This window comes from Agelaius tricolor, unplaced genomic scaffold (assembly GCF_023055355.1).
Source record: "Agelaius tricolor isolate 1412-34295 unplaced genomic scaffold, bAgeTri1.0.p SCAF_2, whole genome shotgun sequence".
Classification (NCBI taxonomy): Eukaryota; Metazoa; Chordata; class Aves; order Passeriformes; family Icteridae; genus Agelaius; species Agelaius tricolor.
In genome coordinates this window covers 60,208,501-60,496,858 of record NW_027269262.1, presented here as the reverse complement: position 1 = coordinate 60,496,858, position 288,358 = coordinate 60,208,501, and the positions used below count along the sequence as shown (strand labels likewise).

At 40.4% G+C, this 288,358-nt stretch overlaps 3 protein-coding genes across 7 annotated transcripts; 2 read left to right on the top strand and 1 right to left on the bottom strand.

Annotated features, from left to right (window-relative positions):
* Positions 1-53,076: 53,076 nt before the first annotated feature.
* On the top strand, positions 53,077-178,395 carry CYP7B1 (cytochrome P450 family 7 subfamily B member 1). Of its 4 annotated transcripts, none has more exons than XM_071420229.1 (6): positions 53,077-53,318; positions 156,240-156,376; positions 162,677-163,273; positions 163,717-163,923; positions 169,949-170,127; positions 174,122-178,395. In XM_071420229.1, exons 1-6 carry the CDS (start codon positions 53,221-53,223, stop codon positions 174,416-174,418), a joined length of 1,515 nt encoding a protein of 504 aa, XP_071276330.1. In that variant the 5' UTR covers positions 53,077-53,220; the 3' UTR covers positions 174,419-178,395. The 4 variants fall into 4 exon arrangements, with proteins under 4 accessions (XP_071276330.1, XP_071276327.1, XP_071276344.1 ...); XM_071420226.1 differs by having other exon boundaries at positions 156,240-156,391; XM_071420243.1 differs by lacking the exon at positions 53,077-53,318 and having other exon boundaries at positions 156,238-156,376; positions 159,888-163,273.
* Positions 178,396-180,294: 1,899 nt separating this feature from the next.
* LOC139586680 (uncharacterized) lies at positions 180,295-183,367 on the top strand. Of its 2 annotated transcripts, none has more exons than XM_071420267.1 (2): positions 180,295-180,608; positions 182,559-183,344. In XM_071420267.1, the coding sequence occupies exons 1-2, from the start codon at positions 180,338-180,340 to the stop codon at positions 182,744-182,746; spliced, it is 459 nt and encodes a 152-aa protein (XP_071276368.1). In that variant the 5' UTR covers positions 180,295-180,337; the 3' UTR covers positions 182,747-183,344. The 2 variants fall into 2 exon arrangements, 1 of the variants encoding a protein (XP_071276368.1); XR_011677912.1 differs by lacking the exon at positions 180,295-180,608 and adding an exon at positions 182,260-182,335 and having other exon boundaries at positions 182,559-183,367.
* Positions 183,368-185,844: 2,477 nt separating this feature from the next.
* On the bottom strand, positions 185,845-187,842 carry BHLHE22 (basic helix-loop-helix family member e22). The gene is given in 2 exon segments (XM_071420256.1): positions 185,845-186,507; positions 186,509-187,842. Coding segments are annotated over 2 exon segments (900 nt in total). The 5' UTR covers positions 186,896-187,842; the 3' UTR covers positions 185,845-185,994.
* Positions 187,843-288,358: the final 100,516 nt, after the last annotated feature.

The following is a 288,358-nucleotide window of genomic DNA, read 5'->3' as shown; positions in this document are numbered from 1 at the left end:
TTCCCTCTCACTTGAGACTGCTCATTGCTTGGAGCTGCAGCTCAAATCAGCAAGTGGAAGAAAGGCTGGATTGCCTCAAACACACCAAGGACGGGCAGTCCCTGCTCTGCAGTACACCTGGCGGCAGCTGGCTGCTCCACATGACACTGGTAAAAGAAAAATTGTGAATGCTGTATTATTATGTATTTCTACTATTTCTAATTGTCTTCAAAGGGGAGGCATATTTTTGAGATCAAGCACAGCTGCTTCTCCCCCATCTCCCCAGCCTCACCAAATTCCTTCCATAGACTTGGGAGAAGCAAGAATCACATACCTAGTGAAATATCAAGGTAATCAGGTATTGTGAGCTTCTGCCCTTTGGCCAGTATATTTTCTCTGTGAGTAGGTAGATGTGAACACAATTTCCTGGCTAAGTTCAGCAGTGAAATGTTAGAAAGTGCAGGTGAAGTCCTGCTGCTCTTTGTCTCAGAGCTCTAAAGAGCTGAGTTAAAATATTCCCTGGTTAGAGAGGCCTTGCTGCTCTGAAGTGAGGTGCTCTGTTCAGCCTGGCTTCAGGCCCTTTGTGGAGACCATCTGTGTTCCTTTCTGAGGACAATTTGGGCAGAAGCTCCTGATTTCTGTGGGGGTAACACCCCACAAGGAGTCATAGGGCAAAAAAAAGCCGCGCTTCTTCTTTCGGTATGTGCCTTCTCTGGACTAAGTGTGATCAAGAGCCTTAGCATCTCCCCTGGCAAGGGCTCTGAGAGGAGCTGTGTGTTGTAAGACAGACAAAAAGATAAACTATTGCTTAATATTCATAGTATGGCAGGACCCAGGAGCCTAAGTTAGCCTCAGGGCTCCCTTGTGCTAACCTTCATTCAAACACTCTTTGTCCTTTATCCTACTTACCTGTTAAAAGGTCTCCTCTCCTGTTTTTAGCTTTTTTACAACTTTGTTTGATTTTTTTCCCCCTTTCTTTCTCAGGAGCTTGTCACCTCTTTCTTTGTTTTGTTTCTGAAAATCAGTAGAGAAAATAGAAAAAATATTTAATGTAATGTGTTTCCTGGATTTTATATGGTGACTAAGTTACAAAGAACAAAAGAACACCCCCTGCTAGGGAAAATTTCCTTTGAGATATTTTTTTTTTAATAGGAAATGTTTCAATGAGCAGTGATTTTTGTTTCTTTTTAAAGGCATTTTCTGAATAAACAATTTTAGTTGGAAATTTTTGCTTCACTCCCTTATGACATTGAGAGTATTTGTTGTAAAACTTACCCTCTGACCTAATGAATAACCTATTAATCTGTTTTGCAAACTCATCTTCATTCTCATTTTGTAACTTGGCTATGTCCATGGACAGCTGAGGGCTGCTTCATTGCAGGTATAGATTACCCCAAGTCTAAGTAAGGAACTGGAGGAGACAAAACTGCAAGGTGAGAGGGCAAATTATAAATTTGGCTGAGACATCCAAAGAAATGTTATTTCCAGGCTTTCATTCCAAGGTACTGATGTGCAGACTGAGAAAAACTTGAGTGCAGTGAAACCAGCCAGCTCCACCGTGCTCCAATTTGATCATTGCTATAGATTGTCAAGTCTTTAGGAAGAAAACTCCAAGTCCAGCACTGCTGAAGGAACAGCTGACAGTCTGTACTGCCAATGGCCCAGTCATGGCTGAGGAACTGCAGATCCCTGTTTGCATGCAGTGAGACAGAGATGACACTGCACTGCCTCCTTCCATGCCTGGCCCCTCCTGCTCTGGGGGCAGAGTTTGCTGCTGTTTTATGAGTTGAACAAACAGATTGAGCAGCAGCTCTGGATGGCAGGGAGTCACCAGGGACCCACTCTGCAAGAACTGACCCAGTGAGCGCTGGAGGGCTGGGAAAACCCTTGAGATGAATCCACCAAAAGATTGCCTTCCCAGCTGCATCATTCTCCTCCCCCTCAGTCTTGTCCTGTCCCACTACCTGGGACAGGTACTACCCACTACACTACCCACCAGACCCCTGGTGCTTCAGACCAGGCTGGGTCTCTCCTGTGAAGTGAGGCAGAGCCTGCATCCAGGCACAAATGACTAATGACAGCAAAGGGGGTGGGGCAGGATCTGGGTTTCAAAGTTAAGCTCTGAGATAAGGGAAGTTCTGGTCATTTGAGCAAACAAACCTTGGATGAGTAAGGAAAGTTCTGGAGAGAATAAATGGATGAATAAATAAACAGATAAAGAGCCTGTGTGAAGTTTTAAATAAAGTCAGCTGTTCTATAAAAACAGGAAGCCCTTAAAATATGGGAAGAAAGAGGCATTTGTTCTCGGTATGCAGAAAACAAGAGCTTTGACACTTTTATTTCCACTCCTTGTGCACAGGAGTGTAGGAGCAGATCTTTGCTCTGATGAGAGCAGGGTTCAATTTGCAGCCTGAGCAAGTCCCTCTGGATGAAGGGTAGAGGTGTGTGTGTGTTAAGATGAAGGCTGAATCAAGCCTCAGCACTACTGAGATCATTCCATCTACTCTCCTTGCCCCTTGCTTATTATTTTTTTTCTTAATTAACTTTTCTTGAACAGAAATACTTTTAAGCAGCAGGTCTGGCTATAAATAGCTCTGAGTGATCAGTTTGAAGGAGTATGGAAAAAGAGAGGTATCTACATTTATCTGCTTTTGCATTTTACTGGTCTAGTTAAAGTTAAATGCTTTCCAGTTTCTTATTCATATAATAGAAGGCAGTCCTCACATAAAGGAGGACTTTTTAAAATATCTTCTTGATATAGGCTTGATATACACATATAGATATGCCATTTCTGACATGAAATTACATATTTTTCTGTTTGCTTTTTTATTCACAAGAAGAGCAAATAAAACATAAATTTTAAAGTGTACTGCATTAAGAAAGCCCTAAGAATCTCTGCAACAATATTTGCAAGTGTTTCCATGTGAAGAAAAGTTTATGAAATGTGTTTAAATATTTATGGAATGTTAAAAATGAGGCATTAATTGGCAAACAACTTAATTAAAATGCTTTCTCGAGTAATTAGGAGCAAATACCTTCCTCTCTATTTTGCATACCATTTGTCTTATTCTCTGTTTGATAAAGCCTGCCTGTCAGTCAAACTTTGCTGCAGGTAATTTTTTAGCTCTGTGGGGAAAATCTTCAAAAATTACATCTGAATTTAAAATATTTTTATTATCATTTTTGTCTAACAAATTCTCCTTTTTTACTTCATCTCCTATATGTCCCAGTAAAGCATCATCCTGGGAATTTAGGGCCTGAAGATGAAATTCTGCATCAAGGCATTACTGAGTTTCCAAAAATGCTCTCCTGAGAACAAACTGAATCAATCTAGAATCAACAAACAGAGCAGTTAATTAATGAGTACACCATAAGGGAGCTTTTTTAAACAATGTTGACTGCTGCTGCCTCAGGACCAATAGCACGAGAAGTTATTGCTGGTTTCAAAGAAGTGATTCTTAGGGTTCCCCCAAGGCACCTTTTGCTTACATTAGCTATTTACTACAACTTTTCCTCTTATTTGCACCCTTGGGAAAGTATACTTATTTGCTAAATTACTTTTTAAGTGATGCTTCTTCATGCCAGTAGCCTGAGGTATATGAGGGAAGATGCTACAGCATAAATAATAGCAGAAACTGAGCTGCTTTAAAGCAAAGTGCAAAGAAAACCTCTGAGCTGGACACCATCCAAGCAGTGCTTCCAAGCCAAGCTGAGCCTGGAGGGAGGGGGAAAACCCCAGGGGTCAGCTGCACTCACAGCCAGCTGTGTGTCACCAGGGGTCACAAACCCACAGAAGTCCCCACAGGGAGCAGCCCTGCAGAACACTTTGGAGAATCAGGATGGAATAATGGAGAAAATCCCCCAGATTTCCAGACACTACAAACCAGAGAAGCTGAATCAGTCCTGGGAGAGTGATGCAAGTTTGCGCCAGGTGAAATCGTGGCTAGCAGATTGTCTCCAACAACAACCAAAATGAATGGAATATTCCAATTACAACCTTCCATATTAAAACATCCAAACAACAAAATATTAAAAGTGGGACTGCATTTTTTTGAGGTTACACTGCTACATTATGGTGAAGCAATGACAACTTTTCTTGTGCAACTTTTGGAATTTCCCTTTCAGGCCACTCTGTAGGAGGAGAAAAAAATATTTAAAATAGGAGGCTGTGTTTACCAAACACCCTTCAGAACATAAGCCGGGTAGATCATCATGTTCTTGCAAAATTATGTTTTCTTATCACAGCTATGTGATAAGAGTTTAAAATTGTTATTAAGTAGGGTCAAACTCTCACTGGCCTCTGATAAAGTTGTATTTGTGTGTAGCCAATTTCAGGTGTTGGATGAATTGCTGAAATTTCTTTTTAAAGATGCTGGGTGGCAATTATCCTTACTCCAGCCGTGCCTGGAGCTCTTATAAATGTAACAACATCTGTAATTCACACAATTTAAAATGTCCCATGAAAACATTGTGTAAAAATATTAATCTGAGTCTGAATGGAGGCATTATATATTAATAAGTCCAAGAGACTGTACAAGCATTGGTTATAGCAATAATCATTTGGTATTACTGATGGGATCTTGCTGGAAGGTATTTCCAGCCTTTTCACGCTTTTAGTAACATTTACTGACAAATTACCACTGCCATAAATATTTCAGTGGGGATTCACTGATGTAATCTCTGAAAGTTAGGAATAATTGAAGTTCAGATTTATTCCTGCTATAGAGTTTTTGGCCAGATTTTTGTAGGACCAAGGAACGTGTGATCATGAACAGGATGGGGTGAAGTTGGAGAAACCTTTGTGTTTCTGGAGGGCTTGCTTTGCAAAGGATTCAGGCAGATTGGAAAAGAAAGGATCCTGTAAATTGCTGCCTTTGTTCCCAGAGAAAAAACAGTGAAGTCTGTGCCAGGAGGGCAAGTGCAATCTAAACCCAGGAAGTTAAACTCAGCCATTTAATTCTCTTATGTTTATGTCTGGTTTTGTTAATTTCCTGTAAATTTGAAAGGACTTTGTAGCACGGGCACCATGACAGGGTTTGACCCGAGCAACAACCATCTGCTGGAAGGGAAAGACCTCTTGCCACAGAGGCTCAAGCACATGGCACATGAGCCTTGTGCAGCTGGCAGCTGAGCATGGGGATGCTGGGAATGCTGCTTCTTTGGAGCTCCTCCTGGCATTGCCACTATTTATTTATTTATTTATTATTTGGGTTCCACTTTCCCCAAGTGAGCAGCTTCACCCAGGGACCATGAGCAGAGCTGGGGTGTGAGGTGGCCCCAGACTCTAATCTCAGTGGTTCCCAGCAGATTTGGCTGCAGGGAAATGTTGACAAAAGTTGCCATTCCTTGATGCTGTTTTGGAGTTAATTTTGCTTACTTCAGATGGCAGTGACTTTGGTCTTGACATCCAGGAGAAATTTTCAATTGTATTTTTGAGGCTAATAATTTATATCTGATTAAAAATATAAACCATATCCATAGATTGCTTAAATATGAAAGAAAAATGTATTCCAATGGATAATGAGATGGGAAGCTGAAGTACCTCTATTAAAAACAAGCAGGAAAACCACATCAGATTTGTACTGTAACTAGTGAAGGTTCTGATTTCACCAGGCACTCAGAGCACCTCTATGAAGCAATTTGTATATGCTGTTTTATATTTCTCAGTAATAAATGTTGCTCCTTACCCCAAAACTCAAATATAAATGTTTATCACACATAAAGGAGATGACTTTAGATTAGGAGTGTTCATACCAAGCCTTTTCATAAACAACATTTTTTGTACCAAATAGAAACAAAAGCAATTCATATTTGGCACTGATGCATTGAATATTACCTCAGTAAAAAAAACCCCACTATACCTGTTTCTCGATATTTAGTTAAAATTCACCTTATAGATATGTATCAGATAGCAAAAATTGGAGATGTCTGCAAAAGCTGTAGGGCTCCTGGTTATCTTATTTAATATTGTAGTAATATGAGCCACTAAAATCCTGGGACTGCATTTTTTTCTTTTCCTTGCAAAAATTTTTGTTAGTATCAGCTTTTTTTTTGTGTCTTTGTATCTTTTTTGTTTGTGTCCTGTGTACCAGGTAAAGTACAGTACTGCCTGACTATCGTGATGACCAAAAACCAGGACTGAGCTAACAAATGATGATTCTTATTTCTACAGATTAGGTATTGTAACAACAACAAAAATGTCTGTTCATCTCATGATATAATTTCATAGAAGTAAGTCTAGGAAGTGGAACTCTGACAATATGAATCAAGATGGTGTGGTGAAGAAAATGGTCTATAGTGACCTGTACATACACTATACATTTAGTTTCTTCTATGGAGCAGCCAACCACCAGTGCAAGGCACTGGGCTGATCCTTCAGTGGGGATGGGAAGGGGTCAGCTCTGTTCAGTTCAATTATCAAATTACTCAAAATTGCTTGTATGTGGAAAAGACTGTTAGCAACATTCTTTCTGGCATCACCTGCTCTCCTGTCTAGTCTATTTAAAACAGCATTCCCACTCCAACATGTCCAGCCTTCCGTAGTGAATAGGATATACTCATGTTCCCAAATCCTTGCCTCCTCTCCTACTAAAGGAGGTGGGAGCCTGTCACCTCCTTTATAATGACCACAATAAGTTGACTTTTGTTGTGGGTGGGAGTGGGATCTTCAGACAAAGTTTGTTAGACAAGCCCAGCCATTGAGCCATGAGGTGCAGAGTAGACCCCCTTGCTTTCTAAATTCCTTCTGAGAGAGAAGTCTAGGGGCAGCTGGATCTAATCTTGGCCCCAGAGTTTGCTAATGGGTTAAGTAACCATGTTCTACCAGATTACAGATGGCAAATCATATCTATTTCTATACAATGAATTGTTTATTATGGCAAATGATTAGACCAAATGTCTTAATCAGGATTATTTACTGAGCAGTATAAAACCTAGAACTACTAGTAGTGTATAGTATAGTATAGGATAGCATATTGCACTGTATCACAGCAATCATATTAAAGATAGCAAAAAGAAACGAGTTTTAAGTAGAGAATTGTGTAAGTCACCATGCCAATGCTGGTGGGCAGATCTCCTTTTCTTAACCTTGAGGACTATACTTGTGGGGTATCCTCTGCGCAAGGAAGGAATCCCTACACACTCCAAGGGGAAATAAGACATTGTCTGAGTTGCTTGAGCACATTCCAGGGCAGAACTAGATCCTGCTACCTTTGTCCCCAGTGCTACAAGATGTGTTTCTGTGCTTCTGTGTCCAGCTGTGTTATTTGGCTTACGGTAATTTTAAAGCCTTAGAAAAGTATTCACTTATTGTACATCTTGGCTAGCTGATTCAAGTTGCTTTGTCATGGATTTGGTTCTCAAAATGACTCCTCATTTTACAGGGTTATTTACCTCCCTGATGATCTTACTGACAAACTGTCTAACAACTACCAGTAGATCTTGCTTGACCATCCACTCCAGAAATGTCTCTTCTTCTCTGTCCCCACTAACTCTATTTGTCATGCAAGATCCATCTAAGGGTTCTTGAAAGGTTTAGAATAAGACACGGGTATGCAGGGTATGTTATTACCCTGCATACCTACGGGAAGTTTCTGGATGTACTTTAGTATAAATACTTGGTAGGGCCAAATGATAGCTCTCTCTGGATAGCTCTACCTTCAAAACATTTAGAAAAGTGTGGAGCTCTCCATATCTTCATGGTGAAGATCTCAGCCAGAAAAGAGAAAAACCTAGACTTTTGAATCTCCAGGCCAGGGATGCAAAAGTTTTAGGTATGATGCTGGATCCAGTTCCAGATTCTATACAGATTGATAGTGATTCACAACTTTTGGAATGCCTAAGGATTTGGGTCTTGACTGAATGCAAACTTTGGGTACTCTAGAAGTGCTGAAGTAGTATGAACTGATTTAACCAGTTCAAAATCTCCAAAAATTTGTTGAAAAGTTGTCTTTGAACAGCAGGTTTTATGGCAGATCAAGCACTGTCTATGCATACAGCTTGTTAAATCAGGCATCATCTAGTCTCCCTCAGCTGCCACAGACCTTCATAAAAAATATGGACAAAAGGAAATCTGTATTGTGACTAATTTGACAGGTGGTTGTGATTCTACATTTCTCCTGGATCGAGTTTGTATTAAGAGTTTATTTTCTCATGAAGATGGCTGTTGTGGAGGAATGTGCAGTCTCTGACCTGTTCATGGTGAAGAAAATATATTTTAACATTTTTTGATGTCAGTTTGTCTGAATTAGTGCAAGATGATGTCTACTTTAAGCTGTTAGGTGAAATATCATATTTTAATTACCAATGAAAGTGAATATGGGTATTGATACACAGCTCATCTCTAACTATGAAACTCCTGAAAAACCTAAGCTACCAAGCATCAAGATATTTCTGGAACATGTATCATCCTTTCCTACATTGTGGAACGGAGATTTACAATGCTGGATTTTTAGGGGATATTGTGCCAACAGAGTATGGGAATGCTAATTTCCATGTATTCCTCTGCTAAATTCAAAGAGTTTGGGTGATGCTCTTGCTGTGTAAGCATTTCTTTTTTTTTTTCCCTCGTACAACACCAGAATGCTTAAGCATTATAGCTGCAAGAGTTTGAAATGCTGTTTGCAAGTCAAACTGTTTCAAAGTAGCCCTGAGGGGAAGGAAAACAAATATTCCCTTAACCTTCATTCTAATTATATCAGTCATTAAAATACAGGGAACAAAGAACAATGTTTATTAAAATTCCCTTCTGTTGATAGTTCCTCTTTATAGTGTGGTTCATACCAGCAGATGTTTAGAGGAAGTATCTTTGTGGAAGAGAGGAATAGTATGCTTATGAATTGTGATCACTTAACCAAATATTTTAAAATATTCTGATACTCCCTATGATCTTTTATAGTATATGCTGAGGAGTTATTTTAAGAATGCATTTTCATGACAGTTATCTCTGTGGTTGTCCAGCTTTGCACAGTCCATTAAATATAAAATGCTGATGAAATAACAGTGTTTGATACTTGTTGATTAAGATCCAGACATTGTCATTGTATGCTCTGCAGATAAGCAGAAAGAATAGAAATGGCTGTTTTCAACTGAAGACCTAATTTCCCCTTGCTATGAGAACTCTTGATTCTGTAATCATAAATTAATTAGGTTAATTCTGAGATCATTAATACAACTGGCATCTACTTCAAACAACGAAGCCATCTGCTTTTATAGGGGCTTTGGAGAGGTACAGACTTCTGCTCTACATAATTTGCTTTCTTCATAGGACTTTCCTTCTTCCCTTCAGTGCAAGTTTCAGAGTGGGCTTCAGAGCATGTGCCCGTATCCTGAGTTTGTGACCAAAGTGACTATTCCACTGTGTTCAAAATACTCATACTCCGCCTTGGAAAGGTTGGTCTCAGGTTGTCTGGTGATCAATAGAAATGAACAGAAGAACAGGAATACTCTGGTTTTTAGCCAAAATTTGAACCTGAGTGGATATTTTTTTGCAATTAAGTGGCTTTTCATGATGATACTAGAACAGGATGATGATGTCAAATTTTTATTACAGAAATTTGATGTGGAACCATTTATTGGATTAAGCTTTCTGTTTCTGCTTCCTAGATGATAATAGCTTTGTTTTAATTAAGAATTTTAAAAATCCTTAAACTTCATCATTTATTTTCAGGGTAATTTCTGGTTTTTTTCATTTTTGCATTCATAATCAACAGAAATGAAAATTGATTGTCATAAAGCTTTAAAAACTGCTTAAATATTTTTGAGCAGTATGTTTTTTCTGCAAAAATGGAAGCTTAGTATGGTGCTTCTAGTCTGATATGGAGAGTAACAGTCCATTTTTCTTTCTTGATGTTCATGTCACAAGGCCTCCAACTCATTTACAGGATGATTCTGGTACAAGCAAAATGAAGTACTCAGAGCAATCAGCATGGGCCTAAGGGGCTCCAGCTCTCAGAGAGGTAGGTGCTGCATTGCACATCCCTGCTGCACACCACTTGTCTACCTTTATAGGGAAATACATGTTGCTTTTGATGGGCATGATGATGATAGCATATGCTATTGATGCAGTCCTCCTAAGTTGGGGAATTCTAACACGTAAACCAGGTTACTGTGGCTTGTATGAAATTCAGGTCACACCTGACACAAGAAAGACAAAGGAGATGACTTCTGGGAAGCTTCATATCCCAGCAGTAAAAGAGAGAGCAAGAACAAGCTCCTTAAGTTGAGTTACCAAAGCTCCATGGATGCAAGTGTCAGCTGGTATCCTGAACTCTGTCATGTTTCGTGGCTGGGAGGGTGAAGACCATTCGGAGTGAAAAGAGCACAACAAGAGCAGCAAGCATAGGGCTGATGGTATGAAAACAAATGTTCAGGGAGCAGGTGGGAAGCTATGGGGGCCAAGCACCTTAACCCCACTTCAAGCATGTCGAATGCTCCAGCAGCAGAAGGCAGCTGTAACCAGAGCGGATCCTGAGGCAGCTCAGAGCTGCTGCAGTGACATGTAGATCCCTTATCACTGGGGTATAGGCTGTGACTGCCAGAGTATTTCTGTTACAATTGAAAGATCTTCTTTACTCAATAAAAATTTTACATTATTTCCTCAATTGTCCCTATGCTACAGGTAAGGATTGAGCTGCTGAGCTACCTGCTACAGAGGTATATTGAGAGAAATGACGGGAAACTAGTTTCAGTAGCTAACCCTACAGAGTTCTTGAGTAAATTTAACTTACTTCATTTAAGAGAGTACTGTTGATTGCTTCCTCTTTTATTTCTTCATCTGTACCTGTTTTCCTTTGGTAAAAGAAAGACAATAACTGAGTCTGTATTTCTGTTTTAAAGATAAAACAACAGATCAGGTAATACTAGTTGCGTAGTTGTGTAATACAGTTGTATATGCCCAGAGGACTTGCTTCTGAAGATTCTTTCATTGCCTTACTAGAGAGAATTCTCAATCATCCATGAGTAATGCCACCAGGCAAACCTGCTGGTTTGCAGCAGTTCTGCTGGGCTTTGTGTCTTCTGCCTTTACAATCCACCCCTTGTTTTTTTCTAAGGAAAAAGTAAAAGAAAAAGCAGAGGAAAGAATTTGGTTCTGGCAGATTTCTATTTTACTGACCTGCACATTTAGTATATAATACATGGAACCACACAAGTACCTTCTTAGCATAATTCATTAGAAGTGCTCCTAGTTTCCAAAAGTCAAAGTCTGAGTGAGTGGAAAAAGGGAAAAGCCCTACAGAAGCATCCAAATCTAAGGAAAAAGTGTCATGAAGACAGAATGCTGAGTTTATCAACATATCTAACTTGCCTTCAGGTATAGGTTTTCACAGCTTGTTGAATCACAAGGAAAGAATATTTGTTTTTTAAAAAAAAATAAGTCTTAGATTATCCAAGCACTGACACAGACAGCAGTACCCTCAGTTCTAGATGGAGCAGAATAAACATATTTACTCTGCACGTTGCATTACAGGCTTACAGAATGACTTGACCTTTCTGGTTGAGGGGGCTAATTCCTTAAAGGTAGATTTCCACAGATACTTCCTTAAGGATGAAAAAAAACCCCAAAGCAGATATTTAGAAACCCTAAAGAAGTTGTAACTATTTTTTTCCCCTGAAGCTGTCATGCTAATAAGGTTTTCAGTGGGCTGCTATTTTACATTTAAGCTAAATATGTAAGGGTCACAAACCACTGGTTCAGATTTGGTTCTGTGATAGTGTAAATGCATGTAAATGAAGGATATTGCTTTCTATTTACACTTGTACCAGAAAAAACAACAGAGGGGTTTGCTTCTTGCTAGATTTTATGGAAGCAAAGTGCAGGAAGTCATGAATAGTCTGCTTTTATTTCTGAAATGCACTTTCGCTTTCATTTTGCTTTGAGTCTTGCATAAAAAAAACCCACTTCAACTGTTAAAAATCATCATCAACCCCCAAATAGTCCAGTACTGCATGTATTTTGGAAAATGAATATGTCCTAATTAAAAATATAGAGGTAAAAGCACCAGTTGCATTCAGTAATTGCTAGCAGGCAATGTTATTGCATGCAGAAAATTGACTAGTATACCAAATATAAATTATTGATGCACTCATATTGACTTATTCTGACTCTGATGAATAGAAAATGTGACACTATTGTAATGTGCATATTGTATTAATAACATAACTAATCAAAGATAATTTTTAACAAACTATGACATAAGGCCCTAAATTATTGATGGAGAACAATTTAGAGATGGTTTGTGCATTAGTTGAATGTGCTCATTTCACTGACCATTTGGTCTGGTCCCATCTGCCACAAGTTAGCTTCCTCAGCTCTCTAGTACCCATTCAGGTGCATTTGGAGCAGCTGGGATATTAGTTCTCTATGGAGAAATAAGATCTCACCATGACTCGCCAATGCTCCCTGCAGTTCCACGCTCCCCAGCAGCCTCTTCAACAATAGGACAAGGCCCTTCTCAGTTCCAGGTCTAATAATTTAATCCCATAAAACAATGTAACTTAGTCCCTCAGAGAGTCCAACCTTATTAATAAAAAATGCAGGCATACAATTTACATTGTTATGGTGACATTCCTCAATATTGCTTTTTTTTTCATTCTGTCAAAAGCTGCTTAATAAAGAAAAGACTTATTCAAGGAACTAATGTGGCCATTTGAGGTAATTGGCCTAGGGTTATGGCATGAAAATTAGGCAAAAAGTGGAGACAGTGGTGGGAGAGATGTTAGGGGGGTTACTCTATTAAAGGAGATTGTTTCTTTAATTCTTTAGTTTGTGGAATAGTAACAACAACAAGATCAACAACAACAAACAAAACAAGCCAGCCCCAGAATATGGATTTCAAACCAATAAACACTCACTTTTGATCCATTTACAGTCAAACATGGTAGTATTAAAAAAAAACATGTACTATTACCATCATTTAGCAATCCATTGGACAGGGAACAAGGCCAATTCATATTGTGGCTTAAAGCACTAAAACAAGTGGCTCCCCATGACTTTTATTGAAGTTTTGTGGTACAAATCAGCCATTGTGCATCATGCAGTATTTGCAGACTGTCTCCATTTCCACAGATGTTTTCAGTTAGAAGTTGTTCTTTGTTGTTAACCCTGAAATACTGTCTCATGGGGAATGTCAAGGAGAAGCAAATGGTTGGAAGCTTAAAGAAAACATTACCTGATGGCAAGAATCTTTTGAAAGAAAATACTTTTCATACCAACCTTCACCAGGGGTGGTGGGAAATGACACTTGCTAGCACACGGCTTTGTAAACCTTCCAGAGCTCCCTTCCACCCTGCTGATTTTCTGCTGTATAATGGCTTTCAGAATGTCTACATTTTCTGAGACCAGTTTCTAGACTAGGCAAGTTCTCTTTGTGCTAGAAGATTTGCCATGCTCCCATGTGGTCTTCCAGGCTGAGCCAGCTGTCCCACCTAAGCAGCACTCTGCAATGCTTACAATGCTCTCTGCCTTAGCTAATACCCTGAGTGCTAAGTGAGCTTCAGCAATTGCTAGCAGCAATCTCGGCATGAGCCAGAGGATGAAGTCAGCTTCTGAATGAACAAAAAGATATGTCAAAGCACAATTTGAATAATGTTGCCAAAATGTCCTTATTTTTGATTTTCCATCATCAGAGAGTGTACAATTTTATTTATTTTTCCTTTAGGTAGGCTGCAATTTACTGTCCCCACTGAAACAGAATGAGGTAGGTCTGAAAAAGCAGGGGAATTTCAGGAACTATTCATTTAGCAAACTGCTGTTTACCATAATAACAGGGTCCTGGCAGACAGTAATGAAAAATATCTGGATTTTTAATGTGGTTCCTGAAAATCAAGAGAATGTTTCTGTTTCAATCCTCAACTCAATTGCCTTTTCTGTCTCTGAAAAAAAAATAAGAAAGACTTCCCCAGAGCTAGGTTTTTAGTCCTAGTCATAGGTGACATAATTAAAGGCAACTGAGAAATATCACTTCCCTGCTCTGGTGTGATTTCTCTCACATGACTAACATATAACAAAGGATGCTATGATGAAGTTTCCAGCTCTGGTGGAACACACTGAGGATTTCTGTGGCTCTCCAGCTCAGTCATTTGTTGGGGGAATGCTTGGGAACTTCCAAGAACCCAAACTAATCTATTTCCCTTTTCCTGATGAAAACACCACATTTGGTTCCCCATCCATGCCAGATGTGACTAACCCCCAGGACTCAAAAAAGCACTTCTGAAGAACTGTTTTCTCCAAAGTATTTCACACATATAAAAAAGAGCAGATATTTAATTTTTTAATATCTTTTTAAATTACACAAGAAGACTGTGCCCATGAGACAGCAGTTTCCTAAAATTTTAGCTTAATACTGTTCTCACAGGTTGAACACGGCTGTGATACCAGTATGTGATTTTTAGGAAACATAGCACGAAGTACAGAAGGGACAAAAACGTGTTTTCCTACTGCTGCTGGCAAAAGGAGTACTTATTTTGGTATTCTAACTGCTAGAGAGCATATGATCTCCAACTGTTTCTTCCAGAAGAATTAAAAATTGTCAAGTGGCATTCTGCCTTCTTTCTGCATTTCATGGAAACAGCTGGCTAAACTTCTGCGCTCCCTCATCCTTCTGCTGGAGCCTGGTTTTTAGTCACTGGCTTGCTTTTTTGCCCATCTAGTTAAACATTGTTTACACCTTATTAATTTAGGCAGAGTAAGACATTCTGCAAGGTTTTGAAATGAAGCACAAAAATTCTGTAGTAGATTTATCAAAACCCCCTTTAACATAGACTGAGATCTGACACTTCTGGTCAAAGTCAAAGGGTTTTTCCATAGTGAATCCCTGTACAATTTAATCCCTGTAAAATTTCACAAATTCACAACATGAATAGTCTAATTCACTAAAAGAACCTACAAAATAAGTTTGTAGGGTTTTTTTTTTCCCTGATCTATGTATTTTATAATAAAATTGGTTGTTCCCATGTCAGAGAAAATTGTGCCTCTGTCTGTCTGCATGCTGCAGCATGCTGCATGCTGCATCCTCACTGAGGAATGCAGTTAGCTTTGCACTGAGGACAGAAAGCAGAAGTTTAGGTTGTACCATGCAACATCTCAGAGACTGCAGTGTTACAGGCCATAAAACATCATGAAAAAAAATGGTAAAGCATAGGCAATGTCTCACCTATGTAGAGCAAACAATGCAGAGTTAAAGATAATCCAGGGAAGGATTTATTTACCCACAAAGACTGTCCAAATTAAGGCACCAGAACCTAATTAGAAATAATGGCTGAAGGGCTCTGCCCTGCCAGTATGGGGAATATGGGCAGTCAAAAATTCACTGGTTGTCTCAACTGCCCTTCCCACTCACACAGTGGTGGCAAAACCACTTTTGCCCTCAGCATTCCATTGCTTGAGGATGGTACATTAAAAAGGTATGACTAAAAATCTGATGTGGTTTTATATGGAGATTTCTAAGCCTCTCCAACATGTTTTCTGGAGGGACTTGGGTTTCATTGGCTATAGTTATATTATAATGAGCATATGGACACATGCCCAGGCTGTGGCATGGGCACTCCATGAGCTTCAGTGCTTGTGGAGAGAAAGCCTGATTCCACCTCCCCCTGCACAGAGAAGCCATGTCCCTCCTGCCTGTAGCATGAAGTGCCTTTGTGCAGTTGTCCCAGTCACCAGCCTGGGCACACAATGCCTTCCAGTGACAGCACCTTGCTTAATCTGGGAACTGAAGCTGTGCTGGGTCATTGAAAGAGCCAATACCATGGGGGTATTGGCAGAGAGGGGCAACAGGCAGCCCAGGGTGGCTGCAGGGAGGTGGGAAGGGTGCTGTGCCCTTGGTGGTGCTCTGGCCCATGCCCTGCTGAGCCACTGCCCCTGGCTCCAGTGGAAGTGACACCTCACACTAAGGTTGCTTGCTGCCAGCCATTAGCAGGCAACCTGGTGTGCTAATAGCAGGGGAAAATACTGTTTCCTCTTTTTAAATTGATAAACGTAGTGTTTTCTCCTGCTAAGTAGCATACAATTATTCGTCTTCTACTTAAAAAGCTTTTGAAAATATGAAAGTGCTGCCTGTTTTATTTGGTCAACAGAAGTGCAAACTTAAAAGGAAGTCAAGCTTTTGTTTGTGTACTATGCTGTTTGTTCACCTAGAAAGGTGATGCATAGCTATTGTTTGTCTGAAGGATGGTTTCTTTGGCACTGCATCATGAAATATATTGAAACAAGAATATATATACAGTTAGTGCAATCTCAAATGACTGATTTGTTTTAATGAAATCCAACTCCTCACAAGACTGCCCCAGAACTATATAATGATTTGAAGGGCTAATGCTTGCACTGGGATGTTTACATTAGCAAACAAATCTGGGAAATAAATGTCTCCATTTGTCTGCCTTGCAGGGATATTCCTGAGGAGGCAGCTGCACACTGTTTGGTTTCATTGTGTTGTTTTGGTTTTAACCAGCTTGGCTTTCTTTTCAGCCATGCTGAAGGACAGGAAGGCTCCATTTCAGCAGTAAAAATGTTTCCTTTTAGCCAAAAAAATAAACATGTCAACTCCACCAGAGAATTTGTAAGACTACACAGTGCAGCTCTGTTTACAGTAGGATGGACTACAGCAGTTGAGAGTTGGTCTTAACTTCCCTTCTGAGTTCCACCCTGAAAGTACCCTGTAACACCAAGGTGGGTTTTGGTGTGGTAGCCTTGCTGAAGTCACTAAAAACCCAGTTGCCAAGTTAAAGTTTCCCAAAAATTAAACATGAGATCATCACGTGGATATAAATTCTTCAGAGACAGATGAAATTAACTGCTCAAATAAATCCTTCACTATCTAAATATAACTGAGAAAATCAACACTCGAAATAAACAAATAAAAACATTGGGAAATCTTAAGTGGACGATGAGATACATTCAGCAGATAAATAATGTATGCCATTTAAGGACCAAGCTTCAGACTTTAGTGGGGAACAAGAAGAAAAGTATCAGAAATATATCAGGTAGAAATATAAATTCATTTTTAAACTAAGATTATGTATTTGAAATTCAACGAATTTGATGGTTAGCCTTGAGATCCCCCCTTTAGGAATAGCTTACAGACCAGTCATATGCTGCAAATGAAGGAGACAAGAGCTATAGGCAGCTGAGAATGTTGTATCTGACTTCCTTTTGATAGCAGCTAAGGTGACTGAAACAACTTGGTTCCCAGAGAGGAGGCTAATAATAAACCCTACTATCAAGTAGTTGTTTAACCAACTCCATATGAGGGAAAACCCTGGAAATGAGATTCCACAGCTGCAAAGACACATATAACTGCTATTATATACATCTCATCTTTTTGACTCTGTCAAGTGATATACCTTTCTCTCCTTTATCAGTCTTCAGAAATGGGTGAAATAGGTAGAAAAAAAGACAAACAAATTCTTATTTTTCTCTTAGAAATTGGAGACTGTTTCCATTCTTTGCTTCCATTACTTCACATGAAGATGCACCTATGCAAAAACTGTTAAATTTTTTAAAGGATATCTAGGCAAGCAGGTGGTTAATCTAATTTTTATTTCAAATTTTAAGATGTTTTGAAGAGAAAGAGATCCTAAACCCCTTCTAAAACCACTGTCTCAGCTCCCAAGATGGTGACAAGAAAGAGGCTTTTCTATATAGCTAGCTTAGATATAGAATATAACTTTTAGTGGCTTAAGTTAAATGAGATGAATCCCATCCCCTGCCAAGCTGTGCTACCAATTGAAGCTAAATAAACACTCTGTCTAAAACCTCCACTGTGTAGATGAACTGGTGTTTGGAATATATAGGTATCTTTACTATTTCTTCTTCTCACAAATATAATCACTGTACCTGCCAACCTGGGAGATATGTGTATATATATATTTATTTATTTTTATATATATATTTCCCACTTTGTGTCTAACTATCATTACTGCTAGCAGGAGATGTACATGGTTATTGAGAGCAGAATATACCCGAGTTTCAAGTACCTGAATTATTTTTACTTTGCATGGAAATATGATTAGCTGTAATGAGAATTCAGGATTCAATGAAGGTGAGGTGGCTTTATGGTAAGAATTTTGTGCAGTTTTACAATCTGATTAACTTAAATATCTCAACTTATCGCTTTTTCAAGCAGACATAATGGACCTTATTCAATAAGTTTGCTGAATCAGGTGTTACTTTCAAGGAAATATTACCATTTTTCTAAAAATAAAAGATTGCGTTTCCATGTGTTATTATTGGGTTTATTCCTTTTCTTCTTGTGAAAGGAATTTCTGATACAGCCCTGAAATTATTTTATTAATGTTTTTATTTCACTGAAATAAAAAGAGCCTGTAGAACTCGCTCCCCTCTGTTCAAGCTTTCATATATATATATATATATATATATATATATATATATATATATACATACATATATATATATTATATATACATACACATATATATATACATACATATATATATATATATATATAATATATATATATAATGATAGTAGTAATGCAGAGACATTTTAGCTCCCATAAACATGATTTGGCAAAAATAACTTAATTAACAAACCATGGCTTTTTAGAAACCAGGAAAGCCATAATCTTGAGGGCTGAGGCACTGAAGAATGGACCTCCTAAACCTGCTTTGTCGCTAACTCATCCCATTGTTTCAAGCAGCTTGTAACTCCTCTGGCCCAGGGTTTTTATCATTGAAATCCAGGCAGCGATACCTGTATGACAGGACAAGCCTTGAGCTATCTGCTCAAACAGGCTGTGTGAGAAAGCTTATCTGATGTGGATGTTCCAGTGCCCTGTTCGTGCCTCTCCCCATGAGAAGGGTGCAGTCTTTGTTTTGTGTGCAGAAGTGAGATGAGGTCTGTGGAAATGGCCTTGGGACGGCTGCGTACGGGCACACGCTGGGCCCGCTTTGCTCCTCGGGGAGCGCTGCACCAAGCATAGCAAGGCAGAGCTGGCAACACTCCATTTTGTGATTGTAACAATTCAGGGTTTTTCCTAGGTGCAGTTTTATGCTCAAAATGCGACTTAGCAGTCTCAAGTAAAAAAAACCCAAAACATAGTCTTAGGAAGACCACTCAGGGTTTTGTTTTTTGGGGTTTTTTTTTTCATTTTACACATATTGTGCATATGTATACACACACACATTTGTGTGTATTTGAAACTCCTAATAAAGAAATTGTCCTTTCTCATTCCCATGTTAAATTTTAAACTCAATACTTGCCATGTTACCAATGTAGGAAGGTATGAGGAGCCAAGAAAGTGTCTTCCATGTGTGATGACTTGTGGTATGCTGTGTTCAGCTGCATAATTGTCTGTCTGAGTAAACTTAAGCTGCTTAAACAGTAATTTTCCAGTCTAAACCAGCTGAACCTGAACACAGCACTTCCTCTCATCTGCAGAATATTGTTTAGGAAGGTGTAGTGTACTGTCCTTTAGAAATATTTATCCTTCCCTTCCACTGAGTATACAGGGGTCTAAATGATCATTTTATTTTAAAATTAAGGAATAAGTTACAGTAGCATTGACAAAATGAAACCAGTTTTTAGGTTGCTCAAAAATATTTAAAACATAAAAATTATGTGCAAACTGTAAATATACAGAGAAGTTCTAAATAATAATTCATTTTCAGCCCCATAAAAAATAAGGCTGTTAATGTTATGAAACAGCTATGGTTAATTTTGAATGCCTGGTTTTTTGATAGAAAACACAGATATTGCAGGTGATGGCATGAAACACTGAGATTTATGATGGAGGGTGTGTCATGTATGAAACCCACAGTCATTGAACATACTGGTATCCTAGGCAGAAATACTAGGCCAAACAAATGACTAACATGCTAGGAATGACAAAAATCTGTCATCTCACCCTATCAGCATCTCACCACATTTTTTAGTGCTGTTATTTCATATCAAACAGAAAGCCTATGGAATGTAGAAGATAAAAGCAAAAAAAAAAAAAAAATTGAAATAATAAAATTATTCAGAAAACATCAGGACAGGGCAAAATTGTAGTGAAATTTCTACTCATTTTTCAAGCTGTGATAGAGCTATTAAAAAAAAAAAAAAAAAAACACAAACCCAAAACCCACATAACTGAAAAAAATTTGAAACATTGTGACCCTTTCCTTCTTCTGCGTGTACTGTACAAAAGATTGAATTCTGTACTCCACACTCCAGTTTTGTCTGGGCAAGTAGGAAAGATCCCATCTGGACATCACTCACCAAGCAGCACTTTTTACTGATGTGTATAGAACGTTGGTTGTGCCACTTAAGTCTGTCAATTCTTGTACTATGTATCAGAAAGAAAAACTCATCTGGGACTGAAATGATGAAACCACTGAAATGCAACACAGAATGAAGAAGTTTGAAAAAAGCCAAGAAGAAAGTATTGTGGTGAGTGCTTTAACTGCAGCAAGTGCCAAATGGCAACATGACTGAAACAGTTTAGAGATCATTCCGTGACTCTTGGTGCTTGAAGAAGTTTAGGGGTATTTTGGACTGTGATCCAGAAAGTCATGTCTTATTCATATCTAGAGAAGCCACCAGAGCTGTTCTGCCCTCACTTGCAATGCTGCTGTTAGCCCCACCTTTTGATTTCCTTCACCCAATTATGTGTTTTCCTTTGTCTCACTGCCACATATATTGAGAATTTTATTGTTGCAAACAGTTGTCATCAAAAATGATGATTTGTGGAGCATTTGGTGATATTCAGGGTACTCTCGTTGTCCATTTTGGAGTCAGCCATAGCCTGTGAAGCTTCATGCACGTTTGGAGAAAGTCACTTTCCTATTGTCCCTGTGCCATACACACATATAGATGTGTATATGTTTTTGAAAACTAGAGCTTTTAGTGATTGGCTCAGCTAACACCATCCTTAACAAGCTTGTTTTAGTCTATTACTTCAAATTAATTTTTTAAGACTAGAGCATTAGAGAGGATGTCTGCTGGGGCTACAGTTGGAAAGACAAGTCTGAGGACTAGTTTATGAAATAAAAACAGCACATAAGGGAAGAAAATTGCCTAAAGGAAACATACTGCTGTTCAAGGCAGGCAAGAGGTGGGAGGCAACCTTGTTAAAAAAAAAGCAAAAACAAACAAACAAAACCCCAAAATAAAACAAAAAATCTGGGAAAAATGTCCAGATCCTCTTGAATATCCCAAACTGAAACTGAGGTTTTGACAATTTTAACCTATCCTACACATTTTTCTTATGGTTGGCATCTGAGAATTGCTGATAGGAAACTATCAAAATTTGCAAATGTTTAGGGTTTGCATCCTTCCTGCTGACAGAGATACACTGGGGAGGTGAGGCACAGAGGGTGCTGCTGTTGTCTCTTTTGTAGCTGCACCCTTTCACTTCATACATCTGGTATGGGAAATATAATTTTGAGTTCAGCTTGGTGCACCCATTGAACTTTGCCAGTCAAATTCCAATTTCCTGAAACATTCCCTGAAGTGGAGAAGTTCTATTTGTAAAATAGAAAAGACTAAGAAAGCAGATAGACAAGCAGGAGGCTGTTATAAACACTCTGAGACTATATACTGGTTCCTTTTCTTCCTTTTCCTTTTCCTTTTCCTTTTCCTTTTCCTTTTCCTTTTCCTTTTCCTTTTCCTTTTCCTTTTCCTTTTCCTTTTCCTTTCTTATTTTTGAAAGCTCACCTTTTAAGTAATATCTACAAACTAAATTATTATTTAAACCAAAAATTCTTCTGTGGCTCAAAGTTCTGGAGCTTAATGGAAACACTGTTCAATATCATGAGGTTGTTGGGTTTTTTTAACTTTGTTGGGCACATTTCTGGTCATTTGCCAGGATTTGTTGAGATCTGAAATATTCAACTTTCAAATTTACACCTTCATCCTCATGCTAAATTTGTTTTCTGTCTTTAATAAATTTCTCACTAATTTAGCTAATATGCATCATGCATGTCATTCTTACCAGATTAAAACCACTAATTAAGACTGAACAATCATTAATATGCCCCTCCTGGGTAACTCTATTCTGGAGCAAATTACAGGCAGTTTGAACTTATATTGTCAAAAATTAGATATGAAATCAGATGCCATCAAAATGACCAAAACCTGGTAAGATTCCTATTTTACTCTGACAAAGAAACACTCCTAGAAAAACAAAACCTGTGAAGCTACAGCCATCCTGCAGGGTGCAATCCTCTGTGGGAGAATCAGACAATCAGAGGAATCCCATATTGGCTCTGTAGGTTTGTGCATATATTCACACATGTAGAGTTACCTTAAATGTGTACTTCTCTCTCTCCCAAAGGTAAAATGGGAATAAATCAAACAGTTTGCAGTCAATTGAATGATCTTTACATTTAACTCTTTCTCTTAAAAAAATGCTGTGTTTAAAGCAGGACAGCATTATTATTTTCCTAAACATATTTAAGGAAAAAAATGCTGAAAATCGACATTTTATCAAATTTTTAAATTATGATGGACAATGTAATTGCTAGTAAACATCCTCTTTCCAGATACCTCCCAAAAAGATGTACATTTGTGGATACAAAATGTCATTGAAATGCTGAGAACAAAAATACCTCAAACTGCTCTGTTGCTAGCATAGTATGGCTATAGCAAAACACATACTAGTGAGTTGGAATCATATCATCCTGAGCATCTGCACTACTCCTCCTTGGAGAGTGCATACTAATCATCTCTCTTCATGGTCAGTAACCACATAAGGACAACACCAGACGATGCCAGTGGTTTTGGTCCTGTAGCATTTATATGCTTTCCTGCAAAGATAGTCATGCCAGATAATATTCGTCAACCTTGTCTTTGGTCTTCTCTCTTGATTGAGGCAGATGTTTATTTTCCATCTGCACTATATGTCAGTGCAACTGCAGCCTTCATCTGGCAAAGGGTGCCTGTAATATTATGAGGCCATCACATAAGCTGCTGGAAAGATTACTCTTGTGAATAAAATCAGTTTATGGCTAAAAACATTTATTCTTCATTTTGATAAGCCCTTAACAAATGAAAATTTGCTTCCTTACACTTTTGCCAAGCATAGGACCATGTTTATTTCTAGCTATATGGGTCACGAAGGATTCCCAGCTGTTAGAGAGAGTCAGTTGTGCATTGCTGCACTCAACAACATCTGTTTCACAAAAACAGTATCCAGCTTTTAGCGCTCAAATGGAGGTTATACCATATGCCAGCAGACCACTTAGTTTTTACCTTGGGAACCAACTTTACACTAGTCAAGGTAACAGAGGAAGTACTGAGTATTTAAATGCTACCAGGCTTCAGTCACATCTTCATGTGCTCTTGTCATTTCCAACTATATATAGTAAAATTAGTTCCAAGCACATACCGCAAGCTGTTCCTCTGTTTAATTATTAACTGGAAGAAAGTTTGTTTGCTAAACAGTTGAAATGTTTTTTGTGATAGACTCTGATGTTGAAAGTGGTGCCATAAGATGCTTCTGCAAATACAGAACCTTGTTAAAATGTCAAATAATATCAGCTATCAACAAAAGCAGATCAGGCTGAATACCCTTTAACTACTGAGCAGGATGTTAAAAAGCCATACTACCGTGGAACTCTTCAGAGCCTCGCAAACCATTCAAAATGTCTGGCGGTGTTATACTACCAGGATGGTTTCGATTATGATTTATGTTGTGCTACCAACTGTCTGCTTTCCTCTCATTTGGTTTTAATCACTTAATGACTCTCTAGAAATAAAGTTTTAAAAATATGTATTTTTGACAGCAACAGATAAATTAGGTTAAAGGAAATGTTTCTGATGGGTGAATCACTCTCTCAGGAGAATACCTAATAATTTTATGCCCTTAATGGAAGCAGGAGGACGGTTGTTCGTGGTAAAAATTGCATAATATTGTAATGCATTCTGTGATACAGTAAAGCAGATTTGTTTGCCAATGATTCATTTCTATTATAAATGTTTTGTTGCAAAATACATTCCTTAATTCAAAGTAAGGTGTTTACAATAACACATGGATTAAATTTGGTATGTACTCCAGACTACCTACAATATTCCCATTAAAACTGATTCTACCAAATCATGTCACTGAAAATGTGAATTATGCCAGTGAAATAAATGAGTTAGATTCTGTTAACACAGACAATATTTCCTTCTATGCAATTCAGTTGACTGCAGTGGCATTATTCTTTACTGAAATAATGCAAAGAGCCAGTCGTGGTGCTACAGACCAGTTTGCTCCAAGTCCCATCCCTAGTTTGTAAAACTTAAGAATAACTAGAGTCAAGATGCACTAAGAAACTGCTTATATCTATCTCTCTGCCATGATATAAACAAGTAAGTGACAGATTCATATCACCAAATAGGTTTTGTTCTGACAGCTTTCAGGAGAGTAGTAATAAATTCACTTGATCCATTGTATCTCTTCTGTGAACATCACATGTACACAGTGCAAGTTGCATCTGGCTTAGGCTTGTCTCCTTACCTACCTTCTGAGCTTTGCTATGGACATGCCTCAAGCTCCTCTGGTTCATTTCTACCATTCATGCTTTTATTTTGGATGCAAACGATGTGGTATTCACATGCCGATAAGGAGTTTACATTCTGATATGCAGCAAGGTATAGACAGAAAAGCAACCCCCTCCAATAAAAGATGCTCTAAGTTCCATACTACAGACAATGCAAGAACCTGACAAATCCATGCTTTGGGAAATGGGTCAATAAATCTACAAAAGAAAAAACAAAATTCTAGGTATGCCAAGACATAATTTATACTAAGAATTCAGGGGATTTGTTCCCAAAAGGGACACCAACAAGAAAGAATTCCAGGGCAGATCATGACCTTGGAGGCTGCATATTTATGAATAGGATGATGTGACCTCATGGTTTAATTTTCATATCCTTTTGCAAAAAATACATATTGATGCTTTGGAGAAACAGGATTGGAAGAAAAATAAGGTTGCCTAGTTTTTAGATTCAGGCTAAGTACATGATAGATTGAACATTTTCCCAGATAGCTAGGTCCAAAGCAGTTTAGCAAAATTAAAATCAGAGAAGTGACATCCATTTATACTGCATCAGGACTTGGTCTCTAACTTACATCATCTTTGTTGTTTTTTTTTATTTATTTTGCTCACTGTGGTCAGGTATGGAACTGAGCTACACCTGCAAAAACATTTACTTAAATCATGGGTGGAAAACTGAGTTTTCAAACCAGTTCTCTGTTTCCAAACCTTTAAGAAATCATCCAACTAAGAATAATTTACTCAAAGGACAGTATGAAGCACTTCATGCATTATAAAACCCCAACAAATCCTTGAAATCATCAGTTCTATTAATTTATGATGGAAAAAATCCTCTTTCCTTATATTATGAATATTCTTTTTCCTATCTTCATCAACATTTAGTTCTTTGGGACGTTGATGCCCTTCTGCAAGTGCGTTCATGCCTGTGTTTGGCTAATTCTGTACTGCAAATAGTACCAGTTTAGTTTGTTCTTTCCCCAAGGGCTAAAAATTACTGAGACTTTGGGTTTCTCATTTTCATCACCAGTAATTGTCTAAATAGTCACACCCTCCATAAATTACAACAAGGGGTTTATTTTAAAATAAAGTGACCTTTGCAGACATGAATGGCACACTTTCATACTTTAGAGATTTCATCCTAGAATGCACCTTATTTTCCAAAGAAGATGGGAAGTGCTAGTGTTTCCAGTCTTAAGTTTTCAGAAAGGTAGAAGTTGCTGGAAAATTTTCCCTTCTATTCATTATTATTTGGCATCCAGCTCAGTTTTGAAGTGTAGCCTCTTGCTCTTGGGAAGCAAGATGATTCCTGGGGATGAAAATAATGTGGGAACATCTAGGGTGCTGTGAATATTGCTTTTCCAAATGAAACAAAAGCAAAAAATTGTTCACTTCTCAATCTATGACCTTATCACAGATTTCTTTGCAAATATTTCTGACCAATCATGTTGAACTTATAACAGTAACCCTGTACAGAGAATATACGGAGATGCTCCTGCACCATTTGATTAGACAGGAAAGCTGATTCATTCCAACTTTGCTCTTTCCTCCTAGTGAATCATTGCCAGGAACAACTCTTTGTGCATCTTTCCAGACCCTTCATTTCCACAGCACATCTGTAATACAGCCTTGCTCCCCATGAGAAGAGCTTCATGGGTACTTTGAAAGCCCATCTTTGGCCTGGAGTGTCTGCACTGCTGCTGCTGTCAAGCCACAGTGTCTTCACAGCTTGCAGCTATAAAGAGACACTTTTCATTTGTCATCAGTAGACAAATGAAATGTGTAGACAAATGACACAAAATGCCGATGTTGAATCTGTGAGTGTCATCGAATCCTTGGTCCTAGGCTGCCATTTTTCAGAGTCCAGCCTACTTCCCACAGCCGCAGCAGGTCGGCAGGAGGGCAGTGGGTGTGTAACATTTCCAGGACAGAAGGGTAAGACAAATTCTTGCTCAACCTTTTGGTGGTTCCACTGTCCCATTCTATGCTCTTTATACATTTCATCTACAAAATCAATGATGAGTGGCACCATCTGCTTCTGACTCCCCATTAACCTTTGGCCATCTATTCTTTTTACTATGGTTTTGTACTTTTGCTTCATGAACCTATCCCCTCTTCCCCATTTAAAACTCTACATTGGTTTTCTTTAATCTCTCCCTAAGCCTACAAGTTTGGTAAGCAATTCTGAACAAAATATATTAAAAAAAAAAAAAACAAGCTGGTTTTCCAGGTGGGTTTTCCCAAGCTCTCACAGCTCCCATTCAAGTAAAGTTTTTACAGTTACATCTGTGCAAACAGTGAAAACAAATACAATGTAATGGCACGGAGCTGAAGGAAGTTAAGTGCACCTCTCCACCTGCCAAGGCCCAGATGTGGGAAATAACACAGCACAAAGATCCCAAATACTGAGACACAGCAAAATTATTGCTACAGAAGGCCTTGGTACTACATTAGTTTAATTTCTTAAAGCATAATCTTTTCTGCAACCATTGTTTTCCCATTCCTGCTGCAAGCAGTTTTAGCACCAAGCATGAAGTAAGATTTATAAGATCTCTAAAAATGGAAATGAGCAAAATGTTTGTCTGCAAAGAAGAATGTCCATCATTAAGAGAGACCATAAGGAGAGACGTTTGCATCTATTACCAGAGACAGGAAGGACATAACTTACAGCAGGACTTACTGCCTTACAGATTTTGGATGTTTACTAAGAGCAAAAAAAAAAGTCTATTTTCTGAAATTTTACAGATTTTCTAATCTCCATCCAGTCCCCAAATGAGGCCAGTAACAGTCACTCTCAATATTTTTCTCTTCATAAAAGCCTCTTCTTTACTATCACTAAGTGATCCCATGTGGCACATAGAGGCAGTGTAGTTTCTTAAAGATGTTTCTCAAATAGAGAAATCCCCAGTTAGTTCTAGACACTTGTATCTACCAGACAGGCACAAACTGATAATAACTAGAGAAAGAGAAAGCCTGAAAAGCTTCTGGGATGCATCTCCTCATACTGGGTCAGGCCACAGTTAATTCTACCCAGTATGTGTTCTTTAATAATGTATGACAATGCTAGAGCATGCATATCTCAACATTACCCTTAAACACACTCCCATTTTGGGCAGTCTTACGTACCTTATGGGCTGGACATGCCAGCCACATCTTTCCACTTAAACAACCCTATTTTTATACCCATGTACAGAGTCTATGACACCCTTGAAATGAGCTCTACAACTTAATTACCATGTGACCAAATAATGTCATTTTGTTTTGCTGCCTGGTGATGCACTTTTTTTGATAATGGAGAGAGGCAACTACTAGTTGTTCCCAGTTCTTCATCTCCATGATGTTTGTGACTTTACAGACTTGTCCTCAAACTGTCTTTTTCCAGACTGAGTGGAGTTGACTCTGTTTAATCTCTGTTCATGAAGGAATCCTTTCTCTGTTCTTCTGATCACCCTTTTTACACTCTTCTCTTGCTGTTTCTTCATATCCTTTCTGAAATGGAAGGAACCAGCAGCATGCAGAACTCATGGGACACACAGGGATTCACAATTGCATAATGATCTTTCTGGTTTGTTTTCAATTCCTTTCCCAATATTTTCTAACAATCTATATGGGATTTTTCTACCACCTCTGACTAATAAGCTTAAATCTTCATACCCACAATGAGTGAGGATTGCTTTGCTGAGCAGTAATAGCTAAATGAAAGCATCTCACTGTGTATGCATAGTTGATGATTTTCCCCCTGTGCATTATTTGATGCTTATGGATATTGAATTTATTCTGATATTGAAATTATTCTTAGTCATTCAGTACCATGAGATGCTTTCATAACTCCTTGTAGACATTTACTACCACGAATGATTTTGAATCATCTGTAACTTCGTCACCCCTCTTTCCAGATTATTTATAATTCCAAAAGAAAAAGCTTCTTCTCCAGCCTCTAGAAGAGACTCCCTGCAGGACTGTCATGGCATTCTCTCCTCATTGGGATTCTTGATACTTCTTTCTACAACTTGTTCCTTGTACAAAAAAGTTCCAGTACAAGATTCTGTGTGTCCTCTTCTAGAACAGCCATCAACACAGGGAATTCACCCAGATTTTTTCCTATAGCATTTTGATTCTTGACAGCTCTATTCATATTTGAGTAATTTCTCAGCCCTCAAAAGTTGTTTCACACAATTTCTTCTCTGTTATGACAAAAATTCTTGTTATTGCTTTCATACTTTTATAAAATTGTTTACAATATTTTCATATTTGCTATCTTTATTAGTATTTACATTCACAGTGATAGAATTTATGCTTTATTTTTTTCCCCTTTTCTGAACCCTTGGTGAGAAGAATGATTCTTGCAACTTGAAAAATGTCTCCTATTCCTAACTGCCTTTCCTACTGTGTTCTTCTTCCCTGATTCTTTTCCAGACCTTCAGGACAACTTATGTCTTGGTGCACATAAGTTTGTTTATAAGCTAACAATTACAATTATATAAAGAATAATTCAGAAAGGCAGGGAATCTGTAGAGCAATAGGAAAGTAATTGACTTATAAAATTACAAAATTGCAGCTGTAAATAAGAATGTAGATAGTATTGTAATATACATGTTCCTTTTAGAAGCTACCAACCTCTGGATGAATGGAAAAGAGCAAATGAAAATATAAAAATGCCTTGCATTTACCTTGTGACAACATAGACAGTTTACATTGGCCAAATTAGGATTGGTGATAAGGTATCCTTGGATTTCTGTAGGAAAAATTCTGTTTGATTTTTCCCAAGTATTTACTACACTTCAAGTATTATCAAGGGGAAATTATTTGTTGGGCTAGAAAGAATGAAATCCTGTTCTCAATAGAAATAACTTAAAATCCTAGACTAATTTTTTTCTTAATTTATACTAGTTGGAACAATTGGACACAACAGGTGCTTAGATTCCAAGTATAAGGCTTTGTTTCTGTCATGTTAGTTTTTTTAAAAGAGATAATTATCAAGTTTTAATGTAGGTTTCAATCATCTCTGTCAGTAGAGGATAGAGGAAATTGAGGAAATATGAGCAGAAAATGTGTAGGAAAAATATAGCAAATACCTTCCCATAGACACGGATGTGTCCGAGTTATGTGACTCTTCAGTTTGCCCCAACAGCTAACTTACTGTGGTGTTTTTTCTCTGTTTGTTCCTGACTGCATTTGTGAACCTTTTGTGCTTTTCCTGTGATGATAGAAAAGTTTCATATATGACAGAATAGTGTTTTAACTTTTCAGCAAGAGATTAATATTCGCATAGGACCATATTCCACAAATAACAAACTGATACAAGAAAGGCTGTTTAATATTGTACCATTAAACGTGCGTTGAAATATGGCCTTATTTAGTGGGTACTGTGGAAGCAGGCAAGTGTTCTCCATTTGTATTTAGCTCAGAAGTGACCCATCTTTGTTTGAAAAAGCAGAATGCTTTAGAGAAAAGGATTGTGTATCTAAAATCTTGTCATTTTCTCAATTACTTTCCTCAATGGTGATTTCTCAGGTGTTGTGGTGGGAGATATTACTGCTGCCTGCAAACTCTGACTTGTGAAATCTCTGTAGGTAGTGATCAGCAACAATTCTGTCACCTGTTTTCTTGGCAATTTTGGAGGATGTTGGTCCTCCCACTGCCAAAAGACTCAAGACTAATGATATTTTATTTATCTTCACCTTCTCTGGAAAGTTTGAGACTGAGTTTTTCTTTCAATCCCCATGTTGCTGTTGTCATCCAAATGAACCTCTAAAGACCCTATTTAGTTGGTGAAAACATTCTGTTTGGGTTTTATTGCTTAATGTTCTCCTGAATCCAGTTTCCCTGAACATTAATGTAATTAAAAATGTGGTCCTTGTTACTTTCTTAGCATAGGTGTAAGGGCTGTATAATCTCAAAAAATTTGGACATCTGCAGTAACTGATGTTAATGATGTTAACTGACAGTAATGGCTATATCTGGGATTGTTTTTCTTGGCTTCTTCAGTGATCAAGAGAAAAGGAGAATGTATTTGACCAGTCTTGGACATCTGCTTTGTGATGGGATGGATCACAGCTTGAAAGAGGACATCTCTCTGTCACTAACAAAGGGGTCAAGGCAAAGATCTCGTACATAGAGTCTCCTCAGCAGATATCTGTATGGTCAAATGAATCCCACTCAGTGCGGGCTGACACTATTTCAGAGTTGAAAAGTTTCAATAGTTGTAGAATTTCAGAGATGTAATACTTCAAGCCAACTGAATCCTGGGCAGCATAAAAAGCAGTGTGGCCATCAGGACAAAGGAAGTGATTCTCCCCCTCTATTCTGCTCTTTTGAGGTCTCACCTGAAGTTCTGAGCACAGTTCCAGTGTCCTCAACATAAGGACACAAATTTTGGAGCATCTCCAGAGGAGAGACACAAAGTTGGTAAGAGGACTGGAGCACCTCCCTTACAAAGCCAGGCTGAGGAATTTGGGGCTGTTCAGCTTGGAGAAGAGAAGGCTGCACGAAAGCCTCACTGTAACCTTACAGTATCTGATGGAGCCTACTGGGAAACCAAAGAGGGACTCTTCTTCAGGAGCTGGAGCAATAGGACAAAGAGCAATGGGTACAAATTGAAAGAAGACAAATTTAGGTTCGATATTAGGAAGAAATTTTTCACTGTGAGGTTGGCTAGACACTGAAACAGGTCGCCCTGGGAGATTGTGAGTGTCCCAGCTCTAGCAGTATTGAAAGCCAGGTTGGATAAGGCCTTGAGCAACCTGGTTTAGTGAGGTATCCGTACACATGGAGGTGGGGGTACTAGATGATCCTTAATGTCCATTCCAATCCTTTAACATTCTATGTTTGTATGATTCTATGATTAAAAAAAGCAGCTGAAGGAGAATATACAGTATTTGAAAATCTGTTCTTTTACCTCCAGCTCACTGATTTGAATGCAGACTGAGAGTGCTCACAGTCTAACAGCTGTTCAGTGACCTATGTGACATGCTTTGAGTCTTCAGATTTAGCTTTTCCAAAGTCCTAAAAATAACCTTATTTTTGCTATCCACTTGCTACATTGCCACTGCCTGCATGCTTGGGGTGTTTGCTCAGGCATGTTAAACATACTTTATTTGTACCTCCCTGAAAACAAGCTCTTTAGGTAATTATTATGTTAAATGCAAGAATAAGGGGAAGAATACAGATTTACCTGGTCATGACAGCAAACTCTATTGCCTAGAGCTATTACCAACAAGTAAAGTACCAGTTAGATTAGTGGGAGGCAGGAACTTCCTAAACACAGAATTGCACTTCAGCTCTCCTCTGTCCTGATATCATTTTTCAGTGCCAACTAAGACCTCTGTCCTAATTTTGAAAATAATTCATGGTTTAACCCCAAGTTGCATCAAATTTGTATCTATGAATCCTGCTGACAGCTAAGCTCTTTGGAGACTACACTGACCAGAAAGCTAAGAGTGAAGCTGGGGACACAGTGTTCTCTGTTAAGGGCATCTGGCTAAAGAACAACATCTCAGAGGAAAACAGCATTAGGAAATGTTTCAAAAAGCCATGGGAAAGCCTCTCAGCCTTTCAGCTTAAAATATACAATTTATCTTTGTTACATTTTCATTACACAAGAACACTTTCACTTTCTGCATGTCAAATTCTTATCTGAGAAAGCCATACCCCAACAGAGTTTTGGCCTTAGATGCTTTGGAGATTCCCTGAATATCTCTTTGCACTTTGCTACTACAAATGCCTTCATATAATGCCAGGACTTCTGTGAGTGGTATAAAACTGAAATATACAGAAGAGAGTTTTCCTTCTCAGGACTACAGCCATTGAGAGGAAAGGTGGTATAATTATACCAAGACCTGTTGGTTGAAGCAGATATGAGTGAAAGTGAAGGCAACTGCCAGACAAGTTAGTCAGATTTCTTTTTTCCTCATGGCAAGGCACATGCCAGCCCCTGGTGCTTCAGGTTATTTGGGGAAGATAGTAGTCTTGTTGCATCTTGAAGAGGTTTACATTATCCTCTGTTCAATTTCCAGGGGATGTTACTATGTGCCTGGCAGGACTAGAAGCCAGTAAAAGAATTAAAAATGCAACTTTCCTTGAAACATTAATGCAAAATCTGTATCTGCCTAGTTGAATGCCTAAATTACTTAGGCTTTCTGAGGGTTATATAACTATACATTTTCCATATTCAGCACTGTTTCAAGATTTCCTGAAAAGGCTGTCTATCTGGAGCCCGCAAGACAGAAACATTAATATATTAATAGTATCTGTTTATGTAACTGAGAAAGAAAGCTGCAGAGTGTTATTCAATCAAGTGATATTAGACAAGTCAGAAAACACTTGCAGCACCATTTTAAAATGCTTTGATTGTTAGTGTTTGTAATGCAATGGCATTGCCACTAAATCCCTGGAACATATTCATACCATTCCCATACAGACAACCTGGGGACCCTGTGGGGGTTCAAGGGCTGTTTTCTGTAGGCAGTGAGACTTCACAGGTACTCACATTGGTTTTGTTGTCTTGGGTCTACAACTGATTATTAAAGGAAAGAAAAAGGTCCCTTAAACCCCCCCATTATCAGTGTTATGCCATTCACCAAAGGTTCCCTGCCCTTTCATTAGTGCAGAGACTCACAAGCAGTGAATGTGAAGTTTGTAACAGCTGCAGGGGTAGATTCACAGAGCAAAAGTAGGAAGGAGGAGGTGAAGGAAACTCCAGAAATCTATGTAATAAAAATGTTTCCAACGATAACTTTAAAATAATAACTATGCTGTTCATCAGGCATTACAGCCAATAGCTCATGCTCTGTCCCATTGCATCATGCACTTGCATCCCACTGGTAATGACTTGTTCTTTGAATTGCAATTAACCTATTTAAGACCAATTAAGAAACAGATCTTGAATAGGCCTGCAGTATTACAGCTCAGTACTCACAGAAGATGACAATGATGTTTTAATTAAATATGGGAGCAAAAGGTCTCAAACTGAAGCTTACAGCTAACTAAGCAGCAGTCATTTGGTTACTGAACAGGCAAGGAGCTTTATGGTCTCCTTCCACATGGTTCAGCCTCCATAGCTCTCAAGTTTGCTTAAGGCTAAATAGCTTTCCTAATCTATTATTGCACAGAAGAAGTCCCTCCCGCCCCCATTTTCCAGATCACAGTTTGGTATATTTTAACAGACTATGATAATCCCTTGGTTTTTGCAGGGCAAGAGTATTGCTGATAAAGTGATTTCATTTAGGCAAATTAACTCTGTTAGTTACATGAAAGATTGAACACTGTTATCTTATGCTAGTATGTGCAAAGTCTCATAAGTGCAAAATACACATTAAGGGCCAATTTTGCATGAAAAACTCCTGATAGTATAAGAGCTGGTTAATATTTCTGAATTATTAAGTCTGACAGCATAATCATGCTTTTTTGTTGTTTAGGCTGTTGATACCAGATGTTTAATGCACAATAAAATGTAATAGTGTAATAGGAGGCATTTTAAGGAAGTGCAATTTTGGAAAATGAAGAAACTACTTGGGGTAATTTAAAGCATAAAAACAGATGTTGGAATTTGGAGCCGTTTTAGCTTTACATAAAGTGGAAGCCTTCCTTTATAAACCTGTAGGTATTCCCAATTCTTTTGCTTTTCTCTCCTGGCATTGCTGTGGTCAGGTCTGAGTGTTGAAGTGCTGGCTCTCACCCTCACACAGTGTTCAGCCCCGTGCCTTGGCTGCGGTCACCAGGAGCCTGGTGGGGGGATTGCTCCCTCTGGGACAGGGCTGACTGCTCTGCACCTGCTGGGTGTTTCGCACATGGAGGCCACAGGACTGAATGAAAAGCTTGACTTCAATGTTCTTTCTGGTGTAGTATTGGATTCTAAGAAAGTCTTGCAGGTGTTTTCTGGGACATCAGATTAGAATCTGGATGTGTTACCAAGCCGGTTATAAAAGTTGGCTGAATTTTGACCACATGACGCTTTTGTTAATGATTATAAATTGAGTTTATCAAAAAACCTGTACAATAGGCTAGAACACATATATCTATTTAAAATATATACTTCATTAAATATATGCATATTCAATGAGTTGCACATTAAATACTAGCTTAATATGGAAGCAACAGACAGTAATGAGTGCTGATCAGTATTTTGGGATTGTTGAGTCTAATAACATAACTGTGCTTCCCTTCTCCTTGCTGCTTCTTTTGGCACCAGATGTTTTAAGCACGGTAAAATAGAACCTTAATATTCTCTGTAATTAATGGATGAAAGCACAGAAATATATACAGGCACGTTGTGTTTCTATTAAGATGTTTTCACATAATTTATGAGACAAAACAGATGTTCCTTTAAACAATTTTCACTTGGTGTGCCTGGAATTCCCCTTGAGACATGAGAAGTTATGGGAATTTTTCATGACATAAAAGAGTGAGTTTCATGCTTAAAAAATAATTGTTATCATACACAGCCAGAAACTTTGTCCCAGCAAGAACCATTCCAGTTTGATTACATATCTCTGTGCACATTTCAAGATGTCCAGATCAAATGAGAGAGTTTACTTACAGTAGATTAGGTCTGTTCTTATCTCTTACTATTCAACATCTTGTTTTGTTTTCTTTTCTCCTTTATCTTTTTTGTTTGTTTGTTTTGTTTTGTTTTTGAAAGTCACTGCTTCTTGTTGCCTCCAGTAAGCTCTGTCAGATTCACTTTGACAACCATGTGAACACAACTGGTATTGCAACTGTCTTCAGTGGCTCTGATTTTCAGAGAACAGCTGCTGAGAGCTTTCTAATGACTGGGGGTTTCTAGGGCTTCACAACAAAACCACCCAAAAGAAAGCATCCAGATAGGCCTTTGATCAAATAGGGTTTGGGTCATTCACTTGATGGAACAGTGCATTACATCTTCAAAGATCTTGCAAGTATTTTTCAGCAGAATATCTTTCACAAGTGAAGAAACTATTTTCAACCCATGCAAAAATGCGGAGAAAATGAAAGAAGGCAGTGACAAGCTGCACAAATAGAAGCTAGGCTCGAATCAGAACTCAGGGCTCAGATATTCCATGAGATTCTTTTATGTTTTTTATTTATCTGAGCTGAAGGGCAGTAACCATCTGTGAATACATGCTTAGTCCATGACAAAGGTAAGGTGAAAGAAGAGGCTTAGATTGTACACAACAATGTTCCTCTTGTCAACAGTCTTCAAATCCCATGTTTAGGCCTCTCCATCACTAGTTATAAAATACATAAGTAGCTAATTAATGTATTTGCTATAATTTGCTAAATTAGGATAAATTTTCATTGACCTGTCTTTTCATTACTGTTGTCTCCAAGCTTCAAATGACATGACCAAAGGCTGGTGCCGTGTGGTCTAGATCATCAAGCAGGACAATGGAAAGATACTGAGGGTTACTTGGTCAGCACTGTTCCACAGCAAAGATTCAGGGACAGATACTGGATCTAAGATTGCTCCATCATCTAATTTCAAATTAAAACAAAGTTGCCTAATCTTTCATTGCACAATCTGGTAATATGTTCTGTAAACAGATGTGTAGTAGACAGCTGTTTTGTTTAACAACCAACTGAGAAAACCAGACTCTGGCATGTAGTAAATAAACAGATGAAATATTAGCTTTTGAATTGCTTCTTTCAGGAATACCAGCCTGAAAGTAATGGTGGAGCCATGTGTCTTCTCCTTTCTCTTTTGGAAAACAGGTGAACTTCTCTGTTGCCAGCACATGTAAAAGGAAAGCAGAGGCCATCCACTCTCCAGTCTGTACACCCCTAGTTTAGCTTATACAAATATGATTTTAAAAAGAAAAAATCAAAACTGTGGAGTTTTGGTGCAAAACTACACTAATTTGTAAACATGAAATTTGTAAACATTAATTGCAGGGAGAAGTACAAAGAATAATACCCTCATTTGAACCAATAACACTCACCTCTCAAAATCCTACTAGTTCACCACAGGATTGCAGCAGTTTTTCCTGCTTCCAGTCACTTAGCAGGGTCTGGTTAGGTTTTATGAGAATTTCAGTTGATACATTTGGGAAATTCTCTTTTTTATTTTTTCTGGGGGAAAAATTAATGAAAAATTCATTTCTGTATGGTTTTGTGGATTTAACATTTGCTTCCCTCATTTTTAGTAATCCTGGATAGGTAGAATGTTGGAAACATCCTTCTGCTATGCCTCCATATGGCCAAAATTAAAAATGAACAGCTGTCAAAAGTAACTTACTATTTAATGAGGAATCAGAAAACCAGGAGAAAAAAAATATAGTCTTTGTTCTTTTTTTACAATACATACTTACTTCTCCTGGCAGACTGGTCAACTGAGTAATGTTTGCATTAAATTGCATGACTCCCGAAGCGTCAGTGAATTACATGAAATTACCAAAACAGTTGAAATAAATATTTTTTGAAATTTTTACACATTCATATATATATATATATGTGTGTGTGTGTGTGTACAACATAGTAACTATTTAATATGATAAAGATTCCCAGTCCAAAGTTCGGGACTGCTGGAAATAACTCACACAGGGTTACTGTAATAAGGAAAATTCTTGAAAAGCATGGAATTTTTTCAAATACTTTTCTCTCTCTTTTGAAGAAAAAAAATAATTTAAAGGAAAAAAACAAACCAACAGTCTTATATCTAACAATATGCTCCATGCAAATCAATGGGTTACGATTGAAACTCCCCTCAGGAGCACAGAACACTAAAAATACTTAGCTTGAAACTGAATTGATGATGATTCCTTTGCTTGGAGAAGCATGTCAGTCCAACATAAGTGTTCTCTGCAGCTTCCCTAACCCCAGCTGTACTTTTCAAGGATACAGATGACTCTGATGATAAGCCAGGCTGGCTCTACAGAGCACTTTGTTCATTCCCCAAAAGATCTGCTGCTCGAGGACTTGGTGTCAAGATAATTTACCTTGCTTTGCTTGCTATGCCCTGGGAGACTGAAAAGAACTCCTGCTCCCAAGAGCTTTCATAAGAGATGTGTTTTTTAAAAGTCTGTTTAAAGTCAGGTGGTTTTGTCTGTTTCCCTGCAAGAGGACTGTTCCTGACAGTATTTATTTATTTCCAGAAGGTTTAGGTCAACGTGCCTACTGTATTGATCATACAGGCATATCCTGATCTCAGGCTGGAGTAAAGCAGATGAAATCATTCCAGTTTTAAACTAGCAAAATGATGCTTAGAATACAGTGTATAGTTTTGTTGTATGTGAGTTAGCCTTCTCACATTTGCTTGGAGAGCTACAGCTGGGGGAATGTGAGGATTCTTTTATTGTCATAATTTGTGCATTGCACACAGATTCTATTTCACTGTTTTCGTGTTGTTCATATAGACACAGGCAGAAACCACCATGGAGGAAACCCTTCACAAAAATTAAACTTCCACATGTCTCTTTGATTGTAAAGGGTTTAAAAATTAGCATGCTTGAGGATCAGGCATATTAACAAGATTGCAGGCAGTGTTGGTTTAGAAACTAAACTAACTAAGCTAAAATACTAATCAGTTATTAAAAATCCACTTTTCTTTACCAGAACCAAAATTTAATGACAAATCTCTCTCCCTCGGAAAACAAGCAAACAAACAAGCATGTTTGTACATTAAATATGAAGCTGAGGTGAGAGGATAAATTATTTTTGTCAAACTTACTGTCAGGAGGAGGAAGGCACTTTATCGGAGCGACAGTTCAACCAGGTACGAACAAAGGTTGTCTTGTTCAAGAGCAGATTTTGAACACGTTGTTCCAGAACAAATGATGCCATGAGACAACAAAACAAGGAATTAAACAAGACACATAGGAGCAAGGGGAACAGGTAAACAAGTGAAATGGAAGTACAAAAAAACTGAGTGACAATTTGGGGGAGAAGGGAAAAGTACTGCTGTCAATCAAAGACTGTGTGATTCAGTTCCATACTTAAATACCTTAAACTTATTTTGCAGGCATTTACATCTGCTTTTCAGTGTCCACTTGGTGCTTACTGAAGAGCTATGCTGAGTGGAGCCCAGAACTAATGATGCTAGGGCCTGTCCATTCAAGTATAGTTTTCACCATTTACCATAGGGAGTTTAACTATCCGCCTTACCAGTAGACGGATATTAGATTAATACCTATGGATATTCACCTTTGTCCACTGAAACACACTTAAATGATCTTGAACACAACAGGCTGTGTTGAAATGGCAGATGATGATGTGGCAGGAGGCACACTGAGATCTGACACTGGAAGCCAGGCAAATATTAACTGGAGGAAAGGAGTGGATGGAGAAGGAAGTTTTAACCTTGAGAATGGCTGAAAGCATGTAGGAACTCTGTCTCCTTCTCTTCCTCTCCACTCTACACTGAATAAATTGGGAGAAAAATCAGGTGAGGTAGCCTACACTAAAGACACTGAAAAGGATATTATAATGTCCATTTAGTGTGGTTCAATTTACATATGCAGATATATTCCAGTTCATGTATATAGACAAGTCAACCCTTAGAAATATTTGTGTTGGTAAGTATTAAGAAAACAACAACAACAACAAAACAAATCTAATATCATTAATATAGAACAAAAAAAAAGTAGTTTTTAAATCTTAGTGCTATTCCTGCTTCTTATATCTCATTTGCAGCAGTGCCTGTGAGAATAAGGGAATGATACACATTCAGAAGCTGATGGTAAACAGAGAAGATAGTCCTCAAGGTTCTTCATTAGCGAAGAATACATCACATTTCCAGATAGCCCTTTTGCTGAACATGCTAGGCCATCTGCTCATGAGGCTTTTGGTTTCATTTCAGGCACAACTGGCTCCAGCCCACCTCTAGCAGTGAATAAAAAGAAAGTTTCTAAAAAATGAATTACTGTCCCAAAACACAAATCACTTTTTGCAAATGTTGTGATAAAGTTTCCAAGCAATGCAAAGTGGGCTACCATATGTGCAACCTCTGTGGACTGGTGAGGAGGGAGACATTCTCACTGTAGCTCTGTGGCCATGTAAATTTTCATTTTAATATACCAGTATTAAAATCTATATTTGTTCTTCCTTTTTTGTTAGTCGCTACTGGAAAAACGCTTTTGTTCAGTTTAAATATCCAGATTTAACAATTGTTTCTCTTTTTCAAATCAGAATGGTAATTTCAGTAATCCTAAGAATGCAGCAAAAAGGACACAATAATTACATTATTTATTTAGTTACTTATGGACATTTTTTACTGTGGCTTCTTACTTGAAACAGGACCATCATTGACTCAGGATCAAGCCAGAGAGCTGCTCAAAAGCTCCACGGGTGGGATAAACTATTTTCTTTCTACAACCTCTACCACTGCTGCATTACTCTTCTGCTTCCTGAAAACCAATCCCAAGCCACAGCTTGAGTTTACTGTTTGCTTTCAATAAAACAAAACACAAGAGTTTTGTTTTGTTTTGTTTTGTATTATTGAAAGCAAAGCCTGTAAGAACAATTCAAGCATCAGATCACTTGATCAACAAAAGTTGGGTAGAACCAAAGGGACACAGACAGGCTCATTGGAACTAAAGACTTCTTCTGCATGCAGCACTTATTGACAATCCTGTGCCACAAGCATTTCCATCCTGTGAATGGTATCAGAAGGGATTGTCAGAGACAATAAACTACCTGGTTTTGACCTGGTGTTAGTTATTGCCTTTCAAAATGCCATACATCTAAAAGAGAGGCTGACTGAGGCAGTGGAGATTTTGGGGATCAATACTCTGCTTGTCACAGGAAAGACAGCGGGGCACTGCTGGGTCTGTGCTGTTGAGTATTACCAGTAACCTGTCTTAAAAGGCATTTCCTGAGTGTTTTGGCAGACTAAGCACTCACTGCTTTATAAGTTTACACCAAAAAAATTGACATAGGTAATTTAAACTACCCATATAGAAATCTGTACATAATTAAAAATGGCATTTGTGATTCATCAGTGGCCTCCTGATACTTGAAGAGCAGGTGTTTTGTTGACATTTTAAGATCAAGATGATCTTTGAATTTGAAATTCTCTCTCACTGCTATAGCCTGCTGACTGCCAAATTGCAGCACTGAGGAGCCTTTTAGCAAGGGAGGAGGACAGTGCAGGCTGGCCTTAGGAAAGACACTTGTTTTGACTGGTTTGAGTAATCTGGAATCTAGTTCCATGTTTTGTTGAACCTATATTACCTCTTGGTCAAAACAAGCACTATCTGTGCTAGGCAGCTGTTTGTAGAGGTGTAACATCAAATAAATTAGTGGACTTGGACTGCTCAGTCTAAGCTGAAGAACTGAGGCTCTTGACTCTTTGGATCAGTCTGAACCACCCAGTGATTGAAGCACTTTGTCAGGGAAGACGCAACTCCTTCTGTACAGCACTGTCTGCTGAGATGTGTGAAAAGTCTAGCATTGCTATGACCCATGATATTGCCTTTTCATGGAGAAAGAACTTCAGCCTTGGGTGACACTGATCTGGCACCTTTCCCAAGCACAACGCTGGACCAGACCCAAAGATTTAAAGTGGAGCTGAGGCACCCAGCCCTCAGGCTGGAGCAGCTCTTTGCCAAGATATTAGAGCCAAAATACAGGTACACTGGACTCACATGGCCAAAGCTAAGTGTGACGACAAAAACCTCTCAAGGTGAAGGCTAAGGGTCATGTGTTTAGCAGGATCAGACATTTCTAACTCCAATTATTATTACACATTAACGGGACCTATAAATGCCTATGGGGGGGTCATCAATAGGGTAATAATAATAACTAAGTCCATAGTTACAATACTAAATATTACAGTAAAATCAGGTGTTTGGGAAGGACTACACATTCTCATTGTTCCAAGCAGAAGCACAATATCCCTTGGAAACAGGAGACAGTCTTTACACAAATTATTCTGTAACCAACTTCTGCAAGGATCTAGTAGCTTACACTAGATTTTGATAGAAATGGCTTCCTAAAAAAAAGAATGGGCCACTTCTGATGGCCAGCATGATGATATCTACTTTTCAGAGTTCTGGGTCATGGTCCCATCCTGGCAGAGCTGTATTGGAGACGAGAGAGAGAGAGAGAATCCCATGCATACCAGATGATGAACAAAGTGATTGTTGCTCACTCCATTTGCTGTCATCTAGAGATTATACATTAGTCAGAAAATGGAAAAGTTATTTGAGGACACTTCCAACACAAGTCCTTATTTTCATATCTACAATAAATAACACTAATTGCTAAGCAATGAATGAGTGACAAGTACCTGAGTTATTCACATCTAGGTGCAATTTCAGAGTGTCTTTTCTCCTGTCCACTTCATGAGACAAACAGCTCACTTGAAGCTCAACATGTTGCACTGCTAATAAATCACAACATAAAATGCCTTGATTTAGTGTCAGTTAAATTTATTTTTAAAATATAAGTGAATTGACACACTGAATTTTATTTAGTACTTTTTTTTCTATAATTTCCTATGTTTTTTCATATGAAAACAGTGTAGAAAGATGGATACTACCGTATGGAGCAAATATTTGCCTAGTATTTGACTTTCTGTAAACTTTTAAGGGCAAAATTTTATGATTCAGAAAAGAAAAAAATACTTAACAATTCCTGCACATATTTTACTGCTTTCAAAATTGTTGAGATAGAAACTTACAAAGGTATCAATTTTAATAGGTGTTAGAATAATATGCCATTTTCCAGAAGATGAATAATTATACTATTACACTTTTCTGCTTCATGAAGATTTCCCCTGACTTTAGTAGGAATTCTAAATGTGAAAGACATATAGGCTCAAGTCCTTGGTGTTGTTCTCAGTGCTGAAATAGTATCTGTTAAAAGAACAAAATTTCCAGCAGATGCCTCTCAGTGTGTCATTGAACTTCAAGAGTCTCTCAATTTGAGTTCAATGAGACCATTCAGGCTTTTAGAGATAATGATAGTGATACATGGAATGAAAACCAACTTTTTTCTAAAACATATATATAATGAAAAATAGAACTTAATAATTTACAGAATTAATTATTTTATTGGGATATTTAAACAAGTAACCTAATATAAACAGGTCCTTTAAGCAAACATTTTTTGTTCTACTCCAAAGGCCAAGCACTGGGTTAGAAACCTAAATGGAAATAGAAGTAAACTCTAACTTTGAGAGAACCTCAAGAAGCACAAAGTTATCAGTTATTCAGTACCACTAATTAGGTAGTTCCTTTACTGTTTAAAAGTAAATTGTAATTTATTTAGGAAAAAATGCATGGAATTCTAAGGATAATTCCAATATAATACCACAGAAATGTAAATAGGTGTCAGCTAAATTTCAGAACAGAAGTGAACAATGAATTCAACAGAAAATTATCATGGTATCATTATATTTTCAACCAGCCTCTGTCCTATAATATAAAATTGGTGATAGAAAAGAAAAGGCGATAAAAAAGTCTGTAAGTTATCAGGAAATCAAATGGGAAAGACTTGTTTTTCAATTAAATGGGATCTTTTCCAAAATAAGGAAAGTAATATGATAATTTGTATTCTGAACATATACAAGTTTGAAATTTATAAAGGCCTATTAAATATATCTATCCATTTAGTGCTTGTGAATACAGTACAAGGGCATAATGGATGGTGGGATGGCACATCTTTGAAGCTGATGCAGCTGGTTACTACTGACCTTCACAGGTTCTCCTGCTACAAATGCTGGAGCAGTGATGCTTTTCTCTGGAGTGATGGGAGAGAAAGGAAGTCACAGCCCAAAACACAGCTCACCTAGAAATTAAAACTAGGGAAGGTGGGCAGGAAGATACCATTGAGTTCTGGGTGTTTCTGGAAGCAGAGGGCAGCTGTGATCCCTCTAAGTGTTCAGGGCTGGGTTGAAGGGAGCTCTGAGCAACCTGTTCTACTGAAAGGTGTCCCTGCTCACAGCAAGGGGGTTGGAACAAAATGATCTTTGAGGTCACTTCCTACTCTTTCTAAGATTCTATGATCTACAATCAGAACATCAAACAGAGAGCAAAGGCAGGGAACAGCAGACCTGGCAGAAGAAACAAAATAATGGCTAGAGAAAGGCTTGGAAATGCAAACAATGGAAAACCCCAATTTTAGTCTGAGCTGGAAATCAGGCCTTTGCTCTCTGTAGAGAAAAGGTTTGCATCAAGAAAATGTTGTAACCCATTCACCACCAATTTTCCTTCCCATAAGGAAGAAATGTCACAAGATTACAGATGTTTTTCAAGGAAAACATTTATTTTACTTTTTTAAATACTTCTTTTCTGGTTTGGGAATTTTTTTATTTATTCCCACTTGCTTACATTTATAGTAGCCATTTATTTGATTCATATTTGTGAGCTCCATTTTGGCCTGGTTTTCCACACTCATGTGGGATATGAACAGAAGACTCTGCTGCTTTGGTTAAAACACTGACATCTGCATCTGACAATATATTATTTTGACTCCTCTAGCTTTTGCAGAGTATAACTCAAAGTATGAAATCTTCATTTGAATTAAAATGTGGATAAGTCCACAAAGCAGCTGTGACTGAAGTAAAGTCCAGGGGGTGAGACTGAGTTGTACAGGGGGGGTTCCTCTGTTCAGGAAAACCTGCAGCAGCCCCCAGCCTTGCCAGGATTTGGAAGCCCTCTGAAGCCAATCAGGAGAGGATGGGGCAGGGCCAGGAGCAACCATGGGAGATTTAAATGGTTCCAGGGCGCAGGAACAACCTGGAGTGCGGCACATCAGGTTGCACAGCGGTTCACAAAGGAAGGGCTCCTCTCCAACCATTTGTGTGGAGCCAATAGAGGCAGGAAATGGACTAAGTACCTGGTAAGGAAGAGCAAAGAGATCCTTTTAGCTCCAGTTTAGCATCCTTAGTTGAGGTGTTGTTGACATGCCAACAAGCTCCATCCCCTGTAGCTGCCAGGGTGACTGGCCTGGCCATGTCAGAGGCCTCCAGCCAGCCAGACCTGCTGATGGTAGGTGTAGCTCTCCAGGTCACAGGCTACCAGGAGCACTTGAAGCTTCTTTCCAAGGCTGGGATGACAAAGAGTTATTTTGCAGAAAGCGTGCTGTGTTTGAGGAGCTGTGTTGCAGGTGGAGCTACAGGAAGAAGTGAACAAGCTATGCGGTGTTTGAGTGAACGAGCAAGAGATAGACTGGTTATTTTCAGCAATGCTACAGTCTCAGACTCCCAGGAGTCTTGAACCTCCATTGTGGTGAAGAAGCAGATGGACTCAGAGCCCTGCAGGGTAATTAGCCAAAGGACTGTTAGCCGGGGCCTGATAAAGGTGGAGGCTGGAGGCACATCACAGCATGTACCACAAGAAGGTTCCTTTTTCTCTGAATTTGGCAAGTAGGACTGGTACCTCTTAGAACAGGTGTGGGGCTCTGGACCTAGAAGGCCAAACAACTGATGAGGTATGCATAGATCCTTCTGGGATGGTGAGGCCTCCTGAAACAGCACCACCTGCAGCCTGCATCAAGACGTCCTCTGTTAAGAGGAAAAGAAGGATAGTTGTCATAGGAGACTCCCTTCCAAGGGGAGTGGAGGGTCCAATATGCAGACCGACCCAACTCACAGGGAAGTCTGGTGTCTCCCAGGGCCTGGGATAGGGGATATTACTGGAAAATTGTCCAGTCTACTAAGGCCCTCTGATTACCATCCACTATTGGTTGTTCACACTGGCAGTAATGAAATAAAAAAAAGAAGTCTGAGAGCAACCAAAAGGGACTTCAGTAACAAGGTACACATGGCCTCAGTTTCCTGTTAGCCTATAACAAACCTGGAAAGTAACTGTGGGCATGGGCTGGCTGCATACCTATTTCCAACTTCCCCTTTTAAAGAATTTGTTCTTGCTTCACTCTTTAGGAAGAAACTGAGATAAAGTAACTTCTGAAGTCCCATTTCAAACCTGCCTTAGTGTCTATCCACGTACTGGAACAGTTGATTTAGCAAAAGTATCTATTTAGGATAAAGTCCAAAGTACAGACTCTATGCTACCTCACCCAATTCCTCTAATCACACCACCTCCCATAGGTGTGCCCCATGCATGAACTGGGTTGTCACACATTTAGCAACCAAAACAGTTTTGCTGACTTCAGTCTTTGACAGATTTGCAGCCCAAGATCACAATCTGAGCAACATAATGATGGACCATTAGCCTATGCCCCAGGCCTGCCAAAGGTTTCTGGCACAAGAAGGTACCTACCCCATGAACAAGCTGAGCCTTGCTCATTTAATATCAAAGGAATAATTCCCATTTGGTTTACTTTGAAATGGGCAATTGAAAACTGGTGGATCAGGAGCTGATTCATGGGCAAATTGAAAGTATTCACCTCAAGAATGGGAGGGTCAGTCCAAAATGTCCCAGATAGGTAGAAGAAAGCAACTCCAGGTTTTAATCTGCTGGTGACCTGTGAGATTCTGTATTGGCTTTGAATGAAGCCATTCCCAAGGAGAAGAAACAGTTAAAGGCATAAACATAGAGAATATTGGAAAAGAAAGAAGAAACTTACAAGTCACCTTGAAGTACATTTCATTTGTTTTTTAAAAGTCAATCATAAAAAGTGCTGGGTAATACCAAGTACCTTTGACTTAGCTGATTGCACATTAACTCTAAGGCACTGACTGCTAAGCCAAGTTTTGGACTCTCCAGATATGTTTCAAATTTTTACTATGCTACAATGTTTTACTTTTTGTTTTTCACAAAGTTAGGCTTAATTCAAAATATTAACTATAATAAAATATAAAGCCAAATCTTTTAAATAATATCTTCATGACGTGACTGATCAGCCAGATCACTGATACCCTGCAATATCAGAGGAACAAGCACTGTAGTAAGTTAACAGAACCAAAAGAACACAAATTTAAAGGCATGGTTTAAAAAGCTGTAGCACCAATATATTGATAAACTGTGGTCCAGAAATTACAAATAATAAGAAAAACTGGTTGTGCAGGTGTATAGCTAGCACCTTGGGAATGATTGTCAGCTCTAGTCTAATATAGCAGGATTTAGAAATTGTGTGGCTGAGTCATATTACTCAAGTAACATTTTAAGTCTATGTGAGCTTTTCCTCTTTCAAACCTTATTTGTTAACTGCATTTCTTCGCAGTGTGAATGTTAAAACACAAACATGCATTTGGAACTGCTGCATATCTCCACTTTTTTACATAACATGTAATTTTAGTTGATAATTATGCTGTGTTTCATTGCTAATTAATTTCTATGTAAGCAGTAACTTAGCATTGCTCTTGAAATATTTTCCACTGCACTTTGATCTGATCAGCACTGCTCTACCTTGTTTGGTCTTGCCAAGACAGCTCGCAAGTTTTTGAGTGTATTACTGATTTTATTTCACTTTAGGAGGTCAAGTATCCTGTTTAAACATTTACTTCTATTTTTAAAAATGTATTTGACATATGTATCTGCCCTGTTTTGCAATGGCTAGCATTCATGACATGAATCCTTACTCATTTTAGGGCAACACCCCAACCACTGACTTTATTTGGTTTGTGATAGAGTATTTCCTGCATTTCCCTGTGTGGGGTTTCAGAAATGTCTGTGGGTGGAATCACAGTTGTATGATCATTCTTGACAAACTTGATCATCATGACAAACTTGTCTGGATTTTTATCTTCTTTTTCACGGCTTCTATGTCTAACCATTTGGCTCATATAATATTCTTACATCACAGTCCATCAATAACACACTTTTTAATAGTTCTGGGATTTTTCATCTACAATCTTCAATTATTCATTCTTCTCACTTGGCTAACCATGTACTTTTTGACTTTCTCTTGAAATGTTTCTGTTTGCAACAGGATATTCACCCTACTGCTGATTGTCCTAATGGACAGGACTGTGAAAGATGCATCTTTTATGTTTTCTTTACATACATTCCTTTTTCTCTCCTCCCATCACCTCTCCTATTTTCCAATTGGAGCTATAGCTATGTTCAGTACTCCAGAGGAATGAAAAATGTCCAGATGTTGTTTATATACATACACCTGCCAGCTAACGAGTTAATACATGATATTTGTTTTTATAATAGTACATACACTCTTTAGTTCCAAATATTTGTCCCAAATATTTGCTGCTAGCAAAGACTGCAGTATTCCCAAGGCAAATGAAACTGAATTATAGCATTGAAAAATAAAAACTGCATTTTGAAGGTTACAAAGTCGGCTATTAGAAAGTTTAAAAATCTCAGAATTGTAGGCCTTTGATCAAGATAAATATAATGTAGTTACATTAATTTTTTTGCCATAGTTTTGCCAAAATCTGGATATATAATCTTGTGCAGGGAATACAGCATTCTTCAAAACTTTGTTAGGTTACTCAGTGCATACAATTGAGCACCTTACTATATTGCAAATATAAATCCTGTTTAGGGTACACCAGCATTAATATTTTCATGGATGCTCATCAGCAGGGAATTTAAATGCTGGGTTTTTTTATGCTAAAAGTGCTATGTTCAAAGGGCAAGTCCTTAATACACCACTGTTTTTGTAGCTAGATACTACAGTCATGCATTGCTTTTAATGGGCTTAGCACTTAGGCCTAAGCTCTCAAATTGACCTGCAGAAAATGAAGGTCTATCAGGTAATTAGCCATGGTATGATGGTATAGAAATAATCCACAGAAATAGATGGAATATAACTGTGAAGGAGAATCTTTAGTTAACTTTGCCAAGACAGCCACTGCTCTAGCAGTCATACCCTTGCCTCACCAGGCTTCCATCTACAACAAAGAAGAAGCAGGGGTTCTCCAGTCTCTTTGACTACATAATCTAGGTTTATCTGTAAAGCTCATTTCTAAATTACTTCCTTGTAGACACATGTATATATTAAAGTTTTCTCATTAAAAATCCAGAGTGAAAATGTGAAAATTGTTCCACATGGCATCTGTAACACAGGTCTCTTTTTATTTAGCTCCGAGAACAGGATGCCTCACTTTTCCATAGTCCACATCTTAGATTGCCAGTCTATTTTCTTGCAAAGGTAAAGACTCAGCTTCAGAATGAGTGGAATCAATGGCTTATCTGGTGACATGCTAGCTATTCCTTATTCTCCTACAGTGAATGAGTTTTTTGCCAGATTAGGAAATAACAGATCTCACCTATAACAGAAAGGAAAAGGTGGGCTTGTATGACTTGTGGCACAGATGGCAGTATGGAGAAACAGGACCATGTTTTTTGAGGCTCTGCAATTGCACAAAGTAAAATTGGAGCCAGGAAGACGTAGCATTTTCTGTTGGGCCCTTCTTATCTTGATTGTCTTGCCCATCACTTTTATGTTTTCCCAGGGTCAATTTTTGACCCAAATGCCTTTCTTCTTTCCCAGTAAGACTCAGCCTGCAAACTGTAGGAACCATCTCAGAGGTTTTATACCTAAGTCCTCTTGGATCTTCTCCCCTCCCACACTGCCATTCCCACTCATTTCCTATTCCACCTCTGTTCTTGGATTTCACGTTTGAGTCATATCACAATTCCACATCTTAATCTCTACACTGAGACAGCTGCCAGTCTGTCACATACCTCCTCAAAATCTTTTTTATTCTTACTGTCATCTCCTTTCCTTTGGGCCCCAGATTTCATCTTGCCCATTCATCCTCAGTTTCCCCTCATATGTTCCTAATCCCCCTCTCTTCCCCTTCCTGGCTCCCATTCATAATCTCTTTGTCTATTCAGTTCCTGTCCTCATCCCTATAGACCTCTCACCTCCTTTTTTTTATTTTCTGATGAGTCCATATGTTGCTGTATGTAGCAAGTATGTGTTTGGCATGGCATCCCACATGATAGTGGGAAATGGGACCAAGACATTTGACATGCAGAGACAGATGAATGGGACTTCTCAGCCATCTCAGTGTGGGATCTTGTTCAGAGCTCAGGCTGATCAGCTGTGATTGACACGGGAGGCCATGGGAGAGAGCCTGCAGTGCTGTCTTACAAAAGCATTAAATGCAGATTGGTGTGTGGTTGAAGGAGAGAACACAAAGTGAGAATCAGGTTATTAGTTTTGAATCAAGCAAGATTTAAGAGGTCTGTAAGCCTTTTCGTCCTACACTTAAATCACTGCATTTCCCTTTGCCTGTATTCTAGCAGGAAGGGAGACGGAGAGCAGGGAACAAAAAGGCTTTTAGTTTCATTGCCCTGAATTCAGCCTGATCTCTATTAGCTCAGAGCTTCACTTCCAGAGAAAACAGCTGCTGAGCTAAGAGCTGGAAGCAGACCCAGTTCCAGGGGCATCTTCAGAGAATGAAGCCCCAAAGGTCCAGCAGGTCATTAGAGTGTACAAAACCTCTTTTCTTGTGGGGCTTATAACCTAAATAAATTTGGACAGATTATCTTTGACACAGAGGTTAATTTGTTGACCCCATTTCAAAGTCTAATGCCACTGCCATTTCTCAAATCACTAAAAATGTTACCATGGGTATTTTCTTTAGCATTGTTCACAGAAATACATCAACTTTTTTTTGGTTGAAATAATTCATGCACACTTGAACTGAAGGCAAGAATGACCTTGCAGTATTGCAACTGCAATGGTTATAGCAGATCAAAGCTATAAGCTGTTTAAAATAACCTTTGAATGAGTAGTGCTGGGTGAGTGGAAAAGTAAGTAAGCCTTGTTCCCGCTGTTGCTTATAACACATATGTCACTGGTGTTTCAATGTAGAGAATCTGCTCTTGTCTAAGACTGGGAGTTTAAATCTTTGTGCACATGAAAGCTACCCAGTAGAACAGGCATTTGTCCATGTGCTGCATATAGCAAAATCACACTGTGATGTGTAAAATACTGTACAGATTGCAGTATATACTGTTCAAAGTTTATTTTGAGTCTTCTGCATTTTCATAAGACAAAAAAATATGATCTATATCATCTTACAACATTGGCAGTATGAAACATACACACAGTATGCATTTTGAACTGTAGCATATGTACAGAATGTTCACAATTTAAACAGGAGAAATGTAGCTCAGCATGTATCATCTATCTATCTATCTATCTATCTATCTATCTATCTATCTATCTATCTAATCTATCTATCTTTATAGGCTTATTACCATAGTATTAGGAACCTCTCTGAAACCCTTCCAACTGAAAAGCCCTCCAAGCTTACCTTAAGAATTTTCCATCCCTCCCCCTCTCCACCCCACCCCCAAACTCATAAGTACTTGGAAATGCTTTCACGTCTCTCCAGCCTGCAGCTGTTTCTGGAAGTTTTCTAATACATACAAAGGACACTTGAAGAAATTTGTAAAGGAGCCACTACTACCGTGATGGAACAACAGAAATTACACCCCACCAGTAAGGATAACAACTGGACACATCTGTATCCAGCTGGAGAGTAACATTATCCATTTCCAAATATAACAGTATTTGTATTCTTTCTCCTCACTTATGACCATGCTGCAGCAAGAACTCTATAAAGAGCTCATGACAGCTTGAAACTGAAAATCCCTCCAATTCTTAATAAACTACTTTCCTAACAAGAGACCACATCGCTATAAGCCTAGGCTTGCACCTTCTGAAAATTAAATTAGGTTCCTCTTTCCTGCTAGAGCTTTGTTAAAGGGACCTGTTCAGCCTCACCCTCTTTCTCCAGTTAGCTGCGATGCCAATATCTATGGATACATCTATTATAATTTTAACTGGTACGTTATGTGTAAATATCATCCAGTCGGATTTGCATTGACGTAATTCATACTATATATAAGACATCAAACTTAAATATGTTCTAGCTTCCAGCTCTTTGAGATTCTTTCACTAGTTAAGAATTTAATCCATCCACTTGGACTTAAATGGTTGACACAGAACAGTACTCAGCATTCCTAAGGACTCAAGATGTTTCAGGGTTTGTTCTCTGTGGTGTTTGTGGTGTGGTTCAAAATGGTTTTTGGTGTGGGGGTGGGGTTTTTTTTTATCTGCAATTGACCTGAGACAGTAACTTTCAACAAACATGAAAAGTGCAAACTAAAAAAGATTGTTGTAACCCTCTTCACACCCTTTGGCAGAACTACAGTAATCTTGGTGTTTTGATGTTTTGATTGTGGGTGAGGGCTTATTCTAGCTGCCACAGCTACTTAATTGTATGTGGACATTTATTTCTCACCAAACTGAACTGAAACACTAAATTTTCACAGAAGTCACTTGTAAAATGAGTAATATTTTACTGTGTAATGTCTTACAGTGCAATGCTTTTGAGTTTTAAATTAGTCCTTTTCCATTAATTTAGAGGGCTAGTAAATACAACTAAGAATCCCCTTGGGATTCCTAAGCTGGGGATTTCAAATACAGTTTCCTGCAAGAAGTTCTAAAGAACTACAAGTAAAGCATTAGTTTCTCTTATGGTTTCCCTCCATGCATCATTTTGCACAATCAGGGTGTCTGATTTTTTTGGTCTCAGGAGGGATAGATAGCTGATGGTTTTCAGCAATGTTGCTCAGATTTGGGTCACTTTTAATGTGGGACACACTACTTAGATTTTTTCCTGGTTTACGCAATGGCATTTTAAAATATTTCACTGCAACTAAAAGGAGTGTCTGAGGAAGAAGACACACAGCTCTGATGACTTCAAACCCTCAGATATGCCTCAGGCTCTCAAAAATCATGAAATCTACTAAGGAAGGTGCTTTGTTAAGTGGCTTTTTTATCTGCTAAGATACATTTGGGAGTCTACAATTCTGAAAAAACTTGCAACGGGACAAGTCAGAAGACCGGTGTTCTACAGTTTGTTTCCAAGAAGAAAGGAATATATATATATATAAACCACCAAGCATTGCGAAACATACAACATACGATACTGCATGCGGCTGAAAATGAGCATGAACTTGTCTGTCAGCATTTAACCGAACCACAACTCCAAACCCTGAAGGATCTTACTCCATCTCTCAGTGTTGAATTTGCATTGAAGAGTATCTTACATCACAGAAACATCTGAGTGTACCTTGTACCAAATGGCAGTAAGGAGCGCTAAGGTACTGCTGCTGCCCTGGTATTTTGTTAGTCCCTGCCCTGCCACGAAGTATTGAACTCCCTGCACCTCTTTGCCTCTTCACCTTATCCCAGCTCCTCGCGCTGGGGATCTCCCCATTGCCTGGAATTTGTCTCACACCTCCTCCTTCCTCTCTTGTACTCTCCGTAACACACCAGAGAGGCTGGCACAGTACGAGAACTGGACCCAGTTTCTTCTCATACAGTATTAAGAACCAACCCTCGCTATTTGTTATCATACAGCAGATTAAGTTTTATGAAGCTGTGGGATGTTGCCTTGCTTTTTTACGGGGACACATATCGGGTGTCTGTATGAAAACCAAGCGGAGGTCAAAAGGCTGCCAGAGCTGCTCTGTCCGAGTCTGGCACCGTTCGCACTGGGGACACGCCACGGCCACTCCGCCACCGAGGCCACGTTTGCGGGGCACCGAGACCCTCGCAGGGTGTCGTGACGGCTGAAAGGGATTGAATGGCGGGGAGCACTGAGACGCCCCCACCGTTCCCGGGTCTCCGTCCTGGCACTTTCCGCCGCATCGGAGCCTTTTCCCGGCAAGCCGAAGGCTGGAGCTCCCCCTCCTCCGCCGCCGGGAAGCCGCGGGGGCGGGCGGGCGCGACCCTCCCCGTGCTGGGCGCTCCCCGGGGAGGAGCCGGCCGGGTCGCACCGGGCCCGCTCGCCAAGTCCGGCTCCGAGCAGCCAAACCCAGCCCCCTGGGCTCGGGGTGGGCGGGGAGGGACGGCCGGCCGGGCGCCTCTCCTGCCGGGAGCGGGAGGACGGGCGAAACTTTCCTCCCCGGCGGCGGTGGCGGCGAGGCACCGGCAGCCGCCGAGGCGAGCGCCGCCAGCATGGGCCCCGACACGCTGCCGCTCGGCACCTACGGCGGGGCGGCCGCCGCCGCCGCCCTGGTGCTCTGGGCCGTGTGCGTGCTCTGCAGGAGGAGAAGGTACCGGGGCGGGGGGCGGCCGCCGCATTCCTGCACGGCCGGGCCGAGGGGAGCGGGGCTGCCGGGCGGGCGCGCCGCCGCCGAGCCGCGCATTGGGCCGCGCCGCTCTCCGCCCGCCCCTCCGCTCGGGGCGGCCCTATCAGCGCCCGCCGGGCCGGGGGCGGCGGCCCCCGCGGGATGGCGGCCCCCGGGGGCGGCGGGCCCCGCTGTGGCCGGGGCCAGCGCGGGGGCCGCGGGCGGCAGCTGCGCCGCCGGAGCTGAGGGAGAACCGGGGGGGCGCGGCGGGGGGCGGCGGCGGCGGCTCCTCGCCTGACCTCGGGCGGGGGCGGCCGCTGGCACGTGGGACTCTGGTCTCGCCTCCCGGCGATGCGTGGAATGCCGCGCTCCGAAAGGAGCTGTGCACGTAGCACGTCCCCGGGCAGCTCGGCGTGTGTGAGCACACGCGACGCTGCGGTTTGCTCAGGACCTGCTGCTCCGTGCAGCAGCAGAGCCCCAGAGCGGCCCGCGGCTGCTGCCCCGCGGAGCCCCAGGTGCGCCCGCCGTGCCTGCAGCCGCTGCTGCCGCGGGCTTGCGACATCGGCCCTCGCTGCTCTTCTATCTGTGCCGAGTAGCTTGGGTCACAGACGTTCTAGTGACTTCTGTTAGTGTTACTCATGCTGTTGGCTTTAGTTTATTTCAAGTGTGCAATCTATATAAACTCAAAGAAGGTACACACGTGTTCTGGGACATTTCAAGAAGAACGTGCAGGTTTTTTGATGGAAAAAGAAGCCCTGTGTGAAAACTATACTTTTTGAAAACCTGTTACTTTATATACATTTTCCCAGGTATTTTTCACTTGATGAAGTGAAATGCTTGGCTACCTGAAGCCAATACTTGATGCTCTTCAGTGTCTCTTCTGCAACTGATGAATAAATGTGTGTAAAGGCTGACGGAGGAGGCGTGAAGAAGGGGAGGGATAAGCATTCACTGGATTGTTTCCTTATTTTTAATTCATAAAATGAGATGAGTAGAAAAGAATAGATGTAATTCTGAGTAATAAACTGTTCCTTTTCCTAGTAATTGTAAGTTATTTTGCAAGATGTAGAGAAGCCAATGGAAAAAATAAATTGCACTACTAGTTCCTAAAAAAAATTAGAAGGGCAGTCTGGCAATTTTTAGACCAATATCCCTGACTTTGGGACCATGTATAGAATGAATTGAAAAACATTGAAAGTTTGTGTTTTGATCCCAAAAGGCATCTGAAAACAGGGTGAAGGGTTATTTCCATGGTGTCTGGTTTGGAACCATTATTACATGTGATTTGACTTGCAGAGCCCAATCCATTCCTTAAGTGAGACATCCATCCCAATGTTTGAGTGGGGTCATCCCATAACACAAACTGCTTGACAGAGTAGTCTGCAATGATGCTTCATGCTTCAGCTCAGTTTATGAAATGGACAGATGCTGCTCGACAGGTCACTCCTCCTCATCATCCATGCTGCTCCTCTGACCCTTTGTGAGCTTATTCTGGGAGTTAAACACATAAAACCTATTTTTTTTTTGGCAGGTTTAGTTTGCTGCCAGTCTAGCTCCCTAAAGAACATCAGCACATAAAACAAAAGGGGAGCAGGAAGGCAAATGGGATTGGGTGTCTTTTTAAGGCTAGAAGATATTATACTGCCTCAGCCATATTATAAATTGTGCCTGTCATTAGTTTAAATTCTAGTGCAATTGTAAAAGAATTTTTGAAAATGGAAACAGGCAAAGCTGTTGCTTGTAAAGTTTTCAGCCAGATGTGAGTGGTAGGGAAAAAAGGATCAAAGAACCCATAATGAATTATTTTTATACCCCTTATGGCTGCAGAGTTTTTCAAGTGCAGTTTAGAGTCTACAGAAAAATGGTTTGTGTCACAACAGTATGATGTTATACAGAAGACCTCACAAGAAAGTGTCTGTTTTGTCCCAAAAACCAAACTGCTGCTTGATTAATTAACTACTTGAAAGCCTGTGCTGTTTCTCAGAGAACTGTATAAAGCACTAGCGAGCAAGCAACTGCAAATAACAAATGGTAAAACCTATCAACCTCTGTGTGGTACAGCCCTCAGCAGAAGGTGCTGGTGTTGAGGTACTATCCTGCCCTAGTAAAATGTGCAATTAATTCTCTTTCTTTTAGCATAAAGAAAGAAAAGAAATTATGCATGGTCTGTAGAGGTGCCTAGCAGCAGCCTGTTGATGTTCAGCAACCATTTCTGATCTGTGGGAAGAAAAGCTGTTCTAAAGGTGCAGTGGATTAAAAAATGGGGTTAGAGCTTAGTTCATGCTTCTCAAATTTGGTGCAAGTCTGTGATGTCCCCTTGCTTATCAGTTTATCCATCCCCATGTGTCCTCCACATGGGGAGTGTTGGGAAATTACTCCATAAATAAATGCCAAAGTCAAGGCTCTGTTCCTGGTCATGGATCATAGCCATTTGGACAGAAGAGCAGACAATGTGGAGCTTGCCTATGCTAGAAGAAATGTTGGAACTTCAGGCATGCATGTGCTCTTGCGTGAGTTAATATGTTGCCTTAATGTTGGTATGCTTGTAGCAGTGTGCAAACCTTGTATAGGGGAATGGTTGTGTTTAAGGTACCAAGATAAACTTTACCAGAATGATCAAATTTGACATCTTAACCACAGCCCTGCATGGATTCCATCAAGATTACCACAGTAGGCAAGTGTGTGTATATATAAATGAAGAGCTTAAGTAAGTAAATAAACACCACTAACTTGCACTTCAGAGTTCTGTGTGTTTGTTTTGCTGGGCGATGCCTCTGTCCTGCTTGACTGAGGTGAAGCAGGTGAAGCACAAAAGCCACCTTTGTGGCTTTTGAGAGTTACACATCTAGGAGCATAATGAGGGTTTGTATATTCTGGAGAAGAGAACTTCCTAAATCCATCACTGATGCTCCGTAAGCAGATGTTACAGGATTTCAGCTTTTTTGGTATAAGGTGCTTCCCCTCTGTTTCCTCTCAGGCTGAGGTGCTTGTTACTGGAGCAGGAAAGGTGTTGTATTGACTTAATCTGCTGCTGCTTTTTTCTGTAATGCAGTTGACATAACCTGGCATTACAAGATTTGAGGGCGAATTCAGTACCAGTTTTCTCAGTGATAGAGTAGAAAGGAAGAGGAATTTCCTTTTGTATAAATGCTTATCATTTGAGTGCTTGTGGCAGTAATAACACAAAGGAAATTAATTGGAGTCTTTGCCAGGTTTTGTATCACAGATGGTGAAGAAAAAGAAGTAGAACAAAAGTTTCTATGATCACAGAAAAAATTAATTTGAGTTAAACTCAATGTCAAATGAGTCTCAGTGCCTTCTGCATGCTAAGAGAGATCTCCCTCTCACTGGTTAGTGAAGAAAAGCCCATCTAGGCTGTTTGCTGGGGAATGTGTTTTCTCCAGCAAGCACTTTGATCTTGCTGCTGCATAAAAGTATTTCTGCTATGGCAAAAGCTGATGATTTCCTAGCCTGGAGACTGTACAGATTATATTCTCTTTTGCCTTCATGTTTTACTTCAGCCCCAGCCTCGTGGTTTTTTTTGGTGTTTTCAAACTGCTTTTCCACTAGCTGTACACAGTCTCATGGAGCAGGAGGTAACATGTTGGGTGAAGCTGACTCCCATTTGTCTTCCAACAGTAATGCTGCCCAAGTCAGAAAAGGGCCCTTGAGATCTTCAGGGCTGTGTCTCCTGCTAACTTCCATAGGTGTAGTACTATTCCACTTTTTGTTGCTCAGATTGATGCATATTTTTGGTTGCTAGTGTTCATTGCATGTCCATGACTGAAAATGGTCACAGACTGTAACCAAGAATTTGTGGAAAAGGCTGGGGTATTCTCTGACTCCCTCCTTGAAGAGCAGATGATGCAAATTACTAGGAAGAAGAAGCTTAGGCTAACCACAGATTAATACCACTGCCTTAGGGGAAGAGGACAGTGGAGACAAGTGGAACAAGAATTGTTGTGTCCCCATTTATCTGTTGAAATTGAATTCTTCTCCTAACATTTGCATCCCAAAATTTTTCAGATAAATAAAATACAGACCAAACCTGGAAAAAGGTTCCTCATCAGAGGTTTGTAACTGCTTGGAAAGTTAACACACGTCTGATGTGAGCTGCATCAATGACAGGGTTTGTAAAAATGATTCCCTCTACAATTCTATTGCTTTAAAATGAAAGGTAGATTTACATTACATAATAGGAAAAAATTCTTTATGAATTAGAAATTCTTTTTCTTTATTCTTTAATTCTTTATTCTTTAACCTTTATGATGAGGTTGAGGAGTCACTGGAAGAGGTTTCCCAGAGAAGTTGTGGCTGCCCCATCCATGGAAGTGTTCCAGGCCCATTTGGATGGGGCTTTAAATTTCCTCATGGCAGGGATTTGGAACTAGGTGATCCTTAAGGTCCCTTCTAATCCAAACTATTCCATGATTCTGTAGTTTTGTAGGGTTGGAATTTTAATTATTAGGAATGGTCTTCACATCAGGATTGCATGTCAGAAATGCTATGATATGTGGCACATGTTGTGGTTTTAATTTACAGCAGTATAGGAATTTCTGTGCTGCATTAGATGGGACGTGTACCTTCTAATAGATTGTTTCTGACCAGTTTCTAAAGCATCAGAACATGGTATTAAAAAACCTCCAAATTTATACAGTGTAATTGTAGATTGAAGTCAACGTAAGAAGAATTGCACGATACATTTCTCAGAAAGGACTTTGCTGTGACCTGAGTTATGGATTTAAAGCCTTGTTGAAGCAAACAGTTTTTCATTTTCCCTTTTATTCTATATTTTAAAATACCTCTGATCTATACAATTACATTAATCTAAGATACTTTTCCCCAAAATTGCTCTCTTGAACCCAGACAGATATTGTTGAAAAGAATATAGATTTTGTCTTTGCCTTCAAGAACATCTTATCCTTCTCTGTGACAAGCTGTGAGCTTGCTAACAGCTCTCTTACCAAGCGAATTGTAGTTCACAAGATGTCATCAGCCTGTCTTTTTTACCACTTCTGCTAATTTAGGCAATATGTTAAGGTAGTTTTCAGTTGGAGGGAACATCAGGAAGGACAGATAGAAGGATACCAGAAAAATCTGGCCTCTTCCTTCTTACCTTGGCCTTCTGCAGAGGCCTTTTTCTCCATTCTTTCGATTGGACCTCTAGGGAGTGCACGTGTTTTCATGACCTCCTTTTGTTTACTGTCATTGTCCGCTCTTACTCCACTCTGAAAAGGACTGAAGACTGAAACTGTTTAAGGCAGAAAAGTAACAGTTCTGTTTCTTAAGTAGCCTTAGGAAACCTTTCTTTCTCACCATCACACTTGGGTTTTCTGTCAACTGTTCACTGCTGTGCCAAGATGTGGTGGAAGCTTATTTCTTTGCTTGCTTCTACTGGTCAGAGCTTAAGTGAAGGTAGAATAAAATGAAGTCAGCAAAACTAACCTTCTCAAGGTGTACAAGTCTCCATTCACAGGCTGTTGGTTTTTCTTATGTCTCTAATAGACCTGGAGAGCCATTATATCATGGGTCTTGCACAGTAGTGTGTTTCAAGACAGGTTTTTCTTTTTCTTTATTTTTTTTTGTTCTGCTTCTCATCCTTCTGATTTGTAGCATGCGTGTCATGCACATTTTGAGTTCCACTTCCCACCAATACTTTGAAGATGATATTAAAGATGAGACCTCTTTTAGAAGATAATGAACCTTGCCAGTGATCTCTGATTTACAGAATTCTTTGCTTAAGGTACACTGCCACCTAGCAACAGTTTCCCTTCCCTCCCAGTTTTCTTGACCTACTTTGTTGGGGGTTGCTCAGCTTTATAGTTTATACCTGGTCTGGCCTTGATCAGCATCCAGAACCCATCAGTAGATGCCATCCTGGTAAATGTATATGTGTGCGAGGTGGAGATATTTTTAGTGGCAATAAGAACTGCTAGCTTCTGGTTTCTGACTAAAGTACAATGCTTGATACTTTCATGGGGGTTTTTCCTCCTCATGTTTCTGTGGAAAGAGCCTATAATATTTTTTCCCTTCAAATTACTGATTTTGCTTTCTTCTGTTCTTTATTCTTTGGTGCAAATAAAATTAAAGGGAGAGAATTAAAAGGAGTCCCTTTCAGCTCTTTTTATTATTCCAGTGCAACATAAAGCATGGAGTGTCCATCTAGAGCACTGTACACAAACACACAGAGCTTACAGAAAGTTCTGAACAATTAACCCTTCTGCTTCTCTTCCAAGCTGGTAGTCCCAAAGGTATGAATGAGGACAACCCACGTGAATACATAGTGCCTCAAAAATTATATTCATTCTTACCACTATATTTAGAGGAGGAAAGCAAGCTGGTTGGCAAATCTTAGCTGAAAGGTTACAAATAAAGGCTGATGTGAAGGAAGAAAAAAAGGGGCAATCCTAATCCTAATGTCCCCGTACATGAGCTATGAACTACTTCTCCTTTAAGCATGATGGTGAAATTTGCCCCCCGATGTGTTTAATAACTGGTGATGTAACTGGAGAGCTGCATCATCAGGTGACTGCAGGATTTCTTGGAATCTTGACTCACAAAGCTACCTGGGTCTCAGCTCCCTCAGGAAGGAGTCACTGGGATGAAGGGACTTGGCTAAGTCCCAAGCTTGCAGTCTTGATTGTGGACTCCTCCTCAGTTCCCCTACTGTAAATTGGAGGTCAGTGTGGTCTCTTGATTTACAGATAACACAGACAAATGCTTCACTAGGCACTCAGAGAGTTGTCAGAGCTGCTGAAAAGAATTCTTGCATGGTATAACTGCTCAACATATGCTGAGGAACTGTTGCCTGTCCATCCCTTTCTCCTATATGCTGAAATACAATTTTAGGTATTGTATTGTTGCAATAGTCAGCTAAGTTGTTGAATTGTGCCAGACACTTTAGTGTTTTGCTCAGTTATGAGAATTATGGTCCCATATATAATTTTTGGTTGGTTGGTTGGTTTGGGTTTTTTTTCTGTTGTTTTTTTTTTTTTTTTCCCCAGTCAATTGTTTTGATTAAGAAGTTGGGCAGGGCTTGTTTTGATAAAGTAATATAACTGTTCTTAGCACTCCATCTAGTCACTTATTTAACTTAGTGCATTGTAATGCCAGAGAGTGGGGGAAATACAGAAGCTAAAGGAAACAGCATACGTGCAATGTTAATACACTATATGAAGTTAAGGAAAATCTCACTGTTAAGTTGGCAGTCTTTTTCTCTTTTATCCAAGTTTTATAGATCTCCTTGGTATTGGAGCCAGACTTGGAACACATTTTCCTGACTTCTAGTTTTGTGCTTTAACTTGCTGCCTTTTCTTTCCAAGACATTTACCATATATGTATGACATTATAGCTGTCTGGTAAACTAACTTTTTCAACCATGAGGCAGATTTTGAATTCTGACTTCAAACTTCAGTAGTGTTCTTTTTCTTTCCCCATCATTTAGTGATCCTTTTACAAGAAGCATGTAGGATTTTAGGCTAATATCCATTTGCATGCCGTCTGGGTGAATTTTGGCTGACTGAGAGTCCCATAAAACAAAAGTTTCCTCTTTACAAACCACATGGATCTTGGCTGTAGATATTCAGTCCCTTTCTCCACAAACTGTTTTTAATGGTGCCAGATTCTTCTGTTTCTTCTCCTTGTTTGGCACATGTCAGGAAAAAAAAATCTTGGCTCTTGTATAGAACATATCTTGTTTCCTCTTAACTGCTCGTACTTTCTATTCGTAATTCAAATCAGCACAAAAATGCTATGGTTGTGCTTCTCATGATTTAATCTTGTAGTTTCCTAAGCAGTATTCCAATTCTCTTAAAAAAATAATGCTCTCTCATACTATAGGCCTAGTGGTAGGAGGTTCTAGCCGAATGCAATGGATGCGTTCCTGTTGATTTTGGATAATGCATGGAGTCCTGGCAAAGTGGCCCGCTCAAGCCCGTGGAGGCACGTGAAGAAAGAACAGATGAGCAAAATGAAGCTAAAATGGGGTGTTACAGGAGTACCCTCTCCACCATCCATCCACTTTCCCCTTTCTGACACTGCAGTGAAAACCTGGACTCCAACACTTTGTAGACTCATGTCCATAGTGGGCAGTTGAAGAAATGTCTCCTTCCTGGCCCATGGCAGCCATGGCAGGGATCTGTCAGAGAGATTGTGTGTTTGTCACAAGCTACTCATTTTCCTTGCTGACAGCCTTACTCTGCACCCTTTGAGCTCTTGTATGAGTCAATGTGCTTGTGATGGCTAAGGCAGAGTGCAGCACTGTGAAGTGTGGTTGTCTGTTTTATTGTGACTCTCCAAAAAAACAGCTAACTGCTTTAGTGGTCTGCTCTTTCCTTATCCCATTGTCTTGCGTCTCATAAGATCATTCCCCAGATCTCTCCTGAGTGATAATTACAAATTTTTATGTAACTTGCCTTGTCTAAAATGATTTGGATAAAATTAGAAATTTTTCAATGATATGTTGAAAAAATGATCATGGAAAATTGCCACATTTCTTTACTTTTTAAAGTGATCAAGTATTAAAAAAAATTATAGTCTAATTTCAGCATGGTGTGAGAATGCAGAAGTTTTGCAATTATAAGCTCTGGCAGCTCTGTTTATTTAAAAAAAAACAAAACCAAAACCAACCCAAATATTCTGTAGCATGAAAAAACTATTGCTGTTAAAACACAGTGGGCAGAACTGATGAAGTCAGTTTTTCAGTCTTTTTGTACTCTTTCTTTCCCTTTGTATGCCAGCAAGAGGGTGGGTCTGCCCCTTGGTCACAGTGTGCTACTGTAGCCTGTGAAGGCTTCACAGGGATGGTCTCCAGCTTTCTAACAGGGACCCAAGGAAAACCAAAAAATATATTTAGAAATTCCCATTTAATCAGGTTAACAAAAGCAGGATGCTGAGGAAAGAAGGACAATTACTACTATCTCCTCAGAGAAAATTGGAGTGACTTCCATTGCCAGTCTACTCACCTGATGCTACAGTAGTGTTTGGTCATCATCCCTAGCTGGAAAGTACTGCTCTGTGTTTTCTTCTTCAGTGCTGGTCTGGCTTTTCAGGTTACAATAGCTTGTCTTCAGATCTTCTGGTGTGAGATAGATCATAGCCATGCTAATTCTCTCCAGCTGGTTTTTCAGCATGAGAAGCTTCTCTAAAAATAGCACAAAGAGTGGATTGATGGCAAAGCATAATTTTTTCCTTCACTTGTTCAGGAACTGATCTGCAATATTTACTACGCTCAGACTTATACTTCATTAAGACAGAAAAATGTCCATGGAAGATTTACTTTTGTTTTGGTAGGTACTAGTATTTGTAAATTGTTTCCAGTGCATTATGTGTTTCCTCCATATCCCTCTCAAAAACTTCTGTTAGTCTATTGGAGCAGATTTTTTTATGTTTTTAAAAGATTTTAAGATGACTAGGTTAGTTTCAGCATAACCATTGTGCTTAAATAGCAAATTTCCTAGACCTGCAGCTGAGGGTGAGGCGTGGTGCCAGAGCCCGTGCTGCAACATTCATCTGTGATTCCTGTTTAAAAAGTAGCAGCTGTGTAGCTGTACCAAGAGTGAAAATGTCTCAGTTCAGGAGTCATCCAAGAACCAATTGTAAAACATGATGAACCCACTGAATTGATATTTGGGAGGAAAAAATGAAAGTACTGTGAGAGCTGGCTTGTATGTGGTGCTCTTTTTAACCTTAAGTACATGCCTGAAAGATTCTGATTGAACAGCAGTAGGACTTAGATGTGTGCATCTGATGATGAAATGGAGTCCATAGTGCATGACTACACAAAAGATGTTGAGGCCTCTCAGTGACAGTTGCCATCACAGTGTCTGTGACTGATGGTGATTCATTTCTAGGCCCTGGAGCAAGGGCAGCAAGCCGGGGTCAGAGCCTGGGCTCCTTCGGAGGGCCAAATGAGGGAAACTTGGAGTTTGTGTCCTAGCAGCTTGCACGTAATATCCTTTAAAGCCAGGTTAAATTATCTGTCACTGTTAAGGCTCGACACAGAATTGTTCACAGCAGGACTGGAGAGGTTCCCCCTGTATGTCAGTGCTCAGTGGCTTGGGAAACAGCTGCTTGCACAGTGTCTGGTTTTGTGGTTGAACAGACAGCTCAATTTCTGGCATTGCTGCTTTAAGAGACAAAAATTGTAATCAAGCTTCAAAGAAATCTTGCATATGTGAATGAGTCAGAATTATTTTTTCTTCTATAAGCTGTTTAGTTTCATGCATCTTTATGTAGTGAAAACTCTGCTAGATCCTGCTTGGTATTACCACCTTATGAGTGAAGGGACTTTTTTCACAACCTTTGGACTTCCTTACATGGAACCACATCAGCTATAATAAATTCAGAGCCTTAAAAACCTGTTGTTATGAAGACTTTAAAATAAAACTGTGCGGGCTGTGTCTGTTCAGTGGTAAGAAGCTAAAATAAGACAATGCTGAGATCTGTTGGGCTCAAAAGAAAGTTCAGGTTTCCTGCTTTCATGATCTCCATTCCAGAAGGAAAGCTTTGTGTTTCTATCTTGGAAGCCCAAGTTTAATAAAGCACAGTTATTGTGACCCATCCAGTCTTACTTCCCACATAGTCTAGTCCTTTGCAATGTCTCCTGCATTTGATATATTAAATTGCTGTTGTGTTTGAACACAACTGTGCATGGAAAGATGTCCTGCCTTTGGTTTATTTTTTACTTGGAGGGATGTTCTTACCATTCTGTTTTCACTTTTAGGAAAGAGGGTGGGTTCACTCTCATTAGTGAATGTATATATCCTTTGAAACATTGAGAAAATTTAAGCAATTTAAGTTAGGAAAAATGTCCTGAGATGTCGTCCAGTACAAACAAACAAGTTCATCTCCTGTTCAAAGTATTAAATACTGCTGTTGCAAATAAATGCCTGCTTAAAGGCAGGTATATATTTAAAGGCACGGGCAAGTTCATCTGACACATATTTACTTTTGTCTCAATGGCAATTTAGTGTGGACTGAAGCAACTTGCTTTTTATGCTTTCTCCTCCACTGCCAAGAATGTTTGGGTGGACCAATTTATGTGTGCTTCCTGCTGCTGCTCTGTAGTCTCTGCATTGCATGCTTGCTTCATTGTTTGGGGAAGAAGATCAGCTAATTCTTTTAACGAAGACTGTGAAAGCCAGAGATAATTCAGATGGGACCAGATGAACCAGAGCTTCATTTTTTTTGCTTAGACATAAAGAAAAACTTGTTTGCTTTGTTTTGCACACTATTTCAGCATATTTTGTTATTAATAATATCTCTGAGACTATTGTTTAGGAATGAGGCATATGTGTTATGCCTCCAAATTGTGTTGCAGCAGTTCCAGATGCACTGTTCTCAAATGCACTGTGGAAATGCACCCAGTAGAAATGTGAGGTATAAAGATGTTTAAACTGTAGTGATACAGTTGGTTTCATCAAAATGAAAGCCCAGGAAGATTTTTCTTGTAATTGCTTTTAGCACAAGTACTATGTGCTGATTTGGAATATGAGATAGTTTCTGTTATTAGACCATGTGAAAAACCCTTCCATATGTGCATATAGTTGCAACTTTGTAGGTAATTGGGGGTGTTGGAAATGTCCTACAGAGATACAGTTTTGGTCTCCTGGTCATTGGATTGAAGACTGCACACCTGGCTCAGTTCTCAGTGAATGACTGGAGCATTGGAAGTGACTGGAAGATGGAAATCCAAAGTGAAGTCTGCTTTAGGATTCCCATGTGTGCAGGGCATTTTCACCCCCACAGCTTTTGCTCAGTGGTCAGGATCCAAGGCTCTAGGTGACAAAACCCCTGCTGTTGCCACAAGTGACCATTTGTACCTCTGGCATCCTATTTAGTCCCAGGTGCAGTGATCATTTACAGCTGCATCTTCAGCTCTGCTGTGTCAGATCCTATTTTTACTTTTTGTGGCAAATATCAAATCATCTCCTTAAAGGTGCAGGGTGGTGGAGAGTCTCTCCTGCTCATGGCAGTCAGTAGATTTCTTAAGATTGTGGAAGGGGTGAATTAGTTAATTGCGTGCTGAAGTATGAATTTTACTGCAAGTCAACATGGAATAACATAGAATCACAGAACCATAGGTTGGTTTGGGTTGGAACAGGCCTTAAAGATCATCTATTCCAGCTCCCCTGTCATGGACAGGGATGCCTTTCACTAGATCAGGTTGCTCAAAGCCCCATCCAACCTGGCTTTGGACACTTCCAGGGATGGGAGTCTTGACCATCCTTGGGCAGTCTGTTTCAGTGGACATCTCTTTCATTTTCCAGGGTTGGGTCCGTCAAAGCAGCCTCAGTAAATAAGAGTTTGCATGCTAAATTTCTCAGAACTGTTCTGTTTAGGGGAAGCAACTGGCATGGTTGGATTGCATCATACAGGTAAGGTTCTTAGGCTCTTTTGCAATCTTTTCATAGTGATTACAACCTGACTGCAGAGTGTGGCTGCTGTGTAGCACTAGATTTATGTCACTAAAGGATAAAGTCTGTATTTCTCGCTCCTCACTTTTTCAGCAGGTTTTATGTTTTGTATCATCCCTTTTTTTCTGCTAGATATTAGAGTACTTTTTATAGTCTGATCTCAGTTCACTTTTTATACTCTCCACAAAATTCATTGTGCTTTTTAGTAATTGTCTTCATGAATTCTCATTGCTATGCTCAGAGGGTAAGCTAGGCTAATGAGACCCTTTTTTTTTCATTTGAGTGAGTTTTGCTAATTGCTTTTATCACACTGGAACCTGTAAGGGAATTTTCTGTGGACAAAATGACAACAAAAAAATGAAGTGCTTTTGTTGGTAAGTCACCTGGCAATTCCTCATGGATCCTCAACATAGCTGTCAGCTAACATGAGTGACTCCTGAACGACCAGTGCCTCTAATTGCCCTTTATTTCCTCTCTGTTTTCCTTGTGTGGGATTTCTCAATTGATGGGATGAAACTTGAAAGCAGGTTGTGATGGAGTGCATCTCCAGTCAGCAGTAGAAAGAATAAAGGAATGAAATTAGGATGGTTAACATGCATCAGGAAGAGAAATTTCATCCAACCTCCTGCCCTGTCCTGTGGTTGTGGCTGATCCCTTCCCATCTCCGTTCATAACTTTTATTGTTGCTCCCTAACAGCTCAGCTCATGCCAGGACCCCGTCACTAAGGGTGCAGACCTAAGGGGTGAGGACTTCAACACTTACCCTTTTCAAAGGCTCTCTGCTTTCCCAATTATCAATTTGTCTCCATCTCCTTCCCCAAGTCTTGCTTACCGTAGTGAACATCACCCTTAGCACTCATCCACCCCAGAATCATATATTTATTTTCAGCATGAGGCTAGCATAAGGATTTGTGAAATTCCTAGGAAAGTATAATTGAAAGAATTTCAAGCCCCAGAAATGAGATGGCAGCTATTAGTTGAATGTATCTAAAAGGTGACAGCCTCCTTGAGTCTTGGGTCTACCTGTGTTCTAGCTTTTGAAGAAAATTTACATTGAACCTTAAAGAGTTTATTAACCAATAATTTAAATTATTGATGTTTATAAATTTCACTAGGTTTATGTAAAATCAAGATATATTTGGATTTTTTTTTTTTGTCTTGCTTGAAGTTTTCCCCTTGAGCTCTACTGTAGTCCTTTATTATCTTTGACTTTGTCAAGAATACCTTGAAAGCTTCTTGCCTTTTCTGTCATACCTGCCTTCTGCAGGACTCCTTGCAGGAAAGGATTAGAGCCATTGCTATTCTCTTCATTTATATAATTCTGTCATTGCCTTGACATCAGCGTAATCTTCTTGACTGGCTGATCAAACTGATTTTCAACAGTTTTAGACAGAGTAAAAAATTAGTGCATTTAGGTCTTCCTTGATTTTTCTGGCAGTTTTCTCTGTCATTCAGACTAACAGTTTTTTTGAATCTCAAGTCCCTTTTGTATTTTTCAGTGCTTATCTTCTTTCTTATAAAATATCTACTACACTGGAATTTTCTAACTTTTAGATCTTTAATTCTTCTAATCTTATGTCAAAGCAATTAAGTGATAACAGACCCTTATCAGACTTCCTATTATTTCAGCATTCAACATGAATTTTTGGCCTTACTTTAGACATTTAAGATTTTCCACAAATTTCAATAAACCTGGGATTTTATTTTTAGATATTTACTCACAGCATACAGCTTTGATGGTAGCTGCATCTTAATCATACAGCCAAATGAAATCTCTTCTGTGAGTGGTGTGTGTAGATTTAGCCTTTTTGTGGTTCATAGCACATCAATAACAACTGAAATACTATTGCAGCAAGAAAATCTTTTCAAAATCACAGCAAATCCTGCTGCTGTAGCCTTCAGAAAAGGGAGAAATGCTCTGGTTTGAAGTCCTGTTTCTACCATGAAACAGCTTTGGATTTTGTAACAGAGGAAGGGTTTGCAATTTTGCTTTGCAGGATGAAAATACACAGTAGTTAAGGGTGCCTTTGGGATAACTGCAGACTCTGGATCTCTCGGTGACACGTTAAAGACCAGCAAAAATTTTCCAACCTGACTGCATTAGCTGGGTTTGTGGTCTGTCCTCCCACCAGGGCTGTGCCTGCAGAAGCCCTCTGGCAGTGGCAGCAGAACCTGGGCATGCAGGGGGTTGCCGTGGTAGCTCCTTCTGGTTGAGGAGCCACCTTTGCATGTCTGTTTGAGACATGTTTGCTCACATGGAATTTACTGATGATTAGGGCAGACCAGGCCATACAGAAAGGAGTGGAAACCTTAATGCTAAGGACATGCAGCCTGACCGTGCACAAGTTCTTTGCTTTTGCTGGAATTCACCATCTCACCGTGCTTACACATGGGGACTTACCTCACCATGTAAGGGATAATACTTGGCAAGTTTAGTTTGGATTCACAAAAGTCCCCTTGCATTCTGATTCATTGAATTGATGAAGTGGTGGTTCTTTATAAGTCTTTGAATAGTTTTGGTTTTAGTGGGACTTGAGCTTCTAAGTGGAGCAGAAGCTCAAGTTTTTTGACATATCAGCACTTTCATGCTGAGGCAAAAGTGAATTTCTGGCTTGATGATATGATACAGATTGTACAGCAGTATTTCCTTTCCTTAGTGCTAATGATTTCCGGGGGGGAATGTGGTTCTAATGTTATGCTTTGAACAGAATTTCAAAGTTCATTGAGGATGAGACCACTTCTTGTTGGTAACTGAGGTTACTTAAAAATAACACTTTCACATCCGTCTACATACCCCTGCAGGATGACAGCTTTCAAGACTGGGGCTGGTTGTAGGTTTCCTTTTATATACAACGCCACTTATGTTTGAATTTATGGATTGCATGGCATTGTAATGGCTACGTGGCCCTGATCATGAGGCAACCTCTTTTCTCATTCCCAAAAATGTGAAGAAGCAGTGACATGTTTCTCAAACTCCCTCCTGGGTCTGTAATGCTATCAGCTGCCTGTGGCTAGACAGAGTTGGCACTTCTGCTAAACTCACCCTTTATTTTTCTTTCCATGAGCTGGCACGCTTGTGCTTAACCACACTGGCTAACGAGTCCAATCTGGTGTTTCCCAGTGGGATACTAACTTTTTAAAACCAATCTGAAGCTTGTTCCTCTTTCATGAAAAATATGAGGAGGTGTAATTCTATTGACTTACACAGGACAAAAGTACTCTGTTTGAGTTGTTGAGAAGGCTGAAGTCTTTAGAGCCTTTTTGCAATTGTAAACAATAAGATGCAGAGTCAAGGACTTCTGTCTTCTGGCTATGAAGCAATCAGATGTGAATTTTCTCTAATCATGATGATGAAACTAATAACATAGTTGCTAAATGTCATGAAGTGGCTTTTGACCCACAAAGTTTTTCTGATATTATAGCGGTTTTTTGTTTGTTTTGGGCATCTAGAAACTAAGATAGAACATCTTCAACAAAATCTATCCTGAGCTTGTGAGAGCTTCCCAGGAGAAGTTCTTCATGTAGCCTCCAGCTGAACAGATTGTTACTATCAAATTTTTAAGAATTTCTTGTGGTCACTCTAGTACAATATAGTTCCTTCTATAGTATGAACAAAAGTCTGTGGGTAGTAAAAATAATGAGCTTTTCCTATTGTGAAATGTGCCCGTGTTTCTGTGCACGTCTTCCCACAGAAACCAGCTGTGAGGGGAGAAGGAAGGTAGGCTGGCGGGAATCACCTCTCAATGGAGTGAGTCACAGGACCCAGTCAGTGTCTGGGAAGCAATCTTTGTCCTACTCTGCAGACAGAGACACACAGAGCTTAATTATTAATTTTTTTTTTTCCAAAAAAGATCATTTGCCTCATCTGTGATCGGATTCATGCCATTGCAATCATGAAGAGTGTGAGTGCTCTGCTGTTTTTCCTTACTGTCAGGAATATCACTTCTAAACCTGATGTTCAATCTTTAACTAGCAGTTTCTACTTCAAATTTAAAATCATTCCTTTTTTAGGTGTTTTTTCCTAAAATAATGAGGATTGAAATAAATGAGAAGACAACTCCAGGGTAAAATGAGAAAGGTGTAGGGTAGGTATTTTTATTGGGGTAGGATAGGTGGTAAGCTTTTGGAAACAAAGGAGAGCTCATGAGAAGAGAATTGCAGACTGAAAACCCCTACTATCCTTTGACTACTATCAGACTCAAACATTGCTGCAGTCTTAGCCTGCTAATTAACCACAACTGATACATTGTGGATGCTTGTAAGTAAGCAGTTTTCCTTTAACTCTGGTTTAACTCCTGAAGATACTATTTTAGGTGCTTATTTTTATCTAAGTTTTGCATTCATTTACTTGTACTGTTTGGTGTCAAAAATATCAATAAAAGCTTTATTGGATATATCTTTTATGAAGTATCAAAACATAGGTCCTGTCAGTCTACAGCTTTATGACATTGACTTTTGAAAGGAAAAGATCTCTTCTTCTTTTTTCCATAAAATTGATTTCCATTGCTTGCTATTTTCTTTAGTGTCAATTACCATTTGTTATCAATTCAGGCACTTGGAGATCTTGGAACTGAAAGCGCAGTACAACTTCTGTAAAGTGAGTTTGTTTCGTATAAATGTGTTGAAATGCATGTGTTTTCAGAGTTCACTTACGGTATTCTGAGCTTGCATTTTTCCCCTTTTTTTTTTTTTTTCCCCTTAAGCCACAAAACATGTTAGGCAACCAAACTGTAACCAGTCTTTGGCTTTTTTCAAATTTGTAATTTGACTCCCCAGCATGACTATGGGGCTGCAGCTTTGGCAATGCTGGAATGGTGCTGTTTGTGTGCTGTATTGATGCTCTCTAAATTATGTCATCTGTGGTGGGCTGTGTGATTCTTGGTACCCGAAGGTCATCTTGACTTTGCTACTGCAGTGATGCCACACTGGGACTCAAATCACTTTTACTTCAACACTGAAATAAAAATGCTGAGTGTTCAGCACTAAATTTCACGGCAAAATTTAGTTCATTATTGCACTGTCATATAGTGCTGTCAGAAACTTTAACCTTTTTTTACAGGCTGATTAGTCAAGAGTTCAGTGAGTAGTTAGTTCGTCCACACTTGGGATTCCACACTTTGTATCATCTGCTGTTTCTCAGCTTTGTGTGTGCACTCTAGCTAGGTGCTCTCACACACAAGGCTGTGCTAATGCCAGGGGTGCTGTGAGAATCCAGTCTTGTTTTTATGTCCTTTGCACTATTTTGGGACTGATGGACTTTGGAGACCTCACTGAAGCTGCCCATTTACAGCAGAGACTTGTTGTATGCTGGGTGCATCTCACAGAACAAGGAGTGCCTCCATTGCTCAGCAGGGAACATCCTGTTGTGTAAGGAGGTTTTAAATTTTTTTTTTCAAAAAAAAGTAAATAGAAACTTATCAGGGGAAAACTTGTAGGATTATAGGATGGCTTGGATTTTCTCATGGAAGAAAAGTAATGGCACTCTCATAAGCAGGAGTAACAGAAGAAGGTTGATACAGTATTAAGAATACAGTCATTTCATCTTGTCTTATTAAAAGTGATGACTGCAACAATAATTTATACATTTTTTAATCAGGAAAGAATATGGAATAAAGACCTTCGGGCAACTTGTTTATAATTCCCCTAAATGTACTCTGCCTCACATAAAATTACTGCAAGAAGTTGATAAGTCTTTTTTGCTCTGCAAAATCAAAATGAAAATTGCTTTCCATTTTTTCAACCTGGTTCTTCTGCCAGATTTATTATGTTGGGAACATGATGTGGTGAAAAAGGCATCTGTAACCTCAGGCTCTCAAGAAAAGGCCCATGTTTTATACATTATTCTCTTCTCTTCGATGGATACCTTCTAGGAAATGTCTTTGTTAGTTGTTCTTTTTTTCCAGTACAGAAATACTGCTTCAACATGTTCTGTGCTGAAATGTCAGCGTTGTGCTGTTGTGTAGGTGGTAGTATGTATTATACACAGTTTTCAAAACCTGAATAATCAGTGATGTGCATGACTTTGCCAGGGAAAACAAATGGCTGTGTCATTTTGATTTTGGTATATCAAGAAAATGTAACCTATAAAAGTTAATTAGCATTCTTCCAGAAGGGGGTTATTTAACTAACATCTTTATTTCCATGTTTTCAGTTTTGTCAGAAGTTGGAGGGGAGTGTTTTATTCTGTTGCTAATGTATACCCATAGATTTGCAGAGTATTTCACGGAGTTTTATCTACCATGCATCTGTCCTTCATTTCAGCAAATGGATAGATTTTTCACTCCCTTGAACAACCACTTAAATCCACTGAAAAATTTTATTCAGTCTTTCATGTGATTTTTTTGCATGGTTTTTATAAATAAAATTCCTTGAGGCTGGTACTGTTCATGTTATCTATCAAAATTATGTTTTCCAGTGATTTTAACAGAAGAAATCCAATAATTTGTTGCTGAAATCCTGACCATCTGCATCACTGGTCACTGCAGTGAGTTGATGTATCTCCACCTCTCATGAATTTGGTTCTCTAGTAGGCTCAGTTCTTCCCATTATCCTCTAATTGTCATTGCATGAACAAAAGTTTCTGGTCTGAAACAAAACTGAAGTTTGGGCACCCATGATACTGAATGAAGTAATCTCGCTTTATTTTCCTGTATAACTGCAATTCATTAGCCTTCCTCCATCACTTTAAAACTAACTGAGAGAAGGTGTAGCTATTTGCACACCAGCATTACATAACTCTGTGCTAAGATAAGTTATAAAAATTTGGGAACAGGTTTGTCACACACTGGCTTCTTTTCCACTGTTCTGTAAATGCACACTTAAGACTTTAATTTTGGAGTCAACTGTGATCTTGTGTTACAAAGCTATATATTGAAATGTTTGGTGTCCTTTAATGCAAAGCATGGATGGTGGCTGGAGCTTGTGGAGGGACTTCAGCATCGTAACTGCCTGTGAAACCACCTGTGAAACCACCCCTCCTCCTTGCTTAACTGAGCCACAGGGAATTGGAGATCCCTAGGGGTGGGCTGAAAAAGTGATCAGGAGCAAATACTGGAAAGATAGTGGGATTTATTAGTCAAAGTGAGGGACAACTGAACAAATGGTGGCAGGGGGAGGGACTGGGGGCAAAGGAATTTGACAATTAACAGTGCATGGAAGACTGAATGGTAAATAAAGTGCTGTTATTTCTGCCTTACTATTTTTCAGGAGACATTTCTGTGTTGCCTGGTTATGATTAGGCCTCTTTGGTGTATAAGGTGTTTGATTTTGTCATCTTTTTGATTATAAATCCAAGTGTCTGGGAGAGCATCTACTCTGACCTTTTGTAGAAATGGGCCTTAGCATTTCACTTGGTGGTCCAATACCATCATGTCTTTGGAGACTATACATCTTCCAGACTATCCCTGTGCTTTCCTGGAAGCCAGCTCCTTTTCTTCCTCATCCTCTTGTTTAAAATACATATTTATAACAAGGGTTTGTTGTTTCCCTGTCGCTTGTGGTTGCTATGTGTTTCTCTAAGATGAAAGCCTGCTCAGTTTTTTCATTTATCTGAATTTTTGCAAGCTTCTTCATTTACCTGTGTGGTGGTTGATTCCCTTCCCTCTTTAGAGATAGTCTCTTAGTAAGAGGTTTTTTTGGGCTAAAGCCCTGTTTATGCAGGATTGAATTCAAGCCCCACTTGGCTGATAACTAATACCCTTCCCTATATTTCCAAGCCAGTATGCTTTCATAGAAAGTTTAGCTTTCCTTTTGTATTTTTAATTGTTTCTAATATGCTTCCTCTAATTTTTAGTCTTACCAACCATTACCATGTTTTGAATTTTTTCCTGTAAGGGCTCCAAATGCCCGTTTACAGTAAACTAACTGACTCTGGGGCTGAGAGATGTAGTTACAGAGGATTATTAAGTGCAAAAGAGAATACCCATTAGAAGTAAAGTGTGGATAGTATAATCTTTAAAGTAAGACTGTGTATTTTATGTATTATAACCATAGGATGTCCATTTCTGACCTTAGTTTTCATTAGTAAATGTTGTTTTCAGTTCTTTACTGACCAAAGTTTTCCCTCAGTTTTCCTTAGCCTTTGGTACTTTGGCTAATAGAAATCCAAATTCTCTCAAAGAATTCTAAATTTCATTTGCATTTTCTCTTTGTAATTTTGCCCTCCTGAGTTACAACTATTAGGCTTCTCTGTAATATTTGGAAACTGTTCTTTAAAGCTGTTGACTTTGGAACTGTCCACGTTGGACATAATCCAGGACATGGTTACTGATTACTGCAACACCAGCAGCCAGCCCAGTGATTTATTACATCTCTATACGTCTGCATGGTTACTCTATTTTGAGCAGGATATCTCTACTGATGGTAAGAGGTGAAAACTCAATGGTGTTTTCTGTCTGCCTGGCTCTCAAAGAAAAGCCCCCTCACAGCAGAATAATTTTATTTCACATACTGGATGTGCATGAGGATGAGCGCATCCCTACAGTGTGAGAACAACTTTATTAATGATGCACAGTTTCTTTATCACCCCTTCATCCCCAAACCACTCATGTGCAGATTTGTAGCTGTGAAACCACAGTGAAACTGGGCAGTACCGTGGCTTTGTTGGGCCATGGGATCTGCAAACTATTCACAGCCATGACTCTCCACCCTTCTGTGCTTCTGATGCAGAATCCAGCATGAAGAACCACCTTGGGAACCCAGCTGGGTGTTGAGGGCTCAGACCAAGCAGAGGGACAGCCTTCAGGAGCTCTCAGACATGTCAGCATCTGCCCTGCTGATTGCCAGAGCCTGTTCTGAGCTGTGCAGTTCCAGTGCTTTGCACTGCCCTCCATCTTCTTTGGTCTTCAGTGGTGGGAGTCAGGGAAACTGTAGTTCTTGCAAATGAGACTTTGCTTTTCTATGGATACTGTATAATGTACGTAATTTTACCATCTGTTTCAATCTCTTTTGAACTTTCAGCTCTAAGGAATAGGTGACACTGGAAAAGTTCTCAGAGGACTGTATTTTTGACTGCTCTGCCACTGTAGTATGCAAATGCCAGATATAATAGAAGCAATTTTAAGGCAAACTCAGTAATTTCATTTAAGATCTTAAATGATGTGGCGATCTGGTGAGGAAGAGAGTGAAAGACTGTTTCCAAGGTCTGGAACTGAGAATGGGTGTAAAGATGGGGAGTGTGCCAGTGCCAGGAGAGGCAGGCAGGAGAAGAGTGTAGTGCACCTTCTGAGATAGACCAATTCTTTGTGGGCATGGGCAGGTTTAGTAAAGATTTGAACAGTAGCAAAGTTGAAAAAGAGTGTGTCATATGCACAAGTATCTCTGAAGGTGGGGTAGACTTTTGTGCATGGGTTTGGGTGAAGGTGGAGGACCTGAGGTGGGAGGAAGATAAATGTTTAGTCATCAGCTCAGACTTCCAACAGGCTTGGGCTGTGTAAAAGTACTCTGGAAAAGCCCAAACAGACAAATATTTGTGTGGTGAAGACATGGGATGGACAGGAAGATGTTTCCAAAGACCTGAGAAGATTTATGCTCACTTTAGTATCCTCCTCTTAAAATGGTGAATTATGAAGGAAAAATTTGCAGCAGAATATTACTATGGGGAGGCCATGGACATTTGGTTGCTTTTGCATTAGCACAGAATATGCTTAAACTTTCTGTCTCTCTAGAGACATTTTCACATTCTGGGGTATTGCTGTGTTAGAGGAGAAGATGAGATCTTGCTGTATTTGAGTTCGAATGAAAAATTATAAAGCAGATATCAGGGAGGAAAATAAAAGAGGAATTTCAATAATACGGTGAACACTTTTCTGGGCTAAGTGTTCTATCATACTCAGTTAGTGACTTCACAAAAAAACCCCCAAATTTCACATTTTCTTTGCCAAATAGGACAAAACCACATCATTTCTACCTAAATAAATATTCATTACAGTATTTTGTGCAATTCATAATGTCATTTTACCTCAAATAATGATGAAAAATTGAGAGATAATATATATGTGTATTAATGCCAAATGACATGAGCTTCCATTTTAAAAGTTTTCTTGGAAAAAAGAGCAGACTTATCCCCTCCAGTACTGAAAGAACTTGAACTATTGCTCTATATAGAAATTATAAGTGACTATAAGACCTGTCTATCTGAATTAACTGCATGTAATTAATTCCATGAGAAAGGGTTAATATGTCATTATTACAATAATTACAAGTCTTGGAAAAAGAAGCATTGCTAAGTGAGAAAAAAAGTGTTGCATTCAGTTCAAGCTCTTTTTGAGAGGTTGCATTTATTTTTTTTAAACTATTCTACATTTTGCTTCTGTAGTTCTGTATTTCAGTGTGGGGATGAAAAACACACCTTCCACAACGAACCCCTATTGTAATAAGAATTACAGAAATGGGCAATAGTGCTTTTATACTTCTATAGAAGTGTAACATTTATTTTTATCTACCTATATATATATAATATTTAAAACTAGTCCTTTCTCTCTTGTCAGTGTGCTGTGCCATATGGTGCCGAGCAACATGCCAGATGATAAAAATATTCCTAGAACATATGATATCATCAGTCAATTCAAGAGGGGTGAAACTTCTTGACCAAAGCATTTGTGGCTTTGATACATTTTCTTAGGTGTAAAGTGTATATTTTGAAATGATGAAGTGTGTCCAAGAGGTCTCCTTTGAATTTGCATAAGCAAATTCTAAAGTACCATCTTAGAACATTTTGCTTGTTAAAAACAGGGAAACTAAATAAATTTTGTTTTAACAAAGGAATTCATGGCAAAGTAGCATTTCTTTTCATAGCAAAAAATGATTCACTACCTTCCTTTCAATATATATTGGTGATTGCTCTGGTATTGGAACCATGCCATGAAGAATGGCATCTCTCTATCTCCTTTCTCCACTTGCAGAGAAATCAGAACACAGTGCTTGGTCAGAGGATGTTCATGTTTGGTGCAGATAGCTATCTGTACAAAATTGGGAGGAGACCACGTGTCCCAGGAAAAGAAAACCCAAAACATGACAATATTAACTATTATGGTTTTCTATCAGAATAACTGAAGTAACTGAAGTTACTCTGATGTTAATTCTGCGGTTTACTTACTTTATGTTGAGCCTCTTTCTTGTTTTCATCTGTTTGCACAAAACACTGAAAAAAGAGAAAATGAGGTGTTTTCCCTTGGCAGTGGGAATTGTGGTCAAGTGGCCTGCTCCAGGGAAATGGTGGGTCTTTCTTCAGAAATACTCCCAGGAAAAACACTAAGCAAATACAAGACATTCTGAGCTTTAGGGAATGCTGCAGGAAAAGTGGCCTTTGTAATGGGCTGAGCAATAAATGCTGCAAATAACAAACTTACAGGCCAGAAGTGCCTACACAACCTGTGTCTTTAGCTGCTTGTTCATTTTGTCTTTGTCATGGGATGAATATTAAGGAGAAAAGTCTCAGCTTTGAGTTAGGACCTAGAAACTGTGCTAATTGATTAATTGCTATCACGTCTGTGTCACTGGACTCTTTCTTCGTGCTTGTCTTCCTTCATCTATTTCCTTACACTGTTTGCATTATATGTGAGAATCTCCTCAGCTGTCAGGTCTGGGGTTCCTGGGTTAGAATTTATTTTTGACTCACCTTAAAACTTCAGTGTGTATTGCAGCATTCTTGTTCTTTATTCCCTGTTTTTAGATTTCCAGTCCTTAAGTCATCCTCACTTCCTCTCCTGTCAAATATGTGTTAGGGACTTGACTGACCTTTTTGTGGTAAAAAAAAAAAAGCCTTACAAGAATTCTTGAATATCCTAGAATAAAGATTTCAGTTATATAAGGCATAGTTTAACAGGATATGTCTTGTCTGGTTGTAAAAATCTAATATGTAGAATGAATTAATTAATCGGGCCTGAACAAAAAGTAGCATTCAGAAGTGTGGTTAGAAATCTCTTTTGCACATTGGTGAGGCTCAAACCTCTGATGTTACAGTCTCACCAATTTTCCAGTGATCCATTAAGTTCTCAGAGAGAAAGGATGTGTATTTATACCTAAAACCATGAAAAAATGTGTAAGTGCTAAAAAGGAAGGTGGGGTTTTTCTGCACATAATTGAAGAGGGAAAAAGGGCTAAAAAAATTTATAAAACAGGGAACAAAATGCAAATGCTATCATAAATTATTGTCTTCTGTACCAGCAAGTGTCCTGTTGATATAATGGAAAAAAATGCAGTCTATACTTCCGTCTATACTTTTCAGCCTTTCCTTATTGTGAGTACTCTTTTACATATTTAATGGTTCTCCCTAACAAGGTCTTTAAACCCATTAACCCATCAGCAATTTGCTTTTACAGGTTAATATACTTACAAATTATTTTGTAATAGACTATTCTTATTAAAGGGCAGATTTATTAACAACTCCCTCTCCACAACTCCCGATTTTTTTCTTTGAAAGCATGACATTCCTTCTTCAGTGCTTTTACATTGACCAATTAGTGTGGCAAAAGGAGTGCTTTGCCTTGTGCTTGAGCTTGTAACCTTTGAGTCTCTCCAGAGGTACATCACACCTCTGACATTTTAATAACTCAGACACTTTATGGTTGTTCAGATTTTGTATATTTAATGCATAACTAAATGGGGTGCAGATCCAGGACCAGCTAGATTATATCACCTTTTAGGATTTGTTGTTCTCTTCTGGAGAGCTGTATTTACCATGCTGACATCATTTGTTCAGAGCTGCTGTTCTTTTCTTAGGGTCAGACTTGTTGTGCTCATCATTTGTGGAACAGACCACATGACTTTTCCATGTCTGCATCTGACAATTCAACCGCAGAATCACAGAATCAGACAGGTTGGAAGGGACCACAGAGAGTAATCTGGTCCAACCTCTGTGCTCAAGCGGGGTCAGCCCAGAGCACGTGGCACAGGATTGTGTCTAGGTGGTTCTTGAGTATCTCCAGTGATGGAGACCCCACAACCTTTCTGAATCTGTCCCATTGCTCATCTGCACAGTAAAGAAGTTCTTCATGTTCAGGTGGAACTTCTGTGCATCAGTTTCTGCCTGTTGCCTCTTGTCTTTTTGCTTGTCACCTACTCTTTAGATATTTACACACATTAAGGAGGTCCCCTTTCAGTCCCTGGGCCTGGTCCAGGAGCTCCATGGCTCTGTTGTACTGTGGATCCCAGAACTGCACACAATACTCAACTGTGGCCTCACCAGGGCTGAGTAGCAAGCTACTGGTTCAAATTTTGAAAATGCAGCCAACCCTCTTGTACTATTTCTTCTCCAAACCAAGATCAGAGGTGCAGATTCTGTGTAAGCCTGTGGTTCAGCTATGGGTATGAACTTGTCCTTTGCCTGCAACTGAATGGTATTAGTCTGAATACCATTGCTGAGATTTTCTGTGGTGATCAGGGACAAACCATGTTGCAAATATGATCCACTCCTTGCAGGACAAACAAAAGTAGCTGTCTATATTTAAAAGAAAAGACCTTAAATGATTTCTTAGTGGAGTTTAGATACCTAAAAACATTGTTTATCACTAACTTTAGGCTGAACTAGGCCAGTGTGTCAGAGCAAAAGACATGTATGTGATTAAAGTGCTAACATGATCCATGCTCCATCTACTTCAAAAAAGAATAAAGCAGTAGTTAGTAATGTTATGCAATCATCTTTCACCTCCTTTCTGATGATCTTGTCACAGTAATTTGGGCTAGACAGCATTATTGACCATAACCCACTGCTGAGGGGAATGAGGCATGGATTGAGACTTTAAAGATGATGTTAAAGGAAGTGAATAGGTTCTGAACTAGCATGGGGCTCAGCTGTGTGGTCACAGTTAGATACCACAGGAGCCATGTCTGATCCATTGCCAATCCATGGCAATCCCATACATTGGATCAGATAATGGGCACTGGCCTCTGCATCCTGACATTTATTAGTTTGCTGTCTTATTATTGTAACCTGCAGACCATCTCAATTAATTCTGAAGAATAACCAACCACTGTCTAAACAAGTAGGAGCTAACGAGGCTGTGCAATGCTCCGTGCAGCTCTGGGGCAGGACCTGCCTGTAGACCATCTTGGCAGGTGCCCCTCTTGTATAAACTCAGCTGGGCTGCCTCTGGGCTGCAGCTGGATTGTTTGCTATATAATGCACCTAAAGAAAGCAAATCAGGCACAGTTTGCCATGGTATTATTATTTCTTAATGTTTGTGAAGCAGTTAATAAACCTTTTCAACCTTAGCTAACCACATGAAATATGTTCAGTGGGCCTCTACAGTCTCCTAAGTGGTGAAAGTAACTAAAGACAGAAAAGCTCAGAAGTTATAGGCAGTGGTGAAAGGGATTTGTGGGCCCTTATAACCTTGAAAACTCATTCTCATAAGAGATCACATTTTTAGAAGGTAGAGAAACACAGTTATGAGCACAAAAATAAGCAGGTTTGTATGGGTTAGAGCACTTGGTTCACTACACAAGCAAATGCATATTTCAGTACTTAATTACCTCTCCTGAAGTGTAGTTATGCAATGCATCCACCCACTTGCTATAAACCTGAATGAAGATATAAGCTGCATATAGGTTGTTTACATTGCAAATCTCGGCCTCTTTTAGAAAACCCAACTTTTACTCGCTTCATATGAGCAGCTCAGAGGATTTTAAAAATTCATCTTAACAGAAAGCAGATGGTTTCAGAAAGCTGAAATGAAGAAGGAAAAGGGAGAAGTTGAACAACAAAACTAACATTTAGTGAAAGCTACCATGATAGATCTTTTTGGTTTTGAAGACAGGGCATTACACCAATTAGTTTTGTGACCTGTTATGCAAGTAAAATGGAAGTGCTAAAGGTGTTTTTAAAGAGACTATTTTTTATCTGAGAAATGTTCAACAATAAATTGCAGGTTATTGTTCCTTCTTTGCTTGTCTGTCTCATTAGGAGATGGTGTCTGGTTGCTAAGTTGTACCTAAGTTTTCCCTAGCTTCTCCACTTGCAAAACCCCATGTTTCCTGATTGTGCTAGACCCTGGGGGCTCTTGTCTTCATGATAAGGTGAAAGAGGCCTTTACCTCTGAGACAAGGGAATGTGATATTCTCTAGTGTCAGCAAGAGAGCTGTGTCTTTCTGCTCAGTTCAGCCTCCATCTCCAAAGATATGTCCTGTCTCTGTGAGACTCTGTGGATTAAGGAACTTCAAAAGGACACTTAACAGTCCTACTGCGAAAATCAACAGACTGTTTTAAATTATCAGGAAGAGTAATTTTCTCTCTCAGTATCAATATTTCCTTATTAAAAGGAGAGGACAAGATTTAAATATAGCATAAAACTTCCAATACTGTGTAGTATTTCTTGGAGGACTGTGTTTGCTATGTTTATTTGCCTCAGGGGTAACACTTTTTTATGTACATTGTGAGGCTCAATAGTCTGGCAGCGGCAGCGCTCAGAGTGCTTTTCTTGATACTGTGCATCTGTCTCTGTTATGGTATCTATAGCAAAGTTGGTAGCGAAGAAATAGATATTGAAGATGTCTCTGGACTTGGTTTTTCAGTGTTGCTGTAGTTAGGGTTTTTAAAGGGTTGTTATTAATTTTTGTGAAAGGGAAACTACCAACCTTTTTTGCTTGTGGTTATTCTTAAAGAAGGAGTGATGAAAAATTCCCAAAGGAAATTTAATTTTGCTGTAAATACTGTGAGGATTAATTACTGCCTATTGCTTCCACATGCATAAATAATCTTTTTGAGCTTGTGTGGGAAGGATCATATATGCTTTATCTATGATCACTATTTGGTCAACATGACTTTTTTGTTATTTGAAGCATATTCTGTCATGAGCTGTTGGTCTATCTTAAGAACCAGAGGTAATTAATATGAGTATAACCTATGTTGTTCATATTTGACAATGTCACTACTGTCATTATGATTTTTTTACTGAAAGTTCATCTTTAAGTAGATGATAGAAGTATTGTGAGTGTGTCTTCTCCTTTCCACATTCATTTCTACAGAGACTGACTTTCAGTGGCTATATGATGCTGTGTGGACTTCCAGAGCAGAGCCTCAGCTTCCCAGTAGAAAAAGATTTCAAAACAGGGCAATGATGACAAAAATATTCAAATGCCCAGATAGGTGGAAAGTTGATTGTGAAAGAAAGCTTTTGTTCTTTAAACTTCACTCATGACAATGTGACTCCATTTTTAAAATATTCCACTCCAGGGATGTTTCTTTTTGTTCATCCTCAGGAAGTTGATGTTTGCAAACCACAAGTATTAGGCAGCTGTGTAGCAGCAGTAGCAGAAGCACCATCAGTGTGCATCTCCATAAAAATGTAGCTATTGATTATTATTGTTATTGGGGAAATACATATACCTGGGGAAATATCTATATCTGTACATATTCTCTATATCTTTGTGTGCTATATAGAGAAAGAGATATTCAGAAAAGGGATAGCTATCCACATGGCTTATTAAGACCTTAATAAGGGATATAAATAGGAAAACAAAACTATTTACTCAATGGAATTTTTTTTTTCAGATTCTCCCCTAATCTATTTATATACTGGTTCAGGGTTTTGTGCCTGTAGCTATTCTGCAGTTTCTGAAGATGGCAACTTGCTTCAAAGGCTGATGAAAACTTGGACTGGAATGTTTCCAAGCTGGGAAGTCACTTTCTGGTGACTACAGGAAGTCAGCATTATTGAAGAAAATAAAGCATAGTAAGCCTTGCATTAGCACAGGACTGTACCTAGCAAATATATACTTTCAATGGCAAGAGCAATGGTTTAATTATGTATTAAGTCTCTGACTCTTAGGAGCACTTACAAGTTGGTTTGGGTAAGTTTTCACTGAAATCATTGCTAAAATCAGCGTCAAGACTGGACAGCCTGACCCTTAGGTCCACCTGTGAGCTCAGGTGGTTAGCTTGTGCTCTGGATGATTTCCTGTCCTTGAGTGCCCACATGGAGAACTAAACAGGAATGATTGGTCTGTGTAGACTTTATAGCCTAATTTGTTCATATTGACTGTACACAGACAAGTTCTGAAAGCTTTTGAAAACAGCAGCAGTTAGCACTGGCTGATGCTGAGGTCAGTACTGGTCCCACCTAGCCCAAAAGGAATGGTGGCAACTTCATTGTCTAAAATGCCATTAATCCCCCGAGTCCAAGGGTAGAATCTGCTCTGGACTGAACTCCTCTTGCACTTTGAAGCTGTTTGTGTCTTGGATTTGTCAGAAGAGCAGCATTTCCTTTGTTCCTTTCATTCCTCCTTGTGGGCTATGTTTGCTGGTGGTTTGCTGGTGTTCTCTGTAAATAATACAGAGAACCTTCCCCAAGATTCATCTGACTGCATGTACAATACAGGGAGGAGAGCACTTCTAAAGCATGGTTCATCTCCTTTTAAGTAAGTCTAAAACAAATTAGACAAACTGCAACTCAAAAGCAGACAGCTAATCCAGATGTGTCCTGGTGTGTCTCTGGCAGAACAGCCACATGTATCTAACCTGGAATCTGTTTTTCTTGCTACTCTTAAAAACTGTTCATTCTGATAGCACATGTGCACAGTGTTTCAAACTGAATTAAAACTACCCTGGAAATTTGGTATCTGATGAATTTTGCAAACACTTTTGTGTTTTTCTAAGCTCTCCTGAGAATAAAACTCATTTTTTGTGAATGTCCCAAGTACAATTTCTTCTTGATTTATAACAGCTGCTGCAAAAAAAGGAGTCTTTTACATTAGCAATTCTGGGCAGACACTCAGATTTTAAACTCTGGGTTACTCCATTCTTTCTTCTTGACTTTCTCAAGGGACCAGTGAATGAAAAAAAAAAAAAAAAAGAAAATATTTAGATACGTGTAACATATTGTGCAAACCAACAGGCTTTGAGCTTTCTGGAGGGATGCAACAAGTACATGGAGATTGGAAATCTAATTTGGAGTCGTGACATTATGAGACGGTTTAAATGAGGAAAGAAATTTAAAATTTCCTTTAAAATTTTACTGGTGCAAATATTATTTAAAAAAAAAAAAGAGTTTCTTAGATGGTCAGTAGAGGGCAGGCATATTTTATTTCTGAAGAACCTTTGCCCGCTACTATGTGCAAAGAATATTTGTTCTATCTTCAGATTTGAGGAGTGTAAGTCTACTTTGTCATATCACCATGTTATAAATCAGCAGTAGTAATTTAAAAAGACATTGTCAACCCCTTTGAGGAGCTAAATGTCCATTTTAAAGCAATTGGAGGATATGAGTTATGACTACAGGCATTTAATTTCTGTGTTTAGATTGTAAAAACCATGGCATAAAAAACCTGAAATATTGCCTCTACCAAGTACTAGATAAGAATCATTTCTCTGCTGAATTCTGTAAAATGCAGTCGTTCTTTCTGATGTGAACTACTATATCACTAATGGTGTGGAAACACACTCTTGAAAGTCACGATTGTTTAAATCTTCAACTCAGTAACAGAGATTCTTCTTGAAGATCTGACTAGCCAAGCGACTTTAAACCTAAAGGAGCAATGCCTCTTTTAATTTCTACCTGCCTTCCTCTGTAATTGAAACAGTGTTTGTATTTCAGCTGGACAGAATACCTAACAGGTTCTGAGTACAGGGTAAAATCAGTGTCATATCTGATTAGCTCAACAGAAAAAATTAAAGGGGATTTAAAGAAGCATTTATTTTGAATGAGCTCATTTTCCCCCAGATACATTTTAGCCCTGAAACAAAATGTAGACAGGGTATTTTCTGGAAACACATTAATATAAACACATCACTAATATTGTTGTGATATATCACTTTTAAAACCTTGTAATGAGATTTATTCTTAAAGAGAATGAATGCTAAAAAAATACATGTTGATTCTGTAAAATACTAGATATTTTTTTTGCCTGTAATTGTGCATACTCATATATGAACTCATATTCATAATCGAACTTGCTACAGTGAAGCTACACATGTAAGAAGCAGTAACATGAGACAAGGGTCATGTCATCTACCATTTCTTTCTCTGACTTGACAGTTCCATTTTTTTCTGGCAAGGTTGATGTTCACATAGACACCTTTAATTAGGATCAAAAATAGTTTGAAGATTTGTCCTAAAATATGTGGTTTGCATTCACTTTGTCCTCTCTGTATCCATCAACAGAAAGTCTTTGTTAGATTTCAGAACTATTCCAGCTAGAAGAAATGAATACTCTGAAAGATGTTGGCTACCAGCTTCAACTTCATGGGCTTTGGAATTCTGAGTTTGGGTGCTGCGTTGCCACCATTATGAGCAAGAGGTGTGTGAATGAGATGTTGAGGTCCTTGAGTCACACCTGCAGCTGGAAATGAAACCAAGTTGTGGGATTACTTTTTGTTCTTTTTAAAGAAAAGCTGTGGCCTTACAGACAAGGAGCTGAATTTTCCTGCTACTCATGCCTTCCAGATGGTCTCTGGGATTAGTTTCAATTTTTCGTTCTAGAAATTAATGGAGGTCCATATTTTTGTGCAATCCAGCTAGATACTAAGATGATGAATCTCTGTAAGAAATGAAAGCTGATTGAAGAGATGCAAATGTTAGAACCCTCAAATGATTTCAATCAAAATTGGACTTGCTATCATGTGGGTACATGTTACTAAATTAAGTTCAATTTTATCTACTTGTGTCTTTGTTGAAGTCATTTAGGCAGATGGAAGAACTGTCCATATGCGGCCTATACCATATACAAAATTTACAGGATATACTTTATTCTAATCTTGTGCTTAACTCCTAAATGATCCAGTGTTATGTTTCCTATGAAATACTAAGCATAAAATCTGAACCTTCTGCTTCATGCTTTTAGGTTCATGGATTTCACAGCACTCAGACTGAATAGAAAATCTAATACTTCATTGTGTATTGTTCTGTAACAGTGATGACACTGCAGCAAAATATTTGAAACCATATGGGTCTTAATTTAAAAAATGGTTTTTCTATCTATAATGAAATAACCTTAATCAAGCCACCAAAATATGTTTCAACATTTTAATGCATAAGCTTTCAAAAATGACCTTTTCCTTTAATTTTTTTGTCTTTGACTTGAGATAGTGAAACTACTATAGTGTAAATTTCAAGATTACTTGCACTGACATCGTCAACTTGAAACCTAGTAATTTCATAAAAAAATAGAGCTAGTAGTTTCAGGAAATGTTTCTATTTCTATGTTACCTTGCCTACTTTCTGTAGTTCTACTGTTATATTTTCCTCTTTAATGACTTTGATATCCTGTGTTGGACTACAAGGCTGTCATAAAAGCAGTGGAAAATCCATTTATGCACTTTACACTGAGACGGACTTTAAACAAAATGATACTTTTATACACAAACTCTTAAGTGAATTTTTTACATTAATTATTTTTTTCACAAAGTAACCAGATATTAGAGAATCTTTTTTTTTTAAGTGTTGCCTCAAAATGCAAACCTATTTATTATTATATAAGCGCTGAGCATGGTAATAGCCCGAAATACCTTCTCCTGCAAGAAACTGCATCATGAAAACAAGACAAACAGATGGCCATTGAGGAAACAGAGAAGAACAGGAATGGGCTGCTCTAAAGAAGGTCAAAGATTTTAATGAATGAAGGAGTACTGGAACAAAGTCTTACTGAATTTTTTCAGTAAAAAAACTAAAAAAAAAAAAACTTTAAAAAACTAGAAGTGCTGTTTTAGCTTATCTGGGTTTTTTTTTTTTTTAAGACTGAGGGCCCTAGTACATGTAGACTGCCAGGTAGCATATGTTAACTGTCCACCATATCCTCCCTGGAAACAGTATTTGGACCACCTGGGGTCTCCAGCAGTTGCAAAATCACTCATCTAAACAAGGCTGAGGAAAGCCGTGACCAGAGTCAAGTTTGAGCTGTCCTCCAGGGCTGTGGAGACTCCTGATGAAGCCACATCCCTTGCTGTGTGTTCCCATGCTTGGTGTTCTCCATCTGGGCTGGCTTGCCTTCAGAGGTGTTGGCACGGCTGTTTCCATGGCTCTGCCCTGTTACTCCTCTCCTGTAACCCCTGTAAGTTTGGGGACTGCATACAAAGAAAGATGCAGAGGCTGAGAGGTGTTGTAGCAGGCATGAATGGAAACAGTAGCATGGCAAGCTGAATTGAGATATCCCAGACATAGCTGCAAAATGATGTGCCACACTTAGTTTAATACCTGGATAAAAAAACCTGGGTGGTTAAAAAGACTTAGGGAAGGGAACTGAGAAATAGTTCCTATACAGTAAGACAGGGAAAACACAAAAGGCGTGACAGGGGATGAAAGATGAGTCTGTGGGAGAGGATGGATGTGTTGCAAACTGAGAGGAGTAAATAGGAAAAAAGTAAGAGGAAGGCTGAAAAGAAGTGATAGAAAGAAGGAAGAAAATTTCTTGTTTATCTCTTGCATAAAGATATGTACATGAGAAAGAGCTCACTTGAATATTAAGAAAATATAAAGAATTGTGAAAGGTGACCAGGGAAACATTAAACTGGAAAGGAAAAACTTGAGAGGGAAAGGGCTTTCTTGCTTGGGTTTTGTGATTTTTTTTCTTTGGTGGTTTTTTTTTTTTTTTGGCAACAGAATGCTCCCAGATGCAGATTGCTGCTCTTCCTCCCCCCCCCCCCCCCCCTTTTTTTTTTTTTTTTTCTTTTTCTGGCTAAATATCCCCTGATTTCACAACATATTCTCATTCTCTAAGCTGAGGTTGGATTTATTTATGGGACTTTCCCATAATATTTATTACTCTTATTGCAGTACCACTCAAAATCTCTAACAAGGTCAGGACCTTTCTGGGAAAGAGGCTATGAAAACAAAGAAAGATGATAAATTTTGTGTTCTGAAGCCTTGTTCAAAGGCTGTTTGAAGCTTGATTCAAAGGCTGTTACAAGCAATGTGAAGACTCCTTTTAATGTGACTGAGTGGGTAACATTTTAAATGTGCTACGACACTAAGTATTTGTCTGCAATTGCAATAATGCGTCACTAGGAGACGTAAAACCAGTCCTGGAAGTCTGAGCAGCAGAAGTCTAGGGTAATTCATCCTAAGATGCAAGACCAGGTCCTGGCCTTACTGGAGAAAGTGGGAGTAGGATTTCAGCCCTGCAGCTTCTCAGACAGCAATTAGATTAAATTATTCTTCTAGATCTAAGTGATTCTTGCACTGTAGCAATGTAATGTGAGTGTTTAACTGCAAGAGGGTCCTACTGTAGAAGTTGGCCAGGTTTGTTGGTTTGATCTTAAGCTGTAAACCATGTTTAATGTGAAAAGAAGCAGCATGGCAGGGCTGAAGAAAGTCAGGTTGTCATTAATTCCCTGGATACTCCTTTTTCCAGTTGCCAAGTCCAGTTTAGCCCTGGTTTGATCCCCCAGAGAAGTGTTAGGACAATTCATAAGCACCTAGACAACAATCAGGTGATAAAAAACAGCCAGCATGAATTTGTCAAGAACAAATTGTGTCAAACCAATCTCATTTCCTTCTTTGACAGAGTAACTGGCCTAGTGGATAACAGAGAACTAGGAGATGTGATGTGTCTTGACTTGTGAGGCTTTTGACACTGTCCAACATGACATTCTTATAAGCAAGCTTGAAAAATATGGCCTAGATGAAATTGCTGTAAGTGGCTGCAAAGCAGTTGAAAAGTGTTCTTAAAGAGAAGTTACTGGTGGTGCCTCACCTGGCTTTGCTGAGTGGGCTCTTCCACAGAAAGTTCTGCTCTCTGGTCCATGTTATGCATCAGTCAGAATGCTAATGAGAAAATACACTTTCTTTTTTTCATAGAGTTGGGCAGGGGCAGGCAGGGAGGTTTGCAACACTTCCGAGTAATGAATTGGTTCAGAAGCATCTATGTAAAAATTGACCAGGTGAATTTTTGGTAAAGGACAAAATACTGCCCACAATACAGTAAATGCATAAAGAAAAAAGGTAGAAGTAATTGGAAGGCAGAAAAGTGTCTGGGGCTTTAGTGCAGATCACAAGTGAAATACAACTCACAAAGGACATGCTATTGCAAATAAAGCACCTCTTTTTTCGGGATTCTTTAACAGGAGTGTCATGTGTAAGACATGGGAAGTAATTATTTTGTACCATATGGTGCTGGTGAGGCCTCAGCTGGAGTATTGAATCCAGTTTTGGGGACTGCATATAAAGAAAGATGTAGAAAAATTGGAGAGTTTCCAAAAGAAATCATGAGGAAATCAAGAATTTTAAAAGTATAATTTAAAATGAAAGGTTCAAGGAGTTAGTTTTGTGTAGAATATTTCTGCCCCTTGCCCCTTTTTATGCAGCAGAGGCGTTAAACAATCTCCTGAGGTGTCTGAGAGTTCTGTTTTTCTAGTGCTAACTGCAATATCATCAATCCAATGAACATGCTCACCTCAGTAACACTTACCTGATCTTATAGAGGAGGTATGGGAGAAGTTCCGAAAGAGGAAGCAGACACTAGAAGTGGCTTCAGAGGGAAGAGCTTATTGGGAAAATACAAGCCCATATTCAAAACTGACATCATTAGTAGTGTAGAGAAATGCTACTTTATACATGATGACTATATTTGTGTATGGCCACATAGACTAAAATATCTTCATTTTTACATGTTGGTACCATCTCTCATCACTCAGGGATTTCCTTCAGTAAAATTTTCATTGCTGGAGATTTCTGATTGGATTCAGAATATCATTTCCCTGAGCTGAAAGCAATAGATTAAGCCCAATGTTTTTAGAAAACGAACATTTTAAAGAAGAAAATAAGTTCACATTCACAGTATATGGTCAGATTTGTCTTTCTATTATAACTGTTTTTCAATTCTAAAATATATCTGCTGAGTTGTATCTTTTAGACATTGAGGCATTGGCAAAGATGATTGCTGACCCTTTCTTTCTGTTTCTTTGCTTTTCTTTAGAGCTGTGTGACACATACTTGCATACAGCTGCCAGGAAGTTCCTAGCATCTCCAAGATTCTGTCCCACGTGCTCCACTGAAAAGCAGAGTTAGAGTGAGCATGACTGTGCAGCAGCTCAGCTCATTGGACTAATGCAGTGCTATTAAAAAGCAAGTATGGCATTTATCTTTGCTGTGGAAAAATCATGTGGTCCAACAAAGTAATAGATTAGTAATAATGAATCTTTTTAAAATGTTAAGTGAGGAATAATAAATATGACACCATTTTTTTTCACAGAAGTCAAATCCTTCTATCCACCCTCAAGAAGAGTTAGACTTTTCAGTGTGACTTAAAGGAATTTAAGTTTCCCCAAAGTTGTAGGGATTTGTGGCGCAAATTGGAGTAATGCATCCTGTGAAAGATAACACTGCCCAGACAGCCCAGAAGGATAATACTTCCCATTTCTCATCTCTAGGTCAGGCTTTGTGGCTGGTGGAGCTGAGGAGCCATTGTCCTTCATGTCCCTCCAGACAAGTGTGGCACAGCCATGTTCAAGGGAGCACAGACCCTCAGCTTTTTAATAGCACAGCTTCTTTGCCTGGGAGGCTGCTTAATACTGGTGACTTGGTTAAAAATGATGTGATTGTCCATAGGTATGAGCAGAATTTATAGCATAGTGCAGCCTGTGCCCTTCTCAGTACAATGCCTCAAAAGCATCTGTGGTTTAGCCTGGAAAAAAAACAAGCAAAAAATATCTCTGTTTCTTAGATACACACAAGCAAAAAAGGGAAAAAAAAAAAGGAAAAAAGAAAAAGATAGCTGGACCTGGTTTAGTACACAGCAAACCTCAGGCAGCTCAAAGTTAAACTTCCCATTCAATTACTAATTCATTGCTTTTGTTTGTGGGTAGTGCAGTTTATGTGGTTGGTGAGATTTCCTGCTGATTGTCATTTTTCATAGTGGTGCCTCTATTCCACAGAAGGAGTTAAGACTGAAGCTTCCTTTCGTGCTTGCACTTTGCAGTGTTACAGGGCACGGAGAAGTTGTTTTCTGTATGTGCAAGAGGGGCTGCACGTGGGTGCGAATTAATAGAGTTTTTAAATGTATTTTTAATTTTTATCTCCAAGCAGTGCTCTATTATCAGCTAGATGATAAAATGTCTTGAATAGTTGACTCTAGGGCTTTCACTAAACTGCCCATGAATGCTGAAACCATCTGTTTTTCTGGACGTTTGTCAGGGTGAGTGTGGCAGAGGCAGCTGTTTGAAAAGGGACGCTTTGGATGATGAACCAGCCCATTGTCTCTGAGCGATGCGCTTGCATTCAGCGGCTCTACCCAAGCGTACTATAGAGCAATCAAAATCAAACTATTGTTTGTCCCAATCATATTGATCTGAAAAGAAGGTGGTGGGATGACCGCATTGTAGATGCAAATAGTTGTTTAGAGCAGCTGTATGCCGGCCAATATGTACCACAGTAGGAATCCCACATGGAAGCTAGAGGGCTCCCTGCACCCTACTGGGGACAGAGAAAAGATGATGCCAGATTGAACTTCAGTCTACAGCAAAAAGGAAGGATCTGGACTGTTGGTATTGCTAGTAATTTGCTTTTTACAGTAATGGTTGACATTAACCCTGTAGTGCCTTAGTAACTAAAGCCAATTGTTTGGTTTTTTTTTTTCTGAAAGCACATTGTGAAGAGAGATTATCAAGAAGATAATTACCTAAAGCTACTGCGATGAAATATAGAAGCAATTGGATTGCTTGGATGTCAACTATCAATTTTCTCTTCTATAAAAATTAATTGCATTTTTGTTGTTGTTTTCTATGTGGAATCATTCATGCACTGTTTCAAGTTTTCATAATTTATTTATGATGATGAAAATATAGCAGCTGAATCGAAACATATTGTGGTGTTCGTTTCTCTGTTAAATATAGCTGTCTTATCTCTGCAGAAAGCAGAGGAAAATATGATCTTTAGTGCATGTAATGAAGATTATAGCTTTTAGTTTGGAGTAACTGAGAAAGCTGCACTTCATCCATTAACATTTTAAGCTTTTTAGTTGTCCTTGTCACTTCATTGCATGCATGCTAATATCTCCTCATATAAAATTTAATCTGTCGAAGTAAATGAAGGAATTAGTATCTGAAAGACATCTTTCATTAAGCAATTAACGAATCTTTCTAACAAATCTACAAAAGCATATGTGTTTATATTTAATAAGTATTTGTATGATCAGCCAATTACAATACATAGATACATCTTTTTTGTTTATTTGTGATATTACAAAATATAAACTTACAATTAAGTTGTGATTATGCTGTAGAAAATGTAATTGTCAACAACTGTGGTTAGGGGACTGCTGTCTTTAAGAATCATATCACAGTCACATAAAGCTTAATATTAGTTTCTTTGTGTAAGAATCTTTTTTTCCTTTCACTTTGTGATCCGTGGATGGAAATGATGAGGTAGTAAAGAATCTGCAGAGGGAACACATTCAAGGATATGTCTTTTTAAAATTAACAATGATGTATATCTGCATGTAGGAAGGAAGCAAACAAGAAGAGGATGGCAGCCTGGATGAAAAGATGATCACCTGCACCAGCTGCAACATGTTTCTTTTCACAGCTCAGAGCAGCTTTTCATATGTACTCTCTATTCAGGCTGCTTGCATAATTTAATGGATACCCCAAACTAACTTAACCTGTTACTAAACCACTGTCAGCCTCTGTGTAAAAAGTGAAAAACATGAGTAAAAATAGTGACCTTGTCCTTTTGCCCTGGCACCATCATTAACATATTTGGGAGTCATTTTCTTAGCAGTATATGTGAGTACTTCCTTCCTGAGCTTTCTTCTTGTTTGAATTAGTAGTTTTTAGAACACTCCATGATGTATAAATGTCCAGTTGCTGCATCACTTTGAATTGTCAATTGACTAGTAACTCTAATACAAAGTAAAAGAAAACTACTTGATTTCCTTGAATAAGATGGTTATTGCTGTTATTGCTCTAGATTGGCCCTTTTTTTTTTTGGTTGGTTTCTTTGTTTTTTTTTTTTGTAAATGAAGTCTTCAATCATGTAGTTGTTTGGAGAAAAAAACTATGGTGAAGCAGGTGAGCAGTAAATTGTACTAGATTCAAGAAGTGTCCGGTTTCCTGTGTAAGGACAAAATTCTGCATTACTGGCTCTTTGTCAGGCATATACAGTGTGTACAACAATTCTAAGCATTTCCTTCTACTAAATACTGAAGAGTAATATTCTTCAGAAACTTTTAGCCTTCTAAGTGCATGTAGGTTCATGGCTCTTGGCAGGAAGATTGCACAGAGAGAAACTGGAAGTGAGTAGAAGAAATAAAACCTCAGGTACTTTAAAAAAATACTGCACCTGCAATTATCTCCAGGGGAGACACCTGTGAGTGAGGTGAGTCAGTGAATTATAGGAAGGCACTTGGGTGTTATAAAAATGAATTTGTCCAGTAGAAAGACTTGTTTTTCTTTCCAGACATCCAAGCAACATTAAGACAGACAGTGCAGCATACTTGATTTGACTCATTTGCTTCTTTTTCATTAGCATTTTGCTACCTGACTGTTTCAGAGCCAGTTCTCCAAGTGTTAAAATAACTCACCAGCTTGACAGCTATCATATATGTCTGGCAGTATTAACAAAGTGCAATCCTTGCCATGAAGTTAAAAAAAATGTATCAGACACCTACTTGCTGGTTGCCAGAGGACCAAACCTCTGAGCAAGAGAGAGACAGAGGGAATGCTGCACCACCAGCGAAGTTCAGGGATGGTGAGGAGCCAAGACACCTGCTATTTGCACCTCCTGGAAAGGGTGGAGTGGAGGAATCCTGGAAATTTTTGTTTATTCTCGGGGACTTCTTTGTCACATCTCTGAAAATTTCACTCTTTGTGTCAGACTCAGGGCTGTGTTTACCTCATCCTGTGTTGTAGAGTCTGAAGTCATCTGCTCAAGGATGCTTTTTAGCTGTGTGCTGCACAAAGTACTGATAAGGCCCATTCCTTTGCTGAAAGAGCCCCAGCCTCCTCAAGCAGTAGCAGGTTCCTTCTGCTTTTAATCTTTTTTTTTGCTCTCACACAGTTTTCTGGACATGGGCTTGTATTGCAATCCTTTTGTTATATGCCTTGAGCGATTAACTCCAGTGCCTACTTCTAATGGTATTTAGCTTTGATGAATATTGGTGTAATGAAATTACAGTTCAGTTAAATACAGAGATTTTACCAAGTGCAATTCCTTGATCTGCTTTACTTCGAATGGGATTACACAAACAGGTGCTGCCCAATATCAGTGTTTGATTATAGTTGTTCTGATCAAGAGCAGTATAAATACATAGATAGAAAGAAATCAGAGCCTTGGAAAAATAATATGTCACTAGTGTATTGCACTTTAACCTTTTCTCATTACCAGTTTTCAACGGAAAAACCATGGAGATGCAGTTGGGTGAAGTTGTAGGGTTATGCTGCTGTTATTGAAGGGAATTATTCACCTGTGGACTCAGGTTGGATTGGATTCTACTTTGGTCAACCCAATGCCCACATGTCTAGTATGCATTACAATCAAGTGTGAACGTGGGTTGTAAAAGAGATGCAAACAACCAAAATGCAAAACTATTAGTACTGTGTGTCTGTAGGGGAAAAATGGGAATTACTTCTTTAGTTCAAGTGAAGACTCAGATTCTCTGCATCCTATAGGAGACAGAGAAATAGTCTGATATTAATAATATTTCTTTAGGATGGGCACACGGAAACAAAGCTTCTTCTACTTTGTTTCCTTTCAGATTATAGTTTGCATTAGTATAAAAATCTGAATCTGTGGGGGCTTTTTGGGGTTTTTTTTTTTTTGGTTTTTTTGTTTGTTTGTTGTTTAGTTTTTGGTTTTTGGGGGTTTTTTGTTTGTTTTTTTATTTTCGTTTTAGGACATGTTGTTATATCCCTTAAAATGCTTTTTAAACAGTCTCCTTTTCCTGGTGGAAATTTCTCTTCCCAGAGAAGCATTTTGACAATGATACTGATTAACATCCTTTCACAAGGTGAATAATATGTTAGGCGAAAATGTAGTAGAGTTAGAGAATTTGGCACAAAATTGGAATAAGGACAAAATGTTGTCAGAATTGGGTGCTGGAAGCCATATGCTTCTTTTTTGAAGGTGGGTCACGTTTTTAGCTGTCAGATGGCTAAGAATTCTCACATCGCCCGTGGACTTCAGGCAGAGACAGGTTTTCACCACGGTGGGAAGGCAGACCTGCCTGCTACCCCCACTTTGGCACATGAATTCAAAACTTGTATGACAAGGCATCTGATTTATCAAGCCGAATTTGTGACGTGGAAGGACTTCTCTTACAGAGATTTGTTTTCCACTCTTCCTGGGGCAAGCTGTCATTTTACTACAAATTTTACAAAATGGGGAAGATTGCGTTTGTTGGTTTATACCTTTCTCCAGATGATTCAGCTTACAAAATGAACTGCTTGAATAGGTATTTCATCTTAGTAAGGACACAAACAAATTTCTTGACTTGTGGTTGAGAGAAGAAAAAGACAAAGATGAAAAAAGCTAGTAAAACCCATAAAATTAGACTTCTTTCTTCTCTAAAAATTAGCCAAATAGGCTAATCAGTAATTTTTTGCTACACTTTTATACTAGCTTAACTACATCTGCTGGTTTTACTTTCCAGTTCTTCCCAGCGTATTTTTAGGAAGCTGCAGTTTTACTATGAGTAAGTCCTTGTCCAAAGAACTGGTCTCACTCCTATACCATACCATATCAATCAATCAATGAATTTATTTATTTATTTTATTGTCCACTAATTTTTTTTTTTACATTCTTGGTGAGGCTTCATCAGAAATTTTTTGGGATGATACAAGTATTTCTGTTGACAGTGTGTGGACTGACAGTACTATTGTGTCTGTGGGTCTCATTACTAGAAAAAATTGACACCTCTTGGTCCTTGGCCCCCTCTGTGTTTTCAGCTGTGGAAGCACAGCACCCAGCAGTTCTTGTCCCTGTCCTGAACTGCACCACCTCTCAACTGAGGTTAACAGGTCTTTCATTACTGATGTCCCACATTTCATCTTTGTGATTTCTGGTCCTTCTTTTTGTTGCCAGTGAATTGACTTCACATTCACATTTATATTTAGTATTTTGTTGGTGGAAATTTTAAACCTAACTAGCCTTGAAGCCAGTCCCTTAAGTACTTTGCTAATATCCTTCTTCCCATAGGAATTATTCTTTTTAGTGTGTAAACTACTGGCATTGGCAGCTGCTTCCAGAACTGCTTGTGACTATTGGAATATTCTGCTGAGTTCCAGATAGATTGAGAATTTCTGATTTTGCTGGTTTAGTTTTTTAATGTAGAATATTGGTTCACAGAATCATAGAATCATGGAAAGTTTGGGTTGGAAGGGACTTCAAAGATAATCTAATTCCAGCCCCTGCCATGCCATAGGCAAGGACACCTTCCACTAGACCAGGTTTTTCGGAGCCCCATCCAACCTTGGCCTTGAACTTTCCAGTGATGAGGCAGCCACAACTTTTTTGGACAAACTGCTCCCATGCCTCACTGCCCTCACAGTAAGGGAATTTCTTCCTAATGGCTAAATTAGGAGAAAATAGACACAATCATGTTGTGGAACTCATGATTTGTATGAAAAGTGTATTTATTTCAACAAAGATTAGTACAGTGATTTTTTTTCAAAGCAGACTATTCTTGAATCTTGAATTTTAATCCATTTTTTCATTGTTTGGATATGAAGTTTGATTGTGCTTTATGGATGTTGTATGGAGTTTTATGCAGCAATTCATCATGCAAAATTTCCATTTCTAGTTTTTATTCAGAAACTTGTCTTGAAAAGTATCTTTCTAACTTTCCAAGTAGAAACCAACAAGTATGAACCCATTCACACTGAGAGAAAAACTGTCTTACTTTCTTGCAAATGAGTTTTAAAAAAAGGAAACTGCTTCTGGTTATTAGGACATCCTATAGAAAGTTTTGTTCTGGCATGTTCATCCAATTCTTTAGTTACTTCCAAGTCATGTATCCCAGTCATCTCAGAAAATACCTTTCCCTTACTAATATTTGTTTTAGGTTTCATTTGATGATGCAGTCTTTATTTTATCTCCTCATCTGTCCTTTGTTTAATTCCAAACTGGTGAAAGTGGTTTCTGAGAGGCTGCACTGCTGTGGCTCTTGTGTAACTGAGTGGCATCAGCCCTTAAAACAGAGCTGGCCACCAGGAAAATGAAAGCTATTTCTGTTTTCCTCAAGTGAGTGTGGCTGTCTGGTAACTTGCTCTTGTTTAGTTAGGAGGAGTCTATGCCCTTTGAGTTCCTTTCTATTTGGGAAAGTAGGTGATACTTCTAAAGACGTGGAAACTTTTGTGTATAAATTTATTGAACAAATTTTATATTTAGTACTCACTGCAGACAATTCCTGCATGTTCAGTCCTCAATATGTATAGTGATAATCAGTATCAAAAGAGGAATGTGTTTTCTGCCTTCAGCTTGAAGTAAAGGCTTTCTTCTTAAACAACATGTCAGCTTTCTAATACTAGAATTGAGGGAATTAAAGTTTAATTTTAGTACCACAGTTAAATTAACAGAGTTCATGCATTAAATAAATACAAAAGAAAAGTATCAAAACAGGTCCAGAATATGAAAGATTTTAGGTCAAAAGCTTTCTGTTCCCATCACTTTGTTTTTAACTTATGAATATTTACTCTACTAATATTTTATAGCCATTTTCTGTCCTGCACTGAATACACAAATATAAAGTACTGATGAAGAATGCTATAATAACAGAAGTTACCAATGGATGGTAGCTGTAGTAAAATAAATACTTGGCATAATTAAAAAGAAAAAAGTACAGGGTTTTTTAGCCTCTTTTAAATAGGCTTAGCAGTAGCATTTACTGTTTCCTTAATTCTATGAGAAATTTCACTAAAGTTGATTGGTTTGATTTATGCTGCCAGTATAGGAAAAATGTTAAATGAGTTTAACTTCAAGACTTCCCAGCTGACCCGAGGTACACTTTTTGATCAGACTGGATAATTTGCCTTTCAGAGAATCACCATCTTATGGTGGTGGTTAAGGGAGAGTTAAAAATGGTTGCCACAGTTGCAGTAACTTTTCCAAACATGGGTGTTGACATTATTTAGCTGCTGCCAGAAAACGGGGCAGAGTGTTTGATTTATTAAAGGATAAAATCAGTGCTGCCATGTGAGTGAGAGTGCTCTGCTGCTCCATATAGTCTACATGTGATGTCCAGTTTTCAGCATGACCCCTGCCTGGGGCTTGGTGGGATACATGCACAGACTCCTTTCTTGAGTGTGGTGATATTTCTACCTCAGAGTGCTGAACACTTTGAGCTTTTGGCACATCTAAATGGGCAATGAGACCAGTTCCAGTGTATTTGTACTCTGTTTTTGTTCTCTCCCTGGTCACCTCTCCTGAGATACTGTTAATGGTTTTGTGGAAATCATTTATGATGCAGGGACACACTTGTAATGAAGACATAAAGGGCACCATTCATTCTCTTAAACAGAGATGTCTGTCTTGTGAGACCTCCAGCTGTGGGCCCAGAAGGATGTAATTCTCCATCCATGGCAGTGTCAGACCTGCCACTATGTGTGAATGTGGAATAAATACTATGGAGCATCTCACAGTACTAGACAGACCCTTGTCTGGAGGCAGCTGAATTGAGCCCTGCTTGTTTACTTCAGGTGAAATAAATCAGTTTGAGCTCCACTCATGGTACTGATTTGGGTACAGGGAGATGAAGCAATTTTAGATACCTACATTTTGGTACCTAAAATTTAATCTGAAACCAACATACAGCCAAAAGCAGAGTACTTACTGTCTTCATTGGTACACGGGATGGAGGCTGGAAACTTTGTTGTCATGTCACTACTAGCCTAAAGCCATTGTGGTGCAAACTCATATTTAAATAAAATGTGAAATTCTGATAAGTGAAGTGTAAGATACATTCACCCTTTTTAAGTTTATGCACCTGACCACACAGAAGAGAAGACTGCAGTTGTCCCTCTGCTGTGGAGACAAGACAGGTATCTCTAGAGAGGAATTCATAGCACCTGAATTAGCACTCACACTAAGAACTACACTTTCCATGTGCTCTGTAGGATATGCAGCGGGATGAGGATCATTACTGATTGCTTTAATTTAAGACAGATAAATCAGGGTCTGAATTCTTTCCTGTTACAGCTTCAGAGAGAATCCCTGAAATGTAAAACCAGTATAATAAAGAGTCTGCAAGAAGGGTGGAGTGATATCTCAGTGATGTTAGGGAAACAGGCAAATATCAAACAGATTTGGTGGTTAGCTGGCTCAGATGTTGGGCTGAGTGTTGAATTTGAATTAGGAATTACTTGCTCATCTTCTTCAAAAGCATGCCCTGGTGGTTTATTGTGAGGTATGGGATTAACAATGGTTTGTTCCAGCTGTCACCATGTCCTTCAGCCTGAGTCTTGCCCATGCAGAATTCCCAAAAAAATGGTGGCAGACAGTTGTAATTATTCCAGTGGAAAGGAAACCACTGATCAATTCCCAGGAAAACCAAAGTGTTCCTAGAATAAAATAATGTTCTTTAGGAGCAATTCCTGGTAACTCTTTTTATCATCTAACAGTGATTTCTGTTCATGGGACAAAGCTTTACTCCTTATTTAATTATGTGCTCAGGCACATAAAAGATGAGGAAATAATCCAAGGCAGCCACTCATTTACCAATGGCAAATTGTGCCTGGCAAATATGGTGACTGTTTATAATGGAGTGATGGCAATGGTTGATGAAGGAAGTCTGACAAATATAATTTATTTAGATTTCCATAAGGCCTTTGATATGGTACCTCACACAACATCCTTATCTCCAAACTAGAGACACATGAATTTCATGGATGGACTACTCAGTGGATAAGGATTTGGATGGATGGTTGCAACCAGAGTTGAGGTCTGTGGCTCTATGTCCAGGTGGAGGTTGGTGATGAGAGGTGTCCTTCAGGAGCAGGTCTTGGGACTGGAGTTCTTCAGTATCTTCCTGATGACGCAGACAGATTGAGTGCACCCTCAGCAAGTTTGCAGATTACATGAAGCTGAGTGGTGCAGGTGACACCAGAGAAAGATGGGATGCCATCCAGAGGGACAAACTTGGGAAGTGGGACATGGGAAACACATGAAGTTCAGTGAGTTCAAGTGCAAGGTGCTGGACCTGGGTCAGGGTAAGTCCTAGGTGTGAGTACAGACTGAGAGAAGCCATTGAGAGCAGCTTATCAGAGGAGGACTTGGGTGTTCTTGTGGATGAAGACCTGGGCATGAGCCAGCAGTGTGCACTTACAAACCCAGAAAGGCAAACTCATCCTGGGCTGCATCTAAAGGAGCATGGCCAGCACATCGAGGGAGGGGGTTCTGCCCATCTGCTCTGTGAGGCCCACCTGGAGTGGTGGGTCCAGGTCTGGGGTCCTCAAGACAAAAAATACGTGAATCTGTTAAAGTGAGTCCAGAGGAGGGCCACAAAGATGATAGAGGGATAGAGGATCTCTCCTACAAAACCAGGATAGAGGGATAGAGGATCTCTCCTACAAAATCTGAGATGGAGTTGTTCAGCCTGAGGAGACATAAACCTCATTGGAAACCTCAATGCAGCCTTCCAGTGCCTTAGGGGACATATAAAAAGGAGGGAAAGGGGCTTTTTATACAGGCAGATAGTGACAGCACAAGGGGAAATAGCTTTAAACTGAAAGAGGGCAGGTTTAGATTAGCTGTTAGGAAAAAATTCTTTACTTGGAGGGTGATGAAGCACTGGAGTGAGTTGCCCAAGGAGGATATGGATGTCCCATCCCTGGATGCGTTCAAGACCAGGTTGGACTATGCCCTGAGCAACCTGGTCTAGTGGAAGCTGCTCCTGACTGTGGCAGGGGGAGAGAAACTCGATGGTCTTTAAGGTCCCTTCCAGCCCAAGCCATTCTATGATTCTATGACCTTGACAGAAAGTCTGTATAAAAATACTAGTTTAACTTCTACCCATGTTTCAAGGCAGAATCATCCTTGTTTAACTTTCTGAACAGGATGGTCTGAGGTAAATTCCTGCAGGATACTCAGCTTCATGACTTAAAGGGTTTCTTCCATCCCTATGTTCTCTCTTTGCTGTTAGAGTTGCTGTAACCTTAATTAAGGTTGCCTTCTTACAGTATTTTTTTTTAAATGTTCTTGGAAGTGTTGAACTGCTTGTGAGTTTAAAGCAAATTAACAATACTTCTTTTTTTTCCCTCTTGAAAAGCTGTTTTACAATATGTCTCTTGTAAACTTGCAGCTTTCTAAGTTTCTGTATCAGAATTTGAATTGATTATGGGATTTGACGGATTGTATCCCATTAGCTCTTTGGCTTGTAGGAAACAGCCCTTGACCTATTTTTTAAGCTTTATTTCATAACTGTTTTCAAAACTGTCTGAAGATCAAAAAAGCAGGGTCATTCATTTAAATTTACTTTAAAGACCAGTGGTTCATGGCTAATGAATGTATGGTTTATTAATCAAATGTATGTAGCTGAAAGAAGCCAACTACAATTCACTTACAATTGCGATTTTACCCTATTTTAACGTTATTTTAATGAGCTACAGATTTGAATGTGGGCTTTGTTCATCTGTTGCTTCCACTCAATTGCAGTTTCACCCTAAGAAGACACAAGACAGATTGATCAGGCTTCCAGTCATTGTGAGACTTAAATGAAGTGAACAGGGCCTTATGTTTCAAAACCAAATGAGAGGATTAAAGCAACAAAAAAAAAAAATTCTCCTATGTTATCTGTCTGCTGTTCTTAAATTTGATTAAGCTACTTGCCACTAAGCACTTTTGGTTTTACTGTAAATACAGCCTAGAAATAAATTTTCATGGCCGCAGGCACCAATCAGCAAGTGATACCATGAATAATTAGCACTTAGAAACACTTGTTCATGTTAGAATATTTCTTTGATTGCCATTTCCAAAAACACACTCAGATAATAGGACAGTACATTTCCTTAAGGTCTAATTGGGATAGAGCTCCATGCCAGCAGTTACAATAGTAATATAAGAAAACTTTTCAGAATATTTGGATTTTGTGTGTGTGTGTGTGTGTATGTAGTGCAAGTTTGTCTTTTATGAGAACAGAAAAAAAGAACAGTTTCAAGTTAAACTATAACAATTTGATGCATTCATATTTTATTTTTTAAACTACAGCATTCAGTTTTGGGCTATAAAAGGCACTTTTGAACCTGAATATGACCATATCTAATATTACCTTTGCAAAATATATGCAGATTGCAATGACCTGTAAAATAATTAAATGGGCTGTGAAGACAATGTAAGCAAGAATTCTGTATCCTACTTTATTCTTTTCTGCTTTATTCTTATAAGCTCTCCGATTCGCTTGAGAATGTCTGATAGGGAGTAGCAATCCTTGTGAGTTATACTGAACATAAACTCTAGGAACAGCAATGTAGAAGCATAGCTCAGTTTTATAGACTTTTGCTTTCATTTGAATGTTTAACTTTTGACATAAGTGTGTTTGAACTGTGAAGTCCATCAAGAAATACTTTGAAAATATTCATCATTCCAGTAATAATGCTCTATTTTCCAAATATGTTTAATTTGCCTATTCTGTATTTGATTTTGATGCAGATTGCACATCCGTATTTGATGTACACCTTTTTTGTTCTAAATTGCCTTTTGAGTTTCTCATTAAAAACTGTTTAGTAGCATAGCAATTTAACCTATCTGCAGTTGATCCCACATTTCTTGTGTACCCAAACTCCCACCCTACTCTAATGTGCCTTTCTGTGCAGAAAATCCATGGCTGCAGATTCTGATGGCCTGACTAATGTGGGGTTATTCTCTCAAATGACTTTACAGATTGAGATTTTAAATAAGAAATATATTTTGTTAATGCTGAGGCATTTTGCAGGTATCAAAAATGCTTTTAGAGTAGAAAAAAAGCTATTAATCCCTTGAAATAAATATTTTTGAGCATTCTTTATACATTGTTTTGCCTATTTTAAGTACAAGCACCGGCTAATTATTGTGGGATCACCACGGAGCAGGTTAAATTTACAGCTGGTGAAACTGAGGCAGAGGTGGAAAAACCCGACTTTCTGGGGTGGTTAAGCATGTATCTCCAGTGATTGGCATCTCTATGGGACAGCTGAAGCACAAGCTGCCATAACGGTGCACTTTTAATTTAGCTGCAGTGAGAGCAGTGAAGGGTGAGGAGGCAGTGGCAGTGCAGTGGTCAGCACATGGACTTGGGGCAGCCTAGGTAAATCTTCACTGAGGTTGTCTGTAGCACCAAGTTGAAAGCTGAGGTTTGCCTCACTGTGAGCTGTACCTTCATTCCGTATCCGAAGGACAAATGCAATCTAGAAATTGTAAGATTGTGATCAGATTTGGGAGTCCCAGACTCCCAGATTTGCATGGCTTTCTCTTGAGTATTCAGACTCTCCTTGTCTTGTTTAAGTGTTAGACTAATGTCTATCAGCCTCAGGAATTAAATGTGCGAGAATGAACACATTGATAAGAAAAACTAATTTATAATCAACACTGACTCTTTATGCAAAAATTTAGAATAATACAGGTCTTAAATCTGTCTGATTCCCACACATTGTTTGTTTTTAAATAATGTGCTGCATGAAGTATATTTTTTTGTGTTCCAGGGAGATGTTCGTTAATAGACCTTTGTGTTTTCTCAGTCTTTGTGTGACCATATGTAAACTTGAGGAACCGAGTTCTGTTGTGTGCATCTGTGTCTAGCTGAAATCAAAGGTGATTAGACATTTTTCACCCCAAATGATAATTTAGTTGAAAAAAATATTGGTGGTGAATTCGAAGCACAAACATATTTGCCTTCTGTATGTTAATCTTTATGCAAGCCATGTGATATTATTTAGGAAGAAGGCTCTAAAAAATATCTGCATATATTTTTAATAGAGTTAGATTACTTTATATTTCATAAAAATATGTATGAAGGCAAAAGCACATAGTGTGATAGAATTTTGTAAAGCGTTTGTGGGCTCATTTTCTGCAATGCAGGGTGTTTGGTGGCACAGTCAGTGAATATTTCTGTATAGCTTTGCAGTGTAAAACAAATTTCTTTTGACATTCAGTATATGTAAGTAACCAAGAATATAGTTCATTTCATTTAGTGTTCAGTAGTCTAAAATCAAAGCATTTGAAATATTAATACTTAGCTTTGATATAAATGAGTAATCTATCATGTATTAAGCTTCCTCTGTTTAAACTGAAGTTTCCAGATAGCACAGGATACCATCTGTATTTTTTCATATTATTATTGCCCTCATAATAAGTTCAAGGTGAGATTTTCAGGCAGTAAGCTGCAAGTCAGTTTTCATATAAACACTTTAGAAAAGCCATCTTGACATCAGCGGCTTATGCAGTCTTCCATCTATAATGTTAATGACTACACCTGCATTATTTTTATTTTTTCATTATTTTTTGTCTGCTCATTTAAAAATGCTTAAAGCATTAAAAACATTTCTGCAAATATGTGTGAAAGGAGACAATTGTTCTTGTAGGAAAGGCCAGGAAAACACACAAAAGAGGCCACAGAGAGACGATAAACATAAAGGTCCAGGAGGTATTATGATGAGGTTCACAGATACTGTGTTCCAATCAAGCTCAATAAGCTCTGAATTCCTATTATGTTTCTCAAGCCTCCAAAAAGACATGGGAAGAAACCAAAAGTTTAAGTCAAATAAAAAGCACTTAAGCCATGAGCACATGAATGTATAGCTGGGTAATGGAGCTTTCATCTCTGAAATAAAAACAGTTCAATTCAATTGGAACTGAAGTTTCTTCCCCCTTTGAAAAAGTTTATTTTAATGAGTTTCCATTTTATGCGTGGGCTGTTCTTTAATCGATGCTGCTCCATTGAAGTTTTACCCAATGAAGACACAAGACAGATTGTCCAAGCTTGCGGCTATTGTTGGGAGTTGATGAAGTGTATGGGCCCTTATGGTTGATAACAGAAGTAGATGGTCAGAGCCAATAAATAAAACTTTAACTCTGATTGTTGGGTGTTTTATGCTGAAAAGCTTTCTATTACCATGAATCTTCGGTTTTGAAGGACTTGTGAACCCAAAGGCAGCTTGTAGCTCTGTCACACAGACTAAGTTGGTCAGACAAGCAGCAATCTGTCCTATCCAATAAACCCAGTTTTGTCTTTTAAATTCTAGACTTCTCTTCAGGAATCAACATTGTTAATATCTTGACAGACCATTAACTTCATAATACATGTATCTGCTGCCCTGTTGATTTATCACAAGAAATTGATGTTTGCAGAAGTTAAATTGCGCTGTCCTTGATAGTGTTTTTACAAAGCGCATGTAAGAAAGAAAAATTTTAACAACTGAAAGCCTGTGCTAATGTTTGAGGACATTAATAAAATATTTTTGTGACATCACTGAGAGTCACAAATGCAAAAGAACTCTGAGATTATCCATATTCTTTATATTAAGGAAAGAGGATATTAACTTAGAGGTTTGAGGTTTTTCAATGATAAATGCGACTTGTTTAACAGATAAAGCAGTCTTAGACCCAGATATGTTTGTCAATTGGTCCAAAGAGGACTCAGTGAACAGAAGAGCAAATAAAAATTCAATTAAAGTATTCTGCATATTTATTCAAGAAATGTCATTAATTTCAATTTTAAGAAGAAAATCTGTTCAACATTTGTGTTACAGCTGGTTTTGTCCAATCAGCAATACTTGGAGTGTGGCAGCTAGTGGCTGGAGGTGTCATGCTGATGCAGTGGATTATATTTGGCCTTAGAGGCATTGTGTTTTCTGGAATTTCCTGATTCTTGCGGTGAAAGGGAAAGTGAGGGGGTGAGAAATCCTGACTGCCTAGGAAAATGCAGGGAGTTCAGGTGTGAGTACCATTGCAATGGATTGCAGTAGGGAAAGGGTGAGGTTGTTGGAAGCAGGAGGGAGGTTTCTCTGGGAATGTCAGTTGTGTACTTGCAAGAAGGTCAGTAAAGATCAGCCCCTCCTAACCTTCCAAGATTCTTACTCTTTTTCATCATCTAGGTATCAGAACATCTTTCATGAAGTAGCATGGCTAATATTTGTCACGTGTGGTCTGCTCAGTTTACTCCTTACATCTGAACACAAGGAAACACCTTTTTGCTGTGAGGGTGGTCAGACATTGGAACAGGTAGCTCAGGTAGGTTATGGTGTCCCTATCTATCTATACACGGTCCTGGACAACCAGCTATAAATGACAGTGCTTGAGCAGGTGGGTAGGACTATACCATTTCAGAAGGTCCCTCCCAACCTAAACAATGGCAAGTTTTTGTGTACTGGGCAGTATTTTGTTCTGGTAGGCATGTTGCTTGGGTTCTAGTACTCCTTGTTGCAATGTGTTTCAGGAAAGAAAGGAGAAAGATGTAGCTTGCATATGGAATAGAGGTCAGATTGGCTGCCAAAAATTCCTCTTCTGTAATGATGATCTTTTAAACTGTGATGGTAATCAAAGCAACATCCTCTCATATACAGGACACGGAGAAGGTGGGAAAATATTTTTGGTGTATACTTATTATGCCTTAAAAAATCTCTATTTGTCTTAATATTAATAAAGTTAATACAGTTGTGATAATACTTATACAATTTCTTTACTAGGGGGCACTGTACTGAATGCTGTTGATCATTCTTCACTCGTACATTTGATGGGGATGTAAATTCCATCTTCATCATTATTTTCTTTCATTAGGTTACCTGTGTTTCGTCTATCTCCTGGAAGAAGTTTGCCTTAAGAAAAGAAATGTCACAGGAAAATAATGTACAAGGTGTGGGAGGTCAAAAGGATGCATTTAGTGTACATCAAGGAATCCTTGACTGTAGCTATGGTGCTCCTAAACTTTGCACCACTATGTGTTTAAGGACAGTATTTTGATGACATATAAACCCTTTATTGTACATGCAGTACAGTAGCTACAACTGCTATGCAATATCCTGACCCCCTTCATAGCCATAAAGATCTTATATATTTTGTAAATAATACATTGTGTGCTAAATGGTATTACCATGCTCTTGCAAACCCTGTGTTAACTCAAAGTGTGTTAGATGTTTTAATGGAATAAAATGTTTTGTGTATAACTGTTGGGATGTGGGTAGCTGAAAAGGCTGAATTTAGAGTAAGAAGCGCTGCAATACTTGGAGGAAAGCCAGCTACTAAAATGTCTGTGAAGAGTGGACACAGATGAAGCCAATTCCATGGCAAATTGAAGATCAGGCTAATTTAGTGTTAACCAAATTTTAGCACCCAAGATGAGTTGCTGAGGCCCTTGTGACAGTGAGTGTGCTAATTGCACAAATCACAAAGAACTTAACCATCATTTGTACTGTACAGGATCTGTTTTGCCTCTCACAAAGCCACTAACTGAAAGGATCCAAAGGCTTACTGCCGTCCTACTCCAACTGATGGCTCTTCTATCCATACTGCATTTATCTGTCCATTGCTGTGGAAGAATACTGTCTTCTAGGCACAGGTGGTAGCATGACCTCTTAGTAAAACAGAGATCATCCATTTTCATGAACCAGATCTTACTCCTTTCTGTGTCCTGTCTGTAATATACTTTGAGATTTAAACAGGAATAGTGATACAAAACTCTGGATATTATTGCATGATGTTATGATGAGTGGTTTTGTGAAAGCAGATCTCCTTGCTGTGGAATATGCAGTGTGGACTCCTGCAGATGAGATTCATTCCCTTGCCATTGCCCATCCTTACACAGAAGCTTCATTGCCAGCTCTTTCCCTGAGAGGGGCTGTCACTGTACAGATATCCCAAATAAGAGCAGCCTGGACACCCCAGAGAACCCACTGAGTGTGAGAGAGGCACAACCAGCAATCAGAGACTCACTTTGCCATTCTTGGTTAGCACAAAGAGAATTCTCTAGCAAGTTTCAGATTCCAGAGCTCTCTCTGAGTAGGGAGAGTGATTCTCCTTCCTAAGGCATCTAATTATGAGTCTGTTCCTGGGTATTACCTGGTACAGGGAGGTGTGCTTGCATTTTCCTCATGAGATAAAACGATTCCTCTCCCTCTAATTACATGTGGTAGGAATTTATTCTTTTTACATTTAAATCAGTTTTATATGAAGTTTTTTTTGCCTTCTAATATACCTCAGGTTATAGAATTCCTTTAATTAATTTACTAATGGAATCAGAGAGTCTGAAGGTTGTTTTCACAAAGATGCTCTGAAGGATGAGCATCTGTATCCATGCTTTGCCTTGGATAGACTAATGCATCTGGGGATTTTATCAGTTTCAGCAGTTACACATTGGGCAAAAGGGTCCTCTGCAGTTAGAGTCGGCTGGTACCCCAATTTACTTCCTTGCTAAAAAAATGCTCTCTTCTCTGATACAGCATCAGTAGAGCTTGGTGACAAGTATCAAAAAGGAGAAGTGTAGCATGAGTTGGGTTTTGTGGTTTACCAAAAGGGAGGGTTATTGGAGGACTGCTGTTCATCATATAACATAATTAAAAATGTGCAGTTAGAATACTGGCTAGATTTTGAATAAATTTTCAGCCATACTTGCTTTTGCATGCTTCACCTGCAGCTATGACACTTGGGAACTATGGAACATATTAGAAGCAAGCGCTTTGGCTGTAGGAAAGGACAGCACTGTATGTAAACCCCTGTTGAGGCTGCATCTCGGGTCCCTAATCATGCTCCAAGCTCCAGCTTCATCTGGGAGCTGCACAGCCATTTAGTAACAGGCTTTGGCTTTTCTGGTCAAACTGGAGCAGTTATTGATGGGAAGTCTGAAACCCCATGTTGCATCAAGCAAGATGATGGGTTTTGTCAGGTCATTGAAGCACTGACAGCCTGACTTCTAAGTCTTTGGAACATAAAGCAGCATCCAGTAGGAAAACTGTACCTGCTAAAGTAAACTTCTTTTGCCAGAAGATAAAGAGGATTAGAATCCGCTTTATATGATAAAAGTACTGGCTAGAGGCTGTAATCGCTGGCTGTCCTTTATTGTAATCCTCCAATTGCCAGATACGGGTCAAAAAGGTAAGATGTACTCTTTTGTACCAAAGCAGTGGAGTAATGAGGACATCTGTTTTCATATGGTACTTGACACACACTACCAGAAATTTGATGTCATGCTGTCCAAACTTGTACATCATTGCAGAATTGCATTAGCTTTTCTGATTGATTCTGACAAGTCACTGACAGTTTTTGAGGTGAAACACAGACATGACAAAGGGCAAGCAGAGGCTGCATATGTCAGCTGGAACACTCCCTTGTTGACTCAAAAGGGTGAAAATCTCTCAGTCTTGTCTCTATGTGCCCCTTGCTGCTGTTTAAGCTCCCCAGCCTTGCAGCTTTAGAAATTATGTGATTACAGGAGTAGGTCCTTCTGAGATTTCACTTCAAAGAATTACAGCGTTAAGGAATAATTTTTTTTCATGGGTTAATGTGAGTACCCATAAGTTTAAAAGTGTAGTTCAGTAAATTTATTCATCATGAATCATGAAAGGTTGATTTCCTTTATTGTATCACACCATAAACATAGTAATTTTTGGGTTGAATTTATACAACTATAAACTCCATTTACCCTCGTGGTGTCAAGCAACACCATTTCCTTTCCAGAAAGTGTCAACATATATGTACGAACACATAGTGTTTTAAAATAACAATGCTATGAAAAAAGAAATTGTTAGCTTGCTTGTAGTGTAGGGGCTTAGGGTAGTTGATTTTTAAGAAAAGTAAGGACAAATTGCACAGTGATGATATATACAGGTTTACCAGTTCTGAGACAATCCAGGATTCCCTCTGGTGCTACTGTCAGTAAGGTCAAATGTACCATTTGTTCTCAATATATATATTTCTAGGTATGCTAGCAAAAGAGCAAATGATGTGCTGTAGCAGAGCAGGTCAGAATCACATTCTTTATTACCATTTCCCATTCTGTGTTCTGCTCCAAACCTTCTCTTTGAGATGGATGATAATTTTTTGGTCATGGCTTGTTTTGTCCATTTCTTGAGAATAAGCTGATCAGCAAATGGAGACCAGTTATATTGCAAGTCTGTGGAGCTGAGACACTTAGTGTTCAAAAGAAGTAGTGAAAGAAGGATGTAACATAAATGGGAGAATAGTGTATTGCATTTGGTTCACCTTGCTAGACTTGGACACTGGTCTCAGAAAGGATCAGCTCACATATGCCTTGGTTTTGCAGATAGGTGTGTGTTACACTTGTTTAGCTGATTTACACTTTTTCATAAGAAAACAAAAATGCAGTGATCCATTTTAAGTGAGATACTAAAGTTGGAATGTATTATTTGCATTAAGAGATAGGTTCAAACTGTATGTTCTTATTAGTAAAAGAGAGTTCCCATTTCATATTTTGTTTTGCTTTGGTTTTTTTAAATTAAACAGATTAGGTCTTTTTAGAGTGAGTCCAGAGGAGGGTCACAAAGATGATCAGAAGGCTGGAGCATCTCTCCTAAGAAGACTTGAGTTTGTTCAGCCTTGAGAAGTCCTAAACAACAAATTATATGAACATTGTTTGGATCAGTCTTTTTCATGAGTTTAAACATTTCATTTTGAAAGGCTTGTGATCTCTCAGCTAAGTAAGCGGAAGGCACTTGTAGATGAGCCATAGGCAGCATTAACAGCTCTTCCTACAGAGGAATATGTCAAAGAACTAATGTGTGAAGCAAAACACCAAATTTCCTCACATTATTGTCATGTAAATTCCAAGAGCCCTTTTAACCTTAGTGCCCTTTCCCCTACTTGGCTCTGTGAAGTTGAGCCAGTTAGACCATTTCAAAGTATTTGATGTGTGGTCACCTATCTTCTTTTTCCTTTGGGCATGCAGGCATTATCTCCTGGTTACAGGAGACTTGCTTTTCTCAATTAACCATTGTGGACACCTGAGATGCAAATCACTGATTGGCAAAGATTCAGAGATTATACTTTGAAAGTTCCTGACATTTGGAGTCCAGTGTCATCTTATTTTACATGCTGTTTGAGCTGCTACTGCTTTCCTGTTGTCTTATTTATCATGAGTTCTAGTATCATTGTAGTGCAAGGATTCCATACTGACAGAGTTTCATGCCTCCGCAATGTTTTCTGTAAGCAGTTCCTCTAAGCACTGACTCTTCTTGGTCCTTGCAGCAGCCATCTGACTCCAAAGCCCACCAATCCACTCTTTTATACCACTTGTTCTTATTGGCTACAGGTGTGGCCTGTTAACATCAAGGCCTGCTCCTAATCTTTAGTAATTGGTTCAGCTGCAACTCTTTGGGGGATATGATTACATTCTATACCACCTTCTCCCTACACTCTCCTGATTGTGCAGTGGTCATGGTGGTGTTTACAGGTGTGGTTGATATTTCTGTGGCTGTAGAGAACTGTGGAGGAATAGGCAGGCACACCAGAAACTGCATTGCTGCTTAAGTTCTGTCATGGGACTGTCAGACTTCATATGGACAAAGCTGGCTCAAGCAAGAGAGTAAACACACAACTTCCTCCATCTCCCACTTGGAAGAAAAAGCAGAAGCACGTCATGATCATCTTTGATTGTTTCAGATTCTAGGCTGAATCATTCATATTCAAGAATTATTTTGTTTTGTTTTGGACACCAAAGAGACTTGCAAAAGTTGTGCTCTCTTTTGGAAAGCCTTGCGGTGACCAGTTTGAGCTCTCCTAGAGGAGAGCAATAATGAAACAAATAGCAATACAACAGCTGAGATACAAAAAAATGTTGACTTGTTGCTGCATTTCACATCCTTAGTACATCCTTTTGCATTAATTTTGTATTTACAGTGCAAGTTTGCATATAAAACCATACATCACTATCAAACTTACAGTATTTGGGACAGATACACCAGAAAAGGTGATCAGCATATTCCTTAAAGAATCTTTGGTTTTGCTTAAATGCAGTTGACTTGAATATCCATTGTATTTTTTGTGATGAAACTTGGAGATATATAAAAAAGTATTCTCTGTTGGTTGTGCATACATAATTTGAGCTCACCAGCTGGAATCACATGTATATGTAAATGATGGCAGATTTGGGCTCATAATTGTTCAAATTGGCTATGGCATTTGTTATGTCAACCCTGTGTTCTCAGTGCTGACACTTTAGATTTCAATCAAAATTTTGTTAGGCAGAAGTCATAGAAAACTCCATTCTTCTAAGTGGGTGACATTCTCGTGACACAGTCTGGAGCTAGCATACACTTAAAGAATTATTTTAGCAAATGGCAGTCTTTTAATAGTTTAGTCTGTGGCATAACCTTAACAGGTTATATTCTCCAGAGACTTCCAAGCTGCCCATCAAGATAGTGTCCAGTACTAATTATGTATGTTTTTCTTCATTCTGTGAATGTAAAATAGAATGTCTTTCTTGTTTTTCAAATCTCTGTTGTGTTTTTGGCCTCCTCATCTGCATGGGCATGCTGTATATATGGATTATTAGGGACAACTGCTAGCTGCAGCAATGCCATTTATGAAACAAGAAGCTATATTACATTACTTTTAGAATCATAAAGATTGGAAAAGGGCTCCAAGATCATCAAGTCCAACCTTTGACCACATCTAAACACCACTGTGTTTAAACCACTAAGTGCCATATCCAGTTGTTCCTTGAACACTTCCAAAGATAGTGATTCCACCACCTCCCTGGGGGGCCAATTCCAGTGCTTAACCACCCTTTCAGTGAAAAAATTCTCCCAGATATCCAACCTCAACTTCCTCTGGTGCAGCTTGAATCCATTTCCTCCAGTTCTGTCACTTGTTGGCTGAGGGAAGAGCCTGACCCCCACATGGTTATGCCCTCCTTTCAGGCAGTGTAGAGAGCAGTAAGGTCCCCACTGAGCCTCCTTTTCTCCAGGCTAAACAGCTCCAGCTCCCTCAGCTCCTCCTAGGACTTGTTCTCTAGACCCATGGGGTTGTTGTGACCCAAGTGCAGGATCTGTCAGTTGGCCTTATTGAACCTCATACTGATGGATCTCAGCCCATCAATACAGCTTGTGCAGATCCCTCTGCAAGGGCCTGTTCAGCCCACAACATTCTTCTGGTGTTCAGCTTTTCCAAATTGTTGGCTGTTTCATTGACATATGCTGTGATTTTTCTGGCATGCCTAGAAAAATCCCTCTCCCTTCTCAAGCCTCTGAAGATGTCAGGTTTCTGTCCATCCCAGGCTTGATCTCTGGAGGTTTGCAGCTTGAAAAAAACCAACTGTGGTTATTTTTCCCTTCTTAGAAGTTCTGTAGCTGTAGCTGTCGTTATTTTTTTAAGCTTTCCTTTATTTATTTGCTGTTGCAGTTCCTTTGATTCTGAGCACAATCACACAGATTAACAGGCATCAGAGCAAACCTGGGCAGGCAAATGGCTGCTCTCATAATATTTATAAGAGATAATGCCAACAGTTTCTCAGTTTACCACAGTCCTGACTCTTCATTAAAAGGAATTGAAAATGCAGAGCTGTCAGCCTTAAAATCAGGGAGTGACTAACACAGAAACATTAACTGATCTGGAATGTCACAAAGTACATTTTGATGTCTTAGTTAGGTAGGGCTCAAGCAGAGTAGAAGTGCCTTAAGGCACAGACCAATTCTGAGCTTTATGTTCAGAAGCATTTTACAGCCATGATAATGTATCTCTGAAATTAAGCATCCTAAGCATGGCTGATTGTCTTTTAGTTAATTTATCACTGTGGAGTACCTATATAGTCACTAACAATGACAGGCTGTAGTATGGACAGTAAACCCTTCCCATGGCAGACTGCATCTGCAGGCTTTGTCTGGACCTGTGATATAAATGTTCCTGATAGGCCTTGTTTTCCTACCAGGCAAGGTTGGTTATTGTCCCTGTTTGTGCATATGCATGTGAGGGAAACAAGGTACCATGCTGATTAAAGCTGGAACTACTCCAGTTCCTCCTTACCCACCCCAATCTCCTCCTGTCCCCCAGCTTATCCCAGCAGATAACATCTAACTCTGTCTCCACCTCACAGCACATCAGCTCCTGCACTAGGCACTCCTCTGTTAGAGACACACAGATTTTTATCATTGACCTTCTCAGGAAAATGCATTTTAGACATCTTCAATGTAAATACATAGCTGCACTTCTGACTAGATAGGTTCTTGGTTTTGCCATCAGCAAAGTCTAAATTTCATGCAGTGGTTGTCGGTCCGATGCATTAGGTCACAATACCTTGGTTTCTGAGTATTGTGTTCCTGTGGAACTGCAAGTCTGGGGTGTATGTTTTAAATTACCTTTATGGTGGTAAGTAGTCATTGGTAAGATCATGTTTGAATTTGTATGGTCCAGTGTCTATGAGACCAGTGTGTGTTGACATCCTGAACTACCCATTTGTGTATTCCATTCAAACTGTTGATTATGGCCTGTTAATATGGAGCTAAGCTCCAGTACCGCTGTGCCACTGGTTTTAGTATGCAGCTTAAAGGGAAGGGAAGCAGTACATTCTGCTTTCTCCCCTCCCACTCTGCTCTAAGGTGTGCTTTTTAGAAATAACAATTTCCACCATGGTCTGGGTTTCATTGCAAGCTATTGCAGAAACAAATACTGATACATTCTAACATTTCAAAAACATTACTGCAGATTTGCCATGCTGGTTGAGTGTGGTAGGACCATTTCAGCATTAAGTTAATTGTAAGGAAAGTGCTCCTGGGCATGGCAGTTTGGTTTCTGTACCAAGATCTGGATTTCTAAAAACTTGCTGATTTATACCACATTAGATCCAAATGTTTTTATGTTATCAAAAGATTTATAAGTACACCTTTTATTTAGAATGCTTGTTAGGGTGTAAATTATAGTTAGTGCCAAAGAAGAATAGAAAAATATTTCCCTGGAAAGATAATTGTGGTAACTTTTCACCTCAAAGCAATTCTTTGTCAGCTTGAGAGGACTAAGGAGGTAAAAGGTAGGATATTCTATAGGGAGACCAAACACAGAAACGGGGTATGAGATTAGGATAGACAGACATATCCACTGATCCAGTGGTAAAAAGGAGTTATTCCTTCAAGTTCAGGTCAAATCCCACATTTCCTGTGTTTTCTTCCCTTAAAAAGAAGGGCTTCGTCCCTCCATGAAAATGTTATTTATGGGCAGCTCACAACCTGCCCATCAAATTTTCTGTCTGGAAATTAAAAATTCTTTGATGAGGGATGATAAGGCTACAGTGGAAGGAGTTATGTTATGTTTGTCTTCCAGAAACAAGCGAGGCTTTGAGCATCCTCTTAAGCCTTAATTTCATGTAGGCAGTGTCTCATTTCAGAGACTGACAGGTAAAATGATTGGTGTCAGGAAGGCAGTTTTCTCTTGGCTCCTGGCACCCTTCCAGTGCTGTGATTCGTGCCCCAACACCGTGCAGCACCGTTTTAGTTGCTCTGCAATGGTTTTGTGCTCACAGCAGAATTGAAGATGCACATACAGAGGTCTCAGCAGTGGAGCTTTGAGAAGAATGGATTTTTATGTAGGGGAGTAACCATTCCTTATCAGTTTGAATGCAACAGTTGCATAGCTGACATGCAAGAGGACAAAGCCCAAAGGCACAGAGAAGTTTGAAGCTTAGCAAACTATAAGGGTTCAAAATGTAAGGGTGGTAATATTGTTAAAGATAGATATAGGTATAGATGATATAGATGCATATCAGCTTTTATTTTGGACCCTCTGCTTTCAAAATACTACAACTTTCTTTTTTAAAGGGGGATAGTTTGTATCCCCCCAAAATGTAGCGTACAAGATTTGGCTCAGTGGAAGTTGATACAAGGGGTTTTGGATTCTTCAATTCAATAGCAGAAAAACCACACATGTTAAAATAGGGGAAAGGGATTGGTGGGACCTCACTCATTTTTGAGTAGACAGATGTTTCCTGAGATGTTAAAATAAATTCATTTGGTTGTAGGTAAGATAATATTTAAAATGCAAGCCCTCAGTGTAACATTGTAACTGCACATCCATGGAGCCATTCTTTCAGCTGTTACAGCTCCTTCAATCATGGAAGGTGACAGGAGTACTTCTGGGAGCTGTAGAAGCTCTTTCTTCAAGCTTTGGTGTCCCTGCTGTTTCACAAAGTGACTTATCCACATTTTTCTGTGCATGTTTGAGAGTACACAAGTGGCCTCACATACCAAATAGCTTCTCAGTTACTGGCACTTGGTACAAAACCAATCTCAGTGACAAGATTTCTCTTCAGCAGACCTTATATCATGAACTTTCAGTATGTACTGAAAGGAAGATACCAAATCAAAGCAAGTTTTCCTTCAAAGAAGCCAAGATATCTTCCCACTGAGAGAAATTTTCTTGCCAAATGCTGGCTCTCCAACTGTGGCCATCTTGACTAGGGAGCTATTTAAAGCAAGGATGCAATGATTTTTTTTTTCATTATGGCAAGACTTGCTTTCACTTCTCATGGATGGCTGAGATGTTGATGCTCAAACGTTCCTTTAAAAGTATGTTCAGACAGAAATTAAGATCAGGAAATTTCAAAAGGAAAGTGATAATTGGGATGAACTGAAAGTAGAATTAAAATGGACACTATTAACATAAATATCTGTGTTGTTTCTGCTGCTATAATCATATTAATTTCTCTTTATCTGATATATTCTATCCTTATTTAAGTCAGAGCACACCCCACATGGTTGTTGCATCCACTTGAATGTACACTGTCTCTTATACTCTCTGACATGGTTTATATCAGGTAAAGAAGGGGCATCATAGGGGTGGTTCAGAAACTGGGCCCAGATATGCCAGTATTGTTTAAGATAAATGACAATGCCTTGGATGAGAAACTGTCCCTTGTCTGATCCCTTGGACACAAAACATGGATGTGGCATTACGTGCATTAGGAGGCATCTTGTATGAATTTGGTTTTCCAAGGTTATTTGCCATGGAAAAAGTACTTGGTGCTTCACTGCTTATTACTGTTGCCCTTATTATAAACAACCAAAATTTTTTTGACAGAAAAGAATTAACTTTTCCAAAAACTTGCGTTACTTAATTATCTAGGTTACGTAGGCAAATACAGCTCCTTACTGCCTAAACACCAGCCATAGAACTGAACTTGTTTATTTAAAGGCATGAAAATGCACATGCCTGATTTTAATTGGGATACCTCATTTTCTGATTTCTGCCTTCATTATACAAAAAAGGTTTAAATTCATCTAACCTTTCTTCCAACCACACTGTTCTTGTTGCTGTTCTCTCCATTACTGTATCCCCTGCCACCAGATTTCTGGTGAATCAGGTATATGATGAACACATGATTATCATCTGCTCATGTCTTCTAGCCAGACTATGCCAGATCTCACAGATTATTTTGCATAATGTCTTTAAGAGACCACCTTTCCTCTCCGTCTGTGTATCTCACATGCTTGTTGGGTTCCCTGCTCTGTTATGCCTTAGTTATTGCACCTCAGCATATGACCACTGGGGATGGATCCATCAAATGCAACATGCTTAGTTGCATTTTTGCAGTCTCTCATGGTTTGGCTTCTCACTGATTCAACTAACCTTTCATACAGTATCCAAATTATTTACATACTCTTCCTTATCAGCCCAGAATGCCAGTTCATCTTTGAGGATATTGAGGATATTGCCCTTGAGAAATGACTTTCAGAGCTTGCATTTCCTTGTGACTATACAGAAAATAGTTTATCTGCTTATGTGCCAAGATGACTGCTAATTGATGTTAACTAAATGCTTTTCCTGTGCTAATTCCTTCTGTCCTTAAACAGCTGCTATCTATTGTCTAAACTAAGATCTTTGAGGAAGTAAATGCCTTTTTCATTTGCTTTGTTCTTGTGCACTACCTAATGCAATGGGCTTCTGATCCATGATTTAGGTTATAGACACAGTTCCAAAAATAATAAAGTACAACTAGTTTGTTCTAGTGATTACCTCTAATAGCACTGTTTATGTCTTGTCCTTTTTATAGTTTTAACTTACCAGCAGTACCTTTTAAAGTCCTGTAAATTTCAAATTCAGAACAAATTATTCTGAGATTATAAAGTAGCAGAATCCCTAGCTAAAACCTTCCATAAATATTCAGGACTACTGAACACAAAAATAAAGAACACCAGCAATATAGACTGCATTTCTGTTGTTATTCCAAGGCAGTTTACTGTCTTGGAAAAAAGGAAAATATTTTTTCTCCATGTGCTTATGTTTTATAGTACTTTGTTTATAAACTGTTAGACTGTTTCCCTGAAGGAAATGGTGAGAATGAATTCAAAGCCTGTTGAAGCTAGTGAAGCATTAGTCAGATTTAACATTTGTTTATTTGTGCCTTTTGTACAGAAGGAAGGTTGGGTGTATTTTTTTAAGAAAAATACACAAATCTGATTGTAGAACTATAAAATTGGTAAACTGTCTTGAGGGCAGATCTGCCCCACGAAACTGATTTTTAATCATGTTCTTAATTGACTGAATGTAAAGATGACTCCTCTTTGAACAATCTCATATGGATAACAAAGAGAAATCCCAAATTCATTTATTGTTGGTTTGGACTTTTTCTGATTCATACTTCATACTTTGTTTGACAAGATAGGCATCACCAGAATAGTTACCTAGAAAATGAATTCATAGTTTCTTATACACAGATTTTAGTTTTAACTCAAAAAACAGTGGCCTCTTTGCCAGAGGCAAATTCTAATCTGGCAGGCACACAAGGCCCTAAAGACTTCAGAGGAGCTGAGCAGAATGGCCCATATATCTCATTTTAAAGCTCCCTGCAATAGCTTTGAGTCCAGTGAGGATCTGTGTGTTGGAAAGATCTGCCTCTTGACACAGCAACAGAGGAAGAAAGATTAGGCAGGCAGTGTATTCCCTGTGTGAAGGCCCAGTTTCTTTCTTTATCAGAATAACCTTATCAATGGGCTGCTGGATATGATAAATGTGTTTTTTACCTAAATCAAGATGATGATGCTTCTGATGGTCCTCACTGTGTCATCATGATTTTGTGCTACAAATGATCAAATAGAGGGTGGGGGGATTCTTAAGATCTAGTAAGAGGAAAGAGAACATGTGTATTACCTGCAAAGCTTTTAAATTTCCTAAATCTGATGAGTGTGCTGTGGTTTTTTTGAAAACAATGATTACTTTTTGGAAAGACTTAGTAAAATGATGAACTTTAGAATGTGTGTTACTTCTCTGCTGATGTGTGTGTTTATGTAAGGCATGCACATTGAAAAAATGTACATGTAAAGAGACTGCCTTAGACCCATTCTCACTTTCACATGGATCTGCGGCTGAGATAAGTGCACACAAAATCCAGATGCAGTAAGCTTTCAGATAAATGGAACAGGACCTCTTTTGCTGAAAATTAGCAGAGCTCCTTTGACATCAAGGAGTGTAAATCCACAGATCATCCCTTCTGACCCAGCCCATCCTGCCTCAATTTGCATATACCACTCTTTTCCTTTCTGCTGATGAACTGGATGGCTCTTCCTTTCTCCCCATGCAGAAGAGGGTTAGTCCCAAGTCTGGGATTAGTCTGGGAATCCCAGCTTCTGTCCAGCTCCAGCTGTTTAGCAAAAACCCTCTGGGCTGAAATTGTCTTTCTCCACCACTTCAGGGGCTTGCTTGCTCAGAGGAGTGACTGTGCTGGAATAAACAGAAGGTCCAGAAAACCGTCATCTCAGGAGACTCTTATCTTTGTGTAGTAACATCTTGTACACTTTTTCCAGTGACATTTGTCCTCTAGATGGCTGGGAAACCAAGAGTTTGCATGCTTTTTGAAGGTGTTTGTTTTGACTTCAGTATGGCCCAGATGTCCTCAAAGAAATTCAGTCATCTTCCCATACAATAAGAAAATAAAATCCGGTATCAAAACAAACCACAGGTGATGGTTTAAGGAAGAAGGTGTACTGAAGATGGGCCAGGTGAAATGTTTACTGCAAATCCATAGCATGCTGCAGGATGTTTCTACTGCTGCTTCTTTTTACAAGGTTAGGAACTTCTTGAACTGATATAATGATTTATTGGAACTGAGCACAAGACAACTTGTCATCAGAAATCACCATAAAGCTTGGGGAGAAACACAAAGCATTCCTCCACATTTCCATACTGTGGTATTAAAACTCACTGTGTGTATATATTATATAGTGATTTTGATATATAAATATATTTATAAAGCTCTATAAGTACTTTTTTAAGTAAAGGAAAAAACATAAGATGGTTGCATCTTAAGGAAAAATTACCCTGATAGTTCTCTCTAAAGAAGTAGTCTCCACTTTATTTTTTTCCCTTTAATGTGAATGCTCACAGGTTGTATGTTAGGCTTGTTTTGGAGGAAGCTGGTTACTGAAGGAGCCTGGTTCTGAGAGCATAGGATTCATCCTTCAGGATTCAGAAGTCCTGAGGGGCACAGCTGTCAGGAGTCATTGACATTTAAAGGAGAGGAGGCTGTCTTCTGTGAACACTATGCAAGTCTCTCAAAGGTTTTGAAAACATGGAGTAAATGCAAACTATATATTTGGGTTTTTATTAACAAACATCTATGCTTCTCTAATTCTCTAAAAGGTAATTTTTCTTGATAAAAGCTTTATATAAAGACTTGAAGGCAAGGCACTCCTGGTAACCTGCATAACTGCCAGATGTGAGCTGCTGCACCACCCTACCTTTGGATACAGAGGATGAAATTCACTGTTATCCCAGGAGCACAGCTGATGTTGACATCCATTGAGATCCATTTTGTTTACAGAGGAAGAACAGAGATCTTCACTGTTAGTAAAAGCTGTTGTTGAATATGTTGGGATAAGAGAAAAAAATTACCAAGACAGATTCAAATTAATTTGGAGTCACAGAAGGGAGACTAGGAGGCATTTCAGTGATGTAGTAAATTAGTGCCGAGATCTTTCACCTCCAGCCACTGGGTTTAAACTCATGCCAAGCTGCAGGCTGATAACAAACGAGTGATTTAAACTGTGTCCTTACTAGGGCATGGCCATGGTTTCTTGTGCATGCCTCTCCTCAGCTAGAAAGTGTTTCTGTTATATTAAATGTCAGAATGTGGGATTATTGCTTTGTAAAATTTACAAAACTGATATATTTTCAACATTAATCATGATATTTAAAACAATAGCTTTGTCCTGATTAAATTAAACTATTTCAAAACACAGCAATTGAAATTAATGCGTTTTATATGAGCATTCTCACAGGAATATGGAAGCTTTTTATTCTCTTATTTATATATAAAGAGTTAATGTGTGTATGCATATACTCATAGTCATTTTTTAAAAATAATAAAAATACTAGGAAAGGGAATTGTCTGTTTTTAAAAACCTTAAACCCTTAATCTTTCCTTTTTACATAGTAGCCAGACTTGGATGTAGCTAATGTCATTTGGATGTTCAGTACAACATATGCTCAAAAGCACAGCCAGCTATATTGATGAGATAACCCTACTCTCCACATACTATGGGTACAGATTTGAATTTAACACTGTTAAGCTGTGGAGGTGAAATGAGAGATCATGTGAGGCCTTTTTCAAAGATCCAACCATAAAGCATACATTCAAATGATACCAAGTGATAAATTCATAAAAGTGGAACAGCTCCATGTTTATGTTTCTCTCACGCTCCATAACTCAGACATTTTGCAGATATGTTTGGTTGTGCCATACGCTCTTCTTCTATCAGAAATTTACAAAGATCTGAATAATGTTATATAAAAATTGGGAGAAAAGCTCTGGTATTTTTCATTGTTGTGATTATGATCTGGTGCATGGTATAGGTGACAGAACACCTATATCCTAGACAAGATGAGATACAACTTTCAGTAGGTATCTCAAACTGTATGGAATAAATATTATTTTATGTATTTATTTTATTTTGGAAATGTATTATAATCTCTCATTGCTGAGGCAATATTTTATTAATCGTTCTCTCCTGGAGGAAAAATAATATCACAGTAGTCAGTTGAGAATTCTTACAGTTCTGGAAGCTGCATAAGACAGCTTTTATCAAGAAAAATTACCTTTTAGAGAATTAGAGAAGCATAGATGTTTGTTAATAAAAACCCAAATATATAGCCTAAAAGTGCCATTCTTGCTCACTAGAGTAATTCTGTTTACTTCAGGAGAAGGAACTATTCCTGTGACAGTATAAAGCACCTGGTGAATATTTTAATTTCGTAAATAATTCATCTCTGGGGATGGATAATGCATATTCAAACATTTTAATTGTAGTGCATTATATTCTATTTTCAGACTAAGAACTAGCATATACAGCAATTTTCAGTGGTATTGTATAATGAGTAATGTCTCTGATTAAAGATTATTTATGTGCTAGGTTTTTTTTATGATTATTATTTTTATTTACTTCATAGACATCACAAAATATCATGGGCTGGCATCTCTACAGTAGCTCGGAGCTGCTCTTTAAAATGTCCTTGACTTTAAATAAGTATATAGCCAGAATAGGCATATTCTTGGCTTCAATGTAATTTGCCTTAGTCCACTCTCTGACAAGGCTGTTTAGGAGGGAGGATGCCAGTGGTTTCCAAGAGGAAAATTTATACTGGGGGAAATTCAGTGTTTGACAGTAACACAAAAGGACATGAGAGGCAGGTATGAAGGCACCCACTACAAGGGACTCCAAATTTTAATTGGACTTTTCTTTGCTTCTGCAATACTAACAGTTGGAGAATTTATTAATAATTAAATAAAAACAGTGGAATCCTTCTGACATCATTCAGCTTAGGGGGAGATATTAATGCACTGCATTATTTTAACAATGAGTTGTATGTTCTGCTTGGGCTGTATACTGGGAAGAGTGTGACTTTGCAAAGAGGAACATGAAAGGATAGCAGTATCCTTCTTCTTCATTGCATTTTCTTGTTTTTTCACATGGTCAGTTTAGGGAATGGGACTGCTAAGAATATTTCTTTTTACCTCAATAAAAAAAATACCCTGCAATTTGAATATTCCATTTAAAATATAAAGAACCAGCCTAAATCTTGGTATACCTTTCCAGTAAGGATAGAGGGTAGAGTACCTTTACAGCTTTACCTGTCTGGACTTCCGAGTTACCATTGCTAAAATACACTATCAGCTCATGGGTGCTGCCTCCCCTTTCGTGTCATGTTAAAGGCAGGGCTAACAGGTCAAAGGGCATTGTGAGCATCCCAGGGCCCTCCTGACTCTCCTCAGTTCAAGACAGGTAGTCCTGAAGGTTAGATGCAAAGCCATAATGAGCTTTTTATTGCATCGTGATAGCTGTCTGATTTCTGATAGCTGTCTGATTTTCAGGTAATTGGTAGGTTTGTGATAGAAGAGGTGAGGATGATTTAAGAACTTCTTGGAAACATGCCTCACTGCATTAGCAACTGAAACCAGCCCAGACTTAGCAGAGGTTTTTCATACTTTTCTGTAGAGTATTTTAGAAATCATTAAATGTGAAGTTAATTAATTCTTATGATTCCTTTGGGAGATGAAGGATTTTCATTAGTCCTGTTCTACAGACAGAGAAACTGAGATAGTTTCAGGTAACTCACTCTATGTGGTGAACCACTGGTGGAGCAAGGGTGACAGCAGAACGCCTCCTAACTGGTCCCTTGGCTTCTTCCTCAGCTGCAAACCATGCTGTTTTACTGCTGGACTACTGCATTTCCAAACTCTTTTATACCTATGCCCGTTGTTAGTGCCTTAAGTCTCCTTAAGTTCAAGCTCCAGGTGTCACAAATTCTATATCCAGTGAAGGAGACATATTGTTAAGATGTCTGCCAAAATTTTAATTTAATAGCCTTGCCACTCATGACATAAGAATTCTGGGAGAGCGTGAAGTGCAGGGCTGTTTTTGGTGTGCCATTCACTTCCTTTGACCACAGCAATGCTTTTCTCCAGTTCCCTAACATAATTTCTTTTATCTCTCTGTTGCTGGAAAATCTCTGACCCTGAGAGCCATTTAGAGGCAGAAGCCTTGCTGAAAACACTCTCATTTACTGCATAATCTTAATTTCCTCTCTGAAAAATATCTGCTATTATGATGCACTGAGGCTGTGGAAGAAGAAGACAAGCCTGCAGGTGATGGCTGGATCCTAACATAAAAAGAATGTGAAAGGGATACACCGACACTGGATGTCTTTAATTCTGATACCTCCCAATTTTATGCTGGATAAAACAAGGTGTCTTTAATTTGAGATTTGAAGTGTCATTCCTTGGGTTTGTTTGTTTCCCTTGTATTCTCAGAGGGCCCAGGGGAAGCACGCTGCTTGCCATTGTAGCAACAACTCCCCATGTAGGTGATGATGGTCCTTCCAACCCCAGCCTCCAAGACTATGGCACATGCAACTGTTTCAGCTTGTTAGGGGATTAACAACTTCAGCTGAAAGCGTAATAAGCCTTTTATCCTTTAGGCACCAGCTATTACAGGGGTATGCACATCACGTTTGAACAGTTCTCTATCTAGCAGAAACAAAGGAGGAGTGCAGGACAGTCGAGGGGAGAGACCCCAGCAGCCTGGGACAGGGTATATCGAGCCCTGGATGGTTTTGCTTTCTGACTGATTTGGCTGCTCATGGGGTTGATACACAATCTGCAAAGAAGAGGGCTCTGCTGGGGTGGTGGCTCCTGGGGACTGCCTCTGTCTGCCTTTAACCATGCTGTATTTCCTTTTTATTGCACCTGCAAGCAGTACTCGGGAGCAAGGCACTAAATTTTGTATACCGTCTGGATGTCAGCAAGCATTGCAAAGAGGGGGGTTGTATTCCAGTTAGGATGCTGTTTTGGCTTTGCAGATAATGCAAGTGGGACAGTGTAGCTCTAGGTTTGTTTTGCTCACTCCAGCATGCTGAGCTAGATTAAAAAACATTTTCATTTTCACCTCATTTCTCAGAGAAAAAATTTTTCCCATTATTATTTTCTCTCCCTCTCCAAGAAACTGTTTTATTTTGGTGAAAACAGACAGAAAAAAATCCTTTTTTTCTAAATTCTTGTTTCTCTAAACCTCATCCTGATTTTAAATCCAGGAGGAGCAGTGTTTTGGGCCATGGTTTTATTACCATATGGTGGACTCAGAAACCTGCCTTAGCCTTTTTTTTTTTTTGCTTTTGACTTCACAAGAAATATGTAATATTTCTGTATTGATAACATGTTGTTAAATTTATAAGGCAGATCACCAGCATTATGGTTATGGGCTGAGTTCATGATATATTTCTGATATGTCCATCCTTGGATCCAACACTGACTTCAGTAGAGAGTTTCACCCTCCTGACTTTGGGCTGTCAGCATATGGTAAAAACACAACTTTTAGCAGTCCAAATACTGCCCCATGTCTGCTGATCTCATGGGTCCTGGATATTGAAATATGATGGTCGAAAGAGTCTTGTCAGAAAGCAGAGAGTGAGAGGGTGATGGGACAAGGTGAGGGGTGGCTGCAGCCATAAGGATGTCAGTGAAGTGCAAAGCAATACCACATGCCAGAAAATACTGCAACTACCTCTTGCATTTTGTATAAGCAATTTTCCAGTCTGTTGTCTTCTGTCAAATGCAATGTTCTGAGACATTTAAATAAAATAAATACTGCTGTTGAGTTATATTTAGAACCATGTGAAATTTCTCTAGTGAAACTCCCAGCTAGGCAAAACAAGCCGGCTTTCAGGTTTCTCTACCACTTGAAGCTTCATCGGTGTTTGTCAAAGAGGTTGCTCATGAAATCTGATGGTGAAGGTGGCTGCTTTCCAAAAGAGGCTCTGCTTGCCACTATGGACACTGCTGGAAGGCTTGTCCAGGGCTGGGTCTGGGTGAGCCTCAGCAGAGAGCTGAGTTTCTGCAGGTGGAAGGTCAAAAAAGCAAATGATGAGACGGGCTGCTAATGGAAATTGAAATGAAGGTTTGCATAAACCTCCCACCCCTGCTCGTTTTAATCATTGAGCTCTCACATTTGCCTATCTTCCCAGACATGCATCGCTTATCTAATGAGGATGGGTGTTGGTGTAATGAGTACCAGCACATGTGGGGGCTGGCCAGGGCAAGAGTAGGTGTGTGGAAATCCCTCCAGAGGTGGGGTGAGAGCCCACTGGAATGGGGGCCATGGTGGGGCCATGGGGTCTGCCCCTGAGCACCCATCTCGCTCCCTCTCCTCTAGCCTGTACAGGGTTGCTCCAAGCTAGCCTGTACAGGGTTGCTCCCTGACCTCTGCCCCAGGGAGTCACTCTCAGCCTAAAGTGCTTCCCAGGAGCACCATTTTGTCCTCTGGGATGCAGCTGGATGGAGCACACTACTCAGCTCTAGCCCCGTTTTGAGGCTTCTTGAGCAAGGAGTGTCAGGTGTGTACACCCCTCTGGTTTTAGGGAGTAAGGGAAGGAGGCTGGCAGTGCAACAGTTTGTAAGGATAGGGCTACTGGTGCCACACAGGCTCCAGTTGGTGCCACAGGGTCTCCAGTGCATGTTTCACTGCACTTTTCCTCCAGTACTAACATGCAGTCAAATGGATTTTGATAAAGCAGTGAGTGATGTTCTCTCTCCCTTTTCCTCATGAGATGGGGAGGGGAGAAAATGAAGGAAGTACCTTTAAAGTATTGTGTTATGAGTGTACCTTTAAATCATTGTGTTTTTTCTTCACAAGGATCCCCCAAATAATTTCAAAATACAGGAAAGCTTTATTGTAAAATAGACATCCGTGAGAAAGCAGGCATATTTGTTCATCGCAGTTGTGCTTTAGCTGTGGAGGTTGTCGAATAAAATGAAATTTTAAACAGCATTTAAAATAATTGCATAAATTGTTTAACAGCTTGTTTTATTATTATTTTTAACTCAATAGGACCCTTTTTCATTAATTTAAGTGTTAACCTTGTTTGATAACGTGCTAGGAAGTGGTACAGAAACCTTTATTCTTCCAGAGGGTTGGATTCTTTTGTGAGATATGATAGACAAAGCTGGCATCCCTTGTAGAGGATGTGTAAAGCCTGTCTCCAGACATTGTGACATTGCTACAGACAGAGTTTGTCATCCATAAATTTACAGCTTATTTCAGTCTATTCATAAATTGACTAAATTTTTTTTTGAAAGAAAAAAATATATATAGGTGTATAAAATACCCAGTTACAGGTTGTGTTCTATTTAGCCCTTGATTGAAACGTATTGCTCCTCAGTATCTTTTAGCTATGAAAATTATAATATGGAACAGAGATTAGAATGAAATTATCATGGCTAGAAGGCATTTACTCAGTGGTGGCAGCCACATAAACCTGAGCCCTGAGAATGATGATAATGCATTAGGTTCTGCATGCCCGATATTATTGCTGTACATTATGTATGTTTCATTTATACTATTTCGCACACACCAGCAACGCTGACAGATAGGTAATTACTCTCTGCGCCAATGAACACTTATCAGCCCCGCCGCTGTTTATTGCTGGGATGAAGTGCGCTTGTCAGTCAAGGTCACTTGTTTGTGTGTCCTTTTTAATAGTTCTTTCACAGTTGTTGAACTTTGCGGGTGCTTCTTATGGCAAACTTTCGGCAGGTTGCTTTAAGACGTTGCCCGCCTTATTAAAGTAATTTATATTTATGGCTTTAATTGATAAACAACCAAGTTGCAGGAAGCAGCACTGGAAAGAGGAAGGGGTGTATTTTGCTGGCCAGATGATCCGTGGGTGTTGGGTTATGGATGACCTCAAAAAGCAGCATGTTGCAGAGACCCTCAGACCCTGCTGTGCCACCAGCATAAGCTGGTGAAATCTCTTGTGATAAAGACAAACATGAATTTCATGGTAATGGATACCAACACAATCTGCAGACTGCTGTAGGGCTACTGCTTGTGCTTTTTGGTAGAACATTTGCAAGTTCTGAACAGAGCTCTTATTGTTTGCACCCTCAGGACATGCATGTTAAAGACTGAGCCACTTTGTTTGTCTTCAAATCAGTGTTTTCTTTTCTGCAAGAAGCCTCACACAAACTCTGTATTATTGCATAAAATATTCTTTCCAGGCTATATGTGTGCCTCTAACATTTTTTTTCTATTCTTAAAACTAATAGTTTGAAAGGTCTTATGGCAAGCCCATGATTTCTTGGGTTGCAAAGAAAAAAATCAGCAGCTTTGTCTTTCCTTCCTTCCTTCCTTCCTTCCTTCCTTCCTTCCTTCCTTCCTTCCTTCCTTCCTTCCTTCCTTCCTTCCTTCCTTCCTTCCTTCCTTCCTTCCTTCCTTCCTTCCTTCCTTCCTTCCTTCCCTTTATTAGAAAAAACAGAATAACTTCTAGAATATAGCAATTTATCCAGTCAAGATAACTGGAGCTATATCCTTAAGCCTGTAATCACCCCAAGTTTGTGTGTTGTGAGATTTATACTGCAGTTCCTTATTACCAAAGAAACAGTTAAAAAGGATTTATGTAGTGTGTGCAGTGTGTGTGTCTGGAATTTCTGTATGTTCCAACTTCTGCACTCTGGTGCCTCCTTGGTCCTTTTTGTAGAGGACACTATTTTGAAGTGTAGACTGAACGTTCAATTAAATGCAAATTTTATTCAGGCATTAAAGCAGAATCACATTCATTCATTAAACTCAAATGATGCTTTTATTTAGGAAAATATATCAGCACATGGTAGCCCCACATGCTGCTTATAAATAACTATGGTGATCTGGTTGTGCAAAAGTATATAATTTCATTATTAAAGGATTTAAACTCCTTACAAGGTGCATGGTGTCCATGAATGTTTCACTTAATTTGATTACATCCATAGAAAAAGCATTTCACTTACATGGGTAGCAGTGGGTCTCCTGTCTTACAGCACCGTTCTAATGCATTATGATCCCAATCTCACACTTGTAAGTTCTGACTTGGCTGGATGTGTTTAATATTTTGGGTACGTAAATGCAGATTTGAGCAATTTGATTTGTTTCTGAATCTAGCCTATCAAGCTTCCACATTTTCAAACCACTTCCTTTTCTTAGTTCTTAGTTACCAGAGTGTTACAAAGAAAGGGGTTTGATCTCATGTAGATAGCATAGCATTAATTACCCTGACACTAATTAAACTGCATCAAACAAATACCACCGTGTTCCTCAGGGGGACAACAGAAGGCAGTTTAAAATAATTACTGGAGCTTCATGCATGTGTGAAGTTTTCATTACTCTTAGGACACAAGCAAAAGAGATTTGATATCATTAAAATTCCCCCCTTTAGTGTTTGCAAAAAAATGACTAAAATTTCCTCGGAGCATATTGATGTCTAAATAGTAGTGATTTCAGTTCTTGAGAATAGTAACTTTTCTTTAAGAATTGTAAGCCTGTGAAGCAGGAACAGGTGTTCCAGTCCACATTCTGGTATGATTATGTATTAGCTTATGTTTGTCAGACCATTTCATTAACCACCCACTGCTATCACATATACATATACTTTGTTCTTTCTGAACCATGAAATGAAATGCATATATCTTCACTAATGCTTGCTATCAATGTAAATGAGAAAAGGAGGCTTATTACCAAACACTGCTGCTGTGAAGCACACACCTCTGTACAGTTACAGGTAATAAACATCTTTTTGTAAGTAGGAAGCAAGATATATTGAATTCTGCATACAGTAAGCAGCAGACATGCCTTCCACTGTATTCCAGTGTTAATAGATTGCAATTCCCAGCCATGTACACATTCAACAGGATGTCCTGAAGCACCTTCCTGAACCAGAAGTTGCTATTCCTCTTCATGCTCATTTATATCTTGCAAATATTTTGAAGCTAGCGACACTTTGCTGGCCAGTGGTTAATGGGCATCTTCTCCAAGGGAAACTGGAGCATGTTTGTGCCAGTGAGCAAGTGCCAGTTTCTGGATCAGCTGTCACTCGTGTCAGAGCCAGCAGTAGCTTTACAGGCCCTTTGAAAAAGTGGATGGAAGAATGATGACCCTGCCCGGGATGGGGGCTTGGATCAGACAGCCTTTGCAAGGTCCCTTCCAACCCGTCCCATTCCACATGGTTCCACAAGCCAGACCAACAAGCAAAGATGACACTGAGACAGTAAAGGCAGGCAGTGCAGGTTTCCAAACTTGCTGCAAGTTCTGTACTTTGCTAATGCTCACTTGATCACACACAGAGTGCCACTTTCCATTTCCCAAGTTGATGAGTGTTTGTGCTTTGTGTTTCCCAATGCTCTAAAAGCCACTGAGCCCATTGAACAGGGTCATTTAGCCCCTTGATTGCTGGAGGTCAATACAGTGTTAGTAAACTTCATTGAATTTAGTACTGATGGCCTATGGTAAAAGGTGTGTGAGACAGAAAGCATCTCTAGCTCTGCACTACTCCTAATATTCTGTCTGTGATTCTTCCTCAAAATTTGATTATGTATAATTTTAATGTATATAGTCATGTATCATAACTTGCTTATTTTCTGGAACCTTTGAGGAACAATTTAAAATATTTCTCTTTAATGGAAGGTCTGATTATGCTGATGGTGCTCCTTTTTTAAAAATAACAGTATTGTCTTGATATTACTAAATCTGCTGCCTGCAATATAACAGTGAATTAGGGTTGTGCAATTGACAGACTAAGTAGAGATGATCAAAACTGATTGGAAAGGAAATACAAAATTAATCCAGTTGTAGGATTCTGTGAACCCAACAGACACACACAGCAGAATACTTTTATTTCTTTGGAGCCAGATGGTTTGTCCTATTTTAAGCTGATAGATTCTTCATGCATTTCTTTTGGATGTCATTGGTTTTAACTGCCAGACAGTATCTACTGTTAGAAGTTTCCTTATTCCTGGATTATTTAAAGAGTATTTTTGGCACATTCAAATGATCATACTGTACACCAAGTTAATTTTTCCTTACACTTAGCTCATACGTGAAAAAAGTGTTTATATAATAAAAAAAACCCTCTAAAATGAACAGTTCTTTTTTTCCTTCTTTTGACATGATGTTGACAGAAGTCGCTTTGATGTAGTTTAGAGTCATGAATTTTCTATCTGTTCTGTTTTTCCTGGGGCTCCATCTATTCAGACATCCTGATCTGTCATTTTGCAACACTTTGTGAAATGCTTGACAGATAGCGGTTTTGACAAGTGCTGGACATCAGCAGCAATTCAGAATAAGCAGTGTATATTTCTCCAGGTAAAGTGACAAAACGTCTAAAAGCGTAAGAAGAACTGTACAGTCTTCAATCACATTTAATGTTACAAAGCAAGACTTTTTCTGCTTTCTCCATTTGTTCTAGTAATGTGCAGTGGCTCAGACTTGAGTATCTGCTGGAATTTTGGATTGATGACTTTCTCTTTTCCTTTTGTATTTCCTAGTACGTGACTAATTCCTTCAGTCGGATTAAAAAATGGAAGCGCTTGCTGAGAAAGGTCTGGAAAATTGCAGCACAGCTATAGTTATATGTAACAATAATTTCCAGGGTGTTCTAGTATTTGACAAAAACAACGTGTATGTGATCAATTATCTCTGCATTTGTTGTTGTTACTTTGTTGGGTTTTGTGTTGGTTTTTTTTTTTTGGTAGTGTCATTTTAATTCTACAAATATAGAATGGATGAAGAACATAATTTAGGAAAGTCACCATTATTGATTAATTATTCTATTTCCTATTCCACATCCCAAACCCTTTCTTGATGGTGGGTTATATTATATCACCCATAGATAATCATAGATTACATATTTACATGATGTAGTATATTGAAAATGTAAAACATTTCGTATAATTATTCTGCATCTGTATTCACTCAAGAAACAGCTGTTGAAAGTTGAGGGGGATGCAAAATGGCACAGCCTGAAGATGTTCTTGTTCATTCAGCTAACTCCTTTTTGATGTGATACCTACTGGCAGGGTTGTGTGGTGAATTCAACTTCTTTGACAGCCATCAGCCCCACTGACCAGTAGTTTCAGTTTTTATAGTTAGGGGAAAGATGAGAAAAAATATTTCCATAATTTAGATTTTTTTTTTCAGCTGCTGGATCGAAAGCCCCTGCCAACAGCTATCTAAATCAACACCATGCCAACATGTTCTGTAGTCCGAAGGTCACTCAAACATCTGGCCCCACAGTCTTGTTCTTTAAGGTTTGTCACTGGGCAGCATCTGTTTATAGATTCTTTCTCAACCTCTCTTTGATCACTTTGACAGCAAAAAGAAGCTTCTATCACCCTTGATGTGTTAAGATAAAAATATCAGGAACATCAGAGCATTGTAAAATTTGGTGCAATTTCATATAATACTGTATCTGCATTTTTAATTTCTTATGTTTGATTTTTTTTTCCTTGGTTGAGTTAGAGGGAATTATGTATTACTTTCTGCTGTTGAGATTAAAAAAAAATATTGTCAGAGCTGATATGTTCAGTGGGAATGTGAAAATGACTGCACTAAGCAGGTCTTGCCCAGCTGAGCTTGGTCAGCATTTAAAAAAAGTTTGGAAAGTGAGCAGAGCCGGCATATTTAGCTCTGGTCTATTTTGAGTAACGTGTTATCTAACTCCCTTTACTATGTCCTGTGTACTCCTACCAAGAGCTACCTATTTCATAAAGGTTTATATATGCTCTTACGTGTTTAGATATTTCTTCTATAAATAACCATTGGGGATGTGGAAATATCATAGATTCCATATTTCCTTTTACTAATTTCCAGTGATTTTTTAGGTCTACTGTGGCCAAACAATTTGGAATTTTTTGCTTTTTTCTAGACAAGAATAAATAAGTTTTCTTTACCCTGGGTCTTTTGCTTTAAAAAAAACATTTGGTAGTCTTTCATAATGTTAGAATGATCATATTTATGAGCACTACAGAAGTCTGGTTTGTACCATAATGGAAAAGATCTTAGGTTACATGTCTTAGGGAATTGTATGGTCCTACCCTCAGCAAAGACACTTTGTTTCATGTGTAACTTAGGGACAGATTCAATTGTAATGTGAACAGATAAAATTATGGGTATGTGAAGGTAATATTTTGTTTATGCACCTCCAGAGTTTGTGGCAAATGATGCAGACAGCCCGAGTCCTTTGTTACTCCACAGAACTGCTACAGCTTGGTATCAGTTATTCACAGCTACTCATGTTCAGCAGAGGGAGGTCTCTTCATGAGAGCCTTATTAAATGTGCACATAAAGCACACAGTCCTGTACATCTGCCATGAAGAGTAACCTCCATTCTGTGGTGGTGGGTTTATGGATGTATATCCATCTCTTAGATAAAAATAAGCTGCAAATTAATTTTGTCTTGGCTAATGACAGCCAATAGGTCACTAAAATTTTTGACCATTATCAGTCAAGACTATAACCTCATGTTGAAATCAGCAGCAGACTGATCTTACTTGGGCTCTGTCTAGCTTTATAAAAGGAAATATATTGAGTGGCCCAAGTGAGGGGGCTACATCCCTGCTGTTCTCTGAGGTGTAACCATCCTGGGCCTTGGGAGCATGGAGCATTCTCCTCTCAACTGCTGGTAGTGTAACAAGAAAGGGACACCTGAGCAGTGAGGGTGGTACTGCTGGCAGATTGGACCTTTAGCTGAAAACTCTGTTTTCCACAAGAATATAGGAAAGTCATAAAGAATCTTAGTGGAGAAGCTAGGTTTACACCCAACACAGAGGAGAGAAGAAATCCAAAAAGCAGGTATGGCCTTTTTCCCCACCAGAACATCTCACCTCAGGGGTGCTCAGAATGAAGAAGCACCCCCTAGTAAAGGATGTCCAGTGGCTGTGAGGGGCAAGATGACATGGCCACTTGATGAGAGTTCTTGATGTATGCAAGAAGGGAAAGGTCAGTCTTTAGAGATATTTTTGGGAAGAAGTGACAACATTTTGTTATAATCTAATATGCAAAGAAGGCCAAGTCTAAGACTGTAGATCTGAAATATACAGAGGGTAGGCGCTTCCATAGTAACTGTGAAAGAGATGTAGGCTTTGAATTTAAATTCCAGCTAGCACATTTAATAGTGTACAAACTGTTTTGGATAGATACTTCAGAGTAATTCTGACCAGGATCTTGCTTTTTATTAGAGCAGCCTTGTGAAATGGATCCATTGTAGAATCCTACAGTTCACCTATCTCATACTTCATGTCAAGATGCTTTCTTTGCAGTTTCTCTTTCCGTGTAATCTTTCAAGTTCATTTGAAAGTATGAGCCATACTCGGTTTCATGTGCCTTACTGCTTTTAACTGCTCAATCCCCATCCTCCTTCCTCCTACAGCTCTCCTTTCCTTTGTAGCAATATTTTATCTATTCTCTTTGTCTGCTTGAAGAAAAGCTCATTGTTGAAGATCTGAATTAGTGAAAACAAGTCCTACCTACAGCAGATTTGACTCAGGAAATAGCTGAAGGAGATGACATAAGAAAGCAAAGGCTGTTCAGTGGGAATTCTGCCTCATAAACTTTTTTAGAACAGCTGCAGATGGTGTCACCTGCAAGAATCAGAAGGTTCATCCTGTGCTGAGAGAGACATAGGCATTTTCTGAGAAAAATAATGCAGGTTTGCGCAAGAGAAACCTTGCTCGCAACTCACCTCACCTTCTGAGGTGAATTGTGGAGAATTGTTCTTGGAGGTGGTGCAGGTTTCAGCAGTGGGAAGACTACATGTTTGTGCTAATTGAATTGGAAGATGATACTAGGTGGAAGAGTCTTTATATAACCCACAATTGCTTAGGTTTAATATTAACAAGTAAGTAATTGCACAGAAGCTGTCCAGGAATACCAAAACCTGAAAGAAAGAGAAGAATCTGTAAATTCAATTCCTTGTGTAAGGCTCAGATAGGGTTAAAACTTCAGTCAAAACTTGAACTGATGAAGTAAAAAGCTAGATAGGAATGAGTTTATATAAATAATCATATTGTGAGCAGTGCAGTAAGCACACACATGAAAGCAGTATAGTTTCAGCACCACGGCTGCAAGATGAGACCTCTGCTTCACTAGTTGCAAAAAAGCTTATATTAGCTTGTGTTTTCTTATCTACTGTTTTTCTTTCACAAGTAGATTTTAAATAATGTATTAATACAGAATGAACAATCTTTTGGTTTGGGAGTACATATGAATGAACACTGTATTCTTGTGTGTCTGCTTCTGGTTTCCTTCCTCCACTCCCCAAATCAGAAATGTGTTTTATTAATATTTTCTGTTTGTCATTTTATGTTTAAAGAAAAGAGTAGTCAAGGTGAGACTGACAGCTCCCAGAGCTGGATTTCCTGTTGGCTCTAGGGCCAGCAGCAGGTGTGTGCTAGGGAGGGTATGGCAGGAGAAGTATGCACGGACACATGCCTTTTGCCTCTTGCACTTTCTGTGAATCAGAGACTCAGGTTTTCTGGCCTATGAGTGGTATTTTTATAATTTTAAACTTTCCATTGATGGATTTTGCTAACACTTCAAACTTAATTTCTACATAAGCTTCCATGGGCACCCTGCCAGGCTCTACTTAAAGGCCAGCCCTTTAAAATCTACGAGGTCAGGACCAACTTGGTTAAGATACTGCTGCTTGTTCACTGGAGTTCAGCATTTTCCTTACTCTTATTTTCTGTCTTCCAAAGTCTTTGGGTGACTTCTAAATCTATTTGTTTCTTTTTCAGCTCGATGTTCCTCTTGTTTTTGTTCTTGATCCTGTTCTCCCTTCTTCCTCTCCTTTTACCTTCTTCCCTCTCCAGGAGCTTTCCTCAGGCAGCTGAGCCCAGCTGGCTGGCTGGGAATGTCTGCTGTGCTCTCACACAGTGGAGATGGGACCCACTGGCTGAGCACAGGGTGTTGCAGGCATGCTGGGGAGAGGGCCAGTGCAAGCGTGTCTCTGGTGGACCAAGGATGTTCTGCTGGTTAGAAAACAGGCATTTTAGTGGGGTTATCAGCTCCAATTTTGAGTCAAGAAGTGCTTCTAATTAAGGATCATGGGCCTTTAATGTGTTAGTTATGTCTTGAAAATGAGATGCTGGCATTGTTCTGTGTTGTCTGGAAGCACAACTGGTTTAAAGCCCCTAGGAAGACATCCCTGACTCACCGGCTGCAAGGCAGATTTGAGCTGATGGCTGATGTTTGTTTTCTGTGGTGAAACTTCCCACAGATAGTATTGAAGGCTGAAGAGCCTTTCCAAGGCAGACTGGAATATTTTATGTAAATAAGAAAGCAGATGATTTCAGTGCAAAAAAGCATATTACAGAAGATATAGGTACTTTGCCACATTTCTTGCACAAACTGTTTATGCCACCTGTAATTAAAAATGAGATAATCCCGGCAATTTGAGAAAGTCTTATATGATTAATATCCATTTCCTTGTTGCTTGCTGCAGTGAAAGATAATTAATTGTAAAGACATTTTTAGAAGCAGTACAATAATCTTCTCTAACAAAAAGCAAATGTTTAAAAAGTAAGAAAATTGATAATGCAATTAATTATGTGGATATTACAATAATCTAACCCCCTTGGTAGAAATTTGGTGCCTAGGGACAGTATTATCCACACATTAAATTGAAATGAACAATAACATCCTCTTTATCATTGCAGTCTAGCACACGGCAGATGTAACATAACTGCAGCCCTTGAGAGTTGCCTAGGTTGAGATTTCAGAGCAGTTCTGGAAAATGCAGATCTGTTCACAGAAGATCTTTCTCTAAATATCCTAAAAGGTGTTTCAGATAGAAATGTTAAGACTTACCCGAAATGTATTCAAAGGCTTTGCATATAAAATGCTTCCAAAGGCTTCCTAATTTCACAGGTGGATTTGTATCTAGATGATGGGTTAATGATGCTGTGTCCACCTGCTTTTGAGCTTTAACCTGTGTTTTGAATACATTAGCTCCACAGGTAAACATTCACTGAACATGGAGTTTTGTTAATTGTAAATATTGTATTTCAAACTCAGCCATATTATTTCCAAAACAAACCTTAATGAAGGAAACAATAAACATAAACACTTATTTTTAAAATGCTAATGTACAAGAAAATAAATAAAATATATTGTTGATAGTATATATGGAAAATAATACAGAGTTACTGCAAGCTGTTTTGCTGAATGTTTTCTTGAAGGACTGTAAACTCTTAACCAATTGGGTATATGGTTATGATTTACATACAATATTTTCCTAATATTACAGATGGCAGTAGAAGCTCAAGATTAAATTACTTATCTGGTATTCAATTAGACACCAACAGGTTGCTTATAATGTAACAAGAAAATGAGCATTTAGAGTCATATGAGCTACCACAGTAAAATGATAATGTACAAGTAGGTAAAATACAGCACATAAGGAAATGGCAGGAATTTAATTAGCTCAGGATAGGTGTGTGTAATAATGTGTTATTTGTAATATGAATGTATGCTTTGTTGCTTATTCATTATAAAGGAGAGGGGTCAACGTGATCTTTATTAGTAAAAAAAGAAACAATGTATCTGTTGCAAGTAGTGGAAAAAAACCCTTAAAATCGTGACATACAGAGGGATAAAAGGAAGTTTTTGTGTTTGACGTGTTGATTGTTGTTTTATTTATATTTATATAAAAAGGGACATATATTTCTCTAATCTTTAGAAGTCTCTACAGCAAACCATGAAGTTCTGATGTGTGATTCTCATTTCGATGGAAAATCAATATGCTGTTTGGAGGAGCAGCACAGTGTGCCAGGTGGTGCCCTGTTGTTGGGATGCAGAGCAGCAGGGGCTCAGAAGCTGAAGACAGCATAAAGGAGTGGAGATTACGAAATAGCTGCTCTGTAAAAACTTTGCTGTACAAGTTTGAACTTGATATCTGATTTCTGCTGCCTTCCAGCTGACTTCACCTTGGGACATGCACAGTATCTCCTGGGTTCTGCCTCTGCCTAGGAGAAATATCAACTTGCAGGAGCTCCTGTGGGCTTCAGCAGGTATTGCTCAAGGGCACCGGTGATTCTTCTTGTAGAAATGGGGCCCAAACTAAAAAGGGGGTCATTTTTCACCCAAATTTACTTATTTAGAAATTAGTGGGTTAGGTAAATGACATCAAGCTTGTTCTTAGTTCATATTTCTGGTCTGTATGTGACCTGGCCCTAGGCTTGAGTCAAGATGACTTGAGCTAAGAGAGCTGTAGCAAGGCTTGGCAGTGTGAGCAGAGTTTATGTTTCACACAGTGCTGTCCATCAGCTCCATCAGGAGGTCCTCACCTGCAGCAGGCAATTCAGAGGGGGCTGCATTTCATGTAATTTTCCTTATAAACACACTTAGAGCAGGAGCTCTTGAAGCTACACAAGCATCAAATCACATGAAAATGAAACTAAAACAAACAACAACTTCCCCTAAACAAAATAAAGCGAAACAAAACCCCACAAACAAACAAACAATGCCTCTCATCCAAATAACAAAAATCCATCTTTGGACATGTAGATCCATAATCTGTATATAGCTACACACTTAATTCTGCTCTATGCTTTGAATTAAGCATTTGCTTGTGATCTGCAGAGTTTGGAGCCCTGTACTGCATAGTGCTTAAATTTGTTGCTGGCATGGTAAAACCATGGTATTCTAATGTACGTGTCCTGAATTATATAATACTACTGAGCACCCCTTCTAATTTTCTTAATGCTGTGAGTCATTCAGCTTCTGGGCATTAGTTAAGTTGTTACATAGATGATTTCCCTCATAATTATAGAGAGTTTTTCTGCCTTGTTTTTCTCTTTTTCTTTGGCAAACAGGATTGTTTCAGTAGTGGTAATAGGATTGCTTGTTGCTATTGTGAGTTTAGTCAGTTGTGAAGCTGCACTTATGTTTGTTATTACCCTGCAATTCATTATGAAATGCAGCCTATTAATTATTTCACTAAAATGTAGCTGCTGGACCTGTGGGACATTCCACTTTCTCCTGTTGCTTTACATTTCCATTCATTTTAATGGCAGTTCAGGCAGTTTCTTTATGTTTATATGTAATTTCCCTTGGCTGTCACTGCCTGCTCCTTCTAGATACTTCAGTCAATATTTTCCACTGTTGGTTAAATTCATGTTTCTGCTCAGGAGCTGTCAGTGTAACTCCCAATTCCTTATTTCCTCCTCGATGCTATAGTTGAACACTGAGGCATAGAGGTGTGGAGGTCAGGGGTACAACACCTCTGATTCACTGTAGAGCAGCTTTCCAGAATAATACTCATTTTTAAGCACTAAAACATTTGACCTGTAACCCTCCATGGTTGCTGCATTTGCCTTAATAGCTCCATTTTTGTTTCCCTTTGGCTCTGTTTGGTATTGCAGTGGACTTGTTGGGAAGTTAATAGCTATCACGACAATTTTTATTTTCTAAATGAAACAATGCCCCCTGGTGCTCTAGGATTCGAGAGGTCTGATTTTACAGTCAAAATAAAAATAAAACCAAATAAAATCTTTTCAGACAGATACTTACTGTTCCTAAATCTGCCAGCTACCACTCAAATGCTGTCACTGTCACTCACAGGGGATGGGGAAGAACACTTGTCAGCACTGAGCAACAAAGAGAAGTCACAAGGAGAGTAACAGGGAATAAAAGCAAATTACAAAAGAGACAAGTCCATTAGGCAGGTTAAAAGCAAATTACAGAAGAGAAAAATAAAATGAAAGACTTAAGAAATAGTCTAATGAAAGAACAGTTGGAGAAATGGAAAATTAAAACTGTCTGCTCAATGAAATGTTAAATCTAGATAGTGATAGAGAAGAAGCAATAATATTAAAAAATGGAAGTACTTTTTTAAAAAAAGATTTCATTTAATAAAGGCATTATAGAAGAAAAGGACAAAGAGGGTAAGTGTGAAAAATTTGCAATGAAGAGCATTAAATTAAAATGGCAAATATAAAAAGAAAGAGAATATTGAAGGTATATGTAAGTGCATGAGTGCTACAGGAATTAGTAGAATAAATGTAGTTTGATATTTTCTGTGCCTAACAAAACAGATTATCGATGCAGAAATTTAATCCAAAGTTCCATCAGAGTTAAAATGTAAGCAAAGCTGATAAGCAATGAGATGAAGCAGTTGATCTCTCTTCAGTTGAGCTTGTCACTAGCATTTGATTCTGTAAAAATTAAGATGCTAAAGTACAAAATTATTCTTGATGGGCATGGCATGCTTGGGAACCTCAAGAATGCTGCTTGTCCTAGTTGCAGACAGCAAACTCCAGCACAGCATGCCTTCCCACAGCCTTGCAGCTGACGGGAGCCTCAGCTTTGGAAGACCAATCAATAGAGCAGGGACTGCCATAAATCACCGTCTCAGATGGAGTGCAGGGCTATGAACACTACCAGAGCTGGCTGTAAAGCCAAAACAGACACAAAAAAAAAAGCCCCAACAAATAAAGCCAGAAGAAAGGCAAAGGAAACCACCACTTGCTGCAGCTGCAAGATGCATAAACAACTCACACTCTCCGTTTTTTTTCAGTCACAGGCAAGGATAAAATAGCACAGCTCAGAAGCAGGGATGACTGAAATGGCTTTAAGGTAGCTTTATGTTCCCACAGTCCTGGAGCAGCAATGAGTCAGTCAAGTCCCTCACTGTAAGTTAGAATAGCCTGAAGGCTGCTCTAAATCATTCTGGCTGCCAATGACCCTGCAACAGCAGAGAGGGGCTGCTGGGGCATAGCAAAGTCTTGGCTGCACTTCCCTTCCTTTGGCCATGTCCTCTGGCCCATCCAGAGGAGCTGTTGGGAGGGGGGTGAGGGAGAGTCAGGGGACAAGAAAGGGAAAAGCACGGAAGTGGCTGTGATGCCCATTCTGCTGGAAGACCAGAGCTTCTGCTGTGGCTGGCAGAGGTCCAGTGGCTGGCTGTGGTCAGAACTGATCCCAGCACAGCCAAGAAGAATTCTGTGCCTGGGCCATGGACAGGTGCAGTGGTAGGGTTTGATTTTATTAATATGATTTTCAAAGGCATTTTTTGAGAGCTCTTCAGATTATATAGAGTCCCTTTTCCCTGAGAATCTCATCTGTTAATGACTGGTTTGTAAGTCCTACACATATGCAGGTGTTTGTATTCTGTGACCACCATTGTTATTTTTGTTAGTGCATCAGTGTTAATGAGATATCATCTCTACCAAGTACTATCTGGCCTAGCAATAGCAGTATTTATGTTAATACTGCTATGTGGATTTATACCACTGATTGTAATTTGGTTTTTATTTACCTGCTCTTATAAACTAAAAACATCCTCCAATTTGTAAGAAGAACGTGAGGCTGTGATTCAATTTGCTTACTTATTTTTTTGTTATTTTAAGATGAAAATTCCTAATAATATTAAGAACAAATAACAGCAGTCAATAATCCTAACTCCAGGTATTTGCATTTTGTACTGGGATGATTTGATGCTGTTGTCAGTCACCTCTGTATGATCCTATACGTGAGGGAAGCTGCAGTTAAGAGAGTAATTTGTTTCCAAACTCTTATGTAAATATTTCAATCTTGCTACTTCAGTGTGAACAAAATGTTTGTGGTTTAAAAGAAGACCATTACATTCTTAAAAGAAGACTCTTTTCAAGCCAAAGGGCTGAAACCTTCCTCTCTCTCACTAAACAGAGAACAGCCCAGCCTTACTAGTGGGTAGTCAAAATGGAAATTTACCAAACTGATTAGTCATAGCAGGTTACGGAGTGGACCCTTAGAGGACATCCTGCAGAAGAGGAAAAATTATTATCCCTTTTAATAATTCCTTAAAACCATTCCCAAAATTTTGTTTTCAGTCAGCTAGGTATTTCATGACATGCAACAGAAGTAGAGTGATGTTTGGAAGTACTGAGCCAAGACCATTGGTCTCATAAGTAATGGACATCTCCATAAGTTATCCAGAGATGTATTCTTAACCTGCATATATACAGTACAAAGGCTATAGTTTATATTTGCAAATCTTTTTTTTTTTTTTTTTAGCAAAAGTGTGAGGAGCTCCCTTCCCCCATGGACTAAACCTCCATGAAGGTCAAAGTAGAAGGTCATGGACATTCCACTCACTGCCTGTAGTTTACCTCAGACAAAAGTCTATGATCCCTTGATGAGAAAATGGTAGAAGAATAGTAGTTTGCAGCCACGGGTGTGGTGTGCATCTGAGGGAGCACAGAAGCTATAACTAAATTTAATGCCATTGATATAATGGCTTATAATGTCTTGGCTTTTTCTGATAATTTAGAACAGAAATTTTTAAAGAAAAAGAGGGAAGATGTATGTGTTCATTGGATGTATGCCAACACTGGTTGACACAGTCAGCAGCTGAAGACTAAATCTTCAGGGTGTAAATTCTTTTAGCTCGGTTGATGCCAGGAGAGCTGTGTCAGACTGCAGTACTTTAAGCTCTGTCCTGAGGACACCCAGTACCATCAGCAAGAACTGCAAACATGGAATCAGTTGAGTTCCTTGGAAAGGATTCAGTGCTTTCCTGCCAGGAGCTAAGCACCAGTAGTGGTCTTGAAGATCTAGTGCTGCCAGAAGAGACACATAACCTCTGTCTGCTGCCTTTGATCAGAACTGAGGGGAAAACTGTTTTGTGTTATCTTTGAGTCTGAAAACTGCTAACATCCCAAAACATTGAAGATCATCTGACTTTGTGGGAGTTCCCTGTTGCTGTCTTCTCCCTGGCCTTTTTAGGTTAGGACAGTTTGCAGTAATTCATGCTGGTGTGTGGGAGATTGTTCCAGAGTCTTACCTGTGACAATCCAGACACAAAGACCTCTACCTACAAGGGTAAGCTTTTCATCCCATCCACAGTATTGTCTTAAAAGAGCCTACTGAGTAGGTATCTCTGATTTAGCAGCAGGATGGAGCTGAAATCATGTCCTGACATGCAAACATTTTGGATTGTTTAATAACTTAATTTTTCCTTGAGGATTGATAACTAAGTCTGTCATTTATTTGTTTGATATTTTATGATCTGATGATTTCTCCTCACATATTTTAGTCAGGCATATTATGTATCACTGTTGCTTTATGTTTTCTATTACTGGGAATTAATTTTTCACACAGTATCTTCATTTAATTATATAATACAATCACATGTGCATCTGCATGAATATGAAGAATCTGTTCTAATTTAGCCATTATATATTATGCTATCTTGGGTTTTCCAGTAAAAATTCCCAAGTTTTTTGTTTTAGCATAACAATAGTCATATTCATTGCTTCTTACATTTTAACAAAAGCACTCAGATGCCAGTTCATAGATTGACATAATCAGCTTTGTCTCTTAATTAGAAAAGAGAATAAAGCTGTTTAAGGGTGTCAATAAAATGACAGATGCATCATTAACAGAAGGCTACATTGTATCAGAATGGTGCAAATCTTTGGAATTGAAATGTTAAAAAATTTTACTGGTAACCTTTTGTTTCTAATTTTCATTTTCTTGTAATTTTTTCATAACTGAAAAATAGCAAAGGTACATAATACAGCATAAAATACAGAACAGTTATTGGTGGTAGAGAACTCAAGTTTATAACCAGAGTAGAGCTATAGCTATGAAAACTTAGGATTTCTGCCTATGCTCAATACAAAATTCAGCATGGTCAGTGCACTCTTTGGCCATGCCTTTGATGCACTCCTCATCACCCCTATAATGTCACCAGTTGTTTATGAGCAGTGGGATAGCATGTAGATTATGAAATTCAGGACTCACCCCATGCCTTACTTCTTGGTGCAGCACAGGGTATGAAATCTTTCCACAATCAGTTGTATATTCAGTTTAGTATTGACTTCAGTGAGTCCATATTTCTCCAGCTGTTTATGATGCTATTGATACCCACTTTTCCTTTGGAATAAAGGAAGTTTTTACACTGTACTTTTAACACACAATAGCTTTCAGTAAGAACAAACAAAAATTGCAGAATGTGACAAAATTGCAAATATTTAAACACTGGGACAATGGGAATGCATGTTTTGGGATTCAGGCATCCAGATAGAAATAAGATTGCTTGCTGTATCTATGATCAGTCAGAGGTGGCTCGTCCCAGCAGGGTCTGATGCCCAGGGCATCCACAAGACCCAGCACCTCATATCAGCTTTACTGACAACCTGAGCTGGAGGATTTTCAGATTTCTTACAGATCCAACTGTCTTCTGGTAAGCAATATTGAGGTCCTTTCTAGGACAAAATCTGTGCTGTTTTTTCTATTCAGCACCAGTCGTATGACACAGTTTGGGGTGCTAATGGTCTGGCTCCTAGGTCACATGGCAAGACACATGAGAGTCCATCCTTGAATGCACTCAAAACACCCACTCCTACAGACTTCTGTGCTAGATGGGTGCTGTGAAGCCAGTCTTGAAACCTTTTAAGCAAAGGGAATGACTGGGTGAGTCACCAGTCTATAGTCCTGAGCTTGCATCCATGGATTAACATGGATGAGGTGTTCTAAATCTTAGTCTCCTTCTTTGCCTATATCTACAGTCTTTTCATTAGAACCTGTAAAGCTTATTATCTCTTCAACAGAAATGCTTTAAGCTTTTAAGATTTCATGAAGTTTTGACACTTCTGTGAATTTTGTGTCCCATATATAGACAGCTGCCTCATTTGCTGTTTGGGAATCATAATTTCATTATGTGGGGCTCCCAAACAATTGTAATGGTACCCGTTGAAGCAGCTGGTTGAAAAATATTGAACACTTTATTAATAAAATTTCAAATTCAAATGAGACAAGGATGAGCTGGTTGAGGAGCATCAGGGAGTGTGATAGACAGACAGACTACTGGAATCTCATCTTGTCTTCCCTGAGACAGGCCCAACAGACAACAGCCCATTGGATATGGAGGATTCCCTCTCCTCTCTGAACACAGTGACTTCCAGGATAGGGAGCAATGGGGATAAATTCCTGCAGGAGGAGCATCACCTGTGCAGCAGGAGCATCACCTCTGTGACTGCCCCATCTCCCCAGGCACCCGGCTAACAGGGGTGAGGCTCTGTGAGTGTAGCTGGACAATGGTGAGGGCGAGGGCTCATCTGGCATGGAGGTGTGGCCAGGGTCAAGTCAGACCACACCCTCTGTAAAAGCCACTTCCAGAAAGCAGAAAGACAGGTCACTGTCATAGGAAACTCTCTTCTGATGGGAACAGAAGGCCCAACATGCAGACTGGTCACACCTATTTGGGAAGTCTGCTGCCTCCTGGGTCCAGCTTAAAGATGTGAAGAGAAACCTTCCCACCCTGTTATGGCTTTCAGATTATCATCCATTATTGATTTTTCAGGTGGCAGTCTGCAAGTCCCAGCAAGAAGTCTGAGGGCAGTCAAGAGAGACCTCAGGGCTTGGGATGACTGGCTAAAGGATCAGTTGCACAAGTAGTGTTCTCCTCTATTTGCTGGGAATGATGGGGAAAAATAGGAAGAGCCAGCAGATCAATACCTGGCTCCAACCCTGGTGTTCACCCGTTTTTCATCATGGGTTGGCTGAGTTTTGGGCTCTAGTATTGAATTTACAGGAAAGACAGGGAGGCACTGGAGCACGTCCAGAGAGTGGGAAGGAAGCTGGTGGAGGTTCTGAAGCACAAGTCCTATGAGGAGTGGCTGAAGGAGCTGAGGTGGAGAAAAGGAGGCTCAGGAGTGACCTAACCACTCTACAACTCCCTGAAACTGGATCAGTCTATTCTCCCGAGTACCAATAGGTCGGACAAGAGGAAATGGCCTCAAGTTGCACACAGGGAGGTATAGATTGGATGTCAGGAAAATTTCTTCATCAAAAGGGTGGTCAAGTATTGGAGCAGGTTGCCCAGGAAAGATTGGTTGGGTCCCAGTCCCTGGAAATACTTGTGTGGAAGTAACACTTGGGGACATGGTTTAGTGGTGGACTTGTCAGTGCTAGGGCAATGGTGGGGTGTGATGATCTTAAAGGTCTTTTCCAACCTAAATTACTCCATTATTCTATGAAATTACTCAGTAGGATGGTATCTGGTTTTGAAAAAAGAAAATAAAAGGATAGATAATATATTTTTATATATAGCCATCCCGGATTCTTCAGAAAGATGATCCTTTATAACCTTAATATTTTTTTGTACAGGAATCAAATTAAGAAAAAAATTAAACAGGTATTCATTTGAATTCTAATGTCTCTGATTACAGTCCCCAAGTTTGCTCACTTTAATTTAAAAAAATTGAGAATTTTATTTATGTTTTCTACTTCTTTTTTCATAGCAGAGGGATTTAAAACATGTTCAGACCCTATAGTGTCCCAGTCACTGTTCCATCTTTCAATCTTCAGTTAGTAATATCTTACTTTCTGTGACTGCAGAATGAAAACGTATTCTTGATTTACCTAAAACTGGAATTAGTTAGTTTGCCTAAGACCAACAGAGATTACATTTGAGAGAACTCACACAAATACAAGGCTTCACTTAGGTTTAACCCTTATGCCCTTGAACACAATAGAGTTTACATAAATATTTAAGAAGGGCAGCCACAGACCAATTAAAGGAATATATTTTCCAAGCATCAAACCATTGTTTTCAGGCAATGCACTGATGCTCCTAAATTAATACATATTAAATCTGTTAAGGGCTTAGCAGAGTTTTAGGCTCAGGAGAGGGAAAAGCAGATGAGAGCACCCCAGGGGGAGGTCGGGCAGAGATTGCCCGTGAGACACACGACCCACACTCTGCTCGGTGTGGCTGAGGGTGGCTGCAAGCTGCTCTGCAAATCTGCCCGAGGACAACAGGGCACCACCATCACTGTCATTAAGTCCTTTCAGCATCCTAGGAAAAGCTGTGGGCAAGCTGAGAAGGCTGTGACTGGCTTCATTTTGATATTTGCTAAATAAAATTGAGGAGCAGCTGTTTTGTGGGAAATATATTTAAGGGCTATTTTTTTTTAAAATTTAAAAATAAAAAAATGTTTTAAGATACTTCAGAATTCCCCTCATAATGAGAGATCTAGTTTCAGTCTAGTCCTACCCAAGACTGCTTAGTAAAAGACTGCACTTTTCATATCCATTCACTTCAGACCCGAGTCCATCAGATTGCTGTTTCATAGTGTATAGTATGAATTATAGAAAAGTGCTGCTCATATGTACATTTATGTTAAAAGTATCACTACACAGACCTAGGAAAATACATTTGCAAGTAATTGGATTTGTGGCTCCCTAATTGTGGCAGCTTGTTAAGGCAGGGATAGGACTTATCCAATGTGAACTATGAGAAAGTCTGATTTGAAAAAGACCCATATGCTCTTGAATGCAGGGGCAGAGCTGGAGCAGAGCTCAGGGTGAGAGAAGGGGGAAAGGTACAAGTGAAATGGAAAAGAAGTTTTGGAAGAGGAGTAAAGAATGCAGAAGCACATCTAGGAAGGGGAAAAAGAGGAGAGACTTGTTGCAGCTAGTGAAAAGCCAGAGATAAAGAGTGCAGATTGCTGCATGCTTTCTGCTGAAATAGATCACCTGGAGTTTCTGCTGAGAGAAGGAAAATCAGTTCAGAAGGAGAAACTAAGGTGTTAATCTAGGTTGGTGGCAGAAAGAGATGAAGAAGGAGAGAATTAATGTTTGTGGGGAATCCCATTAGAAGACTGTTTCTCTTAATGTGTGCAATAGACTTGTAGCACTGGAAGGAAAAGAGGAAAAAGAAGTATCTGGAAAGAAAATATGAATAATTGAATAATCTTTGAAAGAGAAGAAGACCTACTGATACTGTGTTCATCTTACAGACTTTAAAGCTTTTGAAACATTCACCTAAGTACATATTCAAATGCTGTTTTCCTGTGATACATGCCTTGCTGACAGGATTAGTTACCTTCTCTCATTTTATCAACTTCGAGTTTATTTGCAAATAAGTGAACTAAATTAGGTACCTGGAGTATTTTTGTGTTTATCCAACTGTTGAGACTACACTTTGGGGTTTTTCAATACATTTTTGAGCAAAATATGTCCTGACTGTTAATTCTGTAATACAATTTGTGAAATGTCTGACATCTGAAGCTCATGGGGGAGAGGAGGGAAATTGCTTGCAGATCACCATGTGCTTCTGTGCTTCCACTTGGGGAATGCATGGCCATAACTGTGGGAGTCATGAAATTGTTAATTAAAAATCTTAGCTGTATTTCATCTTTTTTTAAAAAGATACAATGCAAAACCTTTTCTTCTTCTAAAGCTATGCACATGGAGATTTTTAGACAGAGTAAGTGGTCCCGTTTTCTAGTTAATTACCTCAATAAATCAGGGGTGGGTTGCTGGTATTTGAAAATTCTATGTATGGTAGACAGAGTGAGGGACAGAGCAGTTTTCTGCAGTGGTCTGTTGCTGGTCAGTAATGGTATATAATGCACTCAGGTCAAAAGGGTTGTACTGATACTCACAATGCCACCATGGCTATAACATCAGAAGCTTACAGCTAAACCCCAAAATATTATAATAAAACTGTTTGTGTTACAACATAGAAAGTGTTAGTGTTACTGCAACAAAAAAAATGAAATTATGGCACCACTCAGTTTTTCCTATGATGTTTGCATATGTGTGCATATAGAAGTATGTGCACATAAATGCATATGTGTGTGCATATAGAAGTATGCTTATATACACATAATCTGTTTTAATATGCATAATCTGATTGATATAAACACATAATTGATAAATACATGTGTACACACACACATGCATCCTGATGAATTGCATTTGCCTCTTGAAAATGGCTAATACTCCCGGAAAGGGGAGATGGAGAGAGTGTGATTTTATTGGTACTGTTTGATCCCAGAATTGAGGATCACTTTTGCAGTGAACAATGCAGACATGCACTGTAGAAAGGCTGTTCCTGTCTCTGCCTAATTCAGGAGACAACAGATGGGTGTGGGAAGACAGGAGAGCACAGTGGGGAAACTGGACAGGACTCACCAACAGCCTTGCTTCTGCTCTGTGCCACTGCAGCGTGTGTGGTTCACAGTGGTGACAGTGGTGGTCAGGATTCAAGAAGGGGTTTGGCTGAGGGTGAACTGGAAGTGAAAGCAGGTGGACAATAGCTGGACTAAGAACACATCGCAAGAGATAAGAGCAAAGGCAACCCAGATCTGAACAGGAGAAGGAAGATCTGGTTTGAGAAGAAAGTAAACAGTGGGTGGGAAAGGGGCTCAATGGTCATGGCAGTTCATCTAGGCATCCCAAGAGGGTGGAAGTATGCAGAGGAATCGGAAGCAGGAGAAAAAGATTTTCATATGAGTGGGTCAGGAAAACTGACATAAAAAACAAATACGAGAAAAGACAGAATTAGAGGAAATCTAGTGGAGATACCTTGATGACCTTAATGATGTATCATTAATAAAGACCAATACTTCCAAAAAGCTCCTTTTCTCTCTGGTGATTATAGAGATGTCTGGTTAACCAAGATTCCAAACTTCTGGAAGGCTCAGTTGCATTAAATGAAGGGTCTATTTTCATCACCCTTTTTGTCCTAATAATCATCCTGCATTATTTAGCGTGCAGTTTTATAGAAAACAATACTTGATTTTTACACTAATTATTTTTTTACTGCTGAAATTACATACTACATTCTCAAAGAAAACACTGTTGCTGCATACAGAAGCAGCAATATTTTTCCATCTAGCATTCTCCTCTCTTTCCTTGTTACCAGGGATTTTAAAATGTGATAATGTCCCACCACTGTTTCTGAGATTTCCTGAATTTATTTGTTTGCTCTTTATTACGTAAGGAATGATTTCTGCCTGTTTGAATATATTTCTGTGGGGAGTGCTGACATTCTTATCCACACTTCACTTGTCACTTCCAGGCCAGACGGTTAATATGATTTTCCTACTATGAGCTACTTACTGTGTACAGTTTTAACATGTGTTAAATGCAGCAAAGCAGTATAGTGAAGTGCAGAAATGAATTAGGGAAGAGAGGGATATCAGACAAAAGTCATTGGGTAAAGTCAGTTAATGTGCAGCATAAATATGTTCCTAATAGGAGTGAAAGGAAATACAGGTGGATCTTCTGATACTATCCTTCTCACATGAACATGAGGAAAAAAAGTGTTTGTGTTTGTGGATAATACCTAAAGAGGAGTGTCTGCGAGCCTGCAAAGGAGGGATTAGCATTCCAAATGGCGAACTGGAAAACACAGAGGACTAATCAACAGCATCTGGATGGGAGCACAATTTTTTCCCTGGGAAAAGGCTGAGAGCTGTAATGGTTCCCAAGTTGGATTTTTATCAACATGCTGGTGATTTTGCACAGAAAGCTGAGGTTGTGCTGGGAAGCAAAGGGTGTCACCCTTGAGATGGAATAGGTAATTGTACTGCTGTGCTCAGTGCAGACACTGCCATAGAGAAAGGTGTGAAAAATCAAGAAAGAAGTTATACAAGTATATAGAGGTCTAGAAAATAGTTATGAGGAAATACTGGAAGAAATGGAGGTTGTTTAACCTAAAAAAGACTAAATGAGAACATAATAAGTACCTTTAAATGCATTAAGTGTTCCTGCAGAAGTGAAGGGAATAATTTATTCTCTTATCCTTTGCAGACAGAGTGAGGAGTAGTGGGCTTGAGATAAAGCCCACTACTTTATGAAGTTAAAGGTTAGATGTGAGAAGAAGCAGATTGCTTGGGGAGACTGAAAAGACTCTGTTACTGACTGTCTTCAAGAAGGGCATAGGAAAATATAAGGAAGATACCAATGCACAGCACCCTACCTGGGGTACCAGGTATGAAATCAGTAACCTCACATCATCTCTGCCTAGCCTATTTTTCTTTAATTAAAGCTGAATTAAGAAAGGAAAAGTCGTGGACTGGACAAATAATCTCAAATGTAAAATTTAATAGAATGACCTTGGGCTTGGTCAGGGAAAGTGTTGAGTAGTTTTGGCTGCTCTCATAGCCTTTACCCAGAGCAGAAGCAAAGTGGGATTGCAAAATGAAGGCTATGAGCCCAAAATTTGTATTAACTTTTAATACTGATGAATTATTGTCTCATTGGCCTATCCTGGCTGTTATGAAACTTTACATTACATTTGGTATTGTAAAATTTCTCAGAATGTTGAGCCTTTGATAAAGCCTGAGCCACAAGCTCTTTCTTTGTGGGTTTCCATTTTAGAACTGTTCAGATTACTTTCCTACAATGGTATTTACTTGCCTTTTGGCTTCTTAGGCAATGTCCCAACTGGTAACTAGAAATAGAGGTAGAATTTATAGATGTGTCCTTCAACGCAGTGTGCAGTGTGAAGAATTGCTATGTACAATGTCAACGTACAATTCTTGATATAATTAAGCCTAAACTGCAAAGGAATAAGATTTCTTAGAGAGTGATATTTCAGAGTTACTGAATGAGTTATTGAGTCTTGACATTTTTGGGTATTTGGGGATTACCTAAATTGAATTGCTTGAAGAGAGAGAAAAGAAGATGCTCCTGTGGTGAATGGATTACAGTTGGAGATCTTAGCAATAAAACCTTGTATGGTTTTAAAGGAGAAAAAATGTATTTTTTATTAAAATCACAGAAATTTTTGACATGAAAAGCTTTCAACAAAAGGAGTGCATTTTTCTGGGGGAAAAAAATCACTATAAAAATTCACTAGTTGGTTGATTTGCTTTTGTCAGCATTTCTCCCAGTTTGTCTCACATTACCTGCAGAGTCTGTTTTGCTGTACTGCTCTTTTTGGGAGCGCAGATAAACTCTCCTCTCCTTGGAGTGCTCAAAAGTGTATTTTCTACTTTTTTCTGTGTCTTTGTCCTTTCCTTTTATGAGTGATTTTTATCCTAAAGGAAAAGAGATGGTGATCAGTACTGCAGTATGAAGCCACTTTACCTAGGCATGGTATAGGCAGTAGCAGTGTGAGGTTTTTCTGTCCAGGATTCGCACTTCATCGAGTCAACCCGTGTCTCTCTCAAGGTGATGCATCCATTTACTCCCCACAAATCTGAAAGCAGTGACCAGATAGGAGCAATGTCTTTACCTCCACAGGAAGTTATGTAAGCTGAGAATCCAAGGGTAAAAGATTGTATATTGCTAAAACTCTCATCTGGCTTGTTCTGCAGGGAATGCTTTTTCGTACTGCATGTATTCAACCTGGAAGATTTAGAGTTCCAGGAGATCACTGAGTGAGATAATTTGGGTGAGGTTTTAAGACATGCATAATTTTATAAATGTCAAAAATTGCATTGTGGCCAAATATTTGACAGAAAATTTTATTTTCTGTCCTCATAGATGTAGAACACCTATAAGTAGGTCTAGGGGAAAAATTGCAAAATAAAAAAAAAAAATAGAAAGACTCACTGGCTTCCTCCTGTCCTAAGTTTCCTGTGTTCTCTCTCTCATAATACAAGAAGACATTCCAGACACCACATTTCTGGGGATTACCTTTCTTGGGGTTGAAGCCTTTGGCCTCATTCTTTTCCTCACAGTTAGAGTGTTCATAAGCCCCTGGAAAGACACTGTCTGTCATGTCTTGTTGCTTAAATATTGTGATTGAGCCTGTGAATAATCTCTAACTGCTTTGACATGTTCATAATAGCTTTTGTTCTACTCTGTACCAATCCATTTCCATTCCTTAAAGTCCCCTGACATGGTGTGTTCCAGCTTGGACATGGTATTATGATTGTTTGTCCAAAGATACTATGGAAAATTCAGAGCACTAACTTTAACTTTTGTGAATGGTAGCGAGGTTTGGAAAGTGAAAATAACCCCTCTGTGGCAAAAGAAGGGTGATTCTATATTATTGTTAGACCTTTTTCTCCTGGGCTGGTGGGTTTTTCTCCGCCTTTGGTGGAAGTTGTTGTGAAAAGCGGTCAGCTGAACTGGCGTTACCCTGCAGAGTGACGTGTTCCTGTCGGGCTTCTTCAGCTGCGCTGTGTGCAGTGAAGGCTGCCTTAACACCAGATGCCAATCATACACCACCAGTGGATTTGCAAGATTATAGGACAGGAAAAAAAGATGAAGGTTAAGCATGGGGCACAATAGAGATTACTTATGGTAATGAATTGTATAATTTTTCTAGACAGATCTGGATTAATGTTTATCCCAGGCAAAAGATTACTGTATGTCTGATTCTAGTTGTAAACAGACATTATTAAACAGAAGGTTTATGTTCATGAAATGCGACTATGGGTGTTAAAGCACTTATGATTTATTATGTGCAAAAAGAAAAATTAACCTGTTCATCTGCTATAGTACAAGATGCGCTGTGGGTTTTTGCATAATTTGAAAGGCATCTGCTCCTTTGGAATACAAATAACCAGTGAGATGAGAAAGATTCTCCTCTCATTTACATGGGTTCAATGCCTCACACTGCAGTGATGTTGAAATGGTGAAACCAAGAAAAGAATAGTTTTGTGTGCTTTTATAAAGCAATAATATTTCTGTGAGAGATCATGTTGGCAAAGTCTGTTTGCTTGTGAATCTTTAGGGTATTTTCTTTATAACTAAAAAAAAAAAAAGATGTTGTGTTCAGAGACCTTTACAAATGACTTTCTGGGATTTCCAAAATAATTCCCTTTCACTACATAAAAGCATAATGTTTAGAGACATTGAATTTATTTTTTTTATTGAACATTTTCCAAAATACTTATGTTGAAGCTCATTTTTCTCCTGCTTTATTGCATCACTGCTGCTTGGCATAAGTGAGACATAGATACAGCATCCACATTTTTTAGTATTGCCTTACCTCAGTAGCTAAATAATCACACCTGAGTTACTGCCTCCTGTGTTTTAGGTGAGCTGAAAAATATTCCCATAAGGAAACTGTAAACCAACTCCAAAACTTTTCTTTTTTGGTGTAGTAGATGTTGCAACTCTATTACTTGCTAACAAGAAAGTCTCTTTTCTCTGTGAAAGCAACGAAAAATTAGTTATCAAAATCTGTTCGTTCTATTTATGGGCTGTATTTGTAGCCAGCTGATTTTTGCATAATGCCATTTGAAATTATCCATTTAACAATGATGGATGATACAACTGTGTTGCTCTCCCTCCACTTTGTAACTGATCCGTCTACTTATAGATTGCATTGGACATGTTGCTGATGCTTTATTTGTAAAATTCACTCACATATGTGAGAAATTTGTTCGTTAAGTCTTACTGACTTCACAGAGGCTTCTCAGACAAGTAAAGATATTCCTCTATATAAGCAAAACCAGCCCAATATGTGGAGTGAAAAGACCTGGGAATATCGTGAGGTTTGTTAAATACTTTAGAATTTAAGCAGTTAGACTAGACCTGAATAAAATGTAACCTCTAAGACATTCTGAATGCTTAAATTAAAAAGTTGCAGTCCTAAATTTCCATCAAAACGCTTCATAGCTCTCTATTATATATCTTAGCTATATTTTGCATTTGGTACAACAAAATATTTGTCATGAGTAAAATATAACTCTAATGCTTGTAATATTTTCCCTAATTATCAAATTTTACAACTTCTGTGAAGCATGAGTCCAGAGTTAAAGTTCATGAGCAAATTAATTAAGCAGTAAAAGTTTCTGTGGGTTTTGTTAATGGTTCTATTTAGCATTCAAAGTTGATGAAGGCTTGTGGAGATACTCAGGATGCAGGTGGTAATCCCTCAGGAAATGGGGTTGGCTGCACTGCTCTGCTTGAAGGTTTGTGCAGAAAGGCGCTGGATTTGGGGAGGCACTGAAATATGAGCGGCCGCTCTTTTCTGTGCTGTGTGTTAGCAGACATTGATAAGTCGTGGAGATGACCTCCATCTCCCAAAGAGACAGAAAGCTAGAAATGAAGACACATTTCTGTTATCAGTCTGCTGTGGGTCGTAAGTTGAACTGGTGTTATATTTTTCTCTGAAAGCCACGTAGCTTTGACACAGTGTTTAACAGTGTTAAGCTTATTGCTGCTGAGCTAAACATGTCTGAAGTGAACGATGACCCTCGCGTCTTTGCAATAGCAAAATGTCTCCCTGATGTGATCCCGAAGACTTGGAGCATTAAGTTAATTTTCCCCTGGATTTCTGAGCTGCCTTCTTTTTACCCGGCGGAGAGCTCGTGAAGAATACAGCTTCTGACCGAATGACAGAACATGGAGGGTGAAATTAGATGCATTCAATTAGAAGATGACAAAAAGCCTATCTAAATATTTGTCAGGATGCTACTTACAGGACGTAGTCTCCAGCCAGGGAAGTGAAAGGCGGACACTCTCAGGACTTAATAGTCTGAGGGGGAAAAAATGGGTAAATCATCCAGATTCTTTACAGGCTTGGAAGGGATAATTGAGGGTATCAAGTTGGCTGCTATGCTTCCAGGGCTAGTGATCCCTCTCATGTAATCTCAGATTAGTTCTTTGCTTTTATTCACTTAAAACAAAATTAAACATTACAAAGTTTTCTGGACCATTTGAGTAAATAATGTTGTTATTTGACCACAAGGGGATGATTAATGTGGTGGTTTCTGGGAGGTATTGAAGAAAGAGGAGCTTGACCTTCTCCTCTATAAAAAACACACTACAAAACAACCAAACAAAATGCCAAGGCCACAAAACTTAAGGAAATTAAAAAGGCACAGCAAACTGTTGACTGTGAGACTGTCGGATAAGAAGATGTACTGGTTTTCCAGAGGACAAAAGATGTTCTTGGAAACTTAAATTTGAAGTTAGTAGTCAGTTAAACAGAGATCAAAATATGCATCTTGGTTTAGCCACATCTGTTTATCTGTAAATTAAATTTATAATAACTTCTTTTAAGTAAGTGGGCAAATCTCTGGCTTTTATTTTTCTGCCCAAAAAGTTTTAATTTTGAAAGTAAAATTAAAAGTAAATACAGCATACCATGGTTATTTTAATTTTCAAATTTTTTTTTTGTGTTACAGCAGTTCAAGGGGGAATGTGACTATGATAGGGTTAATCCAGCTACATAAAAATCCATGCTGTGTATGATAGTAGTAAAGCTTGTGATCCCTTGATCTTTGATTAGATCCAAGCTAGTAAATATCTTGTGTTTAATCAGAATGAGTTGTTCTGCATGTAGTATAAGTCACCTTCACAGATGGGATGTAGCAGCAGAGTTGTTTGTGAATATTTGTTTTAATCCCTTCCAGAACAAGCACGCTTTATGTTTCTTTGTTGTAAATCAGATTCAAGCAACTAAAGACCAGCATGAAGGAAATATATTTACTTACAGTCAGGAGTAGAACAGTGTGGGAACCTTTTTTCCTTTTAAAGAAGAAAGTAACTTAGTAGATTCTTTAAAGGTATTTTATACTATTCTGTAAAGATAACTAACGCACCATGGCTGCTTTTTTAAACTGGGATGGAAACATCAATACCTGTACGTTCTTCTTAAACTGTCCAGATACATTTCTATCTTAGACTATAAATATGAAGAGACTAAGATTTTTTACAGTTAATGTTCAGCCTGTATTATTATCCTATATTTTAAAGTTATTTAGTTAGAATGGCTGTTCTCTGTGCTGGTAAGCTGAAATTACTAAAATGTTATCTGTAAGGATACTTGTTTTGTGTGATATGTCGGCGTCCTATTTACCTAAATCTGTCATAATTGCCTTCCAATACATCTTCCTCTGACACACCAAATATTGAAAATGAGATGACTCTTTTTTGCTGGGAGCTTTTCTACTGAATGTAATTTTTCTGTGTTCATAACTTAATGGTAATAACTGGACGACCTGTAGTTAAATGCGTCTCAATTTCTCTCACTTATTTTTCCTAATCACCACATGGAGCCTTCAGTGCTCAGAGGTGTGATTAGATTTAACCTGCCATCATATCTGAAGAACTTTCTGTACAACATATTATACATTGCAGGAATTACAGATGTAAATGGTGGGTCTAAGTGTAATATATAAATAGATATAAAGATGAGTTGCTCTCATGCCAAAGTTAACTCCTGTTTTGGTTTTTTTTTTCTGCTTTTAACAGAAAGACTGGAGAGCCCCCACTAATAAATGGCTGGATTCCTTACCTTGGGAAAGCTCTGATTTTTAGAAAAGATGCTTACAAATTCTTACTGGATCAGCAAAAGAAATTTGGAGATATTTTCACTGTACATATTGCTGGTGAGAAATATTTTAGTATGTATCTTGCTTTTTTTCCATCAGTGAAGTTAAATACTAATCCAAATGTTTAGTTTAGAATCTTCTTTAACCCAAAACATTTTTCTCTTGCATAGACCCATAAAAATCCCTCAAATTTGCATATATTGTAAGCATAATAGTTCTCTATAAAATATCACTATCAATGTGGGGATTTATTTACATCTCTAAGTATATATGTATTTTGACAGATTTTGTAGGTATGTACTGTATTAACATAGATTTTGCCAGTACATTAAAATATGTATTGGTGGGTTTTTTCCTAAAGAAAGGAGAACTAACATCATCTTGACACTGCACAGAAAAATATCAGATTAAATTTAGAAAACACTTAAGAAAAAAAGTGCAGAATTTGTTCTCACACATTTTACAACTGGTTGACAGGAACACAAGGGAATGAATGACACATTGACTCAGTGATACAATCGGGACTGGAACACAGAAACTTCCCGTTGCCAGCCTCTTACTCTGATCATGCTTGCTGAAAATAACAATATAATAAAGTATGATATAACCTTGCTGTTTCCTGTATTTATAACTGTATTACTAAGCCAGATTGAATACAAACATTTGAGTGATTTCACGTAGGCACTTAGCTGTGGAAGAACATAGAATAAAACTAAAATCCTGAATGAAAGTTAAATATATAAATTTACATCTATCTATAGAGATCTACTTTTTACTAAAGTCAATATAAAATCCAGTATTCTCTTGTGTTCAGAAAGGCAAGCTCTTATTATTATAGATAGTTACAATAATCTTCTTCACCTTTACATGCTGATATCCTTGTTCAAATGATCAGCTTTAGTCCATATAATTTTTAGTTATTCCTGTAGTTTTAGGGACCCTGAAACAAAAATATTCAGTGTAAAGTATAAAGTTTGCTTTTTTTTTTTTCCTAGGGTAGTAGCATTAGCTTTATATTTCCATAGAAGCAATTTTGGAATGATTTTTTTTTTAAAAAGTCAATTAATTTAGTTGCAAGCTGTGTGTTTAATTAATAAAAATTTTCCTCCTTTTAAAAAAATCTGTCCTTTTTTCCTTTGGAAGAGAATTTTTATTGTATTAAATATGTTATTTTTTAAAATTTCATTCAGGATTTTTTTTTTTGAAAACTGGTATAATCAGATCTTTTGCAACTTGAAAGTGAGTTTGGCACAGTACAACACCAACTCTTGTTGAAATACAATCTTTTTTATTGTTAATTTCAAATCACACAATAATACAGTTTTGGCTTCCTCCAAATACCAATTAATAGCTATAATTCAGATACTAGTACATTAAATTAACCGGATACAGTCATACTTCAGAATCTTAAAAGTGTTTAATCAAATATTTACTTATTTTGCCTCTTTATTATTTTATGAAAGACTATGTTTAGAAGTTTGTGTTTAACCAATTATGAGTGTAATTTAATTTCAGAAATTTCTATTTCTATGGTAAACCAAATTCCATCCAGATAATCCCCTATGTGCAAGTGTTTTGAGCCAAGCCTCCCTTGATAAAGACTGAGGTAAATAAAGTTAGTTCTGGATATCATTCTAGTCTTGTGCAGGGAAATGTTTGATTTTGTGAATTCATCATAACAGACACACCACTTTAAGTTCTCTTTTTCGGTATAAAAGTGCTGACCATCAGGACTTCACTAAAGAGAAATAGATTTTCATCCTCAAGTCAGGGAGGAAACCAAAGCTAGTTAGTGTCTCCTCTCGTGTCCTGATCCGAAGGCATGCAGGATTTCTGTACGTCTTACTGATTTGACAAAGATGATGTTTCTGTGCTCGGCAAACATAGCATAGCCAGCTGTATGTGGACTATCATTACTTTACCCCCCTGGTGGATGTCTAAAGGTCCTGTCAAAAAATTCTATCAATATATATTTTTATAATTATTGGTTCTCAAACTAGTTCATTTGGAAAATGCGGAACGATGCTTGGAGTTTCTGGCGTTGCCCCGTACTGGTAATGCGATTTTGCTGATTGTACTTTCCCGTGTGATGAGCAAATGATTGTCATCCCTAAAAGTCGCAAGGGACATGGATGTCATCTTAATAAAGAAATTAAAAAGCACATCTTTCTATGAGAAACAATGTAAATTCCTGACCTGTCGCAGAAAATAGTTCTCTAATTGGTTTTGTGTGGTGGTGCAGCAGAATCGTTTTCCCCAAACGTCATGCCAGCGCAGCACCACTGTACATCATTGTCAGCAGTTCAGCAGAATCTCCCTAATAAGAGGACGATTACATAAATGCGATAGTCTTGGGGAAAAAAAAAAAAGAAAATATCAGAAAAGAAAATAATAAGGAGGGGAAAGAGAGAGAGAGAGTCTGTGGCTCTGAGATGATCATACTTCCCAAGCCCCTCTGCTTGTTAAGGGTCAGCAGCATAGGCAGACTGCTAGGTAAGAACTTAAAGAGCTTGAAACAGTTTTGTCATTGTTTCTCGGGATTAAACTTTGTGTCCTTTTCCTCTCAAGTTCATAGGAGTGATAATGAACCCTGCAACATTCTCTCTGAGACTAACTCACCTTTAATAAAATAATTTTCGTGGTTTTGACTAAGCACATTTGCTTTTTGAATACTGCTGCTGTCATTCTTTTCTTTAAAGCATGATACACCTACAGTAGCTTATCACATTTTTCTCTCATAGGCAAAAGGTAATTTTCATTAACTCCTTATCAGGCTGAAGCCTGCTCCAAGCATTACTGAAATAACATCCATCATTAGATGCCATCTGAAATGCTTGTCTTTCATCATTAGCATTAAAAAGGTCCAGAATGCATTATTAGAGTAATTTCTTAACTATCATACAAATACTGGCTTCTGTGCTCAGATTTACCAATGTTGACAATTTTCATATTTTCCACATCAATCTTCTATTTCTAGGAGATTGTAGAAACTAAATTGAGATAACCAGGCTATTTGCAGCATGGGTGTAATGCAGACTGAAGAACCAGATAGTGAAGTATGAATTCTCTATAGCCATTAAAAATAAAAATTCAGAGGGCTTTTTGCAGAAAGAAGGATACATCTCTTGTTTTGACTTGTTTTTACTGTATTAAATAAAATAGCTCAGTGACTTAAACTGCTGTGAATTGGAGTATGACATTTCTATATGTACATGTCTACTTAGTTTTTGGTGTTGAAGAGGTTTTTTACAAACTAACAGGGAAAGGCTTAGTCTCTAGTGGTTTCTGTATGAATATCTTCAATATTTAAGGCTACATGATTTGAGGAAATAGTAGTGTGCCTTCATTTTTGGCTGATTTGGGATTACCTTTTTTAGTACTCTGATAGAAACTCATGAGTATCAAGATTTTGGATTGATTTCAGAAAAGGTTACTTTCCAAAGATTGTCTTGGCATTAGCTGCAGTGGAGAGACATGGGAGTAGAGGGGGAAACTGCATTTTGAAATACCAAATAATAACTGAAAACTTTATGAAAGGTTTTAATTTATTTGTCTCTGACACCACCAGGGACAATCAGTGGGAAGAAACCTCACTGGGGACAAGGACAGGATTTAAAGGCAAAACTAAGGACCATATTGACACTTTAAAAATTTAAAATCATAACTTGAGGTGAGAAAGTTTGTTCCACTTCGGATGTTTGCTGTTCAGGATGTAGAGGAGGTGTTGGGGCACGATTTTGTAATTAGCAATCTGTTCCTATATGGATGAGACTGGGGTAAGCAGTGTAGCCATGTAGGGCATCTGTGTGCAAGGATGACTGTAATTGTTAAAGGCTCCCAGACCCACTCTCACAACTTTCTAACTGCCATTAATTAGCCTAGGTTTTAGTACTTTCTAATTAAGAGATCTAAAATTAGATTCTCGATGGCATACATAAACAAGCTGCCTTTGTTATAGGGGGGTTCCACTTTTCTGATTATCTAGACCCTTAGTAAATGTAGCAACAAGAAATATTTTGGTTTATGTGTTTATATGTGTTGTTGACTTGCAGTGATGTGGTCTGGAACCTGAATTGATTCTACAAAATGAATTATATTTTGTTACATACTTACTTTTTGCTACCAGGAACCTGATGAGAATAATAAAACCAGGATCTGTAATATTCTTTTTCTCAGGGACTTTTTTTTCAAAGTATGTGCTAGTGGTGAGTGAGTTTTGATTTAAAATTATTACTAAAATTGTTTGTCTGAAAACTCATTTGCTGAAAATCATTTTCTTACTTAAAAAATGATAAGAATTGATGTGCGTTTGCTAAGTGTCTGATTAAAGATCACAAAGAAACTCATATTTTGCATCAGAAATAAGCAGATGGTGGACAGATGGTTTAAATTAATATTAATTAAAAATCTTAACTTAAATTGTTTACCCTGTAAATGCAAAGTTAAGAAGCCAGCTTTCATCTTTAGGGTTAATAACACTCCAAATCTATTTATTAAAAATTGCTCCACTGGACATTCTTTCCAAGCTTTGATCACAAAGATAGTAGCCTCAATAAAGAGCATGAAAGTAGGTGAAAGCTGGAAAGAGAGGGTAATTCTAGGACTCTTAACAAAGATCCTGCAAGACTAAAGTCAAGTCAAGACTAAAAATTCCTGTTAGCCTCTGTAGTCATAGAAAGTCTAAAAAGGGGACTGAGAATTCAGGATCTCTCTTTCATGCTGGTTTCTCAATATACTTTAAATTTACAGCTATGGTTGATTATGTTACAGTAAAACAAAATCCATGAGTATCTTAAAAATGTTCACATACTGTTGATAAAAAAGGAAAAGGGTTCAAATTCTGTCTTGATATGTCCTTTACATTTCCATACTAGTTCACTGGGATTGCAGTTGATGTAATTGGGAGGGGAATTATGGCAGCTGGTAATTGTAGAGGAAGTCCAGAGTGTACCCAGATACCATAGGGCACAGTGTGTGTATATAAATCAGAATATGAAATAACTATGATAATTCAGATATCACTATATGGTAACCATGGATACTTGACATTTTTAGTGGTAGTGACTACTTTATCTCTGGACATCTGTCACAGAGCCAAATTTGGTCCGCAGTTAAGCATGTAGTGTTCCCATTAAAATCAAAGGAGATTTGTCCCTTTAGTGAGACAGAATTAGACTGTAAGTGCTGGAAGCTTTGCTCTTTCCCTGAGTTTGTGACTGGGATATTTCACAGGGAAAGTGTACATTTTAATAGGCACCCTTTTTCCCTAATGCACCTCTTCATTCAAGGTAAGAATCAGGAACTCTGAATTTAGAACCATCTATTAAGAGCTAAGATTTAATTGAGCTTTGGGAGTGTTAGCATTTTGATTCATGGTAGTTCCTCCAAGTGCTTTTTTTCAGCAGTTGTCTTGAAGTTTGGGGAGGCATTGAAGGACTTCTCTGGCAGGGACAATTTGAACAAGCAAATGATGCAAACTTGATGCAATTCTATCCCTCTATACAAGGAACTGAAGGTGTCACTGTGTCACCTCATGAAGGACCCTGGGAGGGGTAGGAAGTTGGTGGTACACTCTGACACAATGGATCCTAGCACTGGGACAGTGTGTATCCCACAGTGGAGCCCGTGCTAAAAATGGTGCCTGCTACATCACAGGCTGTGACTTCACATTCATAAACTAAGGTAGTCATGTTATGGATACTAAGCACATTCTTAACAAAGAGTTAGAAAAGCTTCAGGGAAAAAGAGCCAGATGTGAGAAAAGCTTTAAATGTTGGGGGTTTGCCGCATGCAGTTAAAGCTGTAACTGGCAGATTATGAGTTCCTCTGTCATCTGCTTGGAAAAAGCTGCCTAGGTGGCATGTTTTCCACTCCAGCCCCTGCCATTCACTTTCCTCTGTGCAGGTGAAATGTGTGTGTTTTTTGCTTTCTGCTAGTGAAAACCTACAGTTTCCAAATGTTGCTATGACTCCACACTGTATTTTCATGAATTAGACCTGAGTAGAAAATTATTTGTTTCAGAGCACCACATTTGAAGAGATCACACACAACTGTTGGCACAAACAGTAGATCTGTCTACATGGCTTCACAAGGATTATAGAAGAGCCTGCAAGGATTATAGAAGAGCCTGTACACTGGTGAAATCTTCATCCTGGCAAAGAAAATCGATATAATATTTGTTTCATATTTTTTCTTTTTTTTTTTTCTTTTCATATTTATTGACGTATCTTTGCTTTGGGGTTTTTTCTGCACTCTTTTTTCACAGGCTTCGGCTTATTTTCAGTTATTGCTTCTGGAAGTGTCACCAGATTTATAAAAGTGCACATGTCACTAATAATTTTCTGTTCTTCTATTCAGGTAGATATATTACTTTTATCATGGACCCATTTCAATACGTCTATGTCATCCGAAATAGCAAGCAACTTGAATTTCATGAATTCGCTAATAAAATGGCTTCCAAAACTTTTGACTACCCAGCCTTGTCAAAAGGAAAATTCCCTGAACTCAAGGAAAACCTGCACAGAATCTACCAGTATCTACAAGGCAAGCCTTTGGATATCATTTCTGACCACATGATGAAAAATCTCCAGGATATATTTGAATGGAAATGCTCACAAGCAACAGATTGGGAAACAGAAAAAATGTACAAATTCTGCTGCTCTGTAATGTTTGAAGCCAGTTTTGTAACACTATATGGAAGAGTTCCTGCTGCAGATGGCCACAAAGTTATTAGTGAAATCAGAGACAAATTTATCAAGTTTGATGCCAGCTTTCCCTATTTAGCTGCAAACATACCAATTGAGTTGCTAGGAGCTACCAAGAAGGTTCGGAAGGAGCTTATACATCATTTTTTACTTCAGAACATGACAAAATGGCTGGGAGGGTCAAAAGTGGTCCAAGCCAGACAAGATATATTTGAGAAATATGAGCTGCTTGGAGATTATGACAAAGCAGGTAGGAAACTTATGAATGATTGCTTGTCTAAAATAAAATAATTTACTATAGACCTTTGAAATAAAAAGGCAAAATGGCGACCTTGAAATTTTTTTATGTTCTTTCTAATTGGCTAATGATAAAATGTTTTACTCTGAAACAACCCTCTATGATAATTGATTTTTTTTTTGTGCTGAGGTGGTAAAACAAGATACTTAATGGTGATAATGAGAAAGATTATAACTGAGCTGCATTTCCTCCCCTTATTCCCCCCACCCCCCCGACATTACATTTCAAACTATTCTCATTAAGCAGAAAATTAGACTTCAGAAGCCTATTGGTCCTCATTAGCATTCACTGATCCTTGGCTGGGTCTGTGTCCTAACATCTTTTAATTAGCACACTGCAAATCTAATCAGTGTAATAAACGCTATTAATCTTCCTTTTCACTTATTTTCTCCCAGCACATCATTTTGCCTTCCTGTGGGCCTCTGTGGGAAACACGATTCCAGCTACATTCTGGGCCATGTATTATCTTCTGCGGCACCCAGAAGCTCTTGCAGCGGTGCGTGACGAGATTGACCATTTGCTGCAGTCAACAGGTCAAAAGAGAGGGCCCACATATAACATCCACCTCACCAGAGAACAATTGGACAACCTGGTCTACCTAGGTAATTTATTTTTATCTGTTACGAAGAGGAGAGGGGCTCTCCCGGCAAACTCGGTTTATCACTCATTTCTGTTTACTGAGAAGGTGGAGGACACAGCTGCCTAATTGACATAATAACACCCATTTACATCAATTATAAATTATGTAGTTTATAGCTGTAGATACTCTCATTGCATGTAAACATTAAAGCCTAGGTAATTAACTATGCAAGGTATGCAAAAGGCTAAATCGAAGCTTTGCAATTATTTGAAAAAAAGTTGATGCCTATTAAGTTGTTTGATTCTGAGCATCTGCCGAAGTGTTAATGCATTTCAAATACTTCTGTATGGTACTGCCAAGAAAGACCCTTTTCTGAAATTAAAGTGGGATTGTATATTTAAACTGCAAATGTATCTTATCTGCAAGCAATTTCTTTCTTTCTCTCTCTCTCTAACAAAACAAAAAAGGCTTCTAAAGCAGGCTTCTGTTGGGCAATGCCTCCAAATAAAATACAAGAAGATAAAAATTTGCAGAGGAGAAATGGTGTTTTTAGTACTTCATTCAAAAGAGGGAGCTTTAAGGGAGCTACACATCTTCCAGTTCTGGATCCAGGGTTCAGAGGGAGACCCTTGCCAGTGGTCATTGGAAGTTGTTTGAATCAGGAGCTGTATAGGCCTTCAGAGCACCAGCTCTTGGTTTCTCTTCATTTGGTAGTGCATAGACACTGGCAAGAGAAATGGTGAAAATAGCCCAAGGGATGAAAGGTGGTAGCAGGTAGGTACCAACTTCTAATCATCTGTGAATCTCCACAAGTAATGTACAAGGGCAGACAACAGCTGAACAAAAGATTAAAGGTTCAATAATCCCCTGTTTTTAAATATCAAAACCAATCCCGTATTCAAAACAAGCTCGTGTCCATAGGTCTTGGTAGCTCATGACCTGAACTGATGCTCTACTCTTAAACAAAGCTGTGTCAAGGGGTGATGGTGGAGCAGTGCATTCTGTGCCTGGTTTGGATCCTTGTAATAGCTGCCATTCTCCAAGATCATCCAGTGTGGCTCATTTCAAGAATCTGTGTGCAAACTTGATTTGATTAGTACAAATATAAAATTGAGTCCGATCCATTTCCTTTGTGTTAGAGCATTAATATTAATCTTACATATCGTGAGTCTACAAAGTTGGTTACATCCAGAGTCATGGCTGTTTTGATGCAGATGTATCTCTAACCAATGGAGAATGTTTTTGAAGTAGTGGAGGTATTGCATGACAATTCTGGTGAGTAACATGACTTTCTAAGCATTTAATGGACTTCTAAGGAGCACAAGTAAAACTACTTCACATCGGAGCTAGCATACACCAATAAATAAATTACCAAGCATCAAGAAGATCAAAAGAGAACTTAGTTTATATTTATAGACTGAGATGGGAATGGCCAGTGAAAAAACAAAAGGGGAAAAATAAGGCTCCCCAAAAGTGTAGGAATAAGGAAAATAAAACCATGTAGTTCACTAAAACCATCTGGTGCAAAACAGTATGAACAGTTTAAAAACATTAACTGTGTCATTCCTCTGCTTCTTGAAATCTTGAAGTACCTTGGTAGCATTTGATTTATGTGTTGAGAGGGAAGTGCCACATCCTACTTTGTAGTATTCTTGTAACACTTTTGTTAAATTTCATAATCATGTTAAACATAATGTGATATGAACAGAAGCTAGATTTCAATTCTTCTGGCACTTAAGTCATCAAGGGCTGGATACTGTCCCATAAAATAATAATACAGAAAAAAATCTGTACCATAAGAGAATTGGAGTCATGCTTCAGTGGAAAGGGAAAGGGATGTGTTGTTCATAAATGTGTAGGAGGGACAAGGGTCCCAAATTGCTCTGCTTGAACGCCAAGACCTCCCCTCTTGCAGGAAGGCCACTGACCCCAAACCTCCAAGACTGAGCTTTTCCTCTTTCCGTTCCCTCTGTGCCAACCCAGAGCGTAGGAAACTGGGATTGTGTCCCTGCTCTCAAATGAGGCAGACCAGGTGGGATGCTTGCATGTTCATCACCTTGTCATCTCATTCTCCTGTTTTAAGTGCTCTGATTCTCCATCCTCTTTTGGGTCTACTATAACAAGAGTCTTTTTGAATCCTCATGCTATGGAGAAGAAGCACAAATTGCTAAAAGTCTTTCTCTGGAAGAGCATTGTTATTATGGTCAGATTGTTTGGTCTAGGGAACAAAATGGCCTGATTTGCTCCTAAATTCTAAGCTCAGGTACATGATTATTTTATTTTAAAAAACCAACCAAACAAAGGAAACCAAAATGCAAAACACACTCAACCCAAAATCAAACTAGCAAATTTTGGCCCTGATAGGGTCATCTTCTTCTGATGGCATTTCTGGGGCAGTATTGTCTGCATAACACAATACAGTCCCAAAATCCAAACCTATTTGTGTGCACAGAGTAACATACATTATTAGACATTATGGCTCATAACAGAGCTCTAATATGGTAAAGGACACATGAAAATGGTCTGTCAGTTAAACTGGTTATAATGGAAATGCCAAGGGTAAAGCAGAGATGTACTTAGTGCATGCTTAATGCTAGGCATGTTTAGTCAGTTCGTTTATTTAATATTAGTCCATTCATTTATATGGTGAAGTATTCTTGCCCCAGGTCATTGCTGAATCCCAGATATTCCTGCAAAAAGAGCACAGCTTGAAAAATTGTTTTGTACACAAGAAAGGGTTGGGACCCAAAAGGAGCTAATACAGAGTGTGTAGTCGTAACACAAACGCTAAGCATTAAAATCAGTGGTTGAATTGAAAAGAATAAATATATTTTTCTGGAATGGGCTGGGCAGTACATTTAGTTCTGAGTAAGATGCAAATGTACTTGTTTCAGATTATCGTTTGTGTTGGCACACCGTGATGCCCATGGGTAAATGACCCCCCCAAATATTTGCATACTCAATAGCTATTTTCTACAATACACTCTAATAATTATTGCACCCTATTACCTGCTCTGTGTTAGTGTAAAATTAACAATCCATTACTGCACAATAAGTTTTATAAAACATTTACAGATAGAGATCATGTTTAATTAAAATTAACTTGCCTACGAAAGCCAAATGCACTTATGATTCGCAATGACCTTTTATTACCTGCAGTCCCTTGTTTTGGCTGGATGATTGACAGCTTGCTGTTTGGCTACCATGTTGTATTTCAGCTGACAAGACTTTTCATTTTAACTCAATTTGCCTGCCTATCACAAGCTGGTGGCAGGCCAGGCTCAAGTCACCCAGCTTTGCCTCAGCAGCTTGCTCTATTTCTCATTAGTACGCATTTATTCAGTGGAAATTGGAAGACAAATGCTTGAAGGCATGTGAACTAAGTATAGCAAATTAGGGTTTAAAGACTGAATATTTATAAGTATATTGAAACAGTTTTTAAAAAAAAAAAGTCTAGAATGAATTGGAAGCTGAGTGCTAGCTTTAGTATAAGAGAAATGAAGAGAGAAGTGGGAGGATTCTAAGAATAACAATACTATGAGATATATCTCTGTCTTCCCCCTCCTTCTCTCTCTAGAAAAGATGTAAAATCTCTCTGACAACACCTTATCAAACAACAGCCTGGCTTCTTTATGTAGCGCTTGCACAGTGAAGTTTAGCATCTCATGTGTGTAAGAAGGGGGGAAAAAAATGAGGGTCATGTTCATTTGCTGCTTGGTTATCCCTTGGTATGCTTTAAATTGCCTTGTTTGTTCGGCACAAGCACAGAAACAGATGTTGCTCTACCGTGCTGGATAATTTACTGTACCTCACGGTGCAGAATGGAAGGCCTCCCAAGCTACCCAGCTGGTCTGTCAGCGGCGATGGCTGGTGTCTGCTGAACTATGACAACTGCAAGTAAAGGCTGCAGTTTTATTGTGCAGTTGTCATTCCTCTCAATGTATAGCTCTGGCATTTGTAGAAAGCTGACTGTCTATTTTTTTAATGTGAGCCTGCAAAGCCATATAAGCTCCATTCTCCTTTGTTGATCATAATGTGACTCATTACTTTTGTCATCTAATGATTATCGGCATGATCGCTCAGAGCGAGAGCCAAGCTCGCCTTCCACACATAACTGGTACTGGAAGGTAAAACAGATTTGTCATTTACGATCTGACCGCTAAGCCACACTTTGTGCTCCATTATTGTGATTAACTTCTGCATAAGATATGCTGCCCAATTGTCATTTGAGATCCGGCAGCGGGCAGGGACTGCCGCGCTTTCTGGGAGGATGTCCGCCGATAGGATGTGACCGCATTGCTTGGGCGGTTAAACGTGCTGCTATTTTGCCGCGACACTTTATAATTATTTCTCTTTTGTTTTTTTCCCTCCTTCCCTCTTCCTCATTTGATTTCTGCTGTCTCCACATCCATTCCCAAATGGTGGACTGGTACAAAGCTACCAGCTTCATTTTCTGCAGGTTGAAGGCAGTCTGGAGCCGAGGCTGGACCCTTCCTTTGTACCGCGTAAAGTTTTGTTGCCAGAGCGCTGCCAGTTGAAATCTATCGTGTCAGGTGCCTTGTGGCTATCCGCAGTAGAGGCCATCTTCTGGAACCAGGGTTCTTTTCTGGCTTCGTCACCAACAAGCCGATTTGACTCTGCCTGATTATAGTAACGAAGGCAGTCCAAAAGAATATGCACAGACTCACTGTACGTCACATTGAATCACGGCACTGGCCACACAAAGCTGACCGCAGCCTCATTTCTTTAGACAAATGCATGCTTAAGGAAAAACCTCCTGCAAGAAAGCATCCAGGGCCACTTTATTTGCTATGCATGCTGCACCAGATTTAATTTTTAGTGAAAGAACGTTTGTTATTATTTTTTTCAGAGGCATCTACACTGGGTAGCTACTGTCTCTAATAAACTAACCTTTTGGGTGCAGCAATTGCAGTGCCTTGGTGAACACTTAGAGAAGGCTTATTTGATATCACAAAACATAAAGGCAGACACAAATGGATTATTACATGCAAATGAAACCCTATTTTAGGCTATTTTTCACACTAATGATTAGAAGGAATCAAGTCACATATAACAGTGCCCATACACACTGGTGGAAAAATAGTCAGTTTTGATTACAAAGTGAGAGATGCAGCCCTAGACAGGAGCTACATGCTGATATACATGCTATCAGAATGATTTATGCAAATTATGCATATTATTCCCAAAGGAATTCCTCCTCAAACTGCCAGGATAAATTGCCGGAAATTAGCCATAAAATCTGTCGTGCTAGGAGCAAAAGGTGAAGGCCACTGGGAAAGCAAGGACATTCAGCTTCTGGAGCCTTCCAGGATGTGATGGTGGAGACAGAGATCTTGCTTTCCCCAAACCTGAAAGGACTATGTTTTGTTTCCTCTAGGCCAATTAGAAGTGTCTTTCTCTCTTAAAATTACTAGGCAAATAATGAATTGCTTTCATTCACTCTGACCACAACAGACACTATAATTTGGCAGCATAGTGCATTGAAAAGAAAATGCATTTAAAAATTCTCAGAATGACTACAGAATTAACAAGCAGAATGATTTCTAATGTATAGTCCTACCATTAAATCCAACAACTTTCAAAAGGCAAGCTAAACAGCTCCATGGATGCTTTCACTGGTACTTGTTTGCAACCACCAAAATATATGTAAATGCATAAAGCGTTCATGTCTTTTGATTGCGTTGTTTTAAACACGATGCCTGAATAATGACTTTCCACCCAAAACCTAGTGCTGCTTTCAACAGACAGGATTTCTCATCGCCATCATCTCATCAGGGAGAGTCACTTCGGGAGGCTCAGCATCCCTGACTGCCCCACCCACACGCTGTGGGCTTGTGTATTGCCTCCTCCTGGTCTCTGCTTTATGTTTGGTTTTGCTTGTGTGGTTTTTTTCCCTTTTTTTTTTTTTTCCCCTTTAGCCTGCCCTACTAAACTCCTGGAGAATCAGCAGCCGTAGTCATGTATAACTTCCAATCATCTCCCATATTTCTGATGCGTCCCCCCTCCCCCCTTTTGTTTAATTGCAGAGAGTGCCTTAAACGAGAGTTTAAGAATGTGCTCGTCCTCTATGAACATCCGCATCAGCCAAGAGGATTTTGTTCTCAAGCTTGAAGGGAATCAAGAAGTCGTTTTGAGGAAAGGAGACTGGATAGCCCTTTACCCGCAGATTTTGCACATGGACCCTGAGGTCTATGAAGATCCTAAGGTAAACATTCAGCTGGTGCCACTCTTCCTACTCCAGGCACATCGAAGCAGCCAAGCCTTTTGTGATCTGTGGTTGTGGTTTTTTTGTGGTTTTTTTTTACTGCTGTTCCTTCTTGTGGAACAAATCTTCCTAGTTTCAGATGTATTTTCTAGGGCCCTGCAGGTCAAAGGATTCATGGCCTGAAGAGAGAAATATGGTGATGAGACTGACTGGACTGCTTTCAAAGGAATTGACAATTGCACATTGACTACCATAAACTTTAGGCTAAATGTGGGCTTTGTTTGGCAGTGGATCATTTGATACCCAAGGAGGGCTGAATAATAGAAGGTGGTTTAAATAGCAAATAATGTGGGCCATTTAGCTAAGTGCCCGCAAAGCATCATTGACTCTCTGAAGCCCTATAATAGCAGTGTCTTACTTGAGCCTTATGCTTTTTCACCTCCCTTCGTAGGGATTCACCCCTTCTTGATCAATTAGAGTGTTGTGAACTTGAGACTGTAAAGCTGTTGCTCTGCAGCGAAGCTCGGAGGGTAATTGTGTCATCTCCTTGTATTTTTCTCTGACGCTCAAGTTAATGAATATCAAAGACTCAAAATTAATCCACCCTGCCTCAGCTGTAATACAGCTTCAGAAGTTCACCACCTGCATGCAAATTGAATAGTTCTCCTCTCGGCTAGGTTGCTCCCCAGATTGCTGTTCCCAGCCCAGGGTGCCACAGAGGAAGAGCAAGAAAGAGCAAGGGTGCACGCTGAGGCTTTTAAATGGCTCATCTGCCTGAGAGGCAAGAGCTTATACCTCATCCATTCCTCACCCCTATTTTCCTAAGCAAATGGCTGTCTCCCAGCCATGCTGATTTCCATCCTTGGCATTTGAGCCAAAGAAGAAAGGAACTGGATCTTTTTACGTGGTTATAGAAAGCCCGTGTTAGAGACGTTGCTCTGTGAAGCTCTCCCTTTCAGGAATTTAAAGATGAGAGCTTGCAAAGAAAAGATGAGATTCAAGTGCCTCGTTGGTGCAGGACAGCATTTCGTTGTGTAGGAGCTCTGCCAGCCTCAGTGAGAGGAGGTGTGGAGCATGTTGGAGTCAGCAGGAGTAAGGTATAGTCACTGGGATGAACACTGCAGCCACGAGAATGAAAATTACATTCAGGGGTGCTCTGCTGGCTGTCCCCACCCAAAAATGAAGATAAAGCCTGCAGAGAAAAATCAGGGTTTTAAAAATAATTCATCTATTGGCAAATAGTTGATTAATATTTTTATCCTTAAAAAGGATAGATAACAGCTAACAAATAAGCTTCTTTTTTTTTTTATTTTATCCTTAACACTTTATTTTGGAGAACGTTATTGATTTGTCAAAAGTCCATCTGTTTGTTTAGGTCCTAGACCAAAAGCATCAGTGTGGAAACTGATCTCCTCCCTTATCCAATAATTGCCAGAATATATTACCATATTTCCATTGCTTGAATATATCTGCTTAGTATCAGCTCTGCTCAGCTTTCACAGTACAGCTTTAGTTCATATATTTTATCTTTTTGATAGTGAATGAGCAATCCACACATTGCAGTACATTGATTTCAGCACATGGGTCCCTCTCGAAAAGTGGGGAAATCACTGTTCTGTTTGGTTCTTAAAATATGCAGTGTGCTTTCAACAATAACTACTGAGGATCAGATAGAGATGGAGAATGAATTTTTTGAAAGGTGCAGTCTTGAGCTTGTCATGTATTTAGGGAAAACTTTTCCTGGGAAAACAGGCAGCTTGATGAGATAATTTTGTAGCAATGCTTTTTCTCCTGGATACATAAATTTAAGTTCAAGCTATCTTGTGCTTTGGCACCATATTGTGTAAGTGTGTAAGCATATATTTCTGACCCCTTTCTCCACCCATTAAGACCTAAATAAATTAGTCAGTTTTCTATAAAGTGTATAAGTGAAACCCTAAATTCTAACTCAGCTAGTTATAGAGCTCAGTAAATGAACTCTGCAAAACCCATAGAGTAAGTATCAGGAAACCCTGCAGGAAACCCTCTATGGTGACTTCCCAAACAAAGCTAAATACAGTATGTGACAGAAGGAGACTTTGATCAATCACAGGAGATTGCTCAGTTTTCATAATATTTGTAGCAGCTCATCCACACAGAACTTCATTGGCTGCTTTTGCTCAGTGTCCTGACCTTTTCCTTGCTGTCAGCCACCATGTCTCTTTCAGGAGACCTTGTGCATGGCTGAAAATTCTTTCATTTTTAAAACTGGTCTTTATTAGTCAGTGAACTAGCTTTTAAGGAAACACTACTCAACCCAAGGGACTTCAGCAGCCCTGAGTTTGATGTCACTGTCATTGGCTGCATTCCTGTCTCACACTTGTTTTCTGTTTCCCCTGTTCCTTAGACAGCAATTTATTTTTTGTCAAAAGCAATTGCAAGTCTCAGAAAGCTCTGAATATGACAAAGAAAGCATAAGGTTTGACCCAGTGTGTCTGTGTGTTCAATAACACAGTGCTTAATTCCTCCAGACACCAGAAGTGCACCTTGTAAAAACATTTGAGAAGAGCTCTGGGTTGGGTTTTTAAGCTATTGCAGTTCATATTTAGCAGTGCTTTTTTAGACCAGCGGGATTTAGAATTCAGGAAGTAAATCTTATGATATGCTGGGCTTTCATTTTTGTTACTGTGCTGCTCCAAATGAAGCAATAGAAAAAAAATAAAGGCATGCTTCTTTTTGGCTGGGGGTGTTCAAAGAGACTGAAAAGAATTACCTGTCAGTGGAAGCAGACATAGAATCACCTTTATATTTGTAGAAAATCCAGGCCTCTGTCATTTAGTGAAATAGGCTCTTGCTCTTCAGCACCCAAAGTTACATCCCCTCCAGTGCATCTAGTATTTGTTCCCTTTCTCACTCACCACCTCCCCTGACATTTGTTTCTCAACAGCAAGACCTGGAGTGCATGATTTTCAGAGCCTTTAATCTAATGGGTAGATCAGTATCACTGTATTTTTAATGGTGGTGTGGGGTTTTTTAATCAGTTGAGGTCGGTTTCTGTCTGACTGACTTGTTCCCAGCCAGCTCCAAATGGCTGCTGCTATAGCAGATGTATGCAAAGCAGGACAAATGCTAATGAGTGACCATAAGCAAGAAGTGCCTGTCATTTTTATTCAAAGCATGCAGGAGGGTTTTGTAAGTGGTTAATTTGCCATTGACTGAGTGAGGATGCCAGATCTCCTTCATTCAAAAACACAAATTATCTCTAAACAGGGATCCTGCTACTCAAAAATAGTCAGAAATATGTTCAATTTATGGAATGTAGGTTACAAGTGTGACCTCAAGCCTTACTTGAAAACACCCTCTTTGTAATCGTCAGTCACTGGCATTGTCCTGCCTTGCTCACAGCTTCTGCAGCAAAATATTTGAAGGTAAGATGTGGCAAATTAAGCAGCAACCATCTCCAACTGAAAGGAAAACTGACTGCAAAGCGCTGGAGTTTTTGAATAATCTGCATCATTCGGTGCAAAAGAAAGATGGATTTTGCTCTGGCTTGCAAGAGCAAAATTGGTGCAATGCATTAATTTATTCATAGGCATTTGCAGAATTTTGCAGATTATCCTTATTTATGATGTATGTACCACGCTGAGTGTGTATGATGCTTTACAAGAAAATTGTCCTTCCACTAAGGTTCATTGTCCCTGCTACAAAGCGGTCAAAATCTAATTACAATCAATATAGGCCAGACATTCAGTGGATGAGATGAGGAAGTTGAAGGAGCTTGATGTAAAAGGACTAAGCTAAATAAGTGGATTTAAAGAGTGTTCTTTGCAGGGAAGATAATGTGAGTTAATGAAACTTGAGGGAACCAGCTAAAAAGAAGAAGCTGTCAGCTCCTTGTCTTCCTCTTTATCTTATTTTCTGGGTTTCAGACGCGTTACCATTGTGCAAAGAAAGCAGCTCATGTAACTGCCTTGTTAGATATCACGCTGTCTCTCTCTTTCTCTTTCATTTTCAGGAGTATAAGTTCGATCGATACATAGAGAATGGCAAGAAGAAAACCACATTCTACAAGGCAGGAAGAAAACTGAAGTATTTCCTAATGCCCTTTGGCTCTGGGATCAGCATGTGTCCAGGGAGGTTCCTCGCAATGAATGAGATGAAGATGTTTCTTTTCATACTATTGTCTCATTTTGATGTAGAACTAGCAGAAAACAAAGCTGTCAGACTTGATAACAGTCGCATGGGCCTTGGTATCCTCCTGCCAGACGTTGATATTGCCTTTCGTTACAAGCTAAGGTCCTTAAGAAATTGAGCAGCTGCCTATATGCCTTCCACTAATCTCCATGTTTGCTCTGTTTCATCACTCAGCTTTATATTTTTGGAAACATTTGCTTTTCCCTCTCTGCTTTTACCTCCTTCCTCTTTGTTTCTAAGGAGAAAAGCTGTTGGGCTGGAGGTAAAGACCAGATGCAGGGACGTGCAGCCTCAATTTGTCCTGCTTGAGTGGTGAAGTGAGGTGATGTGACCAGTCTGGCCAAGTAAATAGCCCAGCATCTCTACAAGGTGCATCCCCCTACTCTTGGTTGTGAGATGGGCAGGACTTACAGGGAGCATGAATCCAGGCCATTTACATGAATATCAGCATCTGCTCATAGAAGCATAATAACAAGAAAGGGGGAACTTCTTGTGATTATTATCCTAACTTTATATTTACTTTATTTCTTTCACGGTCTTGAGAATCTTAGCCCTTTATTTGGGACATGTGATGGAAGTTGTGTGGGGCGGTGGAGGATGATTTGCAAGAATGTCTTACTGACAACACATTTCTAACTTCAGGTTTATGTACTGACAATGAATGCTTTGCTCTCTTGCTCCTTTTCCTTTTCTTTTTTTTTTTTTTTTTGGTGCAGTGCAAAAGTTTAAAATGTGTGATTTCTTTCCTACAATCATTTAAAGTCAGAAGAGAAGTTCTGTTGATTTTAATAGGCTCTCGATCAAGCCTAAATTGTCTATTTTGGCTCTTGAGCCCCCTCCAAAAAAGCATGTTCTTCAGGGAGAAAATATAGAAGCCCATTTGGAATTATTCTATCACCTCAAAAATTAGCTTCTCTTTCTCTCACTGTTTCTTAGTAACATGTTCGTGCATTTGTTTTGACCATTTCTTATGTTTGTTCATTTCTCCAAAAAGGCAAAAGAGGAAGAGGGTTTCAAGGGCAAGTGTGGTATCTAAAAATGCTTTTTAGCATTGTTTTACCTTGCCTAAGTTGTGCATAGGCAGAGTAGTGTGACCTGTGTTTGGAAACAGACTTGTCCATCTGCAAATTGGAAAACAGGCTCTTCCCTGGAGCCAAAATTTGAGCAAGTGAAAACCCTGGGCAGCCACAGAAGTTTATACTGGCTGTCCAACCTGCTTCACTGGGTGCCCAGCTCTTGTTTGGAAAATTAATTTCCTAGTGCACAAAATCTGAGAGTTTAGACCCTGTCTCTCTTCCCAGCCATCACTTCAGAGATTGATGAGGATTCCCGTGGCTGTCCAGTCTCAATTTGCCAGGATGATAATTGTAATGGCAGAATAGCCATATCTGTGGGCCTTGCCTTGACTTCCTAAAAAAACATCTCTCTTTGGGATGTGCCAGAATAAGTCTTTCAAAATCAGAAATTCTACTAATCTATATGGCACTTGATGGCCTATGGATGAAAACTACTACCTACATACTAAAAATTACTTATTGTTATTTTTGTAGAAGCCTGTTCAGTTATTTGTGTAAAGCACATACCCTAAATAAGTGTCAGCATCAGTAGAAAAACTTTCAGAGATTGGTACAGCCACATTCCAAATCCCCCAAGAATGAAATTGTGGTTTTTTGAGATATATCATATAAACATTTTCTCTTCATATATAGTATCAATAATGTCTACAAATTTGGAGTACACTTTCGTTAAATGAGCTTTGCAGTTGATTAAATGCTTTAACTTTACTTCAACATTTAATCAACAGCAAAAGCTGATTATTGTTTTTTGCCACAGAGTAAAATTGGTTTTTATGGAGACATTCTTGTACTCAGGTTACTTACTCCTGTGGTTACTCTGTAGCTGTGACTTACTCCTATGGCTATTCTGTACTCAGCTGTAGCTCATAATCCAGTTTGGACATTAGAGTCTGGTTTATTGAGGGAGGGAATATTGATATCATTACACTGTTGATTGTATTCCATTATTGCTTATATGTAAGCTGTAAAATGTCTCATGCTACAATTATGATGAATCCTTCTTTGGCATCCAACTTTAAAACAAACCTGAAGCAACTGTGAAAAAAAACAGTGGGTATTTGTTTTAAACAGAAGCCTCTTTTTTATAATTGTATTCTATTTTTAGGCTTTTGAATTAGAGTATCACTGGCTGTTGCATAATTTGATAGGGCATAATAGGACTGTGCCAAAAGTACATGCAAATCATTAGTAGTTTCAGATTAATTGCTGATCAATTTGTATAGTCTCTATTCTGTAAAGAATAAAAAGAACAACTAGATTTGCTCTCCAAAGTAGCAAATTAAATCTGTATGGTATGCTCCATTAAAAAAAAAAAGAGAGAAAAGGGTCAGAATCTTTCCCAGGAGTTGGATGAGACCTGTATGAAGCTGCTTGGGGACCTTGCATCAGAGTTAGAGAGCACCACCCAAGAGGCCAGCATTCTGTTGGGATAAAAATTGCTTGCTCTTTTTGCTCAAAAACCAAAATAGTCAAATACAAGGCAGGGTCTGCCCAGCCTGGCCTGGAATTGTGTCCCTGGTAACCCAGGCTCCTAGTAGATTGGTTTGTCTGGTAAGCCATGCATCACTACCTTGGCACACCTCAGCTGCTGTGGAAGAAAGCCTCACCCCATGTAAAGCCATGAGAGCTGGAGCTGGACAGGGAGGTTAAGCCCTTCTGGTCCATGTATTCAGCCACTGAGGAGGGGTCATACTGAGAGTCAGCAGCTGGTCTGACCAGGAGTGACTCAGTCTCCATGGAGCAGGACTGAAAGGCTCATGGTGTTGGTATTCCTGGTCAATAAGCTGAGACAGCACAACAGGGTGTAGCATCCCCTTAAGTCCCAGCTGGAGCCAAGCTAGCTGCAGGGTGCTGTGCCAAGAAGAGCATGTTTCATTGCATAGGGCACAACACCCTTTTTGATGACCTCCTTGGCTGCAGGAGCCAGGATTGTGCAGCTCTGAGTGTGTGTCACTGGAGCACAAAGATGCAAAGTCATCTAGGCAGAAAGAGCAGCGCTCCTTGCCAGCCTTCAGGTGCCGGTGGGGCTGCAGGGCAGGGTGGGAGGAGGCAGACCTGGGCTTCCCTCTCCCACCTCTCCACTTCAGCAGGGGATTCTGCCCTGCCAGCCCAGCAGTACCTTCTGGGGGCATCCACAGACCTGGCAGTGCAGCATCAAGCAGGAGGAGCACGTGGGCACCCCCTGAATTCCTCTGCTGTTCCTTGATGAATTGGTGCACTCACCCATCAGTCTGAGATGTGACTTGGCTGGTCACTACCAGCTTCTGACTGTGAGTTGTTGGTGTCTATGGCTGTATCAATACTATCTCCTGCTATTAAAAAAAAAATATATTTAAGCACCTTTTTTCTCATTAAAAAAAAATAGGTTTATTAAGTCAGTCTGGCCCTTTATAGCACCCAAGAAGAAAGTTAATTTATCACGAACTAATGTGAATGCTAAAACATAGTTTTTTAATTATTCTTCATATTTTAATTTACAGATTGAATGTTCTTCATTTTCATGCTGGCACTTAGTACTGCTAGATGCTATTGTAAACTTTTTTAAATGTTCCATTATTTAGGAAACCATGTAGTATATGTGTACCTGTTTGCAAATTAGATTTTCATATCTCTGTCAGTATGTCCTAATGGAATAATATAAAACCATGTAAGAGTTGTTCTTTATACTTTTAAAGCCAGCTGCATGTCACTATTTTTGGCATTGCTATTTTTATGAATAATTACTGGTCTGTGAATTTTTCTTGTAGAATTTTACATGATCTTTTATTTTGTCATTATTGAATGATCATTCAAGAGATTGTGAAGTGCTCTTAATTTTGCAAACTCACAATTTGTATATAGATGAACAATGGCTAGGTTCTACTTTAACAGTTAATATCCATTGTTCAAGCTCCTAGATCAACTAAGGTACTTCTGAGCAAGAAAATAGAAAATTCATTATTTTAGTAATCTAACATCTTAAAGGAATTTTGTATTTCAAGGGCACAATAAAAAGGAATATATCTATTTTAATATTGAATGATTGTCTGTGGTATTTTTTCCAGCTTATGCTTATACTTTTCTCACAGATTCACAACTATTGCTTTAATTTTTTAATTATTATTTCAACATACTGCATTTTTCTGTTACTTGATCTTGACAGGTATTTCTGTAATTAAAAAAAAGCCTTTAATTCAGCAGTGAAATACAGAAACTCCTCTGAATATTGGAAAGTATTGTGTCTTTTTTATCACCCCCCCCCCCACCAGGAAACATAAGCCAATTCCCATCCCAGGTGAGATAAAAAAAGTGGTACTTCTGACATTCTTAGGACATTATTCAAAATTAAAATAAAGATCTGCAGTCCACTAGTGATTCCTAAGTACAACTCCTAGGCTTTTACTTTTGCAAACCTCCATGTAGTACAAGATGTACTACCTAAAGTAAAATATTCTGTCTTCACAGATCATTCATTTTAAAAGGGGATATGAATGAAATTGTTATGATGCGCAGCACTGCACCAGCAAAGCACAACTTGGCTTTTCTAGGTATCACTGTAGCTGCTGAGTTCTCCAGGTATTTAATAGGAAGGTTGTACCCTAAAGACATCGGTGTTTCTCCATTCCTTCATGCAGAAATGCTTGTCAGATACGTCTGCGAGGGTTACTGAAGATGCTTCCTAGAGAAGACAGACCTGCAGCATTTTCTGGGTTTGGTAAATATGTGTGTAGCTGTGCAATTGTTCTAACTCCAGGCTACATTAGAAGTTACTGAAATTTATACATTAAAAAGTGGCATTGTTTGAGATTTCTTGAAGGGCACATTTCTGAGTAAGCTTTCCATAACGGTCTGAAGGATAGCTCGAAAGGAAGGAGTTAGTGAGACCCCCTAACACTGTATTTTATCTAGTATTTGATTTGATACTAGGTACTATCTTGATGTTACTTGAATAGCACTGTATTTTAAAACTATTCAAGGTATCAAATTATGCATATGCTTAACTCATATGAATAGAGCTATTCTAACTGCCAGACCATAGAAAGTGAAGTATTTTCCTGTCTATTACCTAAACCAGCCTATGTACCCTGGATATTCATGTCTCCATACCTACTACATAACAGAAAAATTATCTCATTACAAACACACCTCTCAAAGGTATGTTTATGAAAGTATCATGATCCTTAAGTTATTGTCTATGTTTATAATTAGTAATAAATATGAAGAAATATATAAAGCATATAAAAAAAAAGTAGACAATGTTTCATTTTAAAGTGAAAGCAGGAAAGCTGTGGTGGGGTGTTGATCCTCATAGAAACAAGTTCTGTGTTTATTCTATGCATCAGGCTTTCCTGGGATCTCATGTGAGAGGTTGTATGAGTACATCATTCAGAATAGTAGAAATATGCTCGTCTTCAAAACTATTCACACCAAAATAAATAATAAATCAAAAGTAGCCTAAGCTTCAGTTGTTTTTGCTAGAACCCTTGCAGGATTCTTTCTATCTTCAAAGATTTGTTAAACCCATTTTGACACTAATGTGTCGGTTTATTTTTCTTTTCCCTAAAACCAGCAGCTATGAGTACAGAAAAGTTGAATAAAAGTCTAAGTTATGGCTACAGGGAGAGTAAAAGTCAGTAGGCAAACACCCTGTGATGACTTTTGACAGTGACTTCTTCCCCATCAGCTCATCTTTCCAACTACCTCTTTCTTCCAAACAGTTTAGTCGCTCGCTAATCTCCTACAGGCAGCAAGTCTTTCCCTGTCTAATTTCCATCTTGCGAGCCAGTGAATCGCCTCTCTTCACAACGTATCTTTCAGTTGCCTTTTAAAAATGAATTCTTTACAGCAGCCTCTTGCAAAACCGGCTTCGCAGGTGGCTGCAGCTGGGAGAAGTGCCGCCTCGCTAAAGCTTTGACCCTGAAAAGCGGACGGGCATTAGTTGAGCTGCTGGTGGCAGCACGGGGGGATGCTGCCCCTCCGGGATGCCCCCGGCCCGCGGCGGCGGCGGGGACCCGCACCCTCGCCCGCCCGCATCCCTGCCCGCTGCCCGCTGCCCGCCGGGCTCCCGCCGCCGGCTTGTGCTCCCTGCGCTCCCAGCTCCCCCGGCCCGCGACAAAAACCAGGGGAGAGGGAGGTGCGGAAAGACTCCTGCATGCCCTTTCCTAAAAGCATCACGAGCTTCCCGGGATGCTGCAGTGGGACAAGGGGACGGGACCCCCGAGGAGGTTCCTAGGGAAGCGGTCTGGGTGTTCGGTGAGTTTGGATGGCTTCGGCTGGTGGAGAGGAGGTTTACTCTGGGAAGGCGATTGTTTTTCCCTAATCCTCAATTATGAAGATTTAAAAATAGTATTAAAGGGGCAATCTGTTCTGCAACTTCTCGGAAGAAATAATTGTTGATTTAGATAAGCACTGATCCCTTCAGTGTTTGATGAAGACGTTAATTTATGGCTGTCTAGCAGTTTATGGCTGTCATTAGATTTTCAGCTTTGTCTCTCTTCGAAATGTATCTTTATTTTTTTATTTTAATCCGAGACAATTACGTAAGAAAACGGTTATGTTTGATCTAAAATACATCATTTTCCTATAGCATTTCAAATTATTCACAGATCATAGTTCTTATATGTGCATATATGAATTTAAAAATACAGCAGTAAAGTGCTTGAAACAGACCATAAATTTGCTTCCTATTTTATTACACGTCTCTGAATCAGGTTGAGAGGACAAGGGCAACTAGGGGCTTGGGGAAGGATTTAACCCTTCCCGAGGCTGGAGAACGAGCCGAACCAGACCAAATTCCCCTCCGGAGCGCTTCGGGGGCGGGTGTGGGCGGGCTGGGTGACACCGAGCTGATGAGTGACCGGGGGTAAATGGGGCTGGCTGCAGCTCTGTGCTCATTTAGCAGATGTCCTCTCTGCGGCGTGGAGGGCTGCTAGGAGCCCCCGCGTGGGGCTGGGGGCCGGGGCAGCCGTGCCGGCTCCGGCTCCCGGCTCCGGCTCCCGCCTCTGCCCCTGCTCCGGCGGGATGGCAGCGCAGGAACGGGCGCAATCGGCTTAACCCCTGCGGCGCCTGCCTAAGCCATGCACAACGCTTCAGGGACAGCCTGCCCTGCGCCCTCCGTGGGCTCCGCTGGTGCCGGAGCTCTCCCAGGCGGGGCCGGGCCCCGACGGGCAGCAGCGACCCCGCGGAGCGGGCGGGCGGAGGGGCCGGGGCCCAGAGCGACTTCCCCAAACTTTTGTCCCGCTGCGACAAGGAGCTCTTCGCCCATTGCTTAGAGCCTCAGGATCAGTCTGGCCTGTGGGCAGGGACGGTGCGATCACAGTTACAAATGATCCTGGAGAGAGTCGGGAGTCCCGGCTCGTTTGTTTTACCCCCCAACACCCTCCCTCCGCCACCAGCACCGCCACAAAAAAAAAAAAAAAAAAAAAAAAAAAAAAAAAAAAAAAAAAAAAAAAAAGTGTTAATTGCTGCAAAGAAGTTTCCGAGCACGTGGATAATTTACTTTGACTGCTGAGTTTTAATTAAAAGCAAACTTATTTATGTTTCTGATGTTTATATTACTCGATTTAATTACGTTTAGAGGCAGCGTCTCACTTTTTTCCCCCTTCCACCCTAAATCACATTTTCATTAAAGGTTTTAATAAGAAAACTCACTTGACCACTATTCATTATCTAGTCCCCTCCATGCACACAAGTTCACTTACCCATTCATTTATTCACTTACTCATTCCAGCAGATCCGCTGCAACTGCTGCTAGCAGGGATGTGAACACTCATAATTATTTGTCAAAGTCTGGAAAGTGTATTATCCCTTCTTCTAGTGGTAATTAGTTACCATAGCATCTAATACGTAAATGTGCCCAGAGCACACCATTAACAGTTAAGCGGAGGATTCAATTTAACACATGATTATATCTTTCATAAGTCATTACATTAGGAAAGCCAATGTCACTCATGCTGGGACAATCTAGGCTCCGAGCCGGGGTAAGGGGCCGGGGAAGGGAGCCAGGCTGGGCGGCGGGGGCAGAGGGAGCTCCGGATGAGGCTGAGGGAGATCCCGGTTCGGTGGGGCGATTGGGAACGGGGAGGAAGCTCTTTTGAAAGGGTACATGTTCATTTCTGGCTAAGTGATCTGTCAAGCTTTAAGGCGGGCGGGGGAGCCTCTCTCCTCCCCCCAGCCCGGCACACATTACGCTTGCATTGGCAGGACCCGCTCAGGGACTGGCCCAGTGGCTTCGCGCCGCTTCCCAGGGAGGATGCCCGGCGCAGCGCGACTGGATAGTGAGGCCAGGAGTGGCAGCATCTCTACCTGGCACGGACCCCTCGCCCCCTCCGAAACAATCGAAGAGGAAGCAAGACAGCCCAAAGTCGGGCGGCAGCGGTAGCCAGGAATGACGAAGATTTTCATTCCGCTGTCCCGTCGCTCCGAGGCAGAGGCAGGCGGGGAGCGGACAGCCCGCTCCATGTGCCACAGACATCGCTCCCCAGAGCCCCGGGGAGCACTCCAGGCCCGGCCCGCACACTTCGGAGCCTGCTCCCGGCCACGGGAGCCGGGAGGCAGGGCGTGGGCCTCCCCCAGCCCCTCGCCTTCTCCCCACATTAGTTCCCGGCCGTTCCAGGAGTTTGCTGGGACCTGGCTTATTTTCCCCCACCCCACGGCCGGGCAAAGCCGAGCAGCGCCCGCACCTTCCCAGGGAACCTCTCCGGGAAGGAAGCCCGCTCGCTAGCCAGAGACATTAAGCGGTAAATATTGCAGCAAATGTGTCCTGCGATGTTATATGCACGAACACACACTCACACAGACACACACACACAGGCACGCACCACGCCAAGCTGGTGGCGGTGGTTAATTCCTAATCAGAATGATGGACAGCAGAGACAGAACAATACAAACTAATGGCTGTGTTGCTGATCACTTTACCCCTTGATTAAAGACACCCAATTATGGCGCAGAACAGTGTCGTAATTATGTTCCTTAATCACATCCAGGAGGTTTAATTGCCTTAACGATGTGTTTCATTAAATGAATTTAGGTATTATAGTCGACAGTTTTCATACACAGTTGTTTTCAAATTAACATAATATTAGACATCGTCATGGAAATTGTTTTAATAATCATAATTAGACGCACCCAGCCTTTGTCTAGTAAATGCTGAGAGACGCTTCTCCTTGCGCCTGGGGGCTGATCTGCCCACCCTCTCTGGGCTGCCTTCCCACAGCTCCGTGGCACTTTACAGTTATGTTTCCTGAAAAGTTACAGGTTCTGATTAATCTTTTTTGATGGGAAGTGGAGCAGAAAATATTTATACCCTTCCCCCGCCCGTGGTGCTGCCGTTGGGAGAGGCGGCTCCGCGGACACCCGGCGCCGGCCCGAGGGGAGGGGGGAGCCGCAGGACCGGGACCCCGGCCCGGGCTTAGCGCCGAGCAGACATCCTGGGGGGCTGCCTGCTCCCCCTGCCCTCGGCGCTGGGGCAGGGCGGAGGGTCCGCGAGGGGAGGGGCGGCTCCAAAACCCCGCGGGTCGGGAGGAGGCGGGGGGGGCGGTCCTGCAGCGCCCCGCGGCGCATCCACCCCACGGCTCGGGCGGGCGTGGGGCCGCGGGACGGGCAGGGCAGGGCAGGACCGGGCCGAGCCGGGCAGGGCTGGGCCGGGCCGGGCAGAGCAGGACAGGGCCCGGCGCTGCCCCACGGATGCCGCCCAGCACCGGGGGCCGCCTGCCAGGGGAGCGGGAGGAACGCAGCCAGGGAGGAAAAACTTCTTGCTTCCCTGCCTGGGACACTCGGAGCCGGGAGCGGGGTGACGGGCAGGGTACTGGGGCGCGCTCAGAGCAAGGCAAAGGAAAGAAAACGACCCACCCCCACCATCCACCTCCTTTAATCTGGATGGATATGCTTAACAAAGCACAACGTAATACAAGCGTTTGTTCAAAATATTTTAATAAAGATTCTTTCCGACATAGATACACATACAAACGATCGTACATTGCTGTCATAATCTGATTGACCTATTTAATATATATCACTCTTTACACATCCGTGACCTGCCAACAGATCCATCATGGCTCCTATTTTGCCATCCAACCTGACAGTCCGAATTTGTATTATCTGCAAGTAGTGGAAAAAAGCAGGACTCGTTTTTGAAAAGAAAAAAAAAAAAAAGAAAATGAAAAAAAAAAATCTTGATTTACAAATGGCAGAGAGACAGCCACCCAGCCATGCAAACTCAAACTGAAGGCTCACTTTGGGTAAATAGCTACTTCTTGCTTTTCATCTCTCATTTTTCTTAAAAAAAAAAAAATTAAAAAAAATCAAAACCCGCCCCCCACATCCCGTGAAAAAGGAAGAGAAGAATTCCACGCGTTCTGTAAATTAGCCTAAAGTATTTAAAGTATTTCAACTTAAATAATTATCCACAGTCAGAATAATTTACATACACATTAAAAGCGGTTTAAATTATACCTTCGAAAACACAGCGCCTGGGAAAACATTGGCTTGGCAAGTATTCTTGTAGCAGCTATTGCTCTGATGCCTTGTAAAAGTAAATAGTTATTACCTGTTATAATGCAAAGAATACCCTTTCAAAAATCAGTTGGTTGAGCAATTAAGAATACACTTTTCCTGTAATTTTTGGACTGAAGCAATTTATTAAAGCTCAATTTAAATACAGGGATGATGCAACTTAAAATCCAGATGACCTTTCATAAACCTAAGCAGCTCGGATACATCAACATTTCTGGTTATATGTTGTTGGCAAATAAATGTTTTAAACACTTGGCACACAGTTTAAGTTAATCCATAAACAGAATTTTAGAAGCATTTAAAGTAACTGCACATAAGACCCATGACCTTAACACATGATAAATATTGTTGGCGTGGAAGGGTCATTTTAAAGAATAACAAATAAATAGCATGTCTTGTTTATACATCATTGCAAAGTGGAAAGAAACAAGGTGCACATAAATATTTCTTTTAAAAATGCGATACTTTCAGCGACACGGAGTAGGGGTTTTGACCGGTTATTTTTTGTCTTTTTTTTTTTAACTCTCTCGATTTTTTAAATCACTCTCACCAAACTTTGCGCATTTTCACAGGATCAAAGTTTAGAGACGATAAAAAATACAAAGTCTTCCTTAGCAATGGTCCAGTCTCTTTGTTTCTGCGAGTCACTTAAATAATAAGTTTACATTTCAAGTTTGTTTGTTTCCTGGCTCAGAATAATAATAATAATAATAATAATAATAATACTGCTAATAATTAATTAAAAAAAAATCTATGTTCAAGTGCCCTCTCTGATTTGTCCCCGGCGACAGCCCCGGCTCCCAGCCCGGCCTGCTATTTCCCGGCCTCTCCTTTGTCCGGACGCGCAGCGAGCCCCCCCGGCGCCCCCGGGCCGGGCCTTCCTCCCTGCCCGCGGCGCCCCCGGCCCGCGCCCCCTCCCCGCCGCACGCTGCTCCCGTCGCGGTCCCGGCTCGGCGGCACCCGAGGAGAAGAGCGAGGCGAGGCGCGTCCGGGCAGAGGGCGGCGGGGGCCGGGCAGCGGTCAGTCCCTCCGCCGCCTCCGCGCCCCCCGGCCCGGGACCGCACCGCCGGCTGTCGCCGCTCCCCGGGGCCGCGGCGGCGGCGGGGGGCGGCCACGGCGGCGGCGCTTAAGGCTTCTCCGTGCACTGTTTGCAGAGGCTGGAGGAGACGCTGTTGAAGATGGCACATTTCTCCGGGCAGGAGGTGGCGGGGGGCAGCCCGGCGCTGAAGGGGTAGCCGGCCGCCTGCTCGTAGGCGCCGAGGGCGGGGTGCAGCGCCGCCGCCGCCGCCGCCGCCGCCGCGGCGGAGCTGGGCAGGGAGGCGGCCGAGATGGCCTGGCCCTGGTTGAGATAAGCCACCAAGCGCCGCATCTCCTCCAGGGCCTGCGCCTGCATCAGGATGTAGTTCTTGGCCAGGAGGAGCGTGGCGATCTTGGAGAGCTTCCGCACCGAGGGACTGTGCGCGTAGGGGATGACCGCCCGCAGCTCGTCCAGCGCGTCGTTCAGGTCGTGCATCCGCCGCCGCTCCCGCGCGTTGATGTTGAGCCGCAGCGCCTTCTGCTCCTTGGACTTCTTGCTGCCGCCGTGCCCGTGGCTGTTGGAGCAGCTGCCCTCGGCCGCCTTCAGCCCCCCGCCCCCCCCCTCCGCCGCCGCCCGCCGCCGGCGAGGCGACGCGCGGGTCCCCCCCGGCGCCGCGCAGCACCAGCTCGCAGCGGCCGTCGCTGTCGTCGTCGGGGCTCTGCTCGCCGCCGCTGCTCTCGGCCACCGAGCTGCGGCTGGCGCTCTCGCCGTACTTGACGCAGACGGAGCCCGGCGGCAGCGCCAGCGGGTCGCCGCCGACTCCGGGCTGCAGCAGCGCCTCGGGCTCCGACGCCTCGTAGCAGGCGAGCGGCGAGGGCTGGCGGTCGCGGGGGTGGGAAAGGTCGAGCCCCGGGGGCGAGCGGAAGGCGGACTCCATGCGCTTGGCCGAGGCGGCGAGGCTCTTGTGGAAGAGGTCCTCTTCTGCGGGCAGCCCCAGCGCCCGCTCCATCGGCGCCCCGCTCGCCTCCGCCTCCTCCGCCCCCCTCAGCTCCCGGCCCGCTCCTCCAAGGCTCCGCGCCGCGGCGGGCGGCTCCCCGGCGTCCCGCTGGCAGAAATCGTTTCCCGGCTCCCGCCGGAGCTGCGCCGTGCCCGGCGCCGCGGCTGCCCCTTCTCTGGCTCCGGCGGCGGCTCGGACTGCGGCTCCGGCTGCGGCTCCGGCTCCGGCTCGGGCGGCGGCTCCGGCTCCGGCTGCGGCTCCGGCAGCGGCTGTGGCTCGGGCTGTGGCTGTGGCTCCGGCTGTGGCTCCGGCTGTGGCTCCGGCTGCGGCTCCGGCTCGCCCTCAGCAGGCGCCGCGCTGGGGCATTGTGCGCTGCCAGTGGAGCCGCTTCCACCGTTTATCTTGCTTGGATTCACCTTCAAGAGATTTCCGGACCCATCAACCAGCAGCCGCCGCAGACGGGGGAGTCTTTTACATCATTATCTCTGAGAGTAGGTTATTATGAAGAAGACTCGCCTGTTGGGACAGAGCTTTCTACCCAATCAGGTTAACGTTTTAATTAATAGGATTAAAACGGTAACAAACAATCCCAGGCGCTATCTGGCCCTGAGTCTGAATAGTTTCTTTTCCCAGGTCTGAAGACAGGCAGCAGCTAGAGCTTTATAAGAGGCGCCTGCTCCATTATTCTCCCTGCCATCTGTATACACAGCTTAACGCATATGTTTGCAAGACGTTGTGTCCTGTTAGTAACCCAACAACTGCCTTTAGCTTGACATGTGTGGCGACTTTCACTCATCAATGAGCACACTAAAAGCCCTACTTAGATCGAAGGATGTTCTTTGCCTCCTTCAGCAAATTACAGCCCTGCACTGCAGAAAAGCCCACTTCAACACTTCTCCTTCCGAGTGCTGCCAGCAGACTTCTGCTAACTTAGCCGTGGAGTCGGGAGTGACACCCTCTCCCCCCAGCCCACCCACCCCCTGCATTTACATTAACTTATAGCTCCCTCCCACCCCCACCCGTCTTCCCGAAAAGCATCGCCTGGGAAAGAAAAACATAAAATTAAAAACCCCCGGAGCAGCCCCAGCCGTCGTGCCCACTCCTGCCCACCGCCAAAGTCCACCTTGTTTCCTTGGGAGGCGGGTGGTCCCCAGTCCTCCCTCTCCCCACCCCCCCTCCAACAAACGGAGACCAAACTACGGGGAGGTTCCCCTCCTCCTTCCCTTATCCCTTTTCAAGTAGCAGATTGCTGCTTGCGAGTGATTATCCCCGGTGTCCCTATAAAAAACATAAAGCCCCATCAGTTACCTTGAAAATGAACGGATCTGGGGAAGAGAGAGGGCGGGAAGAGAAAGGGCAAAACCCACCAAACTTTTTAAAATTTGTTTTTTACTGCGACTGACCAACTCTTCGCGGGTCCGTGCCCTCCTGCTTCCCTCCAGCGAGCCCGACTCGGCCGGAGCACCCCCGCTCTTGTCCCCAGCGCCGGGATGCCGCCGCCGGTGTCAGGGCGAGGCGGCCTCGGCCACCCCGTTACTCCGAGCCCCTGCTCCTCTCTCGGGGCTCCTCCTCGGAGCCGGGAACACTCTCCTCTGCACTCTTCCAAAAGCTGAAGTGGAAACCCGAGGGTCGGTCAGAATTTTGTCCCACTACTCCTCTGATGAGCAGCTCGCTCTCGCCTTTTCTGTTAGCACTCAGAGTATTTAGTGGTAGGTTTTCATTCTTACGACATCAGTAAAAAAACAATATTTCCCAACACTTCCAAATCATTCTTATGTGGCAGGATAACTGAAGGCTATGAAAATTTTTTGGTTTCTCTGGTTTCATTAAAAACCTTTTAATTGTGTCTTTCGGAGTTGGCCCCAGGTGTTGGACTCTTTTCATTACATTTTGCTCTAATGTGATGAAATTCTAATTCTCTCCTTACCATATGGTTAAATTTCCCCACTGAGAATTAGTTGAAAAAGGAGAAATAATCTATTAATCTCTGTAATAGATTCACAAATGAGGTTTGCCACAGAACCCGTTTTTGAATGGTAATATCAGAACAGTTGGGTGCCTTGTTTCAGGAAAGAAAGGACCAGGCGACAACAGAAAACGTTTGAATTTTCACCTGGAAAGAATGAAAAGAAGCCAAGCTGCAGATTTCAGAGTAATTGACTGAGATTTCATCTAGCGAGGACATGACTACAATACAGACCTTCCTCACCTCGTGTCTCCGGATCAGAGGCGAACATACAAGCCGAGCCCTCCGAAGAGGGAGGGTCTCACCCCCGCCCCCCAGCCCCATTTGGCTGCTGCGCTTGTCCCTGGTCGCCGTCCAAGCGCACAGTCACCGAGCGCCTCGCTCCCCTCCCCCTTTCCGAGGGATGGATGTCACCGTTAACCTCTATCATTATTAATCCAAAGGCATTTTAGGTTTATTGTTTTTCAATTAGCAACTTCATTTTCCCCGGGATCATAAACAAAGGACTTTATGTTCGCAACAGGGATTTGGTTTTTTTTATTATTATTATTTAATCTGTTTAATATCCAACTTGTAAAACTCGTGTGGTCACTTAAGGATGACGGATACTGTTATTATAATTTGATGGCTAGTGGGAACATTTCATTCCCCTCATCTTATTTCTTCGAAGACAGAGGGCTCCGGCTTGATCTCTCCCGCTGATCTGTGGGTTCACTAACACTGTCTAGTTTTTTCTGCAACTTTGGGGACGACGTACAGCGCCTCTCGGCAGGCGGCGGGTCCCGTTGCCCCGGGGCTGCCCCGATGGGCGAGGGGCGCTTGCCGGGCCGCGCCGTCGGGGCGGGGGAACGGGGGCACGGCGGCGACCTCCGCGGCAGCCTCCTCTCCCCCTCGGCTGCGTTCGCTTAGATTTCCTCTCTGCGTCTGAAATACCCCTCTCCGTCTAAGCTTTTTTTTGCTCTTGCCTGTCCACCGGTCAGTCTGCATGATCTGCCCCTAGATCTGCTCGTATTCTTTTCACCTGCTTCATCCCGCCTTTTCAACCACCTCTCTTTTCCTTTCATTTCTCTTCATTCTTTCCTTTCCCTCTCTACTGGATCTGTCCCCTGTTCTTGAGACATGAATATATCCCTTCATCTTGCCGATGTGCTTGCTCATCTGTGACTTGCCGTGCTCTAAAGATGCCAACTTTCTTACAAACTTTACCTTGTGGGAGGTGTGGGAGGGAGTTGGGAGAGCAAAGTGGAGGGGACGAAAAGAGAGCCTCTCTCGCCTTCCCTGGACCCGCCTGTTGTGATCTGCCTCTCCCCACCTCACGAAGAAGTGGCTGTTTAATAGTCTACGGGAACTTTAGTTTGGAAGCAAGCAGAAGAATTTATAGAAGCTTTAAATGCGGCGCTTATAAAAATACCGAGGAATGGTCTTTGAGGTTTATGCACTCGTAAACTTTTGCTGATTGCTTCTGGGAAGTTGTCAGGCATTTAACACTGCGTTTATCTTACAGCGCAATGAAAACACATCTGCCCAGCGTCTCGTTACCTGGTTTAATTGTACCGCAGCCCTCTGCCACCAGCTCCTCCACACTTGGGTCATTATTTCGGGAAATGAGCAGCCCGGAGCCGAGCTGCAGAAGGGCTGCGCCCGCCGCCCCGGAGCATCCCCCGGGCTCCGCTGGGAGCGGCCGGGCACGGCCCGTCCTGGGCGGGACAGGAGGCAGGGGCAGGGGCCAAGGACGCCGGGAGGTCCCAGGGTACAGATGAGAGCGGACAGCACAGGGATTGCTGATTTTCTGTGGCGTCTTTAGCAATTTCTGCTCGAGAGTTACTCTGTTCTGCTCCCCACCTGTGAGAGAAGTAAAATCCCCTTTTCCCTCTTCCCAGGGTTGGGTTTGTAGAAAAGTTTCCGTGATGAAAGACATTTTCCAAATTTTGCCGTCAGACGCCCAAGGGCTGAATGCAGGCAGATTTCAGTCAGGTTGGTGTCTCCCTGCCTGCTCTGAGCAGAGGGACTGCGTGTGCCTGCTGCAGCCGGACGGCCCCGCAGCAAGAGGAGGGCTTGGGATCTTCCGCAACTTTCCTGTCCTTCTTCCAGCGGCTCAGCCCGAAGTCTCTTCTTCCTCTGACACGCCGAGCCTGGGGGAGATCAGAGCCGAGCGCCGAGTGCAGCAGGGGCAGCCCCCCATGCAGGCTTTGCCCGGCTCTTCCAGCACTGAGTCAAGCTTTGGAGAGCGCTTTCGTTCGCCACAACTGCAGCTGTGCTGTCTTTGCGAATAAAACTTTATTTAAGTTCAAGGTGTAGAAAAAACCCAGTAAAAAGAAATAAAATTACCCTCCCTGCTGCATCCTCTCGTGGTGCAAACGCCCTCAGAGGTGCTTGTTTGCCCAGAGGCAGCCCCAGGAGGCCGGTGCGCTCCCCTGGGAGCTGCTCCAGCCGCAGGCAGGGCCCGGGGGGCTCCGGGCGTCTGTGGGGGTGAGAAGGGGGCGATGCTCTCAGCCCCGGGGCGCCGGGCACAGCTCACGGTGCCGGGGGCAGCGGGCAGGGCGGGGGGACGTGTGTGTACAGCCGGGCTCGGGGGGTTTTGGTGAGACGAGGGGCCGCGAAGCGGAGGCAAGCACTGCCTCCGTTCCTGGGAGTGGTACAAAAGCGGCGCTGGTGAATTGACCCGCAGCGCAGCGAGGTTGAGGCTTCTCGGGGTGAGGGGACGACACCCTGACAGCCCGGGCCGGGCCTCTGGGGGGCCGCTGGAGGTGCCCGGGGAATTCCGGAGGGCTGCAGAGGGATCCGGGCAGCCGAGGATTCCCGCGGAGACACGCCGGGAGTGCGCGGGTCCCTGGGGGCTCCGTGGGGACCCACAGAGCCCGGCCCCGGCCCGGCCGCCGAGCTCCCGATCCAAAATCCACAGCACCATCTCCTGGGCTTCGGCAGAAGTGCAGGGCCCTCCTCCGAGACGGCGGGGCTGGTGGCAGTGGTGGAGGGAACGGATGAAGCCGTAGAAACTACATGAAAATGTAAAGAGAAATTGCATTGAAACGTAAAAGACTCCTTCAGCGTTTCTCGGCATGGGGAGATAACTAATTATTCCTTTGGTGTCCCTTCTGGAACTGAAACTTGTGAGCTGTCTGTGCTTGGACAGGAGTCAGGAGGCTCTCAGGAGGTGTTTTCTGTTCAATTATATAGACACGGTAGAAAATTCATGGACTTGAAGCCGATTAGGATGGAAAAGTCTGATGCTATCCCCATTTCAGGGACAACACAGGGCATATAGGCAGTGACAAACTCACTGAGTCATTACACCGAGTTTTTGGAGAAAGGCTGGAAGGTCCTAACATAAAGCAATAAACAAAGCTCTGCTTTGGTTTGGAGAAGTTGGAGTCCCTTCCCTTCCCTTCCCTTCCCTTCCCTTCCCTTCCCTTCCCTTCCCTTCCCTTCCCTTCCCTTCCCAAACCTTCCCAAACCTTCCCAAACCTTCCCAAACCTTCCCTTCCCAAACCTTCCCAAACCTTCCCAAACCTTCCCAAACCTTCCCTTCCTTCCCCCCCCACCCTCTCTGTTTTTCTTTGCTTCCCCTTTTCTCTTTTCTTTTCTCTCCTGTCCCCAGAGAAGCTCCTTTAGGCCCTCCAAGCCATTTCTTTCCTCATGGACACAGTTCCCCATCCATGTGCACTTCTGCACCCCAATAAATGCCTGGCTGAGTCTCAGCAGGAGCAGGGGCCAGAGCTCTGGCCATGTACAGTTAATATTAATATTTACTCCCTGTCTGGCTTTCCCTTTCAGTCTTGACCCTATTTTCTTTGATAATCTTCCACTGTAAGGAACGTGGCACTGAGCTTATTCTTCCCACCCTTGTCTGACTAGGTTATAGATGTCTATTTTCAGTTAATATTTCATCACCAAACACTTTCTATAGGCTTTTGCTTTTCCTTCCATGCTTCTTGAACTCCATCCAGTTCACTTTTATTGGTACTGAAAGTACTTAAATCTGAAAGCAGTAGTCGAGATGCTATCTCATCAGTATTGTATACTGAGAGAGGCATCTATCACTTCCCGGGTACGTGACACCACGTCTCTGTGTTAGAAGCCCAAAAATTGCACTGGATTTTTTTTTTTGGTCACACTGCTAGATCCTATTTAATTTACTGAAGCCCATACATACAAATCTATATGTTAGTAGGCATGTATATTACACCTACTGTATTCCCTTCAGTCACCACTTTGCAATTATAGGAAGAAAAAAATACTTTTGCGTGCCTTCTTTCCATTCCTTATAAATCCATGCTGTTTACTGGTTGTGGATGCATTCTCCCCTAAGTGCTTAAGATTTTTACCTTTTAATATTTTTTCCTCTATATTACTGCAGAGTGAAGTTAGGCTTACCAGATGGTAGATGACAGGTTCACTCTTTCTCTTCCTCTTCCCTTGCCATTTTAAAAGATCAGTAACCTTCTCCTCTTTCTTTTCAGACATCTTAGAGCTCACTAATTCTCCAGGAACACTAAAATATTGTCAGTATTTTGGATACATCCATTAGTCAATTCCCCCTTCTTCCCCATGCTGCACATCAGAAGGATATGCTCAGTTTCACATCCTTAGTTTTCTCTCCCTCAACCTTCCCTATGACATTCTCTCAACAATCCTAACTACAAGGTTGTTTTTCCTAACTGAGCTTTCTTTTTCATAAAAATTGCAATTAGTACTTTTTAAAATTTAGAATCATCACTCCTTTTCCCCCCTTCTTTGTAGAATAACAAATCTCTTTTATTTCTAGTAATTCCCTTTTTCCCCTTGTAATTAAAAGATAATTTAAAATCTGTACACATCTAGGTCGTTGCAACATTGAAAAATGGAGGCACTATGACTTGCAGTGCTCTTATATTCTATAAATAAGGCAATTTTATATGTTTAATGAGTTATCATGGGCATAAAATAAAAAAAATGTGTTGAAATACAGTTCAGTAAGAGTCAAAATCCTTATATTTAACAGTGAAAAAAATTTTGTTCTCAAATTCTTCCTATATTTCAAGTATTTCTGAAGAAAAGTATAAGCTCATTTCCCATTATATCTCTTTAGTTGCCAAGATAAGTAACAGGAAAGAACAAAGAATTTCCTTCCTGGATTACTTTGCTAAATTCATACTTTAATCTTTTGGTAGATGATGTTTTTCAAACACACTCAGATGTCTGATTGTCAGCTTTATGTCTCAGCAAATATTCCCAGCAATTCAGGTACAGTAAAGTATCTACCTCTAGCAAGCCTCTGTGTACTATATAACTTTTATAGTCATTATAAAAAGTAATTTATTGAAAAAACTTAAACCTTTTCCAACTCAACTGACTTTTGATTTAAAGGTGTGTGATCCTGGTTATGGTAATCAGGTGTGGTAGGTGCTTTTTTCAGAATTAGGTTTGCTGTTTATGTCACAAAGTTTAGAAGCTCTGAGAGTAACATCCTCTAAAACATAGCATGCTCAGAGAAACAGAGATATCAGCTCATGTTTCACTGTTACAGTGCCTGGAATTGCACATAATACAAGGTAGGAGAACTTTTCCCATTTTTAGATCACATTTTTTTCTCCTGGGTATTATTTCTCTTTGCTTTCACTGAAGTACAATACAATTCTGACTACGGACTGGCTCTGGGGAAACAGCTTGTAATAAAAAGGGGGAAGTAATATTGCTTTTCTTTCTTTTCTTTCTTTCTTTCTTTCTTTCTTTCTTTCTTTCTTTCTTTCTTTCTTTCTTTCTTTCTTTCTTTCTTTCTTTCTTTCTTTCTTTCTTTCTTTCTTTCTTTCTTTCTTTCTTTCTTTCTTTCTTTCTTTCTTTCTTTCTTTTCTTTTCATTTTAAAAGTGACAGGATCCTTTAATGACAACAGTGATCATGACCAACAGGAAAGCTCCTTATACCAGTGCCTAGCTCTGATTAGCACTGTGACACTCACAGTATTTTTGAGCCAAACCATTGCAATGGCATTTGAACTTGTTTTTCCATCCAGAGAGGAGAATGCTGCCAGCTATGGTCCCAGCACTTTGCTGACTGTGTGGGCAGAGGCCTGCTGGTGCAAGCTAAAGTAGTCTACTTCACTGCATCCTCAAGGACCAGGGGAGAAAAATCAGGGAAGCATCAGCAGCTGAGGTATGGACCCTGCTGAGCTCCTGAGAAATCCAGCTGCTGACCTCTGACATCTGGGGCAGCCTTGGTGCTGCTCAGTTAGTCCTGTATTCAAACCCAGGCATAGCACACCCACTGAAGAGCTGAGCCAGATACCATGGTGGATTAAAGACAGAGGCCATATGCTATTCATGGAGAAAAAACCCCATACTGTTCAGTTTTATGAGGAACTTTGTCTTTCATAGTATTTTGCAACATAGCCTCAGTTGCCAAGAGCAGTCCAGGTACCACTAAGCTTACACACAACTTCCTTTCTGAGGGTAAGGTTGAGTGACCAGAGAATGGTTGAGGTCTGACAAAAGCTTTTAGCATCCTTAGTCCTGTCTTAGGCTGTCACAGAGACTTACCAGTGTTTCCTTTGCAGAGTAATTTGATTATTCCAGAAGAGGACTGCTGGAGGCAAGGAGTTCCACGCACCTGCAGGCTGAATCCACCAAGGTGACAGTCAGTTGTGCAAAGGCACATTTGCATGGAGATCTGAACATATTTCAAACTGATTTACTTCATAATTGTCCCATTTCTCTCACTGGTGAACTGCTTGGACAACAGATTAATTTGAGTTTAAATGGGCATGAAAAGAAGTGGCAAGGCTGGAGGCAAGACTAGATGCATCTGATCTACAAAACATGTAAGATTACTTCTGGAAACTTGTGAACTGAGAGACTGCCAGGGAAAGGGCATAGAGCCTTTTCACATGCCTGACCCTGCACACAGCTACACATAACATCAGACCTTGTTAGCACAGGAAAGAAGCCCACCATTAATGTAGTGGTTGGTTCCTGAGTTCTTGTCTATAATCCTGAAATAAAGATCTTAGTGAAGAATGGCATGCTGTTTTCTGAGACATCACTGAGGTCAGCCTTATGGGGGTCTGATTAGCCATCAGACTTGGAGAGGTGTGTGCTTGAACAGGCAGAGGTTCCCTGAGACACATTTCTTTAGACTCCCAAATAGGTTGTGGGAGATTCCCTGCCTTCCTCTCTTAACTGTGGTCATAGGAAGTTTTGCAGGAATCCTCCAGTGTAATGAGTGTCATCCAGTGTAATCATCCAGTGTAATCCCATGCATGAGCAGAAGCTCATGCATGGGATGAATCTGGACCCACGTGCTCACACTTAACGAGACTTGGGCCCCATTTTTGGCCATAAACTCAGAATTATTCCATCAGCATGAGAGTGGCACAGTGAGAAGCATGGACCCTGCAACACATTGTTATCATATTCACGCTGTTGATTCTGATTCTCTGATAAAGTTAATTGACTGAGTCAGGGCAAATTTGCTCCACACCTGCTCTGGACAGAGCAAGCTCAACCAGCTCTCATCAATCACTCCCACCAGGAAACTGGCACAAACAGTGCTTGTTCAGCTGGTGCCAGAGGCTGAACTTGATGGCACTGGTACAATCCCAGAGTGTAAGGCAGTGGATGTGCAAGTGACCCTGGGGGAACCACATCAGAATCTTACACTAAGCCACTTTATTTTTTACCCTTAAATTACATTTCCTGAACCTTTCTAGTAAACTTTGTTAGTCTCAGTGTCATTCACTTAAAGCTCTGGCAGCATTTCCTTCACATGAAGTGCAATTTATGCATTTGTGATCTGTCCATTATCAAATTGGTTCTAGGATGGACTAAGGGTGTCCATGTTCAACATCCTTATCTGGGAGCCTTCAGCAGGAGACATGGCTGCACTTTGCTGTGTGGGTAGGAATCCAGCAATCCAGTAGTCCAAGAAACCCTGCCTTGCATTTGCTGGGCTCATTCATCAAGAGGTTCACCCCAGATAGGGCTTGTTTAGGAAGGGCTATTAGACACACCACACCTGCCTCATCCTTTGTTTTGTGAATATTTCTGAGCCTTTTAACGTGTTTTGCCCTGCCCTCCTGTGTGTACTCAAAGCATTCCATCTAAAACCCACGCCTGTTCACAAAGGGAGTATGTCTCTAAAAGCTCTGGCACAAGCCTGTGGTAGCCTGTGGCTGTTCTGCACAGCGGTTGCATGGAATGAGAAGCAGTTGGACATAAGCCCTAGGAGGAGCAGAGTTCTGCCAGCCCCCTGTAACATGGTTATGACATGGATTTTGGCAGCCTTGGTAAACCCAGGACCTTGGGTAAGGCAGAAAACTGGTTAGGAGCTGAAACTCTTCCCAAGGCAGCTGTAGAAGGTTAAACTCTATATCTGCAGACAGTAGGTGGCAGGAGAAAGGGAGGTAGACATCACCAAACCTTATAAATCATGTCTGCTTTTGAAGACCCTAAGTGTGTTACTGGCTTTTCATCAGCAGAGAGAGGAGCCTGACTAGGACCCTCCATTTGGAGACAAGTCAGAGCACACAAAAAACTGAGCAGAGATGTGTGTTGAGCTCAAAGATAATTTGACAAGAACAGCAGCAGCAATAGGAGCTGCAAAAATCCTAAAACCTTAAATGGGCAACTATTTAGCAGGAGGCAAATAGACTGTAAAGTAAAATATATTGTGTGGAGTACACATTTAAACATTTGAATCCTTTCAATTCTGTTTACAGGCTGTAGCTACAGACCCTCATCCTATATCAATGCTAAATAACTCTCTATGCAGTTTGAGATCAGGAGCTTCAACCAGGAGCAGGTGGCACTCAAGGGGTTATTGTGATTTGCACTCTGTCTCATGATAACTTGCTTGTGTGCCCAAAAGTCAAATCTGAAATAAAGGAGCACATTTAAGATTTCAGACTGGATGCTGACATACAAACCTGGGCATGGGCAGAAACAATGCTATCAGCCCTCCTGTCCTCACCCCAGCCTTCATGGGCACAGTGGTGGTGTGCTTCTCTCTGAGCTGGGCTCTGAAGACTCTCATGCTGGAGTTCAGCTGTCCCAGTGAATTTAATTCCTCAAACATCTGGTCTCCGTCTGCTGCAGGAAAGATGGTGGGCCAGATGGGAAATCCTAGTGGCTGCAGACAGCCTGGGGGGCACCTACTACATCGTTCTCAAAGATGATTTGAAAATTATAGATCACAGAACCTAAAGAGCTTTCACATATCTTACTATAAATAAAGTGCCTTTTCATTTTGCTTTTTTTTTCTTCCCCCAATTATTTTATAAGGGAAAGATGCTAATACATGTAAGATGCAAGAGATATATTCACTAGACATTTAGCAAGCCAACCATGCTTCCAGGGAAAGGAAAATAAAAGGCAGGCATTGAGCCTAAGCTGTGCACACAGTGTAGTTGTTAGTACACACCCTGCTTCTGCTGTCAACCATTCCAGATAGCCACTTCCAAACCAGTTTGGGAAGAGACTGGCTTGAGGTGTGGGCCCATGTGAACCTCATGAAGTTCAACAAGGCCAAATGCAAGTTTTTGCACCTGGGTCAGGACAATCTGGAATCTCAGTGCAGACTGGGGAATGAAGGGATTGAGAACCACCCTGTGGAGAAGAACTTGGGGATCCTGGTGGACAGGACTCAAAAAAGAGCACTTGCAGCCCAAGAAGTCAGCTGTAGCCTGGGCTGTATCACAAGAAGTGTGTCCAGCAGGTTGAAATTTAAAGAGGGTAGATTTAGATTTGACATAAGGAAGAATTTTTGTGAACAGTGTGATGCGACATTGGAACTGGTTTCCCAGAACTTTTGTGTGTGCCTCTGGAAATGTTTAAGGACAGAGTCAATGAGCTTTCAAGCAATTTGATACAGTGAGAGATGTCCCGGTTCAAAGCAGAGAGGGTTGGATCAGCTGATCTTTAGAGGTCTCTTCTGACCCAAACTAATCTGGTTCTAAGGGTCCAATAGCAGTTCCTGCCAGTTCATGGCCACAGGGTAATATGGCCTGCAAACAGGTTTGACTCCTTTCATGCTGGATAGCCATCTCATCTCATCTCTTCCATCCTGGAAGGCTTTGTCTTTCCAGATGACAAACGTGCCAGCATGCTCTGTTTTTTTCTTAGTGTGATGGTGCACATGCTGTGCGTGATGCCTATACTGCATCTCTTATGTTATTTTGGGTTTTGTAAACTGGCAAAAGAAACACAAAGTAGCAATTACATTTTAGGGCCATTGGGGCTGGAGGAGACAGAGGCCAAGTGCTCAGGGCTCTGGGTGAAGCCATCCTGTTGAAGGTGGTTTTGGTCCTAGCAGTGTGGGTATCCATCAGTCTGTGCCACTTTGTTGGGGGATTTGGGACTCCCACTCCCTTTACTTAAGAGTGCAGATATAGCCCAAAAGCTGAACCTTCATCACTGGGATAATCTCAGCTGACAAGTGAAGGTTGCACAACTTCCTCAAGATGTGAAATGATGAAGGAAACTTTGTTCTATGAACTGGACAAACCAGACAGTACAGAGGGTCAGCAGATTTAGGTACAAACAGAGACTCAATGTAATTGGTTTCAGCCCTTGGATTTTGTTTTTTTACCTTTGCAATCAATGATAATCAGAGACTGACCATGCATCGCTTACTGTCATCACTAAGAAGGATCTGGCAGCTTCTACTTTGGGATTACAGAAATTGTTCTTTCAGCTCCAAATAGTGACGCTGCAGTTTGAATACAAACCTGACTGAGGTTCAGTAGTTAATAGAAATGCAGTGTAACAAAGTCTAGTGCTAGATCATGTTTATGTTATGCTGTCAGGAAAACAGAAATCAATCCAATTTCAAATGGAAGGTGGACAACAGCTGCCAGAACTGCTGCTGGAATGAAACCCTGGAAGAAAAAAGGAAGGGTATTAGCATAGGGTAGTCAGAACAGTTTATTTACAAAAATTATTGTCAGTTGAAGGAAGGGACCAAAACAGGAAGGATTTTATTTCACAATATTCACAATATTTAATTCACAATTTCACAGGATTTTATTTCAGCCTGTATTGTGATTCTTCAGCAGTTACAGAAAAAGGTTTATCAAAATAGAAGAAAAAACATCTGAAGAAATAATCTTGGAACTGGAAAATACAGGAGAAAGATGAGAGGGATATTTTATTGGCTGCCAAGAAATTTTGAGTGTTCAAACAGTTAAGGAATTTCTACAAAACATAAAGACTAATTAAAGCAAAAGGCCATAAAGGCTATCCCCACAGATGACACAGCTGGTGCAGAGATTTATCCCTTTAGATCAATCAAACTTGACACAGATTATTTGCTGAAGTGTTTGAGAAACCTCCCTGTTCTCCCATTTCTGAGACAGTCTTGCTACAACTAAACAGGAGATTTTGGTATTTCAGGTAATTTTTGCTGGTTTGTCTGGAACAAAAGGCACATTTTAGAGTCTCAGTCTCAGCTATGTGGACATGGCTTTATCAATTTGTAGTAAAGTGCAGCTTTAGGTGAGCATTCTTCTTCTTCAGTCCATTTGTTGTGAACTATCACTCAAGTAATAAATACTTATTGGTAGAAAAGGGCTACACAGCCATTTTATTACTATGTTTAGTATTTCTGTTACAGAATAGTGGCAATGAAACAGGGCTAATACAACCTTAGATTTTGCTTGCAAGAACAACACAGAAAAATCTGCTATAAACCAAGGGAGATTGATACTTGAAAAAATAAAAGAGGGAGATAAGCAAAACCAGAATGCCCTAGGAGCTGCCACCACTTGATAAAAACAGTCTGTGTATATGTGAGGATATTGGTTGTGTCATGAGAGGTAGCCTGGTGGTCATAGGAGGTTGTAAATCCAGATGGACACATGCTCTGCCAAGAGGAGAGCAGACAAGAGGCATTAAGTCAATTGTTTTGCACAAGACATTTTCAGGCAACGACCAGCAGGTAGAGTTGACCGAGTCCCAAAATACAGCACAGTCAGGAAAGGGCTGTGTCAGGGTAGACCCAGAGTTTGAAATGACAAATATGCAACTCTAATTCAGCATCGAGTCTGTTAAAGTTACTAGCTCATTTGCAAGTATTTGAAGGTCTCTGCTGTGTTAACCATGGGGCAGTGATGAGGATGGTGATGGTGTGTGCTGTCTAAGGGAAGGTGTGGGGAAGTGTGTTGTAGATGGTGCTGGCACATGGCTTTTGGAAACAACTGTTGGGTTGTGCTCCCGTAGTGCCGTACCGATCGGCTCCCGCACAGGCAGTGCGTGGAACAGACCTCTGTTGGGTTCCTTGGCTCTTAATGAGTCTAAACAACAGCTGTTCTCTCTTTCTTTGGGCCAAAGTCAAATGCTGAAGCATAAAACATGTGGGTTACAGTGCCATGGAGGGAGTGTGCAATTCATCCTCCTGTAGCTGTGGCAGGCATGTGCACTTGTGTGAGCAGCATTTACATGCATATGACAGTCTTGGGGAGGGCAGGAGAGTCACAAACTACAGATTCTGGTTTAAAAAGCTCAAAGGAACCACTGCAAGCATTTAATTGGACCTCCTGTGCAATACATAAGACTGCAGTGAATTAATTTGTTTAGACTACATCATGTCTGTGGAAAAGAAAGCCCTAATGTTTCGATTTCTCTGTTAATGCAGGCTAACCTTAGAGAAATTGCTCCAATGATAGCTGTTCTCCCTTTTTAAAACATGTCACTTTCTCCTGCTTTGAACCTGGTTAGTTTCAGCTCCTTTGCATTGCACTATTGCATTTCTCTTGGCCAGACTGAAGACCATTCTTACTAATGTAATTGAGTTGTCAACTTCCCACTTGTTAAAGTCAAACCCTATAGTTTATCATAATAAAACACACCTCAGGGAGTCTTCTGGTTAGTTGCTGAACTCTTTCTGTATTGTTAGCTGCCTCCTTGAGGAGGAGCAGCACAACTGAAGAGTGCTCCAACTGCACTCTTTCAGGGTGTCAGTCATTGACTGGCTGTTTGAATGCTGAGCCTGAATACCAGGTTCTTCTCCCCTGCTTGATATTCCTTGTTAATGTATCCAAAGATTACAGTAGACCCTAAATTGCACTTGGAACAGTGTTCAGCTCTCTGGCCATTTTTTCCCTTAATAAAACCATCCCTTTTTCTTTGTCAAGCTGACAGAGTTACAATCAACTCAGCAGTTTTGTTCAAGATGATGTGGGCAGGATATTACCATGGTTTTAATAATCTTGAACTTTTCCAGTATTTTACAGGCTATAGAAATACTTTTCCAGTATTTTACAGACTATAGAATAGAGTAAGCTTCTTTGTCAACTCTTGAAATTTTTTTACACAAAATGTCTTGCAATGTAACCCTCATCTACATCGTGTCAGGGAATTCATATTCATTTAAATACACCTGCTAAATCTACAGGGATTTGCATGTGCACTTTAAATATGCTGCAAGTTATACTTAAATATGCATTGCAGACCAGAGAACTGGTGTTCAGCTGCTCACAGAGTTTAAAAGCAGAAAACACTATTATCATAATTTAATCTATGTTAGTCTATGAGGATTCTAGAACAGGTTTAGTTCAAGAAGGAAAGAGAAGCAGCCTTACATTTATTTCAGAAGCTGTACACTTTGGTCTAAATTTGCATGACTTAGACTGCAGATTTCCTTTTCTGTACTTGTTAGAAATAACATATAATTCCTGTGTGATCTGAAGCAGCTTTTTCAAGCTTACATTTTCACTGAATTCAGAGGTTTCAGCTGCTGAGAAGGTTTCAGAGTAACTGAAAATTTTCAAAAAATCTAATTATCTTCACCATTAACATTTTACACAACTTCTAAATGAACTGTATTCAGTGTCTGTTGCTAGCTATTGAAACTTGCAAATCAGACAATGGTTGAGGCTGGAAGCGACCTCTGGAGGTCATCAGGGTCAAATCCCCTGCTCAAGCAGGGTCTGTTATAGGAGGTTTCCTAGGACCATTACCAGTTGCCTTCTGAGTAGCCTCACAGGTAGAGACTCCACAACCTCTCTGGGCAAATTATTTCAATCTTTGACTAGCCTCACAGTAAGAAAATGTGTGAGTTTTCTCTGTGTTTAGATGGAGTTTCATGTTTTCAATTACTAACCATTGCCTCTTGCCCTATCTATGGCTATTACTGAAATGAGTCTGGCTCTCTCTTATTTGTTTTTTTTTGGGGGTTTTTGGTTTTTGTTTGTTTGTTTTTGTTTTTGTTTTGGTTTTGGTTTTGGTTTTTTTGTTTTTTGTTCCATCAGATATTTATAAATGTTGATAAGAACTCCCCTGAGCCTTCTCTTCTCCAGACTGACAGTCCTAGCTCTTTCAGTTTCTCCTCACACAAGAGATGCTCTAGACCCTTGATCATCTTCGTTGGCCCTGCCCTGGATTCATTCCAGTAAGTTCATCTCTCTCTTCTATTGGGGAGCTTAGATCTGGACAGATTGCTACACATGTGTCTCACCAGTGTTCAATAGAGGAGAAAGATCAACTCCCTCAACCTACTGCCAACATTTTTCCTAATGTAGTGTCCAGGATAGTGTTGGCTTTTTTTGCTTCACTGGTGACTCATACTCAGTTTGCTGTCCAAGGACCCCAAGATCCTTCTTTACAGAGTTGCTTTCCTGGTGGTTGTCCCCAGCATGTACTGGTCCCTGAGTTATTCCTTCCTAGGTACAAGAATTTGCATTTCTCCCTGTTGAACTTCAATAATTTCCTCTCTGCCCAATTTTCCAGCCTGTCCAGGTCCCTCTGAATGGTAAAACTGATGAATGAGACACACCTCACAGTTTTTTGTCATCTGTGAACCTGATGAGTGCACTGTTTTCCAGTGTCCAGGTCAGTAGTGAGGCTAAACAGTATTGGCACCAGTGTGGTGTACCCTGTGGTATACCACCAATAATTTGACCACAAATGAAATTTATGCTGCCAATCATAGCCCTCTGGCCCCAGTTATTTATTCAATTTCCAATTCATCTCACTTTCCACTTTCCTAACTTTTAGTTTATCAGCTGGTCTATGATGATGCAATGAGACACTGTGAGAAACTAAAGTCAAGGTAGACAACAAAAAAAAATCAAGTATGACAACTCTTACTAAAATCAAGGTAAACAACAGCAGCTTCTCTTCCCTCATCCATCAGCCAGCTGTCTGATTATGGAAGGCCATCACGCTGGTTAAACATGATTTCCCCTTCATAATTCTATGCTTATGGCTTCCAATTACTTTCTTCTTTGAAAAGGGCTTCCAAGCAGATTTTCATCATCTTCTCAGTGACTGAGGTGAGGTTGACCAGCCTGTAGTTCCTCAGTTCTTTGTTACTGCCCTCCTTGAAGATAAAAGTGACACTTCCTTTCTTCCATTCTGCGGGAACTTCACCTACATGACAAGAACTTGCAAAGATATGTGACCTCAAGAGTGACCTTGTGATGAAATCAGTTGGTTCTTGCAGGACTCATAGTGTCTGTTTAATTTGTTTAAGTGTTCCCTAACCTGCTCCTCCTTCACCAAGAGTGAGTCTTCCTTGCTCTGGCTTTTCTCTCTTGTTGAATAGGCCCGGGGTTCCTGAAGACTTTGTTCCTTTGGGGAGGTTGAAACAGCCCCTTCTGTGTGTCCACTGACATGAGATCACCTGCTTCATTCAGAAATAGACGCATATTTTCCTTGTTCAACCTTTTATTACTATAACACAATGGCAGGGCATCTTCTGGTTGCCTTGACATCCCTCAGGAAGGCCAAATTTAGGGGAGCTTTGGCTTTCCTAACATCATGTCCATTTCCCTACATGTCCAGGCAACATTTATACATTTCTCCTTCGTAGTCTGTTCTAGATTCCACCTCTCATATACTGCCTTTATGCTTTGAAACTCTGTGATCCATTCCCTGTTTAGCCAAGCCTGTATCCTAACACATCTACCTTTTTTTTCCCCTGAATATTGGTGTGAGGCATTGTTCTCAGAGGATGCTGTCCTTAAAGACCTGCTACCTTTCTGAGCTGCTTTAGCCTTCAGAGCTACCACCCATGGGATCCTACCTGTAAGATATCTGAATAAATTAAAGTCTGCTCTTCTGAAGAACAGACTTTATTCTGCTAGTCATCTTCCCCAATGAGTGTGAATTCCTATGGAGATTAACCAAATTTATGTTCACTTAGAATAGTTCAGGGAAATGAAATACCAAGATTCAGTAATTGCTTGAGGAAGTAATTATGGGTTTTGGGCTACAAGCATATATTTTGTGTTTATGCCAAAGTAGAAATTCTATAAAATCAACCTAAGACAGATAATAAAATGCCTTTTGCAAAGGATGGACAAAAAAAGACCCATTTTGTCATCTATCATATTTTAGACAAAAAAAGGGATCCTTCATCCTTCTGTCTGAGGTCACTGCATGGAATGGGTTTCTTGCAGCAAATGTCTCGCATTGGCAGGTGGCAATGACTCTCAATAGGCACTGTGGATGGGCCACCTCATTTTGGATAGAGAAGAGTTGGGGCATATTGATACAAACAGTACTATTCCATTTGCTTTCAGGGTCATCAAATGGCCATGGTTTATTTTATTTACTGTCACAGATACTGTACGTCTGACACTAGTAAAATTTATTTTTGCAAAGGTCTATGTTGCTGTTATTATTATTATTATTATTATTATTATTATTATTATTATTATTATCATCATCATCATCATCAACATCATCATCATCTGTATAAGACTTTAAATGAGGTTTTCCAGTCTTTTAGATTAAATAGAGGCCTTTCCACATATTTTCTTGTATTCTGCAGTGGTGGTCATGGTATGGACTCCTCATAGGGCTAAATTCCATTCATAATTGTAGAGAAGATAAAAGAGAATGGGACTGGGAAAACAAAAGGTTTTCAGTTTGTTTTTGTCTTCTTCTTTTTCTTTTTTTTTTTAATTAAAGTGAATTGTAAAAGCTCTTCTTAGGTCATTTTAAGCCAGCTTGTAAAATAATGGGGCGCAATTTTCTGTAGTGTTACTTGGGATCAAATGAACATGGAGTAAAATTTGAAGTAACTGGAGGTACTGTGTTTTGTTAATTTATTAGAGCAGTGCCAGGACACTAGCACTGCAAAGGCCTGTGCTATATATGCAGTTTGAATAAATAACATTTCTCTCTTAAAAATCTAGCAATCTCACTCTTTTTAAAAGCACTAAAATTATTTAAGATATAAATTATTTATATCTTATCTATTTATATAGCATTAAAATATTAGAAGCTGAAAAAAATCCAAGAAATATATACTGACTAAATAGGGGCTATTCCTGTGCCTCAGAGAGCTATGAATTTTATAACCCCTTATAAACAATTACAAAGTGCACTATGCTTTAGAGAAATACACCAAAAGAGTAAAAGGTTCTATTAAACTGGCAAAAAAATCAGTGAATTGAAAAATGAATTAAACCTTCCTCTGACCTTATTGTTTTGGAAACTCAAGGTTTCTGGAATTTGCAGGTTTAATTTTTGTATCTTTTATTTCCTTTTTTGGAAATGAACAGTTGACAGTCTGCTTTATATGCAGCATGCATAGCACATAAATAGCATTCAAATTAAATTCTACACCAGCTGTACATACCCCATACATGTGGTTCGCGAATGTTGCTGACTGCAAATGGTGCATATTTTGATTTTCAGTTGATATCTAAAACTGTGAATTATCTTCTGAATATGTAGTGTTTTGCTTTCAATCCCTAGATTACATTTATATCAAGCAAAATAAATACAACTGTCTGATAATCACAACCTGGTTTTCTTCAGCTAAGGTAAAGATTAGTTCCTGGCAAAGTGACCCCAAGTCTCATCATCTTCAAGGTGAGAGTCACATTTTGGGTGTGAAAGGGAAGTTTGAAATGAAAAGTAGCCACAGAGGAGAAAACCCAGCATGCTGCAGCCTGTTAACCTGAAGTCTCTTGAATAAGGGGCTGCTTTTACTGCTGTCAAGTCCCAGTGTGCCTTTAATGTAGTGAGGTTTGGTACTCAGCTATTAGCTCTTTCAGGCATGTTCACACTGCTTGACATTTATCTAACACTGACTCCCAGAAACCTGTTCCAGCATCCACTGGGCCCAGTATAAAACCTGTGAGGATTTTTTTGGATGTGGCCTGTGTCTGGTTCTTCCAATATCCTGGTCAGGAATATGGCAGGGAGCCATTGGAGGGAGGAGAAGTAGCCAGATGGCACCAGTACACTGTTGCTTTGGCATTTTTTTCTGGCCAGCTGACTGGCGCGATCTCTAAGGAGGATTTTTGTTTGTTTGTTCATTTGTTTTGTATCTTTTCTTTCAGGTAGGCTGTGGACCTGAGTTAAACTCACTGGTAGCTTGATCACCTTACAGATTTTCCACCTTTTCTTTTATCTTTTTATTTGTTGTACACAGTGTTGGGGGAAATTTACTTTGGTATACTAAAATCTTGCCCTGATTTCATATTCATCTTTCATACAAAAGCCTTGTTGGCTCTAAGGAGTGCCATATGCTTGAAAGACATGCAACACTGATATTTTTTTTTCTATCAGCATGTCTATGAACATTGTAAAAATTCAAGACAAACCTCAAAGGGAGCTAAGACGTATATAGATATTTATGTCCACACACCTCAGAGGGAGATAAGACTGATATAGATATTTATCCCCACAGCAAAGACTTCATTTTAAATTCTGTCTGAGTTTGAAAATACCCTCTTTCATTGGCTGTATCTCAGATGTTGGCATCTTCCTTAACAAGTTGAGGGGGTTGAGGGGAATCTATGGGTGCTCCCTCCTGAGAGTGGATGTGGATGTAAGATTTGTCTCCTCATCCTCTGATCTGGCCAGACATGGCCATTTCTAGTCTATATAAGTGTGTTAACATTGCTCTGTGCTCAAGTCAGTGAGGCCTGGTGACAGGCTGTGTATATTGCTGGTTTGTGTCTAAACAGCTTCGAGACTAGAGCTGGCTTGGATCCAGCCTCTTGAGAGCACCGACCAAGCCGCCTGCGTGTATCTGCACCTGTCCACGTGGACGCATTATAAACTGCACACCATGCAATAGAAACGCTGTTTATAAATGACATATTGTGACACCTCCTCCTCGAAACACATTTTTCCTCCACCTAAGCCTTTCAGCAATAATCTAACACAGAAACAACATGGCTAAGAGAATAAGTGCATCGCTGGGAGTTACCACTTCTCCTTTGTGTTTGAACCCTGTGATCTGCCTAATTGAGAGATTGATCTTGATTAGTTGTGAGCACCCACGGTTCCTTCTGATGGGAGCATATGGTATTGTACTGTATGTGCTTTGAGCCAGGAAACAGATCTCTCACTACCCCCTTTACACATAGGGCTGACATTACTATGAAGACAGGCAGCAGTAGTATAATGCCTTCCAGCAACTGTGAAAAGTGTCTGTGTGATTCAGACGCTTTTCTGCTTACTGATAATTTCATTCTAATAGTACCACTAAAAAGTGGTTCATCAGCCTCCCCAAAACAAACACTTTTGGGTCATCTGCCTACTTGCACCCTTACAGGTGACAATGTTCCTTCTGGTTTAGCATATCAATGGTGAATGAGTGACTTCAATATAAAATGTAGCTGTCAAAACATTCAACTAAAGATGCTTTAGGCAAATATCTTTTCAACATTTCAGTTTAATACTGGTTCTTAAATACTCTGTTCAGACTTAGGTGGTTGATGCTACACCATTTTGATGACTGATTTTTGTAGGAGACAGCAGCAGCAGCTCGGCTGTTCTATGGGGTGGAGAAGATGGGAAGCAGCTGCATTTGTGGTCTGCAGATGTTCAAGACAGCACCAGTCAGGAAACTGCTAACTACCTTTAATTGATCAGCTCACCAAAGTGGGGAAGTGAGCGTTCACATCTGTGGCCCATTCTTATAACATGTTTCCTCCTCACTAATTCTTGCTACTGTCTGGAAGCTTTCCAGACTGCTGCTAGTGAACAGAAGACAATTCTTTCATAAAGAAGAAGGCATTTCCAGCTCCTGAAGGGCTTTAAACAACTAAGTCGAGATGTTTTCTGTTATAATAACTAGTTAAAGTGAATAAACTGTACTTAGACAGGATTTTAATTTGATTTTAAGGTTCGCTGCTTCTGTAGGACCACTTGAGCCTTGGTGTTTCACTTGCTATGCTGAAAATCAAGTGGGATAAAAAGTCTTGCAAAAACTGAAATGATATTATCTAACAGATAATACAAGTCAGTATAAGTCACAGGCAAGAAGAAGGAAAGCAAGTTATGTTTAGTCTGCAGGGGCAAATGTAAACAATCTTTCTTCATCTCTTTATCCAGCAATGAAGCTGTGAATGCTTTCCTAAATGCACACCTCAGCCTCCAGGTAGCAGAGAGAAGAGCCCTGACTTGGGAAGGTAAGCTTGGTTTCAGATGCTGCTCCCTCCGTGGGGCTTCCGTGGGTCCCATTCAGATTCAAATCTTCTGTGTCTCTCTTTACCCCCAGGGCTTCCTAATCCTTAGCTCTACCAGGGAAGAGCTTCGGCTCAGCAGCCCAGGGCTGCCTCTGCCTTGGAAATGGTGATGTCCCCTGGGGATGGCTGGCAGTGATTAAAACCATCCCAGCGCTCAACTGGAAATTGGCTAATCCCCAAAGAGATTGGTGGCCCATGGCTCAGGCCGAGTAAGGTTCAAACCCTAGACTCATCCCATATTCTGCACCTCTAAGCATTCTTTAAGCCCTCATAATTTGGGAGAGATGCATACAAAACCTGACTGCCTTTGGGGTGATAATATGGCTGCTCCTAACCTTGATACTGACATTTCCATGATAAATGTGGTGACAGTCATTTTAGAAAGTTAAAGATGAATTTAGAAATCAGAGTCTATTCTGTGAATCTGTGAGGTGAAATGTTCAATAGTAATAATAGGTAAGAGATTGTAGAACTTGTAATTGGATGTTGCTGAGACTAGCAACTTAACTAGGACTGGATATTTATACAAGTAATAATATCCAGACTTATAAATAGCAAAAGCCCCAAGATTTGGTGTGAAGCTGATTATTTTTCTTGGAGAGTTTTTGTCACTTGGTGAAGTTAAACTTGGTTTCTTTATCCATATCCAGTTTTATCCATATCTGAAATTGAGCAGCCTTGCAAGACCTCTGACCAATATAACTGCTAAAAGCATATTGACTGGAATCAGCATGGAAAAATTTTACTGTTATGTTATTCCAATATGTTAATTTCCTTTATCTGGATGTCAATATAACGAATCAAGCTACAACATAAAAAAAGATTACCTAAACTAGGCAAAACAAAATGTTGTAATCTATGATGCAAAGAAAACATGTTAGTTATTTATCTCAAGTATGAATATTTTTCAGTTTGGAGCACAAGTTTCTATGTAATTTTGAATTACCAGAAAAAGAGGAAATATTGCATTCCTTGTTTTCTAACAGAAGTGTAGTAGGTATGAAACTAGAACTTGAACAAGAAAAGGGAACAGAAATCTTTTTTTCTTCAAAAATGTGTAACTGCTAAATATGAAATACTGGTCTAAAGTGTCACCTATCTGAGAGGAGCTAATGAGAAACTGCTGGAACGATCTGTCACAGACTGAGGATAAGGGTTCTGCTGGGGCTGCAGATTAGGTAGGAAGTCTCTGAGGGGTAGAGCTGACTTGCCACTGCACATCTAGCTGATGCAGAGTGTGGGAGCTCATGCCATTCTGACATGCAAAGGCAAACAGAAGGATGTGGGAAAAAAAACCACATCTTTTGGCAAAAGCTTGACTATGCCATGCCTTTGCTACTGCTGAAAAATAGTCCAGGACAGGCTTCTGGCAGTGAGGCCACACAACATGATACATTCTCTTCCACATGCCTGAATTCTTGTTCCCCTTGAAACAGGGGGTGTCTATATCCAACCCACCACCTGGGCATGCATGCTGGCAAGTGCTGTGCTCTGGGCCATGCCCAGGCAGTGCAGGCTGCTGCTGCTGGGCACAGACCAAAAGTGCACCAAGGAACATGCTGACACAGTGGCTGATCATGGGCTTGAGCCTTTGCTTTATTTGTGCAGTATAGAGTCTGCCTGAAAGAGCGTGATGGAGCTCTAAAGCTGTGTCTCTTACACAAGTTCTCCTCAGGTGTTACTATTCTTTGCATAGACCTCACCCTTTCTGTCTTCTTTATGTGTCTCCTCAACTTTTGCTTAGTCTTTAAACCAAAATAAGTTCTCCTGGGGACATTTTGAGGGGCAATTGTAATGCACAGTGTGGAAGTGGGGCATTGGACAATGAATACCGCAGCTACTGCTCCATGCATTGTTCAGTCTCCAAGGATTCATTGAGCTTTCTGCCTGGGAGCCTCCAATTTTGCAGTTCAAGGTCTAAGGCTGCTTCTGTCTATATATATAAATAGGTTGTGTATGTGATCGATTGACTGGCTGGCTGTTTGACTGACCAACTGTGTCTGCTCACAGCAAGAGGAGATTTTGGTATCCAGGGTGCTGCTTGAACCTGTCTGTCACACCATTTTGCTGAAAATATGGGATAAATGCTGTAGAATTTGCCCAGCTGATCAACTGGCAATGTCATGTGCTGAGAAACATAGATATTCTGAATGTTCTGCATATTTCTCTGTTCTTAATGATCCTGTGTTAGGGTAATTATTCATTCTTTTGTTAATACTGATGAGTATGGCAAGTATTTCCCATGCATATGCTAAGTGATGTTCATGACAAAATGCCTTTTCCTTGAATGCAGTGTGTACAAAATGTGCCTAAATACACTTCCATGGTAAATTGCACACATTGAGGAGTAAGTTTTTACAGCATTTGACATCCTTGTGGTGTGGGTTTTTTTTCTCATGAAAGCAGAAGACTTCACATGTGTGATCTTCCTTCTGAACAGTTGTTTCTCATTATTTCTTAGTTTACTTTGGACATACCCACTTGGACTGCCCACTCCCTGCAACCGTGTAATTCCACGGGATATTCTGGTTTTAGAGCTCTGAGTTGGAGGGTTGATCTATAAATCTGGTCAAGAAATCTCCAGAAGATCAGTGTGGAATAAATAGCCACAGTGAAATGTTCTCCCTTTATTTCATTATTAGTAGATGGCCTGATTCTGCACTTTCAGTGGGACAAATTCGGCATTGACATAATTCAGAAGCAGTTTTTATGGACTGATGATAAAGTTGGACTGATACCAAATGTCAGGCTGGCATAGCAGGTTTAAAGATGGGCATAAGAGGCATAAGCCAAGAGTTATACACCAGTTTTTGATTTCCCCATAATGTGATCCCCCTCTGCCCTTGGTTCTGACTCAACTACAATCCACCTAGCTGAATTAGCCAGAGACTATATATTATCTCACATCTCTGGCTTGGTAGCTGGGGCTCAGCGTTGTGTCATCAATAGTCACAAGGTTTGACATCACCTTGGAGAGCAGAGGTCAAAAAATGTCCTTTTTTTTTGTGCCTGCAGGCACCACCCCTGTGGCATTGGGCTACTTTGGCAGAGAGTGGTGCTGTGCAGTCACTAAAAATAGTCAGGAAGGTTAAAAAGAAGGAAGAGTGGGCAAAAGCATTTAATGTGTGATAAAGTAAGTGATTTTATAACTGATTTTATTACTTAAAGTTCAAACATTATTTTCACTAGCCTTTGTCAGGTGTAAATGAAGATGAAAGAAGTTGGACAGGGGGAGACTTGAGTACTGCAGGATGCTTCAGGAATCATGTCTTTAAGGGTTATTAAACACAATTTGTTTTTGTCAGATTTCCATTTGTCTGTGTTTCAGCAAATCCTAGAAACTTGAGCTCTGACATTTTGTATATCCCTATTAATTATTCATTCCTGAGAATCTGTACTTGTTTGACCTTAAGAGTTATTGCCTGTTTACATTGAAGAAGACCCAGTAAGACTTGTCATACATCCTCCTTCACAAAAAATAAAAAAATATAAGAGTCTTTCTCCCTGGGTAAATGAGGAAATAAAACAACCTGGGCTGGGTCAATGGTTTTAATACTGGTGGGAAACTCTTTATGTGCTGCAGAGGCAGCATCTAAGGAATCTGCTGAGATAGCTGGATCTGCAGTTCCAGGTTAAACTTAGGGATACAGGACCACACTTCATCAATGCTATGTGGGATGAGCTGACCCTTGTGCAGAGTGCCACCAGAGGACTCATGCATCACTTATGCCTGACAAAGTGTCCTAAGTGGAACTTCGGTGTTTTGTGAGGTTAATATGGATATTCCTCACAGGAGCTCGGTTTTAACCACTATGGGTAAAGTTTATACAATCTTTGTCTCAATAAAAATGAAATGTAGACCAAGGGAAACTTCCCCTGAAATCAGCATGATACTGTGTTGCACAAACCCCACTGACTTCAGCAGTTGGAGAGCATATCTAGCTGCAGATTTCCAGTTAAAACAAGATTTTGCTTTACGATCTCACCTCTATGAAGGATTTCAAGGAAACAATTTGCTTTCAGTGATGTCAGTGGTTTTTGGACAGGCTGTGTGGAAGTCTGGGCTTCTCAGGAACTGAATATCTGTAGCAGCCTTACAGATCAGATCACCATGGAATTGACAATCCCAGGGTTTTGCAACATTAGTGCAGCCCAGTCAGATCATCTTTCTACAACTGGTGAGGGAACAGGAATAGCAGTTCAAGGTCCTGGAATAAACATGTTTAGACAGGATGCACATCTAGCCTCTGCAGCAGGATTCTGGGACACAATTTTCACATGAGACTGAGATTGTGATGTTTCTCTCACTGGGCTGAGGACAAGCCATGGTCTTCACAGCTCCAGCCTTCCTGTGATGCACTAGTGAAGAAGACCTGCAAGTATGTTAGTATTTAATATTCTCTGGTTTGGGGTTGAGTTTGGCTTGGACACTGAAGAACTCGTTGGAATGTTAGGCTTTCTTAGAAATAGCCAAAAGTATGGCTGATGAAAGAGTGCCTTTATGTCAAAGAAAAACACCTTATTGAAATGCGCATTTTTTAATATAAATTACTTTTATTATTTTTTCTCACAGTACCAACATTTACAGTTTTCATTTCAGATTAGGAAAAAAAATCCCTCAATTTGAACATAGAAATTTTTCTCTTCGAAAAACCTTGTGATGGTATTTAGGACTACAGCTCTGAGGTTCATCAGCACTTGTCTCTCTCTCCTTGAATGGCCAATGAGCCATTAAAATTCAGCACTGTACTGCAGCTATGAATTACTCCAACTTCCCAAAGGGGAATGGAAGACAAGGGCTTATCAGGGAGCTCAGGAGATGTCAAATCCCCACCATGAGGCCTAATCACATATTTCCTCTTCTGTGAACTGTGACTCCTTTATGACAACAATTTTAGTGTTGACTAATACAAAACCCATAAAGGTGAAAAACATGTATTTTTTGTAGGAACAAAGACCTCAGTTGCTGATATTCCATTACTTACTGATGAATGAATATCTGCCATCATAGCTACCTTCTTGGTTTTTTTGGCTTGTCTTAGAAATAAGAGTAGAATTAGACCATGGGTTTACCTGTTGTATTTCCTAAAAATAGGTGAAGACATGAGGCAAAAGCTGTCTTGCTATTTTTGTCAAGTTGTGCTTTTTCTTTGGATTTGTTTATAATTCTCAAATTGTATGTCTTTGGAGAGACACTATGAACTTACCAAAGTAGGTGGAGAGCAGTACTGCTGTAGAGATTGTAATTCAGGAAAAGTGTTGTAAACAGGGCCTGGACTAAAAGAACTGAGAATCAGAAAGTAGATTTTATTATCCCATTGACTATGAGCAGAGATTCTTGCACAGCTCTAAATTAAATATGAACGTCTTGACTTCTCTGAGGCCTTTGACACAGTTCCATACAACATATTAATCATTAAGTTCACATGGAATTTTTTTCCCCAGGACTTCTCTTCAGCCAAACAGCAGCTATTAAAATGTTCATCCTTGGCTGTCACCCTAAGTTTTTCTCTTTTAGTTCCTGACAAATTTCTCTTCTAATATAAGTCACTCTTTGCCCTTCTAATATATTCAAATTAAATCCTAGCTCCCTGTCTCAGCCTTTGGGTTTCCTCAAGGGTCACCATCCCACAAAATCTCAGGAAAACACTTGATATATTTGTCCCTCTTGTGGCTGCCATGTGTCAGAGAGGTATATATTTCTGTAAAGTTTAAAAGAAGAAAAAAACTTCATGCTGAGAGTTGGCTGCTGCCTAGACTGATGGTAAGTATGTGATAATAGAGTACCTAAGGCACTGCCAAGTACTAACTGGCTGACTTTGCTTAGCCAGTGGCAAAAAAAAACCCCAAAACAAACTCAGAAAATGTTCCCAGGGCACCAGTTTTCCAAGGCAGAAGAGGATATGTGATAATCTGTTGTGAGCAAGACTATAACTCCTTCCTGACTTAATTAAGGATTCAGAAGTCCTTCTGAGTTGAAAGATGTGGGGAAGAGGAAGGATTGAAGCTAGCTAATGTCCAAAGGAGGAGCACAGAGGGAAGTGAAGTCCTCAGGATCCATGGGAAAGAGCAGAATGGAAAGTGGATCATCTGCCAGGAGACTGTGAACATGTTACACCTTGTTTTCTGTACCATGGAGGTCACTTTGGAGCTAAGATGATAAATGTAGAGACATACATGACTTTTGTTTCATTGCTTGTTCATCAGCTTCTGTGAACTGCATAGTGTGAGAGGCTGAGCAAACGCCTGGGGTTCTGTGATAATACCCTGGCTCTTTGGCCAGTTTTAACCAACCAGTGAATTGAGCTTTCTGCACTCAATTGATGAATATTCAATTGCATTGAATATCATCCAATCCTGATGAAATGAAAGCCAGTTTTCCCCTCTCACAATTCATTTGTTCACCAAACATTTCTGTATAAGAATTTTCATCTTTTTAGTATTAAGTATTGATGATAATAGTATATTCTCCTCTGTCTGATTAAATTCAAACCTCCCTATTTGATATTAAAAGCTGCATGAAAAGGCACAAGGCAAAAAAAATCCCCAGATATGTTAGTATCTCTGTGAATATGTAATGGATGCTTACATATTTTCAGTATTGTCATATGCACCCTGTGCTTTGTGGCACCAGTGTATCCAATAAAAGGCATTTAAGGCCAGATTATGGGGATGTCAGAATACATACTTCCTACAGACAGACCATATTCTAATGAACACCTCCTTACATCTGGTAAAAAAGTTCTCAAAAATGCAGCTGGGGCTTAGGGTGATAAGGCTGATTCTGACTCTCAATGTGCTAAAGAAAATTGGCAGAGATTTCCAAACAAATGGTAGAGAGACTTGACAAAAACGAAAGCCTGTATATTGAGAGCTAAGAGACTCAATTCCTGTTGGTACCTCCATATTGGTAAATAAAGCAGAGCCTGATTTAGAGAGGCTAAAGGTCACAAGCCATGGAACCTGGATTTCTGTGGGGTAGTTTGGGAGGGCTTTCTCAGCTGCCTTTAAGTGGGTTTTTGAATTGAGTGGAAGGAGGTCATGACTTCTGTTTGGGGAGCAATCCTCGTTACTGCAGAGAGGTACAACGTAAGGATGGATTTTTTGTGACTGCAGGTGGTAGCACGGAAGAGGGTGGTAAGAAATACTCTTAACCTGGAGGAAGAGCTGTGACTTGTGGAGACAGCTGGAAGAAAACTAAGGGCTTCCTGATAGAAAAAAATAGGTCTGTGGGTTTGCACTTGAATGTGGGGCTGTGGCTGTTAGAGGGGTTTAAATAAAACAAGCTAGACTGATTAGATTATGAAACTAGGAGGCAGCGGATCTAATTTTTATTTCTAACTTGCTGTATGATTAGTGCCAACTCATCTAATTTCTCAGGGCATCAGTTTTTCCATCTGTGAAATGGGGATGATGTGACCATCATCAATAAATTGTACAATACAAGTACAATGTGATACCTACTCCCAGTGCCTTATGGACAGATTTTTATTTAGATACTTCACCACCTTTGAAATTACATTGAATAGGCGATTTGAAAGCTTTGTCATAAATCTAAACATCACTGTCACATTAAGAAGAATGAGGTGATCAGATGATGAACTGCATTAACAAAAGAAACATGTTTAAATGTGGTCTAAATGAGTTTGAACTGCAGTGGAAGGGATTTTTATTTTGGCATTCTGCCAAAATGTGAGGCATTCACATTTTTATACTCTTCATGGATTTTCTTTGAACGTAAACAACATATATATTATTGTTACAACTTTGCTGAAGTCAGTGACTCAAATACAATTTGACTATTATTGATGAACTGTGTAAATAAGATTTGTTGTAGAGGAAGTAATTTTGTGAATGTAAAATGGAATAAAAAGGAGAGCTGTATGAGGCATCCATCACAGAATGTATTTTTTGCCTTCTCACAATAAATAGGCCAAAGGAAATGCATTTATTTTGTAGAAGACTGTGCACTGATTTGAGGATAGTCTTTACACCAGTAATGGCTGTCACCATCCAGACTTCCCCAAAGTCTACCAACTTCATAATTTCAGGAGTTGAGTATGTCTTTCTGAGAAGGTAAAAGAAGCTTCAGAGAAGAAGTGTAGCTTAACCTTTTCCATATAAACTATTTGTGAGTTTTGTGGAAGAAAAGCTATGAGATTAATCCTAAAAGACTGAATTGCACTGAATTGCTACTTCAGTTTCAGTGCTGTAATATAAACCACACATTTTAATGTGTACATCGTGCTTGCAGCAGTATGATAATACAGAAGCAGAGCAATTACATCAGTAGAATGAACACATTTCTAATGGTATTTGTGTTATATGGATATATGGCTGTTGGCCTGTATGCTGATACTTTCATTGCTGCCATATACATGCAATCTACTTATGGTTAAGGTTGCCAGGCAAGTAATTACCAGAATGGAGTGCTAAGCAAGCAGTCCTGGTGTCAAAGAATCTGACCTTGTGAAGATAATGAGACAAGGAGAATTCAGAACAGATGAAAGCCAAGAGCACCTACTTTATCTACTGACAGCCAGAGAACACCTTCATGCTCAATCAGTTCCTGCTAATGAGACAAGATGGGGCAAGATGGTAAAACAGCAGTAACGGGCAAACTTTTTTTCAGCTTAATGATCTATAACTTAGTCAGATAAAATTGTCTTTTAAACCAGACAGTAACATAAGTATGAACAGAGAAAAACGAAGAATGTATTGAATACATTTTGGTTTTGTTTACATTATAATGGGGAATGATTAATGGGTGGGGAAATATGCCCTGTAGTGCGGCTGGGGGAAGCTTAATCCATTTAACTTATCAAAGGGAAGGCAAAAGGGCAATGCAATCACTCTGAGAGTCCACATCAGGAGAGGAGCACGGTAATGGAGGGCTTTTCAGCCTAGCTGGCAAACAGACACATCATATACTGTCTGGAAGATGAAACTAGAGGAATTCACCTGAGAAAAGGAAAGCCTTTATCCATGAGGGTAATTTCTTAAACAACATTGTGAAGGACTCCTTCTTCCTCAACTTAAAATTTTCATTTAATTTATTTTAAATTAGGATTGGATATTTTTTGAAAGGTATACATGTTTGTGGTTTTTGGTTTTGTTGTTTTTTTAAACATGTTTAACATGTTTAATGTAAGCACTTGGTGGTCCAGGGGTAACTCTGAAGGGATCTTAGAGAGGTAACTCAGATGTGAATGTTGCTTGTCAGTCTGCACCCAGCATCTTCAAATCTATTGGAAAGTTTAGAGGTATGCAAATTGCAAAAGGTTGAAAACTAATGGACTAGCTAAATTGACTCTTGGATTTGTATCAAGAATTAATGTAGGGGAATGTTCAAATCTCTCTTAAACAGAGTATCAGACTAAAAAATCATTCTGGTCCATTCTAATTTTGCAATCTATAAATAGGACTACTATTGTGGAGCCAGACCAAGATTAGGAAATTCTGGCATATGTTGTAGATTATCTCTTCCAGTCCATGTTAGCTAGGCAGCCTTACTAGATATTTGCAGGGTAGCTAGCTGATTTTCTATGTTATATTCCTGCGTTCTCCTTTCTTTGCCATTTTAAAGCTGCACAGGCATTACAAATTGTTCCTTATGCTTTCACAAAGTTGCAGCCTCATTCTTTCCATTCTCTGTTGTAAACCACTGCATTTATTCAGAAGATCATTAAAGTTCAACAAGACCTCTAAGATCATTGTATTCCACCATTAACCTAACACTGCCATGTCCACCAGTAAACCATGTCCCTAAGCACCACATCTGCATGTTTTTTAACAATTCCAGAGGTAGGGATTCCACCATTTCCCTGTGCAGCCTGTTCTAAAAGGTCAGATTCTCTAAAGCCTATTCTCTAAAGGCCACAGCTTGGTGAGAAGCTGGGGAGATAATGGACCCTGAAAAATAGTTCACTGTTCACTGAGTCTTACTTGGAACTTTGGATAAATTTATAATTAAGAAGGGTCTGTGGTAGGTTGATGGCAGAGGAAATATAAGCTCAATTCCTGAGTTGCTGTTTGAAATCCTTTTCCTCTATTATTTGTAGCAAAGAATTTAAGCCACCCAGCATGAACAAAAGCGCATGTAAAGCACAGATCAGTTTCTGAGGGGCATTTTCCTCCGGGAGCATAGAGAAGGACACTGTCCTCTTCTGTGGCTCCAGTGGCAGGAGGCTGAGAGGTTATAGAACCTCAGTTTTCCCAACCCCTTTTCACTTAAGGGTTGTCTTAATTCCAAATACAAAGGCCTTTCAGTGACTGATGATAAAGTTCAGACCCATCTCTTCACTTGGAGGAAAGGCCATGCCCTCCTCTCTGGAAGCTGCTGGACAGAAGTTCTTCTCTTTCTGTACTGGGGAAGAACTAAAGCAGAAATCCAGAAGCCAAGATCAAGAAGGAAAGGAGCAGTGGCACTAGGGAATCTTCAGAATCAGCTTATCTGGCCAGCTCAGAATTTCACCTTTCCTGATCAATGGTTGGACTTTCTTTAAATAAACCCACCACCTACTCTTGATTCAGAGTTTCAGAGCAACCACATCATTCTTGGGGACTTGAGTGGCTCTTATTTGATGCAAAAATCTAATGGTAGTTCCCAAATGCAAGCCGTTCCTGAAGCTTGAATAAGCTGCATCTCTTGTTGCAAATGCTTCCCTCCTTTTCTTATCCCCTCTTATAAGCAATGCAATACCTTGAAAAGTGAAGACCCCACAGAGATGGTGAGTGATGCTGATTAACTCACAGGCCTGTCAGATCATATTCCTAGCTCCTGTTTTGTTTTCTTTAGTCCTGCCCTACGCCTTGGTGGCTCATGATGGTGCCTGGTGGCCCTGTTCTGGCTGGTGCCCTGGTTTCCTGGCACTGGTGACTTAGTGGCCCCACAGGGCTTGGTGTTCAGGCTCACTGTGTGGGATAGCAATTGCAGAGCTCCCTGGTTTGTTCTCAGATCTTCACTGGAAGTCAACTTCTATCTCTGGACCCTTTCACCTCTGCTTTGCACAAAGAGTCCCATATGACAAGAGAGGAGATACTGAAAAGATTGGGAAGCAGTGTTTCTCTTCCAAACTTGTCAAAACTGAGGACTGCAACTCTTTGTGCCTAGAGCTATTCAATAAAATGTAAGGTTTTTATTTGTTTGTTTGTTTGTTTTAATTGGCCAGCTTAAAAGTAAAGTCGTGCAAGCTGGTGAGAGGTTTTCTTTTTCCCAGAAAAAGAGCTAATTTGTCTATTCACTTTGTTCTGCCCTGTTTTTCTGCTCTCTCTGGGGCTGTTCCAGATTCATCTGACACAGCAGCCCTGGGCACCACTGCCTCAGATCTTCAGAGTTTATTATTTAAATCTGGTAACAGTGAAAAGTGAGCTGTAAGGGCCATATTAGCATAGCTAGAAAAACAGACAAGTTTTTTGGTCTCACAAGCCTGTCTGCATGTGAGCAAACCAGACCCACAGCTGCACAGTGAGCATGGAGAAGGCCCATTGCTGACCCACACCTTGCTTTCCCCATCTCCAAAAATGAGATAATAAGACCTTTGCAGAGCACTGTGAAAGCTTGGTGTTAAGATGAACAAGAGCTAGGAAAAGGACATGGACTGAAAACCACTTCCATCTCCCTGACAACAGTAGCTCAGCTGACCAGAAAATCACCAGTTCACAGCAAGACTGTCGTATTCACCAAAGCTCTGCTGCAAACTGGCTGTATGTTAGGTGGTTTGGGATTTTATTCCAAAGGCATTCCAGGAGGGCTCTTAGCATTTTCCATTGCACCCACTTTCTTTAAGGTGAAAATAATTAAATAGCCCTTCAGTAATAGATCAAGTATGATTTCAGTGTAGATCAAGTATGGATTGTTCAGCAGCTTCAGCTCCTTCTGCTTTCCCACCCAGGGCATTGCTGAGAGTTTCCTGCTATTCCAGGGAATCACTGAGACTTTTCTGCTTTTCCCTCTCTTGTACCAGAGTCAGAGTACTGCAGCTGACAAGTCTGGGCCTTTTTTTCTAACCCAGCTCCTGCATGGTTGTCCTGTCCCCAGTGTGGCAAACATGATTGGATCAGACCTGCCCAGCCCTGACTTGTCCCATTCTGGTCCCATGTGAGAGCTGCCTTCACCACTGCTGCCCTATAAAATTTGTGAGATGAAGTCAAATGTGAATCTTGTTTAATTGTGGGGAAAAAAAAGAGTAAGTTGGTGTCTCCCTGTCCATCAGTTATTTTAAGGTTTTCCTCATCACATTTAAAAGCAGGGGGAAATGTGATTTAAGGAAGAGTGAGAAGTAATTTGCACACCCACTCAGACACACCAGAAAAAAATGTTTTCCTCAACTTTAACCTTATTTTTCTCAGTTGAAAGAGATTAAAAAAAAAAAAGGCAACAATGAAAGCATTTGGCACCCGTATGATTTTTATTGCAGCTGTCATTCTTTTGTTAGAAAAATCTCAAGCAAATGTAACTAAATGCTGAAAATGGGCCCTCTCCTGTTACTTCAAACTTCTTCTGAAATAATGACATCAAAGTTATATTTGGAGATACAGAATTATGACTTTTCTTATAACAGCTGAGCCACTTTTAGGAAACAATAATTCCAATGTTTGTGTAGAATTAAGCATAGAGATTTCAGGGGTTAGAGAAGGGTTCCTGTGTCTTTTAATTCCCCTGTGCTGTGGAAGACAAATTTGTCTTACTATTTCTTTCTTTTTAAATACTTAATGACCAATTTGCAGAAATAATCTGATATTTCACAGTCTTAAAAGCAACTGGAATGTACGTATGTGTGCATGAGTGCATATGTACACTGATATATAAAAATAAAATTTAAAACAACCTTTCTTCATCTTGACTTTAGATTGTAGTAAATATAAAGTAGATATAAAGAGAACAAGCTTGCAACATTGTCATGTTATTTTTGTGGCCTTTTTTTTTCCTTCCTGCTAATATCTCACTTTGTGTCTGAGTAGCAGCCAAATGAAACCTAATTGCTAAAAATAGAGAGCAACACACATTTCTTGAGTCAGTCAGGAGTCACTTGAGTGGCACAGGTAAGGTGGCACAGCAGGGCCATTTTCGACTGTCATTGGCACAAGAAGCCAATAATTTGTGGTGGTTTTTATGCATGTAGCTAACTTGATACTGAAGATTTTTAATGCAAACAGGTGCTTAGAACCAACACCTATTTTCTGCAAGTTGCAAAAGAAAATTGTTTCATCTCAAAGACAAAAGTAGTGTTTTTCAAAGAATTGGACTACACTGCAAATAGTTACTTATTCTCTTCATTGTGATATCATCACACATTTAATAGTGTATCTTTTTAAAAGCTGTCTTGAGCTCTACAAAATATATTATGTTAGGTCACTGTGACATACAGCTCCAAGATAATGCAGAGAGGGTGGCACGGCTGGCTCCTTCGTCCTGGCAGTGCTTGGAGGGACAAAGATGAGATCTGTGCACCTGATTCACAGAGCTGAGGTAACAAGGAGTCCCATGGGGGAGGGGAAGGGAAGCTGGTACCCAGGGATCTAGGAGTGGAATGAGATCCTCAGTCAGCAGCTTGGGCTGTTCCATCCCTCCCTGCACTGCTGGCCCTCACTACAACCTGCATTTTTCCATCACCAGGCAGCTTAAAGCCCCCAGGGTGTGAGCCTGATCTGGGGGAGAAGCAGGCTGGCAGCACACTGGGGCAGTCAGATGCACACACTGCAGGACGCCTGTCAGTCAGGGCCGTGGGGATGAGACACAGACGGAGGGAAATTCAGCCTCCTGACAGCTGATGCGGAGCTGACAGCTCTGCAACAGACACCAAAAGTAATTGTTAGGTGCAGCTTTGTGGAAGAAAATGATCTGAGGCTGAGTGAGGCACAAACTGTCACATGAGGACTAAGGACGGCAGCATCAGCTGTCCTGCTGTACAGATCCCTTCTGAAAACTTTACCTCAAATTCTATCTTTTATTTTTAAACCCACAGCAGATAGTATAAATTGGGAGGTAGGTTCCAGGCAAGCCTGAGTTCATCTGCTGGAGGTTGAATTGTAGCTGAAGGACTGTCAGCTGAAGCAGTGGGTAGAAAAAGCCTTGACAGCCCCAATTTTGTACCTGCTTAGAGAGACAGAACAACCTGTTTGTGTTGAGGGTGGTCCTGGGCAGTAGTGGGAAGGGAAAAACAACCCCCAGGCTTGAGAGATGTGGGAGAAATGTGAAAACCAGGGGAAGCTTCTATCTGCTGCTGTTTTACTAATAAAATGGAATGTGTGAATGTTCAATAACAGCAACAGTAGTATCATTACAGACAGGTGCAATTCAAATATAGTTTTCATTGAAGAACTTGAATTAGTATGTTGTTCTTTCTTCTTATCCAGTGACATCCTTTCGTATCACTTTGTGACACATTTCACCTTGGTCAGATGTTTTCAAACATATTGAATAAAATATTTCAATTTACATTAGCTGAGCAAATAATACAAGTCCATGATGCTTCCATGACCTCTAAAGGAATGGGCAACTAACCCACTTAAGGATCAATATTTTAAGCTGAATTTACTACCCAGTCAATATCTTCACATTTTTCTAAGTCCACATTTTCTAGAAGCAAATTTCTGAAGTTACACAAAAAAGAACTGAATTATGGTATTGAGTGTAAATTCCATGATTTGCCTACTGGCAGTTTAGATTTGGAATAACTGTTTTACTACCTCAGAACAGGAGGAGTGAGAAGATGACAAAATCTGTGTAGTGTAGTGTGATGATCTAACTTTAGATAATATTTAGGTCTGCAATTCTGGTCCAGGTAACTTGGCTGATGTGTATGTCTTTTGGATGTACTCAAATTGGGAATTTTGAATAAAAGCACAGAACATGTAACTTCTTCTTAGGAATCTGTTAAAACTTATGGGTATTGATCTATTGCAGTTTTGCTTAAAATAGAAGCATACATAAAGGCAATACTTACGTGCAAACAAAAAAAATTAGGGTTTTTCAAAGCAATAAATCTGAATTGAATTTCTAAATATCCATGGACAAAATGACATAATTTTCATAGAAGTCTCCCAAGTTTTCTGAATGTTTATCCTATCTCTAATCACTGAAAGAGTGGCTGCAGACTGTATTTATTTTATTTTCAAAATGTGATGAGACTAAGAAGTTTACAAGCAGAATAGCTATTTAGAATATCTTTCAAATTCAGCACATTTGTATGCTTCATACAAAATAAAGATTCCTCAGATCAGTAAGAGGGAAATAAAACAGGAGAAGGGGATGGCTTATGTTTTTGGTGAAGAACTAAAACTGAATTATGCTGTTCATTCTATAATTCTTGAGCTTATCACATCTTCCTGTATGTTGTCTGTCTTGATAGATAGATGAATGACAGGTGACATCTGCCTGCATCTGAACACAATGTTAAAACACACAGAGGCACTCGGGAAAGATCCATTGTCCCAGTGAGGTGCCAGCTCTAAAAAACCTAACCAAAAAAACAAAACAAAACAAAACAAACAAACAAACAAACAGACCCCCAAAAACCACAAAAAACCCAAACAAACCAACACAAACCCTGGGGCTAAAACCAAAGTTTGTGTTTTAGGTTTTTTTTTCCTGTCTTTGTGTGTATGTATTGTTTTTGTTTTGGTTTTTCGTTTGTTTGTTTTGTTTTGTTTTCATGTTTGGGTTTTTTTTACTGAAATATCTAAATATCTTAAATTGTAGAAATCATGTATCTGTATAAAGCAATTTTTGAAATGTTTTGCCTGATGATTAGATATTCTGGAATGACTGGATTCATTGCCAAAGATTTAGCACAGTCTTTTTTACATCTATTGTTTTAAGTGTTTCTCACCACTGTTTTATCTGAAGCTCATTGTCATTGATTTATTTCCCTTACCACTTTTCTCCCCTAAAAAATTGTAACTGTTTTATGCTTTATCTCCTGCACTTCAGCCTTACACATTCTTTCTCTCTTGCTTCATTATTTTCCATGGCATTTACTTTCTGTCTTCTGCTTTGACCATGTTCTCAAAGCAAAAAAAAAAAAAAAAATCCAACCAACCAAAATTACTCAAACCCAACACCTTTTCACAGAATCACAGAACCGTTGGGGTTGGAAGGCACCTCTGGAGATCTTCTCATCCAAACCCCCTGCCCAGGCAGGGTCACCCAGAGCAGGTGACACAGGAGCGTGTCTAGGTGGGTTTGGAATGACCTCCCTGGGCAGCCTGTTCAGGGCTCTGCCACCCTCAATGTAAGGAAGTTCTTCCTCATGCTGAGGTGAAACTGCTTGTGGTTTTGTTTATGGCCATTGCTCCTTGTCCTGTCACTGGGTACCACTGAAAAGAATCTAACTCCATCCACTTTCATTCATCAGAAATCTCCATGTGCTCAATGGAAGTAGCTATGGCATTATTGTTCTGGAATGGTGATAGGATGGCTGCTAGGGAATGATCTTATTCAATTACTTAATCTTGTATCATCCCAAGATTTTCAAGACCAAGATCTATGCTGCCAAATGTGTGAAATTGAATGGATGCATTTTCTACACAGAATAAACTGTCTCTTTACTTGTCCATTTGGAGTCCTATGACATTAACAGAACTTGCATTATTAAATTATTATAGATGCCAGACTCATAATTAAATGATTATCATGGACTAGAGGAAGGGAGACAATGACATGCACCCTCTTCTTTTAGCCCTATTTTCTATGATTATGCAACCTGTGCAAATCTGGTAGAACATCATTAAGGCTAGAGAAGAAAACATAAGGTTTCTATGCTAAATGTTAATTGTTGATCTGGTTGCAAGATATCTTTGAAAATAAAGTCAAAGTATCAGGAATGTGGGAAAGAGCACCTGAAGGTCATCTAGTCCAACCACCTGCTTCTCAACACATTTTTCACGAAGTAAAAAAAAATGGTTAGTTGCTGTTTCCCTGGTGACCCAGGCAAATATATATATAAAAACCACAACTAGATAGTTACTAATTATTTAGATCAATCTTTTCTAGTTATGAGGCAAACTTTAATTATAACATACTTCCAATACACCTGGACAGGCATCAAGCAGATTGAGAGAATTTCTTCAGATTTTGAAGGCATTCAAAGGTTCAAATGAATACTAAAGTTAAAAGTAGATAAATATTGCCTCATTTGCAAAAAATATTCACCCCTTTCGTCCCTCATGATAAGATGGTGATCTGATTTTCACCTGCACAACCATATTTGATATTCAGGAATATTCATCAAATTTTTCTTCAATTATTTTTTGCTCTGTGGTTGATTCGCATCACCTGGTGCTGCAAACACTCTTTTTTGCCGGACTGAAAACCAAAGCTAGGAAAGCACAGCATTCCAAAGAAAACTTAATGTCACATGGTACAGGCAGTTAATGAAGCTAGGGATTCTGAGATAGGACTGCACCACACAATATTTGGTTAACTACCTAAGACTTCCAAGAACCTCTTGAGCTCTTTAGAACATCTTTACTATGCCCGAAGACAGAAAAGTTTGACAGTTACCTAACCCAAACCCAAAGGTTTGCTGCTCTGTAGGTTGCATGTGATGGAGCTTTTAAAGATGTCTTAACACTCCCTTATAGGGCTAATTTAAATTGAAAACTGATAGAAAAAAGCCCTAATGCTAATTTTTAGATAGATGTCCCAAAGAATTTTACAGTAACTCTCCCAACGTCTTTGGCTCCAAAGAGTAAAGACTCTTATGGATGTTGACAGAGTTGCTTAGCTTTCTACAGAATAATCCAGTGACTTAAACCTCACATATGCTCAATGAAAGCAGAACAACCTCAGTAATGGGCCTAAATTGACCTGAAGCAATTCTGAAAGTTTCCAGTTACCTAATAGTTCTTTTTTGTTTTAATCATGAAAAAAAATCCATGTACTGTGGTTTCTTGAAAAAGGACTCCTGATTGAGGTATTAAAAGTCAGTAATAATTCATAGTGAACTTGAAAAAAATCTGTAGAGGTTTTGTTTTACAAATTCTTCATAACATTAATTTCACATCCTGTTCTTTAAAACGTGTTCGCTTTTGTGGTGATAATTATTGAGGATGTGAGTGAATCAGAGTCTGAATCATTTAAGACCTCTACATCCATGAATAATATTCACTAGTGACTATTTCTCAGGTCCATATTTATTCAGTAATTCCAACAATGAAGTCTTGTTGCGTTACAAGAAAATAAGCATTAAAGCAAACAGCTTGTTCTGTATTGAGATGATTAGGGGAGGAATCCAACAAAGACTAGACTTCTGTCAGTCCAGTTAGGAGTTTATTATCCAAAGCTGTTGTGATAACAGTGTTATTTCAGTGGATACAGGCTGTTCAAGTTTCTTGGGATTTTAAGGTGAATTCGGGTCATTCATTACTTTTGTTGGCACTATAAAACTGTAGCATTAGAAAGGAGTGGAAAGAGATAAGTATGCTACAAATAGTACAAATAAATATGGAAGAGATCACTTTAATCCCCTAATTCTTCCTGTATGAAAATGTGTCTGCCTTCTTGATAGGAGCACAAAAATAAGATGGAAGAAAAGACCACCAAATTTCCTTTTCCAGCCATACTGTGTACACTTATGCACGTAGGACATCCTCTGAAGCCCTCAAGCTTTCACACTCTGTAGGTGCTCTTGGTTCTTCGAATGGTGGAGTTCAACACCATCAGTGCCAACAGCAGAAACTGGGGACTTGCCTAATAAACTATTTCTTGTAGAATGTATTTTAAAATCACTGTAATATATACTGTGAACAACCCCAATTTATATGTGGAAGAAGCTGTGTTGAAGTTTGTGGTTCAGTTGCAATTGTAGTAGATCTTCTCAGCACCTTTGCATTGATTATAGCTGAACATTTTTCTTCACCTTGAGTGCATTCCTATTCTTTTTATTCTCAAAGGAGCTGAAGGAATGCAAAAACGCCAGCTATGCCCCCAGGTTTTCCAAACTAATAGTAGGATTTTCCTATTTCCAATTTATTTCCCTCAGAGGAAATTTTTCATTTTGCCATGAAAAATGTAGAAAATTCATTTCCTGTTACATATTCTGAACAGACTAATCTTGCCTGTTCATTGCATTAATTGCTCTGTTTTGTTAATACCTTTATAGTTAGTCTACTTTTAATTATAGAATGAAACCTGTTTATTCCTTTTCCTCTGTTAGAGGAAAAACTATTGTAGAGGCCTTACACACTGTATTCTCTGTATCAGGAAGAGTTCTGGTGGTTGTCTTACTGCCTTGGGTGTTTGTGGTGAGTGAAAAGTTGCAGGACCTAACTCACTGGAAATTTCATTAAAGGGGAGGAAAGCTAAGCTACTGTCTGGAGCAATGTTAGAAGAACATCTCTGGTTTGAAGTCTCATCAAGCATCCTCAGATATACAAATGGTCCAATGTGAGTCGTATGAGGAATGGAACTGAGTTGTGCTATAAAAGATTTGAATTGCAGTTAGTTCTTGCTTTTCAAAACTGGAAATCAACTTGAACATTTTAAGTAGTTTTTCAGGGTTTGAGGTTTAGTACCATCAGTACTAAAGTTTTACTTAAAAATCTTGGAATGATCATCCTAGTTATTCCTGCTTAAATCTGCAAGCTCAAAACATCTTGCCCTTTTGGGGCATATATAATGTTCTCATTATCAGATTGTGATGTCCAATGATAGATTTAGAAAAGATACTTAAAAAAAAAGTGAAGAATCTGTTCAAGTAGACAGGAAATAGATGGATACTTACAAAAACATTAGAACATAATCCTACAATGTCCTGAAATCCTTTCTGTCCTGAGCTGTTTTAAATGAATATCCTTTCTAGAGGGGAATACTCTTCTATCTGTAGGATCTGATATGCAAACTGTTTGAGACCTTAATTCTACCATTATATCTCCTGTCTTCAGAATCTATCTTCTAAAGGTCCAAAATCAAAACAAGGTGTTGAAGTGAGGTGAGATGAGATGAGATGAGATGAGATGAGATGAGATGAGATGAGATATGAGGGGATGCAGCCAGTCACCCTCAGGTAATTATCAGGGGACACACTTTGGGTGCTCAGATCTCTTCTATTCCATGTGCACACAGCCTGGCAGATGACACAAACACTCAGCCCTGCACTTACTATTAAACACCTTTCAACAAACACAGGCAAAACCACTCTACCATAGTAACACTAACTCCCACTTCCAGTGGATGACTCTTGCAGTCATGGGGAGGGTGTGGGGAGAGGCTCATCCTCCTCTGCCCATCTCTGCTGTCAGGACAGCTCCATGTCTCTCACGGGTGCTGGTGCAGGCTGCATTGCAGCACAGCTGGGAGTCCTGCTGCCCACTGAGCCTATCTAACTGCACAGCAAAGGCTGACTGACACCCTTTAAGGCAAATGTAGAAAGTTTGCTGTAAAACCTGACATAGTTCCTGACGTTGATGGATATGAATAGTGAGAAATGTCAGTGCAAGATGAAAAGCTACTGGTGAAAGAGCATCCTCTGAACATATTCCCGTGATGCCACTGCAAACTTCAGCAGCCTTGATTTTCTTGACACAGAAGCTGGTAACCAGCGGTCTAGATGTAACTTCAGTTACATTATTTTCAAACAGCTGAAAATAGCTGATTTGTGCATTTTCACTCCTAATGTGGAATAAGGTTGTTTTTCTGCTGTTGGATACATGGAATATAATACATGTACGTGCACAAGTTCAGGCATGTATGTGAGTCTGATTTTGACAATTATGCATATGGAAACAGGGCATACTGCAAAGCAGCATTCTCTAGCATCATCTCACTTTTACCTAGCCAATAATCCAAAGATTGCTAAGAATGCAGAAAGACACCAATTTAAACAGGTACAGATTTTAATTATTTCCTCAAAATATTAGATTTCCTCTACAGAACTATACTCCCTGACACTGAGAGTTAAAGGACTGTGTTAGTCCCTAGGTTCTGTCTTGGCTGATAAATTGTTATTTGTTTGCATAGAAGTTGATTGCATTTATGCTTTTCAAAAATACCTAGACATTGGCTTCTGACTTTTTACAAACATCTCTGATTCATTAAAAAAGTTTACAAAGACAAGAAATTTAAGCAATCCTACCTAAGAATATTTAAAATTTTGTTTTTTAAATCACTTATTCTTAGTGATGTTTTTAAGGAAGAGATTTTAAGCCACTATTTTAAAATAGTTATTACTCTTCTTGGGTAGATTTCTAAAGGTAAGAACATGACTTCACATAAAAAAAAGATATGAAAAATAGCCCTCAGAAGACATTTGGAAATTTTTACAAAGCTTTCCCTGTAAATGCGGTTGCTACATCTGTTCCTTACATCCATCAGTTTGTACAACAGAACAAGTTTTAACAAATGTTGAAGATATGTAGCACTTACCACATTGCAGGTCATTCATTAAATGAAAAGCTTTTACCTTAAAATTGCCCTCTTCATGCTGTAGGTATAGTGAAAAGCTAAAGCCAACAGAGGTATTTTATTTGAATATTAATAAGGAATATTTCTTTGCTGCTCAAGGTCTCATGTAATGCCTAATAAGGGGTGAGAATAAACATTACTGGCAGTCATGATATTTCCTCTCTCACCCTTTCTGTGGTACTGAAACATTATTTATAACTGAATTATTGAAACAAAAATATTAGATTTATAGTTATTTGTAAATTACCTGGTTCATCTTGGGTGAAATACTTTGGGACTGTTGTCTAAGCTTGTTAAAAAGACAGTTTCTAACATACAATGAAGATAAAGACAATTCTATAAGATATTTCACAGAAAGCTTAAATTTGGTGCACTGAATATTCTCCTCAGGAAGCTGAAAGTAACTAAAGCTTCTCAAGGACTTTTTTGTTTGGTTGGTTTGTTTGTTTTTAGGTTATGTTGGCATATTTAGTGTCCCTGGGCTAAGAAAAATTCTGTTTCCGTTGCCTCTTGTAACTTCTGTTTGATCTGGGCTTGACTAAGTGCCTTTTAAGCATGGCAGAAGCAATAGGATTATGTGCAAGTCCATCACCAGAGCGAAGTCAAAGTCGTGTATTTCACTCAGTCACAGAGTGGCTGAGGTTGAAATGGACCTCTGGAGATCATGTAGCCCAACCTCCTACTCAGTCAAGTCACTCAGAACAGGTTTCTCAAGAAGTGTCCAGTTGAATTTTGAGTAGCTCCAAGGGTTAAGACCCCATAGCTTCTCTGGGCAGCTTGTGGAAAAAGGTAAAAACTAAAAATTATGTAGAAGAAAAATTTCCTGCATTTCTGTTTGTACCCACTGCCTCTTGTCCTGGATGGATATGAATAGTGAGAATAGTGAGAATAGTGAGAATATGAATAGTGGTTTCACTGGAAACCACTGGAAAGAGCTTGGGTCCATCTTTTTCATTCCCTTCCACCAGGTATTTATGCACATTGATAAAATACTCCCAAGGCTTCACAATATGAAACTATTTTAAAATAGTGGCACAGCTTTTTCTCCATACATCAGATGTTCTGGTCCTTGAATAATCTTTGTGGCCCTTCCTCAGACTCTTGTGCAGGGGAGCCCAAATCTAATCCCAGCACTTAAGATGTGTCTAACCAGAGCTGACATGAGGGAAAGGATCTCCTCCCTCTACCTGCTGGCAATGTTTTTTCCTAATGGAGAGCCATTCATCCTAGTTATGTGTAATCTGAAAATTTGCTGAAGGTACCCTCTGTCTTGTTGTCCAGGCTATTAATGAAGATGCCACCTTCCTAGGACTGAGGGGAGGCTGACTGACTTGTAGTTCCCCAGATCCTTCTTCTTGCCCTTCTAGAAGACAGGAGCAACCTCCAGTCTGCAGGACCTTCCCTGAACACCTTGACCTTTCAGAGAAAATTGAAAGTGGTCTTGCAATGACATCATCCACCTCCCTCAGAACTTGTGGGTGCATCCTGCCAGATCCCCTGCAAATTCCACTTTGTTTAAATATTCCCTGACCTGACTCTTCCCTACCAAGAGTAATTCTGCCTTGCTCCTGACTTCCCTCAGGAGTCTGGGGCTCCAGAAGGCTGATCTTACTGGTAAAAGGGTGAGACAAAGAGGCATTCAGTACCTTGGCCTGCTCCCTCTCCTTTGTCACCAGGTCCCCTGCCCCACTCAGCAACAAACCCACATTTTCCCCAGTCTTTCTTTTGCTCTTTCTGTACTCATAGAAACATTTCCTGTTGTCATTCACATCCCTCAGCAGATTTAACTCCAATCACAGAGTTAAAAAATGGATGGCTTTCCAAACCCCATCACATGCTCAGACAGTGCCCCAATACTTCTGCATATCTTGACCCTACTTCAACCTCATGTTTCCTTTTTGAGCCTGATTTTAATCAGGAACTCCTTGCTCAACCATGCAGATCTTTTGCCACCATTATTTGACTGCCCAATCATGGGAATAATAATGGGGATAATTTCCAAACCTGTAGGTGGTGGTCCCCCCAAAATCACCAAGTACTCCTGCACCTCTCTTCTCTCCAGAGCTTTATCCCATGGGATTATCCAAGCAGTTCCCTGAACAGGTCCTAGGCTGCTCTCTTGAGGTCCAGGGCTAGGAATTCTATTTGTGTTGCTTCCTCCCCTCAGGATCCTGAACTGTAGAGAGCTTTTTGGATAATTGGTTAGCTGAGAAAGGCCATTTTGATGTGATAAGGATAAGGATATGGCATGACTGAGTAGGAGGTTGGGCTACATGATCTCCAGAGGTCCATTTCAACCTCAGCCACTCTGTGACTGAGTGAAATACACGACTTTGACTTTGCTCTGGTGATGGACTTGCACATAATCCTATTGCTTCTGCCATGTGATGGATAAGGATAGGAGAAACAAGCTAGGGATTATGTAACCAGTGTCCAATCACTGACAAAGGTCATAGTGACCTTCGCTGAAATGGGAAGACGGGGGAGAAAATCGCTTGCCAGAAAATGTAGATATCCTAGGTAGAGAAGCTAGAAGAATGCAAACATAGAAACAAAATAATTATTAGAGCATAGAAGTAGGTGTGGTTGATCTAAGTGTGCTTTAACCAATAATGAGCTCAGCTTTTGAAATATGTATAAGCTTCATTAACACCAATATAAATATGTGTGAGCTTTCAATAAACTTTGGGATTTGCCATCCACGCATATGGTGTGTCGCATTTCTTCCGCCGTTCACGACACTGAACTCCAGCATTCTGTGATAGCTGCCACCAAAGATGTTCCAACCTTCACATGCCAAACAAGGTCTCTCTTGTTTGTAAGCGTAAGGTGCAACAGAGCAAGTCCCCTTGTTGGCTCTGTGATTACCTGTTTTAGGAAATTATTATCAATACCTTTCAGAAACCTCCTGGATATCTTGTGCACTGCTGTGCTGGCCTTTCAACAGAAAATGGGATATCTAGGAAGACCAGGGCCTGTGATTGTGAGGATTATTCTTTCAAGGAATGACCATCCTATGCTTTCTAACAGTGAGGTTGCATGGTCTCTCCTTTTTAGGTCAAGGCATGTCTACAAAATATTCTGGGTTCAAGACAGTGTATTTGTTTTTGCCAAACATACCATGCATGTCCCTCTTTGTATCTGGGATAATAAAGTTCTTGTTGTATAAAGAAATGTAACTTTTGGAAAGATACACAGAAATATTTCCAGCATATGTGGCTGGCTTTCATAACCAAGCCATCAGTGCTCTGAAGCTAATCTAGAATATTCTGGTCCATAAAGTCAAGGAGTGAAGGACAAAACTTATCTCTGATTTTGAATTTCCATTTGATATCTCTCATGTCTTTATTGGAATGCCTCTTCTGGACAACATCATACACCTCTGCTCAAACCTTGTCCTTTGCTAAGCAAAAGAATTTTATAAGAATTTACCTAAATTGCCTTCATTTAGTTTCAAACTCTTTTTTTTTTTCTTGGAGAGCTTCCATCCCCTCAATGAAACAGGATGAGAGAAGGTATGGACTGTCTCTTGTTTTGTGTTGCTATTTTCTTGGAGTAGTTCATGAGTCCTTTAATCTGCAGGATCAAACCTGCATTTCTGATGCCCACCACCCCAGCCAAGGCCAATTCCTGGGACAGAGTGTTTGGGTCACACCACTTTTTCCAGCAAGTGTGGCAGTGCAGCCAATACTCTCAGGACAGGATGTGCTCAACCCTGCCACCTCTTGCTGGGGTTCAGCACCACTCTGGCTTGCATTTCAGTCTAAATTTTTTACATTTCTGTAAATGCAAAGCAAAGCCTATATGTCTCTGATAACATGCAGTGAGGGGCTTTTTGAGGACATCTTTTTAAAATACTATTTTAGATTTTTTTTTCATTGTGTTGTGCTGTAAGTGATTTCACTGCCTACCTTACAGCAATATTATGTGGCCTTATGATTTCTCTTGCAGCAGGTTAAATATCTTTGTGAAATTTATTTGTAATTCTTAGCTGCCTATTTATTTTGATTTAATGAGTATTTTGAAATAAGATTAATTCAGAGAGACATTTTATGTGAATAATTTTTTCAGAGGATTAAATTTGTATTTTCTTTTTTTTTCTCTAAAATGTTCTGAAGTTTAAACTGCCATTAAATTTAATTAAAATATGCCAGTAGTGTGACTGGTATTTTTAAAGACACAGAAATTCAGAAAAAAAATCTATCTGTCCTCAGTAGTTAATGGTCAAATAGAAATAATCTCATTGATTCTGAAGTAACTAAATTAGAGCCTTTGGATTTTGTGTGCCCTCTATTCAGATTCAATTATCTGTAATTTAAACACTGTTTTTAATTCTCACTGTGTTGATCCCATGGCTTAAAAGCACATGCTAATAAAATACAAAAATGGGAGATTATGCATCCTTTAATATTTCTATTGATGCATTGAATGGGGTCACTTTTGAGCTGGGTCACTTTTGATGCAGTTCTGATTTCTGGAGCTGCAGTACTAGGTTTTGACCACTGTGTGTCAGACACTGAATAATCTTTTGACATTTTTTACCTTTTTGTTTCACCCCTTTCCCTCTGCAGCACAGTGTTTAAAAGAAAAAAGTTGTGGCAGATCTTCCTAGCTCTGCTTTAACCACAAAAAATATCTTGATCGTTTGATAGATTAAATTCCATCTCTCAGACAGAAAGAGAACAAATTTGGGCTTGCTAAAAAGCTTTACAGCACACACTACAAGTGCCTTGCTATATTTGTTACTGGTGGCACACCATTGCAGAAAGTTGTATTTTACAGATAGGAATTTGTGTGGGTAGCTAAACTCCTGTTCATGATGCCTCTGTTACATGCTGTTTGCTCTTCCTCAAAAACAGAGGGTACACGTCACCCTAAATTACTTCTCAGTTTTTTTCTGGGGTTTATTATCTGGGGCTGTGAGATGAGGATACCCCCATGGCTGTCTCTGTTATGTGCTGAGGGTGTGTCTGTCGGCGCCAGACAGCCTTGGTGAGAGCTTTCTTGGTGGAGACACAATTTAAACAAAGCAGAAACTTCTTAGTTAGCACGTTCACTTTCCTGTTCCTTTGACCTTTAAACTATTGCAAATACACACATGAAATACACATATTCAAATACACATATGAAACATTGACACACAGGCCTGACCTCATGGTGCTGTTGTTGCTGCCTTGGTGAATCCATGGCCAGAGACATACCTCAGGCAAGAGCTTGGTATCAGTGAGATAATATTTATTTGTTTATTTATTATTATTGTTATTATCATCATTATTAATAATAGTTATTGTTGTTTTAAAGGACACAGTTGAGGCAGCCACCACTACAGCCAAACAGGGCTGCTACTGAAGTCTACTTCAGCTTCTCTAATGCTTTTCATTGTAAGTCTCTGGCTTTCAGCTCATCATATCTGCTGAATTTACACACCTTTCTTGCTCTCTTGGTACTTTCCCTTAATGTGTCTGCATGATAAAAAGAGGGGTCTCTCACAGTGGATTGCAGAAGAAATAGAAAGGCAGAAAAAACATGGAAGAATTGGTAAGGACTGAAAATCTGAGCTAACCTGCAGCAAAGAGATGCCAATGACTGTGGCTGGAAGCAAAGGGAGGGAGAATCTCAAGTGACACAGGGCAGAATAGGGGCTACAGGGGTAGGGGACCTAATTGTTAGATGTGTCTGCAGTGGATAAAAAATCCTCAGCTTTGTTTCAACTTGTCCAGAAGAAAAAAGTACAGTTCTGTGCAATAAAGCTTAACTGCAGGGAAATACCTAAATCAACATTGGCTTTGAAACCTCACTTCAGTCATTAATGGATGTTTAGAAGTCTTGGTAATGGCCACTTAATGTTTTTTTTGTAAGATCACTTCAGGAATTTGGAGAACTAGGTGGTGTAGGGGGATAGAATATAAGAAAATAAAGATAGTGTAGAAAGTAATCTTACCCCTAAGGAGTTGCAGCTGGGCCAATTATCAAAGATTAGGAATAGGCCTGACTTTAACAGGCCACAGCTGTAACCAGTGAGAAGAAGAGTGCTATAAAAGAGTGGGGTGGCTGGTTGGGAAGGGAATGGGAGTCAGTTGGTTGCTTTGTGAAGAAGAAAGAGATAGTGCTTGGAGGAGCTGCCCTTGAGAAACATCAAGGAGGTATGAAACTTTTGCAACAAGGAGACAACAGTATGGAACCCCTGCAATAAGGTGACAACAATGTGCAATCTCTATTTTTGCTATAGAGCTAAGGTGCTATGCTCCCAGAGTTAGGCATGTGGTTTTTTTTTTTTTTTTCTAATTTTCTCTGCTACATGATGTTGTAAAGTGCTAAACATTTTTTGGAAAACCACTTGAAGGGCAATCAGCTAAACTGGACCCAAATGTCTCTGTGTCTCAGCTTCCTTTCCTGCTGCAAAGTGTCCTTGCTCTCATCTCTCAGGCATACTAGAGAGATAAATTCATAATGACTGTGGATTAGTTGCTGTGAAATGACATAATCACAGAAAATTCCAAGAGGTAATGAATAACTTCATACTTGATATAACATTGATCTGTGATGCTGCAAATAAAGTCTGAGCCATCCCTTGAAAAGAGGCACATAGAAAGGTGGACTAAAAGTTTGCACATCAGCTGTTTTGCACATCAAATGAGCCTGGGATATGATTCTATGGCCATATCACATTGGGTACTCTGCCACACAATAGAGTATTTCACCTCACATTGCTTATAGACAAAAGGATTTGATAAAATTTGGACAGACAGGGGTTTTTTTTCTCTCATTTTCTAATTTATCTTAAAGTTTTCTTATGACATTATTTTTAATCTCACAGCCCAACTGTGAAAAGGCAGCTCCTGCTTTCCTAAGAACAGAGTGTTGGTCAATTCACTGTCCACTGAGAACAAATGTTTCTGACAATGCTCTCCTCAGTAGTGATTGTTCTTATTTTTTCCTTCATCTATCAAGCACTAGATAAATTGCTTTTAGAAATGCAGCTTTCAATTTTAAGCTGGTTTATGCAGCACTTTCATCACAATTCAGTCCTTTGTAATCGGATCATTTATAAAATTGCCCAAGGAGGAACATTGTTTCCAAGAAGTATGAGTAAGATGCCATTATGAGGATCTAATAACAAAACCAAGAGCTTCCACTCAAAAAGGAATAGTCTGACCTGGCCTGGGAACACTGTAGTAAATAGATAAAATTAATCTATTGAGTTTTAGGCTTCAAGGTAGTAGGAGAGGACAGAGCGCAATGCTGGACTGCAGGTCTGTCTCCCTAGTGAGAAGAGTTTTCCATATTGCCTGCTGCTCACATGGAGGCTCAATGTGCTTACTTCATTCAGGTGATTTTGTGGCTGTCAGCTCTATAAGACAGTTTGTATTTTGTCTTGATATTCTTTGTAAAAGATTCCTGCACAGTGAAAGGCAGACTTCAAAATCCCCTGTGCAGCCTCCGTGAGGAGACTGACCCTCTGTTGCAAGCACTATCTAGCTTTTTCCTCTTCAAGAAAAAGAGGGAAGCTGAGGCAAAATGTAAACCTTACAATGAACAAAATAGTTAACTGAAAATTTAATTAGACATGAATTTAATTAGATATGAATACCTTAATGGTGAAAGCCTTGCCTACTAGCACGTCTTCTGACATGGGTGGTGCTGCAGCTCATGTCTCTGGTTGTAACAGGTACAAACAAGAAGTCCAAAGGCAGAAGCAGATTACAGAGACTTTTAATATCTGAGAATGAATTGAAATGCTTGATGCCACAGGATCCAGTGTGTTTTCAGAATGGGCTATAGAGATAATAATAGGAAACTTGCATTTTGCTCCTGATTGTATTGAGCAGGGCTCAGAATTATGCACATGCAGGTGGCTTTTGGCTTGAGTCTGCAACCTGCTGGATCCCACTCTGTGGTGTTTGAGTTTGTGAGGGTCCCCAGGATGAGGTGAGAGATGAGAATCTGACTCCATGTTCTCACAAGGCTCATTTATTATGATATGATATTATAGAATGCTATACTAAAACTATATTAAAGAAAGAGAAAGATACAGACAGAAAGCTTAACAAGAATGATAATGGAAAACTCATGAGTGACTCCTCAGAGTCTGACACAGCTGCCTGATGGTGATTTGTCATTAATTAAAAACAATTCACGCATTTGGATAAACACTCTCCAGACCACATTCCAGAGCAGCAAACACAGGACAAGCTGAGGCTTCCCATCTTCCCAGGAGAAGAAATCCTGGCAAAGGGATTTTTCAGAAAATATGACAGTGACACCACTGAGCTTTATTTATCTCAAGATTTTGGTGGTCTGAAAAAGGCAATTCAGACCACTGTCCAGAGGGTGGCACACTTAAACAGGTGGTAGAGAGAATCTCCTTCCCTTGCTCCTCCATCCCGTAAATGTCACATCTGGCTAGAGGTTCTCCTGCTCTCTGCAGGTTTGTCTGGGTCTGCAAACAGAGGTAGTAGCTCTTGGGAGACAGGAAGACAAATAGTTGAAACAGTGAGCACAATAAGCTCTAATCAATTTAGACAGGACACTGCTGGTCTCTGTGGACTATTTTGAAGAGATCTCAAAGGAGAGCTTAAAAAGGCAGCTTTATTGCCTGGAGGCTTGACAGAAGTTAACACTTCTCCTTGAAAAGCGCAAGTCAAAATGGATGAAAATTGCTACATCTAAAGCACGGATGAGTTTGGGGGATGAATCACCAGGAAAAAACTTTACAAACTGTTTTGCAAGAGGACAAGCCTAGAGAGCTCCCTACTGGTCTTTAAGTACCTATGAAGATGTTTTTTCAGTATTGCAGTAATTGTGAAAACCAAGACAATGGTGTTGAGCCAGTTATACATTTTGCTTTGTTATAGAAGCCACATAAATCTCTGATACTGAGGTACTGTGGAATGCCAAAATCTCCTCCAGAAAAGCAAAAAAAAAGTAGTTAGCATCAGGTCAATTAAAATATGTTTGGATGTTGTTTTTTAAAAAAAATTTAAATTTTTTGTGATGTAAATAAAACCAAGAAATTAACTTGGGAATAAAATTATTTTACTTTAAACCCCATATAAATCAGATCTTGGAGCAGTTTCAAGATTGGCACTCTTTCTGAGATCAGAAAATTTATAAAATTATCTCAGCTTCAGTTTTGACCTTTCAATATTTTAGAAAAAAAAAAATTGTCTTAACAGCCTCTCAATTATCTCTGCTCACCCTTAGCAGCCAGGCTGATTTTAGTTCTCCTAGTAAGTCTTGCAGTTGAAGGTGAGACACTATTAAGCTGCAGGCAGATGTGCATTGTGGCTCACAAGAGCTTTCATTAATATGAAGCTCCAACATAGGGAGACCACAAAATGCATCCTTCCAGTATCCATAATAGAATCCCCTGCTGAGCAAAGGTAACATGCAGAAAAACCAGTGTTTGTTATGGGGCACAATCAGCCAGACAGACCAGACAAAAAGGGCTTATCTTGCAGTAAATTAATTTGAACAGAAAACTATTTTGGATTGTAATCTAATCAAGTGTTTGAGACAGTTCTGTTTGGAAAGGGCAGATGATTTTCACTTTGAATTGCTTCATTGCAAAATCTCTGCCAAATTATCTCACTGGCAAGATGGAGCCACCTGGCATTTTTGAATGGCTGCTGGGAGTGGCTGCATGCCAAAAATTTGCCAGACTGCGGCGGTTAGTTTTAAAGAACTTGGCCTGTGCTGTTCTTTCTCTGTGCAATGTCCTCAGGTCCCTCGGTCCAGGCAGATTCCTGCACACTTATCAGGAAGGATGTGGAGCTTTTGGAGTTAGAGAGGATGCTCTTGCATCTGCAGTTTTGGTCACCATGATGTAACATGGCAGATTTCTGGTGTTCCCAGGAATCTCCTTTCCTTTTGCCTTCAATCATCTGCTGGGAAGTAGTTGTTGAAAGGCAAAGGTTGTGCATAGCTGCCTTTCAGTTTTGTGGAGTAATTAAACTTCTGGAAATGAGAAGGTTGCTATGCTGAGTGGCCACAATGGGAGGCACAGGCATTCTTGGCTCTATATCCATTGTGAACATCCACAATGAAGAGGCTCCTGCACCACTGATTAGGAGTGACCTTTGTTACAAGACATTTTTTCCCTAGAAAATATGTAGGTTTGATAAAGCTCCCACATGCTGAATAATGACCCAAAGCCAAGCACCAATTAATAATCTAGTTTATAAATGGAGAAGAAAACAGAATCTGCCTTTTAGCCTTTGAATAGCAAGCCTGTTTTAAACAGCTTGACTGTCATCTCTTTAAATTCACCTAGCAGATCTGTGGGCTTTAGCTCATTGCCTCTGTGGATCTCTGCACTCTCGGGCAAGTTTTCCAGGACCTTGGTGTAAAAGAAGCTTAGGCCTGCTATTTGTGTATTACTGAAACTTCTTTCAAAACTGCTGTGACAAGTAGAACAGAACCATTATAAAGCAAGAATTTTGGGAAATGTGCCTTTGGAACTTTTTAGGAAGGAGGAGGAGAGACCATCTGTTTTGCTTGTCACAATTCTTGTTTGTTTAAGATGTGAATTGCCAGAAATGTGGAAAGATTGGGTACAACGACAAGTGATAGAGTAATTTTCACACTGGACTTATGGGAAGCATGTGTTGTCCATCTGTGTGATTCTCATTTTATGCAAATTTAGGAAATATAGTCTTATGTCTAATTGTCCAAAGGTAGTTCTGAGCATGGAAATAGAGGAAAGATACCACGCCATATCGTCAGTAGGCCTTCCTTTGGCTCCATAACACGCCAGTGCAGAATGCTGCTTGTTTGAAGCTACAAATCATAATAAACATTTATATTTAGAATCCCATAAAATAATGTTTCAGGGTCTGCAAAACACTTCAGACCCATGCTTGGGTTTTCCTGGAAGCGGGACAGGATGCCACCGTTTTCCTGACCTTCTTAAGCAGGTGTTAGCAACCTGCCCTGAGTCACGTCCTGATGCCTGCTGGATCCTGGTGCTGGGGGAATACCAGGAGAGGCTGGTGAGGGTCTGCGGGCTGAAAAGCACATAGCTGTTTGTGGTTAAAGCTTAAACAAGGCATATCTGAGCTGCTGGGAAGGAGCTTTAATTTAAGGTTTGTTTTGGGGGAGGAAAGTGTTTATTTGCCTTCTTAAAAAAGAAATCACACTCCATGGAGGGTGATGGAAGTATTACCTGGAGCATATTGCATTTTTCAGAGCTCGTGAAAATGATACTTCCCCTTATCTACCCTAAGCAGTTTCATTGAATAGATCCCAAAAGATACACTTTTCCCCCCTCTTTTTTCCTTTTTATCATTTCATGGTTTGTCTACAAACTGCAAATGATTCTGTATTTATTTTTGCTCAGTGTGACATCTGGAAGTGTGACTAGAAAGAGTTCTTAATTCTATCATTGAAGTGCAAGCATTCCCAATATAAAATACACTTTTTTGAGAGTGTTCAGTTAAGGATTGCTTCAGTGCTTGATCTTGTAGAAAGACAAAAGAGATCCACATGCAGTGAATATGAGATTCAGCTTGGAATTTCTATTGGAAGTTCCCATGAGATATTTTCCTTTGTTGGTGATTCTTCAATTGGTACAATGCCAGCAGTACCCAAGATGTAGGTTTGTGTCTTGTTGCTTACTGAACCCTCTTTAGACAGACACCTTGGTTCTACATACAGGCTTTTAGGATTTTTTAACTGTCTATTGTTGACCTTTGGATGATTTCAAGGTGAGTCCCATTTGTGATTTTAAAAATATTCTATTTGTAATATGGTGTATCATTAAATCAGAAAAAAACAACCATGCAAGAAGAAATATCTTTGTAATAAATGGCAATATAGTGATGGTAATTTGTAAACACATTGATTCTTACTCCTTGCAATCTGCCTGGATTTTGGGGAGAGCTCTGTGGTATTTGTGAGCAGAATGGAAATCTTGTTTATAATGCCTGTGGGTCAGTTCTGTGATATCTGATGTCAGAAAGGCTGTCAATGAATATAGGAAAGACAGTGTAGCAGGACTCCAGGTTTTGGCTGGGTCAAGAATACTGCTATATATAATAAATCTCAGATTCCTTTAGGAATATGAAGCAAGGTATATAGTGTAGGAGAAACTGACTTACTAAAGGGAAGATTGGGACCATGACAATGAAAGAAAATGAGGGATAAAGGAGAGCCTTAGCTTGCTGTGGGTCTCACATGGTGAAGGGACAGAAACTAGAGAAATTAGGTCTTGTGTGTCCAGCAGGACAAGAAAGAGAAGCAGGGAAAATATAGAAATCCATATTACATTTACTGAGATAGAAATCCTTATTTCATAGAGCAGTTCATTATTCAGAGAGGACTCTGAGAGAAGGGGAATGGAATATGGTTTTTTATCCAGCAGGATTATTTAGTAAGTAGGTTTGCCGGTTTTCAGGTGAGAGAGGCTGGGGAAATGTTTCAAGTCTCTTTTGGGGGCAATATCAAGCTCCTGGTTTTGGTGGAGGTGGGAATCAAAGATGAAGGAGGACAAAAAGAAAGGAAAAAGTTAAGGTGACTGAAGAGAGATGCTCCTGTGCAACTCAACATGAATGGACTCCAAAGTGAGGACCTGCAGCCTTGTGAAACACAATCTTTTTTTTTTTTTTCTGTGTGCCTGTTTGTCTCAAAAGCTGAACTCTGTGTCAGCCTTCCACTGAAATGTGCCTTACCTTGAGGAGAGACTGCTCCAGACTTAATTGTCTTAGGAAATTGGAAGCTCTTTTTCTTTTTTTTTTCTGTTTTAGAGTACTTATTAAATGCATCTCCATGATGGATGAGTACAATAAAGCTTATAAAATCCTTATATATGTGTACTTTGAGCTATAAGTAGTAAGATATCTGAATACGGTACAACTGTCTGGTTAAAAATTTTAAATTGAATAATCAAGTGTATTTTACTTGTGGCTGCCCAACAGAAGCTGCTCCATAATTAAGGTTTTTCTCTTGTCAGTGTATGCAAAATGCATTTAGAAAAACACTTAAATGTAATTTTATAGATTCTAGGTTTGAAGAGAAATTTATATCTTTAAGACAAACACAGCAGCCAATTTGCAACAAGCAATAATTTATTCATCTTTTGATACTGGAAACTTGGTGTCTGAAGGAGTGAACTGCAATACTAGCTCTGCTTCCTCTTTCTTTGGATTATGTAAGGATATGTTTTAACTCTAGCTGATTTGCTGAAACCTCTGTGTTTTCTTTTGATGCTTTCATCAAGCATTACCTTATTCACGCAAAACAAGGAACTCAGGAGATTTGAATAAACAACTTGTAGCTGTCCATGTTTTCTGCTAGTATGTTTTAATCAAACAGTGTTGAGCTACATGTTGCTATGTTACTGCTTTGTCTTTGTCTTTGCTTGCCTTCAACAGAAATAATTTTTCCCAAGGCTGCACCCTGCTCCTGCCACACTGCAGTGTGCTACATAGATGTGTCCTGTAAGCAAGTTAGCTGAAGTATCTCTGGGTTGTAAGCTGATTTAAGGAAGCAAGAAAGAAGAGGTACACCTCCTCTCTTCCACACCCAAAATATTGTGGAATCTGCAACAACTTCAGAAATTCTTGCATGTTGCTGGAGGTGGTTTTAGTTTTCACACCAGAAGTAATTTAATTTCAGCACTTAAAGCCCAAAAAGCTCCAACATATTGCTAGCGTGCAAAAATTCCATGTGTGCTAAAAAACAACAGCATATGGTTGGGTGGGGTGTGACCAAAATGAACATAGTTATCACATTGTGAACTTTCTTTTTACAGACTTGATTAAATAAGGAAGAGGGGGGCAAAAAAGGGGCATCTAGGACGAGAACCTGGAATCCTCTTAGAGCCTGTCCTTTCAAGTGCTGTGTAGTGAATGGGAAGGTTCATCTTGCATATAAACTGGTTTAAAATAGGAGACTGACATTTCACCCGAACATGAACATGGAGACAAAGGAAAGGTGGAAAGAAGGCAGTATGTCTATGGGGTGAATTGTTAGGGGAGAGTGGTAGGACATGCAGGCCAGAGGAGAACATCAGCCCTCCCTGTTTGCTCTTAGAAATTAGGTAGATTTGGATTTTTTGGTTTGAATTGGGTAGAACAAGTTTTTAGAGAGTTTATTTGCTAGGACTACATGTTTTAGGATGTTTAAACCTTACCATCAGTTCTCAGCAAAATTGTTTGCTGAGGTAATTGTAGAAATAAATAAGTAATGTCTGATTGTGACTGTATGTACATCTACAGTCTTTTTCTTTTTTTTTTTTTTTTTGACTCAGTTGAGTGTTAGAGACCTTATTAGATTCCCATATAGGAATATCTAAAAATTGTGCAAATCAAAATCAGAAATATTTCTGGAAACTTGGGTCCAGATACTTGACTTACCCTTCCGAATCCCTGGTGGCAAGGTTGAAACCCTTTAAGACAGTAGAATCAAAAAGCTCAGGTGACTAATATATTAATATGCAGTTGTTTTGTGTGATTTTGTGGCTGCACCTAAAACCCCTCCACTGAGTGTATCTCTCTTGAGTCATTGTTAGTGTAGGATGCCTGCCTAGTTTACTTTGCTCTTTTCTGCCTTTTCTCTGCCCTTCTGGGTGTAAATATATCAACAGAAGCTGAATCCTTATTTTCTGGCACATCACATACTGTTCTAGCTGGTTTTCAGGTGTGAATAAGATGGCAGCCCACCTTTGCCAGGTAGTGGCCCTTTGCAGGTTGTTTTGCTGTCCAGTGCTTGGCTCTCTGCACAACCAGCACTGTTGTCCTCTGGCTGGCCGGGGAAGATGCTCTCAATTCATATTCCCAGTCAAATGATGTAATTTCTGCTGCAGAGGCCAAACACCATCACTGGGCCAAGTAAGCTATACAATGAAAAATGTATCTTTATTTTCTGCATGCATGTCAGATGGTTAAAAGTTAAAAGCAGTCCTAGTTTGGCTCTGTTGTTGAATAATTGGTGATTTCTGTGAACTCTGTAATCTACTCTGGTTTCTAATGGTGAATTTTTTCATGCTTTTTGTTGTTCCCTTTGTCTTCTCAAGTGAATGATCATCTTTGAGCAGCCTTAAAAATTAGAGCTTGGCCCAATTTTCTTTATGTTCTTGCAAATGACAAAATAACAATTAATGTAAAAGTCTATTCTTCCAATTTGAAAGCTAAGAACAGAAAATTACTTTGGATGACTTTGCAACTTTGGAAAGCGTTTGATTTTGGCCCAGAAAGGCCATTGCTTATGTTACTTTCTCTCAGCCAACAAAATTATCTTTTTTCAGAAAAAAGCCCAGGTTATTCTGTGGAACAATAGGGTCTGTCAACATGTGACAAGGCTTCCATATCTGGAGGGGAGGATCCAGTTGATGCAACAAAATGTCAATCAGGATGTGGAGCCGCAGAAAGTTAACTCATGCGTATTCCAGGGTTGTCCAGATCAGATGAAGAAAGTGCCAAAAGAGCTCACCCATCATAACCAGCTGAGAGATGAGCTGTGTATGAAAGACAGGACAGCTTGAAGGGCCCTGAATGGTGATCTCAGGAGATGCATCCCTCAAGGGACAGAGACATGCTTCATGTCCTTGTACAGTCACTTGAAGCAACTTGACGTGAAAATACTAAATAAAACATACAGAACCCCCAAGAGGGCATTTCACCGAAGAGCCCAAATGGGAATTAGCCAGCCTTTTAGCAGGTGTAGATCCCTGCCTGGAAGTGGCATCATGGATGTCTCCTGAGTCTTCCCAGTAAGCCAGTAATGGATCTGCAGCTTGCCAGATAGTCTGTCATAGGCTGTCAGCCACGGCTGGGAGGAGGGACGGCAGCTTCTTTTGTTCCCATGTCAAGCATGCAGAGAAGGGACTCCTAAGTAGATAATTCAAGGGGAAACAGCTGCTGAGTTCTCAATTCTCCATGACTCTCTAATTTTGCTTTCTTCTCTTAATGTATTTGCCTGCTGCTGGATGAATGTTGTGTGCTGACAGTCCAACAAATAAAGAAATGCTGTCAACTTCCTTGAAAAACTACTGTGAAGTGTAGCTATTTTGACGCTTATGGGAGAACAAGTTGAAAGGCTTTCTTGAATATGTGGGGCCATGGAAGGATAATTTTAAACTCCTGTAAAAAGGGCATGCTCACTTCACTTCCCTAGTCCTGTTTTTTAAAGCCTAGTTCTGTTTTTTAAAATGCAGTATTCCAAACTCTTCTGGTTTTGTGATTGTGAAGGAATTTTTTTCCTCTTTTAAAAAGCCTCAGCACTTGACGTCACTTGAATATATGAATATGTAATATTTCACTTAAAGAAATGTTTGAATTGTGGCTTGAAAACGCAAATCCTGTAGACAAAAAAAAAAAAAAGGCAGACTGCTGGTAAACAACCCTTCCCACCTGATTAATGTCACTTAACTTCTAGGCTCATATCAGGCTTCTCACTAGTAGGTTTCGGATATTTTTGTTGAGAGTACTTGGGTGTTTGTATCACTTATCAAACTTCAAAAGTCGTGAACTCCAGTAAGAAAAACTCGTCTTGGACATTTTGTCTCTGTGAGAAACTGACTGACTTAGCCAGGGCTGTGTAAACATAACCCCCTCTTATCTTCTCCTGCACCATTGCTTCAATCCTGCCTCTGAGTGTGTAAAATTTGCGATTTGCAATTGCTCTGAGCCTGGCTAGCCTTGGCGCTGGGGTGTTTCTGGGGTTCTCTTTTAGGGTTTTCTGGCGTGTTTCTTGGTGTCTTTACCTGCGTGCCGTGTCCGCTGGCTGTTTTTGGGGTGCCCCCGCGCGGTTTCGCTGCCGCGGGCGGGCGGCGCCGCGGGTGCGGTTGCGCGCGGCGCTCAGCAGGTGGCGCCATTGCACCGGGCAGCGCCGGTCCGGCTACCGGGATGCGGGAATATCCTACCCCGGGAATATCCCATACCGGGAATATCCCACCCGGGAACATCCCACCGCGGGGATATCCCACTCTAGGAATATCCCACCGCGGGAATATCCCACCCCGGGAACATCCCACACTAGGAATATCCCACCCCGGGGATATCCCACCCCGAGAATGTCCCACCCCGAGAATGTCCCACCCCGGGAATATCCCACACTAGGAATATCCCACCGCGGGGATATCCCACCCCGGGAATATCCCACTGGGAATATCCCACCCTGAGCTTGCTCCCTGGAACGTGGGCCGTGTCTGAGCACCGCGTGCCTGGCTGTGGGACGGCCTGTCAGAAACTTCTCACAGGACTAAAGGTGCTTCTTGCATCCCCCTACACACCTGTCACAAAGGTGAGGACGGGCACAGCCTTAGCTGGTTTATTTATGTGTGTATGCTTCAGAGGAGTGAAGGTTGACTGCCAAGGAATATGTTCGTGTTGTCAAAAGGCTTTCTGGTTTGCCCCTTCTGACAGGCTGCAGGACAGGAGCCTCTGTTCCAGTGTTTCAGCTTGAATCAAGAATGATGTTATGACCTAAGCACCACAGGGTGGTCTCAGAGCACACAAAATTGTTTTCCTTAGCATAAGATCAGGAAATCCATATGCAAGAAGCACAGAAGAAAGTCACACTCCAAACACGTCTGCTACAACTCTTACAGCCCTCAGAGCCCAAGCTAAGTCTTGAGTCTTGACTGAGGAAACATCCCCTAAAGCTTTCAGTGTGGATACTCTTGTCTCCAACAGTTTCACTGCACGGATCCACTCCTTTCAGGCTGTTATAAATGTTAATTTTCACAGAGCCTAAACTCACTGTAGTGTCAGCTGATGCAGATAGTGGCCCATAGGGAAAAATGAACACCTCCAGTTGTGATACCTGCCTTTGCATCAGGTAGGTGATGTGGATAAACCCCATAGTGATGAAAGGCTCTGGTTTCCATACACACGGAGGCAGTGTGGGCATCTTGCTGACTGCACCACTTGTAATTTGCACTACTGGTTGTTCAGAGAAGAGATTCAGGAAATAAATTCTGTTTTTTCTTTGTTGTTTCACTTTTATGGCACGGTCTCAGGCTTCCCACAGACTCAGGCAGGTGTTTCTGTGTGAGTTATGCTGAGTTATGCCAGTTTTGAAGGCTTTTTTCACCCCCACCTTAAGCTTGTTACCATTCCTCACCTTAAGTTTATTACCATTCCTCTTTTAAATCCAAAGCAAAAGATGTGGAGACACATTGAGAAATTTGTTCTCATCTGCACTCCTTTGAAAAAAGCCCTCAAAGATCTAGAAAATGGTGGTGCTTTCATTCTACAAGTTGGCATCACTTACTAACACTGATATTTTTTTTGTTATAATCAACCCTCAAATATGATATTTCTGGAAATGAAAGTTTTAGTTGCTGGGTAGAAGAGAGTTAATAATCCTGAATTTATTTAAAGGTTATGTTTTCTATATTCATGTAAAATTATACTCAGTGGTGCACAGGGATGAGTGGTAAAATCTGTGAAGCCTCCAACAACTTGGTGAGTGGGCATCCAACACCTCCTTGCTAGAACATATTCCCGGATCATTGCAAAATACATTTAAGGTAATTTGCAAAGTCTAAAATCCTGGAAGCAGGAACTACCAAATTTGGGCTTCCTGTATTACTTTCACTCTTCCTGAGCTGTCTGCTGCAGTCATGGCTGGGGAAAGGATTTAATGTGATTTTTCTGTGACTGTGCTGCCAGTTCTGCAAGAAGGATGCAGTGATGTTTCCCAGAAAACTGTGATTCCAGCCTACCCCAACTTCTTCAGCTGTCTGACTGCTTTACTGTAGCTCTTAATCCTTCAGTTGAGGATCTTTGGGTGAAACGTCGTTGTGCTTTTATGGAAAAATTGAAATAAGCAGTAAACCAAAAATTTCCATAAGAATTCCCCAGGACTGCTCATGTGCTGAAAAGCAATCATGTTCATAGAACATTTGAATTTAACATTGTTTTTATTCTGTGAACAAGATTTTCATTTGAAACAACATTGAATGAAATTTTATCAAATGATAGTTTCATTTAACTATTATTCTTCTTTCCTATCTAGATATTTTGAAGGACTGCAGAAAACCTGGAAAGGAGTCCTGTGTTAAAAATTTTACTTAAATAGTTGTGTTCCTTTATTTAACTGGGTATCTTATCAAGGTGGCTTTGAATTGCTGGAAAAATGAGTGAAAAATAAAGTCATTTTTCAAAATGCTTTGCTTTTAGCGAATATTAGTTGCCAATGAAATGTTACCCTCTGAACCTAATTTGTAATAGTTAAGGATATGTGGCAAAGAGCTTGTTTTAAAAAAATGGTTTTTATGTTTTATTCTTAAAGATGGATTGAAGGAAATATGTTGAAGGCAAGTTGTGCCAGCACTGCTTAACCTGCTAGTATCTTGGAGATTATTTTTGCTGGCTTTGTGGGCCTTTTCAGTGTGATCCTTGAAAATGCTAATTAATTTCAGGATTGCTGTGTGTGTGATATGCTTTGACATACACAGCAAATTAATAATAATATAATAATCTTTCTAAAAGAATTTTGAGAGCAATTTATAGTTCATGCCAGATGTCAGTTGACTGAGTAATTTAACACACTTGTGTAACTGAAAAGTAATAGCTTTTGCGAGCCTGCCATGCTGCTTATGGATATGAATGACAAAATTTATGGGTTTTTAGCTATGTGCATAATCCCAAAACATTCCCTCCCTCTTGCAGGGAATAAGCAGTACCAGAAGTGAATGTGTTTTAATCATCTGAAACACATATCCCAAATGCCATTTTATTTGTTCAAACCAGGAAAAGACATAATTCCTCTAAAGGAAGTGCTGTGAATGCAAGACCAAGAAAATTGCTCTTGTCCTATCAGTAGCTGCAGAGACCACATCTCCATAAAAGTCGTTAAAGCAGCAAAGACAGCACTGTCAGCTTAGAAATTGTGCTAGAAGATACACTAAGCCTCTGGCCCTGGAATATAAAGTGCTCTTCCTATGTTTGTGCCCAGTGTAATGCCCCTGAATCTTGCAGGTTTTAGATGTAGATGTGACCCAGGGGTTTAGGGGAAGCATCAGGATCCACTTTTCCAGACTTGAGCTGCCTGCAAACCATTCACCCTGAGATGGAGCTCCTCTAGAGCAGATAGAGAGAGACAGGCAGCCCTGGGAGAGGCTCTTCCCCAAAAGGTAGGTGGATGGATTGCTTCGTGTGGGGAACCAAATCTAAGTAAGATTATTATCTCTGTCCTTTCATGCTAATGATGAAAAACTACAGAACTGAGTGGAGGATGTTCCCTTTACCACCCCAGAAAAAGACACTTTCACGTTCATCCTGCAAGTCATGGCACTAAGCATTTCTAATTTTTCCCAAATTTACAAAAAGTGCCATACGTATTTGTTTTTCTTTTGATGTCTAAAGATTTTTAGTTTTTTTCATATATGTGTATCTTTGTAGATTTTGATATATAGTTGGAGAATTTCTAGCATTTTCTTATTTCTCACACTTCAGATTAGCAGCTAATCTTTTATGTCACATTCTTGAAATTCTGTTTAGTCTTAATTTCAAGAAAAGAATTTCTTGCAAGAACTCCCTGTTTTGCTCCAGGACTTGAGAGACACAGCAAGAAATAGGACAAAGAAGCCCCTGGAGAGTCTCCCAGGGGCGGACCCAAGGGTGGGTTACCAGGGCAACTGTTCTCCTATTGGATGTACCTGCTAGATATACTAATTAATTAGACTTATAAAAATTGTGAAGATCTCATGCCATGTGTGAACATAGTTATATTTGTGCACCTGCAAGCTTTCATTAAATAACTGCTCTTTATATCACCACTTTTAATATTTTTGGAAAGTCTTTCTTTCAATTCTAGGCAACAGTTTCACCATTTAGAGCAAAACACCTCCCTCAGACCTGGGCTCTTCGTAAAATGTTTTAGAAACTCATGTCCACAGTGCTGCATTTTGATGTTCATCCTAGGATATTGGAGTGTCAAAACACTCCTGTCTCTTCATTCTGCTGCCAACTCCATCTCCATTACCCCTATTTTTGTCTCTGAGAAAGGATAAGCCATGCAAGGACCCATTCAGGTTAACAATTGTGGGGCTTATTAAGTTAAATCAAATGGGATAACCACTTTGGAGTGTAAGGAAAGGAGCTGCAAGCCTGGTTCCTGCCTGCCTGCTATCAGTTTCCTACAGCTGAGACTCTGTGATCTCAGCTCCAATAGAAACTGAGTGTGCTGGGTTAAATATTGGGGTTTGTTTTCTTTTTTTTGTTTGTGTTTTTTTCTTTGTTTGTTGGCTTGTTTGTTTTAAGGGTCTTTATGCTTCTCCTGTTGTCTTAAAAGTAGCAACTATCTTACCCCGATAATATTATAACCAGGAATTTCCCATGCATGCATTTAGATGCCCAAATACATCTTTGAATCAGAGGTCAACAGGCATAAGCCAGGTGAGGTGAGAGGAGGAGGATTGGAAAAGGATTGGTTTAATCAAAAAGGGATGGGCAGTTGGTGAACAGTACAAGACCACATCATGTGCTTCATTTGGCCTCCTGCACTGAAATCCCACTGATCTAGAAGATCTGCTACTCATATGCAGAAGAAAGAGGGTGCATACCATCAATGGCATCTCCAAAAAAAAGGTACAAGGATACTGAATGAACTGGGTTGTGATTGCTACACACCATAATTTTTTCAGCTCCTCACAACTTTGATAACTATCAGTTTTTTCATCTAAAGATAGCAGTCAAGAAGCTGTTGAGAGTAACCCACATATGCAGTGCCTAGCAGGGAGGGACCTTGGCTTTGAAGGACCTTCCACAGCTAAGATAAAAAAAAGAGAGTTACAGCGTATGCTGAAGTTGTTTTATGAGTAATTTTTCACTTTTTCATTGGGAGTGTTTGACAGGGTTATCCTATTGACAGATAGGAAACTGCAGGACTCTCAGGGAGTGAGTTAGGAAGCAGTTTTTGTCACCAGTAACCAGCTAGGAGCTGATGCTCTTTAGGGAATCCCTGTCCATACATGCTCCATAAGCTGAGCACAAACAAAACCTGGACTCATTTTCCCATGCTCAAAAGCACAGGGTCGATACTGGGAGAGTGAGGGTAACATTGTAAGTGCTGCTCAGACTTTATTGGCTTGTGCACCAGCTGATCTCAGCACCTTGGCAGCACACAGCCTGCCTTGCTTTTCCTCCTCATATAACTGTGCTCCAGAGAAGCCAAGTAAGCCCTGTGCATAAGCACTGTAGCTCTGAAGTGCCTATACACCTATTTGTTTTCACCATGTCCCATAGGCAGATTTGTGTGGTTTTGTGTGAGATTAGCTGGATGTTGCAGCTGTAATTGCTGCTAGTAAAGTCCAGGGTAAGGAAGCAAAAAGATATCCACAGATGCTTAATTCATCTGCCCAGTAAGATGCTCAGGGTCCAAGGCACACTCATGGGGAGCCCCCAGGTTTCTCTGTGTCCCCAGAGGTCTGGGCTAAACCGCGGTCCCTGGGCAGTACAAAGGTGATGGCCAATGGGTAACAGGGGGGAGTGGCTGAGGGATGTAACAACCAGGGAAGGAGCCAGTGGGGTCCCAACAGCCCCAGAGGGAAGCCTCTTGTGCCTCTCCAACCCAGGGAATGCCTCCCAGGGTCCCCATAGCTAGATAGCTTAGGCTACAGGACTAGCTAATGCTCTGCCTCTGTTACCTTCATCTGAGGTTTCCCATTTGAGTTTGCCAGTAAATCTGAAGAAAATCTCTGAGAAAAATATTTTCTCTGATTTTGATTGAAAGTTCCAAATCCAGTTCACAGGATTTCATCCAGGCTTCTCTCATGAAAATAAGAGAGGAATATTGCTTTTCTGTCTTTTTGAAACCAAAATGAAGCATGAGTAGACTGATGTGCTACAGGCTAAGCTTTGTTTAGCTCACTTTGCTCCAAACAACCATTATCCTGTTTACATCTTCCTGTAGATTTGATTGAATTCAGGTGAGATGCATACAATACACCAATGCAAACTTTCTTCTGCATAACAACAACAATTTAAAAACAATCTGCATTCCTTGTAGCAGTAACTATGTTCACTTAAATTATAATGTTGCAGAATTCTTGTTAGACAATACATGATTAATAGTTTTGATAACAGGCTCAAAAATCTGCTCAATATAAGTCATGCCTTCTACATTATTCTGACTGGAACCATGTGCTGTGGTTCTAAGAAGTAATTTGCTTATTTATTTTAACAGCCCATTTAATGAAACTTTAATGAAGAGCAGTCCTTATGGCAATCTTGGGCTTCGTGTGTGTGGGAGGAATATTGGATCAACGTCATCTGTAGCATTTTTAGCTTGGGATTTTTATTGGTGTGTTAGTAGAATGTCTGTGTTTGCCATCTACTTTTGTGGCACTGCCACAAACTAAATGCAGTTTCTCAAGAAACAAGGACTTGCCAAATGTTGTCCTCTTCACAAGAGTCTACACAAGTAGCTACAACATCAGACTAACATAGCTGCAATGGCTTGGGGGATTTTTTCCCTTCTGAGAGGAGGAAGGCTCTGTTGGGTTGGAGAAGACTTTAGCAGCAAGTCTGCAGGAGTAAGATGCTCTCTTGGGTGTGTGTATGTCTGTATGGTGGCTCACTCCCCCTGCTACACCCTCTCCAGTAATGTATGAGAAGTCAATTTTTTTCTCCTCTGATCTGAAACAAGGATGAATTTGGAAATCTTAGCACTTTATTTTTTTTAAACTTTCCTTCTGGCCAGCCCTCCTTTATTAAATTAACAAATGTATACCAAATGGGGAGCCCTAAAGTTGGCTAGGGATGTCCTTAAGATCACCACTGCCATTATAACGCTAAAAAATCTTGAAAAAAAGAGGATAAATCCCTTTTGTATAGCTCTGTAAGCAGCTCTGCTTGCTGGTTAGATTTACATATCAATGCATTTCGATCTTTTTTCCTTCTGAGCGCTTCTGAATTAAGCCTGTTCTTAAGGGCATTTGTTAAACCACGAGCACTTAGGAGCTTGCAGATATTTTCTGGGCCATTTTGAAGTGTGACCAGTTATCAAGCTTTGTACTAAAGTCCTATGTGTGTTTTCGGCGTAATGGTGTTTTTTTTTCCCATCCTCATAGGCAGTGTCCTGTTGCTTATTTCTTCCCTGTGTTTTTGTCCTTGTGTGAGTTCAGCTTGTTGTGGTAGTGTTTACTGAAATGTAGGAAGAAAACCTCTGGGTTTCGCTCAAGCCCTGCACATTATGAATTGGCCCTCAAGAAGGGAGATTCCCATTGCAGCTCCAGCACTGACAGAGCAGTGGAAGAGAGGGGGTGCATGGCTAGGGGAGTCGATGGACAAAGTGGAAATGCCCTCATCCTCTGTTAGGAAGAGAACAATCCTGAGCCCTGTGCTGGAGCACACCAGGGATCACTGGGCTGGGCATCAGACTGTGAGGCTTGGTGGATGGTCCCCCTCCTTCCTGCACTGTTCTTGGACTGGACTCTCTCCACAGTTCTTCTGCAGAAGGACTTGGACACAGAATTTACCCCATTCTTGAATTTAAGACACACGGTTTTTGCAGAAAAGAAAGCAAAGTGATGGAGGGTGTTATAGGAAAATCTGTTTACTTATGGAAACTTGTCTGACTGAGCCTTGGGGAAAAAGGAGGACACCTCACATCAGCAAGCACCGTTTTCCACCTTGTACACACACAGACACACACACACACAAAACCCAACAAAAACCATATGCATGCTCATAGTTTTGGAACTGGTAACCACTTGTTACCAGTTCCAATAACTACTCACAACACAATCCATGGTTAGGAGACCACAGTGTCAAACTGGAAGGCACTGTGTGTTGCTATGAGTATAATGGCTTGCCTAGAAGAACAAGTCAAGTTTTCCCAAAAAAATCATTGATGTAGGGTCTCAAATTTGATTTTCTGAAGTTGAGGGCTTCAGAAAATGAGGGTCTTCAAAGCCATATTAAGCCTTGACTATCAAAAACATGAAGTCAACTTCTGCATTCTATTATTACTACTACTATTAGCAGTAAAAACAGAAACGTGAAACAATATAAGAGCAGTACTGCATTATGAGTAGATACTAAATGTAATTGTTTATTAAATAATGTTTATTAATATTACTTTAAATTATTAAACTGATTTGAGAAGTCACTTACCACTAAGAATATCCATGAGTATTTTTTCAAATGCTTTTGTGAACTGATTCAGTAAAAAAGGAAATTGATTAGAACTTAAACACCATAGATGTCTTCAGGCTTTAGTAAGTTAAATATAGTGGAAGCACTTTTACTTTGGTGAAAGGAGCAATAGAAGAAAACTTAGAATTAAGTGTTTTGAAAGATTTTTTCTTTTCTTCTACAAATTCTATATTTTAAAGCTTTGCACTTCTCTAGGTCCCTTTGTTTTAGTAGATGTGTTATAAAGGTGTGTGTCTATATAAATATATATGCACAAACACATCTATCTATCTATCTAATCTATCTATCTATCTATCCATCCTCCTATGTATACTACATGCACATGATGTCCAAATGTAACACCTGGGAACAAATAAGCATATATCCTGCCAACATGATGCTATAGCTTGAAGAGCTGGGCCCTGATAGGAAAATTTGGCTATATAATAGTACTTCCCAATAGGATGCTTGACCAGGTTTTTAGTTTCCCCTTTCTGAACCACTTTCAGACAGACTAATAATGAAAAAAGGGAAAAAGTCATAGACTAAGAAGTTTATGGCAATGCTAAAGTGAACTGGCAGAGTTCTTCACATGAATTTCCAGATTTTCTCATAATGCCTATTTAATACCCAAGGCTGTTCTTAGAAGTTTATTAGCAGCTCTGATTCTTATGGAGCTCCTAAGATATCTGCCCATATAAAATTTAGAAAATGTGTCACTTTGGACTATTGCCCATATATTAGACTGTGCCAATAAAGTAGTCCCTACTGCTTCTACTTTGCTAAAAACACAATTGTATCACATAAGTAATAGAGTGCAGCAGAGAGAATCACATGAATTATTCCTGAAAATGTAATGTTTGTAACATTTCTCCCCTGTCCTGCCAGGGCTTGACCTGCAAAAATACGTTTTTCACTTCAAATAAGAGAGCTTCCCTAATGACCAATTCTGTGGTGGTCACAGCTTTTCTACACTGGGAGCTGAGAAGCAGTACTGGGGCTTCCTAAACCCTGACACTGGGGACACAACCTGCCCAAGGGCAGTGTGATGGATGTATAGACATGTGCTTTTCAGCTCCTGCCAGGGTGGGCAGACCTCAAGGTCTTTAGATAGGGAGTCACTGAAGCCCAGACTGAGTACCCGTGCTGAAGTGTGGGCTTACCAGCTAAGTGACTATCTTTGGAGTTCTGCATGGTGAGAACCAGCCATTAGATGGAAGACTGTAAATATTGTTGAATTTCAATGCCAGTTGTCTGGGAATTTCTGTGTCTGAGGCTGGCTGGTGGTTCTGCAGACCCTGCTGTGCCATGTTGTCTTCACAAGCCCTTCTGGGAGCTGTCTGGAGGAGGGGTAGTCAAGTCTATTGCACTGTATTTGGATGAAAAAAAAATAGAAGAAAACCGGATAAATAAACTTCTTATAATTACTTTTTCTTGTTTCAGTAGCTGGGCACCCTTGAGATGGTATATTGAAATAATAAATTAGGATCCTGTTCACAAATCTGTGATCCCTTTAGAGATGCAGATTTTTTTCCATAAGCAATGATGTTTTCCAAACACCTTCTAAATAATTCATAACCAGGAGCCAGAATGTAGAAGACTTTTAACTAAAGAGTGTCAAGTCACTTTTTTTATTCATCTTGATCATATTCTTAAGTTCTTTCTGGGAATTTTCCAGGGTTTTGTTTTTCTGAAGCTGCTTCTTTGGGGGAGTTCAGACTATTTTTGACCCCGTTAACATTCCTCCATATATCACTGTGTATTCTCTCACTGTTAGGCAAACTGAAAAAGTAGGAAATTCAGTTCTGCTAAATTGGATCCCCAGAACCTCTCCATCTCTTCTTAGCTTTTTCCTACAGAACCGTCAGAAAACGTGATCTGTTAGTGTGATGTCAGCTAATCCTTCTCTCCCAATATAATCACTTTCTAATCATGTCAGCTCTCAGCAGGGACAGGAGGGCATGGCAAATCTGTGTGCAGCTTGGGCATTCTACCTCCAATCCATCTCACCTAGGGGTGGGGTTTGTCCCTCCCAGCTTTACTACTAACACTGAACATTGTTGATGGTAAAAACCCCACCTTGTCCTTCCCAGCCACAAGAGCAGTGGTTGCTAGTATGACCAGGTTGCTACGTTTTTAAAATTAAGGAAAACATAGGAATCACTTGCTATAGGATGTAAAGGCTGAAATTTGACAGGGAAATGTAGAGTTTTGGATGAGGAATATATGATATACTAGTGTGCATTATATTGATTTGTGTTGTATTAGTTAAGGAGTCGATGTGTAACACAATAATTTAGTGTTGCCTTGAAACTCTAGCAGATTCAAAACCAGCTTTCTGCTTTGGTAGACATTTGGTAGGTATTTTTCAAGGGCATTTTAAAAAGATCAACCGTCTTTATCTTTCACTGATAAGGCTACTCTGATTTAGCTCTGATATTTGAAATTGCTTCACAGGTGTTGTCACTGCCTTTTCCTGCCTGGACTTAGCTACTGCTTCCCTTTGATGGTGTTTCTAAATTCCAGATCTGGACATACATAAGCAGAATGATGGATTTGCCCTCTTGTTCCTTAGCAGACTTCCATATCCCCTCCTTCAAGGCAGGCTTTGGGCTGGAGTTTCAGTCCCAGGGCTCAAGGTTTATCCCAAATCACTGTCTTCTCTGCCCTTCATCCTAATACACGTGGCACAAGGAAGAAACATGCTGCAGTCAGGAATCCAACACAGATTCTGCTGACAAGTTTTCATCAGAAAAAGCCTCTCCAAAGACATCCCATAATCACTTGGGACCCGTCGGTGGTTCTTGCTTGCTGGGCAGGATTGCTCTTACTTACACCCTTCTGAGAGGGTGAGTGCTTGAAAAAGTTGAACAAAACAATGTGTGTCTGGAGACATGAAAATCTAGTGATTTTTGTGTTTGCCCACAAAATACTAATGACTGCTGGAAAGAAGCTTGCTTGCACAAATGTCTTAAGTGGAACACAAAACAATGAGCATACATGACTGAAGAAAATGCATTTAAAGGTAGAAAAAGAGTAATTTTCACAGTTCTATTGTTCTTTGAATTATTTGTCTGCTTTCTGTTCTTCTCCATATTGCCATATAAGCTTCTGAAATTGCAGAATTATTACTCTTCACTTAACTTTGTAGGGAATCTCAGTCTTTGTTCCTACTCAGCATCAGCTGCAAGCTTCCTAATAAATGTTCAGCTTCTATATTCCCCACATTTTCCAAGCAGTTTCACAGTTTTCATACAGATGAGCTTGAGTAGTCTTTCATCTTCACTCTTCCACGTCCATGTGAGCCACAGAACAGCCTTCATCTTGCAGGCTCCTGTGTTGTATCTGAAACGGCAGCAGTGTTTGTAGTTTGAGATGGTAAAAACAGTCACATGTTTTCATTTCTAACCTCTGTATTTAGGATTTCCTCAAACTTTTACATCTTTACGTGGCTTTTCTCTCATGTGTGCTTTGTCTCCAAAAGTGAGAGAAAATTATAATAAAAAAATTGTATGAAATGTATAGATTGCCGAAATATATACCATGGTGTAACGTGACTTTATGGACTGCTAATGGTTTGAAAATGCATTAATGTTAATGTAGTTGATATCTGGGGTGAATTTATTGATCCATATTTTTTAATCTATATATACCTGTGTGTAATCTATATAAACCACCACACTGACAAAAACACTGTATCTGAGCTCCGATGCCTCTTTAATCATAAATATCCAGGATCTGCCCTTCTTTGATTGCTTGCAGTTAGTATAACATAAACCTCATTAAATGTTCTTCTGTCAAACCACAAAATCTATAAACAAGTTATCTTTGCATTTTCCTTATCTCTTTGCTTATCTCTAATCAGAAAAAAATTAATAAAAAGGTTTTGAATCCCTTGATTTAGAGAATTTAGTTCCAGCAATGTTAACAATGCTGTAACATACCTGGATTTTCTGTTCCTGTAAGCTTATGATATTATTGATGTATTGAAGCCTATCTTATTATGCAAGTTTCACATAATAACAGAATGAATGCTTTAAGGAAAAACAGTTATTTGTATAGCACTGCATTTAGGATTTTTAAACACTGTTTATAAGAAAGAAAAGCTGATTCATTGAAACCAGCAGTGAAATTGTATGTTTTGTTAAATTACCCAAATAAAAACAACCCTTGAATAAATTAATTTAAAAACCTTGTTGTGAACATTTTCTTTTATTTGAAAATTCTTCTCTTTCTTTCCCTTTCTCGCTTTCTTCCCATTTCTCTTTGATTTCCCTTTTTTTTCCTTGGTCTCTTTGTCTTTTTCTATTGCTGTCATTCTTTCTCTCTTTTTTCATTCTCTTTCAAAACATTGTTTTTTTACAACTCTACTAGATTTTGGGCTCTGAAATATACATTAATCAATTTTTCTTGATCCAGGATAAGATCTCTGATATTTTTCTTTTTTCTTTTTTTTTTATATTTGTCTTTTTTTTTTTTTTTTTTTGAGATTTTGACATATTACAGAAAACAATGAAGATGCTCTTCCTAGTAATTTAATTCAGTTACTCAGTCTTAAAATATTTTTTCCTGTCCTCCACCAGCTGATGAGGTGGAGGATTTACATTCTTTTATGCCTATGTTAGGGTTGAGGTCCTTTTAAAGATAACGTTAATGCTAACATCCTTGTCATACATTACTTCTCTGCCTGTCCTAGTGTTGTTTCTCCTCTGGTGTTTGCCACTGTTGTCATACCTCCCCTCTGACTACATTTTGCTGAGCTGACAAATCAGGTTCTTGTGATCAGCTCATGACTGGAGATTACTCACCCTCCTTGATGTCTTGGCAGCCCTTTGCCTGACCATAACTGATCACACTGTACATAATCCCAGTGTAGGCTTGCCTACACCTAGGGTTATAACAGAAAGTAATTTGCTCTAATAGCATCCCAATGACTTTTTTTCCCCTCCAGGGGAATACCGCACATCTGGCATACAAATACTATGTAACAAAACAATATTCGAAGTCCTACTCCTCCTACTGCCACCAGCCACTGGTTGTCCTAATTTATTACAACACGGAGCAGTTTCATTAATTCCAGAGTGTGATCTCCCACATTCTCAAGCAACATTAAATCCTTCCTCTATTATTCCCAGTCTTTAAAGCCATCATATTTTTTTCTCACATCATGTTCTAGAAGTCCTGCATTTTTGTAGTCAAGAAAAAGTGTTTCTGGGACATCTCTTCAATTATAATGTGTTTCTTCTTTAAAACCAGGATTAATGCTCTATTTTGTGCGTATATGATTTTAGGAAGGCCCAGGATGCATTTAATTGACTGCCTTAAGTGTATGGTGTGAGCACTGACCTTGGTCATGTGTGAGTAGTTTGAACCCTCCGTTCAAGGGGTCTCAGCAGTCCCGGAGTGTCTGTCCTGTCCTGGTGGGGTGCTGAGCACGTGGGTGCTCTTCTCTTATCCCAGTATGGAGCTGTGGGGCTGAAGCACGGCTGGGAGTGCAGTGTGTGCTGCAGCACATCTTAAACCCAGATCTCATGCAGGGAAGGGTGGGATTGCTTTCCAAAGGTGTATTGCATCCTGCATTCTTCAATGCTTCACTGCATGTGTTTGAACCTGGCTCCCGGTCTAATATTGCATCTTACTAAAACTTAACCTTACTAAAATTAAGCTTGCAAACTTATAAGTGCAGCAGATCTATCTGAATGGGCACATATGTTGGCTTGATTTTATTTTGACCATGATAAAATTAACATTTCTTTCATCTTGCCTGACAGATTTCTGTGTATTTCTTAAATACTTGTGGCTGATAGCTGGTGTCACCAGTTTGACTAAGCTGAGGAATCTGACATTTTAATTGTTTGAATTTGAGCAAAAGAATTGCAAGAAGAAAAACCCACTGAATTTTCTCTTTTCTTTGGGGGTTTTGGCATTCTTTTAGAGGAAATTATTTCTTCTGATTGGCTTTTAGAACCCTCTACAGAGGACAGATGAGGAACTATAAAAGTTTAAAATGGGTCAACATGTCACTAATTATTGCTTTAATTAGTGACAGCTACATATTTTTTTATACTTTTGTTCAATTTAATAGAAATCAGATATATCCCAATTTTTCTAGCTTGAAAGAAGTAGTGTCCTTGATTTTTAATGGACTTTACTCAATCTGTAGATTACCTGGAAATGTCCATAGTAAAAAATGTAAAGGTTGTGCCTTTAGATTTGCTGTCTAGATTTGTGCATATAATGAAAAGCTGTTCTTTTCATTTTATCCACAAATATTAGTAGGCTGCATGTAAATTTTCTAAAGAAGAACAAATAGCAAAAAGTCCTTAATTAGGTTTGAAAAACAACAGTGTGAAGGTAAGAGCTTTTACAGGGACCTGCACATTCATTAAAAAATGTTTTCTCTGTTGAATGTCTCACACCCAGGATGTAGAACAGTAAATAAAATCATAAATCTCTAAATGGTCCAAAAATACTATCAATAACTCCAATAGGTCTAGTTTGTGAGACAGGAATGATGTACAGCATAAGTTTTAGGTTCAAAAATACTGCAGAGTTATTTTATACAGATTGTGCAAAATGATATAGTGTTAAACTATAACCCTCTGAAGTCAGGAAGACCTACATGTGTTAGTTATTTCCTTCTTCCAAATAAGATACTTCAGATAATTCTGTAATTCTTTGTTAAAATTGTTAAGCAAAGAATGGTATTGCCTTACTTACTAACTTTATCAGCCGCATTAATTAAGATCAGTTCAAATACACATTAGTAAATTCCTCTGTACAGAGTATTTTATTTTTCACCTCCTTGTACAAAAAACTTAGGCAAAACCTGTTAGTGATGGAATTAAAGAGCTTAGATTGCATTTGAAGTACTTTTGTACAAATATTAAGTGTGTATTTTAGTTAATATTATTTAACGTGCAACCTGTACTTAATCGCTTAATGAACAGAATTACTCCAATACGGCAAATGATAAACCAACGTTAGCATGAACAGCACATCTGTTAATTTAATAGTTCCCTGGTGCTAATTAAATTGTCCTTAATTTACAATTTCAAATATTTTATACTAGCAGTGTATTTAAGATTTGGTATTTCATCCCTGTTTTCTGATTGCTGGATTTTTCTAGTAAGATTTTCTTACGACTACTTCAGACGCACACAAATATTTAGTATTGAGTAGCACGGCGCTATTAATGCCCACCGTGCTATTAAAGCACTTCCAGATTAAGTGAAAATTAATTCATGTTAGACTGCAAATTGCTGTCTCTATTATCTCACTCCTGAGTTATTGTGGTAATTGATCAGTATCAGAGGAGCTAAGTAATACAAAAAGAAATGCCAGGAATTTTGTGCAGAGTGTGAAAATGAGTCTTATGTCATACCTTTGCTGGCTGGCTCATTGACTCTCTCACCCCGTGGCAGTCACCGCCGTGCCCCAGGCCTTGAAGCACCAGATGGGTCACTTGTCCTCTGCATCTCTCTGGGACTGGGGAAGGTCCTGTTGCTGGCACAGCTCTGCAGGATGGAGGCAGTAGGACAGTGCTTATTCTGCTGGAGGGCTTGCTTTGCTTATTGCCTGACTTACCTGCCCTCTACCCCTTTCTTTCAAGCCACCACCTTGAATACAGGAGGACAAGTGAAACAAAACGAAATGTTGGTATTTAATCTTCCCAATTCAAAAGCTAAATTAAAGGCTTTTAACTTTTTGAGAAACACTGTGTCTACACTGGACAATACTTTGACTGTGCCTCTTGATCTAATTTGACCCTGAGTAAGACCGATGTCCCAGACTGCCTCAACAGCTGCAGTAAGCGGGTAGTAGCTCATTTCCCTTTATATTTCCACGCCACAGATGATACTCTATAGCTCTGAATTTAAATGAGATAGATAGCCTCGATTCCCACCGGGAAGCTATGAAAGCATCGCTTCTCACGATCTACATCGCAGAACACTTAGGATGACGTGCGCTTGACGTTTTGAAGTTATTTTTTATTCGGGATGTTGCTTCGGTGGATACTCGCGGTTTCCTGGGTTCCGCCTCGGAGGCAGCGCTGCACCGCGCAGAGATTGCGTGGGATTTGTGCTGCGCTGGGATTGAGCGGGATTTGTGCTGCGCTGGGATTGCGCGGGATTTGCGCTGCGCTGGACGCGGCGCCATGCGCGGCCGCCAGGGGGCGCGGCAGTGCCGGGGGCCGGGCAGGGGCGGAGGAGGAAGAGGAGGAGGAAGAGGAAGAGGAAGAGGAGGAAGATGAGGAGGAGGAGGAGAAGAAGGTGGCGGATCGTCCCCCTGCCCGCCCGGCCCCGCCTGGCGCAGCCCCGGCAGCCCCGGGGACAGGCTTTTCCCCTGGGATTCTGGCTGGGAGTCGCTTGAGGAGGGAAAAAGGAAAAATAGCTGGGTTCTTTTTTTAAAAAAAAGGCGTGGAGGAGGGGGGATATAGCTGTCTTCTATCTCAAGGGGAGGCTGGCAGGCAGCGTTCACCACTCCTCTCTGTGGAGAGCTGTGACTGAGGTAGTCTCGGAAATGAGGCTACCCCCAAGAAAAATTGCTGAGAGCAGGGTTTTCATTCCTTTTTCAGAGCAGGAAGGAAAGTGGTGAATATTAAATGTTGGTTACTTTCAGATGCAACCACCAGAACCTCAATGTGCCTACAACAGCAATATGACATTGGAACAGGAACGCATGTCTCTAGATGGCACAGTTCATCACCTCGGTCTTCAGACTTCCATTGCATCCATTTTTTACATGCTCCATCATCTTCATCACCAATGCTATCACTGCTATTGTAGTTGAGAAGGCAAGAAAGGTTCCCTGTCTCTGGAAGCTTTCTAAAAGAAAGCTCCACCCATTACAAAGAAAGTTCCATTTCTTTTCAGGCATTAAGAAGTATCTTAAAAGCTACAATGAGGGATTGGTGGTGGAAAGTTCACTTACATATTTATATTTCTTTGGCTACAGAACTATAGAATGTTTATAACAAATCTTTAGCACCGATACCCAAGGAAAAAAAAGTAAAATGTGGGCAAATAATGCCTCAGTGCAGGGGTGGTCAGCTCATGTTTGTAAATCCTGCAAACAGTTTAACTGAGTGGTTCAGGTCACTCAGGACACAAGGCATTTAAAATATTTCCCTTCTCTCTACCTGTGTGAGGGTCAATCTCTGCTGTGCATCGTCCTGGGTCACATGCGATCAGAAAAAGATGAATTTTCCTCTGTTCTCTGCTTGGCTCCCCTGAGATCCTGTGAAGTGCTGGGTCTTACAAAGGACATATAAGCAAGAAGCAGTGATGAACAGAAATTGTGGCAAACTGATGCTACATAGAAATCATGAAATGTGCTTATACATGTATAGGTAGATGTGTATATGTGAACAGGTATCTCAACAGAAGAAATGAGAGCAGCTGTGTGGCATGGCAGGAGCAGGCAAAAGACTCAACCCCAACTCAGCGATCTGAATGGAAAGAATGGAGTAGCCCATGTGCTTCATCTGTCCGCTGGACAGCGCAAGGGTGACTACACGGGGATGAAGAGGTGACAGGCTGCTGAAAGGACAGGAATTCTCCCCTTTTATCCCTTTGCAGAGAAGGGTGATCAGTCCAATCTGCAATCCGGTTTTTGGTAAAAAAAAAATAACCACTGCTGTCAGGCTGTCTGCTGAGACCAATCAGAAAGAGGACAAAGCTCTATGACCTTCAGGCAGAGAGTGTTGTTATCATTACAGTTCTTGTGGTTACTGCTGTTACTTAGTTGTTTTGCCTCATTTAGCCTTTGAGAGCATCCCCTGCCCTGGCTGGCTGTGGCCGCCGTTTGATGGATGAAGAGCAGAATTAGGCCGCGGCAGATGGCTGTGGACGGAGTTGGGATAGGAGCGGGACAGAGCCCCCGTAGGACTTGCTTCTAACCAGGCTGTTTCAGAGGGGGGGTGGGAGGGACTCGGCGGGAAGGATGCGCGGGGGGAACCCGCTCGGGGACGGCGCCGGGGCAGCGGCTGTGCACTGCGCCCCGGCGGAGGCTCGGGCCGAGCCGCTCTCCGGCCGTTCCCGCACCTCTGCCCTGCCCGCCGCTCACTCCCGTCGGGATGCCGGGTTTTCTTCAGCCGGGGACGATCCCACCGCGGTGCCACCGGGGCGCGTCTGCCCGACCGGGGACGAGCGGTCCGGCGGCCCGCGGCGGGAGCGCGGTGCCTCCGCCAGCACCAGGGACAGCGCCGGCAGCAGCGCTGCCGCTCCTTTGTTCCACCGCCGGCGAGGCCCCGCGGAACAAAGACTTCCGCTGCCGGCGGCGCGGGGACCCCGGCCTCTCCCCTCCCCGCCCCCGCACCCTCCCCGCACCCTCCGGCTTGGCCCGGCCACGGCCGCCGCCTCCCCCGGAGCCGCGTCCCCGGTGTGCCGGCCGCGCACGCCCCTGCCCGGCGCACGTCGCGCTGCCACCGCCGCCCCGCCGCCCTCCCCCGCGCGTAAGCTGCCCCGCACACCCCACGCCGCCGCCGCCGCCCCCCTTGCGCTCCGCGCCCGCCAGCCGCTGCCTTGCGCCTCGCCCCGCCGCCCGGGCCAGCGCACAAAGCCCGCACGCCGCTCCGCCGCCCGCCGGCACCGCTCCGCGCCGCTCTGCCCACACCGAGCCCACACGCTGCGCCCCCTCCCCGCCTGTCCCTCGCAACCTCCGCACGCTCCTCTTGGCGCATCCATCCAAGCTGCCTCTCCGCACACGGCTCTGCTGCAGTGCCCCCGCGGCACCTCGGGCACCCCCGCCCCGGCACCAGCTCTGCTCATGGCTCTGCCGCTGCCGGCCCGCGGCACAGACGCTGCTCCGCTGCCCCCCGCGCACCGCGCCGTGCCCGGGCGCGCGTTCCTCGCTTCCAGAGGAGCCCCGCAAGAGGAGGAGCCATTACCGAGCGGGCACTCCTAGCCACCGGCTGAGCGATGCGCAAAGAACAATCCTCGCGATGATAATATTAGAAAATGTATTTATTTCCCATTAATCGACTTTACATGGTTCAGCCCAAGAAAGCGAGAGGTCAAGTCACCACTGCCTTGAAAAACCACCGCGGCTCCCGCACCGCTCCAGTAGCCCCCCACGGCCCCGTTACCTGCTGCTGACAGCTGCCCCCGCGGGCCCGTCCCGTGGCAGCGGCACCTCCTTTCCACCGGGCTGAGCCAATCAGTCCACCAGTCCTAGTTAGTCTCGGTTTCCGTAGGTGAGTACAGGTTGTCTTTATTGCTTTGTCTCTCCTTTTCTTTCTTTCTTTCCTTTTTTTCTTTTCTTTTTTTTTTTTAATCTCATTGCAATTATTTTTGTTATTAACATTATTGTTATGGTATGCTCTAGCGAGATCTTTCATGCTGCTTTGAGGATCCGCTCTTGGCATTCACCGCGTGCCTTAATTGTATGACATTAAATCAAGGTCCGCTGTGAACACGGAGAGTCAGAGCCTTAGAGCGCTCTCTCTCGCTCTCTCTCTCTCTCAGCAGAACAGCAACTGATCCCCGAAAAAAAACCCGGTAATTTCCCTCCGCCCTAGTCCCATTGTGGCCCAGGCTGCATATAACTCATGCTCGAGTTTTCTTACTAGCCAGTCTGTTGTTTGCAATGCTCAGGAAGCTGTTAAATATGCATTTAATCGATAAAAAAAAAAAAAAAGAAAAAAGACAATAATATAAGCGTGTGCCTATCGCACAATTCCAGACGACTGCTTTAATTTCACCAGCGTCTTCGCGGGATTTTAAACACAGCAGTTGACTCTTCCCGACTCGACGTCTGTCATTTGGCATCCCTGGCCGAGAGGAATGACCATGTCTTTCCGGCTGTCTCTGTCCGCCTGGTCCTGCGGCTCCCCTGGAGCACGGGCGGGGGGAGCCCTCACCCCCAGAGCATCCCCGCTCCCCTCGGCCAGGGGGAGGGCGGGGGGGGAAGAGGGGATCTTTCGGCGATGAAAAATGAAAGGGCAGGACGTGTCATCTTTCTTTGTAAAGCAGAAAAAAATTTAACTCACTCGCACCTGCCCCTTTCCCGGGAGGGTCTGGGCAGCCCATCTGGCTTGCCTACACTGAACTGGCGAGTGAGGAAATGAGGGGTGAAGTCATTACAATAATTAAAAAAAAATTAGCCTAAGCTTTTTTTATTATTATTATTACGCTTTTTGCCATCTTTCACGGCTCAGAATCGGGACCATTCATTCCTTTCCGGTGCCGACGGCGCGCCGGGAGGAGCGGAGCGGCCGGGCACCTTGCATCACCCTGCGGGCTCCAGCACGGCCGGACCCCAGGAACCGGGCAGCTGACCTCGACTGCTTCCTCGGCGCCAGGGCCCGCGAGAGAGAGAGGAGGCGAGGCGGGATGTGCTGCGGCTGCAGGCGGCGGCGGGCGGGATCCTGCGGCTAGCTGGGCTTCCCAGAGACTTTTCCCGTAGCTTGCCGGGGCATCCGGGGGCAAACTGGGAAGGCGGCTCCGGGCCCCCTCGGCACCGTAACTCCTGCGTGCGGCCGCCTGGAAAACAGACAAAGCGAGAGCGTTAGAAATGCAGGCGGGGAGGAAAGGAAAGGCAGGCGGAGAGGGAAGGGCGCCGGGAGCCCGCACGCCGCGCGGTTGCCAATGACAAAAGGGAGAGAGGGGGGAGTCAGAGCAGGAGAAGGGCGGGGAGGGAAAGGGGAAGGGGAGGAAGAGAAGGGAAGGGGGGCCACACGGACTGACGCGAAGCTGGGGTCGGCCAGACCCGAGCCTGTGGGGCTGCTTGCTCCGCGGCCGAGGACGGACAAGGCGGAACGCCCATCACCGCAGCGCTAGGGCGAGCGGGCATCTGGGTCCCTGCAGCGCGGTGGGAACGGGCCAGCCGCGGGGAACCGCAGAGAGCAACCTCCCTGCCCACCGCTGCAAAAATCCCCGGAGAGCAAGCTCAGGGGAAAGCTTCAAAAAAATAGAAGAAAAGAAAATAATAAAATTAAGGGACTGTGAAGGGGGTGGGGAACAGCAGTCCCCCCTTCTTTTTGGTCTTGAGGACGGTACTAGAGCAAAGAATCATAGGGAGAAATCCAAGCATCCAAATAAAAATAAGAAATAGGAACCCACTCCAAATACCAAAAAAGAGAATCACAATCAAAAAGGAAATGGTCAAACCTGCCGAGGGCTGGCGGCTCCTCCACCCAGTCGGAGCCGGGGAGCTCAGGAGAGGAGAGCCCCTCTAGCTGCTTTCGGGGGATAGGAAGCGGTCCGGTCTCTCCCCCTCGCTTGCTGCTCCAGAATTAGGGATTAATGCCTCTCCAGCCAAACAAATAAGGCATCTGCCTTCAGTACAAGAGGATTACACGGGGTTGCTGACGTCACCAGCCAGGCAGATGTTGGCTCCCAAAGTCCTGATCATCTCCCGTGTCCTTGAAACCCGGCACAATCCCAGACCCGCGCCGCCCGGCCGGGTCCCTGCAAGGTCGAGGGGGACCTGGTCGGAGGGGACCCCGCAGAGCCGCTCTCTCCCAAAACGTCCTCACGCATCATCGGGAGAGAAAGGTGTGAAAAGCCGAGCCCGGCAGAAAGTTCAACCCTCCCCCTTCCCTCCGGGTCCTCTCCCTCCACCCCCCGCCCTCCCCCACCTCCCCAACCTCAATGTCACATGAATCTGTACAGTCATAGCGAGGAAGAGGAGCCTGGTCCCCGGCTCACCCAGAGGCCACCCTCCCCGCACGGCAGCGCCGACCCCCCCTCACTGCGGCACCGCCGCGCCCCCGGCCCCGCGCCGCCCCAGCCTCCCGCCCGCCCGCCCGCAGCTGCCCGGAGCCCGGAGCCCGGGCCGGGCCGCGCCGTGCCCCGCGGCTTTGTTCCCGTCGTGCCCGTCCCGGAGCGGCTCGCCGGCCGTGCGGGGACAGCCCTCCCTCTCCCTGTCCCGGAGCTGCGCGGTGCCTCTGCGGCAGGCAGGCCCCGGCGGGCGGGCAGCGAGCCGAGCAGAGCCCGGCCGAGCCGAGCCGGGCCGGGCGCGCAGGGAGCGCTGAGGCGGCTCAAGGCCTCCTCTCCCCCTGCGGGGACGGCGGCAGGCGCTGGAGTAGGGTTCTCCTGGCTAAAGGACTTGGAGGTTGCGTTTCTGCAGTTCTTAGGTGGAGGCAGAGCGGCTCGTCGTTCCCATGGCTCAGCCCCGAGTTTGCTGGAGCTGTAGGGTGGGTTGGAAGTGCCGCAAAGTACATCTGAAAGGGGAATCCAATTAGAAGCGCGATCAAAATAAAAAAAGAAATTTGCCTGAGAACCACGTCTGTTGCTTTTGCTGTGGCATAAAGTCCATGACTCATCATCACTACTCCCTTTGCATCAAACAATGGTTTCAATCATTTCGGTACTGCAGAAAGGCAAACTAGACGATGTGACATAACGGAGCAGGCTGAAGAAGAAGGGATCGCCAGTATCTAGGCTCCTGTTGGGTTGATGTTGTTGTTGTTCAAAGGAGCTGTTTTATAGATCTGTTCCATATTATCCTTGTCTGTCAAAGTGGCATTTAATTTTTCCAATTGTGGAACTTGGTCACTGATAAAATCAATTTAATTTACACCACTGTCATTCAGTCGATCCGAGCAGTAGATTTATTTTTGGCTCGGAGTTGAAGGGAAAAAGCAATCGTATGCAGAATGGAGAGATCCTTTTACTTCTTTTGCGAGCAGTAAGAAGAAAAATCACTGGCATGGCATTTTAGCAGAGCTTGCTCTCCTGCAGAGAATTATAAATGCAATTTCTCAAGTCTTTTGCCTAGAATCTTGAGCAGGCACACGAGAGGGATAACAAGAAAGACAGAGCAGCTCGGGGCCCCGGCGTTCCGCGGTGGCCGACAGGCCCTCACTGCCCTTTCCCGGGGTGACACCAGCCGGCTCCATCCGCGCCCGGTCCCTGTCCATGGTCCTGACCCGCCGGCGGCAGCGGGCGCTGCTCCCGCGGCCGTGCCCGTGGCCCTGCGCGCCCCTCCGCGCCAGCTCGGCCCGCCACCGCCGCGGGGCCGGAGAGCCTGCCACCCTCCGCGGCAGCTCCATCAACACCTCTGCTTTACTGATGTTCCTATTATTATTAATACCATTTTTTTTTTCAAATTCACACCTTGGAAGGAGGTGGCGGTGGTAGTGAGGGTTTACCTTTCTTGGGCTTTATTTGTTAGCTCTCCTTTTTCTAAGAGCTTTTAATCACTGGCGCCTGGGCAAACCCACATTCTAATGTAAAGTGGTCTTTAAACCTCGGATCCTCATTTGTTTCCTTAAATGGATTAACGTGCAAATTCAGACGCGGTTTTTAGTAACCGGTACCTACCTACGGGATGACCTGACGAGAACTGACAACATTGCAAACTATTTTCTTTTTTTTCATTAGAAGTTGCAGCAGGAATAACTTGCACACGATGGTTAAATGCCCTCTAAGATATCACTTTGCATATATATATGGCCTCTTTCTGGTCCTAAAAGAAAGATCTTGCTACCTAGCTACATGCGTGCGCAGAGATACATTCTCTCTCTCACGTACAAATAGATGTATATATACATAAATTTTAAATAATTTAGTGGAAAAGTCAGGCGTCGCCGTTGACAAGTCTTTTCTCAGATCACACACACACACACACGCGCACACACACACACACACACACAATTGGCTAACGCTGTTCCTTAGCATTTAAAAGCAAGGACAGGTCTCGAAATATTATGCCTTCAGTCCCCCTCTTTCTCTCATAACCTGCTCCCCCGAGTTGAATAACTGGGGCAAAGAGCAGCTGAAATAGCCCCTACACTGCAAGAGGCTCTGAATGCGGCAGCTTTAGAAATTGTGCACTAGCCCTGCAAAGAGAAATGTGTGGGCTCTCTAGAATGTGATGTGCTACCGGCTGGGGAAAAGGCAGAGCTGAAGCCATTCACACTTCGTAGGCTGGGAGATTTCTTTCAAAAGAGCCCTGAAGTATTTAGGATTTGGGGGGAAACCCTTGTACCGGAAGAAAATGGCCTAAACACAATAGGACTCGCCATTTTCTCCTTCCAAAGCACAAAGCAGCTCCGCGGCTTCAGCACCACACAAAGAAAGCCCGGACCCTCTGAATTCTCTTACATTTTCCCCCACGATTTCAAAAGCCTTGCCCTCTATCCGATCCGCTTTCCCAGGAGCGCTCTCACAGAAATAAAGAAAGAAGGGAGGAAAGGGAGGGGGAGAAAAGCGACTACGCTAGGCGCGAGAGAGACAGTTTTGGTCTTAGTTTATTTTAAGCAAATCCTGCCATGAAAAAGTAACACCTTCACATGTACACTTGAGGAGTGTGTCTCTGTGGGGGGAGGGGGGTTGGAATCCCAAAAAACCAAACAGCTGGAAAGCTGTTTTGACCACCGCATTCCTTCGAGCTGGGCGGACTCAAGTTGCATTACAGAGACCCAAGCAGACCACGCTTCCTGGGGATGTGAATGCACACACACAGGCGTGCACATTCCCGGGCCAAAAAAAAAAAAAAAAAAAAAAAAAAAAAAAAAAAAAAAAAAAAAGAAAGAAAAGAAAAAAGAAAATCAATGCATCCAAACCCACAAAGTGGTGCTGAGAACAGCCCTCTGTCCCTCTCACTGCCGGCACCGGGCGCTCCTCCGTGCCCGCGGAGCCCCGCACCCCCGGCTGCTGCCCTGCTTCCGCACCGCGCTCTGCCCAGCCGCCCGCCCCTCTCCCTCTCCCGCTTTTATTTTCTTATTTTAGCAAACCGGCAGAAGACTGAAAAGGAGGGGATGACATATTTAAGGCAAAAAGAAAAAAGAAAAAAAAGAGGGAGAAAACAAAGAATCAAAACAAACCCCAGCAACCCCAACCTAAACAACAGCCTGTCACTATCATCCTGAAATGCAGCAAGAGACTTTGTACTTACAGGCAGCGCTAAAGTGAATAATCCTCATCCCAGCGTGGTTGGGCTTGTTAGGGTTTTCTTTCCCTTTTTTTTTTTTTTTTGGTCTAGTTGTTTTTAAGTACTTTTTTTTTGTTCCCGTCGTCCATGGCTCGGAGTGGATTCAAGCAAAAGCGGCCGGTTAGCAGGAATAAAAATAGAAGTGATTTCATTGTGTAAATGCAGCAAAGACACAAGAAGCCGTGTTTCTCCTAATACTTTCGGCTTGGGAACCAGCAGCTCTCAGCTCAGGAAAGCAGGACTCTGTGAATCTCCCCCTCCTCTCTCTCTCTTCCTCTCTCTCTCTGTCACACACACACATACACGAATACGCACACACACACACACACACACATACACACTTACTTTTCTTCTTCTTCTTGCTTTTTTTTTTCTTTTTTTTTTTTTTTTTCAAAAGAGGGCAGGCCGTTCCCTGAATCCCAATGAGTTAAGTCAGTCACTTTCCTTCACATGCATCACAGCCTCCTTAGAGCTTCAGGCACAAAAGAGCATTTAGCTGCCTCCAATTTGTGTAGAAGGCCTGGCCTTATTCTTTTTTATTTATTTATTTTTAAAATATATTTAAATAGTGTGTTTCGCCTAGTATAAAAATACCACGTCCCCAACTTTGACGACCGAACCACTAATTGTAACCTTTTAAATAAATTCTTGAACTTGTATGCATACTTAGCTGGTCTGCAGGGGCTTCACAAGAAATTGATGCACAGTATTTCTCAGCTATCCAGACCCACAGCCTGCTTTCTGTAAAGGTCAGAGCTGTACAATCCACAATTACTTTCCAATGAAGTTTTATATCAACAAAACCTCCTTGAAAGGATTACAGGCCTCTAAAAATAAAGCTTTAATCTTAGATATGCACGGTGGCATATTCCATTTCAATCAAATATGAGGGATTGTTTTAAAAAATGACTGCACATACAAACGTGTATTTTCATGCAGGGTTACTTTTTCCAGGTGGACAGAGATAAGCATAAACAAGGCTGTACTGGCTCCACATTTCATCGCCTATTTCATGTTTATTCTTTATTCTAGTGGATGCAGGAACATCCATTCATGTGTGTCTATGTAAATATACCTATATAAATATATATAACTACATATTTGTGTATGGCGGTGTGGGTCGTCAGAGAGCCGCAGGGCTGGCAGGAGCCCGTCACCAGGCAAATGAAGCTCCAAAAGGACCCAGCGGTGGCCCTTGCCGCCGCGGAGCCGCAGCGAGAAGAAAGGCCGGTCTGCGCCGGGGGCCGGTGGGCACTGCCCTGCCCAGGGCCGCCCCCATCACCGCCCGGGGTGCCCTGGGGGACACCAGGGTGGCCAGAGCCACCCCGACGTCTCTGTCACCTCAGGAGTTCTTGGCACTTTCTTTGCATGCTTGTCATCCCCTAATTCCAGCTGCACTTGCTCAAATGGGCGGTAATCCGACTGTAGAGGAGATTACGGAACCAGAGATAGCTGCATTTAGGATTACCAAAAGGAAATGAAGGAATCTAATCCACTCCCACCCCTTACGTTGCTGGGTTTCAATAAGACCTTATACCACCTTTTAGGATTTTAAACAAATGAATTTGCTTGCAGAAGGGGACAGAAAGAGACCGAGTGATGGAGAGTGTGTTTGCCCATTAAATGAACTGAATAGGAGAGGATAAGTTGAATTGCAAAAGCAGCCAGGGCCGATCTGCTTTTTTCTGCATCCCAATATGGGCCCAAGGCTTGCAGCTTCCTTAGTGCTCTCCTCAGGACCAGGGCAGGTTTAGGAAGCCACACTGGAAATCCATGTCTAAACTGCAAAATCAACCTGGTACTGACTCGAACTGCAATATGACACTCCCCCACCACATCACGCACCTCAAAAGCCAAAACCCGACAGCATAATGTGAAGCTGTAAGTACGTTGTTTCCAGTCAATAAGAATTCCAGTCAATCAGTAAACCATAGAACGTGCCTATCTTCAGAGGATTGTTTCTGCTCTATTTTGGTTGCATAAAGCCAAGCAGAAAGTAACTAGCGCTTGCTACAGTGACAAAAGTAAAGTCCTCTTGTTTTTCCTAGTTTCACTTGCAGCCAAAAAAACACCCTATACTTCTGTTTCCAAACATACAGGAAGTCTGCAATGAGAGAACTGAGCTACCCTAGTACTGAGACCCGGTCCTCCTTCTGTTTAAAAGCTACAAGAAGAGTAATACAGAATTAAAAACCAAACCAAATAAAAAAGAAATATCAAAACCCCCAACAAACTCCACCACAACAAATAGAAAGCCTGTGAAATTTATAGAAGTTTTCTTTTTGTAATTTCAAATATGCCCTTTCATTTTCCCAGAGGATTTTTATATTCAAAGTGCTAGACTGACTACAACAAGCCTCTCAAAATAACATTAGATATGAATATGCTTAATTGTACTGAGCTTCTTCATATACTGATTATCCTCGGTGCGTTATCAAGGTAGTCTAAAATACTCTTTGGTTGTAAGAAAAGAACCTTAATATGAAGGGGAAAATGGCTAGTCATCCCTGAGTAAGATTTTGTTTTGTAGAGTGCTTGTCATGGTCCTTTGCAATCCTGGAAGCAACGTGAATCAAAAGCCTCGGAAGAAGACTTACGTCGACAGAGGCTCCGTGTATAGCAGGCGCTAATTATTAAAACTCGTTCCCTTATTTAGGACTCTATTTTCCTTAGCAAGCCCATCATCCTGACACAACGCAGCTCAGGATGTTTGTTCAAAGCTTATGAAAATGTAACCCAACTCATTGCTAGAAGTTGTTGCTAATTAGTTGATAATAAACTTCTCCGTCCAGGACACAAAAGTCTTTCAGAAGTGCAAGGTGTTCTTTGTGATGCCCTCACAAGGGGAATTAGCATATCAATTCGGCAGGGGAACAATACAGCAGGGCGCTCGCCTTCCCTCCCTCCTCTCCTCCCCCCACTTCCCCCTTCCCAAGGCTGATGCGGTGGGCATGAAAGTGAAAGGCCGGGGGTCCCGGCTCCGCTCCGCGCCGCCCCGGGCTGAGCCCGCCGCGCTCAGCGCACCCGCGGCCGGTCCCGCTCGGGGCAGCAGCGGCAGGGCTGGCGGACCACCGGGCAGCCCACCCCTCCGCACCGCTGGCTTTGCGACCCCTCCTCTGTGGCGCTGACAAATGGAGATAGCTGGGGGTTTGCGAGCCCCCGCCCTGCCTCCCCCTCCCCTCGCCACCGATGAAAGGGCTTCAGCCTGAGAGCCTTTTGCAAATGGATGTTTTACAACGCCTCCCGCCCCCGCCAAGGTAATTCTGCTACCCAATATCCTTAATAAAGACTGTTGTTCCCCCTTCAGTTGTTAGAGGTTTCTCTGACAGACTGGTCTTTTCTTCCTCACCTCCAAAGGGTGGATTTCCAGACCTCCCTATTCAGGTGTAAACGGCGAGAGAGAAAGCAATGGTCCTGATAAAAATGTTCAGTCAGTTATAGATTCAAATGAGGGAGAAGAAATCCCATTCCTAGCACTTTAGTAGAAGTTTGTGCTATTGATTGCAACATTCATCTGCCCTTGGTGGTTTTTTTTTTTGTTAGTTTTTAAATACCTAATAAATTTATAAGAAGACACAAAACCTGCAAATGCAAGGCACAACCAAACACCCTAACCTAGCCACTTGGTGATGTGTAAGTGGATACCTCAGAAGAATGGAAATCCATGTATAACAGGCCAGAGAAAGCAATTTTAAAAAACCCTGCGATTCTCAGGCCTCTGATCCCTCTAACCGTGCTCCTACCCAGAGGCTCAACAGATGCAAGAGTTATATTTATCCACATGGTTAGATAGCAAATAAATGCCTAGGCTGGAATGAGAAATGTGGTTTGGACCCTACAGGTAAATCAGAGCAAGTCTATGGAATGGCATGTGCCCTCCTTGGTGGCTGCGGATGAACTCTTTGTTTGGAGTGTGGGGAAAGGGCCAACCTTCGAGGAGATAAAAGCTATGCTTGCCTAATCAGGGCAGAAATAAACCAAGATCTTTCAATCTTCTGCTTTTATTTAATTATTTTTTTGAAAGAAGCAGCACTCTCCAGTTGGCTCCTACTCAAACAGAGACTGCTTCAATACAGTTATTTTTAGGAATAATATGATATGTAGTGTGCATTGGACCATAGCAATATACCAAAAAATAAAAGAAAAGAAACCTCTATTTTCCCCTTAAATCAGTAGGGAAGCAATACCCCAGGAAAAATGTGTTGTGTAATTAAAAACAAAAAAAAAAGTATTTATTAAGAGAAAATGTTTGTTTTCTTAGCTTTTTATAGAAAGTCTTGAGCAATAAGAATAAAAGCCCAAATCCTAGGAGTTTTTCTGAAATTCAGTTTAGGAGAAAAAAAAAACAAAACCTGTTAAGGATGGTTGTTTCCCCAAATGCAAAACGTAAGGGAGGAATCTGAAGAGAGCTTTACTTTCTGTGCAAAATCTCCATTGTTGCTTGGCAAACAATGGGAGCTCTGGGCGACTAGAAGGCTGTGAGAATGAATAGGGAATCCGCAGGATGTGTGCGGGTCAGTGCTTGGGGTCTCTGTCCTAAAGCCCCTTTCTCAGCTTGCCACAATAAAGTAGCACAAGGTTTAGTCTTTCCTGGGTCACTGGCCATCTTCTATTATTCAACACTTCACAACAAAAAACACTTATTAATCAGCGCTGACCAGAGGCCCCTTTTGAAACAAGAGAAGGGGAGAAAGAGAGGGGGGAGAGAGAGAGAAAAGAAGATTGAGAAACCCTGAACAGACCCTCCCAATACAAGAGCAACCATAGGCAGTTTCTCAACTGGCCAAAGAGATTTTTTTTTTCTTTTTGCCACAACAAAGTTTCCAATCAGGTCAGAGAAGACTGGACTTTCCTCCCCTACCCCCACCCCTGTTTTCCCTCTCACTCTCTTTCCTTCTTGCTCTGAAGATGATGGAGACATTGTTTTGCAAGTAAGGATGGTTTTAGGTCAAATTGCCAAGGTCTGATCTTAGAGGTGTATCCTTGCTACTCTGGAAGATAAGGCTGTTTCTCATCTGGGCCTCAGCTCTGGAGATGGCATAGGAGAGAAGAGGTTTGCTTGTGGGGTGCTGCTCTTGTGCTTTAGGAGCTGATGGATGAGGTGTCAGGGCAGAAGTTGTGTGAGGACTTGGTTCAAAATGGTATGAGAGTCAAATGTGCCATTTATTGACTCTGCTGAGGGCAATCATGGGCTTGTTGTTGTTGGTCCTGATTTTCTAGCAGTATATATTGCACAGGGCTAAACAGAGAGCTTTGGAGGGAGAAGGAACTAATAGATTTAAGATAAAAACTTTTATTCCTCTTAGCAAAAAACGACTCGAAGGCAGCAGTGAAAAGGAATCTTAAGGACCTAATATGTGATAATTTAATTCGCAGGGGGAGGTGTTTGTTTGTTTCTTTCTTTTTCTTTGTTACCTTCTGATACTTTTTTAGGATATTCAATTACTCTTAAATAAGTTGGTATTTCTATGTAATGAAATGTGCATAGATGGTCACACAGCACACATTACGGTGTTCATGACTCTTACCCCACTGAAAATGATCCAAACAACTTTTTACAGAGTTTTGTTTGTTGGCTGGAGCTATTTTTAAATGGAGAACACAAATGAAAAAATGAAGTAGTTCAGACTTTGTTAACGGTACAGGTACAGATGTACCTAAAAGAACAAAACCATTTGTACTATTTTTTTAAATTTAGCAAATGCATAGAGACAGCAAATATTGAATCCCCTGTGGATTACCAGAGAAAATGAAATTGTTCTCTCAAGAAAAAAAAAATTAGTCCACAAGAAAGGTAAAAAACTTCATTTTTTTTCCCTTTTCCTGACTAAATCGTGTGTGCGTTGTCTCGTGGTGGTGGGGGGTTGTTCGTCTGAAGTCGATGTGGACATTTTAGCTAGAGTATATCATAAAATATTATAAACCTAAGGAGAAGCTGTTCCTTAAGCCTTCTGAATATCATCCTTCATAGTGTGTAAGCTGTGACTAGTGCTCCATAGAACTCCTCAGTGAAGGGTTTTGTTAGTGGAAACTGGAATAAAGTGTTATTTGGAGGGCAGCCTCAGTGGTGCTTTACCAGAGTTTGCATTGCAAACATCAGGCTGCAATTCACAATTTGTTTGCAGGAAATGTGTTTTACTTAAGTTGAGTATTCTTTCTTTTCCCCTCAAATATTGTGTTGCTCAGATTTTGTGGAGCTTGATGTTCCAGCAATGGAGTAATCAAGTGTTACCTAAATTATTTAAAGCCTGGGATTAAAGGCCTTAGCTCTGAGTGCTGACAAGCTTTCAAATGTAGCCTGGGAAAAGTTTTGTATCCTTTTCTGTGTGTGTACACTTTGAAAATAATTTGGAAAAGTACAGTGAATTATTCTCAAAATGTATGCACAGAGAGAATGAATAATTCTTTTACAAGTTGCTCTCCAAAGGAATGAGTGACTATTAAAAATACAGCAGCAATATATACACAATAATATTGTGGCACCTGCAACGTTATTTTTAACAGATCAGCTTCTTTCATGGAGCTTGTTTAAAGGAGCTCTTTTATTTTAGAACTTTGGTTTGGTCTGAAACACAGAGAATGCATTAATTCAACATATATGACCAATTAAAATGGTAAATTCCTGTATGTTTCGAGGTCTTATCTTTCATTTCTTACTCTTTAGGATTCCCACTGGCTTGAAACTTCTGTGTGCTGAAAATTAATGGTTTTAAAGTATGATTACCTTAAAATGTTATATAAAATACATAGATATTAATTTTTAAACAGCCAAATTTTATTTCCACCTGTATGCTGATTTGGTGAACTATGTGTTCTTCGTCATAGCTCTGTTTTGTGAATGGAAGGATTGTTGGTGGTAAACTGTTGTAGACAATTTATTTCTTCTTTTAGATAATGTACAATTTCTGCTATATAGTAATGTAAAAGCAGGTGCATAGTTCTGCTATATTCTGAGCTTTCATTGCATCACTGTGATATACTTTGGATGATATTCTTTAAAACTAATATGATTCACAGAAATGAGATTTTTCTAGTTTATTAAAAATATAGCAAGGAGAGTTACATTTTTGCAAAGGTTTCATCATTAGTGGGTTGTACTGATCCATCAGAAGACATACATTAGAAATGTTACTATATAATGTTAGCTTCTCTTTCCGTTCTTACTAATGGCTGATTGTGTGAATAAGTCCCATTTAAATCAGTGAGACTATTCAAAGGCTGAGATCCTACTCTACATGACAAAGGGAGTGACAAAATTTGGCCCACAGAATTGAATGGGACTGTTGGAAGAATGAGACAGAACTGGGAGTGAGGAAGGATCCTCAAATCTATCTGTAGTATAAAGCACCATTTTTGCACAGTGCTTTAAAAACACTGACACTTCTGCACATATTATGTTGCAGCTTCAGCCAAGAGAGGCAAACATGAGTCGCTGGGGATAAGTGAGGCATGTGAGGCTGGCAAGGATGGAAAGTGGAGAGTCTGGGCTGCAGGCAGGAGTGCAGGGTGAGGTGATGGAGATCAGAAGGGAGGGGACAGCAGCACTTTGTCCATGGGACATATGTGCCAGGCTGATGGGCCAGTACAGAACTGGAGAAGGGACTAAGAGGTGAAATAAGCTTGAGGTAGCTACATAAAGTATGCAGAACACAGAAGGTGTGTTTACCCAAGTTCTCTGATTTTAAAGGATTTGTATTTGCTTACATTGATATTTTAAGGTAGAAAGATTTTTAAAATGTTGCTTCATCTCTCCAGTACATCCTGGGTTAAAAATGACTGATCTTACAGTAACTGTTCCAGGTATCTACATGAATTTGGATGCCCTTGTAGTAAATTAAGCCAAATGTTAACCTGGTATAGATATAAGAATCTGTCTGAAAAGCTACACATTTTGCATTTATTTTCACCTGTGTCACTATAGATTGATGAAGGAAATATCTTGCTTACATATCTGTTGAGTTTTGAGTCTGCAGCTTGGACATGTATAAATATCTGTATGTTTATTTTAGTAAGTCTTCTCCTTGATATTGAATACCAACATTAAATTAATTCATTAGAAACTGTGATGCATTTAAATATAGGGAAAAATGAAATGTGATTTACTACCTAAGGTACTTATTTGTCCACTCCAGAAATTGTAGTGTTACTATGAAGGTGTTTCTGCCAAAGATGAGGGGCAAATAATCAGTTAAAACTGTGGCAGAAGCATGCAAGGGTTTGTTGGGTGAAAACGTACTTTTAATTAACTGAGAATGCAGAAAATGCAGATCTGTCTGGGATACCACAAAACCTGATGCACAGAGCTTCAATGCACCTTCACTCTTACCCACCCCACAGATTTTCCTCCTGTTCTGCACTGCAACATTAGACATTTGTGGAGATTTTGTCCCATGTTTTAATAAAGGCATTTATTTCAAAGGCCTGTGGCATGTGTTCCATCTAAGAGCAGGCTGATGACAGCCTACCTGCTGCAAAGTCTCAGCTCATTGTAGCCCAGGAGTTTGGGGCCTGCAGTCTCAGCAGCTGATGAGCTGAATGCCAGCTGGGAGGGGCAGCAGGGAATAAAGAGCTGAAGGTATTGGTCAGTTTGAAAATTGTCTTTATAACATTTTTTTTTCTCTAAAGTAGAATCTGAGAGGTGAAGTGCTCACCAAAAATAAGTATTACTTATCTGAAGAATTCAAAACTAATGAGTCATTCTTTCCAAGCCTTTGATTATTTTTTTAATAATACATTTAGGGCTTGTTTGCCTGTTTTTGAGCCTGAGGCCCTAGTGCTTTCACACTTTTTATCTGCGAAGGCTGGAAATTTACTTTAAAAACAAGATTTGAGCTTCCCTTGCAGATATCTTGATTAGAGCAGCTGGGGCTTTATGAAACACTGGCTCATGGAAGTGAGAGAGCTAGCAGCATTAAGAAACTAAGGAAAGGGCCTGAAATTATTGTCAAGTCTTATAGCTCAGAGAGATCAAATAACCATTCAAAAGGCTTTAAAAAGCCTCTGTCATTCTGTGTGTGAGGGGGTTGTTTGTGTAGGAGGGTGACTTTGTTCACAGATCCTCAGTAAAGGACTGTGGAAATGTGGGGAGAAGATGCCAGTGAGGATGAAGATGGTTGCTGATGTGTTGGGGGTGAGGCTGTGTATGGATGAGCATCACAGAGGAGTGCAGGGGTAGAGGTGGTAACTCCTTGCAGAGGCAGGAGCAGGGGTCTGGGAGGAAAGCTGCAGCTGGTTCACTCAATGGCTAGTTGCTTTAGCACAGAAAAACTGATAATCTCTGAAGCAAAAATTCAGCTTGCTGCAGGTAAGAACTGCTTCAGCTTGGCTGCAAACACTTGGACTCCATGCAAGGTTGAAATTGCCCAAGTGTGTCTTTCATGGCAATTTTTTTTTTTTTTATGATTGATATCATAGTTCTGGTAAATTGTACCAGTAGATGGCGTGCAGAAATATTCACCTCTGTTCATAGGTTTTATTGGACAAATACAAGTTCCTGTTATTGCAACTGGATTTGGGTACAAAGAAATGCAAGAAATGAATTATTGAGGTGGTTCCCAGCAAGGAGGGAGGATGTCCACATCAGGAGAAAAAGAAACAAAAAACCAGTGAGATTAATTTAATCTATTCTTCATATGTTTTCAGAAATAGCTTTTCAACTGCTGCTGCTTCTTTTTCAACACAGTAAAAGCATGCCCTCTCTACCAATGGTCTTTTCCTCCCTGGGCTTCACACTACAGTCCTCTCTTCTCCAGTGCTGACCAAAATACATGGTTAGGTTTTATCTTGGAGTTGAAAACATAGAAAGAGAAGACCTAATTTCTTTGCATTTTATTGAAGTTTAAAAATAAAGACAATTGCAGGAAAGATCAAAATTTGAATAACTCACACAAAAATAGCAATGCTTTGGAAAGTTATGGGCTCATGAAATAGGGGCTGTTTGGTTTTCTTAATTTTAGTGGGTGGTATTATTATTGTTTGTTTATCTGTTTAATCTTGTTTAAACTTTCTGAGAACTGGAAATGATCACCTAAAATAGGACTTTGTTGGTTTTTTTTTCCTGTAATATAAAAACCCTAAAAGAGATAATATAATTTATGACAGTAGGTTTTGATAGCTGCCAGCTGATACTGCCCATTTAGAGGTAAAAGTGTGAATTTACTGCCAGTATCTCTTATTCCAATATGAAAAGGTTCTGAAACTTCTTCTAAATATACATGGTCATCGTTGTGGTTGTGCAGACATGAAAACGGTGTTTGATAAATATATTTGATTGTATCAGTGACACTCTGCCTCCTTCGCTGTAGTTCTCTAAGAAAGGTTTTGAGGTTGGAGGTGCCCCCCATGTGTTCCACAGAAGGCAATTATATAATGTTGTCAAAGAAAGTGTGATATGAGTGTCAGATGACTGCAAGAAAGACTTGACTTTGTTGGTAGTTTGGTATCTGTTTAAAAATTGGGAGTCACTGATTAAATCCCCTATTAATCAGCTTTGTTCAAGCATTTATACCAACCAAACACCTTCAAAGATGCAGATTAAAAAACTTCTGAGAAACATCCTCTCTTTCTGCTATTCCCTGTTTATTGGGGTTCACTGCAATACCATGAAGGCATATGAGAATTTGCTGAGACGAGATTTCTGTTACAAGGCCATGATATAAGGTGCCATGCAAAGGACTGAGAGAGAAAGCTCCATTGGATAACAGTCTGGAATGCACTGTGGTGCTCTTAGGCTTTCTAACTGTAGCACAAACTGCTGTTCATGGAACTTCAGAACAAAAAATATGAAAATCTAGATCATTGCTAGGTTCTATCTGGTCTTTTATAGAAGTGGAAGCAGGAACCTGCATACACTGGAGTTTTTTGCTTCCAGGAGAGTGAGATGGGCAGAATTTTCTCCTTCTATAGGATCTTTGCAGTTATAACAGACTTGTCAATTAGCAAATGCCTTTTGGAAAGTTTTGCTAATATTTATAGCTCATTGCTTCTCTGTGTCACTTCTGCTTGTTATTTGCACAGCTATCTTTATAAGTGGAAAGATATAAAAACAGCCTACTAAATATAAAATGAAATACCCTGTGATGGTTTTTTTTATTAGCTTTATATATTTTATGTCTTTCTTGTCTTTCTACAGTGTTCTGTCCTAATTAGAGCTCATTTGCAGCAATCTGCATAAGCTGCCTGTTTCTCATGACAGTACTACCATTTAACCCAAAACCAATAAAACCTTTTCATCATACCATTCCTTCTTGATTTCTTGCTTTTATATATATGATGGTGATTCTTAGATGAGATTACAGTTTGAAGATGTAGCATACATATAATTCACTTAATTTATACTGTGTTCCAGTACATTTACATGGTCACATCTATTTTATTTTTTTGACAACTGGCAAAATACGGTCTCATCAAGCACACTATGATGAAATGGAAATGGAAGATGCTGAATTCTGTTCTGTTGTATACTTTTCTCCCTGCTTTAAAGCAAAGCATGTAAGTATCCATTCTAGATGAAAGGTTAAATGACAAGATTTTAATTTTTTATTACTCACTTGCCCTTTTGGTAGTGGAATTTAGTAGGAGTTAATGATCTGAGGTTTTCAGTGTAAAGCATCTTTCTGGTTCTTTTCTCTTAATCTGTATTTTTTTTTTTAATAATTCAAGTATTTCTGAAAACAAAATGCTTTTTCTGTCAGACCAGGAACTTTCTGTGGGACACAAAAGCTGATTTGAATGACTTCAGATTATCTGAATCGATTAAGTGGTTCAGGGTTTTTTCTGGAACACAGTTCTGTGGAATGAGGAATTCCACAGGAACAAATAAACTATCTATTAGTAATTAATGCTTAGCTGTATTTATTAATGCAACAAGTATTGTATTGATTTTATGCTTTTCAAGGGCCAGTATTTACAATATGAACTAAGAATAATTTTTTGTGTTTCCATTAAGAGAGACAATGTGATCTATCACACGTCCATTAATGGCTTCGTTGGGTGCCTTGAGACACTTATTTGGGTAACACCAGATAACAATGATCATGGTATGTGTGAAGGAAGATAAGCAGTACTCTAAAAAAACATGTCATTTCATGAGTCTACTTCAATGGAATTTGAAATTACCTGCTTTTTTGTAATACCAAGACTAGACAAATCTTATGGAGCCTTTCTCCTCTCTCCCTTCCTCTTTAAAGGCAGCCAGTCAGCTGCTTGTGCCAAATAACAGCTACCCAAAAGTTTCTTGAGCTCTGAGTAAACAATTCTTAGCATATACTTTACAGCAGAGCAGGTTTCTGTAAGCAGACCTGGGGCCACTGTTAAGAACAATAGTCTTAATTCCCAGAGACCAGTTTAGAGAAGCAGCCAAGCCAACAAGAGCAGAAGATGCAAGGTTAGAAAATTAATACTCTACTGTGATTTAAAATAGTTTGCAAGTATAATGATATCAGTTCCCTTGCCTTTGCAAGGACACTCAGCTATATTTTATCAACCCCAGAGACCAACTCACCTCTAAAAGTACTGGTTTCAGAGTTCACAGCTCTGTTTTTCTTCTTTTATCCCTTGAGTTGATGACCTGACTTTGGACAAGAGGATTGAAATGAGTGGGTGGATTGGCATTTTTAAAAAATTTCCATGAATGGTTGGGATGGCTTTTAAATTTTGCTTCCAGATTAGTCAGGCTCAAACCCACTTTATTGTCAAAGGTCCAAACCACCACTGTTACATTTAAAAGCTACTACTGTGAAATTCTCTACAACTTTAGGAAAGATGTAAACTTATACTTGTATTCTTGCTATAAATTCCTGACATTACTGCTACTCAAAATTAGGGTGTTCATTCTTCAATACTCTTTGGGTTAACAAACATCCTTGACTTTTTCCTGTATCCAATTGATTTTTTTCTGTTCTTGCCTCACTGCATGTAATATCACTCTCTTGTCACATTTATTTTACCTATATAAGTTTTTCCTTTCAAATTATCCTCTGTCCTCCCACACATTCAATTCTATGGTTTTCTTGAATCTTATGAATGCAAAGACAGATTAATCAGAAGCTGGTTTGCAATGGAGAAGGGAGTGTTCTCTCTGCTTTAATTTAATGGAAGATGAGGAACAGAGGTTAGAAGACCTGGCTGGCAGGACAAGAATTTTGTTCAGAGGTTTGCTACTGAGATTTTTTTTCCCCCTCCCCTTGACCCATGTACATAGTCTGACAAGGGGAAACTTGGTGGAAGATTGAGTTGCATGGTCTACCCTCTCTAAAATCTGAAGATATAAAGTGCATTACAAGTCATGGTTTCCACAAACTTTGGCATCCAGTGTCCTCTGGGGTGCCAGGGAAGGTCAGGCAACCAGGCAGGAGAAAGACACTCTGTGTGAGCTATCACAGGGGAGTGTGGCTATCCGGAGGGTTTAATCTTTGACCTCATCTGTGATGTGAGCTGTAGCTTTTCCTTAATTCTGAGACCTGACAGAGGCCATCGGGAGAGCTGAAAGGAGCTCAGTAAAGGGAAGGCCAAGTGCAGCTACAAACCTGCAAGAGCCTGTTCCTGGTGCAGTGTGTGTGAGGTCTGTGCAAGCATCCTGCCAGCAGCTCTGGGCAGGGCGAGTCCCTCTCATACTGGGGTCAAGGTTTAGGGGCTCTTGCTAAAATGACTCAAGCAGCAATTGTGTGCTGAGCTGTGAAACCTGGAGAGCTGGTTCCCATCTCAGCATTACTCTTGGCACTCCATTTGCCCTACTAGGATGCATTTAGCCCAAATTAACATTGGCCAGCCTGCTGTTTGCCCCTATGATGCACAAAGGCAAGGGGCTGCAATGATTGTATATAAAAGCGACATGCATTGGAGGTGTTAGATCTGGTTTAAGATGCAGGTTTGCCAGAATAAGGCTTTGCTTCTCTTTAGGATGATGTGTGCTTTAACAGTAACATTAGAAACAAGCTTGAAAACTTTACTTCAAGTGGTAATATTTACCTAGTCACTTAGTCAAAGATACATTATGAAATATGTAAATGGACTGTGCTAAAAAAATACAGTCCTTTCCCCCAAAACCTCCAATTTTCTTGTAAATTTTTGTAATTTTTTTTTGTTAAAAACTTGTTAAAGTTTAAACAAAATCAATTGAAGAAATAGTATCTCTTCTGCCTTAAAGAAGTGGACAAATTATAGACCAGTGAAGAAGGAACATTCCTCAGTTTTGCTTGTGCAGTTGTGCTGTTGGGAGTAATCATAAGAAATGATCTATAGATAGACCATTGTATTAATGACATAGGCAAAGGAATTGAGTGCACTCTCAGTAAATTTGCAGATGACACCAAGCTGAGTGGTGCTGCTGACACACCTGAAGGACAGGATGCCACCCAGAGGGACCTGGACAAGCACTAGAAAAAGCCACATAGGAATCTCATGAGGTTTAACAAGAGGTTGGACATGACCCAGCAATGTACACTCACAGCCCAGAAAGCCAAATGTGTCCTGGGCTGCATCCAAAGCAGTGTGGTCACCAGGGAGAGAGAGGGGATTCTGCTTCACTCCTCTGCTGTGCTTTGGTGAGACCCCACCTGGAACATTGCATCCAGCTCCGGGGTACCCAGCACAGAAAGGACATCGACGTGTTGGACTGAATTCAGAGGAGGCTACCAAGGTGATTGGAAGGGTGGAACACCTCTCCTAGGTGGAAAGGCTCAGGAAATTTGGATTGTTTGGCCTGGAAAAGAGAAGGCTTTGGGGTGACCTTCTAGTATCCAAAGGGAGCCTACAAGAAAGATAGAGACTATTTAGAAGGCTATGTAGTGATCAAGGGAAAGAGGGAATGGTTTCAAACTAAAAGAGCGTGGGTTTAGATTAGATATTAAGAAGAAATTCTTTACTGTGAGGGTGCTGAGGTACTGGAAGATGTAGAGGGGTTGGAATCAGATGATCTTGAAGGTCTCTTCTAATCCAGGTCATTCCATGATTCTATGATATAGATAGCTGTTCAAATATGGAGAAAAAAAAAGGGAGAATTTTTACATATGTAAACTGTCTTTCCTGAAGATGAACACATTAGTTAAAGGGATAGATTTGGCCTACCTATGGTGGGAAATTTCTAGGTTTGATTTTGCCTTAAATAAAACACTTTTTCTATTGCATTGACAATGTCCATTCAGCATCTCTTCAGAGCAGTGTCAATGTGTGCAAGATGTTAGTATTTTTCTGAGAGAAAACCATTATAGACCACAAATCCCATGAGGCAGATTTTTTTCTCTTTTCCCTGAGGTGCCTATCCCAACTATACTTCATCGTAACATAAATAATAGTAATAATTTTATTTGCTTAAATGGGAAATGGTTTCTCAAAAGAGGAAAGTGAAAGAGGCAGAGCCAGAAGAGGAAATGAAGCTTCCACCTTGATACTAACAAGACAGATTTTTGAATGTCCTGCGACTGTGTATCCCCATATGATACCTTTGATAAATGTGGTTACTTTATTCTGTACAAGAAATCATACTGACTTCAAATGGCAGCTAATAGTGTGAGTAGTCCCTATAATGTTTTTAACACCTAGTCTATTTTAAGACAAGCTTTAGTTACAAATTATGCTACAATTTTAGGATCTATATAGGAAGCACTATTTTTTTTTTTTGTGTTCTAGGTGACTGCTAATTGCTGCATTCTGCAGTAATAATAGTTTTAATTTGCTCGTGGTCATACTAAATCATAAAGGGGACATTGATAACCAGCTATGGCAGCTTGGTATGAC

What these genes read in the sequence shown, in the direction of transcription:
- CYP7B1 (XM_071420226.1), top strand. Translation starts at nt 53,221, where the DNA reads ATGGGCCCCGACACGCTGCCGCTCGGCACCTACGGCGGGGCGGCCGCC. An exon ending in TGGAGATTATGACAAAGCAG is followed by an intron (nt 163,274 to 163,716) that starts GTAGGAAACTTA and finishes ATTTTCTCCCAG; the next exon opens with CACATCATTTTGCCTTCCTG. An exon ending in GGACAACCTGGTCTACCTAG is followed by an intron (nt 163,924 to 169,948) that starts GTAATTTATTTT and finishes GTTTAATTGCAG; the next exon opens with AGAGTGCCTTAAACGAGAGT.
- LOC139586680 (XM_071420267.1), top strand. Translation starts at nt 180,338, where the DNA reads ATGCCCCCGGCCCGCGGCGGCGGCGGGGACCCGCACCCTCGCCCGCCC. An exon ending in GGAAGCGGTCTGGGTGTTCG is followed by an intron (nt 180,609 to 182,558) that starts GTGAGTTTGGAT and finishes TTGCATTGGCAG; the next exon opens with GACCCGCTCAGGGACTGGCC.